Source organism: Eublepharis macularius, chromosome 1, assembly GCF_028583425.1.
Source record: "Eublepharis macularius isolate TG4126 chromosome 1, MPM_Emac_v1.0, whole genome shotgun sequence".
NCBI lineage: Eukaryota > Metazoa > Chordata > Lepidosauria > Squamata > Eublepharidae > Eublepharis > Eublepharis macularius.
Window position 1 is genome coordinate 135,150,679 of NC_072790.1, and position 288,358 is coordinate 135,439,036.

Genomic DNA, 288,358 nt, shown 5'->3' on the forward strand with positions numbered 1-288,358 from the left:
CATCGCGCCCAACTCCCGCTCCAAGAGGTAGGGGAGCGTCGAGGAGAAACCTTCCCGAGAGAGGACTGGAATTGGAGGAAGTCATGGAGGAGGATCCGACTGCCCTAACGGGGGGAGAGAATCCAGAGAGCCCCGCATCGGGAAACGAAATGGATCTGTCGTAAAGGGGCCCAAACGGCAGATCAAACCTTCGGGGGTTCCGGTTCCAAACCGACCCCATGGGTCCATACTCTTCATACCAGTAACGTTGGTGAATCCGGACCGGAGAATGCACATCCGCGTACAAGCTCTAATTGACTCAGGCTGCTCCAGAGACATTATCGCGCCAGCCTTAGTTAATGGACTAGTGCTTCCAGTAAAAGATTTGGAGATACCGGTAATTTTCGAGCAAATGGATGGTTCCAACATGACTCCAGTCACTACTGAAACCTCTCCAATCATAACCGGCATGGGGCAACACTGGGAGGTAAGATCATTCGTCATTAGTGCCACAGCGAAATACCCCCTGATCCTGGGAAGCTGGTGGTTATGCGACCATAACCCCTATATCAACTGGGCGGAGGGAAGTATCACATTTACCCATGAATCCTGTAAACATCATCGTTGGGACCAAAACTGGGGCAATGACCCAACTATAAGTGAATCTGCTCTCCTGACCCAAGAAGAAATCAACCAAATACCTAAGCAATACAGAGCATACACCCAAGCCTTCACCGAGGAAGAAGCTAATACTTTACCTCCTCACAGGAGGATGGACTGTGCCGTAGAAATAATACCGGGAGCCTCGCTGCCCAAGGGCCGTCTCTATCCCATGAGTCCCAACGAAAGAGAAGAGCTCCGCAAATTCATCGATCTCAATCTCCAACGGGGATTCATTCGTCCTGCCAACAGTCCCCATGCCGCGCCAGTGCTCTTCGTCAAAAAGAAGGACGGGGGCTTAAGACTGTGCACCGACTTTCGGGGACTTAACGCCGTCTCCTCCAGCAATGCCTACCCCATCCCGCTCATCAGAGATCTACTCAACGTCGTGGCTCAAGGTAAGGTCTTTACAAAATTGGATTTAAAAGACGCTTACTTTCATGTCTGTATCCGAAAAGGGGATGAATGGAAAACCGCGTTCAATACACCCCTCGGCCAATATGAATATTTAGTTATGCCTTTTGGCCTGGCCGGGGCCCCATCGGTTTTCATGTCTATGATCAATGAAGTTCTGCATGAATTTTTATATAAAGGCGTTGTGGTGTACCTAGATGATGTGTTAATCTATTCGGAGACCGAAGAGGAACACGTGGACCTTGTAAAAAGGGTCTTAACCACTCTCATGAATAACAAACTACCCATTAAGCTCTCTAAATGTGAGTTCCACAAAACAGAACTCACTTATTTAGGCTATTGTATTTCTCAAGAGGGCTTGAAAATGGATCCAGGCAAAATACAGGCCGTATTAAATTGGCAAACCCCCGCGACCCGCAAAGAACTGCAATCATTATTAGGCTTTGCCAACTTCTATAGAGAATTCATTGCAAATTTTGCTCAAATCACACTCCCCCTAACTGAACTATTAAAAACCAAAGACAAGGGGGACCAGGCCAGAAAGCCGAGCGCAAAACTGTCGTGGACACCAGAATGCCAAACAGCGTTCAATCACCTTAAAACGCAGTTTGTCTCAGAGCCCGTTCTGCAACACCCCGATGAAAACCGCCCCTTCATAGTACAGGTTGACGCCAGCGACATGGCGATTGGGGGCGTGCTGCTACAGCGGGGGGCGGACGGAAAGCTCAAACCCTGCGCCTTCCTTTCCAGAAAGTTTTCAGAGGCGGAAAGGAATTGGAATGTATGGGAAAAGGAGGCTTTTGCTGTAAAAGCAGCCCTCACTAACTGGAGGCATTGGTTAGAAGGAGCCCGTCATCCGTTCGAAGTCTGGACGGACCATAAGAATCTAGAGGCCCTCCGCAGCCCTCGCAGGCTAAATGCCAAACAACTGAGGTGGGCGGAATTTTTCTCCAAATTCGATTTCACATTAAACTTTCTTCCGGGCAAAACTAACTTTTTGGCCGACACGCTATCACGCATGCCCCAACACAAAAGCAAAAGGGAGGAGACAATTGACACAGTCTTTTCACCTACGCAATTAGGGGGCGTGGTGACCACTCGCAGCCGCACAAACCCCTCCCATCAACCCGACCAGGGATGGAGAGAAAAGCTGAAAGCTGAAGTGGAAAAGGAGGGGGGGAATGTGCCCAAAGACAAGCTGCAACCGTCCGCCCAAGGGGAATGGCTTTGGGGAGATCGCTTCTACGTACCCAAAAGTTTGCGGAAAGAAGTTTTACACCATTGTCATGACGCCCCCACGGCGGGGCACTACGGGTACTTAAAAACGCTTCACTTAGTGCAACGCCAATTTTGGTGGCCGGGCATGCACAAGGACATTTCCCAATACGTTGCGTCTTGCCCCATCTGCCTCAGCGCCAAATCCCGGAAGGGCAAACCTCCGGGACTCTTAAAACCTTTAGAAACGCCCAATCGACCGTGGGAAATAATCTCTATGGACTTTATCACTGATTTACCCCCCTCAAAGGGGCATAATTGTATTTTAGTTGTGGTTGATTTGTTTTCCAAGCAAGCTCATTTCATACCGTGCACCACGATTCCTTCCGCTAGAAAACTGGCTGACATTTTTATCAAAAACATTGTAAAAATACATTCTTTTCCATCTGTTATGCACAAACTTGTGCCTTAGGTGTCCCTTTCGCCAATCACAATAAGAGACACACACCACGGAGTCCTGTAGAATGAAGCAATATATGATTGTTTAATTTAAACAATGGAGGAGCTTATTTTCACAAGAGTAGGTGGTCTCCCTGTGTCCTGAGCTCGTCAAAATTTCAATAGAAATACAGGCAATTAATACTTTCAGATAATCATAACAATATTACAGTATTCTAATATTTGATATCTTATTGGCTCGTAACATATCTAGGGTCAGTTCTGATTTGAAGATGCAATTCTGGGCTGGCCTCTCTATTTGGGGGAATTTCAGTTTTCACAGTTTTTTTCCTATGCCCTCATTTTGGAAGGACACTGTCTAACCTTTTACCTACTTTCTTCTGGGCATAATACTTTCAAGGGCGCCAATGAGTCTCAATCTGGTGGATAGGAAGGGATGTTTTCCTATCGCGTCCTTTTCCCGAGTTTCTTATCAGCTTTAAGGAAGATAATACCACAGGTGGCCCAAACCAGCTTGCTGCATCAAATCAGTTTTCTACAAAAGGCTCTCTGGTACGGATTTCTATTAGAATCTATAGAATAATATAACATATAATATAAGTGCAGCCCTAAAAGCAGTATATCAGTTCTTACAGAGTTTCAAGTCTTCTTGTTTCAAGTGTCAAATTCTTACAGGTTACATTGCAAGTACTACTTTGGCTCCTGAGCATAGAAAAAGTGCAAAGCATGTAATACTGAAAAAGCATAGGTTTAGTATATAAAAATAAGTATATAAAAACCCTCCAAATCTATATCCATCACATCCAAGGTGATCTCGGATCGCGGCGGACAGTTCGTTGCCAACTTCTGGCGGGAGCTTTTACAACTACTGGGCATTGAACAAGGTCTCAGTTCAAGCCATCACCCAGAAACAGATGGACAATCGGAAAAAACTAATCAGATATTAGAGCAATTTCTACGTTGTTACATTAATTTCCAGCAAGATAATTGGTTTGACTTGCTACCCTTAGCAGTGTTAGAGATTTATGGTATTTTATATATTTTAGTTTAGTAACTTAGCAGAGTGACATATAGCAGAGTAATTTAGTCAGAAGCGTTTAAACCCTCACAAACGTGCATTAATTAATCCTCAGACAAAATTCATAGAAAGATAGAACTTACAGTTTATTGTAGCAGATTTCTCCATAGCAATATCTTCTGGTAATATCAAGGGAAAGAACCTATCTATAGAGTTACATTCTCTAAGCTAATACCACGGCCTGAAAATATAGGCAGCGAGGCTGGAAGAGGGTTTGTGGACAAAGAGAAGGGCTCCATGAGGAGCATGGTGGCTTTACATCTTTCTCTTAGAAGAGCATGAGGGAAGGTGTGAAATCTCCCAAGAAGCACAGAGGCAAGAGAGGAGGAGTCAGTAGGCGTTCCCACCTTAGACAAGAGAGTTGCAGATTGCTAGACTTATACATTACATTCAAAGAGGCATGCAGCACCCCCCAGTGTCCAAAGGCAGGCTGAGTCGCCTATTCCAACACTCCCTCTCGACTCAGAGTGTCGTCAGCATTCACAACGTTCAGGTCACTTCGTAGACCTTGGTACTTGTCTCTGGGCAGCGGCTTGGTAAAGATGTCCGCTGTCATTTCTTCAGTGGGACAGTAGTGCAGCTTCACAATTCCTTGAGCTTGAAGTTCCCTCACGAACTGCTGTCGTGTCCCAATATGTCTTGTGCGCGGAGTATTTCCTTCTAAAAGAGAAAGGGCTATACAACTCTGGTTATCTTCTAGCATGTTAACTGGTAAAGGTTCTGTAATGCCAAAATCTTTAAGTAACATCAAAAGCATTTGTAAATCTTTGCATGCTTCTGAAGCTGACACAAGTTCTGCTTCAGTGGATGAAAGGGCCACAATTTCTTGTTTACGACTGGCCCAAGTTACAGGTCCATTCCCATAGAAAAACACATAACCAGTAGTGGATTTCCAATCTGAATTATCTTTAGCCCAATCTGCATCAGCGTATCCCAATAGTGTGGGATTTTTACTAGCTGGCAGCCTTAGTTTAGAATCTGCAGTACCCTTTAAATATCTCATTACTCTTTTTACTCCGGTCCAATCATTCACAGTGGGTTTACTTACCCTCCTGGATAGAATACCTACAGCTGTTGCAATGTCAGGTCTTGTTGTCATTGCTAGGTAAAGAAGCTTGCCTATGGCAGTTCTGTACCCGTTGTTCTCTGGTAAAGGCTCATTTGGTTCCTTTTCTTTCAGAAAACCTACTTCCATTGGTGTAGGCATTGGATTGGCATTTTCTAGTCCAAAACTTTCCAGTAGTTCTAATATCTTTTGTCTTTGGCTGAGAAGGTAACTGCCATCTGGTTCTCTCTCGATCTGGATCCCCAAATAAAAATTAGCATTGCCCAAGCGTTTCACTTCAACTTCCTTGTTTAGATGAGATATAATTTCAGCACAATCCCTTGAATTTTCATAACAAAGGATAAGATCATCAACATAAGACAAAATAAAAGTCCATCTCTCATTCTTGTATCTACTGTAAAGACAGAGGTCAGCTTTGCCTCGTTTAAAATCTAGATCAAGTAACATTTTGGTCAGTTTATCATTCCAAGATTTGGCAGCTTGCTTAAGACCATAAAGTCCTTTCTGAAGTTTGCATACTAAGTGTTTATTCTGTTCATCTATGAACCCTGGAGGTTGACTCATATACAATTCTTCCTCAATTTCACCATGTAAAAATGCAGTCTTTATATCCAGGTGCTCTGTTTGCATGTTTCTAGAAGCTGCTATGCTTAAAAGCATCCTGATTGTGGAATATTTTACAACTGGTGCAAAAGTTTGATCATAATCAGTTCCATAAATCTGAGAATATCCTTTGGCTACTAATCTAGCTTTGTATCTCTCAACTGCACCATTCTCATTTTTCTTAGCTTTAAAAACCCATTTACATCCAATAACATTCTTACCCTTAGGTAGTTTTGTGAGAGTCCATGTTTTATTCTTGTGCAGAGCATCTATTTCTTCTTGTGCTGCTTCCTTCCATTTCTTTGCTTCTGGTTCAGGCATTTGTTGAACTTCGGCCCATGAAGTTGGTTCTTGTGGTGGCGACGACCTTGCAAGGTAGGTCAGTCTCTCGGCTGGAACTCCTCTGTTGACGCGCTGAGAGCGCCTAAGGTCCTGAGTCACCTCTGCCTCCGCAGCGGGCTCTGGCTCCTCAGGCACATCTACTGGCCTGGGAATTTCCGCCTTTATTCTCTCACCTGGTCGGGCTTCTGGTTGCATCTGCTCAGTGGCTGCACCCATTGCCTCATCACCGGGTTGGATATCTGGTCGCATTTGCGTAGCGATGTCATTTGGCCGATACAGCAGCAGCTGGCTGTCATCATTCTCTCCCTCTGAAGGGTCACGTGTAGCAGCATTCTGGTTGCTCCTTTGTCGCTCATCAAATTGCACAACTCTGCTTGTAGTAACACTGTTAGTTTCTGGGTTAAAAATCCTATATCCCTTACATCCTGGAGCATATCCTACAAAGATGCCTTCTAAGGCTCTGGGTTCTAGTTTGGATCTCTTTTCCTCTGGTATATGCGCATATGCTTTGCATCCAAATACTCTAAGATGTTCTATGCTTGGCTTCCTATTATGCCATAACTCATAAGGAGTTTTGTTTGTAGCTTTAGTGGGCAATCTGTTTTGTAAGTAGATTGCAGTCATGGCCGCTTCTCCCCAGTGTCTGTAGGGAAGTCCTGAATCTATTAACATACATCTGACCATATTCATGATAGAACGATTTTTGCGCTCGGCGACCCCATTCTGTTCGGGGTTATAGGGAACAGTGAATCTATGTTGGATTCCATTTTCCCTGAGAAATCTCTGTGTGGCATGGGAAACGTACTCACCGCCATTGTCGCTTTGAAAGGCTTGAGGTTTCCTGTTGAACTTGTTAGACACCATGGAAACATAACCACGCAGTTTCTGCTCAGTCTGCGATTTTTCTTTCAGCAAATAGCACACTGTATATCTCGAGAAGTCATCAATGAAAGACAATATATAAAGGTTATTTCCTGTTGATGCTGGTTTAATAGGACCACATAAATCAGTATGGATTAGTTCAAGTGGTTGCCTTGAGCACCTTTGGCTTTGTTTGGGAATTGAAGGTCGAGTTGCCTTTCCCTTTATACAACAAACACATAATTCATCATCATTGCCACATGCACTTATATTAATACCTGTTACCAAGTCCTTAGACTGCAGCTCCTTTATGGCTTGCATATCGCGATGTGCAAATCTTCTATGCCAAAGTTCAATTGGTTCTCCTTTTGTGGTAGCTGTTGTTGCCTTGTAGGCCTTTTCTCCTTGGCAGTCCAGTTCAAAGACTCCATTTCTGAGACTACCTGTGGAATATATCTCTCCTTCGCGAGAAACTGTACATTTGTTATTCTCAAAGTGTATAGAAAATCCTTTTTGTGATAGTACAGGTACGCTTAGTAGGTTTGCCTTTAAATCAGGAATGTATAAAACTTCTACTTTAATTATCTTTTTAGAGAAATCATTATTGCTATGAAGCATAATAGAGCCTTTCCCACTAATTTCCACATTTGTCCCGTTAGCCATCATAACGTTCTTAGATGCACTGGTATCTAATTCATAAAACAGATTAATATCTGATACCATATGGCAGCTCGCGCCACTATCTAAAACCCAGCATTGTGGGCTATCATTTATTCGAGCAATATGAGACACATGATAATTACTATCAGCCTTTGTTTGAGGAAAACCTCTAAAATTACTAGCTCTTGCTTTTGAAAAATCTTCTCTGTTTCTCTCTGCTTGTTGGTTCCTGCTTGCAGCAGCATAATTGTTTCTGCCCTTGTGGCTGTAGCTTCTGTTGCTAAAACACTCCCTCTGGAGGTGACCGGGCTTATTGCATTTGTGGCAGAAGGGAGGAGTCTGCCTTTCTCTAGGATTGGCTCTTTGCCAGTAATCAATTTGCCTAGGTCCTGCCCCTCTGGGTCTGACCTCTCTGACCATGTAACATGAGTCAGTTTTGCATTTCTTTTCCTGAGGATAAGATCTCTGTTCATTGTACTGTGATCTTATCTGATCTAGCACTTCCTCCAATGTAGCCCCTTTTTCAGTAAGAGACTTTGCTAAACTGGAATAACTCTTTGGTAGTGAGCTTAAAACCAGAGCAATTTTCAAATCTTCATCTAGAATCTGACCAACAGTAGCTAGTTTATCTATTTGATTCAACAAAGATTCAATATGAGCATTCACATCTCCATTATCTTCCATTTTAGTCGAAAATAGCTGTCTGAATAAATCAATTTGTAGTAACTGGTCTGACATTTTCAAGAAATTTCAAAGTATTTCTCTAGAAAACTTTACTTTTCCCTCTTTAACTTTTAGTTTCCTGGCTCAAACTAGCCAAAACGTTTTAAAAAGGAGGTTTCTCTGCTTTTTCTGTGCACGCTTGAGGGTAGGGAAAAAGCTGTTAGACTTTTCACCTAATTTCTTTCTTTGTTCCTCCTGAGGTTGCCTGTGAGGGCATTCACGTGCTAATTGAGTCCTTTTGTTCTGCCTGGCTGTTAGACCAGCAGTCAAGGAAAAAACTTTGCAGTTTGAAACTCTTTACTTCTAGATTCAGCTATGGGCTTTTCTTTGGCCCTGAGGAACTTATTCAAGACTGGGCTACCATTAACCCTGTTAGAGATTTATGGTATTTTATATATTTTAGTTTAGTAACTTAGCAGAGTGACATATAGCAGAGTAATTTAGTCAGAAGCGTTTAAACCCTCACAAACGTGCATTAATTAATCCTCAGACAAAATTCATAGAAAGATAGAACTTACAGTTTATTGTAGCAGATTTCTCCATAGCAATATCTTCTGGTAATATCAAGGGAAAGAACCTATCTATAGAGTTACATTCTCTAAGCTAATACCACGGCCTGAAAATATAGGCAGCGAGGCTGGAAGAGGGTTTGTGGACAAAGAGAAGGGCTCCATGAGGAGCATGGTGGCTTTACATCTTTCTCTTAGAAGAGCATGAGGGAAGGTGTGAAATCTCCCAAGAAGCACAGAGGCAAGAGAGGAGGAGTCAGTAGGCGTTCCCACCTTAGACAAGAGAGTGGCAGATTGCTAGACTTATACATTACATTCAAAGAGGCATGCCGCACCCCCCAGTGTCCAAAGGCAGGCTGAGTCGCCTATTCCAACAAGCAGAATTCTCATATAATAACAGCGTCCATGCCTCCACGGGAGAAACTCCCTTCAAAGTCGTCTATGGCTTCCACTTCAAACCATTTCCGTTTGAAGCGCTTCCCTCTCCTACTACAGCTTCCAAAGACGTCACCGAATGGTGGGGGGAAGCAGCTCAACAATGGACTCATATCAAAAAACACCTCGACAAAGCCAAACAGGATTACAAAAAGTACGCCGACCGCCACCGTGCGGCAGAATGGGATTTACAACCAGGCGATCTTGTTTATCTTTCTACGAAGAATCTGAAAGTAACTCAAACCAGCCGCAAACTAGCGTTAAAATTCTTAGGACCTTTTCCTGTTCGCAAGGTAATCAACAAAGTAACAGTTGCCTTAGATTTACCAAAAAATCTACGCCACGTGCATGATACTTTCCATGTTAGCCTATTGAAAAAAGCCCCCATTGATGAACAATGGCACACTCGAGCCCCTCCAATCCCCACTTTGATCGATGACCAGATCCACTATGAGGTGCAACAAATATTGGACTCTAAAATAAAAAGAAATCAATTATTTTACCTCATTAGGTGGAAGGACTTTGACTCTGGGTTTGATGAATGGGTGAATTCTGTACATGTTCATGCTCCTAGACTTGTGAGGGCCTTTCACTCTCGTTATCCACATAAACCTGGGGGAGGGGCATCTTAGAGGGGGCAGAATGTCAGGTTCAGAATGCTGTAATGTATGCTTTTGCTTAACCGACTCCATATTTAATCCTTTCAGTGTTTAAGTGCTCTCTCTCCAGGTGCCAAGATTCCCAGGCAGCTATCTCACAGAAGAGGATTGTTTTGGCTACCGACGTTCCACCAAGAATCGGCCTTGGGAACTTTCGCTATCCTGACTTCAAACGGGGTTGTTTTGAGAACTATGGGGGGAGGTTGGGCCATCTGTGATCTGTTACTTTGTACCTCATGCTTTGCTAGTCATTGGTAACAATGCATATGTACCAACCTGAATATTGCATTCAGGCCAGTGGACTATAATGATCTTTTTCTTCATTAAATGCTTTTTGGAAACAATGGACTATTGTCTAATTGCAGAAGGCAGTCTGGAGTAAGGATATTATCTAGCCACGGTTCTGACACTCTTATGTTTAAGCATACATAAATGCAGATTTCTGGAGTTACCGACTGAGCCGCTAAACAGATCTAGACAATTTACAGGCAGGCTAAGAAGTCATAGGTTTGCTGTGTGCAGGCATCTTGTGAAACATGGCTCTGAGGAAGGTATTGAAACACATGGTAAAACTGGATGTGCGAAGGTCATGTTTTCATCAACACAAAGACTGAAGACTGATATTGTGGAGAAAATATTTTCTGTATACTTTGTATTATTTTGGTTTGTGGTTATATGTCTGCCTGTACAACAGCATTTATGTATTATACAATCAAGCACTGTTACAAGTAAACTTTGCATTGTGTTTCTTTAGTCCATAGCACGATGTTGAACAGTAGTAAGCAGCCACGTCAAGGTGCATCATGCAAATCAGGTGGTAGCAATTCGCACGATGGTTGCTACCTTCCCCAGGCCCAGTGTCCTTTTGATGGGTATTTTTAAAATATTTAAAACTATTTAAATATTTAGCCCTTTGGAGACAGGAACATTTCCATTTAGAAAAATAATTGTAAACTTTGAGCCATGGGATGGATGGATGGATGGATGGATGGATGGATGGATGGATGGATGGACAGACAGACAGATAAATAGACAGACAGACAGACAGACAGACAGACAGACAGACAGATAGATAGATAGATAGATGTCATCATCCTGTAACTTTTCATGAGCTTGAACTATGAATTCTTTTTGGTTTTAATGCCCCCTTGTGACTAAAATGTTGAATTACTATTTTGATACCTTTCAAGTACAGGCTAGAAAATCAGCAGCAACAGTAATGAATGGATATAGAAGGCAGTATATGAAAAAACATGGCAAATGTTTGCTAGCATACCTCCTGAGTCATTACAGGTTGTAACAAAGGTGAATGACAAAGGGGATGTGTCCCTCATTCAAATGGAAGAATATAAAGGAAATTACTCTCCCAACGGTCTGCCAGGTTCCTGATGTTTGCCACTGACATATAACACTATTTCTTAGTTACATTGTTTACATTTACATTTCCAACATTTAAAAATAAATTTAAAATGGGGATACCTGATCAACCCTCAGTTTGGATCACTTCTGTGTTTGCAACATGTTACAAAGAAGAGGCGTGATATAAATCTGCTTTTCTCTCTATCTTTTGCTGATGCTGGGATTCTGGTGTAAGTGAGAGGGGTGGTAGAGGTGGCTTCAGTTGGAATAGAAACAGCAAGGAGTTCTAATCCCTGCACATTGTTGGAATAGAGGCAGCTCAGCAGGCCTGGATGCTGAGGGGTTCTGGCTATCACCTTTGCATTAGAAGCAGACTGTGTGTTTGTGTGATGCCTCTCTTTGTCTGATCTGGAAGCGTCTATCGGACTCCTCCTCCTTTTTCTGTGCCTTTTTGCTTTTTTTCTCCTTCCTGCTGCTCTTACAAGAAGCAAGATGCTTTCTGCAGAGCTCTCCTGTACAAGCATGCAAGAGGCACACCCGTGCACACGTGCTGCCGGATTTGCTGGCCACTTGTAATAGGGAATACTGTTATTTAGATTAGGTTTCAATGTTTTTTTTCTGCTACTACAAGAATGCAAGTAGATGTGAATCAGCTTAAATAAAAGTAAGCTTCATCTGTTGGAGATTTTTCACATGTGATTCCACTCTTTCCTGAGCATGCAACTTTGCTACAACTACTAACTGATATCTCCAGTTAACACAACATGAATCATGCACATTGTAGTCTCTGCCTCACTTTTGTAGGTACACATTGCCCTATTACATAGTTGAGTGTGGAGTTCTTGGATAGTTTACTTTTTTTTTTTAAGTGAAGCAATCATTCTCTAAAATATCAACAATGGATTACAGTGGTGTTTTTGGAAAGAATTACTACCTGGCTGTGCCTCTTATGTTTATTTCTTTTAGTAAGACTGGAGGGAGGAATCACAACCTTCTGGCTTTACAGGCTGCCCTTCAAGTAATTGCTTGTAAGAAACAACTGGTTTTCATCATTCACCAAGAGGTGAAATTTATGGAAAATTCAGTATCCAGTGGGGGTTTTTTTTTGGCACATGCTTTGTTACAGCCACAAATATGAATCATGAATTTGGATTGCAGGCCTTCCAAAAACGATTCCCTTTACACATTCAATGGAGTTATAAACACCAGACTGATCACTGACCGACAATTTAATTCATTCGCCATTGGGAAAAATCAATCCTGCTAACACTGCAATTATCTTCCTTTATCAGAGGGTGTGAAATACATTCTGAGAAGTAACCCATTATCTGAAGTTGCCTGTTCCGAGGAGGCAAGTTTCATAACTTGTATGAGTTCATTCCAACATATTTATTTTTTATAATTCCAGTTTCCCAACATTGGAACAGAGCTATCCCCCCACCAGTAGCCATGATATTTTTAAAAAAGAACTGGTCAGCCTTCAGGACTTAGTTTATTTTCAAATTTCACTTCTGGGAGCAACAATTGCTAGAAGGTAGTTAGTCAAACACCAAACATCCTTGATGAAAGCTTTTGAGCTACCATAGTTTTTTTTAATTAAGGTGCAATAACGGACCCTCATTCCAAGTGCTGAACTCTAACTGGGCTTCCATAACTAGCAATTAGTGGTATGCAATCTGAAAATTTGTGCACACTGCTTCCAACCTGTACAAATTTTAAATAGTCACATTGATAGAGGGGTGCCTAGCTGCTCCCTCTCATTCTCTTATGGCCCCATCCATCCATCCATCCATCCATCCATCCATCCATCCATCCATCCATCCATCCATCCATCCATCCATCCATCCATCCATCCATCCATCCTTTTTTGGCTCTTGAACAAGGATCTGCCACTGAATGTTAATGCTTACAGAGCCATCCTCAGGCAATCTAGAGTTAGAGAAGAATACTTAGCAGAAGGTAGGAGGAACTTGGAGGGGAATTCAACCTAATTTAAATGTGGCAATTGCAGGGCAGAAATGCTAGACATGTGCAAGGCAGCAGATGTCTAGCACTTCATTTAAACTGGGCCCTCCACCACTATATGCACATAGTGGTAGCATATCATAGAACACCTATAGCCTGTGTTGCTGCTGCACTGGCACACTAATGTTACACATACAGTTGCTTTACATGTTTTGTTTAAATAAGACATTGGATTGTGCCAAGTTACATGAGTAAGTTCCTCTTGCAAATCACAGTCTTAGTGGGAGAGTGTGGGATGAAGCTCTGAGTGCCACCAGTCCCCACCCCCATCATCTACTTTGTATGAGTCTCTCATAAGTGAAGTAAAATACTACTAGTCAATAGATACCAGCAAGCCATGGACTATACTGATGAGAGACATGCATTGGCTCTGGAATGATGTACGTTTTCCACATTAGTATCTCATACTTTTCAAATTTACACCAACAAAATCGAATTCCTTGGTGCAACTATTTATCATTTCAAGTGTTCAGTTTTACCCTTGGCACATCATTACAAATGTATTGCAGATGTGCCAAAGACATCTGCCAGCTCCTCTCATAACTTCACATATTGAGAGAAAATGCCTGTATGTTTTTTACATCCATAAGCCTCAACTAACACCCATTAAAGATCAGATACCCTTTTCATTGTAATCTTATATGTGTCTTATTGTTAAAAAATCCTGATACCTTTGGGAACAAATGCTATGAATTCTATTTGCTTCTGACATCCTAGTATGCATTTCCCCCTTTTAAAATGTGACTTTTGTGACTTTTAAAATAATGTTCAAATGAATGGAAAATCCATGTTGACCTTTTGTCAACACAACAGATGCCTTTTTAAATACTGAGAGCCTGGCATGGTCATGTAACGTGCATCATGCCTTATATTGGCTCTTGGGTTGAGAAAGTTCTCTCCCTATCTCGTTACTTGAAATATTAGAACTACCTCTATGTTCTACCACTTAAAGTGAGCCAGTGGTATCCAAACTTGTATGCCAGGTACAAAACAGCGGACAGGGGAAAACAGTGTTGTAGTAGAGATAGATCCCAGCTCATGATTTAAGCAAGCTCCTATTTGCCAGTACTGTTTTCTAGAGAAGACAGTGGAGCAGGAAGCATAATGTTCCCCCTAGGCCCTGGGAGGATAAGAGCTCAACACCTGCTGCCCTGTCTTTTCCATGGAAGGAAGGAGAAGTGGTGGTGGTCAACTCATCTGAGCAAGTTAATCTCTACATGTCATCTTTTCCCACAAAAAAGTAAAGGAGAAGAGGCTTTACTCAGATTATATTGGGTCAAGAGCAGCTAAGTGTGGTCTCAGCCTTTTGTAAGAAGAATGAAGGGAAGTGATAGCTTAATTTTCCTGTTCTCTGCTAAATGGAAGCTGGAGGTGTGTCTCCTCCTCCCCACCCCCTGCCCCCCCAGCCAGGTGATAGATCTGATAAAGGGCATGGCTTGCTATCAAAGAGATGATCTATTCGAGGACAGGAGGTCTTTGGTCACCTCTTGCCCTGTAATAAATAAAACAGTGCTCAGGGATATGTGTGTGTGTGTGTGTGTGTGTGTGTGTGTGTGTGTGTGTGTGTGTGAGAGAGAGAGAGAGAGAGAGAGAGAGAGAGAGAGAGAGAGTCAGAGTCAGAGTCAGACAGACAGACACAAAAGGGAAAAGCATCGAAAGTGCCTTATGATAGTGGAATTACATCCAAATGAAAGTAGATGTAATGCACAGTGCACAGACATATCACACCTGAATATCATCAGGTATTTGTAGTGGCCTCCTATCATGGAGGGAACTCATCCCCCACAGCCTTCTGTAACCACCTACAACTGGCCACCCCGCCCCACAGGTTATCTAGCCTGAGTGTGAGGTGGGGGGCAATATGTGCATGGCTGTTTTTAGAAATTATGTTAGAACGGTAGAATCATAGAATCATAGGGTTGGAAGGTACCTCTAGGGTCATCTAGTCCAACCTCCTGCACAATGCAGGAAATTCAGTTACCCTCCCCCCCCCACACCCAGTGATCCTTACTGCATGCCCAGAAGATGGCAAAACACTGTCAGGATCCCTAGCCAAACTGGCCTGTGGAAAATTGCTACCTGACCTCAAGGTGGCGATCAGTCTTACCATGGGCATGTAAGAATGGGCAGCGAGAACTAAGCAATGATGTAACCCTTCCTGCCCTCCCTCTCATGATCTGCCTGGGTTCACAGAATAAGCACTGCTGTCCGATGGCCATCTAGCTTCTGCTTAAAAACATCCAAAGAAGGAGAGCCCACCACCTCCCGAGGAAGCCTGTTCCACTGAGGGACCACTCTAACAGTCAGGAAGTTCATCCTAACGTTTAGTCAAAAAGTCTTTTGATTTAATTTCAACCCATTGGTTCTGGTCCCACCTTCTGGAGCAGTGTAAAACAACTCTGCACCATCCTCTATCTGACAGCCCTTCAGGTACTTGAAGATGGTTATCATATCACCTCTCAGTTGTCTCCTCTCCAAGCTAAACATACCGAACTCCTTCAACCTTTCCTCATAGGACTTGGTCTCCAGACCCCTCACCATTTCCTTACCCTCCTTTGGACTTGTTCCAGCTTCTCTATATCGTTCTGAAATTGTGGTGCCTCAAACTGAACACAATACTCTAGGTGAGGTCTAACCAGAGTAGAGTGATACCATCACTTCGCGTGATCTGGACACCGTATTTCTGTTGATACAGCCCAAAATTGCATTTGCCTTTTTAGCTACCACATCACACTGCTGACTCATGTTCAGTGTATGATCTACTAAGACCCCTAGATCCTGTACACCTTGCTCAGAATATTATGAAAACTTCAATATAGATGACTTTTCGAGATACAGAAGGAAATGTAAGACAGTTACAATTTAATTAAAAAGCAAATGTAATACTCTTGACATCTTTTACTATCTTTTGTGACAGTGAGAGAGAACTATCAGCATGTTCTAACTGAATCAAAGTATTATGGACAAAACAAACATTCCAGGAGGGTTTTTTTTTAGAGGCAACAAGTATGGTAGAGGCAAAAGGGCACATAAATTGCTAGCAGAAGCAATGATGCAGTTGAGATGGAAACTTTTTTTATTTGAACTTCAGAATGCAGACAAATTATGGAACATTCCGGTTCCTCAAAACATTCAAAGAACTTGGCAACAGAAATGTTGAGGAACAGAGACAATGGCTATGGATGCCTTTAGTCACCGCAGACTGGTATACCTTTCCTTGAGAAGTCTGGCCTGGCCACACTTAAGCATGTTTTGGTAACTTCTATATTCTAAAACACTGTTATCCAAGCTCATATTACACCAGTCCCCTGATCCAACAACATTGCTCACCAATTCACTTGCAGGCACACTTAAGATTACTAGTTTTGAACTTGAAAAGTCCTAAATAGTTCGGGACCAGAATATTTAAAAAACTTGCTTTCTGCTTATGCAGATACTAAAGTCATCTCGTGAGGTCAAGCTCTGAATGAAGCTACTGTTGTAGGTTTGATGCATGACTTGACATTTTGATGGTAGTACCAAGATTATAGAATCCCCTCCTCCTCTCCAATGAGGCATGATTGTGAGTTGCCACATACATGTTCATGAAAGTTTTGTACTTTTTCTACATGAAAGTGTGCAGGACAAGTATAAAGTGTATGATGTAGCTCTCAGCTCTCTAGCTCATCATGTGAGATATAACTCTTTGACAATTTCAGTGCTTTTCTGAAGTTGGCAGAATCTTTTTCTGCTGCCTGACACAAGCCAGTGCAAAAGAGGTGTGATGGGTTATTATTGTTAGGATTAGCTGAACTTTGCATTTCTAAGCTTTGCAATGTTTAGTTTGAATAGTAGTATAATCTTAACAATATTAATTTTTTCATGTCACTGGATAAAAATATCACATTGAATGATAATTTACATCTTGCAGATAACTGTAGTGTGTGTTATATTGCCTGGTAAGGTGTTCTGCAGAAAAGGAGTCATTAACTTTAAACGGATGTTTGGAATGTATAAAATTTGGGGTGGGGGTGGAAGAATGTGCTCCTTGAACTTCATTTTGATTCATCCATCATCATGTTGCCTAGAAAAATCCCTAGTGCTTGCATGGATGGGAAGTAGGGAAAATCCTGTGGGTATGTACAAAGACTTCAACATGTAAATTCAGTTAAGAGCTTTTGAAAAGAAGAAAGGTTAATCATTAGGCTTGAAAATCAATGGCTATCTGGTGATCGGCTATACTTCTGTGAAGGTATTTGGAAACAATCATATCACACACTGAATTACAAGGGGAAGTGAATTTTTTCCTTTGTACTTTCACTGTGTAGTGAACTTTATATAGGAACAAGTGGGGGACCCACAAGGACTTGCAAGAGGCATCTCATTTTCCCCTTTCCCTGCCAAGTCCTCTTTCCCTTCTTTGCCTTCCATAGCCTCTTTGTCCTCTTTCTTCTCTCCTTCTCACTGCCCCCACCTTCACCTCCCCACACTGGCAGGCTCTCCCCTATATCCTAGTTATGTGGTGCTGACTGAGCCGAGCTCAGAGCCAAGCTACAAGAGATGAATTACATGAGGAGGAGCATGTGAAGGGAGTTGTAATGTTAGCCAGGAAGCTGAGTTTTAAAAGAGATTGGAAGGCTTTGTCGACTTCCTCTCTCTACAGAGCCAGGGAGATCCCTGCTCAGAGGGTTTGTTAAGTTCCTCTTTGCTTCCGAAAGGCTCTGTCAGTTTCACGTCCCTTTCTAAGAGGTGAAGAGGAAATAAAGCTTCTGAGATCTTCCCTGATTCTGTAGAGTGGGGAAATTAACAGTCTTCTGATCTCTTTAAAAGTCAGCTTCCCAGCTAACATTGCAACTGCCTTCATGTGCTCCTCCTCGTGTAATTCATCTCTTGTAGCTTAGCTTTCAGTTGCATGATGAGGGACCTGCAAGGACTTTCTTGGGTTATTTCACTTTGCCCTGTATCTCCTTCCTCACATTATTTCCTTTTCCCCTTCTCCTGGCATCCTCCATATGCTCACCTTTCTCTACGTCCTTCTCTCCTTCAAACCCACTGAACAATTTTATCTTTCACCTGCACCCTCCATTTATATTTATTGATTTGTTTCATTTACATGCTGCCTTTCTCCACAGTGGGAACGAAAAGCAGCTTACATCATTCTCCTTCATTATTAACCTCACAACAACCCTGAGAAGTAGTTTAGGCTGGGAGTGTGTGACTGGATCAAAGCCACCCTATGAAATGCCACAGCAGAGTGGAGATTCTAACTTGGGTCTCCCATACCCTACTCTGAAACGCTAGCTACCACACAACACTGGCTGGGGGCGGGGGAGAGGGCTGCTGTTGAACAGTAGCAAGCAGCCAGGCCTAGGTGAATCATGCGAGTCATGTGGTATTGGTTCACCTGATGGTTGTTTCTGGGCCTGGCCCCAGTAAGACCTCCCTCAAATGTCAAAACAGCCCAGGAAAGGGCCCTGCTTCCTTCCTCCGCCTTTTACTGACAGAAACCAAGCCTAGAATACTGTTATGAATACTTTGCCCCTAAGGGTATCTAATTCTTAAAGCTACATAGGCTCCTTTTATCATTTTGGGGTTTTTTTAATTTTTTTTTTTTTAGATTTCAAGGTTTTTCTGCAAACCTGGATCATTTTTCAGGTGTGTAGGAAGAGCTGCCTTGTTTGTTCATAGCTACAGTTTCTGGATTTAAGTATCCTCAGATTTAGGCCAGTTGGCTATTAGTATATAAGATAATCCTAGAATCCTAGATGAAGATGAATCTTCTATTTCTGAGAGGTTCTAGTTAATAGGAAGATGAGGGAATGCTGAGAAGTTAGTGACAAGTGTGGGAGAGTGATAGGTGAGAAAGTGTCACTTGGAGAGTTGGTGAACAGGAAAAGGTGAGAGGGAACCTGATGAAGGAGCTGTGAAGGGCCTAAACCAGAAAAACCCCACAGTATTCCATACCTGACAGTCAGCTATGAAGCCAAGAATTGCAACCTTATGTGATGAGTAAGTGAGAGCGACATAAGAAAGAAGCTGAGATACCCAGGAAGAAGATAGCCATTTGAACAAAGCTGACTAGAAGTGTAAGAACCTGATGAGGGAGAAAAACGTAGAAACGCTTGAAGAGCAAGCTTAGAAGTGTATTAAGACTGATCAACTCCTTTTTGGCTGCTGGTGTATGTTGTAAGGGAAAGAAAGTGTGTGAGAGTGATCTGGGTTTTAGATTTCTAGAAGAATCCATTGTTTGAGTATTTATTAATTAGGATTTGTTTGTCCTATCTTTAAAACTCTCTTCAAATAAACAATATTGGCATTTATAATCAAAAATGGAATTTGTACCAGGCTTATACAGCCTATGCTGCTGGGATCTGAGCACCCACCTGCAGGGGCAGAGAAGACTTAAGAAAAATACCACAGGTACTTATCTCTCTTATTAACTAGGTAGTAGGTTTGTTTCTTTTGGAGGGGGGAAATGCATCCTTCAGCTTAAAACTTTTGAATTTGACCTCTCTCTCATAAACAGGGCAATGAATACTGTTTATTAGTACTTTTAATAGTTGTATGTAAGAGGATAGCTTATCCTGTCATTTTTATTCAGAGGAGATTGACATAGCCTCTTCCTTCCAAAATTTGGAACTGTAGACTATGCCTAAAGAAAACTAATAAAGGCTATTACATATTAAAGTGGAGGAGAGGATTGGCACATGCCACTTCCAAATATTTAATTCTCAAGTACAAGAATGTCTTCACCTCAATAGATACATTTAATCGGTGTCTTTGACTCCTCTCTTTTTAAAACATGACTTCCTATTTGACTTCTATACAAGTGACAGATTTATACATTACGAGCATTAAATGTATGCTTAGTGAGTCATAAAGCCTATGATATGTTTTGGGGAAGGTGTCTTACCCAGAGTGACCAATTGTAAAAAGACAAGGCATTTTGATTTTTTTAGTTTATTAAAATGTGTTTTATAGGCAGATCATATTTTAAGTTCAGTGCATCTCATGGTCACTACAGTAATTCCTCATCAGAGTAAAAAGTCTTCAGCATTCAATCAGTTTTACAGAAACAGGTGGTAGGCTGAGAAGATAAAATTCTGGAGTATACTATTTTATACTACAGGTGAGAGACTGAATAGTTGAATGCTTTCCTCTATTAAAAACAAGTGTCCTGAATGCAGAAAACCAACACACCGAGGTGGAAAGATTAATAATACCTTCTTCTATTTCTTACCCCTTCAGGAATGCCTTTGTTTAGATGTGAGAAACATTCAAAATATCACCCCCTTCTGCCATTTAAAGTGGTACAATCCACACTTCTACCCACCATTTATCATTACGCTTTTTGATCTCTACCCGCTGGCTGTTGTTGTTGCAATGTTGCTGCTGGCCAGTAGGAGGAGACAGAGGGACGGGAAGCTCAGGAGCGCGGAGGACGCGCTATAGCGGCAACAGCAAACTGGCGCTGAGGAGATGCGACAAGCTTTGACGGAGCGTGCTTGATCTCTGCAAGTAAGGCTGTAGAGGAGGTGCGGAGTGAGACGACGCCTGCTGCGCGTGGCTTGTAGCTGCGGAGCTTCCTCCTGCCTCTCCCACTCCTCCAGCCGCGGCTGAGCTTGTCGCGCACCGGCTCCATGGCTGCTGCCGCTCCAGCCCCGCGGATCCCGTGGCTCTCCTGGGCGCTTCTTTTACTCCTAGCCGCTCTGCTTCACTCCGCCTCCCCAGCTGCACCAGGTACAGTCGCTTTTCTCATTATTTCTCGGGGGAGGGGGAGTATTGATCACATCTCCCCATAACTTCCATATGCCAGGGAGACGGCTCAGAAAAGGGGCGCGGGGGGAGGGCACGCTCCATGGTTGGTTTCTAAATCTGATGATGCAAGCCGCTACCTTTAACCATGACCCCCCCTCCCCCATTTAGTGTAATAAACGAACGGGGTGGTAAACTGAGTCCCCTCTTCTCGATAATGATTGTAAACTTTGTTGGGTTAGGAATCTTTTCTCGCTTGTGTTCTGCCTTTAAAAACGGTTATGTAGTAGTGTGTGTGTGCGTGTGAGAGATGTGAGAATATAGCTTCCCTCCTCCAGTACCTTTTTCTGTGAGAAAAAAATGTAGTTAAACTATCTTATGAATAAAAGTGTTTCCTTACATAAAAAACCCCCAGAGCCTAAGTACATCTCCCTCCTTGGAATCTAGGTCCCATTTGCAGCCCATGAAGTTAGACGCTGGTTGGAGTCTCTGGGCCCTAACTTGGTTTGTTTACAACTTTTCAAAACTTTTGGAATCAACGGGGCCACCCCAGTCCTCCATCTGCAAACCCCCTTGGCTCTGTGCTTCCACCTGCACAATGGTTAACTTGGAAGTAGGCACGCATCAGTTCAGGCAGAAAATGTGGTTGCAGGGAAGAAGGGAGATGAATGTTAGTATTACGATCTGGATGCATAAGAGAAATAACTTGACATGACCAGTTGAGGAGGATCTTGTGGCAGTGGCCATTGCAGAGAGCTATTTTCCTGGGCTTCGGTTTTGATTTTGTGTATGATGTCTTTCCTTACTGCTTTCTCCTTATCCCAAGTCTGTGTGTTTTTATATACCATTTTGCCTTGCAGGAATGGAAGGAGTAGCTGTATGTGTTGCTACAAGTCAAACTTGCAGCCAAGTGCAGGAATTCTGAAAGCAAAGCTTGCCCACAGGGGCAGTTCCTTGACAGCAATCATTGATGTAATTGTCAAGATGAAGGTCTGAAGGCTGCAGTTCAAGCAAGTTCCACTGCAATCAGTGAGACGTATTTCCAGAAGAATAAGTGCAGGCTTTTGGGGCCAGGGATAGAAAACAAAAACCCTCCTCATGATCTGTTTCTTTTGGAAATGTGTAGCAGGACGTAGGTTTCTAGGGAGTGACTGCTGGAGCTCTGTAGTATAATGTGGAATGTCCTGTTCAGAGAGCCTATGGCTAAAACACCTGTAACTCTTTCAAAGATCTTTTCTTCCTTCCTCTAGGCTCCTGATGCTTTTCTGGAATCAGGTTTGTTTGCGGTGGCTTGCAAACTCTTGTTGCGTTTTCCACTGTTCACTTTCGTCTCTGCCCCCTCCTATTCACTCTGTAGCCTATAAATCACTCCAGAGATGGAATGTTTTGGCTGGATACACTGGAGTCTACAGCCTTACACCGAGGCTAAGCCCAGCCACATTAACACAAGATTTATGGGCAGAACAAAGATAAAATATTCTCAGCAAAATCTATCAGATGAGTTTCATCTTTGCTTTGGAGAGGAGAAGTCATGGGATTTAGGAGTCTGATTAATGTGCTTGGTGTAAAATATTTGCTGGCATCCAGAAGAATCAGTCTATCATAAGGCTTAAAGTAACTTCAACACTGAAGCAGTCATTGGGATTCGGAAAGATGGGCAATTTAAGTCTTCCAGTGAAAGGGAATTCATGAAGCAGCATCCTGGATTTTACTGTCTGCCCTCTTTGTTGTGTTTAAGGCTCCCCTGTGTAGTTTTTGTTGCTCTAAAACTTGTCCTTCACTTTCACTGATGAGAGTGTAAATGCTTCATTCCCATCCAAGTGTAGACTTAATCCTTCATTGGACATGCCATCATTGCTCATCAGGTTTCCTTCTCCTCACAATGTATAAAGCACAATAAGATGGCTGAGATAGCTTAGACTTGAGGCCAGCAGGTAGACAGTTTTGCATTTAAGTAGGAAGTGGGACATGGAGTGCTACGTGGCCTTTTAGTTGGATCCAACTGTTATTCTGTGACTGACTTGTGACTTGGAGCTCAGATGGTGGCTTGAGGTGACATCCTAAGCAGAGGATGTTTGGCTTCAGTGAATGTAAGATGGTGTAGCTGTGCTTAGGTTGACACTGTTACTGGTACAATCCCAGTACTGGGACAAGAGAGGACCAGTTTAGTCCCAGCACTGTGTCAAAACACACAATGCTGCCTATATAGTTATGTGAGACTAGGAAAATAACATGAGCAGGTTTTTAATTACGATATATTCCCCAAACATATAATGATTTTCCTTTGCTCTTGGGATTCTGACTGTGCAACTGTTAAGGGTTTATGTTAGAACCATTTTCACAGAAACTTCCTGAGCAGAACCAAACTTTTGGAAGTTGGAAAAGTCTGTGTGCTTCTGACACCACATGAAATCAGAAATTGTTAACAATACATTGATCCATATGACTATATAAATGTTTTAATGTTGATTTTAAGCATTCCAGGAAATCTGTTTTCTGTTCTTGGGAATCACCTGCAGATTAATGAAAGTGCCTTTAGTTCCCCTCCACCCTTTTGACCAATGAAATACTATTAATGATCAAGATTGTTGCCATTTTTTCTGACATGGCTTCTGTGCTTTGAACAGCTGTAGGACAGACAAAAGTCCAGCATGGATATGCAGTGATGAAGAAAGCAGTCCCCATGAATTGTTGCTTTTCTTGCAACAACAGTTGGGGCCAAACTAGCTGCAGTGCTAGAGATCAGTGAACTGGCCCTGCCCAATGTTTTTAAAAAGGGAAACAGCAGCCACTCATGGCCCTGGGTCACATTCATTCGTTCTTCTCATTCTGTGCCACATCTCCGAAATAAAGCTGCCCAAGGCAGCCCACAATGCAGTAAAACAATATAAAGCCAAGCAATTGAAACAACTAAAATGCAGCTGATCAATAGAGAAACCAGACCAGCATCAATTTAAATGACTCAAACCAGCAAAAAACCCCTAAACCAAGTCAATAAGAAAAGACCATCAACATCTAAGCATATCAACATAAAACAATGCAGGGTAGTATATAGGTTATAAAAGATAACAACGTATGGGTAAAGCAACTAAAAGGTAGTTAGGAAAAAACTGGCAACCAGGATGGTGGTTGGAGAAGCAGGCCCTTCAGTTACCTTGGTCCTCAGTCATTTTAGGGCATTAAATGTAAGAATCAGCACTTTGAATGCTGTCTGGAATTCTGTCTACAAACAAATAAGTTAACTTTCTGTAGGGAGTGTTTGTGTGTATTTGTTTTATAAACAACCACCAATGATAGCCTGGCTACTGGAAAGTATAGTAATTGAAGCATATGAACAGTCTTCAAACAGGCCCACATATAGCACATTATAGTGATCTTAGTTGTACTGACCCATCTTTGAGTATTGCGCTATCATACAAGTATGATTAAACTGTCGGATTAGGAACTGAGAGACCCATATTTGAAGCTCCACTGTGTCATGGAAACTTACTGGGTGACCTCTGGCCAGTCACACTTTCTTAGCTCAACCTACCATACAGGGTTGTTGTGAGTATAAAATTGAGGAGAGGAGAATGATGTAAGCCACTTTTGATCCCCGTTGAGGAGAAAAGTGGCATATAAATGGAGTAAATTAATAAATCTGTGCTATAGCAGTCATTTGCAACTGGCTTATCCTGTGTGGACAAGCCATTCAAGCTGCAAATAGGGTTGCAGATCTCCCCGCTGTCCAGTTGAGTGGTGGCGGGAGGCAGAGGGTGCGAGTGGGGGATCCCCCACCACCAGGGGACTTGGCAGCCCTAGCTGCAAATGATCACTATAACACACTGATAGTGCAGTATCCAACAATGTATGGATGCAGCCCTGCATATGATCAGAGCGTGGCCAAATTTCTCTTTTTAAGTAACAGAGGCAGCTGGTGCACCAGCCAAAGTTGCTAAAAGTCATTGTGTGCTATGAAGGAAACCAGAGAAAGGGGTCATAATAGGAGGGGAAGGCTGTTTAATCTTCCCCTCCCCCCAGAGTCTCACCAACAAAAGCCACCACCAGCTCTTATCAGCTCTAAAGGAACAAAAACAGGCACTGCCAGAAGAAAAAAGTGCAACCAAGACAGAGGTTTGGGGTGAGGGAAGCCTGTATCTTTTTACACAGGTCATGACATTATTTAACATGTGCTTTGAATGTGATTGTTACTGAAGGAAGTTCTTCTGCAGTCCTGCTTTGTGGCAAAGAGCAGCACGTGGTGCGTGTCAGTCATTAAATCATCTTTTGCAGCTGGATTTATCTTCATATCAGGAAGCTCCATCCCACGCTCATCACCTCTCTTCTTTTGCTCCAGGGCTCCTTTTCCTGTATCTGACTGTTCTCTGTGCTGAAACAACAGTGTATAGTTTGACAGTGCCATACGGTTTGGCTGCTACAGCTTTTCTGCTTCCTCTCTGTGAAATAAAAGCTTTTTGTAAGAATGAAAAGCAGGAGCTACTGTGGTGAACAGTGCCGTTGGGAATACAGATTAGTGTAGTTGATTCTTTTTGAATTAAAGTTCACTGACTTTTGCAGACCATGGTGGCTTCTGTTAGAGCCCTCCACCCCACCCGCCAGTGTTTAGGTCTGTGCAAGTCCCACTGATGTGAGTAAAATCAGTAAAATACATGAAGATTGTACAGGGCTTAGGGTTCGTAACTTTTTTAAAAAAAATCTGTAGTAGCAAAGAATGTGGTTTTGGGAGTGCATACTGGTTACCTTTTCCCATGCAGGGAGACAGTTCTCTAGAGGGTGTTTTTGACAGGGGACAATAGCCTAATCTGCCTCACAGTGTTGTTGTGAGGATAAAATCGAGGAGGGGGAAATTATATGAGCCACTTTGGGTTTCCACTTGGGACAAAGATGGGGTATAAATGAACTAAATAAATAATAAAGGGGGGAATCAGAAGATGATCTCGATTATTTATTTATTTAGAAAATGTTTATGCCACCTCTTCAGAGACCTGCTCAGTGTGGCTTAGAGTGAAACCATACAATAAAACCATACAGTCATTAAAACACATACAGCATGCATACAAGAAACAACATTAAAAATCCAAGCATTAAAAACAAGCCATTAAATGTAGAAGACAGTCTTCTGTTTACAGCAGACCATCAACACAATTTTAAAAGATCAGTCCCTTAGTGATAAAAGAGTGGGTAAAAAGAAATGTTTTGGCCTTGTGAGTAAAAGAGATTTGGGCTAGGTACCAGGTAAATCTCAAGGTGAAGGGCATTCCACAGGTTAGGTGCCACTTCTGAAAAAGCCCTCACCTTTGCATATTTTTCCCATATAGGGGCTGGCAACCAGTGAGAGATGGAGGGGTAGGTATTGGGGGAATTAAGTTGCATCATACCTAGAAGTGATATGATGCAGACAGAACACTCTAGGACTCAGTAAAACCATAAAGAGTCCAGTAGCACCTTTAAGACTAACCAATTTTATTGTAGCATAAGCTTTCGAGAATCAAGTTCTCTTCGTCAGATGCATGGTACAGAAACTGGTCATATATTTGACCAGTTTCTGTACCATGCATCTGACGAAGAGAACTTGATTCTCGAAAGCTTATGCTACAATAAAATTGGTTAGTCTTAAAGGTGCTACTGGACTCTTTTTGATTTTGCTACCACAGACTAACACGGCTAACTCCTCTGCATCTATGACCAAGTAAAACCATAGAGTTTTGTCCAAATCCAGTGTTTTGTCACTTTAGTGATGTGGTATCACTTCCAGGTATTTGTCAGAAGTGGTGTGCCATTGGCACAACACTGCTTCTTGGACCATTTCTTTCCTTTGCCAGTTAGCATCATTGGCCATCTAAGGCTAGTTTAGTCCTAGAACTGTATGTGACATGAGAAATGAATGACTGGGTCATCCAGCTATTTTCTTTCTTTTAAAAAAATGAAATATAGGCAAAGACAAATATGGTGTAGTTGTGTATATATATATGTGTGTGTAACCCTGCAACCTCTTTTTCCGAACAAGATACCTTCCTGATGCTATTTGCCTATGACTGTATGGTGCTGTAAACTGTAAATTGTTAACTATTTGATTTTTGCATGGTGAAAGTTTCTCACCCCTGAAGAGGTTGCTGCTACGAATCGGACTCAAGCTGGTGCTGTATGTTGGGTGACGCGAGTCTGCAGTTGGCGCCCCGCCTTCACCGGCTCCACCTGTAATTAAACACAGAGATATACATGAATATATTCAGACTTTTCTAACACTTAACGTGTAATTCCTTTTGGAAGCTTACCTGTGGGATGTCTTCCTATATGAACTTTTGCTGCACCTAGATAATTGTCTTACTTGTATATTTACTGGACGCCTTCTTATTCTAGAGTATTCCTTATTGGTTTGTTTACAGTGGTTGTGAATTCTTGACTTATAGGAGAGATCTTTGCTCCAGAATACACTGATTTGACTTCCTTTATTTATGTCTTGATTTTTTGTATTCATCCTACTCATGTGGTTTCACTCCTATTTTGTAAACTTTGAGTAAGCACCTCTAATTTTTGTATCATGGGAGAAAATGGCAAATTCTGTGTAATGAGCAATTTGGCCCTAAAGGTTTATAAAATAGCAGGTGAACCTAATATAGGTCTTATATGTATCTCTTTCCAGCCAAGATCAAAAGAATGTGAGTCTCCGACCTTACTCCACTCTCTCTGCCTCATTGTGCTTTCCCTCTGTAGAAAGTAGTGTGGGAACCTGTGCTCACTTGTACCTGGGATCTCCCTGAATTTACCATCTGTTACCCTCTCTGGCTGATGGTGTGTTTGAGGAGATCTCAGGACAGGTACAGATCGACTTGGTGTTGCGCAGGAGCAGCATATCGCACTCCCTTTGGGGCAGAACACGGCAAGTGTGCATGGGGAATAGGTCAAGAACACTCACAGATCTGAGGCTCACTGTCTTCTGATGCCAAATAGAGAGGTGGGCAGTCATACAAAATTCAAGTAATATTCTCTATTAAATCCTTAGGAGATTGGAGCACTTGACTTATTTTTGAGTTAATTGTCCTCAAATAAATAAATAACATTCGATTTATATACCACCCTTCAGGATGACTTAATACCCCCTCAGAGCGGTTTACAAAGTATGCTGTTATTATCCCTACAACAAAACACCCTGTGAGGTGGGTGGGGCTGAGAGCTAGAAGCTATGGCTGACCTAAGGTCACCCAGCTGGCTTCGAGGGGAGGAGTGAGGAATCAAACCCGGTTCTCCAGAGTCCTGCGCTCTTAACCACTACACCAAACTGAGTCAGCTTCAATTTCCCATATGTATGTATTGGTCCGCTCTTGAGCTCCTTCATGATCATGGTAGTGTGTAATGAATGTGCATTTCATTTCCTGGGAAGAATCAAAGACCTTTCTTTCAACAAGCTAGTCTGTTGACAAGCAGTTGCTCTTGCAAACAGTAATATTGTGTGGCTGGGAAAATGTGGCTCTTTTGCACTCTGGCTAGAATGGATAATAGCAATAGTGAGTAGTGTGGAATGTGGTTTTGTGAGCATCATACATATTTACTGAAAAGTATTCATTCATCCTTAGTGATAAACCACAACATCTTCTCCCACTTGTGCTGTTTGAGACATTTATATTTTTCTTCTTTAGAGATTGAGCATACAGCTGTGATCTTAAGGGCCTTTATGCATACACTGCTAGAATGAGCTACTGCTTTTGGCAACTTTTCTCTCCCTTTCTCTCTTAAACAAAAATAATATAATAATTCTTCAGAGACTGCCCACGTTCTCCTTGCAACAAGCAATTCTTTTGTGGGTGCTGTGCTGCCAGTACACCAGTGAGGTTAGCAGAAATATAGTGCTGAAATTATTCCCACCAGATCTTATTCTTTTCATCTTTGAACTCCTCTGAAGCACTGGAGCATTATTTGGAGCTTAAATTCTTATGGATAATATTTAATAACATCCAGATTGTTTAGGGGAGAAAGGTATGGGAGCCCAAGAGCGGTACAGCTTGTGGTGATCTCCAATGAACTATGGTTGCTAAGTGAATAGAATTTTAAATGGAGATCTGAGTTCTGGGTTCAAATCCTGTTGTTTGGTATCCTTATGGCACATCACTACAGCCCTGTTCAGATGTTTCTTTGTGATCTGCTGACAATGCCCCCTACCTTATCACTTGAAGTTCCGAACAGCACCCTGTGTCCATACACTCGTATGCAAAGATGCTTCCAGGTGGTTGGGAAACCTGTAAAAGGCACATGTGCAAGGCATATATACCATATACTTATATGAATATAGGGCTGTACTCAGACCTTCCACTGAATGCATGGAGATTGGGAGCAAGGCCAGCAGGTGTCATCCTCCTCCTTTCAGAATATGCATGCCCAAACAGGCTAGAGTCTCTGTCTTGGATACTATTTCTTTTCTCTATTTCTGCAGTGCTATACTCAGTTGCAGAGGTAGTGCTCCACTGTAGAGCATGCTTGTCCTCTTCTTGGTGTTTTCTGCTCATTGCAAGATGCTGGTCTTGTATTTGTGGGCAGTGCCTAGTGCTGGCAGAATTCTCTCCACAATGTAAGACAGCACTGTGGAAACGAAAGGTTTAGAATCCAAGTCTCTGTTCAGTTCCTAATAGTTAATTAAGAGACTGTTATAAAGGTGGTTGTACAGATGAATGATGTCTGTTCAAAATCCCCTGCAATGACTTTGTTCACTGACTCTATTATAAGCCAAGGACTTGTTTTCCAAAAACCTTACCACCTCTCATCTATCTCTTTTGGTTGCACTCTTCTACAAACTCATATTTTAAGCAGCCCAGTAGGAAATAGTAAGTACTCACCCACCCTATTTCTGTAAGAATGTTGGGACTGTGACCTGTGTTATAGATCACTTGCCAGTCCTGCTGAGTCAAAATCGAGGGAGTGAACTGATGCAGAATTTTACTGCATGTAAAATTATATTCCAGCTAAAGCCCTTGTGCAGTTATGGCTACTGTGGTAAACTGTACTCAGGGCTAGGAAGTGGGTTCCAGTATGGAGTACTGAGATAAAAGAGTCATGTTTCTAGCTGGGAGCCTAAGCAGTTACTGCTTGTTGTGCGTATGTTATGGGTTCCTGGGGTGTGGGTCTGTGTATCACCCCAGCCTCCAAGGCACAGGTTGTTTAAGCTAACCATATGAGGCTGTCTGTTGGAGGTTGACTGGACCTTATGAGGAGCTGTTCCCAGAAAGCTCATTTGGGAAAAGCACTAGACTCAGATATTTAAGTTAAGGTTGGATTCTCTTGGCCCAAGGGGGAGTGTTTAACCCTTGCGAGGAGGGGGAGATATTCTTGTTTTTGGATGTTCTGGCTTTTGTACAAAGGGATCACGGTAAGCCCTGTATATGGAATTGATTTCCCTGCTTGTGCGGGAAGGGTGGAATAAAAGTCAAAAGTAATAAATAAATAAATCTGGACTAATAAATGTTTGTGCCACGTATCTCACATGGCAGTTATAAAACCTCAGGGAGAACAGTTAGAAAACACCCAACATCAAAACAAGTTCTGTTAATGTTACTGATTTATAAATACTGTTTTCTAAGGAGCTAAGTTTGCACAGGGGCTTAAGTTTTTGCGTGCCCCAGAAATGAAGGGCATTTATTGCCATATTAATTGTGCTGTCATATTCTAGGAAGAAACATTTACTTGTAGTGGGACAATTTAAAATGGAATTGGATGATTTTATTTTACACAATATTTCTGGAATCCCCTCGCTTGGTTTTAAAAAATGCTCATGCGATTCTTTGATCACATAGTTGTGGTATCAAGCTTAATGAGAATAGCTTCAGTTTTGTACTGCCACACATGTGCATGTTCCACAGATTTTAGTTGGATTTTAAAAATGAGTTGAGTGAAGGTCACAACCTAGTATTGCTTTAGCAGAATAAGTAATTTACACATGAATAGCTGAAAGGTCATTGGTAGCATGGCCAGGTTTTGATTGATTGAAAAAAATGGCTCTTTGGGTTAGGGTAAAGGGGTAGAATCAAGACACGTGATGGCTGGGGAAGTACATGACTGTTTGGAGGCAGAACCTACAGTATCTGGTGAACCAGGGGAAAAGCGAGTAGGTTGTGGGAGGAGCCTGGAAGAATCTGGAGTTACTGTTTTTTTTACTTCAATGCCGGTTATCTAGCAGATGATGATTGGTCAGATCAGTAAATTGGTACTGGCTGGCAGCATTAATTGTCTCACTAGCTTTGCTCCCTTTCAGACCAAATGGCTTGATGAACTTATTGCATAGGAACAGAGAGATAAAGAAATAGAGGGTTCTGTGGCCCTCAAAACTGGCCTTTGGGATGTTACTAAAGTGCTTATTTGCAGCACTGCCTGAGGTGAGGCAGGGAAAGACAACTACTGCAGCTGTGCTTATGCTGGAACAAAAGATTAAGTCCCAGTATTTGTACCAGGGATTTAATTGTGTTGTGCATCTGGTGTTGGGGCCCTTGAAATGTATCACTTGTGCTTTTCAGAACAGAAGTTCTGGCTCTGTGTTCTTATCAGGGTGAGGGTAATGAATGTTCTCATGGAGTTCCCATTCCTTGACTTACAATTCACATCAAAATATAATTGTTATTACTAAGATTACTGCAGATTAACATTAAAGCCCAATCATGACAACACTGTTCAAAGATAGTAGTGCTTTTTAAAACAAGAGCTTGAATTAAAGAGTTTGCCTAAGTGTGTTCAGCCACACAATACAATGTTTTTCTTCATGATCAAACATCAGTTTTTTACACTGTTAACTTACTGGGCAGAACAATTGATTCCAATTATATAACCAGTTAGTTTATGTAACTTTCTTTTTGCCTGGGCTGAAAATTTGTAATCACACAGTATTTCAGAATGAATATTTCAGTGCTGAACTGTCTTGTTTTGGGTGTTGTTGTTTTTAACTTACAAAAATCATGTGGTCTTTCCAAGTAAAAACAGGGGCCTTCTTGAGAGGTGGAATGTGCCTGTGTGAGGGGGGAATGGATGCAGTTCCATTAGCACCGCCATGTGGTGATGACATAATTACAGAATTCAGGCTGGAATGTTTTGCCTGCTGTTTCATCGGCTGTGCCAATGCAGATTTCCCAGTGCATGCAGTAGGATGGTTTGAGACTGGGAAAGGCCATTGAGGAGGGAAAAGGTGTTTTTTCCCCAGAATAATTATTTGTGTGAGTGAGTGGAACTGGGGATAGGGCAAGATTTACTTAATTTATTCCATAGTAACTTGCAGAAGTCTAAAGCCTTTTTGAAGCTTAGGAAAAGAATCCTGCCCAAAACATGTTGCTGGCTTGTGTTTGTTCTTAGTGGGACTAGTTATATTGTGTAAAGTTAAGCAGATGCTGTATTTGCAAGAGTGAAGCTCTTATTTCATTTTGAATTTTGTTGTTTTGATTTATAGTGTGCTTTATGCAAAGGTCAAGATGTGTGGGAATAATATATACACAGAGGGAGGTTCCAAAGACTCAAAAGATTTAAGAAGGGAGCATTGTGCCTGCGTTGCCACTAGATGTCTCAGATCCTACAGCAACATGGTTGAACAGTCTGTTAAATCTTGTCTTCTAGCACAAGTTTCTCTTGTCTGAATATTAAGCAGAAGTATCTGCCAACGGGTAATATTCCAAGCATTGTAATGAAGAACAGACCCTCCTCAAAATGTTCTCTTCCACTGAAAAGATCAGTGTTCACAATTATAAGAATGACATTATATGCAGACGAGCCATATATGGTGCATTTTTAAAAAAAAAATCCCTGAAAAGAATCTATATTCTAACACCTTCTGTGAAAACATCTAAAAACTGATGTAGGAGAAGTGTGCTATTTAAATTGAAGTAATTAGGAGTTAAACTCTACATTCTGAAGAATGTAAAGATCAGAGCTGATATGAAATGAATCATGGAGTTGGAAGAGGTCTTACAGACCATCTAGTCCAACACCCCCCCCCCCCGCCCAATGCAGGAACAACCTAAAGCATCCCTGAAAAGTATTCATCCAGCCACTCCTTGAAGACTGCCAATGAGGGGGAACTCACCACATTCCTAGGCCACTAATTTCATGATTGAACTACTCTTAACATGAAAAAGTTTTTCTTAATGTCCAGCCTTGGTACCTTCCTTCCTGTAGTTTAAACCCAGGGCTCATTTCGAGGGGGAACGCACAGGAACGCAGTTCCAGCAGTTCCCCAAAGAGATCACATGTCAGGTGGCCCCGCCCACCTGACTCTTGGCCATTTTGGGTCCGTTTCAGCCTGGATTGGGGCCAAAACAGCCCGGATCGGGCCTCTGACAGGTGGTGGATCACCCTCCCACTCAGCAGCGGGCCTGATCCTGACCATTTTGGGCCCCTTTTTGGCCATTTTTGACCCCTTTTTGCCATTTTGGGCCCAATTTCGTCCCTGAATGGCCAGGATTGGGTCCAAAACAGCCAGGATAGGTGATGCCAGGGGGTGTGGCATATGCAAATCAGTTATGCCAATGACACACTTCTGGTGATGGCAAAGGGCGTGGTATATGCGAATGGTTATGCTAATGAGTTATTCTAATGAGTTTCTCCAACTTTTTCTATGAAATGACCCTTGTTTAAACCCATTGTTTTGAGTCCTATCCTCTGCTACCAATGGGAACAGCTCCCTTCCCCCCTCTAAATGACAGCCTTTTAAATAGTTAAAAAGAGCAATCATATCTCCCCTCAACCTCTTCTTCTCCAAAGGCTAATTCTGCACACATTGGATAATGCACTTCCAATCCTCTTTATAGATAATTTGGAATGGATTTTTTCGTGTGCGGAACAAAAAATCCACCTCAAACGATTGATAAAGTGCATTGAAAGTGCATTATCCAACGTGTGCGGAATCAGCCAAACTGAACATTCCCAGGTCCCTCAGTCTTTCCTCTTAGGGCTTGGTCTCCAGGCCCCTGATTAGATTATCCTGGTTGCTCTCTTCTGCATCCGTTCCAATTTGTCAACATCCTTTTAAAGTGAGGCCTACAGAATGGCACACAATATTCCAGGTGGGGCCTGACCAACACAGTATATAGTGGGATAATGACATCCTGTGATTTGGCTGTTATGCCTATGTTAATACACCTCAAGTTTGTGTTTGCCTTTTTTGCTGCTTCATCACACTGACTGCTCACTTTGAGCTTCCCATCCACCTGTATCCCAAGATTTTGTTCTCCCACACACTGCTACCCAGAAGTGTATCCCTCATCCAGTATGCATGCTTTGCATTTTTGTTACCCCAGTGGAGAACCTGGCACTTACCCATGTTAACTGCGTAGTCCATCTGGCTGTGGCACAGTGGCAGAGTTTGAATACATAATGTCCCAAGTAAAAGTCCTGGCATCTCCAGTTAAACATGGATATGTTGTAGTAGGTGATGGGAAAAGTAAGTGGTAGGGGAAGTAAGATATTGATTGGTAGGGGAAGTAAGATATACGTTCACTCATGAATCTGGTTTCATTAGAATGTTGTTTTTATCTTTCAACACCAAAAAAAAAGTTAATGTGCTAGACTTTCTTCACTTCAGTATCTTGAACTTCAAGGTTTAACATTAGTGACTTCATTATCTGAATGCATCAGGCTTTTTCTGGGGTGTTCACTTGTGAGTACACTTGCAGTGAGGAAGTGGTGGAGAGTTCTCAGCCAATGACCTGTTTCTCCAAGGAAAAGACAGGAGCAAAGAAGGTATGTTAACGAAGAGGTACCTGCAGGACTAGGAATATGTTTAGAAAAGGTATATTTATTTCAAACCAGTAGGTGTTATAAACACTTAAGTTTATGAACCGCGTTTCCAGAGAAAGAGATTTTCCATTTGCCTTTTTTAGGCCCTTCTTTATAGTATCCTCATTTGTGTTTGCCACTGCTTATAAAGAGAGAATTTTAACAGTGAACTGACATATCCAGTGTTCCTACCATTGACAAAGTTACGTCTGTAAAACCTCATGATTTTTGCTGTTCATCTTCGTTCTTCTGTGCCTCCACACATGGGGACTGCGCAGGCGCAGGCCAGCCGCCGGAGAATTTTCTAGAGCTTCCATGGCTCCGAAGGGGCCGTTTGTCGCGCGCCTCAGCGACCGTTTTCCCGCCCAAACGGTCACGTGATCCTCCAGCGACCAACGGCCCCTTCCCTCAGTTCTCTTCTTGCCGCCGCTTGGAGAGAACGTGAGCTTCGTTGCTCTGTGCTTTTTTGTGCTTCGTGCTTTATTCTGACTGATTGCTTGGCTTTTGACTTCGGACTTCGTGACCTCGACTATTCTTCGGATCTCCTTTTGGACTTTGTTGTGGACTCGGTAATTTGACTCGGACTGTTTTTGACCTTCCTTTCGCGTGCCCCTGAAGATGGCCTCAAAGGCTCTCTTCAAGCATTGTCTCCAATGCCACACGAAAAAGGCCAAGACCGATGGCCATGAACTGTGCCTGTTCTGTTTGGGGGAGACCCATAATGTGACGGCCTGTAAGATTTGCCAGGGCTTCACCAGCAAGGCCCGGCAGGAGCGCAAGGCCCGACTGAACTCCTCCCTGTGGCAGAAGGTCATGTCCGGAGGCGCTCCGTTGCCCTCCTCCAAGGCCGGCCCAAGCCCCTCTGCCGAACGGCATTCAAGAGCTGGCTCAGTGGCCTCCGCGAGGTCGGGGTCGAAACCGCGTCCCCCGAGTACCTCGGCGTCGAGAGCGGCCTCTCCAGCGCAGGGACCGGTGCGGCCGCCCCGTAGCGCGTCATCTACCAGGTCGGATCCGAGACCAGCTTCGGAACCGAGGATCCTGGTACCGAGTCCCCGGTCGGAACCGACGACCGGTTCGATCCCGATCAAGGCGAAGAGGTCGAAGCCGAGGTCCCCTTCGAAGGCGAGGAGCGCGTCGGTTCCGAGGTCTTCTTCGGAACCAGCGAAGAAGAAGAAGAAGACCAAGCATCATCGGTCGCCGCGTCCCGCTCCTCAGGAGGAGGTCATCGTGCTTCCTCACACGCCTTCCCCTCATCTGGGCTCCCCGGAGCCAGAAGACATCTCCGTGCCGGTGCCGGATCCGATGGCCTTCGAGACGGTGCCCGCAGAGTTCTCGTCGGGGCCGGAGCCGAGCCCGCACCGTCGGAGCCGACCGTCGCTTGCCCTTCGGTCGCCGAGGCTGGAACCGAGCCCGTCTCCTCGTCGGAGCCGTCCGTCGCCTGCCCGTCTGTCTCCACCTCCGGTCGGTCGTGAGCGGCATGGTTCCGGGGACAGTGTCCGATCGGTCCGGTCCGCTGCGTCCCGGCATCGACAGGCTTCCTACCTCCCTTCGCCATACCGTTGCCAATGGGAGGGGGCACCTGCGGGCTTCTCCGTGTCGGAACCGAGGCCTTCGACATCGAGGTCGGCGTGGGCTCCCCCTCCGCTCCAGGTTCCGGAATCCCAGCTCGGTTCCGATGAGGAGGATGTGGAGAGCTTTGGCGGCTACCAGTCGGAGTCCTGGTCCGAACCATCGCCAGCTGAGGAGCTAGTGCCATCTGCGGACTCCCCATTCGAGGACCTCCGCATCTACGCCGACCAGATGGCAAGGATGGCCAAGGCTCTCGAGATGGACATCTCTTCGGCAGTTCCCCAGACCAAGGACAAGCTCCTCAAGCGTATCTATGGGGATAATCCGGCGTACGTTGGCTTTCCCATGCTCGAGGGTATTGAGGAGATTGTGGAGAAGGTGTGGCAGGTGCCCTGTGATCAACCTCCAACGTCCAAGCGCATCGAGCAGCTTTACAAGATCAAGCAGGGCACCTGGCCGGCGTTGGTGAAACACCCTCCACCTTCCTCCTTGGTCACAGAGGAGTTCAACCCCCGACGATCGGGTCACTCCTCGGTGCCTGCCGATAAAGAGGGCAAGAAGCTTGATGCCATGGGCAGGCGCCAGTACATCGTCGCTTCGCTGGGTCTGAGGATTGCCAACTACCAGACCATCATGGCAGGGTACCAGCTGTACCTATGGGAGAAGTTGGCATCCTATACCCGGGACCTCCCTCCTGAGCAGAAGGCTGTGGTGTCCCTGCTGCAAACAGAGGCTGTCCGGCTGTCTAAACAGCAAATGAACGCTGGGAGCCACGCTGCTGACACTGCTGCTAGGGGGATGGCGTCGGCGGTGGTCCTCAGGCGCCACTCTTGGTTGCGGTCGACGGCCCTGTCCCAAGAGGTGCGTTCCAGGGTGGAGAGCATGCCCTTTGAAGGGGACTCGCTGTTCTCCAAGTCCACCGACGAGACCCTGAAGAAGAAAAAGGAGGACAGGCAGACGGCGCGGTCCTTGGGTCTGGCTCCAGCAGACAAGCCCTCCTCCAGGTCACGGTACGCTCCCCGGTCTGGCCCTTACCATTATCAGGGCAGATACCAACATCAGCGGCCGGGCTACCAACAGTTTCCTGCCTACCAGCAGCGGCCTTACCCTCCCACACAACAGCAAAGGAGGCGTCGGCCCTTCAAGCCTCGTCAGGCACAGCAACCGGCCCAGCATAAGGACCAGCAGGGCGCCGGGAGGCAATACTGACGGGTCACGCCAGCCGTATCCCCGAACTTTTCGGACAGACTGAGTCCACTCCTCTCTGAGTGGGAGTCAATAACATCTGACTCATGGGTCTTAACAATTGTTGAACTGGGATACGGGCTGGAATTCGTTGAGCTGCCTAGATGCAGTTCACCCCTGACAGCTGTCAATAACACTATGGCCGAGCTGGATGCGGAGATCGTGTCGCTCTTGGCCAAGGGTGCTGTGGAAGAATTGCCCTATGAGGACTCTGTAAAGGGTTTCTTCTCTAGGTTCTTCCTGGTCCCTAAGAAGGATGGGGGCTTACGTCCCATTTTAGATCTGAGGGGCCTTAATGCCTTCCTCAAGGTGACCAAATTCAAAATGGTTACGTTGGCGGCTGTGATCGCCTTGCTGAAACAGGGAGATTGGTTTGCGGTTCTTGACTTAAAAGACGCATACTTTCACGTGGGCATACGGAAGGAGCACAGGAAATACCTGAGCTTTGTTTACCGGCAAAGGGTTTTCCGGTATAAGGTGCTCCCCTTTGGCCTGTCCACTGCCCCACGAGTGTTCACTAAATGTGTGGCCCCTGTGGTTTCCTTCCTGCGGGAAGAAGGCTGTACCATCTTTCCGTACCTCGATGACTGGCTCATCGTGGCTGAATCGGAGTCTAGGCTGGTGCAGGACATTGGCTTGGTACTTAGCACTTGCCAACGCCTGGGGCTCCTGGTGAACTTGGAGAAATCCAAGCTGGTGCCCAACTGCAGGGTGTCCTACATTGGTGCACTTTTAGACTCTGTGGAGGGTAAGGCCCTGCTCCCCTTGGAGAGGGCTCGGTCTCTAAGGGGTCTAGTGTCCATGTTTAAAAGGAACCGGTTCCAGTCTGTGCGCACTATCCAGTGCTTACTAGGGCATATGGCAGCGGCCACCTCTGTGGTGCCTTTCGCTAGGCTGCGTATGCGCCCCCTCCAGAACTGGTTTGTGCGGAGGTACGATGCTCTGTTGCACCCTCCGTCCCTCAAATTCTCTATCCCGAGGGTCATCCTCTCCTCCTTGGACTGGTGGCTGTCTGATGACAACTTGTTTAGAGGGACCCCTTTTGGGTATCAACACCATGACATCACGGTTACCACTGATGCCTCTCTGTTGGGATGGGGGGCTTACTGTGGTGATGTGTCTGTGCAAGATGTCTGGTCTGACAGGGAAAAGACCCTTCATATCAATGTGCTTGAACTAAGGGCCATTCGTTTCGCACTTGTGTCTCTTACAGCACTGCTGAGAAATCGTCAGGTCTTGGTGCAGACGGACAACACGACTGCCATGTACTACGTGAATCAGCAGGGGGGCACAGTGTCCATGGCCCTGTGCCGGGAAGCCACACTCACTTGGCAGTGGGCTATCAAGAACGGCGTGTCGCTCCGAGCTATACACGTGGCTGGGTCAGACAATGCCCGGGCAGATGCCCTCAGCAGGGCCCCTTTACTAGACCACGAGTGGGAACTGAACGGAGAGTGCGTTGGGCCGATCTTCCAGATGTGGGGTCATCCGGTGATAGACGTGTTCGCCACTGCGGCGACCACCAAGGCCCACACGTTCTGTTCCAGGGCAGGGAGCGACCCCCTCTCTATTGGGGATGCCTTCCAGTTTATGTGGACGCAGGGCTTGCACTACATGTTTCCTCCGTTCCCCTTGATTCCCAGGGTCCTGTGCAAGATAGAGGAGGACGGGACGGACTGCATCCTGGTGGCCCCCTTCTGGCCACGGCAGGTTTGGTTCCCGAAGCTCCTGCGGATGTCCCAACGGACATATGTGAGTCTGCCCCCTCGGCAAGACCTTCTCCTAAACGGGAGCCTAGTCCACCACGATCCCAGGAAGCTGCACCTAACGGCTTGGCGGATCGTTCCTCCCCTGTAGGCTTTACTGACGAGGTACAGAGGGTCCTCCTGAATGCTCGTCGGCCATCCACTAGGCGCGCTTATGCGGCCAAGTGGCGCAGGTTTGAGCTCTGGGCACTTGCCAGAGGAGTGGTGCCTGACAGCAGTCCCTTGGGGGTTGTATTCGAGTATTTGTGCCACTTGCGTGGCCTGGGCTTGAAGGTGTCCTCCCTCAAGGTACACTTGGCAGCGATATCAGCTGCTCACGCCCGAGTAGAGGGTGCTACGGTGTTTTCTCACCCACAATCCCGCCAGTTCCTTAAGGGCATGTACAATCTTTACCCACCTGTGTCGGCGCCAGTGCCTCAGTGGTCGCTGTCCTTGGTGCTCTCACGTCTCATGTTGCCTCCATTTGAACCTATGGCTACCTGCCCCTTGGATATACTATCCTACAAGGTGGTGTTCTTGGTGGCCGTCACATCGGCCAGAAGGGTCAGTGAGCTGTCTGCGCTGCGGTCTGACCCTCCCTTTCTTGTGTTTCATCCCAACAAGGTGGTCCTGCGTCCCTGCCTCGGGTTTCTGCCCAAGGTGGTGTCCGCCTTCCACCTCTCGCAGGATATCTCACTGCCTGCATTCTTTCCTCAACCTTCCTCTAAGGGGGAAAAGGCCCTTCATTCCCTAGACTTGAAGAGGGCCCTAGCCTATTACCTGGATAGGACAAAGGAATTCCGCACCTGTCCTCACCTGTTTGTATGTTTTGGGGCCAAGGACAAGGGTAGCAGGGCTTCCTCACAGACCCTGTCTAGGTGGATTGTGACGGCCATTAGCAAGGCCTATTCCCTGGCAGGGGTGGCTTGCCCGCTTCATGTCAGAGCCCACTCCACGCGGTCCCAAGCATCCTCTTCGGCACTCCTCAGGGGGGTGCCCCTGGTTAACATTTGTAAAGCAGCCACATGGTCCTCTGCAGACACCTTTGTCAGGCATTACGCCGTTGATGTCAATGCGGAGCAGGATGTATCTGTGGCCAAGGCTGTCTTGCACTCCCTTTTTTCCTGAGGGAGTTTTGGAATGACTTTCTTGGCGTACCTGTTGGGTACCCTTGAGTGAAAGTGTATATATGTACCTGGGGGTGTGTATATATGTAAATATTGAGTATTTATGTGTCCCTACACAGTATTTTTGCATAGATGTATATATGTATGTCTATTTATTGTTGTTCTTGTTTGCTAAATAAAATTGTGTTGGACTTCACCCCCGCCTTCCTTATTGTGTGAAGCTTGGTACACTCCCATGTGTGGAGGCACAGAAGAACGAAGATGAAAACAGGGTTAACATACCTGTAACTTATGTTCATCGAGTTCTTCTGTGCTGACACACAACCCTCCCTCCTACCCCGCTGTGAATTCCAATGCACGATAATGTGATGGCTGTAACGGAAATTGGTGTTTTTAAGGTGTTATGGCGGAAGTGTGTTGGTCAAGCGGCGGCAAGGGAGAACTGAGGGAAGGGGCCGTTGGTCGCTGGAGGATCACGTGACCGTTTGGGCGGGAAAACGGTCGCTGAGGCGCGCGACAAACGGCCCCTTCGGAGCCATGGAAGCTCTAGAAAATTCTCCGGCGGCTGGCCTGCGCCTGCGCAGTCCCCATGTGTGTCAGCACAGAAGAACTCGATGAACATAAGTTACAGGTATGTTAACCCTGTTATATTTCAGATGTCATCCATGTGAAAGGCAGGGTTGAGACAGACAGTTGATTTTTTTTTTTTTTACTGAACACATGTTAAAGCTTGAATTTGTGTTCCTTAACTTTTTTTCAGTCTGAGAGAATTTTGGCAGTACCCAGTGGAAAGTTAAACATGTACTTTAGAGATGGAATGGAAAGACTTTACATAAACATATGAATCTTTTTGGATTAAAAAATTGTGCAAGAATTATTTTGCTAGTTGAGTCTTATCATAACCCAAAATGCACGCTGAGTTTTGGGAGACCCAGTTTATAAATACCTGTTGTTTTTATGTTTTAGGAAAGCCTCACGTTAAGAATACTCCATTGTATTCTGAAAAATTGGGGACATGGATTTTGATTAGTTAATTTGTCTAAAATGATTTTGTAACTGGCTTGGTAATGGCTTGATCCCATGATCTGGTGGTTTGGATTTAAGGATCCCAGCTGCTGCTCTTGCACAGAAGCTCATAGAATCATAGAATCATAGAGCTGGAAGGGGCCATACAGACCATCTAGTCCAACCCCCTGCCCAGTGCAGGATCAGCCTAAAGCAGCCTAAACCTAATACAACTCCTTTGCTGCCATGTTAGTGGTTGCCTCTGCATGGCCATTTGGATTGCAGGACTGAGGCTCTGCTCTTCTTCTATGGACTTTTGGACCATCAGAATAGCAAACACTCCTAGCTAGTCTCATTTCTGGCATAGTTAGATGTATTGGCGATTTAAAAAATGTTTATAAGTGAATATTCAAACTTGGAATCCTTGAAACATTGTCTCAGTCATACAAAGTATTCTGTACGTTTGGGGATATTTCCAGAAATCAGAAGGTTAGACAAATGGGTACATTGCATCTGAAAGTCTTCTCACTGATCGTGCAAGTATAGGCAAGTATGCATATATATAAGTCTTGCAAAAAAAACCCCACCAAGATTAGTTTGCACATTTTCCTGATCGATTTTAAGAGTTAAGTCACAAAAAAATACATTTTCACAGGAAATAATTGCAAAAAGAAGTGTGACATTTTCTTGGCATTAGAAGCTTTTTTTTCATGGTGGCTCTTATCTCCATTGATACCTGCCATTCTTTCCCCTAGAAGATTCTTGCTATAGTTTTAGCACCCATGCTCTAGGTATCAGCAGGTGAATAGGCCTTTTGTTGCTGAGAACTGCCATCCTCACTTTAGTGTCTGGTTGGATTATCTTACTTTAATTTTTCATTATAATGGGAAGACACATCTATAAAGTGCTGCATATCCCATTACAGTATAACAATATTGTCACTATTTCTCTTGGGTAAGTTTTCTTAAGCACTGCTATATTATGGCTTCTTAAAGAGAGGAAAAAGGTTTGAATAGCCATATGCTTTGATCCAATGAAGTATTTCCATGGATGGAGGGATTCCTTTCTGTAGAGCATAACTTTCTCACTTCCCCATTCTTGCTGCACTCCCAGATTCCCCAGAAGTGCTGCTTCTGGGGGATAGTGCGCCAGCAAAAGCATTGCAGGGGGCATTTTGGGTTGCAGCAGAAGGATGTCATTGCAGATGTTATTGGGAAGTGATGTCATTTTAGAGGGGCCAGGAGTGCTCCCGCACTTTGTAGCAGGCCAATTTGGGCCCCAAATGGGCCCAATTCAGCCTGTTTGGTGTCCAAATTGGCCTGCTGTGAAGCATGGGAGCACTCCCAGGGCAGCATGATGATGTCACTCCTGGGAGTGATGTCGTCACGCCACCCAGTATGTGGGAATATATCCTTAGTTTTGCCAGGTCACTAGGAAACTCCTTGGGGATGGGGAATAGGTGGGCTGGTTGATTGTGTATATTGGAGAAGGGTCTTAAAAGGGCAGCAAGGTGGGAGTTGGGGGAGGAATTGGAGGGCAATGGAGAGGAATGCAGAGACTGCCTCCTGGTCCATCCCAGGCTTTTGTAACTGTTTTATGTTGAAATATAGTAGAAATATCCCAGCAAGATTACCTTCAACTCCACCCTTGAGGACAGCCAGCAGAAAACACGGACCTTGAGCTGCTTCCCAGCCTGCTGAGGCCAGTGGCCTTAATGCCTTCCCTTTGCATGGACCAGTCCTGCTCATATGCCCCTTTTGACAATGAAATTTCTGAAGGCACTCTTGTTTTTGTGATTTCCTTCATAGCATCTTTTGCATTTGTTATATTTGTGGTGTAAGAACACTGGAAGCTTTCATAAAGCTAAACTTTTATTGTCTGTGGTTTAGATTTCAACCATGCTGTGAAAGTTTTTATAAATTGCTTTAATTTGATTATTTTTGCATGGTACATAATTGGCTATCCAGTGATGACAGAGAATGTGACACTGTTATCTGTTATGAAAGGTCTGACAGTCATGTGTGTGTGTGGGGGGGTCATAAAATGGAATGGCGAATAGGCCACATAGTACTGTTAAACAAGTCTTGTTATCTCTTTTAGTCAACTGTCTAGTCAAGTCAACCACGGGCAGCTCCAGTTAGACAGGAAGAGAATACATTGTGGTAGACCTCACTGTTCCACATCCTCAGGTTCAATAATTTGCAAGTTTTCCAGTACAACTGGATGAGCAAAAGCCTAAGAACAAGCAGTCCCATCTGCATTAATATCGTATCCAAATGTAAAGGTAATGCCTCAGTAAAGGTAAATTATAGTATCTAAAGGTAAAGGTAATGACTCACTGCAAGCACTGAGTCATTACTGACCCATGGGCAGACGTCGCATCACAACGTTTTCTTGGCAGACTTTTCTTATGGGGTGTTTTGCCATTGCCTTCCCCAGTCATCTACACTTTACCCCCAGGAAACTGGGTACTCATTTTACCAACCTCGGAAGGATGGAAAGCTGAGTCAACCTTGAGCAGGCTACGTGAACCCGGCTTCCTCCAGAATCGAACTCCGGTGAACAGAGCTTGAGCTGCAGTATTGCAGCTTACCACTCTGCGCATTGGGGCTCTTTAGTTAGCATCTAATTTGGAACAAATGATTTTGCAAAGTGCCTGACATATTGATCACAGAAGGCTAGCAAAACATGCTTCATTTCCTGTGGCAGGCTTTGCTGTAACCTCTCAGAAAAGCTTTGCATGTGACTGTGAGGGTACAGCGGTAATGGAGAAATGTGCTTTCTTCAGTGTTATCTCAACCAGAGTAGGCTCTAAAGTATGCTGTAGCCTATTTCCAGTCAGAATCATTTTCTTTTCTGTCATCCTTCAATTGTCATCCTTCAATTGTCCTAGCACCTTAATATACCAAGTTCTGCTAAAAGAAAGAATCATGGAGTAACTCACGCCTCTGACTTGATTCCATATCCCAGGGTTCTGTCAGAGCATTGGCTGTATATTATCAATGATAGCAGAAAAGCCCATGAGAGCTCCCAGGCAAATATCTGGACCCGTTCTTCTTCAGGACACACCATTGTAATTGGTCCCCCATATCCATAGAATTTCAGAGTTCTCTTTTGTCTAACCTCTATCAAATAGTGATCTGTCCAATACAAGGACACCACAATAAGCACACCCACCTCATATCACTGTTCTCTTGTCCAGAAGCTAGACCCAGTGTGTGTCCTGCTAAAGAGTATGGGATGATCCTATGGTTGCTATATGAGGCTGTGAAATCATGGGCTGCATCAAACAAAGGCAACTCATTATCAGTGTTGAGATTCCCCAGGACAAGCAGCTGTGATGGATTCCAACCTGAGATCGTTCAGGAAGAGAGATTATTGAGCAACAGGATGGGTGGTACACCAGTAATCCGTACTCTTTCTTTATCACCCAAGACTTCGGGCCAAACCACCCAAGGTATTTTTTAATGAGTGGGGTTGGTATTCCCCCAGATCCCACTAACTTTCCCTGTAGCCACATGGCACCTTTGGGGAACATCCATTTAAAAACTCGGGAGGGGGGGAGTGCAATTTAGCTTGGGACCATAGCATGGGCATGATAGGCCTAGAGGGATTGATTTTTCCCCCTTTTCAGCTCCATGTGCACATAATACTGCATGTATGCCTCCAAAGTTGGGCATATAACGCCTCCCACAAGACATTTGGGCTCCAACGTTTTAAAAAAGTCTCATGTAGTTTGGCCCTTAGATATGAACTCTCAAAAGACTTGCTCTGCTGGAAATTGTACTTAGATAAGGAAATAGATTCATAGACCATCATGACTTTCTCTCCCAATCTGTCTAGTCCTTGCCATTGCTGAACCAAGAACTCAGGTGGACAGAGTTGGACTATTCTTGCCCATCTCATCCAACCAGGACTCAGTAGTACATGTCAGGTTGGCATGTTGATCCAGGAAAAAGATCCTGAAAGGCTGATGATTTACATTTACTGACATGGCATTTACCAGTGCACCATCAATTTCTATATATAATACAGTTTATGGCAGCCAACTAGTTTTTCAGAATTCATCCTGTTTACTGTACCTTAATGCTGTTAATTTCACCATTCTGATTACATCCAGATCAGCCATTCTATTTTGCTAGGGTCATATTTTGTATTCTAATGCTTTACCAAAGTTAATTGTGCCATTATAAGCAGATTTGGCATTACCTATTGCATAGCTATATGGAGCATTTTTACTTAGTTCAGTAGAAAAAGTGCAGCTAGTACTTAAAGAACCACTTGCAATACCATTTTACAGAAATCTTGTGCTTGAATACAAAGCTTCCACATATGGCGGAAGTCTCAAGAAATTTTCTTGAAAGCCTTATCAGCAGTCACTCTGAGAACATACCATTGTCAGATACATTATTTTTTATCTGTCTTCCGTATCTTTTTCATAATAATTTGTATTTTATTAATAAAATTAAAAGCCCAATAAAGGGGCAGAGAAAAATTAAAGAAAAATCAATAGAGAGAAAAAAGAGAAAAATAAACGAAAATCAAAGAAAGGAAAAACAGAAAAATAATACATATTTCATTTTCCATTTTCCTCTACAACACCTATTATATCTTTACACACATTATACTTGTAGTTTTAATACCTCTAAAAATTTTCCTTTTTCAGTACTGTCCCCTTCTATTTATTTTCCCCCAGAGTTTATCTTCTTAGAAATCAAATCCACAAATCATCAATTCATTTTTTCTCATCTCATGCAGAAAGCCAATAAGGGGTTTCCAATTGATAAAAATAGATAGTGTTTTATCTCTAATCAGAGCTGTAAGTTTAGCCATCTCTGCTAATTCCATCATTTTCACAATCCAGTCATCCATTGAAGGCAAATTGTACTTTTCCATTTTTGTGCATACAAAAGCCTAGCCACCATTGTCATATATAGAAATAGAATACTATGTTTGTTTTCCAACTGTTTGTCCATTAGTCCCAACAAAAAGGCTTCTGGTTTAAATTGTATATTAATCTTCAAAAATTTCTGTATCATCATATGAATTTGTGACCAAATTTTTTTTTGCCTTAAGACAGGTCCACCAAAAATGATAAAACGTTCCTTCATGTTACTCACATTTTCAACATTTGTTTGACGTACCTTTACTCATTTTTGCTAATTTATCAGGAGATATGTACCACTGATACATCATTTTGTAAAAATTTTCTTTTAATGTGGAACTCAAAGTGAATTTAAGTCCCTTTACCCACATATTTTCCCACTGGTCCATTTGTATAAAGGTAAAAGGTAAAGGTAGTCAGTCCCCTGTGCAAGCACTGAGTCATTACTGACCCATGGGGGAACGTTGCATCACGACGTTTTCTTGGCAGACTTTTTATGGGGTGTTTTGCCATTGCCTTTCCCAGTCATCTACACTTTACCCCCAGGAAACTGGGTACTCATTTTACTGACCTCGGAAGGATGGAAGGCTGAGTCGACCTTGAGCTGGCTACCTGAACACAGCTTCTGCCAAGATCAGACTCAGGTCGTGAGCAGGGCTTGGCCTGCAATACTGCAGCTTACCACTCTGTGCCACAGGGCTCTTCCACGGTCCATTTGTATATTATACCCAAAATTTTGGGTCCATTTTACCATACAGTCTTTTTCACATTCTTCTTCCGTTTCAAATTTCAACAAAAGTTTGTATATTTTGGAAATAACATACTCATCATTTGTACAAAGCTCTTTTTCAAACTCTGTTTTATCGTAGTAAAAGCCCCACAATTTTTTATCTGATTTAAACCTTTCTAGCAATTGTGGATAGAAGAACTATTGACATTTATAGCCTTTAGTATTAGATCATCCCTTGTCTTCAATTTACAGTCATCTTGTGAGAACTAATAATTCTCCATACGTCAACCATGTCTGTTTACTTATCGTTTCACCTCTATAGAAAGCTTGATAACTGATCAACAAGGACAGCTGTACGTTTATTCCATCTTAACATATCCTTTTAAATTTCTTTCCATGTCTTAACATAGTTATTTTTGAAATAGCATACAATTCATCCCCGTCAGCGTGATGCCTAAATATTTTACTTTTTTTTTCAATCTTGAAACCTGTTATTCTCATGAGTTCTTCCTGGATTTTAGTATCCATATTTTTTGTTAACATTTTTGTTTTCTGTTCATTTATTTTGAAACCTTCCAGAGTACCAAATTCTGTCAGCTTCTCCATCAATGTTTCAATTCCCTCTAGTGGATCTTCCAAGATTAAAACTAAATCACCCGCAAAGGCTCTTAGTTTGTATGACTCTTTTTTAATGCTTTACTTGCATACCAAACCATTCTTAAATCTGTACCCTTATTCAAATTTAATTCAAAAAATCCTTTCAGCTTTTTTTTACAATCTTCTACAATTGCCTTTTTCTGTAATAAAGGTTCATTTAATTGCCACCTAAATGTATTGAATTTGGTTCTATAACTTACACTTACAGAAGTATGGTCAGAAAAAGACTTTGGCAATATCTCTACTTTACTAATTTTGGTCACCCAGAATTTTTGATACCCAGACCATATCTATACGTGATATTTATGTCTCTCAAAGTAAAATGTATATTCTTTTGAGACTCCATTTTTTTGTCTCCACACATCCACCAATCCTGTATTATCAATCATGTCAAAACAGACCTTTGGTAATTTACCTTGATTGTATGTTTTCCCCAGAACAACTATCTATTTGTGGAGAAACTACACAATTCCAATTCCCCATCAAACAGCAGTTTTCATAGGACAGATCTACCGATTTCCCCCCCCCCCAAATATTTGTAGAACCTCCCCTTTTCCTCATTTGGTTCATAGGCCCTTTTCGCACTTACGGTTTAAACCACCATTTATGAGCATTCCCCCGATCGCAGTGGCTTCGTCATTGCACCTGTTCATTTCACACTGTCCACTGCAATTTCGATTTGGTGTCTGTGCTTCATTTCAAAACCTCGGTGCAATTTTGGGCTTTCGGGGCCTTGCAATTCACGTCACACTTTTTTTTAAAAAAATTGAGCATGCGTAGTAACGTTGCAATGTTGGAACCCTTCCCCCCTTTTTGCTGATTGGGCTGTCCCCTGCCCACTGGAGAGGCAATTGGTGGCAGAGTTCTGGGGGAAAACATGTACCACTCTCATTTTTTTTTAATCAAGCCAGGAAAGGGTTAAAATGCTGCCGATTCATCTCCTCCCAGGAAGCAGAGGCTTGTTTCCAAAGGGCTGTGCAAAATGCTTGGGTTTCCCCCCCCCTCTTTGGCAAAGTCTGAAACATTCCTGGGAGGGAGGGAGGGAAAAGCAGCCATTTAATCCTTTCCTGGCTTTTAAAGCCAGGAAGAAAGTGCAGTAACATTACAACGTTGCAACCCATTCTTGTCTTTAAAAAAAAAAAGAATGTGTGTGCATACCCTAAGGGAGGAAGGAGAAAGCAGCTATTTAACACTTTCCTTGCTTTTACAGCTAGCAGGGAATTAGCAGCAAGCTTAGGAATCATTCCTGGCTTTTGTAAAAAAATAAAAGAGCATGCATACCAGGAGGAAGGAAACCAACGAAGAAGCAGCCTTATGACCCTCACCTTGCTTTACTAAAAAAAATGGTGGACAAGGAGTTCAGAGAGCTGAGGAGGGCGGGAGTGGTTAATTCTGCACAAACCAATCAGCTCCCAGGGAAAAGGAGAGGGGGAGAGAGAAGCAAAAAGGGGGCAAAAGTGTTCACATTAGCAAAATGCGGGCCAGCTGCCAGTCAGCAGCAAACTTAAAAAAACATCGAGATACGTCCGCAGGGGGAAAAATCGGGGATACAGCGGACAAAAAGCGGGACTGCATCCCATGACTGCTTTTAAGTGTGAAAACCTTGCAAACATGGGATGTGGAACAGGTACAAACGCGCTCTAAAAACCGATTGCGAAAAGTACCCTAGATTGCCACCACCAAAGTTTTGCTTCCATTTAATATTACCCACAAATCTACCATGATTGTCAGGTATGACAAGTTCTGGTTTCAATGCTGATTTTAGATACAATACCACCCCATTTTTCTTTTTATTATCTGAAGAGACACTTTGCCCCCTCCCCCCAAATGTGGTAATCCAAATATTTGATGTCTTTTTTCCTAATATGAGTTTCTTGTAAGCAAATGATATCGGCTCTCAATTTTTTCAAAATACTTTCTGTTGTTTTTGAGGAGCATTCGCTCCATTTATATTCCACTTTACGCATTTGTAATCCATATTTGGGCTTTTATTATTATCAGAGTCCATATCTTCTTGTTCTTCCTCTTCTTTCTGTTTCAGTATTGACTGTTTGGGATCTTCTGCAAATTCTTCCAGCTCCTTCTTACATCTTTCAAAGAAATCTCTTGCTTTTGGTACTGAATTCAACCTAAATCTCTGTTGTTTGAAAGTAAGAATCACTCCTTCCAACTTGTCCCATCTAAATGGGATTTGCTTCTGTTTCAGCTTTTCAGCTAAAAATACATAGTCTGTTCACTTCCTCAGAATTCTGAGTGGTATCTCGTTTAAAAGGATGACCTCAACTTCTTGTATTCTCAGTTTCCTCTTATAATGTTGTTGTAAAACTTGGTCTTTCATAGACTTTTTGACAAAATACACTATAATATCTTTTGGTAGTTTATTCTGTGCTAGTGGAGATTCTATATATTTATCCACTTCCATATCAATTCTTGGGATGTCCAAATAAAGAAATTCTGCCAAAGCCTTGACAGCCCTATGTCAAATATCTTCCTCTTGTGTCTCCCTGATGCCTCGTAGTCTCAGAGCATATTCTTTCTACCTTAATTCCAATAAAGCTAAAGTATCTTGATGTTTCTCCAACTCTCTATCAAACACTGCTGTTCTGCTGTCCAGGATCTCCAGTTGAATTTTCAACTTCTTTACATCCTCCGAGTTTTTTTTAACAGCTCCTTCATTATTTGTAATTTGTTCAGTTAAATCTGCCTTAAGTTTCATAAAATTGTCTTCCGTTTTCCTTTCAAATGAATCAAATTTGTCACTGAATTGGTCAAAAAGTTTTTGCATCAAGTCTGTAGGTGTGATGTCTGTCAAACTGCGTTTTCTTGTGCCTTGAGTTAAGAAGTATAAAATTAAGAAGTATAAAATAGAGAAAAGTCCAGGAAAGCAGAGTATTATCTCACCCCAGAAGAAATAGTTGTGTTGCAGAGTTGCTTAGTTCTTTGAAGTTCTTAAGTTTAAGACCGAGGGTCGACTTGATTTTAAATTCCAATCGTAGCTGCGAGTAGTTGTCTCCTGGCTCCCGACACCAGTCACCAGTCACCACCCAGGAACCTGGGCAGTAAAACCTTCAGCAGAGTTGTCAGTCGGAGCACAAGTGGTTAAACTCATGATCCCTCCTTATCCAGAGCGATTAATCAGCTGGAGAAGAATCTCCAGCCATTAATCAAAGCTACGTTGTCTCTCCCCGAACGGAAAGCTTCAGGCAGCCATGCCCTTGAGTCACGGGTCCATCAGATACCATTGTTGAGCCATCTTGAAACAGTTTTCTCTCAGTTGTAGAGATTGATGAATGCCTTGTACATACAAACTGCCAATCTGCTTGAGAAGAGAAGGGTTTGTAACTGGAAGAAGGGTTTGTAATTGTCTAACTGGAAGGGTTTGTAACTGGAAGAAGGGTTTGTAATTGTCTAACTGTTTCCCATACAAGCCTTTCGTATCATATCATTTTCTTTTGAGAACATTCATGATAGCAGAACTAAATGCTTTTTGTCCCCTAACATTTATCTAAAACACATTTTAAAAAAATATTATGCTCATATCCAGTGAAAACTACTGTCCCTCAGTATTGGGGGACAGTTCTTGCCTTATTTTCTAGGATATGAATTGCCCTTTAACAATATTCCACCCATTTGCTGTCTATCACAGAGCAATACAACAGACGATGAAACCACCTTCTCACAATGAAATACCCCCACCCACTACACAGCAGTGAAATGCAGATCCAAAACAGACTTGTTACAAACACCCACTATTCAAATAGTCACTGAAGAATAAAATATCATTTACTAAAAACAAAAGTTATCCCATAAGTGACTAATAAAAGCCTGTCCAAGCAATAAGGTCTTATTACTTTTGAAAGAATTAAAACAAGGAACTGAATTTTGGTAACATTCTGCCTTGCCTTTTACATTGTGGTTTATTTTAGGAATATCTAAATGCAGTTGCCCAAACACAATATTCTTCAGATTTCCCTTTCTGAAGGGCTTACCTAATTTTGGATAAATGGGAACCTTACTTTTAAGGTTTTGGTGTGGTGTACTTTGCATCAACTGAATTAATTCTTTATTCAGTAATAAATCAAGCAATCTGCAGCTAAGTACTCTGAGGACTAAAACAATGGTTAGATGTAAACTATATGCTTCAGGGCCTGGGGTAGTGTATTTTATGCTGGTTATAGCAGAAACTCTCAGTGAGAAAACTGTAGTTTACAAACCTGTGGTCTCACCTGGTAAGTTGAAACACAGCTTTTTTTGTATGTTTCTTATTTTAATTGGACCTGAAGGAGCTGCCCCCATCTATGATTTTGAAATTTTCATTGGTTTCAGTGAAAGCCATGTTTGCAGTACAAATTGTGGTGTTGATTATATCGATAGGAATGGGCCTGACACAAGGCCCGCTTACAGATGGAAACAGACACTTAAAAATGGAAACAGACATCTTGAGCTTGATCCACAAACATTTGCAGTGCTGTTGGCAGACACCACATTCCCAAAATAAGTTTACTTAGAAGTAAGTATTTTTGATTTCAACAGAACTGCCAAGAAAATGACTTTGTGTAGTAGTTAGAAGTGGGTTAAATACAAATTTCCACAGTCAATAATATTACTGAAAGTATAGTGTTCCATCTAATTAGTCCCATCTGATTGCATGTAGCATTTGTTGTGAATGTAGCAGGGTCACATTTTCTTCTTTCCCTACCTCAAGCTTCAGAGCTTCTTTCCCAAATATGAGTATTGACGTTATGGGGTGGGAGGAACCAGTGATACAGGCTGTCTTTCCCTGAATCTATGATTCCCGTGATAGCTGCCAATAAAAAGTCAGAGTATTCTGAGAACATCCAAGGAAAACCTCCCTTGTACCTAAAATGGCACACAATCTGATAAGAAGAGTGAAAAAAATAGTTTTAAAGTAAAAAATTAATTTACTGTGTTTAACCTATTTAAATGGTTGTACAGGCAGTTCTGGGAAGACTCTTGTGAGGGCCTTTGGCACTGTTACCTGATATTCTTCTTAAGATCAAAACTTGATAAATGAATATACTATTTTGCCTTACACAATCCCAGTCCAATAGCTGAGAAACAGTGGCCTAAATTGTTACCAGTCAGATCCTTTTCTCAAGCTAAGAGGTCAGTTTATGGATGAAATATCATAAATGCCCCTCATAAGTCCAAGGCACTGCCTAGTCCAGAGTGGGTGCCTGTTGGGCAGGAGCCCAGAAAACTACCAGAGTTTGAGTCAGGTGCAGTTGACTGATGGCCCCCTCCATGCCCTAGAGAGATGCAGAGATAACATGGTTTCGTTTTCTCTAATCCCATCAACGCCCCATTATACTTCACTCACCTATTCTAATCAAAGCTATTCAGCAAACCTGGTAGCTTTTTCATCCAGTGCTTACCAGGTCACAAGCAATATTTTCACCTATTGTCTATCCCAGATAGTCACTTCAAACCACTCCCAACTTATTGTTCTACCTCCTGACAAACCATTAACCTGTTGTTTTTGGAACAAGACGTCAGCTTGCCCCAGGGAGCATATCACCCTATAATTGAACTCCGCTGCCATGTCTTCTGTGAGTGTGTTCTGGATCCATACACTGCCCTCAAGTTCACGTGAGACTCTTCTTCGTGAAACACTTGTTGTTTTGCTGTCTCCGCGGACCTCTGCTCTTCACAACTGGTAATTATTGCCCTCCTTGAAACTGCTTTCTCCCACTTTCCTCCCTGGTTTTCTTAGTTAGCCTTGTACGTGTGCTGTGTGATTTTATGTAGGTTTGCCCTTTGTTTCTCTTTAATAAAAAACTATTTCTGGTTGAACATCTTCCTGATTTATTTGAGAGTTCTCTAAGAGAATAATCCCTGTAAACATTGGTGCAAATTCCTAGTTCATTTTCATTCTTCTGTGCATCCAAAGAACTCCGCTAGGGGTTGCCACTGGCCAGTCACGTAGTCCAACCACCTTTCCCGCCTAAACGGGGCACGTGACCTGGGTGGGGCGACCCCCTCTCCCTCAGTTCTCTCTTAGCCGCTGCGAAGAGAGGATCTGTGCTTCTGAGCTCGTCCCACTATTTTTTCTCTGACTGAAAATTTTGGTATTGAACTTTAGGACTGGTTTCTTGGATATCGCTTCATTGTCTCTCGTCTTGGTAAAGTTGATCTCGGTATTTTCGCTCACGGCCCGTTTTTTCGTACTGCCTGATCTTTTGAAATGGCACAGAAGGCCCTCTTTAAAAAATGCTCCCAATGTGGGATGAAAATGACGCATTCTGATTAGCATGACATGTGCCTTATTTGTTTGGGGGAGGGCCACAAGGTGGAGACCTGTCGTTTCTGTCAACAATTCACCCCCAAGGCACGGAATGAGCGAGCCCAGCGCCTTAAGGCCTCTCTTTGGGAAAAGGTCCGTCCACATCGGGGAAATCTGGGAAGGGGTCTCACCCTCCGACTCCTACTTCATCTAAGCTGGCGGCCACTCCGGATCGGAGGTCTCGTGCTGGGTCTGTGGTTTCCAATCGTTCATCAATCCCGGCTCCAGCGAGATTGTCGGAGTCGAGGTCCCGAGCCGGATCCGTCATGTCAGTCCGCTCAGCTCCGAGGTCAGATCCGATAGTCGTGAAGCCTTTGGATCCACCTGCTCCGTGGGACCCCAGATCCACTTCCGAGCCGCCTGTAAAGAGGGCGAAAAAATCTAAGCACTGCTCTAGCTCTAAGTCTGAAGCTGGTCTGGACCTCTGAGTATGGCTTTGAATACCAGCTGCAGGGTATACGGTATCAAACCCAGGATGAATCAAACAACCAAGGAAAAACAGTCTCCTACAGGAAAAGTGTTTTTGCCATATATCAAAGGAATTACTGATCAGATGGGAAAGTTTATGAAAAAGCATAACTTTCAAGCAGTATTCATACCCACCCGAAAAATACAACAGATGCTACGATCAGCAAAAGACAGTAGAGACCCCCTCACCTCTGCAGGAGTATACCGTATACCCTGCAGCTGTGGACAAGTTTACATCGGGACCACAAAGCGTAGCATCCAGACAAAAATAAAAGAACATGAAAGACACTGCAGACTTGGACAACCTGAAAAATCAGCAGTGGCTGAACATAGCCTAACTCAAACAGGGCACAGTATCTTATTCCAGGACACCCAAATACTGGACAACACTTCCAACTACTTTGTCAGACTGCACAGGGAAGCCATTGAAATTCACAAGCATAAGCAAAACTGCAACAGGAAAGAAGAAACCTTAAGAATGAACAGAGCATGGTTTCCAGTTCTGAAAAACACCAGGCTAACAAAACATTCTATCCCCGACAATAGCCCTGCAGAGAAGATTAGCACATCAAGTACCAATCCATATGCAAAAGAACCTCCTCAGGATACAGTGAAGCCTCCCGCCATTAGCATTCCACACCCTGGGAAACTCTTACAGGATGACTCAGCTCAACCTCACCCCTCCTGAGTAGATACAAATGACCTACATCTTTTCCACACTGCGACACTGAGAGACTTCTGTCTTTTGGTGCTACACCTCTGAAGATGCCAGCCACAGCTGCTGGCGAAACGTCAGGAACTACAATGCCAAGACCACGGCAATACAGCCCGGAAAACCCACAACAGCCATCGTTCTCCAGCCGTGAAAGCCTTCGACAATACATCATGTCCCTTCCCTTGGTCCCAGATATCCTGACATGGGGGACTGTATTCCTTCACGACCCCGAGAGGCTACGTTTGACGGCTTGGAGAATATACCCTCAATAGATAAATTTTCTGAAGAGGTTAGGTCAGTTTTGATTAATGCTAGGAGACCGTCCACTAGGCTCTCTTACAAGGCTAAGTGGGCACATTTTTCCAAGTGAGTTCAAACTAAGGGGTACTTACCTGACTCCTGCCCCCTCTACGCTGTCCTGGATTATTTATGTTACCTAAGAACACAAGGGCTGGCTACGTCCTCTCTCAAGGTGCATTTGGCTGCCATTTTGGCCTTTCATTAACCGGTTGGGGGAACCTCAGTATTCTTGCACAAGCTCTCTCAGAGGTTTCTGAAAGGGATGATGAATTTATATCCTCCACTGTTGCACCCTGTCCCGCAGTGGTCCTTGTCCCTCGTGCTGTCACAATTAATGTTGCCACCATTTGAGCCTTTGGCGACATGCTCTCTGAAACTTCTGTCTTGGAAAGTTTGTTTTCTCGTTGCTGTTACATCTGCGAGAAGGGTAAGCGAGTTGTCTGCGCTCAGAATTGACCCACCCTTCTTGCAGTTCCACCCAAATAGGGTGGTTTTGAGGCCATGTATAAAATTTTTGCCTAAGGTGGTGTCATCTTTCCATATGGTACAAGACATTACCTTGCCCATTTTTTTCCCGAACCCTCAGTCGGGTGGGGAACGGGCCTTGCATTCCTTGGATTTGAAGCGTGCCCTGTCTTTCTATCTAGATAGGACTAGGTCCTTTAGAAGCAACAAGCACCTGTTCATTTGTTTTGCAGGTGGCAATAAGGGTAAGAGAGCTTCTTCCCAAACCATCTCTAGGTGGTTCGTTTCTGCCATTCAGAAGGCATATAGTCAGGCCAAGGTACCTTGCCCCTTGCAAGTTAGGGCACACTCCACGAGGTCCCAAGCTTGGTACTCTCCCCATGTGGGGATGCACAGAAGAACGAAAATGAATACGGGGTTTCCATACCTGTAACTGTTGTTCATTGAGTTCTTCCGTGCAGACACACATCCCTCCCTCCTGCCCCGCTGTGAACTCTCAGATGTGGAATGTTGGGGTTCGCGGCAGCTCAGGAGAACTGAGGGAGAGGGGGTCGCCCCGCCCAGGTCACGTGCCCCGTTTAGGCGGGAAAGGCGGTTGGACTATGTGACTGGCCGGTGGCGACCCCTAGCGGAGCTCTTTGGAAGCTATCGGATTCCTCCGTCGGCAGGCCTGCGCTTGCGCAGTCCCCATGTGGGGATGCACAGAAGAACTCAATGAACAACAGTTACAGGTATGTAAACCCCGTATTACCCCCTCTCACTTGCCTCCTTAGTGCTAATTCCCCAAACTAATTAAGGAGACCTCCTGTTTAGGTAAAAAAATGGTTTATAATATATATATATTCTGAGCATTCATTCTGCCAAACAGAACTGTAGCACCGCAACATTCTTCCCAGTTTGATTTATAAAGGACACACTATTTCTTTTACATGAACATCTGGCATAGCAACATGTTTGGAAATGTATCTGTTGGTAAATACCAGCATAATAACATCAAGTAAACTCTATCTCTGAATCATGTTATATGTTAAAACGGGAGGAAAATCAGTGTGGTTCCCTTTCAATCTGACTGTTTTAGTATTTATCTTACCCTAACAGTCCCTCCTCTAAAACTCATCTTAATGCCAGACACCATAGAGAAAAAGATGTCTTGGGGTGAAATCACTTCCATATATAATTTAATGTCAAAAAAGTTTAGCAGTGTGGGCATCAGCACTGAATTTAGAAATGCCATGCATTATGCATGCAGTGGTAGGTGAACACAATTTACAGTTTTGTCTATGTGTATGAAAGTGAGTTGGAAGAAGCATTCTTAACCTTGCATCCGGGTCTTTCCCCTTTTGTTCTCTTTTATTGCTCATACAGTTGTTCGTGTTCTCTCTCTCTCTCTCTCTCTCTCTCTCTCTCTCTCTCTCTCTCTTTTTCTCAAAGGGATGAGCCACTTGAAATGCTTCCAGGGAGTGAAGACATAGGTCTTGTGTTTACGCTAGGTCAGTTCTAAAGAGAAATTGATGTAACATAGTGGAGTGGTGTAGTGATTGTATTATAGAGCATTGTTGGAACAGATGCAGAATTTTCCTCCTCAGTCTTTTCAAACTAATGCTAGCTTCTTTACCAAAACAAAACCAAAAACTCTACACTTTCTCCCCAAACATACATGAAAATTTGACCAGCAGAAGTATTACAAACTATTGTAAGGTTAGATTCCTATTTAATGCTTGGTAGATTGGAGCCAAAAGTAGTCAAGATGGCAGCTAATATATTTACATATAGTGGTATGTTTGTAAGACAGGACCTGTGTATTGTTGTGTTCTTGTGTGAACAGGTATTGAAAGGAAGCATATCTATAAGGCCTGTATCAAATATGCTAATTTTTTGTTATGGGAATCAAAAAGCCATTCAGCTGGAGGTTGAAGAATGTATTATAGGCAAACCCTGAACTGGGGCTTAACTGCCAGTATTCAAGAATATCTGAAGTAGTAATTGAGGGCCACTTTGAAGAGGTTTCTATACTGGATTTAGAATTGTTAACCTTGTTAACAATTGTTAAGTAAAAAAAAAGTAATATAGAGCATTGTTAATATAGAGCATATAAACAAGGGTAACCTTGTTTGAAACTTTGTAATGAACAATTTCATACAAATTGGGCATTATCATTGGCTGCTGGTATGCTGCTCAAATTTCTTGACACAGGCCTGGGCCCTTTTCACACTACTTGCCTGCTCCTGGAACGTTGCGAAACATCATGGAAGACGGTGTCTTCTCGCAAGAGTTTTGCGCCACATTGCACAAAACTCTTGCGAGAAGACGCTATCTTCCGCGGTTTTTGCGCGATGTTTCGCAGTGTTCCAGGAGCAGGCAAGTAGTGTGAAAAGGGCACTGGTGAATTCTGGCATGATTTTTTTATTGTGTTACAGCAAGTGACTGAAGACATCCACTATCTGTGCAAACAAAAATAAAGAAAAAAAGAGTTTTTTGAAGAAACTGCTCTGTAACAGACAAGAGCGATTACACGGAGCTTGGCCTAATCCTTTAAACTGATGGGCCACATCCCAAAAAAGGTCAGAATTGTTGGAAGATTATGTCAAAATTATCTTTCTTTTTAAAAAAAAGATGGATGACTTGGCATACTGTTACTGACTGCATAGCAAAATATTAGAAGCCGTAAGCTGGAACAGCGATTGAGGCCAGTTGGAGGGAGGAGGAGAGAGCAGAAGACTCTGGGCAGTAGTGACCAGTATTGGCTCAGCCAAGGGGTGCTCACACTGCGTTCTGTGGCCCACTCTCATTTGGCCATCTGTACATCTTGGGAAAGCCAGCCGGCAGTTCTGATGGTCAGACTTCAATCTGGTCCACATTTCATGTTTAAAAGAAGGAGGCTGGAGGGCAGGCTGAGCATTTAGTCTGACAGCATCTCTTTCATTTGTTGCTTCTGGCAGGCAGCATTCCTCACAGCCCCAGAACAATGGCTTCTGCCATTTCTGGTCCTAACACTAAGTCTCTTTTCTTGGTTACTCCTGACTAGTGGGTTGGGGTGTTCACTGTCAGCAGTCGAGCAGTCAGATGTGCCTGTTGCTTCCAACCAGTGCTATGACAAGACCTGAGGAACCTGTAAGTCAGTAAAGTTGTGGCCTGATTCTCCCATTTTCAGTGTGCTTATATTACTGTTCTCTCCCTCCCCTTCAGGCTTGTCTCCATTCTGGACGCAATGAACTTTTGAAGATTAGGGACAACCTTTCTGTCAATTTGATCTAGGGCACATCTCTAGTTGTGTTATGGACAGTAGTTGAGCTAGGGCTCCATCGTTGTCCCCTTGTTTTTTTTCATTACTTGCTGCTTATGAAGCTGCCTATGTTGAATCAAACCATCTACTCTGTATCATCTACTCTTACTAACAGGCTCCAAGTTGAATGAGGCCCTTTTCTGTTGTTATGCTAAGTTCTTCGAATTGGAGATGCTAGCAACTGAAATGGATAACTTAGGCAAGGAGAGCACATGTTCTGCCCATGAACTAGTTATGCCAATTATTTCAGAAATAAGTAATAGGCTTGATTTGTTGTCTGTCAGCAGAGATGCAATAAGGATAAGCCAATGCGATAAACTGGGGGCTTTTTTGAATATGCTTATGTAGCGAACTGCACTTAACAGCAGGTTTCTGAAATGCAGCAAAAACAGAGAGGTGGAAGGGTTAACTATTCCCTAGAATGGAGAGCTTGAGTGACAGGTTGCTCCCTCTTCTCTGATTGGTCAGTTACAATCAATCTGAAGGCAGTCAGTTGGTTTTCTTACGGGATTTGGAATCAGGAAGTCTAACAATAAAAGTCAGATAGTTCATCTTTAGAGTGAAGGGAGAAGACTCCTTTTCCTTAACTGTAATATTACTATCTGGAGGAAGAATTCAGTTTAAGAATTCAAAGTCTTAAGTGTCAGCAAACATCAGCTGAAGTATACTTTACATGGACACCAGAGAACCGAGTGTGTGTTTTGGCGAGAGTGATTGGATAGTGGGTTGAGACTCTCTTTCAATCCCATTAGAAGAGGGGTTATATCTTCCGAGGAGAATAAGATTAATTCTGACCCAGTTTCAAAGGAGATTTACTCTGAGGAGGACCCCAGATCTGTTGTGAAGAGAAAACAGCTTTAGCCTACTCAGGAGATAGAAATACTCTCTAGTTTCAAGGAAGATATTAGGTGTACAAAGAAAGCAACTAACTCCAGAAAACTGCCATATGAAACATCCTGAAGAAACGTTGTCGCTGTACCTAAATTATTAAGTAAAACATCTCTCATGGTTAAGAACCAAGAATGTATGAAAATAAGCTTCAAGGATACTATTTTGTCTGTTACATAAAGTGTATTCTGTAATACCAACGAAATTTTACTTCTGCATTTCCATCCCCTGACTACACTTACTCAATCTCTGCCTGTTAAATAAAGATGTTATTTCTTTTTTAATGTTATACAGTCTCCAAGGCAATTTCCAACAAAAGGAAGAGAGAGGGCTCCTGCTTTTCTCCATCAAGTTCCTGAGCTGGCTAAAAAGCCAAAATTATATCTGCCTGTTAGGATGGGACAAACAGGCTTTCAAAACCACAATTTTTAACACATTATTTGGGGCTGCCCAGTCAAAGCAGTGAAACTGAATTTTGGTGGGAAAATATGCCTCACAGTGGAGAGAGTGTAGGGGGTGTCCATCATACCATGTTAAAAGATCTGAATTTTAATCAGTTCGAGGTATCAGAAACTTGATCATTGTACACAAATGGTCAGCAAAATGCATCTCTGTAAAGACCAGCTTGTGGCTAGAGGTGGCCTTGCCTGAAATTTGAGTATACTGCAGTCAGGATGTACTGGGATGGACAAAGGATTAAGGTAGAAGCTCGGAGAAGGAGCACTTGGCAGTAGATGTAGCACTTGGGGAGAATGGAATGCTCAAGAAATGGGAAGATGTAGAATCAGGTATCCTTTGAAGTTAGCACTGAGAATACAAATTTATGAAATGGTTTACAAGGGAATATCAATTGTCAAGATAAGCAGGGCTTGCAATCTCAGTCTCAGAATGTTTATATTTTTTCCCTTGCATTCAGATCTATAGACTGACAGTGTAATACAATATCGTATAATTATCTGTTGTCAACTGCCCCAAAGTATCTGGCAGTGGCTTCCATTATAGACAAGACATTAGGATTGGACTGAATGTTTATCTAGCCTGAAAGACTGTTCGTCTGTGTATGGATTTTTATTCTTTTGGACGAAGTCAGTATTTTGTTGTATCCTAGCTTTCTTTATGTGGTTGATTCTTGTTTTGTTTTATCTCTATCTCTCAGCCTATATATAGAAGGATAGTAGATTCCAGCAGACTTCTTTGTGGATGGAGAACAGATTCGGTGCTCTACAAATTAATGCATACTTTTATATACTGTGTTCTGCTAGTAAATGTCAATTGTCTTCTCTTTCAAATATGCCATATTTTATTTCAAGCTCTTTGAAAATTCAATACAGCAAGTCAGAATAATGGCTATATGTAAAACAGATATCTGAAATAGGTTGCGTCTTGAGGAAACCATAATAAACACTGTGATGCAGAAGCTAAGCATGTGCTATCTAATCATTCTCTAATCCTCAGTTTGCATTTTAAAGGTCTTGATGATGTCCTTGGTGAAGATATTCAGAAACTTGAGAATAGCTTCTGCCAAGGAAAAGATACAGCTTGAAACTCCTGGGCCAAAGGCGTCCCTTTTGTCCTGGCAAAAGAAGTGTGGAGAAATGACACCTATGGCGATAGAACTTGCTTGCTGACTACTTAAAGGATGTGGGTTGAAAGGCTGACTCACCAGCCCTCGCTAATGCCGCTCAAAATGGCTGTTTAGGAAAATTAGATAATAATCACAGTGATAGAGTGTCTGGTAAACATGACTAGAATTTGAAGGAACTTGGAAATGCAATATAGGAATGATTCATGAGTATCTGATGGTACTTCACACTCTGTTTTAACCTGACCACCTTTAAATGTTGCATGTGTACTCATAATAGTGTAACATATGCATATTGCTTGTCATGTACACCATACAGGCATACATGGTAGAGCACTGGGATCAGATGCCTTTCCATGCTGTGTATGCATGCTGTGGCAAGCACGTGCACTGTGTGAAGTAGACTTGAATATGCCCTGGGTTTGCTACTTTCTCTGTTAACAAAGTATGTAGAATTAGTGATTACAAGTTTCTCATACCTCTGAATATCTTTTGGCCCCCCACCAATGTAACTATCCTCAAATAATGTTTTCAGTCTCTATGAAGTTAGACATTCCTGCCATTCTCAGATACTCCCTTGGTACATTGGGCCAAGGCCTTGGTACATTGTAAGGATTAGTATGAGTTAGATGGCTTCTAATCTACACATGGCCATTGTGAGCTTTGCTTGCAGGGGCGTCAGGACCTAAAGGGGGTGCTGTTTTCAGGTTTGCTGCTCCTGTTGGCAGGTTTTGGGAGGGGGATCAGGAATGGGATTGGGGGAAAGTGGCAGGAGGGGGTATACTGCACCCTGCTCCCCCTCTGCCGTCCCCGTTGGGAGAGGAGGGGGTTATACAGTGCCCTGCTCCATTTCTCTCCCAGCCCATCAGAAAAGGGGGGGGGTTTATAAATAACCCTCCGCCCTCTATGTCTTCCCCATCAGGAGAGGAGGGGGGTCTACAGCACCCGGCTCCCTCTCTCTCCTTGCCCAGACAACTCTCCCTGTGATTCTCCCTCTTGCTCTGTTGCTCTGTCACGCTCTCTCCCTCTCTTTCTCTTCCTCAACTCCTCCACACACCCCGCACTCCTCGCCTTGCCCACTTTTATGGGGGCAGCACCCAGGCTTCTCCCTGCCTTCTCCCTATGCCCGTTCTCTCCACCCCGTCCCTCCGTGACGGGCAGTCCTACCAGCCTGTCTGGGGGCTTCCCCGCCAGTCCTGGCGTTCAGGGCTTCTCTTCAGTTCCGCCCTGCCCTGGCGCAGTGCGAGACTGGCTGGCCCTGCCCAATGCCGGTGTTGACGTTGGCGGGCTCAGGCCTCGCTGCTTGGCCTGGGCGGGGTGCTGCCCCATGGCTTGCCGGCGTGCACCAGGCCTTTCCACCGTTGCGGCCCTGCCCCGGTGACCGGCGTCGACATTGTCATCGTTGTCAGCAGCCAGCTTCAGGACACCTGCAGCTGTGATCTGCTCTGCCACCCCAGTTGTGCGGTGACCTCTGCCAGTCCTGGCCCTGCTGACACCCATCGTTGCAGAGGCGTTGGGGGTCTTTCCCGGCCTGGCCTTGGCTGCCTCCTCCGGCTCGGCTCTCAGCACAGGCCCTCCAGGTAGGTCGGGGTAGGGGGAGGCCTCCACACCCTGACAGCCATACAGCCGTGTAACTCTATTGTTTTATGACCCTCTTCAAAATTCTTTTATTCTAAGCCTCTAGACTCCTTTTGTGGTCTATCTAGTAATGGGGCCGGGCTAACCCTGTTTCTGTTTGCATAGGTGTCTTGAACAACTTGCTTGGTCATATCCAGCAATTGTTCCGCTATAGTTCTAGCCATATCCATGACAACAGATCTGGGCCAGGGTTGCCTGTGTGGCAAAAAGGTTTTGTGAATGCTTCACTAAGTCAAAAAGCGCTAGGTTTGGATCTTAAGCAGCCTTTTGTGTCTCCAAAAATTGTCCTGCAGTGCACCAGTGGATCCAATGGAACAGTGGTTCATCGATGGTCTTCAGTGCAGTCCCATATTAGGGTCTGCGCTTGTGCAGGCAGCCACTTGGAACACGATTTCTTTAGCTTTTAGGCTATTCGCAGGGGCGACCTCCCCCACGGACTGCTCTGAGCTGTTTTTCCCACTGAAAACAGTTATGTGGTGGAGGAGATTGCTCCCTCCTTCCCTCAGTTTGTTTTTTGTCATTGCGGAGAATGGACATATTTTAGTGCTAGCTTAGTTAATATTAGATAGGTTCTAGTTTTTGATAGTAGTTAAGGTAGTTGTTGTTAGTAGTTGTATTTAAAGTTAAGTACTTTGTAGTAGAGATGGGCACGATCCAAAAAAAATTGCCGATCCAGCTGATTGTGGATCGGTGCCGGTGACGATCCCGACTAAATGATCCACACCGATCATCTCCTGTTCCCGATCCGTGGATTGTGGATCGTGGAGGCCAAAGCAGGGCGCGCTGCTATTCCCAGCTATGTGGGAAGGTGAGTGTTGGCGACAGCCACCGGGCACAGGGAGATGGCGACGAGCCGCCTCCCCTCAGGGGGCAGGGGGACTGGCCGCTCGCTGGCGGCACCCCCCATGTGCCCACCCACCAGGCCAAAAGGGAGCGCGCTGGTGAGAAAAGCATGGTGGGTGATGCCAGCGGCATCTGTGTTTGTGTTTGGCCTTCTGTGTTTGGCCGTCAGAGCTGCCTATCAGGGTTTGCAGGGATGAGATTGGAGTGCCCATGGCTACAGAACATCCCCTTCCCCCTCCCTCCCCTGGGTGTCTTCTCCCAACTGGTGACTGCTTTGCTGCTCCGTGGTTGGAAGGAAGCCCTGCTGATCAAGGAAAGCTGCGCTTCGATTCGGGTTTCCAGGGCAACAGAAGGAGGGGAAACACAGCTCAGATATTCCCCTGGCTCCGTTGCCCCGGGAATAGATTGCTGGTGCCTGAGTGTCTGGCTTCCCGATCTGAGCACGATCCAGTCCCCCTCCCGATCGCTGGATCGTTGGCCGTGGCCGATCATGATCCACTGAGTCACGATCACGTGATCGCCATTATTGTGGGTTTTTTTGGATTGTAATTCGGATCTTGCCCATCTCTACTTTGTAGTAGTTGTAGTTGTTAGATAACTCACTGAGTCGGGGAGCTGGGACGCAAGGGTAAGTTGGAAATGCTTACAGTTAACTGAGCCCTGAAGCGGTCTCCCCGCCATTCCTCCATTTATCAAGATGGCAGACAAGTCTTTCTTCAAAAAATATGAACAGTGCACCACTAAGCTGGTGAAGACAGATGGCCGTGCCCAGTGACTTGCATGCCTGGGGGAAGGGCATATTGTAGACAAATGCAAGCTATGTCAAGTGTTCACCCCGAAGGCCAGAGCAGATTGGGTGGCACAGTTAAAGGCCATGCTGTGGGAAAAGGCCATGTCTAGCTCCACAAGCCTGGCAGCAAAGAAATCTGCACTGGTGGAGCGATAGCTGCCCCAGTGATCCAAGAATGGACCAAAGTTGGCGAGATCATGGGATCTGAAGGCTATGGAGTCGATGTCGGATCCTTCAGCTCTGTAGGCTTGGAGCCAACCACGCTCTTGGACCTGTGAGACTATGGCTTCAAGGCAGTCGATGGCCAGTGTAACTCTGGTGGAAAGTGAGCAACCTGCTCCTATAGATGGTTCTGGTTGGGGTCGATACAGTCGTTGCCGAACCTCTGAAGTGCAAGCGCAAGACGTAAGTAAACATATATTTTGGCAATGAAAGGTTCCCTCGGTGCTGACCAGAGCTTCAGATGCGAAGAGCAGATATCTTTACCACCTAGACCTGCCAGGAGATCAAGTTCCATTTCTCTGGCGTCGGACAATGGGGATGAAAATGCAACGAAGTCTTATCAAGGAAAACACTCAAGTTCTGAAGAAAGACCTTGACAGCAATACCTCAGAGTGCCATAGTACCTTCCATTCCCCCCACCAGGATGTCCACATGAGTGGGACTATTACCCAACCTACCCATTCTCAGCACCAGGCTCTTCTCAATCGGTTCTGAGCAGGTCGCATAGATCATATCCGACGTGGTATCCTTCAGCACATCCATCAACGTTGAGAAGGGGGGATTGGATTTGGGATCGGATGCGGAACCCCTTGGTTCGGAATGAAGCCCTAGCTGTGCATTGGAACTGTCCCTGGAGGAGGCAGTGGGTGAGTTGGACTGGAGGTCACCATCCATTGACATATGCTGAGCAAATGTTGCGCATGGCAAAGTCACTTGAAATAGATGTTTCAGCACCTCAGCCAAAGGCCACATCCTTAAACATACCTATGCAGATACTCCAAAAGTTGTGGCTTTTCCCAATTATGACAAAAAAGGTGGAAGCCTTGTATAAGGTGAAGAAGGATAAATGTCTTCATCTGTTTATCCACCCGCCTGCCTCATCTATGATCACCAAGGACTGCAGGCAAAACAGAGGCAAGGCAGCCTTTCCACCCCAGCTGATAAGGAAGGTAAAAAACTAGATGCAGTAGGCAGAAAGTTTATTCTGGGTCATCTCTCACTATCAAAATGGCCAACTTCTTAGCCATTATGAATGGCTATCAAATTTTTTTGTGGCAAAAATTGGCCAAACCCCTGGCCAAAATGATCCAGGATGAAGCCATCATCTTTTCAAAACAGCAAATCAGTACAAGCAGACACATTCTGGATGTGTCAGCCAGAGGGCTGAATGCTGCAGTGGCGCTACGTGTGGCTTCATGCCACAGCCTTGCCCCTTGAGACTAAAAATGAGATTGAGGACATGCTGTTCAAGGGAACTACGTTGTTCTCAGAAAAGACAGACGAGTATTTGGCAAATAAAAAAAAGATTGCCAGATGGCAAAATCCTGTGGCATTTTACCCTAGTGCACGGGGTCGCCACCATATAGGAGTGCTGGAAGGAGAGGATTCCCGCCCAGGAAAGAATATCGATTATACAAACTCCAACCTTATAAGGTGCAGTATCTGTATCATGCACAGTACCCTAATTCAAGTCAGCCAAGAAGGCGATCTGCTGGAAGGTCCAAGTCTGGAAATCAAACTCAGGTTCCAAAGGACCCCTCTCAGGGTCATAGAGAATAGCTATAACTAGACAGCCATTTGACAATAGCTCCTCAGTTGTTTTGGGGCAGGTTGACACAATTTTTTTATTCTTGGGAGTCCATTACTGAGGATAGATGGGTTTGGGCAATTATTAAAAATGGTTACAGGTTGGAGTTCGATACTTTGTCTCCTACTTATTTTTCTGTGAATGTGCTCCGAGAACTCTTAAGAGGAGATCCAGTCATTATTGAGTAAGGGGGGCCTTCAGAAAGTGTCAACTTCTGAGAACCCATTTGCTCCCCCCCCTCAATTCTTTTTAGTTGATAAGAAAGATGGGGGAAAGAGACCTATATTAAATTTGCGGGGTCTTAATGAGTGCCTGGTAGTGTCAAAGTTCAGAATGGTCACTTTACCATGGGTTATTAATATGCTCACCCCAGGTATGTGGTTCACAGTCCTAGATTTGCAGGACGCCTACTTTCACATTTCTGTTTGTCAGGAGCACAGGAGATATCTTCATCTTGTGTTCCATGATCAGGCATTTCAGTACACGGCACTGCCCTTTGGTTTGGCTATGGCCCCTAGGGAATTTACAAAGTGTGTGGCGGTGGTAATAGCCCACCTCAAAAAATTAGGATGTGCCATTTATCCTTATTTGGATGATTGGTTAATTACTGCACACTCACAGGAGGAGTTAAGATCTCACATAGCCCTAATACTGACCATGTGTAAAAACTTGGGTCTTGTGATGAACGAGAAGAAGTCTAACTTGGCACCTATCAGAACGGTTAAGTTCATTGGAGCCACCCTGGACTCGACAGCTAACAAAGCTTTCTTACCTACAGATCGTTGTGCCTATTAAAGTTCATTTGGCAGCTATATCAGCTTTTCACGCAAATGTCGATGGAAAAACAATTTTCTCTCATTTTTTATCGAAACTGTCCCTGAAAGGGCTATACAACCTTCATCCACCAAGATCTCAGGTGGTCCCACAGTGGTCCTTATCACTAGTACTGTCTAGTTTAATGCTTAAACCCTTCGAGTCTTTCACAACTTGTAGTTTAGCGCTACTCTGTGCTAAGGTAGCCTTCCTTCTAGCAATCACATCTGCCAGAAGGGTCAATGAATTGCAAGCGTTAAGGGTGGACCCACCCTTTTTACAGATCTCCCCAGATAGAGTGGTGATGTGTACTAGCCTCCAGTTTCTACTTAAGGTGGTTTCTAGATTTCATGTTTCACAAAGCTTTTCCCTTCCAGTATTTTTTCTCAACCCTACCTCACAACAGGAACACATACTTCACACCTTGGATGTTAGAAAGGATGTTTTATTTTACATGTATAGGACAAAATCATTCCAACAGAGTCAGACATTGAGTGATTCTGCACACATTGGATAATGCACTTCCAATCCACTTTATAGATCATTTGGAATGGATTTTTTTGTGTGCGGAACAAAAAATCCACCTCAAACTATTAATAAAGTGCATTGAAAGTGCATTATCCAACGTGTGAGGAATCACCCATTTTTTATTTGTCATTCAGGTCCAAACAAAGGCATCATCACAGACCATAGCAAGATGGGTGGTGTCAGCAATTAGGCTGGGATATAAAGTAGCCAGAGTTCCATATCCATTCAGTGTGAAAGCACATTCAACGTGAGGTCAGGTGGCCTCAGCAGCGTTCCTGAGAGGAGTACCATTGGATAATATCTATAAAGCAGCAACATGGTTGTCAGAAGAAACATTCGTAAAGCATTATGCAGTTGATGTCAACTCTCAAAAAGAAACAGCAATGGGACAAGCAATGCTGCAGGTGCTGTTTGCATAAGAGCATCACACCACTTTATTTATTTATTTATTTAATTCGATTTATACCCCGCCATCCCTACAGATGGGCTCAGGGCGACTTGGTGAGTAGCTTGCTCTTCTCCCGATGTGAGACTGCACTGAAGACAGTCAATGAGTTGCACTTCCTGTAACTGCTGTTCATCTAGGTCTTCATGTAGGCACACATTCCCTCCCTCCTGCCCTGCTGTGAGCTCTCCATAGATTAATAAGGGGAATTCGCGGTGGCACTGGAGAACTGAGGGAAGGAGGGGGGGGGGGTGACCTCCACCATGTGACCATTTTCAGCAAGAAAAAACAGCTTGGAGTGGTCCATGGGGGACATCGCCCCCCCGAATAGCCTAAAACCTAAAGAAATCCTGTTCCGAGAGGCTGGCCTGCACAAGCGCAGTCCCAGTGTGTACCTGCACAAAGACATAGATGAACAGCAGTTACAGGTAAGTGCCACTCTGTTATCCATTGGGGAGCACGCTGGGAGTTGTAGTGGGGGGTGTGAACTGACAAAGATCTCACTTCCTTCTCCATAGACAGAAAACCCATTCCATTGTAGGAGCTGCTGCTGCACTGACACAATGACATCCTAGGATCCAAGGCCTAATTTTCCAATATGAATGGATAATGTGTTGGCGTGTGGCTTTTCCCCATGCAGAATATTTTTGACTTTGGAGTTGTAACACAAAAAGGCATATTGCATGTGGAAGACTGTGTACTGTGCACAAAGTAGATCAGGCTTGCTGGATCAGAGTAGGTAGATGGGCAATCGGAAGTTTGAAAGAAATAATATGGAATGCTGTTCTTGGCTTAGAGAGAAGTATTTCTTCAAGTTACAGCTAGCTCCTGGGCTGATGTTGGACAGCTGGAATTTTGCAGCTGCTCTCAGTATTGCCACATCACAAGTTTGTGATGATGTATTCAGGAGATTACAAAGGAAGATATTAAGTATTTAAAAGGCACAAAAACTAAAAATTTGGCTCTGTCACGTATGCACCTAGTTTTCAAAATCTGGTAAAATACGGGGCACTTCTACATTCCCTTAACTTCCATGGGACAGAATTTAGTACATGCCTGGGTCTCTCACTGAAATAAATGGGAATAAAAAGTCTTCTTTTTGGCCAGATATATCATGCCTTTAGTCTTAGGATCTATCCCATTTTTATAGGAATGAAACTTGGTCTTATATTGTTTAATACATGGATCTTTTTTTATAGAAATAGATCCCTAACATGATGCTAATATGTAGCAGCAAAAAGATACTTTTTGAAGTCTTCTTAACAGAGTTACTATGGCATGACTTTTACAAGCAACAAAATGTTCTTGTTCAGAACCTGATGAGGTATAGTGGTTAAGGGAATGAGATGTGATGGAGGCTGTGTGTTCAAATTTCATCCCAGCTACAAACTCACTAAGCCTCAGCTATCTGCAACAATATGGAAATACCTGTTGGGCTGGCATAAGGGTTACTGAAGGCTTACGTATACATTGCTAAATCTTCGTGTTCTTTGCAGAAGAGCACAAAGACTTTGCATGAGAGGTGTGATGGGACTTTTCTGCCTCTCTTTCATATACAGGTTCTTTTCTGCTTGCGACCAGAACAGAGAGGGAGAAAGCATGTATAGCTTCTCCCCTATTTTCACATTTGCAAACTATTTGGTGGAGCTGCTATTGCCCCTGCTCTGAAACTACTGGATTCTGATCTTACTCTTTGACAGCAAATCAGCACAGCTACCCACCTGAAACTATGTCGTTCATTATTTTTTTAAGTATTACTTATGTATTATGTATTACTTTTTGTGTATTGTTAAATTGTTTGTAGTGCATTGCTGGTTGAGGATTGCAACAAATAAAACTGAACCAAACTCTCTAAATGCCTTCCTGTCCATTCTAATTTAAATTATGCTAAATATACAAAGCCTGAGTTACCTCTCAGAGTTTTAGGATGGAATGACCCAACTGTCTGGTCATGGTTTTCTGAGACAATTAAACCAAATCTTAAACTGGTTTAATAATCTTTCCCTCTCCTTTGTGCCTGTCTGTTTTCTGGGGATATAGAGGAAAGGATAAATATGGGAATTTCTCTCAGAAAGTTCTAATTATCTTTACCATCCTAAAGTTTCTAGACTTCTTTGTAGGAAGCTGTGAGAACTCAACTGATAAAAATGTCCTTTTATTTTCTAATGTTTGCCTTGCTGTAGGCCAGCATGTGTTTTCTGATGGAATATATTTGCCTGAGTGTTAAGTAGTTGCACTGTGGTATATTTTACTGCTTACTGTTGACTTGTGTTCCTCTTGCACTTTTCCTGCATTTTGCATAGGCCTAATTCTGTCTTCCTGTATTTTAACATTAAGACAAATTTTTGCTTACAGACATATTTCTAATACAGAAAACCCGGTGGTCTTTGCAATTCAGCAGTCAATTTAAGATGGTTAAGTTGGTTTTCTAACTTTGCTAGCTCTACAGTTTTCCAGTATGCTAGGGGACAAGATGTATTCTTGATTCCACTGGCTGAAGTTTTTGGATTGGCAGACCCTTTGGGTAAGTAGAACTGAATAGCTGTGGTGTAACTGCTTGTTTACTTTTAGATGGGTGGTTTTGTGCTTTTTCTAACATAAGATTCTCAAATGATATAATGCCTCAGATCCAAGAATACATTTGAGCAGATTGTTAATAGTGGATGGATAAAGTCCTTTGTGCAAAGAAAGCAGCAAGGTTCAACCTTCATGTTCTGTGGGCTTCAGTTCTCATATCCAGTACATTTTTTATCCTGAGCAGGTTAAACTTGTGAAATACTGCCTGCTCTCACTATTATGAGGATCCCATTAAATTCTTTCTAAATTTCCAGATACCTTTTGGAAATGTGGTGGCTTGCAAGTTGCTGCAGTCTACAAAGCCAGAACTGCAATAAAAATGAGGCAAAAATTTAACAGAGGTGATGAGACCTCATGAAAATCTGCTGTTTTCCCTGTATGGAAAACAATAAGCAGACATCTGATCCAATAAATGAAAATGCAATAGAACCTGAATAGTTTTCATGATATAAAACAACATTTCTGAGAATTCTTAAAACCATCACACTTTTCCTTCTTAAATTACAATTAGGAACCCCATTGCCCTGGCGGAGGCGGGGGATCCCCCACTTTCACCCTCCACCCCCTGCCTCCACTTACCTGGCTGGTAGGGGAGGAAGGCATAGGAACGGGCCTCCCAGGGCTGCTCCCGGGGCAGCACGATGACATCACTGACGTCATCATGCTGCCTCGGGGGCACTCCTGCACTTTGCACACATTTGTGATTGAGCCTTGAGAACCTGGGGAGGATGGTTAAGAGTTTGTAATGGAATAATTATTTGATTTAGTATATTTTTCTGTAGATTTCAATAACATTGTGCGAGTGCAGTGTGAGTGCAGTCCTGGGTCTGCTGCCACAATTGTATTTTATCACACAATACTAGAGGTAAATTTTGATTTAGTATTTTACCTAAAATAATTCTAGAACATAATGGTTGATTACACTGAAAACCACACTGGGGGTGGAGGAGGAGGCAGGAATTCCTCCTTTCCCTTTGCAATGGTCCCAGTCCAAATCGGGCCTTTCTGTGCATTTATTCTCAAGTTGCCCCCAGAAACTAGCAGCTACAATTTAGCTGCAAGTTCCTGTGGTGAATGCATGCAGTTTGTAATGTCTAATTAGGCTCTCATGGTTGGCTGTTTTCTCTCTCTCAGCCCTCCCCGCCCCATGCTACTGTGATGCTAAGGCAAAGAATTGAACATAGCACAGGAGGCAGTCTGACAACCGGATGTTGGCTGTGCAAACACTGGGGCCTTCTCCCTCCTGAATTGCTTGCACAATGGTTTATTTGGGCAGTCAGAGTAGCCCTCCTTCTGGAGGTGGGTGTGCATATAACTTAGGGTTGCCATTCCTCCACCCGGGGCAGGGAATCCCCCAATCCCACCATTTCCCCCCCTGTGCTCACTTACCTGGCTGGTGGGGGGTACGCTTCCTGGGGTGCCTCCTCCTGGTGCGGCATGGCGTGCCCCCAGGTGGGGGGCATGCTCCCACACTGTGACAGCGGGCTCCTCCGCTCATTCTTGCCACTGCGGTCTGCTCTCGCTGCTGTGGCCCGCTCTCGTTTGGTGCACAGTGGCCATGGCAGCGAGAGCAGGTGGTGGTGAGAGTGGGTGGCAGTGAGAGCAGGCGGTGGCAGCAAGAGCAGGCCGCTCTTGCCACTGCCCACTCTCACCGCCGTGGCCCCTGTGTGCCGAATGAGAGTGGGCCACGGTCGCGGCTAGAGCAGCCCGCGCCGGCTGGGACAAGGGCCCCCTTTGACCCGTGGGCACCCTTTGACCCCATCTGATGATGATGTCACTCCCAGAAGTGATGTCATCATGTGAGCTGGGAGCATGCATGTCCTGCGTGTGCACGTGGAGGAGGAGGATGGGGTGAGTACCAGCTCCCAATCCCCTGCTGGGAGAGTCCAGGGACTTGGGGATCTCCTGTTGAGGGACTCCAGGTCCCTGGCAACCCTAATATAACTCCCTTCAATGGGTTGAAGCCCGAATTCAGTTGATAATACCGTTTGGATCTGTGGTAAGGAATGTCTACAAAGGCCTGCACAGACCTATTTTTAAAAGATACCAGAGAGAATTAAAGCAGATAAGTTGTTTCTTGCTGAAAGCCACGCATGTTTTAAATTGAATACTTTCCATATGGTTTTCTGGCGGATTTGGTTCCTCTTGAATCCTTTGTCCCCTGAAAACTCTTTATAGTAATTCCAGTTGGAAAGAAGAGGTGCTTATTGGTGGAGGCAAAACTGATCAACTGCAGACTTTCTTCCTGCCAAAGTCGGTTCAGCTAAATTATGTGGCTTCATAAAGAATTAACAATAACTCTCATTCTCTGTGGGGAGAGATAGTAACATATGAAAGTGCCAAGTTTGTGGATCTCTGTAACAAGCCTATTAATTTGTTTGTAGTAAAACATGGCATATAATGGAATATTCATGTGGCTCTGGGAATGAACCATACTGAATTGCTAGCAAAATGATTTAATTGTTTATAGGACTTGTACTTACTGGCATATTGTGTGTGAATTGCGTTACATGCCACAGCATCTGTAAACTAGTCTTAGTTGGCTGGTAAATCTGTAACTGCTCTGTGGGTTGCATTAGCAGCAACTGCATTATGTTGATATTGTAGGTTTTAAGGGAGTAGCTGCTTTATTTATCTTTCATTTAAAAGGTATATACTCTGCCTTTTAATGAAATGGCTCATAGGAACGTTTACCACAAATGAAAATGAGAATTGAAATATAAAGCATATGAGTCCTCTGTCCCCAAAATATACTAACAGAAAGGCCTTAATGTAACCATCTCCAGGGAGAGAGCTTCTCCTCACCAACACCAAATGAACCAGGGCTCCTAAATTGTTTCTTGGATGTGGGGCAGTTAATAGAGGTGATGGTGATGGTGAGGAAATGACGTTAAAGGCTCTACCCTTCTTCTGGTATTTCTGCTTCTATTTTTACTGGGACTGTTACAGGTTTAGGGGAATTATTTATTTGTGTAATTATTAGTCCACCTTTCTCATTGTGACTCAAGCAGATTACACAATGCAAGCCAATACGATCAATGGCTGGTGCATTCAACAAACAATGCAATAGAGTATAGATCACAGAAATTTGAAAACAAGCATAGATCTAAATACAGATAGGAAATGATGTAGAAACAAAACATAAGTAATCTGATACAAACATATTAAACAATGTGGAAACTACGCAGTAGGGGCATATCTAGACCAACAGAGAGTACTCAGTAGTATAGTCTACAGGCTCTGTCCCTTTACCAAAACATTTCTTATGGCACAGGACTATTTCCTGAGTAAAAAGCTTTTCTTAATATTTCAGTTTTGCATATTTTGAAAAAAGCCGAGAGCGGGAGCTTTCCTGACCTTTGCAGGCAAGGCTTTCCATGAGGTGAGGGCCATCACAGAGAATGTATGCGTACAGTCAGCTATTGCTTTTGCCCATTTGCAGGGTGGTATGTGTAAAAGGTCTTGTTCAAATGAGTTAAGCTGCCATGGTGGAGCATAGGGAGAGATGTAATCCCATAGATAAATATGAGGTACCAAGGCCATGAAGGGCTTTGTATGTGATAGTGAAAACCTTGAATGGAGCCCAGCAACTGATGGGTAGCCAATGGAATGTCTGCAGAATGGGAGAGGTATGCATCTTTCATCTAGCTCCTGATAATAATCAAGCTGCAGCATTCTGCACCAGTTGGAATATCCAAGTTGACTTTGAGGGGAGACCTATGTAGGGTGTATTATAGTAGTCAATTTTCAGTGTTACTATACCATGGATCCAGGTGGCCAGAATAGCCATGTCAAGGTGGGGCCATTTTCTGCCCTGAGTTTGTGGAAGGCATTTTTTTGCAACTGCATTAACTTGCTTCTCTAGCAGCAGTGCTGGATCCAATATAACCTTAACCCGAGTCAGCAAGGGTGAACTGAACCGCATCAAAAGTGGGAAGAGCCATATCCTTCAAGATTTGTCTTTCAAACCAGCATCACTTCTAGACATGGGCATGAACCAAAAAAATTTAACGAATCGGCAGTTCGTGGTTCGGTGTCGACGACGATCCTGAAGTCACGAACCATAATAAACATTTTTCGTTGCCGATATGGTTCGCGGTTTGTGGGCACAAGAATGGCCCCCATTGCACTTAGAGAACCCATATTCACAGGGAGTGTGTAGCAGACTCTCCTCCAGCCAGCAGCCAAATTTAGTCAAGATTGCAATAGGGATCTTGGAGTTATACCCTCTCCAATCAGAGGCCCCCAGGAAACCCCCACTCGATACAGTTAGAACCACCAGTTGACGTTGGCCCAGTGGACAAGGGGTGTACTTGAAGGCAGGCTGCCTCCCCTCTAGGGGGTGGTGGGTATGGCCACTTGCTGGTGGCACCCCCCATGTGCCTGCCCGCCAGGCCTCAGAGGAGCGCGCCTTCATTCCCAGCGCAGGCCGGAAGGCGGGTGATGTCCCCTCTTTTTCTATCTCTGTCATTTTCTACATACAATTCTCTAACTATGTAACATTCTCTAACTGTAAACATACATTCTCTAATGTATGTACACACATTTCAAATGTTTGTCTCTTTCTCTGTTTTTGATTTTCAATCCTTTTATCTATGGATGCGTCGTGTTCTGTTCAATTCAATATCTCTTTGCTGCATTCGCATTCTGTTTCTAGATCTAGAACAGTAGATATGTATGTACCCTTTTCTATCTGTATCTCTGTCTTACTGTCTATTTGTAATTTTCTTCCTCTGTTTCTTTCTATGTGCTTCCACCACTATCTATCTGAATCTATATCTTTCTATGTATATCTGCCCTTTCTTATTTCTTTCTACCTCTCGCTGTCTTTTTCTCTCTTTCTATAACTATATCGTTTCCTACAAACCTTTCTCTATCCTCATCTATATGTATGCTTGTGTGTCGATCTTTTTCTAAGGATTTTGTTTCTTTCCATCTATCTGTCTATCTTGTTCTGTCCAACTCTGAATCTATCTGTAGCATTTGCACATCATTTGGAGGGGGAGTGGCAAGATCCCCCAGCAACCGCAGGGCCTTACCCGAGGGTCCCACTGAGGAATAATACGGCGGCAGCCAACAGCACCCACCTTCCTGCCTTCGCAGAAAGGACAGGAGGGACAGGAGATGTCATTTGGAGGGAAAGTGGGAAGATCCACCAACAGCCGTGAGGCCTCCTCCGAAGCACCCACTGAAGAACTCTGTGGCGGCAGCCAACAGCACCCACCTTCCTGCCTTCACGGAAAGGATGGGAGGGAGAGGAGATGTTGTTTGGAGGAGTCGGAGTGCTCCAGAGAGGGACAGGTCGAAAGAGGGTCTGTGAAGTCGGAAGATCCCAACAGCTGTGAGGCCTCCTCCGAGGATCCCGCTGAGGAACTGTGTGGCAGCAGCCAACATCACCCACCTTCTTGCCTTTGCGGAAAGGATGGAATAGGACAGGACCGGAGAGTTCGTTGGGAGGGGACTGAGTGTTCCGGAGAGGGCGAGGTGAGAAGAGGGACCATGTACTTGTGTGGGAGAGGAGGGCCAAGCCCGAGGCTTCCTGGCCGCATTGCGCAGCAGGACCAGGACGGAGGGACCCAACATCCACCGTGAAGGAGTGTGCAGACTGCTGTGGCAGAGGCTTGTCCACTCTCCCTGTGTCACAGTGGAGGCTGTCGCCAGCATCACTTGCCTTCCTGCCTTCATGGAAAGGATATGACTGGACGTGGCATTACCCACTCACCCCTGCCATTCACCCCTGCCCAGAGGGGACAGCCGCTGCTGTTGGCAGGGGCCACCGTGACGTACAATTTTATGTGCAACAGTAGTTGATCTGTCCCTCATGGCCAAAAGCCGAAGCATCATACAGCACCCACCTTCCTGCCTTCACAGAAAGGACACATGACTGGTTGTGGGACCCATTCCCCCCATGCACAAAGAGGACAGCAAGTGCACATAGACAGGGGTGCACTGTGCAGCTCAAACCTCGTGGTCCAAAGCGGCGGCAGCAGACAGCACCCACCTTCTTGCCCTCACGGAAAGGGTGGGAGGGACACATTCCCCCCTGCTCAGAGGGGACAGCAGGTGCCCATGGAAAGGGGGGGTACTGTGCGGTGCCACACTAACACCAGCAACAGCAGCAGAGCTGTTCCTCATGGCAGAAAGCGGCATCAGCTGGCAGCACCACACCTTCCTGCCTTCGCGGAAAGGATGGGATAGGAAAGACAGGAGAGGTTGGGAGGCATCTGAGCAGTTGCAGAGAGGGAGAGGTGTGAAGAGGGAATGGGAACTTGACAGGGAGAGGACGACCAAGAGGCCCCAAACAGCCACCGTGTCAAATTGCGTAGGCTGCTGTGGCAGAGGTTTGTCCACCCCTCCTGTGTCGCAGTGGAGTCTGTTGCCAACATGGCTCACCTTCCCGCCTTCATGGACAGGAGATGAGTTGAGGGACCCATTCCCACCATGCTCAGAGCGGACAGCAGGAGCCTAGGATAGTGGGCTCCATGCTGTGCAACCATATGTGCCACAGCTCCGGAGCTGCCCTACGTGCCCAGAAAATGGAGCATCAGAAAACACCCACCTTCCTGCTTTCACAGGAAGGATGGGGTGGGCAGGACAAGTTGTGGGGAGGCGTCGTTTGGGCACCATCAGGAGGGAGAGGTTGAAAGAGGGAATGGGAACTTGTCTGGGAGAGTAGGGCAAAGGGTCACCAGCCATGGAAGCAGCCTCGAGAACTGAGGGAGTCTTGATCCTGCTGTGGACGAGCTGGGCCGGCTACAACCCCAGGGTGGCTCATAGCCTGGGTAGGTCCAGGTCCACAGAAGGATGCCCCAGTAGGTTGAGGTTGACCTTGATGAAGGTCAACATGTCCACTAGGTCTGGGTGCAGATGTGCGCGGCGGGGATGGAGGAGGTCTCCCAGGTGGGAGAACACCCGCTCGCTCTGCATGCTGGTGGGAGGGCAGGACAGAATGTTGGTAGCGATGATGGACAGGTCCGGCCATTGGTCAGATTTCCTCGCCCAATACTGCAACAGGTTGGCATGGGGGGGGGGCTCAGTGGGCTCAGAAAGGTACTCGCGCACCATGGCCCCCACCGAGTTCTCCACTGAGAGGGACGTGCCCGCCGTGCAGTGGCCAACCACGCAGCCCACTGACGAGGCACAGAGATTGAATGTGTCCGTTGGGGTGGCTCTTCCCTGGCATGGCTCTCTTCCCACCTCCTCCCCCTCCTGCTCCACTGCCTGCCCCTCGCCCCTGCCCAGTTCCTTCTCTCCTGCCTTCTATCTCTGGAAACAGAACACTGCTGTGCAGAGCTCCTTTTTCCAGTGCTGCATCTGACCCGCCTGCGTGGCGATGCTGCCCTTGATGTGGGGGTCACAGAGGGAGGCCAGTTGGTACAGCGGCATAGAGGATGCAGGTGCTCAGCAACGCAGGCCTGGATCCTCCTGACAAAGTCCCAGACCCTGGGGAGCAGCTCTTGCTCATGCTGGAGCTCATGGGCCACAAACCGGTTGAGCCCATGGATCAGAGGGAGGACCTGACCTAGGCTGGCCTCATAGGAGCACAAGAGCTCAGTCGCATCCTTGAAGGGTTTCAGTATCTGGGACATCTGGGTAAGGCCTCTCCAGTCCATGGACCTGAGGCTCAACTCCTCTCCCCTCCTCAGCACTTCTGAAGATGACAGGATGTCTTGCAACATGCCCTTCTGCTCCACCAGATGGCATATCATGTCAATGATGGAGTTCCAGCGGGTGGGCAGGTCCTGGAAGAGTTGGTGCTTGGGGTACCCTCCCTCCCCCTGCCTCTGGAACAGCTTGCAGGAAGAGTTTGTGCTGCGGGAGAAGCGGGAAGTGATGCAATGGCAGCTGTCCAGCAGATTGTGCATCCACAAGGTTCCCTCATCCCAGCTGTCCCTCGACTGGTTCCCCAGCCCGAGCATGTCCCGCATCACGAGGTGCACACCAGGCCTGGGAGGGATGCCTCTTTCAGAGCTGCCAACATGTTGGCTCCCGTGTCCATCACCATGAAGCCACAGACAAACCCTTCCACCCTGGACGTCCACTCCCTCAGAGCCGCCTTTACTGTGGCGGCGATGTTGTTCCCGGTGTGGACCTCGTCCGTCCCCAGGCCTGAAGAAGAACCACCCTGTAGCCCGGTGTCAAGCTGGGCACCTTTTTATGGCTGCCAGATCTTGGCCTGGGATGGCAGAGGACCTTTGGTTGCCACCAGTGTGCGCTGATGGCAAGGTACCCATGATGGAAGCTGCTCCACAGGTCAGCCGTGAAGTGCACTGTTCTGCCTTTGGCGGCCGACAGCTCTCTGCGCACCATGTCTCACACTGACTCGTAGAGGGCAGGCACGACTCAACGCCCAACTTTGCTCCTTGACGGCATGGAGAACCGTGGGGCAAAGTGCTGGAGCAGCAGTTGGAAGCCCATGCCCTCCATGACTGGTAAGGGGAAGCCGTGCAGGGCAATCGTCTGCGCCACCACATGAACGCCCGCCTCCTGAGCCCTTGACCTCACCCTTTTCAGCGGCACCACCCCCGACCCCGATGGAACAACTTCCCCCAGGGTGGCCTGCCCGACCCTTCCGGTCCCACCAGCGGCACCCTCGGGGCAAGGTTTATTGCTCGGGGTGCATTCCGGAGACCCTCCCACCGATCCTGGATCAGATGAGCTGGTGGTCCTCTGTCTCCCCCAATGGATGTTTCACTGCCCGAGGGCGGAGACCACAGGCTTGGGTGGTGCCTCTTCAGGTGCTGAGTCAGGGCTGTCGATGACAGGTGCTTCGGGTCATTGCCCCTGCGCACCATGCCATCACACACACAGCACCGCACCACGCAGGGGTCAGTTGGAAGGGCCCGAAAGTGCCTCCATACATTGAGGTTGAACCGTGGCCCACTAACAGTTCCAGGGGAGGGAGGACGAAGGGTTACTGCTGGCTGTGACATGGAGCTGGTAATGGAAGACGGAGTGATGGTGGAGTGCAGTTGCCAAGTAGGCCCCCTCTCCTGCTTTAAAGCCTGCCATGGACTGTGTTAAAGTTTCCTGCATTGCTGTTTTACTGCTACACAAAGATTGCCCTGCACGTGTGGATTCTAATACACGTGTCAGTTTCCTGTCTGCTGTTTTATTACCTTGCTGCTGCAATAGACTGTGTAGTTCCCTGACTCAATGTTTGGATAACTGCACAAAGGACTCTCTTCCTGGGCAGCCCTGCCCTTCCCTGTATCTGGACTTCCCAGTGTATGTGTGGACTTTGTTACAAGTATGCCCCGTGCCTGCATTGCCATCTGCCACGGACTGTGCCTGTTCCCTGCTTTGGACTATGTTTTATGTGCTGTTCCCCCTGCCTCCATGGAAGCCTGCCTCATATGGGCCCAAGCCGCTGCTAGCAGCCGAGCGCCTGCCAGGGAAACCTCCAGCGAGCCTGGCTAGGCGCTCCCTGGTCAGTTCCCGCCTGGAGCCTCCCGCGGGCTGGTCCCCGAGCTTGCCCTCGCTACCGGGCAACCTGCTAACCAGCCCCAGCTATGCCCAGCCGGCAACCATGTTCTTAGGCAGCCAGAAGACCCAGGGAAGAAGACTGCTTTGAGAAGCCATTTCGACGAAGCGGGCACACCACGTCCGCAGCGAGAGTACCTCGCCCCGCTCTGCATATCTTAGGAGCCGCCCCGGAGAAGGAACTAAGTGCCGACCATCCCAAGCACTTAGAGAATGCATCTCAAAGAAACCTCCGCATTCCAGAGCTGACGACATCAGGACAAGCCCTGTCCGCTGGAACATCCATTCAGCCCACTCGGATTTCCCCCTCCCTCTTTTGTCCCCTCTTCCTGAGGTGTCACTTATCACAATCAGATTACCAAAGTGGCCCATCCAAGCCATTCTGTAACCCATTAGAGCCTTTGTTTTAATCTGTGAGAAACACCAAGTACAGCACCAGCCCCAGGGTACGTTTTGGGGTATTTAAGCTGGTCTCCCAGACCGCATGGTGTGCGTGCCACCCCTATCCAGACTTCCTTGCTGTCCCTCTGTGGTTCCACTGCTGGCATTGGACCACCTCGCTGTTGTGTCTCTGCTCCGCTTCAGGATAAGTGAGTATTCCCCCCTACCATCGTTGGGAACCTGCTAATGCGAAAGTCTCTGTGTTTCTTATTCTATATTTCCTAGTCCTTGTATGTTTTCTTGTGTGTATGTGCAAGTTCAGGCTTACGCCACACTATTAGTAAATACACGTGATTGAAACTATTTGTAGTCTGTCTCTTTGTCACTAGAGTGTCTGGAATCGGGACCTCCGTAAACACAGGTTAGATCCGCGCTAATTTTAGTTACAGACTGCTAAAGCTAATTTCCCCATTATAAAAAGCAGTTCTGATAACAGCAGGCAGGGACAGTACTGGTATTTTTGGATGGGGACAGGCTGGATGTTTCCTCAAACCCCAACCATTCCTCAAGGGATCCCTTGACCTCCTCCTCCTCCCCCAAAATTTTCAGGAGTTCCTCTTCTGCCGCTGGCAAGAGCTCTTTGGCCTCCTCCACAGCCGCAACAGGTGATTTTTTGGGAGCAGGACTCTCTGCTGCTCCAGAGCCTTCACAGCACTGCTTCCCGTGGTGCAACCAGGACAATCTCTGCACTTCCCCCATGACCACTCTTGTCCCCCGCCCAAAGCCTCATAGTGCCAGCAAACAACAATTGAGGAGAGGAAAGGAGATGACACTGTGAGCCCTCAGCTGAGGTGCCCACCGAGCTTGGCCCCAGGGCCTGGCAGCAGCCCTGGCTCCGGAGGGAGGGAGGGACGCCTTAGCCTACCACTCACACAGACCTGGCCAGATCAGGCACCAATGTGAGCCCTCAGCTGAGGTGCCTACTAAGCTTGGCCCCAGGGCCTGGCAGCAGCCCTGGCACCAGAGGGAGGGAGAGACTAGAGCCCTAGCCCACCACTCCCACAGACCTGACCAGATCAGGCACTAATGTGTGAGCCCTCAGCCGAGGTGCCCACTGAGCTTGGTCCCAGAGCCAGGCAGCAGCCCTGGAACCAGAGGAGATAGATACCTATCCCAAAAATCCCAGCTCAATTATACTCTCTGTCTCTTTCCCCAAAGGCTAGCAAGCGGCAAGCAGGAGCTTTGTCCCACTCCACTGCTCGCTGAAAGTGAAACCAGAACTGGGATTGCAGTGCTTTTTATAAGCTGAGGTCCCATAGAGCAACGCAGGAGGTCTGTGTTTGGCCGTCAGAGCTGCCTATCAGGGTTTGCAGGGATGAGATTGGACTGCCCGTGACTACAGAACACCCCCTCCCTCCCCCGGGTGTCTTCTCCCAACTTGTAACCACTTTGCAGCTCTATGGTTGGAAGGAAGACCTGCCAGTCAAGGTAAGCTGGGCTTCCATTCAGGTTTCCAGGGCAACAGAAGGAGCGCAGACAGAGTTCAGGCATTCCCCCGGCTCCGTTTCCAGGGGAATTGATTGATGGCGCCTGACTGTCTGGCTTCCTGAACCGCGGCCAAACACACTGAACCAGGTTGTTGTGGGTTTTCCGGGCTGTATTGCCGTGGTCTTGGCATTGTAGTTCCTGACGTTTCGCCAGCAGCTGTGGCTGGCATCTTCAGAGGTGTAGCACCAAAAGACAGAGATCTCTCAGTGTCACAGTGTGGAAAAGATGTAGGTCATTTGTATCTACTCAGGAGGGGTGGGGTTGAGCTGAGTCATCCTGTAAGGGTTTCCCAGGGTGTGGAATGCTAATGGCGGGAGGCTTCACTGTATCCTGAGGAGGTTCTTTTGCATATGGATTGGTACTTGATGTGCTAATCTTCTCTGCAGGGCTATTGTCGGGGATAGAATGTTTTGTTAGCCTGGTGTTTTTCAGAACTGGAAACCATGCTCTGTTCATTCTTAAGGTTTCTTCTTTCCTGTTGCAGTTTTGCTTATGCTTGTGAATTTCAATGGCTTCCCTGTGCAGTCTGACAAAGTAGTTGGAAGTGTTGTCCAGTATTTTGGTGTCCTGGAATAAGATACTGTGCCCTGTTTGAGTTAGGCTATGTTCAGCCACTGCTGATTTTTCAGGTTGTCCAAGTCTGCAGTGTCTTTCATGTTCTTTTATTCTTGTTTGGATGCTACGCTTTGTGGTCCCGATGTAAACTTGTCCACAGCTGCAGGGTATACGGTATACTCCTGCAGAGGTGAGGGGGTCTCTACTGTCTTTTGCTGATCGTAGCATCTGTTGTATTTTTCGGGTGGGTCTGAATACTGCTTGAAGGTTATGCTTTTTCATAAGCTTTCCCATCTGATCAGTAATTCCTTTGATATATGGCAAAAACACTTTTCCTGTAGGAGACTGTTTTTCCTTGGTTGTTTGATTCATCCTGGGTTTGATTGCTCTTCGGATTTCATTTCTGGAGTAGCCATTTGCCTGAAGTGCGTGGTTTAGATGATTAATTTCCTCATTGAGAAAGTGCGGCTCACATATCCGTCTTGCACGATCCACTAATGTTTTCATTATGCCTCTTTTCTGTCGGGGGTGGTGATTGGAGTTTTTGTGTAAGTACTGATCAGTGTGAGTTGGTTTCCTGTAGACCTTGTGACCTAACTGAAAGTTTGCTTTGCGGATGACCAGGGTATCCAGGAATGGGAGTTTTCCCTCGATTTCTTTCTCCATTGTGAATTGTATGTTCAGGTGGATGTTGTTGAGATGATTCAAAAACCCCATCAATTCTTCCTCCCCATGGCTCCAAATGATAAATGTATCATCCACAAACCGGAACCACAAACCGGTTTGTGGGGTGCTGATTCTAGAGCTGTTTTTTCAAAATGTTCCATGTAGAAGTTTGCTATAACTGGGCTGAGTGGGCTCCCCATGGCCACCCCATCCATCTGTTCATAGAATTCGTTGTCCCATTGGAAGTAACTGGTTGTCAGACAATGGTGGAATAAGGCTGTTACATCCTCTGGGAAAATCTGATTAATAAGTGCAATAGTGTCTTTTACTGGAACCTTGGTAAACAGGGATACAACATCAAAACTGACAAGTATGTCTTGTGGATTGAGTTTCAGAGAACTGATTTTGTTGATGAAATCTGCTGAATCTTTGATGTAAGATGAGGTTTTCCCGATGTGGTCCTGCAGGAGATCTGCCAGATGTCTAGCTAATTCATATGTCGGTGAACCAATGGCACTCACAATGGGTCGGAGTGGGACTGAATCCTTATGTATTTTGGGGAGCACAACCACCTAGAAGCACAGCCACCTAGACTATATGGACTCCCCAAAATACATAAGGATTCAGTCCCACTCCGACCCATTGTGAGTGTCATTGGTTCACCGACATATGAATTAGCTAGACATCTGGCAGATCTCCTGCAGGACCACATCGGGAAAACCTCATCTTACATCAAAGATTCAGCAGATTTCATCAACAAAATCAGTTCTCTGAAACTCAATCCACAAGACATACTTGTCAGTTTTGATGTTGTATCCCTGTTTACCAAGGTTCCAGTAAAAGACACTATTGCACTTATTAATCAGATTTTCCCAGAGGATGTAACAGCCTTATTCCACCATTGTCTGACAACCAGTTACTTCCAATGGGACAACGAATTCTATGAACAGATGGATGGGGTGGCCATGGGGAGCCCACTCAGCCCAGTTATAGCAAACTTCTACATGGAACATTTTGAAAAAACAGCTCTAGAATCAGCACCCCACAAACCGGTTTGTGGTTCCGGTTTGTGGATGATACATTTATCATTTGGAGCCATGGGGAGGAAGAATTGATGGGGTTTTTGAATCATCTCAACAACATCCACCTGAACATACAATTCACAATGGAGAAAGAAATCGAGGGAAAACTCCCATTCCTGGATACCCTGGTCATCCGCAAAGCAAACTTTCAGTTAGGTCACAAGGTCTACAGGAAACCAACTCACACTGATCGGTACTTACACAAAAACTCCAATCACCACCCCCGACAGAAAAGAGGCATAATGAAAACATTAGTGGATCGTGCAAGACGGATATGTGAGCCGCACTTTCTCAATGAGGAAATTAATCATCTAAACCACGCACTTCAGGCAAATGGCTACTCCAGAAATGAAATCCGAAGAGCAATCAAACCCAGGATGAATCAAACAACCAAGGAAAAACAGTCTCCTACAGGAAAAGTGTTTTTGCCATATATCAAAGGAATTACTGATCAGATGGGAAAGCTTATGAAAAAGCATAACCTTCAAGCAGTATTCAGACCCACCCGAAAAATACAACAGATGCTACGATCAGCAAAAGACAGTAGAGACCCCCTCACCTCTGCAGGAGTATACCGTATACCCTGCAGCTGTGGACAAGTTTACATCGGGACCACAAAGCGTAGCATCCAAACAAGAATAAAAGAACATGAAAGACACTGCAGACTTGGACAACCTGAAAAATCAGCAGTGGCTGAACATAGCCTAACTCAAACAGGGCACAGTATCTTATTCCAGGACACCAAAATACTGGACAACACTTCCAACTACTTTGTCAGACTGCACAGGGAAGCCATTGAAATTCACAAGCATAAGCAAAACTTCAACAGGAAAGAAGAAACCTTAAGAATGAACAGAGCATGGTTTCCAGTTCTGAAAAACACCAGGCTAACAAAACATTCTATCCCCGACAATAGCCCTGCAAAGAAGATTAGCACATCAAGTACCAATCCATATGCAAAAGAACCTCCTCAGGATACAGTGAAGCCTCCCGCCATTAGCATTCCACACCCTGGGAAACCCTTACAGGATGACTCAGCTCAACCCCACCCCTCCTGAGTAGATACAAATGACCTACATCTTTTCCACACTGTGACACTGAGAGATCTCTGTCTTTTGGTGCTACACCTCTGAAGATGCCAGCCACAGCTGCTGGTGAAACGTCAGGAACTACAATGCCAAGACCACGGCAATACAGCCCGGAAAACCCACAACAACCATCGTTCTCCGGCCGTGAAAGCCTTCGACAATACACACTGAACCAGGCTTCTTCTGAAAGCTAGTTCGTTTACCGTGGACTATCATGAACCGCTGGATCGCGATTGCGCGATCGCCAATTTCGTGGGTTTTTGAAGTTTGTAATGCGGTTCGTGCCCATGTGGATTCAGTTTCAGTTTGTTTGCTTTTATCTGTTTGATCACAGCTGCCAAGCAGCAACTTAGGACTTTGCTGCATTAGCAGGGGATTTGGACAATGAGATATAGATCTGGGTATCATCTGCATATTGATGACATCCAGTTCCCCCCTGAAAGAGTGCTGTTAAGCAGCAGCCCCTCATGTAACTCATTTAATTTTATTGAGGCATTGAACTTGTGTAAATATCTTATCAGTTTTATGAGCTACATTAAGTTGCTGAGAATGTAGTAGATGTAGTATGTATTATGCTTCCGAACTCTCAGCAGCAAGTCTGTGCCCACTTCTGGTTAAACAATATTATTTATTTATTTAGGACATTTCTGTTCTGCTGCTTCAGAGTCCTACTCAAGGTGACTTCCAGTTAAAAACCATGTCACAGTATTACAAACAAGCCACTGGACATACGCAGCATAGAAACTATTCATAAAACAGAGCAAACTATTAAAAATCCGCTAAGAGAAAACCCTTAATTAAAAGTCTGAGTAAAAAAAGATGTGTTTTGGACTGGTGCCTAAAAGAAAATAAAGTGGGCACTAGACAACCCTTCAAGGGGGAGGACCTTTCAAAGAAGAATGACATCCATGATAATACACTGTTATTGTTTGTGAATGTAGACTGTAGCCAAAGGAACCCCCGAGGAACCGCAGCAAAACAGGCTTTCCGCTAGCAGCCTGTTGGGGCCAGGTTGGTTTATCATAGCTTCTCCAGGACCTGGGGTGATCTAAAAAACAAGAAACAAGAGCTGTTTATGCCATAATACCCAAAGACTTACATCTTACCTCAGATCCAAGAAGACGCTTTCAACCGGAGAATATTCCTATCCTGTCATATGAGAGAGAGAAAAAAACAGTTATTTTGTTGTAAACTTCATGTTATCTTAACCAACCGAGACTGTAGCTGGAGTGTGGTTATAGTGTGTATATATTTCTATATTTTGTATCTTGGCCATCATAATTCATGTTATTTATTTAGCATCTATTTATTGCCTGTGAAATTTGATATTTATGAAGTAGATTAATTGTACTAGTAGCACTTTATCACGTTTACGCTTTCTACACCTTTTGCACCATTTGAAACAATCTGTTTTCATATTTGGGATTGTGTTTCATTGTATACCACAGAGGGGATTCCATTCTTCCCAAGCCTTATAGGGACTTAAAGGTAAGAACGAGATCTTTGGATTGTGCCCAGAAACAGATGGGTGAGCAGTGCAGATATTTCAACACAGGGGTGATACAGTCTCAGTAACCGGCCTCTTACAATAGCTTGGCAACTACATTTTGGACCAATTAATTTTTGAACCATTTTCAAAGGCAGCTCCATGTAGAGTGCATTACAGTAATGTAACTGGGATGTGATCAGAGCCTAGATCACTATAGCCAGCTCACACTTTTTGAGGAATGGCTGTAGCTCACAAACCAGCTGGAGCTGCTAAAAGGCACTGTGTGCCCCAGAGGAGACCTAACCTTCCAATCCAACCCTAGGCCAGAATCCAACAACATCCTCCCTTAAGCTGTGAACCTTCGGTGGGAGTGCAGCCCTCTCCAGAACAGGCTGGCTCTACAGTCCCTGAGCAGCCTCTCCATTGACAAGCACCTCAGTCTTGTCTGGGTTGAATTTATGTTTACTAGCCTCATCCTCCTTTTATGTATTCCTCTGTAACTCTCCCAGCAAAGGTCATGAGTCAGGATGACCAAGGTTGTTTCTGTCCCAAAGCCGGGCCTGAATCCAGATTGAAATGCGTATAGATAATGTCTCCTCCAACACCACCTGAAACTTGTGTAGCCACCATCCAGCTTGCCCAAGAGTAGAATATTAGCCAACGGAAAGCAATGATGGAACAACTACCGCAACTGCAAACATATTTTTCAAATGATTAACTATTTTGTGGGAGATGCTGTGTGTTAAACTTGAGCCTCTTCTGCATGGTGAACTTTACATTGGGCTTTCTGTATATTTACCTCATGAATTTGGATCCACTTTATTAATCTGTTCTGGCCCCATACTGTTTCAGTTCTTTAATTCTATGCTTTGAGGGAGTTAAATTGAAGTGGTGTTTGTTTTTAAATGTCCCAACTCTGCTGCGGGCTTTGAGGACTCGTCAGTTTCCTTAGTCGGTTGGCTGAAGAAACGTATAAAGGGTTTTTTTTACTCTTAATGGCACCCATATTGTAACATTGTCATTTAATTTTTTTAAAAAATCAGGAAAAATTTGAATAGTTGCTGTTCATCCAATTAGGATGCAGGGGGATAAAGGGAAGGGCGAAAGGCAGCGCCAGGGCCAAGCATTCTGCACTTCAAAAAAGCCGTGTGGAGCAGGTTTTTGTTCTTGTAGTAATCCTCCAGTTCTGACGGTCCGTCTAAGAGGATAAATCACTCTTCCTTTTCTGTATTAAAACACTGAAGCACCCCTCCGGGAGTTCTTATTATTTTACAGACACTAATGGCCCATTCAGTGCCCTTTAGGAGTATGTTAGTACTCTACCATAGGCTAACACTTAAGGAAATTTAACCAAGTAATAAAATGATAAAAGAAAGTTTTCTGCTCTTATTTGGAATCTGTGTTTGTAATTGCTTTATGGCTGCCATTGTGTCTGGATATGATCTTATTCTCAGTCTGCATCTTATTTGGACTTAATTTTAGGTTTCTATGCCTTTCTCATAGTGCTAACAGATTGTGTCACCTTCTTTCTTGGTGGACCTGTGTTTATAAAGACTAACACATTTCCCTTTTTCTCTCTGCCTGATCTGACTGATCTTAGACAGCAGACATCTAATTAACTCTTGGATTTTATGTTCTCAATGGGTGGTATTTTTTTATACTTCTATTTCTCACTCGCCGTTGGTGCATCCTGAAACCTGTTTGGCACCAATATACAATCTTTTAACTCTGTAATACACACTGTGTTCCATTATAAGACTTTTAGTTACAAAGGTTGCACATTGTTTTATGATAGTTTGATTGGTTCTAATAAAAAGGTATCATGTGATTGTTGCTTCTCATTCTGTTGGTTTATCTTCTTTCACAAGCACTCCAATTTGCTCCAAACATTTAAGTTTCTCTTCCCGAGTAATAGAAAACTTAAGTACATGAATACCTGTTTTAACTTTAACTTGATTTTAACTTTATTTGATAGATGCTGCTTGACAGCCTTGATCTGTAAATATAGTTATGGTGTATTCTTTTACCTTTTGCTATGTTTCCCAATTCTGCTCTGGGCTCATCAGCCTCCTAGTAGCAGCTGGCATGCCTAATGCCCAAGAACTGGTATCGCTGGAGTTTTCACCCAATAAAGTTCAAGAGAACAAAGGAATGATTATGCGTACACCTTGAGGTGCATATGCCAGCAGTCATCATACTAGGGTTGTTATCCTCCGGGTGGGGCCTGGAGATCTCTGGGAAGAACACCTGATCTCCCGGCAACAGAGGTCAATTCTCCTGGAGAAAGTGACTCTTTTGGAGGGTGGACTCTTTGGTATTATATCTTGCAGAAGTCCCTCCACTCTCCAGGACCCACCTCCATATCTCCAGGAGTTGGCAACTCCACATCATACTTAATGAGTGCTGAATCTTCTATATCTGCTAGTGAATTATGTAACAAAGCTCTTAGTTTTGTCGCTTCTCTTAATTGGGGGATAGACCTAAAATAAATTAATACTGTGAAAAAGAGAAACTGTGTAAAAATAACAATGGGGTGGATCCCAACCATCTTCCAAGTAGCCTTGCTCCAACTTAAGTGGTTCTTCCTCCAGCAGAAGAACCACTTAAGTTGGAGAAAGACTGGAAGAAAGTTCAAACTTGAGCCAAAAGGAAAGGTAGGTTATAAATAAACTTTGCTGAGTGGAGTGGTAGGACTGGGATCCCCCCAATATTGTTAGTAAATGTGCAGCACAGAAACGTTGGTAGATATTTTGACTATAGATGTGAATAATTCTGGGGTGTATAAATACAACAAAAATGCATATTTAGCTTGCAGGATTTGAACTGCTGGGATGTGGAAATTTTCATTGGCTTTTTTTTTTGTATAAAAAAGAGCATGTAGGGAGAATAAATCAAGTGAGGTACGGTGTCCTTCCACTTGTTAGATTGTAATTTTTTTGTTTATAAAGTTGTGAATGGGAAAGAACAGGAAGGAAGCATATCATCCAGAATTTCTGGCTGGAATCAACATTGTTTGTTGTCACTCTGAACATTTTACACTGTGACTATACCATTTGAAAGTGTTTGGGGAAAAAATACCTGCCAGGTCTCTAAAACCTCTTTTTAATTTATATTTTTATTAGACTTAATTTTTTTTAAATAATGAAATTATGTATGAAGAAATATGTCTTCGTGTTGAGCTTATCTTAAATATAGGACTAGTAGCAAGGGGTAGAACAGACTAGAGTGGAAGTCTATTCACTGTCAGCCAGAAGTAATATGATTTCCACTAATCCAATCCTTAGATTTGTATTTAGTTGTTCCTTATTTTAATTATTTATCATTATTTGCTTGTTCATTATTTTAATTGAAGAAATCTTCTGGTAAGGGGCTTAATTGGAGTAAAGATTTGCAGGTTTCAGACCTAGAATTTATTTTGAATCTTCAGCATGACAAGAAGAGAGCACCTCTGCTACGTAGGAAGTGCATTTCCCTCACAAAACTAGTCTTCCTCAGGCCTGCAACCTCCTTTTGACTGTTGCAGAGTAAAAGGGCTCCAGGTCACTGTTCCATTCTAATGATGAAATTATGTTTCAGAGATTGTGAATGTGTGTCTTTCTTTTCCCCTGCTATAATTCCTCTGTTGTCATCTCAGAACCAGTTTCTTGTCATATCTTTTGCTGCTCAGTTAATGAGTGCATAACTTCAAAAATTTGTTTCCGCTGTTAAATATTTAATGAACCCTGCCACATGAAGAAAGCTTAAAAAGTGACTCTTTATTTTGTGTTTATGTGTGTTTTACATTTTTTTAAGAGAAGAAAGTGCCAAACAGATCATTGAGAGTACATACCCAGTCATCACCTCACAGGTCATCTGTACGGTGGAGGCTACCCCATTCTTCAGGTCTAAGAAGTCCACATAGATATCCAAGTTATCGCTCAGGATATGGAGAAAGCAACAGAAAAATGAGTTATATATCACTGCCAAAAGAAGAACGAAATGATGAGATGAAAAAGCTAGGTAAGTAATTTTTTATGATAATTAAGTGATCCCTTTTATTTCATGCACACTGACGCTATGTTATTTTGGAATGAGGAGTTGTCTGCATTCCTTCTCCCTGGTAATTTGTTTCAACCATTAAAACAGTTTACTGAATGAAATGAAAGCACATAAAATGCATATAGTGAGCTCTTAAAATGCTGCCAAGAAAGCAGTTATAGGTATTGGTGATGAGCAGTAGTGATGAACATCCCCATCCTGGGCCTGCCTTGAAAACCTTAAGTCCCTCACTCCCCACCCCCTGCAGTTTTCTATCTTTTGGAAAGGTAGTAAATACTACTGGCAAAATCCATTTGCAGATAGACTTGGGCACAAACCGGAAAAAAAACGAACTGGGAGGTTCCAGGTTCATACAGTTTCACAAACCACGAACTTGCCCCGGTTCCTGAACCGGTTTGTGTGGTTCGTGAAAATGTCACTTCCAGAGCAGCAGAAGGTCTGCAAAATAGGGGTGTGACCTTCCGGTTTCCCCTTTTTAAACACCAGCTGCTTTTCAGCTGATGGGAGGGGAATCCCCATCAGCTGAAAAAAGCTGCCGGCTGTTCTGCTTCCCATTTTTGCAGAAGTTTGCTTATTCCCTGCTGGCTTTAAAAGCCAGGAAAGGGCTAAATGGCTGGTTTTCCCTTCCTCCTTTGGAGTATACACACACACACACACACACACACACACACTTTCCCCCCCCAAAGGCAAGGAAGTGTAGCAACGTTGTAACGTAGCATTGCAATGTTGTAACATTACTGCACTTTCCTCCTGGCTTTAAAAGCCAGGAAAGGATTAAATAGCTGCTTTTCCCTTCCTCCAAGGCATGTTTCAGGCTTTGCAAAGAGAAAAACCCCAAGCATTTTGCGCAGCCCTTTGGAAACAAAGTGGCAGGTGCCAAAGGGCTGTGCAAAACGCTTTTTTTTTCTCTTTGCAAAGCCTGAAACATGCCTTGGAGGAAGGGAAAAGCAGCTATTTAATCCTTTCCTGGCTTTTAAAGCCAGGAGGAAAGTGCAGTAATGTTACAACGTTGCAATGCTACAATGTTACAACATTGCCACACTTCCTTGCCTTCAGGGAAAAAAAGAGAGAATGTGTGCATCCCCCAAAAGAGGAAGGGAAAACCAGCCATTTAGCCTTTTCCTGGCTTTTAAAGCCAGCAGGAACTAAGCAAACTTGTGCAAACATGGGAAGCAGAACTGATACTGAAACGCTTTAAAAGTTCCAGCTGGAATATGAAAGCAGCAACACTTTTCTTGCACACAAGAGAACTGTTGCTCCTTTCAAACGCCTATGCTTTTTTCAGCTCATGGGGGATCTCCCTCCGATCAGCTGAAAAGGTGCACACCTCTACTGCAAAAAGCTCATCTCTGGTTGCCTAGGAAACTGATGGATCGGTGCCAGGCTGTCTGCAGGACTTACTAAAAATGAACCAAACGAACCAACCTAAAGTTCATCCTGGTTCATCCGAAATGGGCTCTGATGAACTGCTGGTTCGCGAACCACAAACCAGCCAGATTCGTGATGAATTTTGGTTCGTATTTCAGTTCGTGCCCATCTCTACTTGCAGATTGTCCTTGCAGCACAGGTTGATTCTAATGCAAATATTGTTTCCAGTCTAAACTATACAGAATGTTGTCCTCAGTTTCCATACAAGAAAATTTAACTCACCGTCAAAAACCACTTGGGGTAATCCAACCAAGTCAAATTAAGATTTTCTGGTTTTTTACTGTTATTTAATATTAAGTTGCTGTTGATTCGTGATTGTTGATTTCTTCTCTAATTGTATGACAGTTTTATTAATATTGTATTTGGTGTGCTGTGAAACATCTTTTCTGTTTATTGTCGAAGGCTTTTACGGCCGGAGAATGATGGTTGTTGTGGGTTTTCCGGGCTGTATTGCCGTGGTCTTGGCATTGTAGTTCCTGACGTTTCGCCAGCAGCTGTGGCTGGCATCTTCAGAGGTGTAGCACCAAAAGACAGAGATCTCTCAGTGTCACAGTCTGTGACACTGAGAGATCTCTGTCTTTTGGTGCTACACCTCTGAAGATGCCAGCCACAGCTGCTGGCGAAAAGTCAGGAACTACAATGCCAAGACCACGGCAATACAGCCCGGAAAACCCACAACAACCATCTTCTCTTCTGCTGATCTGTTATTTAAATACTTTGCAATACAATCATAAACAGAGTTATACTCTTCTAAACTCAATGAACTTCAATGGATTTAGAAGGGTGTAACTATTTATGATAACATTGTTGGATAAGAATGTAATTATTCCACTGGATAAATCTAACTGTTTCAAACTGTAGCATTTGAACATCTAGTGTTTGAGTAATGAAAAACTCAGTCCAAAATAAGAGAAAAATTAAACTGAGAATTAGCAATTTGCTGAATATCACACAAAATACTGGCTGGGAAATACATCCAAGTGTATAAGGGCCAAATTATTACACAGTAAAAATGACTTAATACAGTTGAAACTAGTGTTCACATGCAGGCTTTCTTTATACAAATTTGCATTACCATATTGGATTGGCAGAGGACATGTGGCCCTTTCATCTCCTGCTAAATGAATTGTAGTGCTGGCTCACAATGCAAACTCCTTGTGGCTGTCATGAAGAGTTTGTATCACACATGTGCTGGGAGTTCTGTGCCTCCCACGAACATATGCCTGGCAGCTTGTAGGAGCAGGAGGAATGGGGACATGGGGGGCTAGGGATCCCATTTGCCACCTCTTACCTGGATGGTGGGGGGAAGGACATGAGGAATGGGCCCAGGAACTCCCAAGGTGTCCAAAGCACTTCCTTTCCACTCCAGGAATGATGTCATTCCCGGCATGACAAGAAAAGAAGAAGGCCTCTGCGTGCAGCTGATTTGATAAAAATTGGCCCCTAGTCTTTATCAAATCAGCCCTGAGCCTTTACTTCCTTGTCGCACTAGGAATGATGTCATTCCCAGAGTGACAAGGAAGTGCTCCAGAATGTACTTGCGAGATAAGTCCTCCAAATGTGCGTATCTCCCCCCCCCCCCCGGTCCCATGGCTTGGGCTCTGGGGAACCTGGCAACCCTATGGGGAGCACATACCAATGCATGCCCCATGACATCACTTCTGGAAAAAAAAAACAGAAATGATAGCTGATAGCTCTAGGAATCTCTGGAAATACTGGTTTTACCATAGAAGTTCTGTCGATTCCTTGAGCCGTATGCCATCGCTTTTGAGTTTTTCCTGGAAATGACATACTAGTGCATGTGTCAACAACGTTTTTAAAAAAATTTCTCCTGTTGCCACTTGGAGCAGTACTGGACAATACAGGTTACTGATGGGAAGCTTTCTGCCATAGTGCTCCCAGTATGGCAACTCTCTCGCACATGGAGAAAGAATGAGCTTCAGCCTACCCCCACCCCCTGTGCCATTTTCATGAACTGAAATGGCCCTGGGAATCTGCTGTTACCTCCATTGGAAAACGCAGAGAAAATAGCAGTTCCCTGAGGCCTGTTGAATTTGCAAAAATGGTGCAGGGTAAGGCCGAAATCCCTTTTTTCTGCATACCGCAGTTGGATTCAGCTCCTGCATGCCTAGGATGCACAGAGCTTTTGGCACACATGTGAAATAAAATTCTCATTGTGGCGACAAGATCTTTGTATCATGTGAATTCACCCTCTGATAGCAGGGTTGGGAGATACCTTTTTCTCTGCTTGAGAACTGGTACCAGGCAGAGCAGACCTTCTAGGCTAGATGTACCATTGATCTGCTGCAATATGTTACAGCTTCATATACTCAGAAAACCCCCAGCTACTATGCATTTTCCTATTTCTGGGGGAAAGGGCAAACAAATTTACAATTAGTTTGACGAGGGAGAGATGGTCAGGGTTTTTTTTTAAATTAACTTTTAAAAATTGTCTTTGGGTGAGTAAATCCTATTTTGAGATGTTGAAAACCAGCTGTTGATATAATGCAACTGAATTGCAGGCATTGCAGCACATACATATAATTAAAAATCTTGCACATGATTGCATTCTAAATTTGAATTACAGATACTGGTATCAGGATATGAATAATAGAATCTGAATCTAGACCCGCATTATGAATACAGTACTTGCACATGATGCTTCATATTAATCTTAACATTAGTCAGTGGTAACAAACTACATTTCAGTAAAATAAATGCTCCTCCATATCAATCAAGAATTCTGCCTGAAAACAGACATCTTTTAAACTATTGCAGTAATAATGATATTAGAAGTATGTATTTCTCTTATTGTATGCAGCATCTGAATCAGTATATATGGTTTCACTGCAGTCAAGGACTTCCCAGGCACAGAGTCAACCTGCATATCGGGCCGCTTTAACCAAGAGAAAAGTTGCAGGTATATTCTTGAAGTCAGAGCATAAAAATAGAATGCCTAATGATGTTTAATGATACATGTAACAATTTGCTTGGTTTTTTAATTTTTAAACCTTTGTCTTTGGACCCTCAATTCAGTTTCTCCTTACATTACCTTAAACTTGTATCTCAGGAAGGCTCTAGTCACAACAACATTCTTTTTATTTCCACTCACACAGAGCTTCAAATATTCTCTGCTTCAGTTCAATTTTAAGGAAAATACGCCTGCAGAGGGGCCTCCCCTTCATTGTCGCTCTGGGAATGAGGTCATTCCTGGTGCAACAATGATGCCTTTGGAGTGTGCACGCTTTGCACATGCACAGTAAGTACCACCCCCCTGAGCACACCCTCGCCAAGACACACTCTATCCCCTGGTTTGGACCCCAGGTGACCTGGAAACCATGTGTGGCAATGATAAAGTTTGCCTGTCTTATTGGGTTGTGAGCCACAGTTGCTAAAATACTGTATGTGTTTTAAGGACTCTATCTTCCCAGTCGCACGCATACTTGTCCATGTGGAGATCAGGTATTTATAACTTCGGAGAATAACAGAATGGTGGCACAGTTCCTATCCTACCTCCAAGTACTGCTTCAGTGTATTTGTAATACCTCCTGTATCTGATAATGAGAGGGGAGTTTTCTTCTGTGCTGAGAGGTGGCAAACAAATTTGATAAATAAATGTTCTGTCATTTCCATGCATGCTCTTATTTCCCTGATGTTTTTTGTTTTGTTTTTACCTCAGTGTTATATGTTAGTGCAGCATCTTCATGATCACACTTTTTCTTCTTGGAGCACATCTGGATAATAGGTTGCTATATTCCTGATCCTGCTCCATAACACTGATGGTGAGAGAGCTGCATCTACATTCTAATGGAAAAGACTTTAATTCCCTATTAGTGTTGTGGCCTGGTAGGTGCCAGCATGGATCCAAGTACCTACGGAGACCAGAAACTTTGAAATGGCATATATAATTATGAAAGTCATTGCTAGTTATCTGTGACGTTAATACCTTAATCAGTACGCTTGCAGGGAACATTATCAACACCAATGTTATATTTAATGCAATTCAACTAATTTTTAAATATGACGTGGCTACTTGAAATCTATGTAGATTTTCCATAGGCTCCCCTGACTTAACAAGGGAGGCAAGAACTCCTGCTGCTCATTGAAAGATGACAGAGTGAATGATACAGGAAAGCATCCACACATATCATCTATATGAAGGAATTGCTACAGTACACCATCCTGGTTGAATTCTTGTCCTCTCTATTCTATTTCTGTGTAGTATTGCTATCGTCTCTAAGCCTTTGGAATGTGGGTGGGAAGCATAAAGAAAGCATTGCCAGGAGAATTGTGCCTGAAGCAAAGTTGGATGCTCTGCCACAGTCAAAACATCTAAGGAATTTCAAGAGGTCAAGAGAGTTTCGATAAGTTTAACAATGGGGGGGGGGGTTGTACATTACCACCACCACCCCTAATTGCTGCTGGATTTTACCAGACACAAGATCCAAAACAACTATGGAGATTCCTTCTCTGATAAAACATCTTAAGAATTTTGAGGGAAGCAGGATTACCAATATTTGTCTGACAGGTTTTTTAGTATCATAGAAAAAAGAACAGGAAAGTCTATGGTTGGTTCTTCATTGAAAGCATTGCATATTATATATGTTGCTATGATTCCTTGCACATTATTGCTTCATACCTAAGCTGAGAGAGTGGGAAAAAAGCTTAATTTCCAAATAAACAGCACATGAAACCCAGCTGTAACTAGTTAGCACTGAAAATGGAACAAACAATGGTAAATGAAGCTGTAGCTTCCATCTTTAGTTTCAGTAAGAAGAGCAGTAGGTAGAAGATGAAGTTGGAGGCCGTTTTCTAAGTTTTAACCTCAGGATGGCTGTGCTATTCTGTCAGTTCATGTAGGTCTTTATAGGAAGACTTTAGAGTTTGCCCTGATTGAAGAGGATGCCACCCAGCATAAACATGAAAACTCATTTTGGCTACCAGTAGATAGCATGGCTTAATGGAATAACCTTATCTCCATATGATATATTCTTAAACTATGTGGTCTGATTTATCACTGGACAAATTTTAAATCCTAGATACTTGAGAACAGACACGGTCACAAGGGTTTTGGTTGGTTCTCACCCATGGATTTGTGTTAATACTATTTTTGGCGGGGGAGGGGGGGATATTTCATGCTGGCTTGAGTTCATAGCTCCAGGTACTGGGAAGTATGGCAGGGATTTCTGAGGGTGGCATAAGTACTGAAGAAATGTTTTCCTGAGGAACTAGAGCAGAGTTCCATAAGAACAGCCCTGCTGGATCAGGTTAGTGGTCCACCCATTCCAGCATTCTGTCTCACACAGAGGCCAACCAGTTGCTATAGAGGGCCAACAACAGGACATGGAGGCTAAGGCCTTCCACTGAAGTTGTCTCCTGTCTCTAGTATTCAGAAGTTCACTGTCCCTGAATCTAGAGGTTTTCTTTAATCATTATGGCTAGTAGCCACTATCTAATCCCCTTTTAAAGCTGTGTATGCCTGTGGCCATCGTTACATCCTCTGGCACATCTTAATCACTCATTGTATAAACAATTCCTTTTGTTTGTCCCAAATCTGTTGCCCATCAACTTCATTGAATGCCTTTAAGTTATAGTCTTATGGGAGGGGGAGAAAAAGTTCTCTCTGGTCACCTCTCTACCCTGTGCATAATTTTATAAACCGCTGCCATGTCTCCCCTTAATTGTCTCTTTTCTAAATGATAAGTCCCAGACTATTATTATTGTTATTGTTATTACTATTGTTCATGTTCATATCCCACCCTCCCTGCAAGCGGGCTCAGGGCAGGTTACAACAGAAGATAAAATATACAAGATAAAATCACAATAAATTAACACAGCTTTCTAATAAAACACCTGCTCACCGTATAAAAACCATATAACATCTGACACAGGTGGAGGTGCGGCTTGATCATGCGTGGTCACTCATATATGGGGGGTAGATGGTCAATACCATGGTCTTCAGCCTTTCCTCCTAGGAAAGGTGTACCAACACCCATCTTTATAGGCTTCTTTGATACTTTTTCAAGTTCTGAAATGCCCTTTTGGAGATTTGGTGACGAGAACGGTCCACAGTATTCCAAATGAGGCTGTATCGTAGGTCTATAAAGGGATATTATAATATTGGCCATTTTATTTTCAATCCCTTTCCTAAGAATCCCCGACATAGAGTTTGCCCTTATCACTGCTGCAGCACACTGAGTTGATGCTTTCGTTGAGGTGTCCACTACGACCCTCTTTCCCTCTCAAGCCAATTTTGCATGCTTACTGTGATGTTTCTATGTATTCAATTCAATTTGGCTTTCCAGCATTTCGCACACATCGTTCAGTTTGAATGTGTGTCAGACTTTGCTTTCTGCACTATGGTTGAAATCCCTGTACTGTTTTGGAGTAAATGGGAGAATTTCTGTGTCATAAGTAGTGTCAGTGACTGTGATTGTGCATGTGTTGCAACATATTAACATTGCAGTGGCCCTTTCCTCTGTCCCCTTTACCTACCCCTTCAGCTTCATGACTAGACATGGGCACGAACGGAAAATACCCCCGAACAAGCTGTTTGTTGTTTGTTGCCATCCACGAACAACGAACATTGAACAGTTGTTCATTGTTTGTGGCCCCTTAAAGATCCGTTTAAGGGAATTCCCTCCTGCTGCCTGCCAGCTGATAGTTTAAAAGGCCCTTTCCTGCCACGTGCAAGGGGCAGGGCCCTTTAAACACCCCACAAACTGACCTTCCCAATGTCCAATACCTACCAAATTTGCAGGGGACATAGTCCTCACTGTCCTCTGAAGACCCCCCCCCAAGTTTCAGAGAGATTGCATCCCAGAAAAGGCATGATTCATGTGCCCCCCCTTTGCTGTCATTTTCTCTTCATAGTGGCAAAAACGGAACTGCCTGTTGGAAGGCAGCTACTTTGAGGGGTTACAAACTGACCTTCCCAATGTCCAATACCCACCACATTTGCAGGGGACATAGTCCTCACTGTCCTCCAAAGACCCCCCCAAGTTTCAGAAAGATTGCACCCTGGGAAAGGCATGATCCATGGGTCATTCTCTACTGAAAGTACTTTGAAGGGTTAAAGCCAGAAGTAAAGCCAGAAGGAGTTCAGACAGAGTTCAGTCCCTGCCGTTGCCAGGGGAATTGATTGAAAGACCCCAGACTGTATGACTTGACGAACGGTTGACGAAGGCAACGGACGAGGCTTGCAACGACCACTTGTTTGTTTAAAATGGAGCCTCACGAACGGCTTGTTTACAAACAGACGAATGGGCTGTTCGTGGGTTTTTTCCGTTCGTAATGCTGGTCGTGCCCATGTCTATTCATGACTGGACATTGTCTTTCCTGCCACTGGATTAGGGTGGCTGAGGAGTTCTGGAGGAAAACCTAGACAAATAAATTGTGAGTTTTCCTGCATTCATTCTCTTACTGATGGTGTGGTTACTGATCTCTGTTTTTCTAGTTGTGTGAGGGACATCTTGAAGGTTTCAAACCTGGCTGTTACAGCTGTGTTACAGGTCATCCTTACTACCATGAAGACTTCCATGTATTTATGCTCCATGTATCTTAGATGGGTCTTCTTGAGGAGATGTTCCCTTCTTCAGAAGGCCCCAAGAAGGAACAGTGTCTCTGCTTTTCTTTACCAGGACAGCCTGCTATAAGGAATCGAACAATCGATTGGTGGGCAGTGCATTACATTTCTTTTAGAAATGTATTGTTATGGTCCAGTGGTGCAACTTTTTAAATTAAGTTTTTTTTTATTTGTTTGAGAGCCCTCAGCTTAAGAATGTTGCCACAAACCCACATCCAACTCAGGCTTAGGCTGACCTTCCCCTACCCTGAATGTAAAACTTCTCCTCTTTAAGCCTGTGAAGATGTACACTGGGCTGGGAAGCCTCTGATATTGTGGTTAATGATAAGTTTCAACTTTCCTTTTTGTCCCACCCTTAAGGATTATTAAAAATGGTTACCCAGCCACATCTTAATAGGGAACAGATAAGGGGTTTGCGCTTCCCTTTAGCAGAAACTGGCACACAAGGCTTGGGGAGGTTCAAAAGGTAACAGAAGGCTTATTTAAAGTCAAAAGGCAGGTAGGCAGGTGTTTGAACTGAAGAAACAGAAAGGTTTTTGTACAGGAACTTCACTTGTGCGAAGCACAAAAAACTTGGTTTAACACTAGGTTGCTGGCTTCTTTCAGAGGTTGACACTGCTTCACAGATGTTACACTTTATATACTCAAACACAAACACAGCACAACTTTCCCTCCTCTCCAGACCTTAAGGGTGCTCCACTGAGACAAATTCTTCCTAGATACTGGGCAGGCGTTATAGTTATGAGCTATCACCCTGTTCTTGGCATCGAAGGGGAGATTCCTCTCTACCCACTTCCTTGGCCCTCTATAATTCCCAGATCTCTTGAGTCTAAGTAGGAGTTAGTGCTGGTTTTCCCCACTTTAGTCCTAGGACTAAAAGTGTTTCACAAACATTATTTTCTCTCACAGAGGATTCTCTGGCTGACCCTCTCTGGGCTAAAGCCAGGCTCCAACTCCCTTTCACTCTCTTGTTTACTCTCCAACTCCAACTGACAGCTTCCCCCAACATTCCATCCCCAACTGCCATTTCAGGCTACCCCATGTGGCGGGTGGGGGAGGGGAACATGTCAATCATACTTTCACTTCTGGAAATCTCAGCATCTGAAGCTGAGTCTGTCACAAATGTACTTAAACGCAACTTGAAAAACTTTGAACTCCTGTTTAAAAACTCCCAACTACATTGAAAGGGCTTGATATCAAGAATTTATGATATTTTAAATTCAAAGGAAGGGCATCTTCCTTTGAAATATCAAGCCAAATGGAATAAGGACTGCAATATTTCTTTTTCTGATGCTCAGTGGAATACAATATGGACAATCAACATTAAAGACCTCTCTTTCAAATTAATGGAAAGATGGCATATGACACCCCTCCAGCTACACCACATTAATCCTGGTGTTTACCCATTTTGCTGGAGACGCTGTGGCTTGGTCAGAGACTGTCTTCATTCATGGTGAAGTTGTCCCAAAATTCAATCTTTTTGGGACTTAATTATAGTAGAAATCCAAAAGATAACAGCATATATAGTCCCTAAGCGCCCCGAAGTGACCCTCTTATGTCTCTGGGAGGATCCCACGATTCCGACTGTTAGAAAAAAAATTGATCTTTGCTATGCTTTCTGCTGCAAAAATGTTTTTAGCATCTTCTTAGAAACGAGAAGCATCCATCTCTATCAACTTAGAATAAAAAATTATGGGACATTTTCATCATGGATAAACTTTCTGATTGTCTCCACTCAATTGAAAACTCACTGTACCAATTGACCTTTTTTGAGCAATAGCTGCCTTTCATAAGTTATACATGCAGTATAAAACAATTACGCACTCCTGACCCTTTTGTTTACAGCGTTGTTGGCTTAACTTTAAAATCACACGATGTATAATAATGATGATGCTAGCCTTCAGGCTCTATAATAAGTTACTTCTTTTATGACAAATTTATCTCCTTTGTATTGTAAATAGTTTAATGTCTGTTGTTCTGTAATGTTTGGGAAAATTACAAAAATATATATATTTTTAAATTAAGTTTTTTTAAGGGGGGGATGGCCGCAAATGAATGCAGGAAGACAATTGCATGCAAACTGCAGTGATGAATGGAAGACAAATGATCTGAATCAGTGAGGAGAGGGGATGGAAAGGGTGTGCCAAAACGTTGCAGCTCAGCGGATCAGGGGAAGGGGGGGGGAGAAAGGCTGGTCCTGGGCTTCTATCAATGTAAACATTCTGTGCTGCTAAAATTCCACCACAACTTTGCTGTAAAGAAAACATCAGAGTATGTGCACAGGGAGAAAAGCTGGGGAAAGATCTCTTCTGTACAGCCTTTCTCCATGCAGAACTCATTTTACGATTTGAATCAGTTTGAACTTTAATTCAGGGTATTTAGACCATGTGGAATCAGTCTCAGCAATTTTAGACTCCATTAGCATATACTTGAAGTTGGGATTTTTTGTTCCAGTGTGCATCAGCTTACACTTGCCTACGTTGAACTTTATTTGCCACATTGTTGCCCACTCACCCAAGTTGTCCTGGAATTTTTCACAATTGGCTTTGGTTTTCACCATCCTGAATATTTTCGTGTCATCTGCAAACTTAGCCACTACACTGTTCATCCACAGTTCCAGATAATTTATGAGGACATAAATAGCACCAACCCTGATAACAATCCTTGTGGGACCCCACTGCTTTCCTCCATTGTGAGAACTGTTCATATATTCCTACTTTTTGCTTCCTATCATTTAACTGTTCCAGTAGTGAATGTCTAAAAGGGAAAATGCTAGGGGTCAGGCTCCACTCAGGGCCGGATCTAGAGGGGGGGGCAGGGGGGTAGTCTGCCCCCGGCGCCGCCAGGGAGGGGGCGCCGGAAGCAGCTCCCAGAGTGTGCAGGCGGCAGCATGGGCAGCCGCGCTGCCTTTTGCTTGCCCCGCGGGATGGGGCGGCTGGCTTGCCGCGCACCCCCTGTCCTGCAGGGCAGGAAAAGGGCAGCGCGGCCGCCCACGCCATTCACTTGCCCTGCAGGAGAGGGGGCAGCCGGCCGCCCCCTGTCCCGTGGGGCAGGTGCATGGCGCGGGCAGCCTCACAGGCTCCGCGCTGCCTTTTACTTGCCCCACGGGACAGGGGGCGGCTGGCTTGCCGCGCACCCCCTGTCCTGCAGGGCAGGAAAAGGGCAGCGCGGCCGCCCACGCCATTCACTTGCCCTGCAGGAGAGGGGGCAGCCGGCCGCCCCCTGTCCCGTGGGGCAGGTGCATGGCGCGGGCAGCCTCACAGGCTCCGCGCTGCCTTTTACTTGCCCCACGGGACAGGGGGCGGCTGGCTTGCAGCGCACCCCCTGTCCTGCAGGGTAGGCAAAGGGCAGTGCGGCCGCCCACACCACTCACTTGCCCCGCAGGAGAGGGGGCAGGCGCATGGCGTGGGCAGCCTCACAGCCCCCCGCACTGCCTTTTGCTTGCTCCGCAGGACAGAGGGTGCGCGGCAAGCCAGTCGCCCCCTGTCCCACGGAGCAGGCGAAAGACAGCATGGGGGGCTGCAAAGCCGACCGCGCCATTCGCTTCTGAAGCGCAGCTTCTCACCCCCCCCCGCTGCCTCTGGCGCGCAGCATGATGACGTCATCAAAATGATGTCATCACGCTGCGTCAGGAGCGCACGCGCTATGCACGTGCGCGAGGGCTGGCAAGCGTTGCCCCGGGCGCCAGGAGCGCTAGATCCGGCCCTGGCTCCACTAGAAAACATTATACTCTAATCTAGAACCTCATTACTCAGTAGTTAGAAAAAAGGCACAGTGCACATATGCCATGTAATTGCACTGAAACTAGGTTCTGGTCTAAAGTTCAGATTAAGGCCTTGGAAGATGTTTTGTGATAGATGGCATTGCCAGAGGACCATCTGGGGTTAGGAGAATCAGGAAAACTTCCCTGGGGTACAATGAATGGCAAAGAGATCTTTATTCCACTCAGGTAGAAAGGATTTTCTCCTGGAACATGGGTTGATTTTATTTTATTTTATTAGATTTACATCCCGCTCTCCCTGCGAACAGGCTTAAGGCAGCAAACATCAACAAAACATCAATAAACACAGACATAAAAACACATAAAACTGTACAATTTATTATCAATCACAGTAGTTCAATTCAAGTCATTTAAATTAGTCAAGGAAGTTGGGTCTCTTTGGTATAGCAACCATTGGTGCATTCGAAATACTGGATTAAATTTGTTGTTTTTCTTCTATTGGAGGCCTATGCCTTCTATAGAAAGTCTGGTACTGGTTTCTCAAGTGAATCTCTTGAAACCAGCTTCTTGTCAACAGGTACTTCAGACAGCAACCCCATGGCTATCCCACTCACAAACAATGGCGCACGACCTCTTCATTGAGTAGCATGTTGAACTAAGATAAGTGCCCTTTCTTGAGTGATCTATCAGTACTATGTCATATGTAAGCAGGACATGCTTCAGTAGAGAAATATATATAATTTGAAATCAGTGATAATACATTAGATCAGAAATTGTCATAATTCTCATTCTGTTATGGTCTCATTTCAGAGGAGGAGGAGCAGGAAGAGGCAAAAGATATCACTGTTCGAGTTATGTCCTCTCAGTCTGTGCTTGTTACTTGGTCAGATTCCATCTCTGAGAAACAGAAGATTGCTACTACCAGGTATTAGGCATTATGTTGTCTTTTATATAAGTAACATCTTTGTTCTTCCACTTGTGCAAATGGAAGCATAAGAGATGCTTTGGACCTATAATAGCAGTTTGTGAAGTCTTCTGCAAGATTTTGTGGAACAGCATTAGCAGTTTATATCATATACTAGCAACAGTGCCTGTTGTAAAAATAAATACAGTGGGCTCTAGCAGTGGGGCCAAGGGCCTGCAGCCACCATGGAGGCAGCAGGAAGGCTGCCTCCATGGTGCAGCCACCTCCAGCCTGCAGCCACCATGGAGGCAGCAGGAAGGCTGCATGGGGGGAGGCTCCTCCGTGCTGTGCCTCCCAGCCGGCTGCTCAGCCCTTCAGAGGCCACAGCACGGACACCCAGCATGGAGCTCCCAAGGCCCCACAGCAGTTGTTGGAAGGCCCACCACCCCTGCAGCCGGCTGCAGGGCTGCACTGCACCTCCCCACTGGCTCCACAGGTAGGCGTCTGTGGAACCACGGCACCGGTGGGGAGGCACAGTGCAGCCCCGCAGCCACCACAGAGGCAGGGGGCTCCCCCGTGCTGCACCTCCATGCTGGTGCCTCAGCCCCACAGAGGCTTGCCGCTGACAACTCTCCTTTTAACCTGGTGCAGGTGCCACAGGCCCTTAGTGCACCTATGCCAGGATGAAAAGTGAGTCAGCCCCAATACAGCTTGGCTTTTATGTACAGGGTGTGACATGTAGTTTAAATTAAGTCACCTTCTGGATCTAAGGAAACCTTCCCTTAATCCTATGAATTTACTTACCGTTTCATTATAAAGCAAGCCAGTGTGGTGTCTGAATCTAATAACTATGATTTCCCCTCTGTATTCCCAGACTGTACACTGTCCGTTATCGAGAGAAAGGTGAATCAGCAAGATGGGATTACAAGCAAGTGTCCAACAAGCGAGTGTTGGTCGATAAACTGATTCCAGATACCATGTATGAATTTGCAGTTCGCATCACACAGGGAGAAAAGGAAGGCAAATGGAGCGCCTCTGTTTATCAAAGAACCCCAGAAGCTGGTGTGTATTATTTTAAAGTGTGTATGTGAAAGAGAGAGACTTCTAACTACAGATGTTGGCTTAGGGTTACTCCATATATTAGTATACATCTCTCAACATCTCATCATCCAATGACTCTACACTAGGGGTGTGCAACAAAAAAAGATTCAGGTTTCCTGCTTCAGAATTTCTGAAATGGGAAAAAGAGCCATGCAGGATTTGAATTTAAAGTGTCCCTTTCTATGCCATTTGTAAGCGGCGTGGAAAGGTATGCTTTAAATTCAAACCCTGCTTGGCTTGCTTCAGCTGTCAGACGGAGGAGCCTCTTCCTCTACCGGTCAGCCAAAGCAAGCTTTGCGAGGTTTGAAAGCGCCCCTTTCAGGGTGCTTTAAATTCAAACCCTGCGGCTGGCTTCAGCTGACCGGCAGAGGAGGAGCCTCCTCCTCTGCCTATCAGCTGAAGCCAGCTGTGGGTTTGAAAGCACCCCTTTCAGGGCACTTTAAATTATTGATTTTTAGATTAGATTAGATTTATTTAGATTATTATTGATTTTATAGTTTTATGATTAATTTATTGTATTTTTATTAATGTTGTTGTGAGCCACCCTGAGCCCATTTGTGGGGAGAGTGAAGTATAAATGAAAATAAATAAATTCAAACTCCATGGCTGGCTTCAGCTGACTAGTGGGGGAGGAGCCCTCTCCTCCCCCAATCAGCTGAAGCAAGCTGTACCGGATTTGAAAGTGCCTCTTTCCAACCCGAAGCTTTCCAAAGCGATCCGAATCGCCTTGGAAAGTTTTGATTGGGTATTTTTGAATTGGGGCCGGAAATGCTGAGCCTGATTCGGGAATCCCAGATCTTTCTGATTTGGGCTAATTGGTTTTTTTCTGCAAATCGGAATCCCGAATTGCACACCCCTACTCTACACTTGATGACTTGCAAGTGCCTCCACTGAAAAGAGTAATGTTTGTGGCCCAAGATGGATATTCAGCTAACAGTGCAATCTTAAATATAGTTACACCCTTCTGCACTGCTGTGACCTTGTAAAATTTTCAAGGCATGAGACATTCAGAGGTGCTTTCCTGTTGCCTTCCACTACATAGCACCCCTTGCCTTCTTTGGTGGTCTTCTGTCTAAGTATTAATCAGGGCCAACCCTGCGTAGCTTCTGAGATCTGACAATATAAGGCTAGCCTGGGCATGCATCCTTTACCCTAACAGTTTTAAAAATTAAGGTCTCCCCCCACCCTACTGGCTTCTATACCTTTTAATTAAGTGCTTCAGGTTGTGTTTACCTGCCTTGAATTCAGTTCCTTTGGTCATTTTGCAGAAAAGCTATATTTTTCAGGTTCTTTCTTTTTGATGCTGCCATCTGGATTGTCTCTTGCTTTTTTGAGACATTGTGAAATTGGGTTCAGCAAAACAGGCCGTAGTTTCCTGGAATCCAGTTCAAGGCCTAGGTACCACACTGTAAAGGGTTCCTATTGCTTATAGAGCAATATGTATTTGTATACACAAGTTACATTATTTGAAATAGTTATACTGCAAAGTAGTGTGATGCAAACAATTGGAACTACTGAATTCTACTGTGCCATCTTATTACTTATTTTGTCCTTTTGGGGGTGGGGTCCATGTTATATTTCACAGCTCCCACGAGTGCTCCTGAAAACCTAGAAGTTTTGCCAATAAAAGGCAAAGCAACTTCTGTTGCTGCAACGTGGGATGCTCTTTCAGAGAGTGAAGGAAGAGTAAAAGGTAGGTAGAAATTCAGTTAATATGTAGTAGAAGAAATTACAGTTTCTTCAAAGCTCTAGACCAAATTGCTGCTGAACAAAAATGAGAAATCTGTATCTTCAATCCTGACATGGGTCACTGTCTAAAGTGCAATGTGTATGATGTTGCTTGAGGCCTTAAAATCCTGCCGCTATACCTTAAAGTAAAACTGTACTCTGCTATTTGGTGGCTTGCAGCCAATCTGAAATAACTTATTCTGTGATTAATGGAACACCGAAATGCTGGAAGAGTACAGTTCTACTTTCAGCTGCAATGCTTTTGGTTTCTGAGGGATTATCTTCACCACAGATCTAAATTGGTTAAATAGGCATTTTCCTCTTCGTGGAGATTAGTAGATGCTTGTCCTAGAGGACTTGTATTAGGGATCTGAATTTGTGTAGCACCTTCACAGACTACATTTTAGGATTGATACGTTTGGTTCCCATGATCGATGGGCATGCTCCAAATACCCTGTAGGCAGAAAGGGAGGGGTTGCAAGAATCTACAGGGAAGGAGAGGGTGGAACTGTTGGGGGTTGGCAGGGAAATTCTCCCTGCCTGAGGCATGTAGAACAGGAGTAGTGGGACTCTATGTCAGTGGGATGCTGGAAATTCCAGGGCTGGAAATACCTGTCCCATGCCTTCCATATCCACCCCCACCCTTCATTCCCTGTTTCTTCATATGCATGGGCTTGATGGCATTCTCCCCTCCCTTTCCATGGTGTGAGCAGATCTGTATTGTAGTTGTAATTTTATTATCAAGTATTTTTTTAAAAAATAAGTCATATAATTTCATTTATTCCATAATATTTTTGTTGGAGTTAAATACACATTTTTGTTTGTTGCCTTAAGTAACTCTGGTTTCTGGCTTTGAAATCATGGAAAGACATGCCAAAATTGAATATGCACTGATGCTTTGCCTTTGTCAGAAGGTTATTTTTGTCCAAATAATGCTCATTATGGAGATTGCATGCTTCATATACTTATTGCTATTGGGCACTAACATAATGTACTGCTCAGTCTTCTGAAGGTTTGGTACAGAGGCAGTTTCTTATTTTTCAAATATTAGTTTTCTCCACCTCTCTGTATATCATTTTCCAGTCATGTTGATGCTGGATATCACTTTTTAAAATAAGTCTGTCTCCTACAGCTTCTGCAAGACATTTAGTCTCCTTTCATTACCATCACCAAGGAGGAAGGCCAGGGAAGAAACTGATGCTTAGAGTCAAATTCTGAAGTAGTCATTCTTTTAGTACAGAGCAGTTGTGGGAAAGTGGGATTCCCATATTCTTTTTGGATGGGTGAGTTGGAGGAAGGACCTAGTTATAGTCTCTTACAATAGGCTCCATAAAAACCTAGCTCTGGATATTCAGAGAACTTGATACACAGATTGTTATAAAATAATAATAATAATAATATTCAAGTGCCAGTTTAAAGAAACCTGAAAAAGCCCTAGCTCAGGAGATGACTGCTGCTGAGGGACTAAGGCATGAAAATTATGGGGAAGCCTGCCACATGGAAACCCCATTGCCACTGCATTATATCAGCAGCAGCAGTAGGGAAACTACACAAATCTGTTCCTGTGTGGGAAACACTCAGTTCAGACTCTAGGTCTGGGCATGCTTTCCCATGAAGAAAACCCCCCTGCATAGATTACTTTATATCAGAAAGAAGCTTAGGCTAGAACTTGTCTCCCTAATATATACAGTCATGCAAGTTTTCAAACAATTCAAACTAATCAACCAATCACACAGAGAGGTTTGAATATGCATTTTAATAATTATAAGATATTGCGTTGAGGGTTTGTAGAACAAACATTTTTAATCATACTAGGATGTTTCCCTTCTGATAGAACAGTATAAAAGAAATCCTAGAAGCTATTATACTGTCCTACATGTAAATGTTGTATATCTAGATTTACATTTCCATGTAATGTTGTGTGAAAAGACTCGTAGTAGGCTTACTTTACTCTAGCAGTGCGAGGGCTGCTGTAGTGAGGCAGCTTCTTACAATGCTGAAGTAATGCTGAGAACCCATGGGCCTGTGTTTCTCGCTTCTCCCCACTCTCACTTTGCCCTGGTTTCCTAGAGTGGTGATACTGGAGTTGGAAAGAGACGAGAAGCCCCTGGGATGGGGGTTGTCCTGTTACTTCAGTGAGGCAGAATGAAGCCGCGTAGCAATGAATTCCATGTCTTTAGCTTGGCATAAAATGATGATCATAGTTTTGATGCTGAAACTATTATCTATCAGCATCTTTAGAGTTGTAACAATTGAGGTTATATTGTGTGATGTTACTTCTTAACTACACTGTGTAGCTATGATCTTGGGAGCCCTTTGTCTTGTTTTTAAAAATAGCTGATCCGTTATATTGTGTATGTGTATGCAAAATATCTTAATGGCTGTGGTAGTGAAGTCTGGGGCATTCATTTATATATTTTTGGACATCTGTGTCTTAAAAGGCTGATTAAATGTTTGTTCAACTTACTGTGTATTTATGTCTTTTATACCCCAGCTGTTGACTTGACGTGCATTGACAGTGTATTAATTTTAGTAATGCACGTTCTAATTCATCCTACCCATACAGTCTGTCCGCTGGAAACAGGATTGTTTTCAGTTTCCTCCTTCCAACCGTCTGCCAAATCATTTCAGAATACATTCTCTCATACGCCCCTGCTCTCAAGCCCTTCGGTGCAAAGTCCATTACCTACCCGGGAGAAACTACGTCTGCCATAGTGGATGATCTGGAGCCTGGGGAACGCTATATTTTCAAAATTCGTGCAGGAAACAGGAGGGGGCAAGGTCCTCAGTCTAAAGCCATCAGTGTTGTTTTGCCACCAAGTAAGCATGACATCTTTGTGGTTCAATCTACCAATTTCTGTTCTGTCCTTTTATAACTCTATTCCATTAATACTTTTTGGATTGTTTTGGAATGATGCCTTTTTATTTTAAGGGCTCTTTAGTAAAATGGTAAGTTGCTTGTCTAAGGAAGTGTACATGGACAATCTTCTAATATATGTAGCAGCAAATACGCATCTAAATGACATTTACTTCTTAAAACAAATGACTTAATGTGGAATTTGAGCTTAAAGGAGAGAACTTCTGTCCAGGGATCTGAATCTACGCAGCGCCAGATCCAGGTGTGCGGGCGCCCAGGGCAAACCTTGCCCGGGTGCATGCACACGCGCTCCCGGCACTGCATGATAATGTCACTTTTGTGACATCACCACGCAGGGCGGGAGCCATGCCCGCCTGCGCGGCAAGCTGGCCGCTCCAGCACCTGGTGAGCCGTGGAACTGGCAGCGGCACGGGCGTGTGCTGGGGCGGCTGGCTGGCTTGCCGCGCGTGCAGGACCTCCCAGCCCTGCGCTCACCCACCCCATGCGGCAAGCCAGCTGCCCCAGCACACGCTCTTGCTACCGCCAGCCCCGCAGCTCACCAGGTGCTGGGGTGGGTGGCTTGCCGCGCGGCCAGCTGAGCGTAGGGCTAGGAGGCCCTCCGTGCAGTTAGTGTGCCCCGCTGCCCTGTGCTGCCCGCGCGACAAACTGGCCGCCCCAGTGCACAGTGAGCCGTGGAGCTGGTGGCGGTGAGGGCGTGCGCTGGGGCAGCTGGCTTGCCGCGCTGGTGGCTGAGCGCAGGGCTGGGAGGTCCTGCGTGTGGCAAGCCAGCCGCCCCATCGGCGGGGCTGACGAGGGTCTCCCAACCCTGCGCTCAGCCTCCCAGGTGGCTGGCAGCCGCGCCCGGTGCCCCCTCTTTGGCGGCGCCGGGGGTAGGCTACCCCCCCTGCTCTCCCTCGATCCGTCCCTGAATCTACAGAAATCTACTATTCTTTTAAAATTTCCTCATAAGATATATTTATGCTACTTTCCCTAATGATGGACCATTTAATCCTTGTACATTGGTTCATGTCTCTGTGATTCAGCCATTTTGTGTTAATTCCCAGGGTTCAGTTGCATGGCTAATACGATTTCTTTAAGTCTCCACCTTTGGGAGCAGCAAGATCAACTGCATAGTGCCATCATGTACCTTACAATAGATTTTGCACACTGTTTTTTATTATTGTGATGAGTGATCATGCTAAGCAGTAGCAAACGTAATCTGTCTGCAGAAAAATCACTGAATTCTAAAGCATGCAGTGAACTGAGAGTGAAAAATGAGTTTAGGTAAAGTACATTAAGATTCTGTGTAGAACTGGAAAATTCCTCCAAATTCTTTCTTTAACTTTTGATGGCAGATATTATCTATTCGCTTGAATGTTCAGTCATTTTCAAATATTTGATGTCTGTATAAGACATGCAGTGATGTTTTATTTCAACATTTGACTTTGACACTTTATTTCAGTACACAATATCTGACAGTATTTTACAGTTTGTGGTCTGTATTTAGTATCAGAAATAATTTGAGATGTAATATTTAGTATTTGACAGTACTGTTTATGATGCTTCAAATCTGATGCCTGACAAACTGAAACAATCAAAAGATACTAGATTTCTTGTGCTCATATTTTAGCTAATATTTCATATTTAACATTTGAATCCAAATTGAAATTTTGCATACTTGTGGCTATTCCTTTCTGCTTTAATTTCCTGGCTCTGTTAACAAGCGAAGCAAGATTGTAAATTCAGGATATGTACTATTGATTTTTATGAGGTTGATAATTTAAATCATGGTTTTGGTTTGCTGACAGATTGGATTTCCTTAGACAATTTTTTCTGGATTTGTACTTTACTTTTATAGATATCTGTGTTAATGTAGCTCTTTTCCCCCCCAGCCAGTATACGTGAATTGAAGTCCAGTCAACAAACAAACACTGAAGATGTGTTGGAAATTAAAACATCTGGGAATATTGAATCATTACCCTCTTTGCAAACCTATTCTATCTTGTCTGAAAATACCTCTAAGCATACTTCAAGTCATTCATCTAGTTTCCCTCATGGAAGAGATTCAGAAAGTCCTCTTTCTGACTTCAAGAAAAAATTCTTATCTGGTAGTGGGATCCCACAAAAAACTCAGCAGCCCTCTAGAAGAAGAAAGGAACCGGAAATTGATTCTCATTCAACAGAAGGCACTGGTGACCATGATTCCTCCAGTGGAACAAAAATACAGTCCAAAACTCAGGATGTTAAGAGCAGCATTAGGCCCCATTCCTCTGTCAAACCTTCACATTCTGTCCTCTCCTCAGGTAGAACACCTTTTAGATCACGAACACCTGTAAGAACTGGGCAGATAAGTACTGACAAGCAAAAGTTGTCACCATCTTCCTCCTTACCACACACTTCCATCTCTTTATCAGCATCTTCCCCTCCTAAATATACAGAACGTGAAACAAAGAATATAAGGCATGACAGCTCTAACCATCATTCTTCCCCTCAAGTCACTTTAGATAATCTACCTGATGATAATGAAAGTAATGATAAAACTGATAGTATGGAGAAAGAATCAGTAATGTCTTCTAACACTCCAGGAGACACTCATTTGATTTTAAGTTCAAATCGACAGCCCTCTGCATCTCAGAAGGTGATTCATCCAACCAAAGTGCTTACTCCTTCGGTATCATTGAAGTCTTCCGTGTCATCTGTAGCTACAAATTCCCAAACAAATCTCCACTATCCCTCTAATAAATTAGTTCCCTCTAATACCAGTGATACCACTAGAAAAACAGAAGAAAGAGAGCAAAACCCAAGTTCCAGGCCTTCTTCTCCTCAGAGTGGGTCGCTTACAGCTGTGCAAAGAAAATCTCTTTTGAACTCCAATCGCCACACTTTAAGAGATTCAAGGCTAGCCACCTCTGCTGTTTCTGCTGCTGTTACCCATACTTTACCTCACTCATATGGCTCATCTTCTGCTAAAACTAAGCCTGATAGAAGAGATGGTTCTAATGACAATGACAATGAAAACAGTGAAAATAAAAATGAGAACAGACAAAGATCTTTATCTCGATCTAGTTCTAGATCACCTTCAGTCCAACCTGTACCTGAACATTTTAATTTGTTCAAACACAGACCAGCTCTCACTGCTAACCGATTTGCAAACAAAGCTGGTAGTACTCAAGTTGCTAGGACAAATCTTTCTAAAGTCCCCTCCTCTACACCATCATCAAAGGTGCATCCTCAGTCTAGTTCACATCTAACATCTGTTAATATTCACAAATTTAATTCCAGTACTGATAAACGTAAGGAACTGGAGGGTGAAGATGAAAATCCTCTACCATCAACTCCTCACCATGGTTATTCATCATCTTTTTCTCGGCAGTCTTCTTCAGTAGACTACTCTAGAAGGAGGAGTTCTCTGACAGAACAGAGAAATCCTCAGGTAATTGTACCCACTGAAAAAACTAATCCAACAAATGTAAAAGAGGAAAACTTTAACAAAGAAAGGGAAAACACAGATGCAAAAACATATTCTTCACACAAAGACTCATTGTCTTCAGTATCTGGCCAGTCTCCATCATTAAGCAGAATAAACCATCGCTCCAGTTATAGTACTTCTCATCGGTTAGCAAATGGCCAGAGTACAAGGTCCAGAGGCTCAGCCTCCCCTGCTGACTCTTTGTTAAGGAGATCTATGGAAAAGTCAACTCCTTTACAAATTCCTGTTTCAGAGGACCAACCTGATGATCTAGAGACCAAAGATGATATGTCTCCCAAGTTGTCAAAAAAAACATTAATCGGAAGTTCTCATGATTTATCACACAAAACACTCCATCCAGAACCAAGCTATTACCCAAAGACAGTAACTGATCAGTCACAACACCAACCCTCATTAAATTCTAGAAGCCACCTCATAAGGACTTCCTTCCAAAATAATGAAAAATTAGAGGATGAAGAAGGTGAAAGCTTAGCTGAAAACTATTATAAAGAAGTACTGAATAAAGAGGAACAGAGAGCTTCTGCTTCAATACCTACCAAAGATGTTTCTTCTAGAAGAATATCAACATCCTTATCTCAGGAAAGCACCAACTCCTTTTTAAAGCATTCCAATCCTCAAGCTGGTAAATCAGGTGAAAGAACCACAAATCGACGGGAATCTTTAACTTCCTCCAGAGGATTAAGCTTGTCACCAGAAAAGCCTGTTGCGTCTCAGGTTATTGCTTCTAATGAAGACACATTGCCTGTGTCTTTCCATCAATCCAAGTATGTTCAACCAGACTCTACCTCAGTTAGTGCCTTAGCCAAGGACCATCAGTATAGTAGAAGGATTTCTTTATTGTCAAAATCATCCTCAGCTACTCAGAAACAAACTCATTCCTCAGCACCCCACTATCAGTCAGGGTCCAAAGTCCCTACCAGAATAGCATCCCAAACAGACAGAAAATATGGACTCTTCCAGCCTACTCCAACAAAAGTTGAACTTTATCCAAAAACAGCTTACTCTAAAAAGCATCAGTCACTTTCAAACAATGATAATTACGAAGATTATGATCAGTCAGAAACAGAGGAAAATCCCACATCATCTTCAGTGGCAAGATGGTCATCTCCTTCCATTTTTAGAGACAGTAAACATATGAAAAATAATGTTGCTAATGATAAAAATAAATCACCAAGCTCAATTTTGCCACACCAAGTAAGAATTCCTGATGAATATAAAAAAGAAGAGGAGATGGAAGAGGAACGCCCTACCTCCAAAACATCAAATGCTGCACCAGTGGGTAGATCTGCTTCTTTAACTTCCAGGTTTCCCCAGTCTCTGAACAAATCAAATACTTTGCCTAAAATAAATTTGGCTTTGCCACACTCCTCTGGATCTGCTTCTGTATCTTCTCAGTTTCATCCCACTCTCTCTGTTTCTCCAACACATTCCTCATCTTCTCCCTCAGTGTCCCCCAATCAACGAACACAGCACTCAAGATTATCAAACCCTTCTCAACGGCAGCAAACTAGAATTTTTCATAGACAAGGTAATGGTTTTTTATGGTTTCATTAATGCTTGTTATTTGAAATGCCCCTCCCCCATTAGCTTAGTTTACAAATATTTTGTCAAAAGAAGTTCTCAGAGGAATTTGCTATGAGGAATTGATCTGTCTCATCTGTCAGATCTAATACCTCAACAGAAGTCTTTTGGTACATTTCCTGTCCAAACTTGTTAGCAACCTGCCAATTCTACCATAATTCCTTACTGGTGGGTGCCAATTCAGTATCTTAGGAAAAACTGCAAAGGATAATTTAATTTAGTATGTGTTCTGGTAGGTCAATTGAACCAAGTTTATTTATTAGATGCCATTGAATACTGAAGCATGTAAATGTATAACTTGCCAAAACAGGGATAGCAAAACCCCAGGTGAAATTAATGTTTTGTGTAAATAAGCCTGAAGTAAAATAGTGGAACAGTTGCAAAGAAACTGATGATGGAAATCAGTGGTATCAGTGTTAAGTGAGGTTACCAATGCAACCAGCTTATGCCTGTGGAAGATAATGAGACCAATGTAATGTACATTACTTTTCATATGTCACTATTAAAAATCAAGATATTTATGCGGGGCTTTTTTTCTGGGAAAAGAGGTGATGGAGCTCAGTGGGTTGCCCTCGGAGAAAATGGTCACATGGCTGGTGGCCCCACCTCCTGATCTCCAGACAGAGGGGAGTTTAGATTGCCCTCCTCGCTGCAGCACGGAGGACAATCTAAACTCCCCTCTGTCTGGAGATCAGGTGGCGGGGCCACCAGCCATGTGACCATTTTCAAGAGGTTCCGGAACTCCATTCCACCGTGTTCCAGCTGAAAAAAAGCCCTGTATTTATGCAAGTTGATTTTAACTTGCATTGCATCAAAGATCCTACTGTTTTTTAGGCATCAGGCCAAAACATTTTTTTAAATCACTTTCAATTAAGGGATTAATATTTTAACTATTTTTCTGGTATACTTCTAGCCTGAGAGTTGTTTTAAGAGACACATGTTAAGCTGCTTACAGTGCAACCCTGTGCAGAGTTACACCAGTCTGAACCTAGGCTGGAATAACTCTGTATAGGATTGCACTGTTAGTGTTTTATGTTGTGTTTATGCTCTGAACAGGTTTGTAATGCAGAGTTTTCTTAACTTTCAGTAACTTTATGCTGTTTGATCATAATCTGTAAGTCCCCTTGAACAGGTTCCCCAGTGAGGCAACATAGAACTTTTCTGAATGACTGAATTAATTAACTAATTAAAGTGTGTCCTGTGACGCATTGGCTGGTGGAAGAAGGCTTGTTCCATCAGCAGAAGGGAGTCATGATGAGACTCAACCTATATGTTAATGTTGTGAAGTGTAATTCCTCTCATTGCATCAGATGATGAAGGCTGTATGTTTTGTGCCTTGTATTTCAGGTAATGGTGGTAGACCCAACCTAACAACAAAACTGGATCTCAATAATAAAATGACACCTGGTGGTAATGGAAAACGAAATGGACAGAGAATAATAAATGGTCCACAGGGAATAAAGTGGGTAGGGTGACCTTATTTGAGTATATAAAACATTTGCAAGATTTAATTTTATATTTTTTCATATTGATGAACTTCTCAATCTTCATGTTACTTTTAGGTTGTAGACCTTGACAGAGGGCTAGTGCTTAATGTTGAAGGAAGATATCTCCAAGATTCACAAGGAAAGCCTCTCAGAGTAAAATTAGGAGGAGATGGGCGTACTATTGTTGGTAAGTTGTATTATTTGATTGATAGACTCTGGACACGAGCAAAGCGAGAGTTCTTCAGGTAAAAAGATCTCCTAGGTTAATTTTCACTCTTATTTCTCTGATTAGCTGCACATAGCTCAGCTAAAGAAATCATACATCATATAACTGACAAATGGGGAAATTTGCCTTGTCCATAGATTTTTTTTTATTGTACTGATGTATGCATTATATCCACATACAATCTATACTTCATGTACATATACATATAGAATAAATGTAACTATCCATACATCTAATACAGACTTGTTTCCCCCCTTTTCTCCCCCCCTCCCCACCCCCAAGAGGAACGACCACAAAAATCATCTACTTTATATCTTTAACTATGAGCGCACACTCTGGAGTTTCGTTAGTATAATTTGGTTGGTCTCTCCTCCTCTTACCCATCTTATATATCTAGACAATTTCTTCCTTATCATTAACGTCTTATTTTCCCATGTCTTATCCTGTTTTAGTATCAATAGAATGTCTGATTGGATCCATTCATATAAATACCAATTCCATCTTTCCAAAGTCCATTTAGAGGCATCTTTCCATCCAGACGCTATTACAGCATGAGCAGCTATAATCATGGCTTTTAACAAGTGCTGTATGTTTTCCTGTACTTTATTATTCCCCCAGATGCCCATAAATAGGATCTCCCCATTTAAATTTATCTCCACATCACAAAGCTCCTTCACCTTTCCCAATATCATTTGCCAGAAGACTGTTACTTTAGAGCAGGGTGGATTTGATTTAAATCAAACTGATTTAAATCACGATTTAAATCACGATTTAAATCACTAGTCATTAAGGCTTGATTTAAATCATAGTTTTCTACATAAAGACTAATTCTTGCTGGTATAACTTTAATATGCAAGTAGATGCCTGCCTTACCGATAGGTAAAGGAACTTCATTAAAGTATTCCCAAACTGGGTCTCTTTTACGGCCTGCTGCCATTATGTTTTTTCCTCCAAGGAAAGAATGTGATAAACCTCAGGTCATACACACAAAAGATCCAAAGACTTGTGCAGTATTGTGCTCAAAAAGTTTCACTTTCATTTTGTACTGCTTGCCCCTCCCTCCTCACACTTAGTTTATTCTTGTGCAGATCTATTCCACTCCAAACAATCAGAAAAATATTGTTTCTATTCACTGGACTTCTTGAAACTTAGCACTGGAGGGGTTGATTCTGTCTTCATAGGTTTGTAGAACAATAGGATTAAGGTCTTTTTCTCAACTCTGTTCATGTTATAACATTTTTGCTGTGAAGAAGAGGCATGTGATCTCTGCTGAGCTGACACAAATTCAGTTTTGAGAACTGCAAAACCAAGCATCTGTGATAATATCTTGTAGGCAGAGAAACGGCCCAATAATCTTACAAAAACCTCTGGAAGAGCATGACATTGTGAATGGATTAATGGAATTTATTTACCAAAAAAATTAAACATATACAGCCTTATTCTACATAATTAAAAACTAATATTTATTTCATGATGGAATAACCTTTGGATGGTAATATATTTTCCTCAAAAAGCATTTTATTTAAAAAAATCCAATTTAAATAAAAAAAATCCAATTTAAATAAAAAAAATCCAATTTAAATTAAAAAATCTGATTTTTTAAATTTTTTTTAAAAAATCATAGATTTTGATCCACCCTGCTTTAGAGCATTCCCACCATAAGTGAGTATAGTAGCCTTTTATTCTATTACAATGCCAACATTCCGATTTCATTCCCTTGATCATATAGGATAATTGGGAGAGAGGTCTATACCATTTCAATATTACTTTCATCTCCAGTTCTTTAAATTTTTCCATTTTTATTACCCTTATATCTTTCATTAATTTATCTATCTTCTGATCTGTTAATTTTAACTCTTTCTCCCATTTAGATTTTATCAACCTAATCATATATTCTCTATCCTTATTCATTAAATTATATAATTTCCTTGCTATACCCTTCTTATTGACAGCCGCCTTGTCCATAGATTGTTGCTTTATGTCTTTGTATGCATATTAGTTCTGGTTTTAATTGTTGTAATAATGTATTGTTCGTCTTTTTCATTGTTTTAAAATGTGAGCTTATTGTATATGTTTTAATTTGTTAGCCATCTTGATGGCCCTTTGAAGACAGAAAGGCAAGATACAAATTTTGTAAAAAAATAAAATAAAAATACCTCTCCACCAGGGGGTTTGGATAGAGATAGATAGAGCTGGATGTCATCTGCATATTGATGACATCCAGTTCCAAAGCTATGAATGTATTTCTCCTAAAGGCTTTACATAGAGGTTGAATAACATAGGGGATAAGATTGTGCCCTGTGGAATCCCATAAGACAACTCCCACACTCAAGATAGCTGATCTCCAGTTGTAGCCTTTTGAGTGCAGTCCACAAGGAATGATATAAATCAGTCCAAGGCACTACTCCTGATATCTACTTCTTTCTTCAAGCACCTCAATAGGAGGCATGGTCTACTGTCTCAAAGGCTGCAGATAGATCCAGTAGGAACAATAAAGAGGCATAGTCTTTGTCTATATTCAGACAGAGGCAATTAACTAAAGCCACCAGAGCCATCTCTGTCCTGTTGCCTGTCCTAAAACAAGACTAAAAAGGGTTCAGAGCACATGAAGTTATCCAGGAAGACCTGGAGTTGGTCAGTGACTGCTCTTTCAATCACATTTCCTGGAAAGGGAAGATTAGAGACTGGCAATAATTGACCGCATCATTTTTGTCTAGAGATAGTTTTAGGATCTTGAACTGGCTGATGCAATAGTTGTAGAGAAATAATTTTTATTGCTGCTGTCCCTGCCTCTTTTTAAGTCTTCCATTGGACTGTATAGCGCTTCATAGCACACTGTCAGATTCAGTTCAAGTTTCCCCCCAGCATCTTTTTAGATATTTTCCTTTCTAGATAACTTACTTCTTTAGGTCACCTAGCTTCTCGGTAAATCATGGAGCTGGTTTCCAGCTGTCTGTACTTTATGGTCAAGTGGTGAGGTCAGTGAGAAGCAATTCTGTCAATAGCTTCAAGGAGCTTCACATTCCAAATTCCCACTACAACCTCAACAGAGTATATAATCAGAATTCTAAAATCCCACAGAACATTTTGGAATGCAGAAGGACCCATGAGCTTCTGTGGGTGGATTATTTTAACTGGTTCTGCTTTTTTGTGGGGCGCCAGTACCATATTCACCCTTGCTTCCAGCACGTAATGGTCAGACCACGGTTCAGGCCAAATCTCAAACCTCAAAATAAGAACTCTTGTTAAATGCTCCGTAGGGGTGTGCAAGAAAAAAATTCAGATTCCAGAAAAAAGTCGGAAATAGTCAATTTCTGAAGTGACAAGCCACTTCGGAAATTGCTTATTGACCAGCTTTGGTATGCTCTGTAAAGATGTGGAGCACACCGGAAAGTTTTTAAACTTCCAGCCCAGCTGTCACTTACTTCATCCAATGGGGGGCGGAGGAGGAAGTTCCCTCCTCCCTGCCCATTCTGGAGAGCGGGAGGAGAGAATCCCCTCCCCCCCTCCCATCGGGTGAAATAAGTGGCAGGGCAGGAATTTTAAACCTACACTTTTCTAGCCGCTTGCAAGCGGCTAGAAAAGTGTAGGTTTACAATCCTACTCCTGCTCACTTGGCCTACTGCTGGAATGTCCAGGGAATCCCCTGGCCCCTTCAGCAGCTGGCGAAGGAAGCTATGGGGCTGCAGGCTTAAGCCTGCAGCTGCGCCGCAGAGTGCTGCTTTTGCCCGCTACACAAAGGGCCAGGGAATCCGTGACCCCTTCCACAGTGGGCAAAGGAGGCAATGGGGCTGCAGGCTTAAGCCTGCAGCTGCGCCGCAGAGTGCTCCCTTTGCCCGCTGCTCAAGGGGCAAAGTAATCCCCTGACCTCTTCTGCAGCCAGCGAAGGAAGTGATGGGGCTGCAGGCTTAAGTCTGCAGCCGCGCCATATAGCACTCCCTTTGCCCGCTACACAAGGCGCCAGGGTATCCCCCGACTCCTTCCACAGCAGGGCAAATGGAGCACCCAGCGGCAGGGCGCAGGCTTAAGCCTACCTTCCCCGTTGTGCCCTTCACTTGATGCGAGAGGGACGACAGAATCTTCCCGCCTCCCTCGCACCAGGTGCAGCAGCCCAGCGGTGCCCACTTACCCGATGCAAGAGGGATGAGAGAATCTCCCCGCCCCTCTTGCATTGGGTGCCACTCACCCAATGCGAAAGAGGCAAGGAAATTCCCTCAGCCGTTTCAGACCGTGCAAGTGAGCGCCTGTGGCGGCGAGGTAGTTTTCCCTGCCTCGCCAGTGCACCTGCTTCATCTGGTGTGAGAGGGGTGAGGGAATTCCCTCACACCGGGCAAAACAGGCACTGAGGGTGCTTTAACACCTCCTCCCTCTAGCTGACTAGTGCTAGTCAGCTGGAGCAAGGGGTGTTAAAGTGTAAAGCATTTCACCCCCTGTTCACCCCCGCAGGCTGGACTCAGCTGCTTGTCAGGGAAACCCCTGACAGGCAGCTGATTCCTGAGGTTCAAATGCCCCTTTCCGTTCCGCTGCACAGTGGCACGGAAAGGGGCATTTCACCCTCACAGGCTGGACTTAGCTGCTTGTTGGGGAAACCCCTGACAAGCAGCTGATCCAGTGGTTTAAATGCCCCTTTCGAAGCGGCTGCGAAGCGGCAGGGAAAAGGGCATTTCACCAGTGCAGGCTTGGACCAGGCGCTTGTCGGGGAGATCCCCCACAAGCAGCTGATCCGGGTTGAAATGCCCCTTTCCCTGCTGCTGCGAAGTGGTAGGGAAAGGGGCATTTCATGCCTGCAGGCTTGGATCAGCTGCTTGTGGGGGATTTCCCAAATTGCGCACCCCTAATGCTCAGCGCTAAATATCCAGTTCAAGGTGTGGCCTCTTTCACATGTTGGGCCTGTCACAATTTGAAAAAGGCCCAAAGAAGTCAAGCATGCTATAAAATTGCAAACTGGACCTAGAAAGAAGCATTCAGCATGAATGTTGAAGTCACCCAAAACAATCAGTCTAGGTGTCTCAAGCACTACATCCAATAGCACTTCTGCCAGCTCAGAGAAGATGCTCACTAGGAAATTAGGTGGTTGGTAAACAAGCAGAAAGCCTAATCTATCTTTAGTCTCCAACATAAAGAGCACATAGTCAATGCCAGCTCTAATTTGAACCAGGAGCCTGTGGAAGTTGACGGACTCACAGAGGATAATAGCAACCTTTCGTATCTGGCCACTTGTATGGAGTTGATGGAGCATTGCTTAACTACATGTAGTGAATTGTGACAGACACACCACATCATTTTCTTAAAGAGGTTGGACACATGTTGGTAGTGAGGGCAATCCCATTGTTTTAGTTGTACTCAGGCATCTGTATATATTTTTTCCTTTCACAGAGTCATTCTGGATCCCTTTTTATATTAACTGCAATTGAAGTAATAATTCACCTTGTTATGTTCTTTTAGATTATAAGGGAGCTCCAGTAGTAAGTCCAGATGGTTTGCCTTTATTTGGACATGGACGATTTAGCAAGCCTTTAGCAAATGCACAAGATAAACCGATAATAAGCCTTGGAGGGAAGCCACTGATTGGTCTTGAAATGGTTAAGAAAACAACCACTCCATCCACAACAAGAACTACCACCGCCGCCACCACCACCACCACCACAACTACTACTACCACCACCACTCCTCCTGATCCAACAACTACTGAGCTACCCACAGAGAAACCATTGCCTACCTGTCCCCCTGGCAGTTATGCTGAGTATGATGAAGAAGGGAATCTTGTATTAGGCCTCAATGGGCTGCCTGAATGCAACTCTGAAGGTACTACTTATTGTTCTAGCTAAATAGTTAAACAACAATAGCTGTGCAGCAAAAATTGTGAAATGGGAAAGGCCTTTAATATTTTTATATTGCTTTGGAAGCACAGCAGGTAAGAAGCAGGATGCAGATGTCTCTAATGAGCTCTCATTGTGAAGAAAGCAAGCAGAGGCTTGCCCTTAGTCTTTCATAGCCGTGTGTGGTTTCCATTGCAGTGGTGAAAACGTTTGAATGTGTGTATGATTTTTCTCCTTTTTTGTTAGCAAAGCTGGAAAACAAATCAATCACACATTTAGACTTTTAAGCAAAACATGTAATATGTCATGCTTTGGAAATGGGAAAAGAACATACTGGATCTGAGGGGTTTTTATTCTCTGTGTTCAGAGTGGCAAAACTCTGAAACTCAGTACTAGGAGACAATATCAGGGGAAGGCCTTGGCCTGTGTTCTGTGTGATGGATAGATGGGTGGGTGGGATGGATGGACCATTGTTCTGATCCAAAAGGGTTCTTTTTATGTTCCTAGACTATATGTTCCATTTATCCCAGAGAGCCACTTGAAACAGCCTCTGCCACCATTGCTATAATATGTAATGCCAGTCTAGTCTTTTAACTGATATAGAAAGAAAAGAGATGTTCATTTATCATGTGGTACGTTATCATGGTGTGCCTTTAAACATTTGCTAAGTTGGTGGTCTGTACTTTATGGTCAAGCGGTGAGGAAAATCAACCCAATTTCCCTTGGATTTACAAGTATGGAAAAAAATGTCCTTATCACAGTCAGAACAATATAGGAAGGGAGCTGCTGTAGCACAGTGGTTAAGTGGTTCGGCTGTGAATCAGCACTCCACTGGTTCGAATCTCACTACTGCCATGAGCTCAGTGGGTGGCAGCTTTGGGTAAGCCACTCCTCTAAGCCCCAGCTCCCCAGCTGTATTGTGGGGATAATAATAACACTAACTTGTTCACTGCTCTGGGTGAGGTGGTCTAGAAGAGTGGTATATAAGCAGCGTTGTTGTTGTTATTAATTAGATGAATGACTGATCAAGTCGTTATGTGCACACTATGGACAATTACCACTTGCATGTGGATCTTTGAGAGGTTCCTTGGTTGCCATTTGTGATAAATAGACTTCTAGAGTGCTAAATATGCATTATCTTGTCACCACCTGTATTGTACCAGCTGTAATGTGACTTCCTTCACTGTAGAGTACCGCATTACAATATGACTACCTGTGTTTAACAGTTGGGTGAAGTACTTTCAGACCTTTCCTACAGAAACAACCACTATAAATGGATTTATTATCAAATAACAAGACTTGGGGCAGTAAAGAAGAGACTGATATGAAAGGACTGTGCAGCTGTTACTGAGCATGAAAAATGAACAAGAATTTTATCAGGAAAACTAGAGGACCGTATTTTCTTCCCTGCAAAATTGTACCACGTGAGTTATTGTTTGTAACTCGGTAATTATCCATTATCCAGTGAATTTTTTTATACATGTGCAGGAGTGTTCTGCCATTTTCCTCTCTGGGCCGCAGTGCAGACTGCCTTTTAAACTGTCTTCCAGCTTCAACACACTATGTGACTCCGTAGGGAAGGGGGTATAAAAATTTGGATAACAGAAAAGAAGAATGTCCTGTTTCCTGCCATATATATTTCTTTGAAACACAGACATCCTTACTAGTAATGCAATTAGTTACACTGCTTTTATGTAGCAGTCAGCGCTTTCTGTCCCTGCAATACTGAGCATGAGGAGCGAAGGATGGCCATTACTGGGTGGTTGTAATGGGGCCTTGTCGGTCGTGGCGCCACATCTCTGGTATACTTTCCCTCATAAGTGTTATCTGATACCTTCATCATTTATTTATTTAAAGCATTTATTAGCCACCTTTCTGCCTTCATAATTTATTTATTTAAAACATTTATTAGCAGCCTTTCTACCTTGGAAGAACAATCAATTTGGCACTTAGCTGCTTGACAAAATGTTTATTTTTTCATGCTTTTGGCTCAGCTGTTTTTTGGTCATGCTTGTTCTTTTATTCTGCTAAGATTTGGCTGTGGCTGGGTTACTATCATTGCCAAATGGTGGAAGAAAATGTCGTGCCCCTTTAATAGAGGTCTTGTGGGATGTAACTTACTTGGTGAAGCTATTGTGCCATGACAAGTTTCAGCTGCTCATTTCTTTACATTAGTCCTCTGTTAAAGGGACAGAACGTTTCCCTCCAAGCCTGCTGGCAGTGGGTTACCCTACGCAAACAGGTTTAGGTTAATTGATTCAGGTAAATTCAAATTTAGGTCAGATAAAACGGCCATTTGCAAATTTTTCTAATAGTCTTTTGATATATTTGTAGTATACAAAATACAGAGATAGAATTCTAGCAATATTGGAACAAATTGAAGATGTCATTGTAGCTCCCTCGGCACTGCTGAATATCCCACAAATCTGCTCTCAAATTTCTTGTCTGTGGTTCTGATCCCAAGTTTTATGTTAACTCTTATGGACCCATGGAGAGCCATTGAACTTCCATGTAGATTTCAGTCTTCAAAGCGTCTCTGTTTTATATTCTGTGTGTTTGTGTGTGTGTGTGTGAGAGAGAGAGAGAGGGAGAATGAATATGAAAGCATCTGTGAATATAATTTTCCATGAATTTCAAATGAGTCAATATGCATACAAAGTCTTTTTTACTTTCACGTCAGTGTGCTTAGATTCTCTCGCTAAATAATATTTTGAAATGTGATCTTTCTTTTTTTACAGTTACTACTTCTCCAGCTGCTCTGGCTCTAGTATTGCACTTCACACAATATCATTCATGGAATAAAGCAAATCTATAGAGACTGATGCACTGCATAAAAACAGCTGGGCCTTCTCAAAATTCCAAGATTTCATGGGGTTACTCTTCTAGTAATTCAGATGGAAATGTGGAAGGATGGTACGGAAGGCCTGCACCATTTCTGCTACTTACGCATTGACTCCTGCTTTGAATGCTATTCTATAAAGTCTTGGCCTTTCCCCCCCTCAAGTTTCACTGAACTTGGGCTGATTGGCTGACTGACAAATCTGGGACTGAAATGGGGACAGCCTTGTGAAAAAACAATACTTTCGATACCTATAGAGTGGTGCCTGAAGAAAGAATACAGCCTTCCTTTATGCATATTTTTATCCATATGCAGTAAATAAAAACCGGCTAATTCTAGAATTTTCTCTCATGGTGGAAAAATGCAGCAGCACATTCAGCAGAAGAATGCAGTGCTATTTCTCTGGAATATGATACATTAAGTTCATCGGACTTGGTTTCCAGACAGGCTCAGGAAAATATGGTGTGAAAAATGTTGCTGTGAGTCCTGCTAACCTTTTGGTTCAATTTCCTCTCTGTAGGACTTACAGAGATGAATTTACCAGACTTGGTACTTTTTTTACAGTCAGAGAATACATGGCTAACCCAAGTTCATGTGTCACAGAAACTCCAGACAGCTCAACTCTTTGAAGATCTATAGTCAACAAATCCATTAAGAGCCATTTTTATAACTGCTGCTATCATATTACTGGAAAATATAGACCTTTAAACTTGAGGAATAGTAATACGATTGAAAATATTAAAGAACTGATCTTTCCAAATTTCCTGAATATCTGAGCTTCAGTGATTTCCTGGCTTTTCTAATTTTTTTAAAAAAAAAAGCAAAACAAGGCATTCCTGGTAAAGCTAGTGGTTTTTGTGAATTCATTGCATTCAACGTTAAGTGGACTGCTGCCTGTTAGATGTTCTGCAACTCTACTGTGTTGATAGATGCATAGCTGATGGAGGCATATTGAATAAAAATGTGATTTTAATATGCCCTTAAGAAGGAAACCTGGCAATGCTTTTACAGAAGGCTTCTGAATAAACCACTTTTCTGTGTCTCCAAAGTCTGCTTTGAGATGGAAACTACATTTTTCAAGCTGCTGTTTTACAATTCTAAAGTATATAAGGGTATAACTGGAGGAATGGTAGGGATTAGGCTTAGAATCAGCACTACTATTCAGATTTTTTAATATACATTCATTTGATATTGAATATTGAGCTTGATCAGTATGTTGTCCCATCCTGTTTTTATCATGCATGAGATGACTGTTAATATTTTTCTAGCAGTTGACTAGTTCTTTTTTATGAACAGCAGTCATAAGATTTATGAGATACTGCTATAAAATCATGTGATAAATATTTCTAGGTGATCATATAGTCAGTATGTATCATATCTAGAATGATATTTTTTATTCATTACAATATAATTTGTTTTAGATGGTTTCTTTAAAAGGGGTTAATAAATCATGGGACGAAAGAGTGTCTGTTCATTGTTTGGATGTCTTCTTCCTTCCATAGATGTATTCTCAGGCCATGATGCTGATGTGATGGCAACTACAGAGTCATATGTGGTATATGATGAAGGTACAGATAGTGGACATTGCTGGGTTTTTTTTTTTAAAATGTATGGTGGGTCACATTCCTTCATTGTTCTCTTCCAGAAAAGTATTCCCTAGAAGCCCTGGGACCTGGAATACTAGTCCCAGCAAACAAACATAAATGTACCTGAAAAAGAAAACTTGGCCAACTGTTTTGTTTTCAGTATTCCCATGAACAAACTAGGTATGACAGTGGCCGATCCGATGCCTGGGAAGAGAGGGATGGAGTCCAGTTTATTAGCTAAATAGGCACGCATGGTTGAGAAATTCATAAGCCTCTTTTCTTATCCCCCCACTCCACTATCCTTTTGTGAGGAGAAAAATTCTATGGTAATGGTGGGGACAAATGATGGGAGAGATAAGCTGTAAATAGTCAGAGAGGATAGCGCTACCCATGTGCTCCTTTGGTTTTAAAATCTGGATCTGATCCAGCTTTCTTTCTTTGAGTACAACTGTGACCAGTCTGTGCTTAAAACTATAACTTGAATTTTCTCATAGTTTGGCCACAAGTTAATATTATTTACCGTTTTTTGTGTACTGCCCAGTCTCCAGAGAGTGCAGAATGATGTATATAGAGATCATCCCACTTTATTTGCACAACTCTGTCTGATTGGCTAGGCTGATAGTGGCTTGTCTGAGATCACCCAGTGTATTTCATGGCTGAACAAAGTCTTGAACTCTGATATCCTTAGTCTAAGCCAATACTTTGTCCATTAAACCACACTAGTTCCAGATTGCCTTACTAGAAACATCACTTTCCTGTTCTTTTTGTTGGAATCTAGCCACAATTCTTTGCTCATATTACCTAACATTTGTCAAGTAGCAGAGTATGAAAGACAGCTCTGTATCTACCCAAGAATTATCTAAGGTACATGACCTTTTGATATTTTGCATGTGTTATAGACAGTCAAATTTTGTCTCATATGAAACTCAGTTTAAAGAACAAAGTAGAGACACTTATTACTTTAGCAAAAGATGTGTTGTGATGCCAACTAACGTAATTGCCAGTCACTGTTCTAGAAAATACAACTATGGTTGGGAAAATGATTGGCTAACAACTGTCCTAATGCTTGAGTGTATGCTAGCACTACAATGAGCCAGGGTGTAATGGTTTGCTCTTTGTTTTAAAATTTGCCTTGGATCTTCAATTCAGCTCCTCCTTACATTACCTTAAACTTATATTTCAGGAGGGCTCTGGTCACAATGAAGAAAAGAGTCCAGTAGCACCTTTAAGACTAACCAACTTTACTGTAGCATAAGCTTTTGAGAATCACAGTTCTCTTTCGAGAATCACAGATTCTCGAAAGCTTATGTTACAGTAAAATTGGTTAGTCTTAAAGGTGCTGCTGGACTCTTTTCTATTTTGCTACTACAGACTAACACGGCTAACTCCTCTGGGTCACAATGAAGACTCTTTTTATTTCCACTCACACAGGGCTTCAGATGTTCTTTACCCAGGCTTTTACTTTAAGAACACCTTCCCTTTTTTGTTTGTGTGACCTATATATTGCTGCCTTCCTGACTCCCTCAAAAGGTTTTCACTGCCACCAAAGGCATTCGCCCTAGACCTCCTTGATTAACTGGTAATATAGGAAGGCTTGTTGGTAGTTAGACACTATAGTCAGTACATGAGGGTGGTTATGAAATAAAAAAGGATCTTAAAACTAGAATTTATTTATAAGCACGTATGTGCAGAGAATTGATTTCAGAATATTTCTTAAGCTTGATAAAACCCTCATCTCATCTACACAGATATACATTCAATTAGGCCTTTCTACACAGCTGCCTGACCTAGATAGACTAACATTTCTCTGAAATATGGAGTGATTCCACACACGTTGGATAATGCACTTCCAATCCTCTTTATAGATCATTTGGAACAGATTTTTTTGTGTGCAGAACAAAAAATCCACCTCAAACTATTGATAAAGTGCATTGAAAGTGCATTATCCAACGTGTGTGGAATCAGACTGACCAAGGCTCATACACTGATTTAGACAGAATTTCTCAGAACTCCACACACATTCACTGAGTTTCACAGAAGGAGACCCCTTTCAGGCTTCCACACAGTTTGCTTAATTTAGTCAGAATAATCTTTCTCTGAGATATAAAAAGACTGACTGAAAACCTTTCCCTTAGCTCTCTGCCTAAAAACTCCAGTTTCCCCTGCCCATTAGAGTACCACTACCATTGAATCAGAACAGACTCCATTTATCCATCCAGTCCCCCTCCTCATTTCCACAGAGGCCTGCATTTAAACTAGGCTTGCCAGGTCCCCTTACCCTCCCACCTTCCAGGAAGGACCTGGAGCTTACTGAGAACATTTTCCACACCCACTCCTGGTGCCAACACGATGACATCATTTATGAGAGTGACATTGTGCTGGCAGTGGGAATGCTCCTGCACTTCATGCCGGGCCAATTCTTTAAGAATCAGCCCATTTGGGGTCTAAATCTGCCCCAAGCGAAGCACAGGAGGATTCCCGCGGCCAACACTATGACGTCACTCCTGGAAGTGACTTGGCCCACCGCTTTGCCGACATGGGGATCCGTGGGACCACCTTGCAGTGGCTGGTCTCCTTTCTCCATAGGGACAGAGGATGGTGTTTGGGGAGCAGTTTTTGCCTTGCCACCCCTTAGTGTGTGGTGTTCCTCAAGAGGTGATACTCCCCAAATGATATTTAACATCTACATGCACCCCCCTCACCCATCTGGTGCGGAGTTTCAGACTGGGTTGTCATCAGTATGCTCATGACACCCGACTATCTGTTGATAGACAGATGGCCAGACTCCGCCCTGAATAATCTGGTCAGAGCTTTGGAGGCCATAACTAAGTGGTTGATACAGAGACAACTGAAGCGGAATCTTATGAAAACAGAGGTACTTCACCTGGGCCATGGACTCTCAGGCTCTGGGATCCGGCTGCCGGGCCTTGACAGGGTGCCGTTTGCACCAGTGCGAGTGGCGAGGAGTCTGAGCATGGTTCTGGATACTTCTTTATCAATGAAGGCCCAGGTCATGACAGTTGCCATGTGTGCATTTTTTCATCTCCGCCAGATCAGGCAGCTTGTCCCTTACTTTTCAGCCCACAACCTAGCTGCGGTGATCCATGCAACGCTCACCTCCAGGCTGGACTATTGCAACTCACTCTATGCTGGGCTGCCCTTGGGCCTGCTCTGAAGCTGCAACTGGTCCAGAATGCAGTGGTGCATGTTTTGACCAGGACTCCTTTCCAGTCACATATAACACCAGTTTTGCAACAGCTGCACTGGCTCCCAGTGGAATTCCAGATCAGGTTCAAGGTTTTAGTTTTAACCTTTAAAGCCCTTAACAGACTGGGACTGGCTTACCTATAGGACTGCCTCTCACCATGTATTCCCTGGAGGGCACTTTGCTCAGCAGAAAATCATCTACTGGTGTTTCCCACCCCCAAGGAGGTTAATCTCACCTCAACCAGGCCATAGGCTTTTTGACACTGGCACTAACCTGGTGGAATTCTCTGTCTGGAAACTCAGGTACGGCAAGAATTACTATACTTTTGCTGGGCCTTGAAGACAGAGATGTTCTGCCTGGCATATGGTGGTTGAGGCAAGTGGGCCACCCAATTGGCCTCCTGCCATAAGGAGGTCCTTGCCCCCCTGGTCTGCGATGCATCTGGCAGCTGGCCACCCCACCCTATGGGATCTTTTGATGTTGAGGGATTTGTATAATATGTGCGCTGCTGTGTTTTTACTAAATTATATCATCATAGATTTTATTGTTATGCTGCCTGTTTTTATCTTTTATATTGTACTTGTCAACATGATCCACTCTGGTCCTGTTCACGGGGAGAGCAGACTATAAATATAATCAAATAAATAAATAGTCATGCCCTGCCAGGAGCGTGCTCGTTATGGGCTTGCCCATGAGGTATTTTGCCTCCCTCGCCGGCTCCTTGCTCCTTTCCCCCCATCTTCCAGGTGAATGGTGGAGGGAGGCTGAGGCTGAGAGTGGGGGATCCACTGCCCCCACCAGGGAATGTCGGCCCTAATTTAAACCTACAGTAACAAATATTTTAAAAACCATATTAACAAGCAGAAATAAAATCCAAACTTTTTAGATGCAGAATATTACACGGGGCATTTTAAACATTGCACTCTTTAATCTATATTATATTAATAAGAACTGATGCTTCCCATCTCTTTTGCCTAGATTATGAGTTTTTTGAAACCACTTTGCCACCATCCACCACTACCACTACAACTACCACCACAGAAGCATTGTCTGAAATTGGCTTTCCAGAGTTCAGTGATTTTGGTTCTGATCCTCTGTCAAAATATGATGCTGCTGGGAAAAAACGCTTTAGTGGTAAGTTCAAAACTTGCTTCTTCTGAGCAGTAAAGTATATTCTCTCCTGTGTTATAGACTTATCATTCAGGATCAAAGAAAAGGCTAGTTCACTTGGTCATCTGTGATTGCATTTTATTTCTTACCTATAGAAATTAAAGCACCATATGAAGCTGTTTGGGGATATAGTGATAGGGCTCTGTAATGTAGGAGCAGCCTCCTCAACACCAGTCTGACTCCTGAAACACTGGATGAATGATTTGCTCCCTTTTTCATGCGAGTTAACTTATGTTCCCCTTTCCACCCCCTCTAAACAGATTCTGAATTGTCCTTGGCATTCCATTCCTCCTAAAAACATGCTCTATCTTCATCAGCATATTTTCCTTCTTCTTTATGATGTAATTTTTCCTGCATGCCTGAAGCATCTCCTGTATATGAAGAAACTCTTGTCTTGTCTGTGCATTGCTCTATTTATCTGCCTTGAAAGAAAACTTGATGGTTGAGAGCCTTTTATAAGGAACAAGAAGTAGATCTACAAATACTCGTGAGGGACATCTCATTTTCCCTTCCCCCATTATTTCTTCTTTCCCTTCCCTGAAGGACCCTATAACCTCTTCTCTTTTCCTACTTCCTTCTCTCCTTCCCAGTGACCAACCGACCTACCTTTATATGCCCCACCTGTATCTGTCTTGAGATTTCCCTCTTTTCCTCCCCCTGACAGCCTATCCCCAGGAAAACTCTGGCCAGGTTGCATGGTGCCAGTCACCAGGACAATCGGGGCTCAGTTGTATGGTGGGGAACCTGCAAGGATTTGTGGGGGGGGGGGCTTCACTTTTCCTTTTCATCTCCTCTCCAAAGTCTTTCCTCTTTTCTTTCCCCATTGCAGCATCCATACCCCCCTTTCCCCACTTCCTTCTCTCTATCCCACCCATCTTCTTTCAGCTCTCCTTCCCACTCCACCATTTCCAGCTATGTTTATTATTTATTTACTTCATTTATACTCCATATTTCTCCCCAGTGGGGACCCAAGGCAGTTTGCATCATTCTTCTCTCCTCTGTTTTATCATCACAGCAACCATGTGAGGTAGGTTAGATCGAGCGTGTGTGACTGACCCAAAGTCACAGACTGAGCTTCCATGTCAGAGTGGGGATTCAAACCTGGATCTCCCAGAACCAAATCTGAAACTAAACACTGTACCACACTGGATTTTATGGAATGACTCCTCTTGAACTGTAGCAAGCATGCAGGCTTGGATGTGACATTGTGATGGACAGGACCATTTTCAGCTCTGCCTCTCGTGAGGAACAGCCAATGAGAGCTAATGGAATTCTGGGGCTTGTGACAATTGAAAATCTGTTAAGACAGTTAGTGAGAAGAGGAGGAGGATTTTATGCAGCTAAGTGGAAGCAGCAGAAATAGCTGGCTATTGACACCTGTTATATAATATTGTAACCATCCACAGTTATAAGAGCGTGAGGGTTATAAGTTCAACTCTTAACAGCAATGTTTCTATGTGTTTTAATAATTCACTCCTATGTTATACATCTTGCAAATAAAAGTGGGTTTTTTTCTGTTTAATTTTGGTTGACCAGAAGTTGTTGGCTGAGGGGAAGTAACACATACACAAACATCAAATGTTCCAGTCACGATCAGTGAGCTTAATTGACTAAATAGTGGCAGCATATAAGGGAAATAAACACTGAAGCCCTGGTTCTGATGTGTCCTCTCTGAAAGACCAAAATACCTCTGGAAATCTGGTTCTGCCCCCTTCCTCTGCCCTTTATTGACATAGTCTAAGGCTTGAAGGCTGGCAATATTGTTGTGGTTGCTTAGCAATCACTACAGTAGCTACAGCAGAGGACATTCATTTTTAAAAGCTATAGATGGTGCTTCTGTCATTTACGAGGGTTTTAACCCACATATTTTGGGGGGGGGGGAAGATTTCAGATTTTTCTGCAAACCTAAATCTTATTTCAGGTTTGTAGAAATATCTGTCTTGTCTGTCTGTGCCCCCCTATCTTTGAATTTAAGCATCTACAAGTGGGGGCACGTTAAGAATTAGATATATTAATGATAAAATTGGTGGCAAGTTTATCATTCCTGTTTTCTGCATTCACGCTTACACTGGGATTTCTGGATATTTGATCCATGAGGATCAGATCTGTTTTGAACCTCTGTAATTCTGCACTAGAAAAATGCCCTGTTCTTGGTGCAGGGTTTCTGGGGAACGTGTCAGGTTTGTCAGTTCATCAGCTGAGGAAACTTACTAGGATTTTGAGGGGGAGGGGTTGAAAGGCAACAGTGTTACAATGTTTCAACATTGCTGTTTAATTTTTTTAAAAAACCACCAAAAAAGAATGCACTAAAAAGGAGAGGGGAGGGCAACAGTCAGGGCCAGCGCCAGGCCTCACATTGAAGCATTCTGCACTTTAAAAAAGCCATAGTTTGACTTTGCTGGGGGGCAGGGGGGAGTGGGGTATGTGTGCAGGGAGAAAAGCCACAGAAAGATTGATTCTGAATCAGATGCAGCCTTTTCCTATGCAGAATGCAAAAAAAGTCTGGGAAGCTATTTCGAGACTCAACAGGGGTATTTTGACAGTGCATGCAGAACTCTGGAGAGAAATCAATGCAGTATAGGGCCAGAAACGATGAAGATAGGGTTGCCAGGCCCCCCTGTACTCCCGCCGGGAGGTGGGGGCCATGGCTCCTACTTGTGGTTGTCTCCTTTGTGCACGCAAAGTGCGCATGCGTGCGCACCCCTGATCCTGTGCAATTGATGTCACTTCCGGGAAGTGACATCATCATGCAGGCCGTGGCCACCCCGGGAGCGCTGCCGTACTCCATGGGGGGGCGATTCAGCCTGGATCAGGTCCAAATTGTTCTGGAACAGGCTGCTGCGGTGGGAGGAGCACTCCTCCACCTGGCAGTGGCCCAATTTGGGCCATTTTGGGCCCAAACTAGGCTGAATCGGGCCCAAAATGGCCCATGCCTCCCCCGCCAGCCAGGTAAGCAAGGGCGGTGGGTGGAGGGTGGGAGCAGGGAATCCCCCGCCCCCAGGAAGGGAATGGGAAGAAGCACCATGGGGGGAAAACCTATGTAACTCAAGCACTTTTTACAAAAGTGGGTGCTGTGTTAGTCTGTCTGTAGCAGTAGAGAAGAGCAAGAGTGCAGTAGCACCTATAAGACTAACAAAATTTGGGGTAGAGTATGAGCTTTCGTGAGCCACAGCTGGTATCTGAAGAAGTGAGCTGTAGCTCATGAAAGTTCATACCCTACCCCAAATTTTGTTAGTCTTATAGATGCTACTGGACTCTTTCCCTTTTCTACTTCGTATAAACAATTTATACTTCTTATTGTTGATCAGTTGTTTGAAGATCTGTCGTTAAAACTGACTTAATGGTTGCTTGAATGTTCTTCTAGTATCCTAGCAAGCATCTCCAACCTTACTCAGCCTGAGGGAATAGAGGAAAGGAAATTTGGGGATATGAAGAGGCTGGGGAGTGCCATTGTTGGAATCTTGCACTGAGTCAGACAGAACATACTATGCAGGCAGTTTAAAGGCTGCGATGTGGGGGGTGGATAATTGCAGCAAAAGAATGTTTTATCTTCTGCTACCATTGTTTTTGGCTAAATCTTGTCCAGCAAAACTATTTATGGCTGTTTAGCACAGAGGACATTAAGCCTTGAACATACTTTCTTCTGATTTGGAAATTAACTGTGACAATTTTGCTTGTTTCTTTGCCAGTAACATCTCTCTGATCTGATCTGATTTAGATGCCAATTTGGGAGTAGATCCTGTGCTAGGGATATTGATAGTGACTTTTTGTCAGTATGCCAGATCCTGTAGTGGTTAGAATGTTGGACTAGGATCTGGATGACCCCAGTTTGAATCCCCACTCTGCCATGGAAGTTTGCTGGGTGACTTTGGGCCAGTCAGATGCTCTCAGCCTAATTTTACTCTCAAGTTTGTTGAACAATAAAATGAAGGAGAGGAGAATGATGTACACTAATTTGGGTCCTCATTGGGGAGAAGGCCAGGGTATAAATTAAGAAAGTAAATAAATAGAGTTCTGTGGATAGCTTCTTCAATTTGGTTTCTCTGACTGACGCTGAGAGTGTGAAGATCACTTCCTACATACTGGATCCTTACCAATCCTGGCTTTTAAAAATCTGCTGGAATAAGATGCTAAAACCTTTGGGTTAGGTTTTGGGAAAGATTATTAATATGCCACACATATTAATATTATTAATATGCCACTCTTTCTTCTCAGTTAAAGGGAGTTGTTTATACCCTTTTTAAGAAGTCACCTTTAGATAAGAGGGATGTGTCCAATTTCCCCTTTCTGGGCAAAGCAATTAAGCAGGTTGTGGCAGGGCAACTGCAGGCATTTTGGGTCAAAATATCTGCCCTTGACCTGTTTCAGTTTGACTTTAGGCCAGGATTCAGTACTGAAACAGCACTTACGTCCTTGTGTTATTATGAGCCTGGGCCTAGCTTGCATTAAAGTGACTGCAGGGCCTACATTTCCCAGGTTCCCTTGGGCTCCTGTGATTGGGTAAGAGGGGATTTTGGGGGGAAATTGCACCAGCAGGAAAGTAGGGAGATGGTGCCTGAGAGAAGGGATAAAAGGCCGCACCGCAGGGGGAAGGTGTTCGCTCCTTCAGAGCAGAGCTGAGGAGAGGCTGCTGCAGATGGAGTGATCCCTCATCCTGAAGGGGTGAGACAGTTGGAAGCCAGTTGCCAGGAGACAGTTAAGAACAGTCTATTTAGACATGTTAGGGTGTGTTATTTTGTTTATTCATCAACCTTTACTATTCTCTTTATTTTACAAAGTTCTGAACACCAGTTATTAATAAAACTTTTAAATAAAGTTCTTTATTATTCTACCTGGGTCCTCACACCTCATTCAGTCATGTAATAAATCAGTCCTACTGGGAAAGAGTAAACAGAAGGGGTTGGTTGGGTGCTCTGGGCCCTTCCGAGGAAACTTGTACCAGAGTAGTGGCAGCCTATAGAGAGCTTCCCTGGCTCCAGCCAGCTATGACACCTTGGTTGACTGTCTTCGCTTACAGCTGAACAAAGACAGCTGTTGATACTATTAGACCTATAAGCAGTATTTGATACAGTCACCCATGATATTTTGTTGGACTGACTGCAATTAAGTGTTTAGGACATAAGTGACCACCCTCCATTTGTTTTGCTCATTTATTGTTAGGAAACAGAGAGTTACATAGGAGAGGTAGAAACAGCTAGCTGGGACCTGATGTTGGGGTACCCCAAGGGTCCATTTTATCCCCAGTATTCTTTAATTTTTGTGTAAGGCCATTGGGTGAGATCATGAGGAGCTTTGGATTGGGTTATCACCAGTATGCTGATTGCTGATGACACCCAAGGGTATAGCTCATTATCAAAACCTCCATAGAAGCTGTGCAGGTCCTGAGCCCATGTCTGAGGTTTTGGCGAGGAGGCTGAGGGTAACATACTGAAGCTTAATCTAAACCAGGGGTTAAGATAGATTTCAGGGGGTCTGTGAACCTGGATGAGTCCATAAACTTGGATGAGAAGGGTTTTTTTTTTGATAACTTTATTTCAATATAATTAGTTTCCCTTGATAATACTATATATTTTATTTTATGCATTTAAAAGCATTGTTCTGAAAAGGGATTCATAGGCTTCAGCAGACTGCCGAAAAGGTTAAGAACCTCTGATCAAAAAATAAATTTTAAAAAAAGTGGAAGGCAGAATGCTTGGCTGGTGCTGACTGACGAAACTTAGATGGGGTTAAACTTTCCATAGTCGATCAAGTTAAGAGCTTTGGGGTGCTCCTGGACACAACCATGCAAAGGGGTAAGAAAATAAGGCCAAATAGGCCCCTTAAGCATAGTGTCTGTATCTAACACATTTCTGTGGTTTCATTAAGGGAACATTCAAGCAAGGAAAAGTGATTGTTATAAAATCCAAGTCCAGCTTTTGTAGCAATGCCATCTCTTTGTTTAACTTTCCCACTGATTGAGAGAGTTTTAAATATGTTGGACACTGACTATTCCAGAGAACCACATTTTAAAATAAATTGGATTTGGGGCACAACCAAATAAGAAGCTTTTACCTCTTGTTTTTACCATGATGTATGAGAAGAGTTTTTTCTAAACAAAATGTGCCTCATTTGCATGTGTTTGACTTACATTATTAGGTATATGTTTTAAAAATATCAGGTCAGTACATATGATTGTAATGTCTGAAATGGTGCTCATATGAGCTGTGAATTACAAAAATATACAGTAGTAAATTGATTTTCAGTGTTTACATTTTGAAGTTTACAAGTACTGTGTTTGCTTAGTCAAACACACCCTTTTAACAGTCCCTCCTAAATAAATACCACCTCTGCATTGTGAAATACAATTGGAGCTTCTTTCAAATCTATGTGAAAATTGGCCAGAAATATGATGGGGGCGGGGGGGGGGAGGTTGGTCTCATTGCAAGACATCTCTTTTTTATATTATATTTTCATTCACTCTTAAAACTGAATCACTCAAAACGCTGATTTCAAAAAGCAATAATGCCAATACTTTTGTTTAATAGTATTCCCAGAATGGTACATAAAAATTCAGCAGGCAAGGAAGAAATAGGTTATCATATATTACTTCTGAGAAGGATGAAGCACATCACGTAGCAAATTTTCTATGTAAAATTGCCCTGCAGGAGAGAAATTGTTATATTAATTTATGTTTTGCCTCTTAATATAATATAATATAATATAATATAATATAATATAATATAATATAATATAATATAATATAATATAATATAATATAATATAATATAATATAATATAATATAATATAATATAATATAATATAATATAGAAGCTAGTCCAGGTGGGACGAATCATTCTACCAACCCCCACTGTTACTCTGTGTCTAGCGAGTCACTTTCTGTTTTGAAGTTGTTCCAGTTTCATGTGGACCAGTGACTTTCATAGTGTTTATTGCTATGTTTCTGCTCTATAGTCTGCCACCTGGAAAGGAAAAGGCTACAAAGAGAAGAATTGAGTTTTTAAAAAGATTTTCTTAACAGAAATATGAGAGAGAAAAGAGAAGAAAAACAAAGAGCAATTAATATTACTTTAAGTGCATAACACTCTCCTTCTTGGCTGTAATTACAAACATACGAGTTCCTGGTTTATGAAAAAAGAGATATTTGTTTCATTAAAGTTAATGAAGGAAGGGAAGCTGTCCTTTAAACTGAACTTTTGGCATAAAAAGTCACATTTTAAAAATATGTATGCCTTGAAATTTTTGCAGCTGCAGAAAGTAGAAATCTTACCTCACTTTTGAAATTTTACTGTACAAACAGTATAACAGGAGGGCAGCAGAGAATCTGCCAGTTACCTTTAGAAATAGATGCAAAGTTTGCCCCCAAGGAAGTTTGTTAAAAAAGCATTTGGCAGTGTATTTGAACCAATAAATTCTCTTTCTTTTGCTAGTTTGGGGTTTACATCTTTGCTTCTTTTTTATTATGTCCACAAAGCCCATGAAAATATCCTCTGCAAACCTGCTGTGCGTTAGGGTTGGGAAATTCCTGGAGATTTGGGAGACAGATCCTGAGAAAGACAGAGTTTGTGAGGGGACTGAACTCAGCAGAGAACGGGATGTTGATGGCACAGAGTTCAACCTCCAAAGCTGCCAGCCTTCAGGGGAACAGATCTCTGTAGTTTGGAGATCAGTTGTTATTTTGGGAGATCTCCAGGCTCCATCTGAAAGTTGGTAACTTTGTTCAGCAGTCTGTGACTGTCATAAGCAAAAGATGTATTCTGAACAGTATACACCTTGGCAACAGTTTCCTGAAGAAAATAGCCATGCTCACAGAACATGGGGACCCATCTAGACACAATATGTCAGTGGGGTCCAGCACCCAGCATTTCCTCTCGTGCTGGAAAATGACATTTTCCAGCATGAATTGCTGTGGGTGAAGCTAAAAATCACTCGTTTGGAGGCTTTGGTGAAACACCAGGCTGACTGAAGCCTCCACATGGGCGATTTTTGGCTTTAGCTCACTCTGTGGCTCTTCCTTCATGCTGGAAAATGATGCCATTTTCCAGCACAATGGAGGAGATGCTGGGCCAGTTCAGCAGGGATGGGGGAGCGCACACACATGCTCCTCCCATGCCTTCCCCTCCACCAGCAAGGTGAGTGGGAGTGGCAGGTGAGGGCGAGAATATGGCATGCCTAGCCTCCATCCTTTGACCCCCACCCCACCCCTAGCTTCATCCCTTAATCTCACTGATCACCTGACATTGCCATATTTGTGCCTTCCAAGAGTTGGCAACCTTAACTGTGCCTGGTAATGTTAACAGTTTCATTTTCAAAAAGGGTTTCAATGATGTGTTTTTATGCTTGACAAGGTTTTGATTAGATGTTCAGTTCACAGAGTTATTCTAATTTCACTGACAGTGTTTTTCAGTCAATCTAGGCTAAAAAGTGCTGTCAGGGCCTGCAATTAAATAGATGACATAAGCTGGAAAATCTCTGGAGGGTATCAAAACTAACAAAACTAAAAAGATAAACTAAATGCATTGCTGAATAAATATTTCCAGAAGTTAGTAGTAAATCTTCTTTCAATATTAAGATGACCTTTGAGATAAAAAATTTGCATATTAATTCATGAGCTATATTTGAATGAACTTTTTATTGTTATACAATGGATATATATATTCTCTAGAGCTGTGCTTAATGTTCACCTGAGGACATTTTCTGGTATATATATATGCTTTTGAAGGTACAAAAAGGGTCCCTGTTAACTTAATAAAAGATAAGTTTACTGTTGTTGCAGTTTTGATGTCATTTCCTCTTTAGGTTTGTCTTTCTTTGAGCAATTCCAGCCAATCTGGGTTCACGTGGTGAGTGTGATATTATTGTGGGTAAACATAGTGAAGCTAGGGTGAGGTCAGTGCTGCTGATATTTGTTACATGACTGATCCTGACCAATCAGGAGTACACTGCTTCTCTTGTAAATTACTAAAGGAAATTGGGCTTCAATTAGCGTGGTTTGAAATAGCTTCCAAGCATCCTCTAGGGATCTAAATATCTTAACTTTCCCTTTCAACGTTCTTCTAAATAATCCTTTCATTTTTGTGAAGTTCCCTTATAGAGGACCCACCACGTCACCTCCAAATTCTAGGCAATGATCACAGACACTCTAGCAATCAGGCAGGCAGAACATGTTCCTTTTTTGTGTGTGAGACCAAAATCTCTTCCTTTCCCAAAGGCTAGGTAGGATCTTCAATCTCAGGGGTCGCTTCTGGGGTGTACCTAGAGACTAGGGTCGTTTCAACATGGCTTACCTTCCCTTGGAATGACCTGGAACATCACGTAAAACCAGCGGAAGATCGCGTTTTCTCATGCAAGAAAACCCAATCTTGCGTGATGTTTCGTATTGTTCCAAGGGAAGGTAAGCCTTGTGGAAATGGCCAAGACGTGAATTCCAGACTCAGCTAAATAAAAGATAAGTTTATTAGTTAGGGAGTGTCTCCAGAACATGAGTCACTCTTTCTCTGGCAACAAACATTAAGAACAAAAAAAAAATCTGTTGCTATTAAAACTGCCTATCTAAAACTTGAGAGCTAGCTATCTAAGCATCTCTAAATGGTTTCCATTGTTGCATATCTCACCCATCCGTTAGAAGGCAAGCCCTCTCTCAGGCTTAGCTGGTTTGGCATAAGGGCATGCTGAGGTAAAGAATAGCATGCAGCTTTTAACTTCTCTCTGGCATACTTGCATCAAACTAGTTGAATTGGATGAACTGAGAAGACATCTTTTTCAGGTCTCAGTGAATCACTCGGCAACTCAAGAACCATTCAGGGCTGAGCTGCTTGAAGTGGTGCAGGGTGTAGGGGAAAAATTGCTCTGGAGTTGGCTTGATCAGGATCAGGCCCTCTTGGCATTATAAAATCTCTTTTAAAAGACAATGGCATCCTTACAGTGGCCATGAGGATTCCACCACATTTTGTTTGACTCTTTGTGACCAACTATTCCAGTACACAGTCATTTATGATGTCTAGGAACTTAATTTCTACAGCATGATTCAAGCACATGTTTACTCAATCAATGTGGAGTTGTTGAAGTCACCCAGTGTCATAACATTACCTGCTTTAGTCATCTCCCTTCTCCACTTGAGATCAGACTTAAGGATTTGATAAGGCTGGCAATAGTACACCCCCCATTTTAAGTAACCCTTAGAGCCTACTATCTCTATCCATAACAATTATCTCAGGGAGTTCATTCTTATAATGTTTTCTATCTTATATGGCCCTGTGCCCTCTTTGATATACAATGCAATATCTCCCCCAACATGTCTCTCCTGTCCTATTGACTGGAGAAGCTGAGGGGGAGAGAGAGGTATGTGGATAAGATCTTCAGGGACCTACTAGAACAGCCCTGCTCTTGTGCAAAGAGCTCCTTTACTGTCATGGAGAAACTTGAGATTGGAGGGTGTTAGGCTTAGGAGAAAGGACATGATCTCTCCTCAGGTGGGACCCTTTCCTTGGGTAATGGACAAATATTCTCTGGTTATACAATTATTGATTGACCAAAATTTATGTAGACTAAAAGATAAAGGGGTGAGCATTTCTGTGATTGCTGTGTGGCACATTGCAGCCAAAAAGTTGAGGCTGCGATTTCCCACCTTCCAGAATTCTTTTAAAATATCAGACCTAGGATTCTATATTTGCCTCTTATGGATTTTAAATCCCCCTTTGATACTTATGCCTTCAGAATAGTAGCTTGGGCTCATTCTTATAGGACACTTAATCCCCCTCCTTCCTGGACTACTGATGAGTTGCATGGCTCCACCCCTGCTCTACCGCATACCCCCTTGCCCCCGAGCTGAAATTATGGGAGGGCGAGGGTTCCTTAAGGGGCTAGATTTGGCTGAGTAGGGGGACAAGTTGTTTATCCTTGACTTACGACAGTACTGGCTTAATCACACATTGCTTCTGAGCTTTGTAAAGCTGCACAAAAAAATGCACCAGTGGCTCATTGTTCTCTGTTCTATTGACATCTTCAGACTGTGGCTAAGTTGCAATGAATTTTTGTCATGCTGGTGGTTTCCAATTCTAATACCATTCTAGCTGCTTTCCAGATGGCATTGGTTTACAGGTTTGAAAATTGTAGCAAATGGTAGGAAAATATACAAGTTCTAAGTCCAGGAAATGAATGTTCAATTTACTGTGTTTAAAAACAAAAGTGTACTTTATTGGCTTTGTTCTTTCAGTACTCTTCCTATCCAAAGGCTCCTTTACCATACTTAGATTTTTTAAAACTGTTCCAATATATAGGAGAGCATTTATGCTTGCTAGACTAAATGCAAAGGATTCCATATTCTTTTTTTTTTTTATTAAAGAATTTTCAACATATAACATATAACAAGAACAACAGTAACTGCATAAACATAACATGGTGCTATACATAGTTAAGCTAAAGCAAGAGAGTAATAACAGCAGTTTGCACGGATAAGTTAGATAAGAGGTGTCCACCTTTGTCAACGTTCAAATACAGTACAAGGTAGGCGTTAGCTTTGTAGGGGGAATGATAAACAAGCAAAGCTAGTATATTACATAACAAGCCTATAATTCAAATCTCAGGGTTTATAACCGTGTAATAGGGAAGCTTAGAGACCAGCCATGAATTCTGGGATAGAAAGTCCAAGAAAGGATACCATTTCGAATAAAACTGTGTAGTTTTAGAGGGGTTCTGCAGCAATCTGATTCTGTCTGCTATCTTATCCATCATAAGGTGATTCCACACCATTCTGTACCATATATCAAGATTGGGTGGAAAGTGCGATTTCCACCTGAGTGCAATCGCATTTTTTGCAGCTACCAAGAGAGTTCTGATCAAATCTTTCCTTATTTGGGGAATTGCCAAATCTTTCCAGAGATCTAGGAAAACAAGTTCCGGGCGTAAGGGTATCTCATAAGCTGTAATACGAGAAATTTCACGGAGAATCGTCTGCCAGAAGTCGGCTATATAGGTACATTCCCACCAGCAATGCGGGAAAGTACCTTGCCCTCCGCACTTTTTCCAGCAAAGGGAAGACCTGCCAGGATATATTTTCGCTAGCTTTTGGGGGGTGAGGTACCATCTGTGGATAAGCTTGTAGGTTTGGAGTCTCACACTGGTGACAGGGGAATTAATCAATGCAGATGCCCAAACTTGCTCTCTATCTTCCTGTGATAATTCTGTCCCGCAGTCATGTTGCCATTTGTTCAACAGTGCCTCATTGCTTGGTTTTTTGGTATCAATCAGTATGTGATAGAATTTTGACAGGAGGCCTTTACGAATAAGTGATCGGGAGTCTAGAAGAGTTTCAAGTGTAGTTATCGGTTTGGCCATTATGCTTTTTATATCCAGTGCATTTAGGAGATATCTCAGTTGGAGATAGAAGAACCAAGGGATTTCCCTGCCCACTTTATTGTTCAGTTCTACCCTGCTTATGATACCGTCCTTAGTAGCTACGTCTAGCAACCTTAAGTCTCTTAAGTCTTCCCAAGAGCGTAGCGCTGTTATATTGTGCTGGTGGGGCATGCCCTTATGGGCTGTGAGTACTGAAAAGCGGGATATAGCCGGGAGGGTATCTGTCCCAAAGTTTTAAAAGTGCCTTGAGGAATATATTGTGGTGTACTGAGGGAGGACGGAGGCTCGGCGTGGACCAGAATGTTTCCCTCAATGTTTTTGGCTGGGAGAAGACTTGCAATATATCAGTCCAATCAGAGTGCCCGGTAGGATGTAGGATTTGAAGGATATCTGACAGCCTGGCTGCGTCGTAATAGAGCCCTATGTCAGGATAATTAAAGCCTCCTGCCGCCCTAGGGGCACACAGGATCTTAAAGGCTATTCTGGGGCGTTTGTTCTGCCATAGGAATCGGTTAAAAATTGTCTGCCACTGGTTGATAATTTTACTAGGGACGTCAATTGGAATCGTTCGGAATAAGAAGATCAATTTCAGGAGGACAAAGGATTTTATCAAGTGATATCTTTCATACCACGCCAGATTTTGCTTGTTCCATTTGAGCAGGAGGTGTTTAATTTCTTTAAGCTTTTGAACATGATTCACTTGGAGTAGCTGAGCCGGATTAGATGGGATATTTATACCCAGATAATGAAGGTGTGTTTTGACCCACTGGAAATCAAATTGCCGTTTTATGCTACTACATGTTGCCTCGGGTAGATTTACAGGCAGAATGGTGGACTTGCTTGGATTTATTTTCAAGCCAGATACTTGCCCAAATTGAGAAAGTTCGTCAGTCAGAAATTTTAGAGAATCAAGTGGTTTTGTGATAAATAGTAAGATGTCGTCAGCAAATAAACATAGCTTAAAGCTGTGGTTATTAATTTCAATGCCTTGAATTCTCCTATCAGTCCTTATCGCCTCTGCCAGAGGCTCTATAGCCAGAGCGAAGAGGATAGGGGATAGGGGGCAGCCTTGGCGCGTGCCTCGGTGGAGAGAGAAGGAATTGGATGCTATATCATTTAGTTTAATTCTCGCACGGGGGCCCTCATATATTGCTTTGATTATTTGTAAAAATTTAGAACCAAAGTTCATTTGGGAGAGAAGCACTTGTAGGTATGGGATCTCAAGGGTGTCGAAGGCTTTTTCTACGTCCAGTGAGAGGAACATGGACTGTATATTATGATGTCTACTGAATGTCAAGATATTCAGTGCCTTGTAGATATTATCTGAGATGTCCCTATTGGGAATAAAGCCAATCTGATCCGTACAAATATAGTTTCCAATAAAGGAGTTAAAATGGTGGGCAAATATAGAGGTGAAGATCTTATAATCAACGTTTAGTAGGGAAATTGGTCTGTAAGATCCAGGGTTTGAAGGATCTTTACCCTCCTTGGGGATCATAGTAATTATTGCCTCAGACCAGGTTTTGGGGAGGGTCCCTGAGATATATACATCATTACAGGCCAGTAATAAGGGTGGGGTTAAGACCAGGGCAAACTTTTTATAGAATTCAGCCGGGTATCCATCTGGCCCTGAGGCCTTATTGCCCTTCAGTCTTTTAATAGAGTCCAGTAGCTCCGTAGTGGAGATTGGACTGTCCATTATTCTGCTATGCGCCAATGTCAATTTTTTGATGTTTTTGTGGTTTGAGAGATATTTTCTGATCGCCATATTATCAGGTTTAGTTGATGTATATAAGTTCGCGTAGAATGTTTTAAACACCTGTAATATTTCGGGGGATTTAGAGAATACCTGTCCTTTGGCATCTTTTATGAGCCTGATATAAGGGATTCCATATTCTAACAGACTTTGCAACTGTGCTACTGGCCAGATAGAAAATTTGGAGCATTGTTTACTGAAATGCAATATTTGGAAGTAAGAATTACTCCTCTTTTTTATGATAATGAAGGGTTGGCAATACCAAATAAGGTAAAAAATCTTTTGGAAGATGTGGACTTGGAGTTACAATAGCTGTTGCCAATTTTTTTGCCTATGTAATTAAATTTAAAGGATTTTAAGTGTGGTAAATGTTGTTATTTTAAAACTATTATTTGGTATAGTGTTTAGTGTGGCATTGCTCAAAGCCTGTTGGTCAAATGAGTAGTATAATTAAAGTTTCAGTACTCTGTTGATTTTTTGAATTTTTTTTTTAAAAAATCCATCCTTTGAACAGACTTCTGGAGTAAAATCTCCCTTTCTGTATCTATTCCAGCTCCTTATGTGACCTATCTAAATAAGGATCCAGCAGCTCCTTGCTCATTGACAGAGGCTCTAGAACATTTCCAAGTAGAAAGTCTGGATGAAATCATACCCACTGACCTAAAAGACATGGAGATGCGTCCTCAGAAAGCCCCTCACAACATCACTATAGTAGCTGTGGAAGGCTGCCATTCCTTTGTGATTATAGACTGGGCTAAACCTACACGTGGTGATTTGGTAACAGGTACAAACCATGCAAGCTTCTAGCCCTGGCTAGTGGATCGATATTTTGATGCCATTTGTATGGAGAAAATTCATTTCTCTTGTTGTAAAAAGTAAATTCTATCAATAGAACATTCTAACTTTTTATTTTCCTTTTTCTTGCTCCTTTTTTCTTTTTGGCTTGTATTATGGATGTATCAGTTATCGAGAGCAGTTATTTTTCAAGTGGAAGGGTTGTGCACTTGCTTAGAACAATTTCTTGTTCTAGTGGCACAGTGAGATAATTTTAGAGCCTGGATTTCCCATGATCTTATGCCTTTTCTTTAGGTGGCAATGTGTATTACTTCTTCAGAGGCAGATGGGTGGTCAGTATGTTCCAGGAGCAAGCCAAGCAGCCCTGGCTGGCAACAGTGATCGGTGTAAGCTTGCCTAACCTGCATCATAGAGTGGGATACAGTGGAGAACCTGAGCTTCCTTTAGGAAGAACGGGATAAATATGTGATAATTACTTCAAACACAAATCAGCTTACCATCTCCACTGATAAACATATGTGGTGTAACCTGAACTTATGTATATTTCCTGAGAAATTCAGGGCTACTGTTCCATACCTCTGAAGTATTATTACTTGGTCTTTTAAAAGTTGCTACTAATTTAACAATACCACATGGATTTCTTTCCTCTTTTTATTACTTTCCTTCTGGAAATGGGTTCATCTGACTTAGAATTGGTTTGTGAAGTTCATAATTTCCATCCTGCTCACAAGTTCAAGAAAAAATATTAGGTGTATTGACTGAAAGCCAAATAATGTAATTCAGAACAACGCAGAATGTAAACAGAGTTCCAAGCAGATTCATCTAAATTTACTGAGTGAAATGCCTAGTCATATCTTCAGTTTTGAATGGCATGAACAGGTACTATTCTTATCTGATCATTCTTGTATGTGATGATGACCTGAGTTCAGGCATGTCCTGACTTGAGACTTTTCTGTTCTGTGCTTCAGTGCACAATCAGAAGTATGGAAGTAGGAAAAAATTAAACAATGGCCGCCATCAGAGATTTGCCTCAGTAGCAGTGTTGAGAAGTCTTTCAGCTCCTAGCTGTTGGGCAGTGAGGATGAATACAACAACCAAAGTGCCTTTTAACACTGTGAGGCATTTAACCAAAATTATAGATACTTCTTATGTGAGGTAGTGTATTAAATATCTGGTATGATATCTGCTTCCTAAATTCAGTTATGCTGATAAGATACACATGCTTTTAGTCTGGAATTATGAGAAGTGCCCAGAGAAATTTATTGACAGTATCTCCAATCAATAGTATCCCCACTTAAACAAAGATCAAGTAGTGGGTGATATGGCAGACCTTTACTTAAGACCCTGGAGAGCTGCTCAGTCAGGGTATACAATACTGACTTGGTCTAATTCATTATAAGGCAGCTTCATGTGCCCCCCAGAACTGGCATTCAGAAGGTTATGGACATTGTCCAGCTCAGCAAACTCCCTGATCCAGCAAAAGCATCAAATATATTTCCCACCATTGACTACAGAGAACCTGGACTGGAGAAGATCTTCTACCAGCCTAAAGTTGTGCAAAACCACCCATGGTGGATTTCCAGATTTTCACCACTGTGGATTTGCCAAATAAATGGCATTACTTACTTTGTGTGCAATAAGAATTCCTGTGCTGATCTTTGGACAAGTGCACTGTTATCAAGTTGGAGAGTGGCCAGTGCTTGTTTCTTCATTTCACTTTGTTAATAGAGGTTATAATGCTATGTTGAACTGGTAAGCCTGTTTGATTGCCTAATGTGTTATTTCTTTTCTTTTGCAGGATATTTAGTTTACAGTGCATCTTATGATGACTTTCTTAGGAATAAATGGTCAACCAAGACTGCAGGAAGTACCCATTTGCCCATTGAAAATCTGAAGCCAAACACAAGGTACCGGTTTTATTTTGTATATGTAGCTGATTTTGAAAATCAATGGCCTAATAAATAAATAAAGTAGATCGTTAGGATGCTTTACTTTGGCAGTAGCTTTAAAGGGACAAATGCAGTTCAGCTCCCATAACTTCTTGCTCTTCTCTACCTGTCTGCACTGCAAATAGTATTGATTGTAATTCCACAGTATAATTTCAGTATTAAATGTGTTCAAAATAGTCCAAGTTATCGCAAGCTAAAGAGCAATGTGGAGACTACTTAGCTTTCAAAGGAGCTGAGCTGGGTTATAATTTAATTTAATTTTGTTGAATTTCTAACCCGCCCTCCCCATGAATGGACTCAGGGTGGGTAACAACATTGTTAAACTATAATAACAGGAAATACAGTATAAAATTAATAATACAGTACAAACTACAGAGAACAGTTTAAAACAATAAAACCATATCCAACAGCAGCGAAGATGACCACTGGGGTGTGTGATCTGGGCCTGGGATCCAAGAAAGCCTAAATCTGGCTTTCCATGATCAGATTAGAGAATCCTGACTCCAGTCCAGGAATTCGGATCAGGAAGCCCAGAAATATCTGGGTTAATCTGGGAAATGCAACATCAGCCTCAGGCTGGCTCTTTCCTGGACTTCTCCTGGGGGTTTTTTCCCAAGAGGGAGGAGGGAGGACTGAGGCAGTGGGAGAGGGGAGTAAGTGGCCAATCTGTGCAGGAACTCACCTTGTCTGGCCAATGGGATTTTTGGAAAAGGAAAGAGACTTTTTCAAAGTGACTGCAAGGAGATAAAAAAGCCGGCTTGGCTCAGAGCAGGCTCCATTTTGGGTGATCTGGTCTTGGAGACAAACTGCTATGGAATGCTGCTGGATCTCTTGCCCAGCCTGCTTTTTTTCTCTTTGCCTTTGGGATTTACCAGTGGATTTGCTGCCTGCCTATTACTGCTGAACACTGCCTGGAGGAAGAGATTGTTGCTGCCTGCTGGAGGATTTTGAGAGTCATAGTAGAATCACTAGTTTTTCTTGTCTTTTGGGGATGGGAGGAGGGTTGGCTTGATATCTGGGAGGTATAGGGTGATCTTAATATATTTCAATTATTACTATGGAGCTGATTATTTTCTCTGCAAAGATATATCAATAAAAAGGGTTTTCAGAATTGAGCAGACTGCTAAGAAGTGGCTAGCTACTTTTATGTGTAAATTTTTGAAGTGCATCTTCTGAACTAGCAGTTTGTCCATCCTATAGCTTAATAGTGAAGTTTTGCATTTCATGAATTTCTAGTATGTGAAAACTTTCTTGCAATCTTGAGTAATTTAATCATACAAGTCATAACCAATTAAATGAGCAGATCAGAAACCAAATATGTTAGCAAGATATGAATGGCTATAACATAAATTATATAATGAAGGGACTAAAATAGATTAAGCTGGATACTACATCTGGGAAAATGTTTACATGCTCTTCAGGATTATACATGATACTGTTCTTACCTGGATGTAAAGAGAAAGTGTTCAGAAGATTAGATTCTTAGCATGTGCAGCTATGGCAGGCAGGGTAAAATAGACTTCACAGTATTGAATTTATACATACTTTTTGCCTCTCTTGTCAAAACATGAAGCAAGATGAGCTGATATATAGTGCAATGATGTTACACTGCACATTGTGTTAAACTAGTTAGTAAGAGGAAGAGAGGGAAAAGAGACATACAGCTGCAGTGCTGAGTCTCTTGTAACATTAACTTCTACCCACAAGCAATGATTTAAAACAAGCAATGTAAATAAGTGCCTGGATATATGCCTACAAAGCAACATGAGAGGTCTTGTTTGCCATTTCTAAAAAAGTTTATTGGAAGTTCAGACTCCCTGCTTTGAGGTGTAGTTTTGTGGGTAAGTCATAAGACTTGGAAGTTAAGAGTTCTGGGTTTCACTTCTGGCAACCTTGGAGACGTCTAGTGTGCAAGTCACTTGGAGCTCTATTTTTAAAGTTAGGCATACACAGGTATTTGTATAATTGCACCACTTAATTTTGTGCTTGCATGCGTGAAAATTGGGCAGCTTTAAGCTGCCAAACAGCTTTCTCATAGGTTCACCCTCTGGTCCCACAAGGAATTTTGCCTTTTCTCACAGACGTTTAAAACTTTGAGGAAATATTTGTCATCCATTGCAAGTCTGTAGCCAGTCATTCCTTTCACTTATAGCTAAGTCACTAATTTTGATTAAATTCAATTCCAATTTTTATTTTTTAAAAAAAAATTCTGCAAAATCCTGCCTAAAAATCATGGCCCATGATGGGCCCATTCTTCATGTCTGAGCCAATTACTTGGCCATTCTCTCAGACACCTGTCTGGGTTTATTGAAATATATATATGTGACAACTTAACACTCTTTGTTGCTTGGTCATACTTAACAACCATTCATAAGAGCAGCTATTTTTGCATTCTTCTTACAAAGAGCTTGAGCTCCAGGGAGTCAGTTCCTTAAATGGCTATATTTGTTTTAAGATGTAGGTGGCAGGAAATGGCCTGAAAAATTACGGAGGTTTTCATCACCTCCTTAATTTTTCAAGCAAGTGACTTGAGGGAAATTTCATGTAAGCCAGCCCACCTCCTCATGGAGCCAAGAGGAAGAGGGAAGGAACAAGGCCATGTCCTATTTGGTCACTCCACTAGGTCTTCCTCTTTAGCTGCATTTGCATGCCTGGAGCTTTTTCCACTGTTTACTCTGGACTTGGAGGGCAGGGAAGAGAGCACAGGTGATTTTGGATAAGATTTTTGCTCCCAGTTTCAATTATTTCACAACATTGTTAGTGAAAATAAAATGAGATAATCTTGTAGAGCACTTTGAACTTTTTGAGGAAAGGCAACTTATCAGTGTGATAAACAAATCCAATGGTTTCCATTCCTGAGAGTGTAACTGGTTGCTTTGAATCCTAGCTTGCATTTTTGTATTTGTCAAAAGCTCAAGAGAAGGAGGGTTGGTATTTAAACCACTGATTAATACTTTCAAAAAGAAAAGACATTGCTTTCCTAAATTCTAGGCGTTCATGTGGGTTTTGCCACAGGGAAAAGAAAATTGTGAGGGTTTCCCCCTCTCCGACATCACAGGTTCCTTCTTTGCATTCAGAAGACTTTGCAGGCAACAGCAGCTTAATTGTCGTTAAGTTTTGGGCACAAGTAAAGGAGGGAGAAAAAGACTCATGCCACAGAAATATAGAATTCCTTGCACAGTGTATAAATAATAATCCTGTTGGATGTGCTTTTGGATCATCATTGGGCCAAATTTTCAAAATCCTGCCTGTGACTGGGGAATTTCAATTCCTCTGTGGTTGGAAACATTCTGAGGTCCTTGTTTCCATTGAGGAAAAAGCCAAATTCTGCAAACCTTGATAATTTATCATGGCCCAAATTTTGATCTATCTTCAAATAGAGCCACTGTCAACGTGTGTTCAAGCTCCCCGGAGAACCTGGCTACTGCCATGTGCACTGGGATCTTGATAGCAAGTAACCTAATCTTAACATTTAGGATACTTAGATTTGATTAATGCAATGTGTTCTTTGTGTAGCTGCCTTTGAAGATGACTTGAAAACTACAGCTGGTTCAAAATGTAGCAGTGCATTTGTCAGGGGTCAGACATATAAGTAGTAGTTGAATCAGCTGCACTAGTGGTTGCCCATTTGTTGCTGGGTTTCTCTTGGGGTTCTGGCTATAACATTTACATTCCTTTAAGGCCTGGGACCCACTTACTTGAAAGATCAGTTCTTCCCACATGGACCCAAGCAAACCTAGAGGTCTTCTCACCAGGACTTCTTCAGTACCCTCTGTAAGAGAGAGATGATCATCGCCTCACCCTGGAAATAATATTTTATGTGGCAGCTCCATCCCTTTGGTACAGGCTAGCAAATGATGTGAGAGTTATTCCCTCTCTTCTGCATGTTAAGAATCTTTGCAAGGCTGAGCTTTATAGAAGGGCCTTTGGCTGAGTTGGACTCTATTATTTTGCAACTACAGACTAACATGGCTAACTCCTCTGGATATTAAAGAGTGTATTTGTAATATATGTAGTTCACTGCCAATTCATGTGGCAGTGCTAGAGGGTATTAGGGACTTTCAAAATGATTAGAGAAATGTGTGGATGAAAGATCTGTTCACAGTTATTTTAGCATAAGAGTTAATGGGCAGTATAGCCAGGCTAGCCTTATCTTAGATCCTGGAAGCTAAGTAGGTTTTGCTTATGATTGCTTTTCCAGTGCTGCAGTTTTGCTGGTACATAAAGAAGAATGATAATTAAAGTATTGCAAGCTACCCTGCCTTTGGGATGGGGTGGAATAGAAGTCCAATAAGAGAATAAATAAAGACAAAGCTACGGTGCTTTTGTATTATTGCACTTTTTCTAAGTGTAATAATGCTTTGCATTTCTATAGCAGTTTCATTGTTCAGAGAGCATTGCAGATATTACTGGTAACCCTTACAATGGCCCTGTAAGGTAGGTTAGTGTTGTTCTCATATTGCAGATGGATGGTTGAGAGTACCTAAGGCCACCTTGTGAGCTCCTGGCAGAAGTGAGATTTGAACCAGTGACCTCCTGGATCACAGCCCATAGCCATTATGTTACTTCAGCTTAATAGAAAACCCTAGAGCAACAATATCTCATGGCTTAGATTGGCTTGTCCAGATACCATAAAAGATATGGCCACCCATCACTAGTTTATAACTTTCCACCTAAATCCGACAGAAAACAGTGACATTAAAAAGTCCCCATTGACTGACCACAGACTCCACTTGACCACTGAAGCTCCACACCACTGAAGTTGACACCAGATCATGAACTGATCTCTGCTGAAACATTTCATCTTTTTAAATTCCAGGTTTCTGAGTGTTTTTACTTTCAATGTCTAATTTGTATTCATTTGTTCTCTTAAATACTCTCAGACCCCCCCCACCCCATAGAACAACCCCTTCTACCAGGAAGAGGGGGGCTCATAGATCTCTTCGGAAGAGGGGGGGCTCATAGAACAACCCCCTCTTTCCCCTGTGGGACTGGCTGGCCGGACAAACAAGAGCCAGCCGTGAGCTGCAGCACTGTGGCTTGCCACTGGCCTCCGTCGGGGAGCCTTCCAAGAGGCTCCTTAGCTCCCAAAGACCGGGGCAGGGAGGGGGATGGAAGTGGCTGTCTGCCCCATTAATCCCAACAAGAGCCAGCCCAGGTGGCTGCCTCACCTGCCCCCTGCAGGTAGCAAACAAGCCCCAAGACTCACCTTCGCCCCCATTTTGCTCCATGCAGCTGTTCTTGGCTTGCCGCCAGCTGCTTCCGCCTCGTCTGCTGTGGCTCCCACTGCTGGGCTCTACCCCTGGCTCCTCTAGGGGTGGCAGCGGCGGTTGTCCCCCCAAGTGCTCCTCCTCCTTCCTCTCAGCAGGTGCCTCCACCAGTACCGCCATGAAGTTGGTGGGCTGGACAGGGGCCCTTTCCCTGCGAGGTGGCTGAGGGGGGAGTGCCTCACCGAGCTGCTCCTTCGCCACCGCCTCCAGCCAGCCGTGCGCCTCCTTCCTTCTCTCACCCCTTGCTTGGCGCGATGGCAGCGGCAGGAAAAGAAACAGGAGAGTGGCTTTCTCTTCCTTTCTTCTCCCTCCCAGCCTGCCTCTCAGCTAGCCAGGCAGTGGAGCCTCAGGAAGGAAGGTAAAGAAAGGGAAGAAGAAAAGACATGGAAAGAGAAAGGGACAGAGGGAAAGGAAGAAGGAAGCAAGGAAAGAAGGAGGGGGGGAAAGGCCAGGGAAGCAGGCGGCCCAGGAGAAGCTCCACCAGCAGAGATGGTCCACGGGTCTTTAGGCACCAGGGGCAGGGCCACTAGTCACGTGATCTTTTTTCAGAGGTGCTGGATCTCAGATCCGGGAGATCCAGCTGAAAAAAAGCCCTTTTTGTATGTTTGCAAATTTGACAGCAGATTTAACTTTGCCATTGGATCAACTAATGTGAAAGGTGGTTACATGACAAAATTCCTAATCTTCAGTACACTGAGCTTTTTTATTCTCAAAAGAATAAAGTGTGATATTATTATCCTAACTTCTGATAGCAATCATCCTGTGAGGTGGGTGGGGCTGAGAGAGCTCCAGAGAGCTGTGGCTAGCCCAAGGTCACCCAGCTGGCTTCAAGTGGAAGAGTGGGGAATCAAACTCAGCTCTCCAGATTAGAGTCCTGCGCTCTTAACCACTACACCAAACTGGCTATGGAAATCAAAATTTAAGTAAGAATGCTTGCACAGTAATTAGTGCTAATTAATTTCTTTTCCTGGCAGAAGTTGGTATTTGTGAAAATTCTGTAACATCACAGCAGCCAATGGTGTGAGGAGGGGAGAAGAGCCTTCTCAGACTTGTAATAATGAACAGTTTTTAACATCATATCTCTCTATATTTACATTCCCCCAAAAGCTCACCTGTTTCTCTTCTCCTTCTGTTCAGCTTTCTGTCCATTCTGCCATGCTGCTCCCACCTCTGTAAGGAGACATTTCCCAGGCTCTATAACAGGACTTTAGTGTAAAGCAAAACTTTGCAGAGGAAATCCTTATTAGAAGATGGCCAAAAATACAAAGTGTATTCCTGAATTCAGTGGAACTCCCAGAAACATTCTGTTTTAAAAGTATCTACTTTTATTAACAAAGTCTAAAGCATTTAGTGCAATTCTAATGGACGTTTGATTTTTTCTTTCTCCTTTTGTTTGATACAGGTATTACTTTAAAGTCCAAGCAAAGAATCTCTATGGCTATGGACCAATAAGTTCATCGGTCTCCTTTGTCACAGAATCTGGTATGATGACATAAAATTGTATTTTTATTTTAATAGAAGTCAAATTTGAAGCAGGTGCAAATTCATACTTGTAAATTTTCTGCTGCAGTGATTTTGGAAGCCTCACTACATGCCATGATTTGATTCCATGCAGTTGGCTGCACCCTACCTAAGCTCTTTCTTATGAGCCTTCATAGACTTCAATGGGTCTAAAGCTTATAACTAATTGTATTTGTCCAGAACTGGGCCAAGTAATTTTTCAGTGATTTTTCTAGTATTGTTAGATTTGTTCTCATCTTTGTCTAGGGTAGGTTGCTACGGTTTAAATCTAGAAATGTACTTAATAACATAATTTATATAACAGTATGTTAAAAAGCCTAGAGGTCAGCTAATGGCTAAGGAAACAAAGACAGGAGAGAAGGCTGTTTTCAAGAGTAGGAAATGTTAGTACAAATCCCAAAATAAGGGAAGAAAAAAAGGCTGCAGTTTTATTAATGTAAAACAAAATAAGATGCAAATTGGGATGACTGCAAGGATATATTCAAGACAAAACTGTATTTCAGGGTCAGTAAACCAAGTTTTGCAGCAAAATTGTAAGAGTACAGCCATACACTGGCTTGGGATTTGTGCCAAAGAATCAAAGCCAGACTCTGTGTGGAATATGGTCAAGATCATACATCTGGAGACTCCAATGAGGCCAGCTTTGAGAGCATGCTGGGCTGTTGCTGGGCTCTCAGCTAGGAAACACCCATCTGTGAACTGTTGCCTCCAAGTGGGAACAGCACCTACAGTGCTGTGATCTGTATAATAGTGGAGCCCTGGGCCACACCCCTTTTTGCAGTCATGCCAATTATATAGCAGTCAGTTGTGCAACTCATATGTGAAGGAGTTTTTTTTGTAAATTATTTTTATTAAATTTTTATAATGGGAAAACTAACTAACTAACAAAAAGAATTTCAAAAGCAGATTTGTGCACAAGACATATATCTACAAATCCATGGATACAGAAAGCCACTACATAACCAGTTAATGCCCCTTGTACCTTCAAGCTTTTAATCTCTCCAATCATTATTTAATTTCTATGCTTTTTTATCCACTTGCTCTATTTCTTATTTCATTTCTAATAGATCTTCCTTTTGTATATATTATGCATAAGTCTATTTCCCATCCTCTGCATTTTAGCCAAAATTGTTAATCCATTAATCATTCCAGGAGTAGAAGATAGAAATAAAAAGGTAGAAGGTAAGAGCAGAGAAATAAGTGATCCTTATTATATATCAATATAAAAAAGAAACATTTTTACCAGTTTTCCCTCATTCTTTCATCTGTTTTATCCAAGCCATCAAAACTTGTATATTTGAATTTTCATAATAGTGAGGCTGGGAAGAACAGATAAATATTTATCTTAAATACTAATTTATATTCTAGAGAGAGTATCTAAGGTCTAGGAATAATTGAAGAATTCCAAAGACCCAATTGTCACATTATCACTAGTCCTTTAACAGTGAATATACAATATCTAAAATGTTATAGAACATCTGGGCTTTCAGTAAGTCTGCATTACATATCATTAAACATAGAGAGGTAACCTAAATCATAATCTATGTTTCTGCTTCTTTCTCTCTTTCAAAAAACAATAGTGAAACCAGAAGGCTCTATATCTCCATCAATCCTCCTCTCTCCTATCCCTTCAGAGCACATAAACAGTATAACAGGTTAAAGAAACAGATAGACAAAGAGGTTAAACCTATACTATTGGATCGTAATCTGGATTTCATTCTCGTTTTTCGTCTTTCTTCCTGTAAAAGTCAAGGACATCGAGTCCTTTTCCCATCTACACCCCCAAAGGCAGCTTTTCTTATCTTATAACCAATTCTGGAGGGGGTCAGTAAAAATGCAGCTGTTTCTCTGTTTATTTTTCTTCTTTACGATATGTTGCATACTTTTTTCCTCATTCAGAAATGGTACGTTGGGTTCCTTCTTCATAGGTCTGCTTCGTTGCCCCTCCCCTCTCTTGCTTGTGCCTTGTATTTTCACAGAGGCATACTGGTATATTCCACCATTTTGTAAACTGGACTTTTGCTCATTCCGCTCTAGTTTTCTTTCAGCTAAGTCTGTCCCTTTAGAGATTTCTTCTGTATTGTTATCTTTTATAGTGTTTTTATCCACTTCCACTCCAAATATCTCATCTGCTTTAGTTAGTAATTCAGTCATAAATTTAGTAATTTCTTGCAAGTTGGAAAATATTTCTTCCAGGAAAGCCATTTCAAAGTTACTTATTGATATTGTATCCAAACTCTCGTCAAAGTGGTGAAAAGCTTCGCATATAACTGTTTATGTTTTCAAAGATTTATTGCTTTCCAGCCCCTGCTGGGAGAGTTTTCTTTGCAATCACTCTTCCGTGTCTGCCTCCCTCCTCCCAGCCGCCTTGCAATCAAGCTGGTTAGCCCTCGTAAAGTCATAAAACATTCTTTTCGAACCAGCGTGGGGGCTTCCCAGGGGTTGCCAGTCCCCTTGAGCTCCTCCACCTTGTTCCAGCCTGCCCCCCCACTTTGTGGGGGGGACTTGGGGGCCCAAATTCTCGAGTCCCAAGGAACCAGGGAGATCACGGCAGAGAGCTCGTAACTCAACTGCCGTGCGTCACTGCTCCATCCCGGAAGTCCAAGGAGGTATTTTTTTATACAAAAGGTGTATCTGCCTGAGCACCTTCCTGTGTGAGCCCAGCAATGATATTGAGTGAGTAGTTACAGAGATATTAATGTAAGAGTTCCCAGATGTATCAACCAACCTTATGTTAAAGACTAGAAGATCTGGGCTAGAGTTAGAATAGAGCCAGGCTCAGCTGATACAAAAGTGCTAGACAGGTGAAGGTGCAGAATTCAGGAACAAAATATTCCCAAGAGCAATATAATTTTGAAGAATGGAGAGTCAGGGCAGAAGCAGGTATCTGAACCAGGAAACAGCTATTCGCAGGTTCTAAGGTAGCACCCAGACAAATGTTTTAACAATACATTTGGAAAAATACGTCGGAGCCCTCAGGAGGCAATTGTAGAATCTGCAGTAACTGTTGGTAGTTCATTGCATAATCAGTGGCCCAGCAAAACCAGGATGACCCCCCCAGGATTTCCATCTTCCTTGGTCAAAAAGAAGAGTCAGCGGGTTAATGGAACTCCTGCAGATTCTAAAATAGCAAGCCAAGTTTTAATTATTGTTGCTGAATGGCTAAATTGCTCTCATAGTGGTCCTTGCTGTCCTTATAATGAGCTAAATTCAGAAATGGAAAAGAGGAAGTTGCATGGGGTTTTGCTAGATTGGCGAATCATTAGTATATTAACAAATAGGGACCCACAAGGACTTTTCCCCTATCCCAACATGTGATCTCTTTTCCTTCCCTGCCTCCCATAGCCTCTCCCCTTTTTCCTGCTTCCTTTTCTTTTTCCCACCCACCTTTTTTTGCCCCCCCTGTATTCACTTCTCCCCTCCCCCTGGCAGCCTGTCCCCTATGGCCCAGTTGTGTGATGCTAGCTGAGCTGGGTTCAGTCGCATGGTGGGGAACATACAAGGATTTGCTGGGGGTACTTCACTTTCCTCTATATTCCCTTGCCCACACTATTTCCTCTTTCCATCCTCCTGGAAGCCTCCATACGTTCACCTTTTCCTATGTCCTTCTCTCCTTCGAACACACTAAACTTGAGTCTCCCAGAGCCTACTCTGAAACTTGTAACCACTATATTACACTGGCTTTGGAGGGAGGGAGGAGCTGCTGTTAAACAGTAGAAAGCAGCCAGACATGCGTGAATCATGTGTGTTATCAAGTCATCTGGTGATTCCTTCTTGGCCTAGCCCCCATGAGTCCTCCTTCAAAGGCCAAAGCAACCTTGGAAAGAGCCCTGCCTCCTTCCCCTGCCTTTTACTGACAGAAACCAAGCCTGGAATATTTTCATTTCATAATACTGACACTGGCTTTTAGATGTTAATGGCTTTTAAAGATTTTTTTTTAAAGCATAGCTTACTAAAGTCTTATTTTTCCATCTTATTATTACACGTTCATTTGGCACTTTTAAAGAACAAAATGCATTCTTTCCTAAACTAAATAGACATACTTACTGGCTTCTCCTGTCATAGCCTCATGTCCTACAGCACTTCGTAAAATCCCCCTGCTCCAGGTTATTATTTGGTTCTAGACTTCCTGCCTGAGATTTCATGCATACATTTATCCCTCAAAATTGTATTTGTGAAAGTAAAAGCCCTTTGTAATTTATAAATGCATTATGGAGGAATATTTTTATCTTCAAAAACATTATAAGGACATGTGAAAACTCCCCAAAACATTTCCATAAGTATCTTGGCCTCTCTGAAAAGCAATATAGCAGTTGAGGACAGTTGTCCATAAAAGTAGGTAGGTCATTTTCATAAGAACAGGGTTTTCCAAATTATTGTTTTGGCTCCTAGCTTAGCTAATATACAATACAATTAATCATCAGGTTGCAGACTGGTTACCAGTTGTGCAGGCATTCTGGCCAATTGTCACTGTCCCTCATTCAACTTACTGCCTGTCTTTGCTGTTTCATATGTACAGGGCTATTTCTGATTTTAATTTTCCCCTTTGACTTGCTTGTCATCTCGGTGCTGGGCTGTTGCTTATCATCATTCCCTGTTCAAATGGCTGGGGTGCTTCCTGCTGTGCTTGGTGTGTGGCTGGACCATCATCTTTCCTCGTTCACATTTCAGACTGACTTGCTGTTTTGTATGATCCCAAGTTGTTGATCAATATATCAAAATTTTGTGCACCCTCTCAGTTCTGTGCCATCAGTGTAATTGTGGTAAAGTCACCTTTCCATTTATGCCTTTATGAATCCATTGAAAATGTTGGGGAGGGTCCTTTTCATAACTGTGGACATGCAAGTTTCACTCCCAGAAATAAAAGTCAAAGCTGTTTGTTAGGCACCTAATACTTTTCCTTTTAAAAAGAACAGTATTAAATACTTTTCTGTAAAATAACAGAATTTTGTGGATTGACTGTGGTATATTTTACTTGGAATAAGGAATACCCCATCCAACCATTTTTTTCATGTACAAAGTCTAGTTCATTTTGGCTTTAGGAGATATAAATCCTCAGAATAAACAACTCAATTGCTTTCTTGTTCCCTTCTTACAGACAATCCTCTGCTTATTGTCAGACCACCAGGTGAGTCTCTTTGCTGTTTTCTGATAATTGTTTTTTTCATGAGAATTGCAGTGGTTAGGAGTTATAACATGGAACTGACAGAAACGGAAGATAATTCACGGTGTGCTATTCCTTAGACTACATACTTTCTACTGTTTCTGGTGCTGACCAGTGCTGGAAATAGGATTTGGGATTTAAGAGATTTAAACTATGACTTTAGAATACAATTTTAGCTTTACATCTTTTGGACAGTTAGGTTTCACCTTTGTGGGTCCTGTATCAAACCCTTAAAAATATATCATTGGTAAAATTGATTGGGCGGGGAGGGGGGAGATGTTTTCCTAATAGCTTTCTCAGTCGATTTTCTAAAACTTGTTGAGCATCAATATGGAACAGGAATTGGATGTACTGGAAACATCATCAGCAAAAAATTATTTTGGTGTCATTATGTTGGTTGGGTCCACTTTGTTTTGCTCAGTTCAAATGTCCCCACATGAGCTGAGCATACTGAGAAAATCTATCTTGCCTACTTGGGAAAATGTAACTCTTTCCCCCAATTGATGCTAGGAATGCCATGAACTTCGTGGTGAACTCTTTTGACAGCTGAACATACTGTATTTGGCTGTTCCAAACAAAGGTGAGCAGATCACCCAATCTGTTCAGTTTCCAATAGGCAACTTGAACAGCTGCCAAACAGAAACTGCCTCCCAAACTTCTTGTTGAGTCCCCCCACCTTGCAGGGACCAAGCAAGAAGTGTGGAGGTGGAGCTCAAAAGCCAACCATCAACCAATATCTTCTGAGCTTCTCTGTTTTCCGCCCCACAATGAAGAGGTCTCCTTGTGAGTTGTGGGAATTAGTGTGCAAGGAGAGGCAGCAAGAGGAAGGTAACTTAGGATCTTTTACGCCTGTATATATGAGGATCCCTTTCTCTAGAGAATTCCTTCAATAAAGAAGCAGGTGTTCAATGAAAAAGGAGTTTTTATTTAAAATAATAGAGATCAATTGCACACAAAACACACAACACACACACACAGAGCTAACTAGAAGAACAGGGGAGAAAATTGGAGAGGATTGTAAGAGTTGAACTGTAATGACCAGTTCCAGAGGAACATCCCGCTTCAGGGACAGCACTTTGCAGCAAAGTGGGGAGCTCAGACATGCAGTCTGAGGGTACAAGAGTGGGTTCAAGGCACGCACACAGAATGAGGCAGCAGCAGTTCAATTATTCTGTGAACATATCCTGAGGCAGTACTGCACTTTCTGCCCAAAACAATGACTTAATGGTTGTGTCAGGATCTCTCCTGTCATACTCTGCAAGGCCTGTTTTGATTCTGTGTGACTCTGATGCTAGAAGCTGTTCGCTGGAATGTGACTGCCTGTACTTATCTGTTCCTCAGCCTGCGGTTTCTATTTCGCCTGGAAAGGCCTTAGATTTTCTCACATCTCATCTCTGCTGTGTTCTTCTGTTCATCTATTAAACTTAGCTAACTGTTCTCAGAAGAGAGGTGGGGCTGGGGCTGGGCTTAGACTCCTATATACTTTATGTGCTTGTAGAAAAATGCCATTCCTAGCAAAGGATGTAGTAGTAAATTCCCTAGTAGCTTATCAAATAAAATGCTTTAACTCATACAGATCCTGAACTCATGCAGTGAAGTTTTTGAGAGTTACTTGGCAGAACCTTACAAGTTGTCCCCAGGATGGGACAAAGGAATCTGTCTCCAGTGTGAGACAATAAAACTGAAAGGTTTGATTGGGCCTTCCTGGGAGGAACTACAGGTGTAATAAGATGATTGATGACCCACAATGGCTAGATGGGTGAGACTATAATAGATAAGGATAGGATTGGAAGGGTGTGTGAATAGATTGATTCAAATACTTCTGGAGACCTCTATTATTCTATGGTTTTGCACATCTCCAGGCTGTTGGGCTGAAAGCTTGTCGTACCTCTCCGCTCACATTCCAGTATTTTTCCATTTCCTGCCTAGTCAGGCAGCTTGTCTGTGTTTTAAACACATGAGGAAAAGGGGCTTATGATATTGCCATATTCATAAGCTTTCTTAATATCATGAGGGCAAGTCTGACCACTAACCCCACTACCCATGCTTCTCTCTCTGTTTCAGAAAAGCTGGAAACAGAGAAACATCCATATGCCCCTGCAAAGTGTAGCCATAAGAGACTATGAAGGGTGTTGTAATGAATTGTGGGCTTAGAGGCCACATGTTCATTGTTCTTTTCCCCATTTTGTTACATTTCTGTCCTGTGGCCGTACTTGGCCTCAGAGTGAGTTTTTTATTAGCTCCCTCTACGAGGGAGGAGGAATGGGAGGACTATCGCTTCTCTGCCTGCCTGGAGCTTCAAGGAAACAGGGTGCAGGACTGGGCCCCCCTTGGGCCCTGTGAATATGGGAGGTGTGCCTCCATGCTGGGGAGGCATGGGCCAGGTCAGCTTGCTTTAGACAAGGATATCTAGCTTCAAATGCATTAGGGTGCTTGTATTTTTGTCTCTGCTTGGTAACCATAACTCTGTTAGAGTAATTGTTTCTTTGGGACTATTTGAACCTTTTCTGTTTTAAAAGTAATCTCTTAAAAGGGGGGTTTCAAATCTTACTGGGGGGTTTCTGTATGCCTCAGGCTCAGTGGGTGAACCAGGCTGCTTCCCCAAAGAGGTTCTGCCAAGGGAATCAAAGGGCAGGGTAACCTGTGTTCCACATTCAGTAAAGCAAAACCTCCAAATTCAGATTGGTGGCAGTGGCACCACCCACCCAGTGGTTAAATGGAGGGGAAAGCAGGAAAAGGTGTATGGGAGGCAGGGCAGTCAGCAGCCCAGGGAAGAGGCTCTGTGACTGATTACTCCCACTCCAGGGGTCCCTGCTTCTGTGACAGGCGTTCAAAGCTTGTTTGTCAGGTCCAGAACTACACATGAACAGTGGCCTGTTGAGATAAGGGAAAACGTCTGATGGAAACCACTGAGAATGGAGAGAAGGTGCTTATTGGGGAAGAAAGGGCCAACCTGAACTCATTGGTGGGCAACAAATGTACTGGGTATTATATTAACTTTTGCCTAACCTGCTATTTTCCTGCTCCCAGCATTTTTTCCTTTGTGAGGCTTTGGATATAAAGAAAACATTCCCCCAGGAGAAAAGCCCCTTAGAAATTAATTAGGAGTGAGGAAGAGGATCAACAAGGAAAGGATTAAGCTTCTCTCTTCCCCATTACTCCCTTTAGAAATAGCTGTTTCTCATCTAAATGGGCTAGTGGGCTATTGCATAATATATTTTCATGTAATGCGGAGTTTGGGCCTCCGTTTTTACGATATGAGGCCCAAGAATTCCAGCTAATGCCCTGTTGGAACTTATGTGCCTGATCTGAAAGTGTACTGCAGTCTGCTGGTGCTGGCATGGCTGACAAACATGTCATCCTTGGTGTAAGGTCTTTATAGGTTTCACAACCTCCAGGTGATGGATGCAGCTCTCTCAGGATTACAACTGATCTCCAAGCAAGTGAGATCAGTTTCTCTGGAGAAAATAGCTGTTTTGGAAGGTGGATTCTATGGCATTATACCATCTGAGGTCCCTCCTCTCCCCAAACCCTGCCCTCCTCAGATCCAGACTCCACCCCCAAAGTCTCCAGGAATTTCCCAAACCAAGGCTGGCAGCCCTAAGTCAGAGGGATAAATTGGGAGTAAGCTCCTTATCTCCTGATTGGAATGTTTTGCTGTGTATCCAGGATTCCTTGAAGGAAGAAGATTTTTTAACCCACCCCTTTTAAAGTGTTAATCAAGTTGATATCTAATATGGCTTTTTGCAGGAGGGACTTTCCAAATGAAAATGTGAAACAAAATATGATGTTATACTACATTGTACTATGGTTTAAGATTATCATTTGGAATGTTAAAATTGCCCAGTGTTTTCACATTTAATATTGAAAACTTTGTAAGGGCCAAATAATTCTCCCAAGCAAGCTTGGGTATATAATAAAAACCATATGGCATACTTCACAGCAGCAACTGTTGCAAAGTTTGGTAGATTTCAGTAAGATTTCTTCAGGGGTCTGCTATGCTGATAAATAGCAAGAGAATGTTAAGTGCTGTGATTCAAATACATTGTATAGTTTTCTTTCCATGAACACTTCATTGTTGTATTTGCATAGAAGCTACTCTGACTGAGATGCTGGCAATAATAGTGCATGTGAGAAACTTTACAAACAAAGGAAGTCTTAATAAGCTCAAACCATTTGCATAAAACTCATTTCAGCAGAGTTCAATGGGACTATTCCTGCATGTTATTTCTGATTTTGTGTGTTTGTGTGTGTGTTTACAGCATTATAGCAGGATTATAGCATGCTTCTTTGTAGGGACAAAAGAACTGTTTAAGAGAAAGGACAAAGCATTTCCCTGCTCCCCTTTAAAAATGTGGTTCCCATGCACTGGAACAGTTGCCAATAACAAGAACGAACGAACACATAGGGAAATACTTTGAAAGAAATGAAGGAACAACTTTCATTCATTCCCAAATTTTCCATCCAGCTGATTCCCTTTTCTCTTGAAAAGAGAATTGCAAAGCTATTATAAAAACAAGATAGACTTTACCATTTGTTCGGTTTACAACTTGAGCCTACACTGCCTATTTTTAACATGATCCACAGCTGAGTAAGCTGAACTGATTACATTTAAAAATCCGTAGAAGCTATTATCTGATCGGAAGACCTGTTGCAGAGAGAGAGACCCTGATGCTGGTATGCTCTAGAAAAAGTAAACATTTTACAACTTAATTTTAAAAATTAAAATTAAATATGAAAGAAATAAAAAGACCTACTTCTGTGGAAGTTCTGGACAACAATAGTTATAATAATAACTGAGCTTATATACCACTCTCCTAGATAGATTAGTGCCCCATTCTGAGCGGTGAACAGGTCAGTGTTATTATTATTCCCACAATATAGCTCGGGAGCTGGATCTGAGAGTAGTGGCTTACTCAAGGCCACCTGCAGAGCTTGTGGCAGTAGTGAGATTCAAACTAGCAAGAGTGCTGATTCACAACCCAACCACTAGCAGCTCTCTTTCCCTTGCTCTTCAGATTCCACCTTGCCTATAGATTAGCATTGGTGCAGCATACATTCCTTCCAATGGGCATTCCAAGCCATTAATGTCCACAGTTAACCTAACTCTTATAAAACATTTATTTGTCAATGATCCTATGCTGAGTATAGTGCCAGGCCTTGAACAAAAATATAACAGAGTCTAAAGGGCCAGGGAATGTAAGTTGAAAGCAAGCACAAAATATCAGAGAATAATTCTCATTGCTTATCACACTGACTCCTCCCTGCCTGTTCTCATGACTGCTATCTCACCTTATGGCAGGGAAGCAAAGTTCCCTACAGGCAGATGTCCAAGATGAAAGGAGTTCACACCACTTGTGGTTCACCATCCACTGCAGGGTGGAGGAGGACTCAGCATCAGTAGCAATTAGGCTGGCTAAAAGCAGAAAGGAGCAAGAATGACATATTATATATGATCATTGGGTGGTAATCCTAAACATATTCACTTGGAAGAAAAGCTATATTAAACAGATAGATGTTCAGGATCCAGATACTGAGTATGATTTTTTTTAAAAAAAATTAAAATAGAATATTAGTTACTTAATTTGATGAAGGAACCTATAGGTGTGCTCTTTAATGTTGCTTTTCAGGTGGTGAACCAATCTGGATCCCATTCACCTTTAAGTATGATCCCACATACTCCGAATGCAGTGGCAAGCAATATGTGAAACGGACGTGGTATCGGAAATTTGTAGGAGTTGTTCTGTGTAATTCATTGAGATATAAGATATACCTCAGTGATGACCTAAGAGGTATGTATTTGGATCATTTTACACTGCTGTGATTTGATATGAGAATGATTACTTAACTAAGGGCTGGCAATACTGCCATGCACGAGCATATTGAATCTAGGCTGTGTGTGAACTATCTTGCTTCGTTCCCGTGTATATTTTTGTCTGCTGTGTCAATTTGTTTTGCATATAAAAGGTTTGTATTTAACTGTTAAGTATTGATTGAAATGTGTATCATATTTGCAGTGGTTAATTCCAGTGTGTGCTCAGGCACTTTTTATTTTAGTATACTGCCATGCACAAACATATTGAATCCAGGCCCAAGAACTGGTGAATTGGCTTTATTCCACCTCTTCGTAGCATCATATCAGCTGCATATTTGGGTAGCGTTCTTATTGTTCCAGTGTTGCAGTGCTTCTGTGCTACAGTACTAAAGGATTCTGGAAGTCCAGTTGTACAATGAATTCCATGGGAAACTAGCACAGGGGCAATTCATCATGTGTGAAGGGTGGAAACTTCAGTAAAAACAAAGGTGTATGTCCCCCTTTTGGTCACCACCTGTATATGGAGGTATGTGTGTGTTGACTTGCAGGTGCTAAGCACTCACATACCCATACAGTTCTTTGAGAATGGAAGTGGAAGTGATGTATGTTACTTGGTGCTGTACTTCTAGTTACTAGAGAAAGTGGACTGAGGGCTCAGGGTCTCTGTGGTAGGTAAAGACCAATGATGATGCTTTACCAAGTGGGGTCTATTTGTTTATTAGTGTGGGATGGGCTGACCTCTCTGTATGTATGTACACATGTACATATTCATAGTCTGTGATACCTATGGCTGAAGTTCAGGGGCTTGAGGTATTAACCAGATGGATAGTACTTTATTGTGACTTTTGTGCCCCATCAGATTTAGTGGTCTCCCAAAGCTGTTGCCTACCATAGAGCCTCAATGATAATTCTTAAAGCATATTCCACTGTTCTCCTCAATTCCCACTGTTCCCAGTGTAGGCTGTACTGCTTCATATGGCAAGTTGGGGTTCATATGATGGAGTAGTCTGTCACACAAAAAAATTCTTATGTTTTGAAAGTCAGCATGTCAGGAACAGCATCTACTTTTCTGTTTGAAGGGAATTTTCATTATATGAGCTGCACCTGCAGTATAATATGATACAAATGGAACACAGGTTTACTACCTTGATGACAATGAGGCCATTGTGACTTTGAGTCTCTCTACACAAGACATCTTACATGGGTACGCCCAAGTGTAGGAGACGCAGTGTTAGCCAGGAAGCGTAGTTTAAAAAGAGCCAGTGGAGATCGCTCCTCAGAGGGTTTGTTAATTTCATCGCCTCCCCCAAGGCTTTGTTAGTTTCACATCTCCTCCTCTTTGTAGGCCCTGAGTAATTGTACCATCTATATAACAGTTGAAGTTATTAAAAGAGAAGTACATTAATGTGGTTGAAAAATATGTAGGCTTACATTTCCTGGAGGCCTGCTCCCAACTTGGCAATTTAGTATTATTAAGTGAAGTACTGCAGTAAAATAAACACATTTTTATACAGAAACATTTCACAATAAATGGAATCCCACCAGGGAACAATAGATAGGGTTCAGTTCAATTTTCTAAGGGGATGAGAAAGTGCTGCCCTATATAGCATTTGCACCAAATGCAATGGTCAGCTCTTTAACTCTGAAAGCAAAGGCTCTTAACAAGCAGCCAAAGAATAAGTGAGCTTAGAACAGACATTGAAGTCAAGTTTCGCAGCCAGTAGCAGACCTGCAAATCTGTTTTATTGCATACAAGAATGTTGGCAAAGCCCCATTGGTTTTTTAACTTTTCAAACTGTTCCAACAGATTCTTTTATCTTCTTTTTGAAATACGTATAAATAATAAATCTCACTTCAGAGATCTCTACCCATCATTTTGAGATTAATCTTCTGTCTGAGCCTCTAGTTGCCCTTCATTAGGGAGAAATCTCTATGTTATGATTGGCTGTTGAGAGAAACTAATTATAGTTTATAGTGTCTTACATTCTCAAGTGCAGATGAGGATGCATCCAAGTTTGTATAGGGCTTTTTAATGCATTTCTAAATGTTAACAGAGCTAAGCTGCGTCTTACGTAAAAACCTACTGCTGCTAACCTCAGTAGGATGTTTTTACTTGGTGCTTTTGGGGATATTCAGAGTTAGGTAAAACAAGGCCACAAGAATTCATTGCCCCAGTCCAGAGGCTTTGAAGAGAGGATCTTCTGTAGCAGGTATATGTTTGGTAATGCCAGTTCCGATCACACGTTGAAGGGTGACGAGGAAGGATGTGCACAAACCTGTCCTATTCTCAAACAGATAACAGGCACTATCCACTTTTGTAATGGTTTGTGTAGTGCAGGCTCACACACACAGAGATTTTCATAAAAAACACATTTTTGCAAGCATGAGAAACTTCATCCAGTGTAAGTTATTATGAGTAGAAGCTTCTTTCTGCACATTCAACAAATGCAGTTATTGCACTGGAGCAGTTGTAAGTTGTACTTACCCATATTATTTTTCAGATACGTTTTACAGCATTGGGGATAGCTGGGGAAGAGGTGAAGACCATTGCCAGTTTGTGGATTCACACTTGGATGGAAGAACGGGGCCACAGTCATATGTAGAAGCTCTGCCTACTATTCAAGGTAAAAGAGAAAGTGAAATGAAGTATATTTAGTGCTGGAGAGGTGCATTACACATCTTTCAGGCTGAGCAGCTTGCCCTATTGTTCTCAAGCAAAACTGTAGTCAAAGAACACACCGTGCCATTCATTAAGTTAGTTCAGTGCTGTAAACTTGACTCAACGTCATGGGACAATACAGTGCTTTGCTATCTAAACAAGGGTGCTTAATCCAGCTGTGCACAGAGAGCCCAAAGAAGCAGAAATATGAAACACAAGAAAAGTATGGAATTGGCAGTGTTCACCATTTCAGAGAGTGTACCACATATGTGAAAAAGAATGCTGACAGTCTGCTAATGCTTTCAGCAGTCAAAATTCTCTCTACAGACAGGGGAAGAGCTATCATTTTTTTCCAGTTTTAACCTATACCAATTGATTTCTTATCCTAATTTTACCGTCAAGTATAGAAGTTTCACCATCCTTCTTGTTGGTCTGCTGCTTGACTCAGCCAGTCAACTTGCCTCATATAAGTATTTGTTGCCAGTTTGGTGTAGTGGTTAAGAGCGCAGGACTCTAATCTGGAGAGCCAGGTTTGATTCCCCACTCCTTCACTTGAAGCCAGCTGAGTGACCTTGGGCTAGTCACAGCTCTCTCAGAGCTCTCTCAACCCCATCCACCTCACAGGGTGTTTTGTTGTGGGGATAATAGTAACATACTTTGTAAACCGCTCTGAGTGGGCATTAAGTTGTCCTGAAGGGCGGTATATAAATCGAATGTTGTTGTTGTTGTTATTGTTATTTGTTGCAAGGAAATCACATTTTCTGAGCTGTCAAATCATGTCTTTTTGTCACTTTTCCTAACTAGTCTCATAGAAAGTTATGTGGAATGTGGCTGAGCTGGAATCCTGGGCACTGAATGCTACTGTCATGCCATCAGTGATGGCAAGCAATACAGTTGCTTCAATGCCTGTGCTTGTTTTTGAATTTTGTAAAATTTTTGAAGTAAGAAAAACCCACCTTTTGGCCCCAGTAACATCTGTCCCTCCACTATGCTGCTGTAGCATTCAGCTGCCACTAATCTTAGGGGGAGGGGAATGAAAAGTAACCATCTTACCCACTTCCACTCACTCCGCCCTTCCATTTCATGAACTTCACTAAAACTGATGAAGGGATAGCTGTGTGAGTGCGTGGGGGAGAATGGTTTGCTTTGAATCAGTGATGAACCCATAAAACAAAGTGAAAGATTTCAGACTGGAAGAGTTGGTTTTCATCAATTTTCTTGTGTTCTGAGCCAGACCTTAGAAGGGAATAGAGATGGCAGATCACTAAAGTATTAGTGCCAAGATTTGTATATGGTTGGCAGTAGTGTCCTCTTGGATTTTTCCTAGCAATATATCCTTACTTTCTGTAGTACAGTGTTTTAATTCCTGCCACACCACTGAAAGAGCCAGGTGAAGTCTAAAATATGCTCTTGTTACTAACTGGCGTAACTGCAAGAATGGGAGAGTTGGATTGGGCTGGCAATTGTGTGTACAATGGTAACATCAAGGTGTACCACTGATTGGACAAGGGCTGTCTGGACAGCAGAGTAATAGTAGGATGAGAGTAGGGGAATGTGATTTGGTATAGTGGTTTGGTGTAGTGGTTAAGAGCGCAGGACTCTAATCTGGAGAACTGGGTTTGATTCTCACTCCTTCACTTGAAGCCAGCTGGGTGACCTTGGGGCAGTCAAAGCTTTTAGGAGCTCTCTCAGCCCCACCCACCTCACAGGGTGATTATTGTTGTGGTGATGATAATGGCATACTTTGTAAATTGCTCTGAGTGGGCATTAAGTTATCCTGAAGGGTGGTATATAAATCTAATGTTGTTGTTATTGTTAATATACCAAATATATACCTGTTGAAAGGTAAGTAAGTGGAAAAGATAGCAAGACAATACGACTAAGGGTGAGATGAGCTATGAAGAAGAAAATGGAGGGTAAATAAGAGCAGAGTGCTCAAGAGAGGAATTACTAAGAAAGTAATTCAGGCAGACTTCCCAAGAAAGAGATCTCCTTTTCCTGGACCTCTGTCTCTCCAGGTACAGGAATTACATTAAAGGCACTTCTTCAAACATTGGCATAGAAGGGGCCAGTTAGTGTGCTGTGTGCAATTGTATGATGACATGACCCAGTAAGGCAGGATATGACATTTCAGATGATGACCAGTACATCTAGACTTTGTTCCTCCTCATATATCTTTATCTCTTCTGTCATAAGAAGATAGTTCTTTTGCTGCTACTACTGTCTTGACATTTTGACTCTTCTGCAGGTTATTATCGGCAGTATCGACAAGAACCTGTATTATTTGGTCGCATTGGATATATGACACCTTATTACTATGTGGGCTGGTATGAGTGTGGCGTACCCATTCCAGGGAAATGGTAACTGTGCTACAGATTTCCTGTGGTTCTTAAGCAAAGTACACCAAGCTGTGCCTTTTGAAAGACTTGAAGGACTCTGAGCAGCTGATTTGGAAGAAGATGGGGGGAAGCATGGAAAGAAGGAAATAAACAGCAACCTAATAGACACTCATGAAACTCAATACAATACTGTATTAGGCTTTTGTCAACCTAAGACTATGGTGTTGCTTGATTACTCTGCTTCAGAGCACAAAATTGATTTAAATATGGTGTCTTGTCTTCCTTCTCTTTGCCTTTAAAAGGCATGGAGACATGGCTGCAACGGGTGCTACATGGTGCTCAGTGAACCTAATGTATTTGGCTAGCCATGGAAAATTGGAATTGTGTTATATCTCACAAGGAATGACTTAAGCATGATGTGCTTGCATTATGGAATGCTAACCACTTTCCACTTCTACTAATGGAATTCTCTGTTGCCTTACATGGGGCAGAGTCTTATGCTTGAGAATATTGTTGTTCAGTCATGATGTGTTACTAAATATCCATGAATGAAAACCAGTCAGTGTCACTCAAGACTTTTCTTGTGGGTTTGCACATTGTAGGCCAAAACACCAGGTCACTATGTAAATTCAACTTTAAAAAAAATACAGTACTGTATGCTTGCAGAAGTATTTTTTAGGAACTGAGGTTTTCTTGTTGATTTAGGAAAATATGTTTATGGGATGATGATTTATGTAAAAGGTGCTATTGATTAACGTCTTTTAAATTTTTATTCTGTGAAAAATATAATATGCACAATACAGTAACCATGTCAAGAACCATGCTTCTCTTCTTATGAGTATTGCTGAGTTTTAATGATGCGGATATTTGTATAAAGTAGAAAAATTCTTCATAAGGCTTCTTAACAAGTGATGTTTCAAGATAGTTGAATTATTTGCTTCATATATTAACATGATTCAGAGCCCCAATCAAAGTGTCACTTCAGCAACATAACAATGTATAAATTAAATTCATATTTAATACTCTTTAATAAAGTTCACCAACCACTGAAACTGCAATATAGTGAGAATGACGCTCACTGATATTAATTGTGCACTTACTTGGGTGTAGCTCACATTGAACTCAGCAAGATTTGCAAACAGACCTCGGTGAGATTTGCAACAGATCTGGCTGCATATTTGTTTAAATCTGAGGCTTGGTCATAACTGGGTTGAAGATCTAAGATCTTAGTCCTTCTGGTCTTTTCCCTTTGTGTCTTGGCCTAAACAAACAACAAAGTGGTATGAATTTTTTCTGTGATCCCATGGGATCTTCAGACTTATTTTTCTTGAATAGTAAGTCTTATGCCACGCAGTGAATTACTTTTGTAGCAGAAAGGAGCTTTATGACATACAGGTTGGATGTCCAAATTTCAATATATGCTGAGCCAGTGTAAACTACTTGCATGAACTTAAGTAGCTCTTTAAGTGAAGGAGATTATTAAAGATCAGTCTAGTTAAGCCTGAGGAGACAAGGTAGGGTATAAATATTTTAAATATTTTAGATAGATACATGCCATTGAATCCTGAAGCAACTGGGTAGAGTATATTTAGGTCTTTTTGTATTAATATTACACATGCAAAAATGGCATGAAAAATGGTTTCTTATTTCAACCAAAAATGTAAACCAAATGCCAGAGTAGCTCTGCCCATGCCAAAAGTAGCATGTGAGAAGCTGCTTCTGAGTCAATAGCTCCCTAGCTCTTCTGGGGTCACAGGTGAGAGACCAGTGGCCTCTATGGCATAGAGACCTCCATGTAGTATCAGGAAGATTGAGGTGCTGCTTCCACCTGTCTAGCTCATACACTATGCACAAAAAAGCTCCAACACCCATTTCAGAGCCAGTTAAACACTTTCTCAGCTCTTAGCAGGGTGATAAGAGTTTTTTTAATTAAACCCGCCACTTTTCCGATCTTATCTGTCTTTGCTCAGGATTACTTTCAGTTCTTTTCTTCTGGCCTATTACTAGTATCAGAGCTAGGCTGGAAGACAAATGCCAAGAGCCATGGAGACCAGTGACATAATGCTAAGAGACTGCAGGGTTTAGTTCTCTTTTAAACATGCCATACCCCTGCTTTAGACTGCACACATGTACAGTTATATCTAATTGACTTGTCACATCTAGTTTAGCTCTAAGTAATCTTGACACTGAATACTAAAATTGTTTTCAAATATTTTTCAGTGTAGTTCTAAATAATGCATGATGTATAAATATTATTTGTCCTCTAAAACATAAAACAGATTGTTCCATTTCAGTTTCTGGTTATGCCTGATTACTCACCATGGAGCAACAAGTCTTGCAAGCATCATAAAGCCAAACTGCTTGGAAGGAAAGTTAATAATTCAAAATTGTATTTGATATAGGAAAGCTGAGAACTCAGAATTTTATTTCATAAAAGAAAGCTAATAATTGTAGATGTTATGTTTAATGGGAAAGTTCAAGAAAAACACTGCAATAAGAATATTCCTTAAGGAAATTTATAATATGTCTATGGTTTTGATATAGTGTAAGTAGCACTACTACCCCATTTTCTCCTACCTTTGAAATGAGACATCTAACCACAAATGTACAGAGTTTGCTTCACCTTGTAATGAGAAATGCAGTTTTCTCTTCCAACTTTATTTCCTTTAAATGTTCAAAACGAACAAAAGAGAGGAAGTTGTTATTTCTTTAATCTATTTAACACTATAAACAAATCACTCCCTCAAATAAATAGGTTTAATAATTCTTTTAGAATCATCTGACTTAGTAGTTTCTGAATATTATGCATTTTCATTTTTCTGTAAGACACAGGAGTGTGTTTTTATGTGTGCACACATGCACTTGTTAATCTATATATATAAAGACAAGTGTCCTGACTGACTCATCAACGCCCAGCCCAAACCCCTGGACCTAGAAAAATGAAATTTGGGGAGAACATTCCTCTCATGATGTAAACACCCACTAAGAAGGGATTTTAAGAAATTTGCCCCTGAAGGGGGTAAAAAAGGGTAAAATGTGTTTTCCCAAAGGGATACAGCTTCTCTGTGTAGCAGGCAGGCTGTTGCCTGCTTGCCCCCCCCCCCCCGCCCACTGCCAGCTTGGCCACTCTTCCCTGATTGAGCCAGCCTTTCAAGGTCATTTGCATATGTGGGCTGATTGGTCCTCACTCCCCACATTCTAAACAGTATGCAGTTGCTACTGCTACTGGGAGTCACTGAATGTGTCCTGAGGTAAAATGCACTTCCCCTCAAACTACCCTAGGGCTGCCAATCTCCCTGTGGGGCCTGGCTTTCCTGTGTGGCTGGCAGGTTCCTGCCAGCTTGCACCCCCTCTCTCTAATTGGTCAGCTGTGGAACTCTGTGTTCTGAGGTAAAAATCAATTAAACGAAACTGCAGACTAGAGATGGGCACGAACCGGATAAAATGAACTGTGCAGTTCGTAGTTCATCGCATTTCACAAACCATGAACTTTCACAAACCTGCCCCAGTTTGCGAACCGGTTCGTTTGGTTCATGAAAACATCACATCCAGGTCAGCAAATCATCACTTCTGGGTCAGCAGAAGGTCACTTCCGGGCCAGTAGAAGGCCACTTACAGGTCAGCAGAAGGTCTGCAGGAAGTCCATCCCCTGTTGCCTAGGAAACTGATTGATTGGCGCCAGGCTGTCTGCAATGATGAATCAAACAAACCAGCCTAAAGTTTGTGGCGGTTCGTCAGAAATAGGCTCTGACAAACCACTGGTTCACAAACCATGAACTGGCTTGGTTCATCATGAACTTTGATTCGTATTTTGGTTCATGCACATCTCTACTGCAGACAGTTGAAGCAAACCAAAAGTGTTACATACCTGTAAGTATTATGACTGGATTTAAAGTAGTTAAATACTGTAGCGAAGCACAGGTATCAAGCTAGTCTATATATATAAAGACAAGTGTCCCGACTGATTCATCAATGCCTAGCTCAAACCACTGGACCTAGAAACATGAAATTTGGGGAGAACATTCCTTTCATGATGTTAAACACCCACTAAGAAGGGATTTTAAGAAATTTATCCCCTAAGGGGTAAAATGTGTTTTCTCATAGGATACAGCTTCTCTGTGTGGCTGGCAGGCTGCTGCCTGCTTCCCCCCCCCCCCCCCACTACCAGCTCGACCACTCTTCCCTGATCGGGCTAGCTTTTCAAGGTCATTTGCATATGTGGCCTGATTGGTCCTCACCCCAAGCATTCTAAACAGTATGCAGTTGCTACTGGGAGTAATTGAATGTGTCCTGAGGTAAAATGCACCTCCCAGTCTTCCCTTCAAAGCTCTCCAGGGTTGCCAATCTCCCTGTGGGGCCTGGCTTTCCTGTGTGGCTGGAAGGTTCCTGCCTGCTCACATCCCCCTTTCTCTGATTGCTCAGCAGTGGAACTCTCTATTCTGAGGTAAAAAGCAGGTCAAAGAAACTACAGACTGTTGAAGAAAGATGGTACAAGACTCCTGAATAGGGATTTTATATAAAAGTCCGTACGGCAACTGAGCTTTAAAATGTTCATGGGGAGATAGTGCACAAACTTTTTAGGGGCCATTTCGATGCAAACCTCTCACATGAACCTGTCGAAGTGCCCACCACACCACCCTCAGTCTAACTCCACCTCACACCTCACAGCCATCACCTCTTACTGCCACCAAGAAGCCACCTGGCAGATGTTGTGTAAGATAAACTGATGCTAAAAGGAAGAAGCAACTTAGAGAGGCGGCAAAGAAATATGCACATCATACTCCTGCGGTGCACCAAGCAGCAGTGGCCAAGTACCAACAAAATCACCCTGAGGTGTACAGAGCAGCAGAGTCTCTCTATGAGCAAACCAATCCTGGAAGACAAGTAGAGAGGCACTCACTTCCATGGAAGGTCAAGGCTCGCTCTGGCATGGCAGATGATCCTTCACTACCTTCAAGCTGCCTCTCAACCTCATCCATGCAGAAACACCCCTGTTCAGCATCTCAAAACAAAGCAACATGGCCCAAGTGCTGCGGAACTGTAAGCTCATTGTTTGGGATGAGAGCACCATGGCACACAAGGGGTGTTTTGAGGCACTGAACATAACCCTCAAAGACATCAGGGGCAACAAGAGAGTGATGGAGGGAGTCACCGTGCTGCTGGCTGGAGACTTCTGGCAGACTCTGCCAGTAGTTCCAAGGGGAGCTCGAGCTGATGAGGTTACCATGTACGTCAAGACGTATCTCTCACTAAGAAAAAACATGAGAGTTCACTTGAGAGGTGATGTGTCTTCTGGGGAATTCTCGGAACTCCTACTAAAAATAGGGGACAGAGAGTATCCCGAGTCCAAGGGAAAGGTGACCATCCCTGCAGGCCTGGGCACAGTAATGATGACCCTAGCAGATCTAACAACCATGATATACCCTGATATCATCACTATCATGGAGAAGTCCATGGACTGGCTGTGCGAGCATGCCATTCTGACCCCCAAGAACGACAAGGCTGTCATCATTAATGAAACACTATTTAACTCCCTCAAGGGGGCAGAAATGGAGTACAGATCTGTGGACTCGGTGGTGCAAATGGATGGTGTGGTCCACTACCCCATGGAGTTCCTCAACATGCTCAATCCTCCTGGCTTCCCAGCCCACAAGCTTCTCCTCAAAGTGGGGGCTCCAGTGATGCTGTTCCGGAACCTCAACCCACCCAAACTCTGCAATGGCACAAGACTGCAAGTGAAAGCCCTCCACAGGACATCATCGAGGCCACATTGTTCACTGGCAGTGCTCAGGGAGAGTCAGTGTTCATCACTCATACCATCACTAACACCTTTGAGTTCAAGAGACTGCAGTTCCCCCTCAAGGTCTGTTTTGCTATGACGATGACCAAGTCCCAGGGGCAGACAATGAAGGTGGCAGGAATTGACCTGAGGGAGGATTGCTTCCTACATAGGCAGTTCTACATGGACTGCTCCAGAGTGAGCTCACCCAGCAGCCTGGTGATCCTGAGGGGAAAATCACCAATGAGGTCTACAAAGAGGTCCTTCAGTAGAAAAAAAAAAGGTTGTATTTTTCACTTTATTCATTGCACTACAATCTTTTCTTTTTAAAAATCGCTTCAATAAATGTTACATTTCGAAATTCACTTCATCAGTTTTAGGCATCAACATGCTTCGCTTTATTCAAACACTTTTGTGAAGCTCGGGTACTATGCTATTATACTACAAAACCAACTCAACCTGCCCCCACCCCCACCAAAAATGTTACATGCCAATAAGTATTATAGCTGGATTTAAAGTAGTTAAATACTGGGATATCAAACTAGTGTATACATAATACAACAAGCAACTTTTTCTTTTAGGCAAAATGGCTCCCTATGTCTCTAGGCATTTGTATGACATGCAATGTATGTTTTTTTTAAAAAATACTAATAATTAAAATGGAAGTGTGTGCTGACCTCCAGGTTAGGGTTGCAAGTTCTGGGTTGGAAAATACCCAGAGATTTTGGAAGTAGAGCCTGGGGAGGGCAGGGTATGGGAAAGGGCTGGAGCTCAGCAGGTTAAATGCCATACAGTCAATCTGCCAATTTCCTCTAGGTGAACTGATCTCTATTCTGGGAGATCTCCAGGCCCCACCTACAGGTTAGCAACTCTACTCCAGGTGGGCCTGAAGATCTCCTGGAATTACAATTGATCTCCAGACAACAGAGATCAGTTATACTGGAGAAAATGGCTTCTTTGGAGGGTGGATTCTAGGGTACTATATCCAACTAAGGCCCTTCTCTTTTCCAAACTCTGCCTTTTCTAGGATCCAACCCCAAATCTCCCAGGAATTTGGTACCCTATATAGTGCCTATTCCCCTAATCCTTACACTATCCTTGTGAACTATATCTTATTTTAAACAATAGCACAAATTATTATTATTCCCATCTTATGGCAGAATGACTAAGGCTGAGAGAGTGGTTTATCTTAAGCCATCTAGTGAGTTCATGGCTGAATTCCAGTGCTATTAACCACAACAGTACATTAGCTTTTACATAATAGTTTCCATTCTTTTCTCTGTTAGAAGAACAGCTGCCTACTTCTCAACTCTGGGAGAAAGGGGGCACGCAAAACAGTGCCCAGATTCAGATGTACTTAGTGCATTCAGTTATACCTCAGCATAAGTGTAACATCCTTTCAGTTTTCTTCAACCTTCAGGCTATTGTGTATAACTTATTTGTGCCCTGTAAGCTGAGGAGGCCCCCACATAGAGGCTGCCTGAATGTACTCCATGTGGCACATTTCCTGTATACTGTCCCATATGCTTGAAGCATTTGCAAGCTAGTCTTGTAGAAGGCGTGTGTGTTGGTGTGCAGATATTGCCTCATGGCTTAAGAGGCCTTTATTTTTAAAACTGATATCTCACAAATGCTCAGCCTCTTAAGGTTTCCATGGCTGCTGGCAGCATTAAAAAATCAACAGAAATGCATACTCCCCCCCCCCCCACACAAAACTAGAATATGATACTAGAGCAACAAGCAGTACATTCTCTTAAAGGGGAAGGTCTTATTTGATTTCCAAAAATTTACAAGAGTTATGTCCCGCCCCCCATGGCAAGCCAACATGGCTAAGTGCTTTTTGACAGGTTCTATCTGAGACTGTATTGCTAAAGTAATTCCATAATCTCTTAAGACCATTCACTGATTTTGTCTTGCTGACAGACAGCAGCTCTTTCAAGATACAATTAGCTGACTCCAGGGGACCATCCTAGTTCAGAAACAATGCAAACTCTTTCCATTGAATAATATTTTCCTATCATACATAGCACATGATTCACAACATCTCTACTACTCTCCAAGTGTGACAAATAGAACAGTAGGACTCCTGGAGAACAATGTATTCGTGATGGAATATCGTTCAGCTATAACAAAAGCAACAATAAGCAAGCTACCTCCACTAATTCCTCCTAATTTTTATCTCTTTCTTTTTTTAGAGGTGCCCTGACTTTAAGTGTTCACGTATTTTCTAGCAAGGAAACAAACTATTCCCTTTATCCCTTCTTCCATTGTCAGCTTTGTGCTGTAAATTATGAATGACTAAATATATTCTAGGACAGGCCATCCACCTCTGACTGCATTTAGGAGACCTTTGCATGACTTTTCATCATCATCCCAATATTTTCCACAAGTAACTTGCTGATTTTCAACATGACCTTAAATACCAGGGTGGCTGAGGAGGGTTATGGCCATCATGTTTGTGGCTAATGCCAACTGTTGTTTTTCTCTCAGTTCAGCTCTCCTTTTGATCCTGTTCTCAAGACTCCCTGGGATTTCGGTGAACTGTGCCTCGCCCTTCCCTTCCCAAGGCAAACATGTCACTTGACTACAAATTGCTGCAGTCTTTGACAACAGAGATGCCATTTGGACTGATCAGCTGGTTTTCATTGTTGAAAATGTTTCTGTGAAAGGTTCCTGGTATCAGATGGCTGTGAATTATAGTACGGCTTGGCTTGTGTGTGAGATGATCTGGCGCTACACTTGATGTGGCTTGAGTCAAAATAATTCCTAATTAGGCACTGGGTAATAAGACCCTGGAAAACAGTCAGCATACAATTAATATTTCTTACTCCCACATTTAAGAACGCCTTCCAGTTTTCATTCAGAAATTCAATACATTCCACTTATCTGGAACAACAGGCCATATAGTCACTGTCACAGAACTTCAACTTTTCAGTATAGAAAACCATGACATGTTTTTTTTATCACCTTGTTCATATACACTTATGCTTTCATTTTTTAAAATTTACTGACTAGTTGATCTTCAAAAAAGGTTCTCATTTTGTTAAACAATATTATTGGATGAACAACAATTCAATAAATAAAATTATCTCCCTGTACCCTTGTGGATGTGCCATAAAGAAGGGTGTTTTCTGTATGGCATTATTGTATCAGTTCAGGTCCTTTACTGCTTTGATTTATTCCCTGATTTCTACACATTCACTTGAGCCTTTAGTTATCACCTCACATTTTCCTAGCTTTATTCTGGTTCTTTTGGGACCACTTGTACCCCAGTCTTTTACTAGCATAGCATCATAGAGCTGGAATGTACTTCAAGAGTCACCTAGTCCAAAGCCCTGCACAATGCAGGAAATTCACAGTTACACCCCCCCTACACCCCCCCTACACACACACTCCAGGGACCCCTGCTCTATGCCCAGAGGAAGGCAAAAAAAACCCTCCAGGATCTCTGGCCAATTTGGCCTGAAGGAAAGTTCCTTCTTGACCCCAAAGTGGTGACTGGAATTACGCGGGGCATATAAGAAAAGGCCATGAGAGGCTAGCGCTGGCTCATTCTCTCCTGCCCTCCCTCTCACAATATATCTAAATTCATACTGAAACATAGAATCAGCATTGCTGACAGGTGGCCATTTAGTCTCTGCTTAAAAACCTCCAAAGCAGGAAAGCTCACCACCTCCTGAGGAAGCCTATTCCACTGAGAAACTGTTCTGTCAGGAAGTTCTTCCTAATGTTTGGCAAAAAAAACCCTTTTGGCTTCATTTTAATCCAGTAGTTCTGGTCCAACCGTTTGGAGCAACAAAAAACAATTCCACTCCATCCTCTATGTGACAGCCCTTCAGATATTTGAAGATGGCTGTCATATCCCTTTATCAAGGGAGGCTTCCTCCTGCTTTGGGGGGAGGAGGTAAACTGCTGAGCTAAGCTTGCAGGAGTAGGGAGGAGATTACCCTGAAGATCCTATGGAGGGAGGTGGAAGGCCAAGGTATGTTTTAAAGCAAGAAACAAATCTCATGGGATTTCACAGGATTAAAAAGTACTTAGATCATTTGGGCATATTTTTCTCCAGGAGAGGAAGAGAGAATCTATGCAGATCTTCTAGACCAGGGCTTTTATTCAGCTGGAACGTGGTGGAATGGAGTTTCGGCACCTCTTGAAAATGGTCACATGACCGGTGGCCCCGCCTCCTGATCTCCAGCCAGATGGGAGTTTAGATTGCCTTCCACGCCACGGTGCAGAGGACAATCTAAACTCCTCTCTGTCTGGAGATCAGGGGGTGGGGCCACCGGCCATGTGACCATTTTCGCCAAGGGTGATATAAACTTTAAAAAACTCTCCCCTTGTTCCAGCTGACCCAAAGTGACATCATTGTTTGGTCCTGGGAGTGTGTGTGCACTTTGCACATGCACATGTGGTACTAGGGGCACCACCTCTCGCCAGGAGTTGCCCCCTGTGCTGGCAACCCATTGAGTTCCACCACGTGTTCTCTCAGAAAAAAAGCCCTGTTCTAGACAGATTGTGGAAAGGCAGAAAGGTGTCTGGAGAAATACAAGGCATCTTGATAATGAAAGGCAATTAAATGGTGTAGTGGTTATTATGTCAGACTAGGATCTGAGAGACCCACACACTTGGGTCTCCACTTGAGAAAGAAGCAGGATATAAAAATAAATAAACAAAACATAGAAAGTAGGGATAACAAAACCATATGTCCAGAAGTACAGAATGAGCTTAAGTTATTTCCTGCTCCACTCCAAAGTGCATCATCTGTAGCCTTAGCTGTTCAGTTAGGAGCCAAAGGGTCCATATTTTTGCTGTAATTTGAGAGAGCCCTTCAAACTTTACATCAAAAGAAGCTGCCTCAAAAAGAACTGGCAATGCAGAACTTTGATGAAAACTCTCTACAGTATTGATGGATGGTGAAGAACAAGCTTCCTACCTGCCCTTAACCAGGGTTCTATAGGGCAACAATTAATTTCCTTGCAGGTCCCTTTTTCTTTAATACGAACAGTGACTCTTGTGCCTGCCTTAGTCAGCTTCATCAAGCCCCTGTACAAGTATTCTGTTCCATCCAGATGATGCTGTAGAGTATCAGTGAAACACTGTAATGCTCCAGAATGCCATACTCCTGAAATTCTCTAGTCCTCATTTTCCTTCTGTATGATGTTGGAGGATGCCCTTTCTTCACATTGAAGAAGTTCAGAAACCTTTGTCAGTGGTGCTGTGAGGCCCAGAATTTGGGGTAGGAGTCCCAGTCCAGTGAGGGAGTGGGAGTGGCAAATACATGCTGTAACAACTAGCACATGTTAGCAGCTTTTGCCTGCATTGTTTGCTTCATTGCATTCCCTTTGGCATTTCCATAACAGCTTCAGTGTTCAAATTGCTTCACACACAATATACAACTTCTCTTAACCACTAGATTATACAATGCCAGCTCCCATTATCTCTAAATCACTTGGATTTCTATTATTTTAAATAATTTCCTTGCTAAAGGATTAACAGTGTCGTCCTCCTTACATCCTTCAATTAATTTAGAAAGGTATAACTCTGCTTATGGTGGCACTGTAAGACATACAGCGTTTATGTCACTATCAGGCAATCTGTCATTTGTGAGAATTTCAGTTTCAAATTATAATTTTGCATGTGCTTTTGGGGAGTGTTTCTTCTCTATCAAATTCCTGTGTTTTCATCTTTTCCAGACTAATTTCTCTAAATATTTTTAACTGACTTTAAGGCAAATTAATTAGAACTCTCCTAGAGACATTTGCCTGAATGAGTTATGCTAATATGTAATTTGAGATACTTTTACAAGCTGATGAAGGAATGTTTTCTTAATATATGTTCTTATTTGTATCCACGAATCTTTCAAAGTATTCTAATGATTTATGTGCATGTATGTGGGAGATGTTCATTGCATTCATCCAGCTTGTTCAGGATCCGGTATGATCACCAGTGGCCAAGGTCAAGTATAACTAGTTAAAAAGATTGGCAGTAACTTTCGGGGCACCGAGGTCCTTCAACTTGCCAGAATCCCTCTGCAAAAACTAACTTTTGGTAACTTCACCATATGGAAAAAAATGGCAACATTCTGGGGATTTAGCTATTCAAAAAACGGCAGTGAACTTAAGCTTCTGTGATATGTATTCTTTGGCCAGGATGATGAGAAGAACCAGAATACTGGACTCCAGGAGTTTTCTGCAGCAACCAGTAAATCATTCATATCAACAAAGACAGAACTTCGAGTTACTTCTGAAGCAGTTATTCAGGAGGGTGTCTTAATTTAGTACAGCACACACTTAAGGAGTATATTTCCCATTTTTCTCTATACGAATTGTGTTAAGTGACAGATTAATTTCTCAGTTTAGTATTTAAAAAACCCAGACTGCTCTTTTTCCTACTAAGAAAATAGATTTTCTGTCTGTAATAGATTTAGAGCAGTCTTAAATGTAAATGTGGAAGAACCAGGGCTCATTTCGAGGGGGAACGTGCAGGAACGCAGTTCCAGCAGTTCCTCAAAGAGGTCACATGTCACGTGGCCCCACTAGGGTTGCCAGCCTCCAGGAAGTGGCTGGAGATCTCCCGGAATTACAACTAGTCTCCAGGCCACAAAGATCAGTTCACCTGGAGAAAATGGCTACTTTGGGGGGTGGACTCTATGGAATTATGCCATGCCAAGGTCCTTTCCCTCCCCAAACCACACTTTCTCCAGGTTTCACCCCCCAGATCTCCAGGAATTCCTCAACTTGGAGCTGGCAACCCTAGGCCCCACCCACCTGACTCTCAGCCATTTTGGGCCTGTTTCGTCCTGGATTGGGGCCAAAATGGCCTGGATCAGGCCTCTGATGGGTGGTGGATCACTCTCCTGTTCAGCAGCTGCCCAATCCTGACCATTTTGGGCCCCTTTTCGGCCATTTTCAGCCTCTTTTTTGCCATTTTGGGCCCAATTCGGCCTTGAATGGCCAGGATTGGGTCCAAAGCAGCCCGGATAGGTGATGTCAAGGGGGTGTGGCATATGCAAATCTGTTATGGTAATGATACATTTCCGGTGATGGCAAGGGGTGTGGCATATGCTAATGAGTTCCTGCAGCTCTTTTTCTACAAAATGACCCCTGGGAAGAACCACAACAATGTGTGTTAAACAGTACAGATATTATGCCAGGGCAGCTAATCTGGGCTGTTTCCACACTACTCACCTTCATTTGGAACGCTGTGGAACGTTGCAAAAAACCCACAGAAGATAATGTTTTCTTGCGCAAGTTTTGTGCGACATCGCACAAAACTCACGCAAGAAAACACTGTCTTCTGCATTTTTTTTACAACGTTCTGCGGCATTCCGAATGAAGGTGAGTAGTGTGGAAATGGCCCTGATGTGCAGGGACTTCTCAAAAGCATCTTGAACACAAGTATGTAACTTTAGAGTTGATATAATCAGAATGTTTTAACTGAGTATTAAATAATGGCCAGAGAAGCTATTCTGCTTCGGTAGTGGAAAAATCAAATGGAAAAACAATCACAAACACTAGAAGAATGACCCCACAGCCAAACAGCTGCTGGCAGTTAAGAAATTAATCTGGAAATCTTGGGAAAGTCAGATAACACTTGGGAATGCTTCCATTCATCCTCTGACTCAGAAGTATTGTGGGTGTGTTAATATTTGATTATTTTAAATACTTTAATTACAACACAAATCATCAAACTTGACAATATACATCATTTATACACACATTTCAATATGGGATATACAAGAAGACCAAATTTGTTCAATTTGTGTTAAATTTTTTCCTCTTTGCAAAAAAGTTAATCTAAGTTTCTTTAACTTTTCTCTTACATCTTCCAATACCTAGGAAAAACCATTCTAGCTATTGTAACTAAATGCAAAATGTCTGGAATTGTTTCTCCAAATCAGCAAGATCATTCAATAAAAAATATTTCAGGTAATAAAAGTATATTGATATTTTATCCTTTATTTATAACTTTAATTATTTCTGCCCAATAGCCTGCAAGGCAAGAACACGTTCACTATAAATGGAAGAAATCTGCCTTATAACATTTACAAGACCATCATTTATCAGAGCACAAATGATATATCTTAGCTAGGTTTGGGGTTTTAAATACCATTGATGAATCATTTTTAAAATGTTTTCATAAAATTGGAGACAAATTGAAAATGGTAAACAAGAGATAAGAATATATTTCCAACTTTTTTCAGATATCAGGTGTCCTAAGTTTTCTCCTATTTTTTTAAACTGTAACAATCATTATTGCTAAAGATTATTTTGTATAAACATGATAAATGCTTTTTAACTTGCACTAAAGCTTTTTCAAGCTCAGAAAGTTGTCTAAAGCCTCCTTAATACTGTAACATTTAAAAAACTTTTAACTTTAATGTACTCAGAGAAATTAATTAAACCTGCAATTTTAGAATTAATGTTTTTGAAAGTCACCATTTATTCTTTTCCATAAGAAAATTGTAAGTATCTAATCCAGCATTTTCCCACTTATCCCTTATAGCTGAAGTTAAGGGAGAAATATTAGGAGACAGTATCCCAACAATATAAAAGATTATTTATAGCAAAGTTATCAAATTTATATACTGTTTTCCTTTGTGCAAATGATGCTTCTATAGAATTAAAGAACAGCTTTGACTTGTACTGTTTCAGGCTATAAGATACTGGTAAAACAGAAGCATTGTTAATAAATAGGCCTAGATAAATCAAAGTTATTAGATAACTTTAAAGCAGTAATTAAAAATATTAATAATATGTTGAATTTATGGAGATCTTTTGATTTGCCTCTGTTTGGAAGAATTAACACAATGATTATGCCTAAACTAAGTTACTTGTTAGCTAATCTGGTTGAAATTTCAGCAGTAACATTAAGATGTAAATTGAATGGACTTCTTCCTTGCCAACTCTGAATGGAGAAAAAACAGCTTGTTCTTGAAAAAGTGCATCTGCCACAATTTGTAATAGCAGTTTGAGCATATATAATACCCTGGGCTTTAGCCAAAGTTTGGATGAAAAATATAATTATTTCAGCAGCATTTACTTCCATGTAATTATATAGGATTTAGGATATTAGACTATTCTATCCCTCTTTTATACAAAAATGATTTTATGCCGACAATAACTCTATAATAGAGGAAGAGATTGAATATGATGGTTGGTACATTTCACCCCATTGGCATTTTGTCAGGCAAACTCATTAAGGATTGGTCCAAAGTGGGTATAGACTTGCAAAAGGATATGATGGAGGAAGTTTCAAGTATGTGCACCCTTCCCCACTGCATATTTGTATCAGCCATCCTTATACTGAGAGATAAGATAGAATTTGAGTAAATGCTGTACCAGGATTTATCAACACTTTAATTCTCCCTTGAAAAAGAATCACATTACATGAATTGCATTAGGGATTTTATAGCTGTCATGTAAGCATAAGGACTTAGCTCCCCCAGATGGCGGAAGAATCTGCATAGAGTGCAACTCTTGCCATCCCTCTCCTGTGGAAACCTGAAACACCCCAAAACTGTAGAATAACTGCACTGAATAAATGGATATTGTTGTATAATCTTCATAATTATCACTAGCCAAAAATCTGACCCTGGGATCTCCTACTCTAAGATGTTCCCCATGTACATCAAATGCTACATTAGCAAGGCTGGGGGAGGGGGATACAGCAAACAAAGGAATAACGATCTGTGTAATCCTAAGAAGAGTTACCCCAGTCTAAGCCCATTGAAATCACCAAATGTGTGATAGGGCTTGATGTCAAAATCTAGAGATCTCTTAATTTAAAAACTCTAATAAAAATACAAAATCTGGTTTTTTTTTTAGGCACTATAGTGTCTTTGTAAGCAACTGTGCTTCTTTAAAAAAAATTGTTCTCAGTCAATCAGGATTTTTGTGTAGGGTTGCAAATTGGCTGTTCGGGGATTTTTGGTTTCACATTTTTTTTTAAAAAAAACCTGTAAATTGTCCTGAATCCATATCTATAAAACTGAGTGTTTATCAGTTTACTAGGGTTCTAAATGAATTTTTATGGATTTGCAATTATGTGAGCTCCAGTTCCTTTTTCAGAATACTGATAGGATAAGATCATTGGTAGTCTTAGAGGGGTGGATTATTTGGCAAAAACAGCCATTTGTCTAAGATATGTATATATGGGGGAAAGGGTGATATTGCCACAGTATATATGTTGAGCCTTCAATTTGTGGAGTTTGCTTTTCTGTCATGCTGCTTTGTAAGTCAATTTAACCACTTCCATATTTGTACAGATGATACTCTTAGAGCCAAAACACACGTTAAGAAATACCTAGGTTCAGCACGTGTTCTCTTACCTCAAGGTTTGCCGGGATCTGTAGTTTCAGGATGGCCCAGGGTTTGCATTCAGGCACCCAATGCATGTTTTACAGACCGGTGCCTCAGGTAGAAGGTTAAGGATGCATGTCCCTTCTAATGCAAATAGTCTGAAACCAAGTTCTGAATTCTGTCACTACTTGTTAAGAATGTCTCTTTTATTTTACTTTCTTAACAACATGATTCTTCCTTTGTCAAGCAGAAAAACAAATTGTCTATTCATCCATCAATCTGGCTATCCCACCAGCGCTTGCTCCCTTTCTCCCTGCTTGCCTCCCTCCCTCCCTTGCTCCCTCATGTACTGTAAAACTAATAAGTACTTGGCCAATTCTTTGTATATCCTTTAGACAAACCATGAAAGATGCTAAAATGTATTTTAACTGGGGTGGTGGTGGTTTAAAAAAAGTGGTATCAAATACATTGAATACAGTTGTCTCACTTGTCATAATTGAAAAAGCTCTGGAGCATGTGTGATTTCTTCACAGAATATCAATATTAGCATTCTATATTTATCTCATTTCTTTTCCTTTCGACATTATATTGCTCAGTACACAGTGGCAAAGCTTTGCTCTTAGTGGACAGCACCACTCAATGATCATCTCTGCAACTGCCCATTCAAAAGACGAGCAGAACTGAGAAGCACTACAATATGGCTGCAGTTTGACAAACGGCTTTTCTGCAGCCTCTGAGACAGAACAAGTGGCATGTAGAATGTGCTGCTGATTAAGTGAGGTGGTGAAGGTAGAATGCCAGCAGTATCCAGGGTTCTGGCCAGCCTTCCTCAGGACTGTCACATTTCCAGATGGGCTTCAAAGAAATAAATAGAAAAAACAATAATTTCCTTGTAAAATAAAGAAACTTCTATGAACTTATTGCTAAGTTCAAGTGGCACGATGTATTCCCTTGTCTACAAATTAGTAGTATCTGAATGAAATGTATGATTTGAATAAAACAGTTATTTTGAGATCAGAAAATACATACTTACGATGCAGGTCCAAAGTGCATACCTCTTGAAAGTGCATACGTTAGAAATTTAGTTGGGTCTTTAAAGTGCCAGATCTTTCTCTTCAATAGCAGACCAACAGGGCTGCCCACCTGGAACTATAGTTACTATGAATGCTTCTCTTAAGTAAATAACTTCCTTACTTTACCACTTAGTGCCTTTAAGTACCTTGTGTCACCTTTACTGTTTTACTAGGGAAAGAGAGATTTTTTTCCAGGGCCTCTTAAGCTTGGCAACTGTGATGATGAGCTTGACAAATCTATTCTGGCCAAGAGGGAATTCTGAGTGGGTAGAGCTGGACAGGTGGGAGTATTATCATTTTGGGGGTGGAACACCAGTCACCAGATCCTTTTAAAACCAGAAATGTTCCAATTCTAAATCTTTAAAGAGACGCTCTCATGCCACAAATGTAAAAACACTCTTTTCAAAAGAGAGAAAGAAATTAAGTGTTCCCCAGTCTATCCTGTGGGTGGGTGGGGTGGTGCATTCATTGATCCCATCCACGCTGGATATATATTCTGGAAATTGGTACAGAAATCTGTTAATATATTTGCAAGACTATTCTGCTCCAAATTTTTCCTGGAACATGGTCCTGATTCATGGCACAGGATGGTTTTAAGGCCATCCTTTTAAAAGTGTTGATGAATTAAAGGGGTACTATAAACTATGAATATAACAATATTTAAGAGAGTAGGGACATGGTGTAGTGTAGTGGTTAGAGTGTCAGACTAGGAACTGTGAGACCCAGGTTCAAACCCATGTTCTGCCATGGAAGCTTTCTGGGTGACTGGGCTAGACACACACTCCAACCTACCTCACAGCCACTTTGGGGGCCCACTGGAGGGAAAGATAGCATATAAATTAAATAAATACATACATAGGAATGTTTACATCCTGTGCAAAGACAAACATGCCCTCCTTCATCTTCTCCTATGAAGAGAGGCTGGCAAGAGAAACAGAGGGGCCTTCTTTGGGGATGTGATAGGCATAACTTCCCCCTTTTACATTTTTCCTGTGGGAAAGGAGGAAGAGGAGATGGAAGGAGGTTCCTAGCCAGAATAACCAGTTGTATATGCCTGACTGTCATCTCTCTTACCTGAACAAGGCCTATTAACAAAGACATTTGACACTATATGCAATTCTTAACAGAGGGCACCTCTTCACATACTACTATTCCCATAAGAGTCCTTTGCCTTCATGAATTACATTCTTAAATTAAAAAAAAACAGATAACATAAAAAAGACCAATGATGGAGGGGTATTCCACATGGTCAAATTCCATTGGTTCAGTTTTCAAATCACTTCCCTTACTCTTCCATGTTTTGCATGGTGAAAGGCTGTATCTGCTGCAGAATTGGTTTCCCACTGGGCAGGTGGTGTTTTTTTCCCCCTGTGAATATACGCCAATATTTTTTAAAGCAGAGTTAAGACACTTCTTTGACATGCAGATTTTTTTCTTTGGTGCAAACCCTGGTCCAGACTTTCCCCCTCCCCTTTATTTCTCTGCTCGCTGATTGGCTGAATGCCAATGTCCAACCATTCCTTCCTCCCCCCTTCTCCTCCCCATTCTTCCCTTCAGCTTCCCATATTGAAAAAAGTTAATACCATTATATGTTACATGTGCACACTAATCTCTGAAATATGAGATAATTCACCAGTCTGCTCATCATCAGCACAAGCTGTGGAAGACAACGTTTTGATCTCCATCTTTCCTGTTTTGTTATCCTTTTTTTGTAATGCATTTTTTATTTTATAACAGTAACATTATAATGTTAATTGCAAATAATTTCTTCTCATTTTTATGTCCATTTTCTTCCAAAAAATAATTATTCAAGTTAAAATGAACGTTAAAGTAGATCAGTGCTTTGTACTGTGCATGTGCTCTGTCTGTTCCTTAACTTTCATTTCTCATATGATTCTAAACATGGCATTTATGGGGCATGTGTGGTTCTCCTGTGTCGTGTCACTATTATTCCTGGTAGTTTCCATATGAACACGTGATTGGGATCGTCCAACAACAAAATGGAATCTCTGGGCAGTAAAAATGTGAAAAATCTCAACTAGAACAGCATAACTCCCTCAAACAGCCAAACATTATAACTCATGCCCCCCGCCCCCAAAGAAGCAAAAAGAAAGGAGATGCCGACACTGACAAAAACATTGGTATCGTCAACATCCCCTAGAAAGCCCAAATCAAGAATGGGGCATTTTTCTAAGTACGGGGGGGGGGGGGGCAGGCACAGTTCAACTCCCTCAAGAGTGGAATTACGGAAACCCAAACCAGATCCAGTCCTTGTGGACACAGAAAACCCACTGTGAGCATACAGAAAAGCCCAGAGATCCTTGTGCCTCATACAACTAGCAACCACTTGAATCTCCCCACAGAGAACAAATGTATATTTGAAGGACCCAGGCTTGGAAAATTTTGAGCATCGTGATTTTTCTTCAGAAGCTGTTGTCTTTTTTAAAAAAACTAGCAATAGTCTAAACAAATGAATTTATAAAATCATTCATAAAAATGCTTCCCGAGAATAGTATTTGAATTGTAGTAGCATCTCTCATAGCCAAGGTGCTCAACATTATTTTTATGCAGCATAGAGTTCCATGCTACCATAGTAATAAAGATGTTTTGGAAATGTTTGCATCTGATAGCTTTGAACCTTGAAGCACAGTCCTGGATATAACCTCTATTTATTTAATTTGCACTGGCTTGCTTTCTTAAAATCAAGCCAGAAATGATTTAGTACAGTGGGGAAAGGTCTACCAGTTCTTTTGGACAATCTGATTGGTTTACTAAATAGTCTAGAATGGTTGGTTTCAGATTTGCACTCCTGTTGTGAGCTATGTTTTGTTCAGTTGGAACATCCCAAATACCAGAAATCTTGGAAGGATCACATTTGCAGTGTTGAGTAAATTGGACTGATACTGAGCATGCCTGAAAGTGTCCCAATAAAAGACTTTGATTGCCATGGGTCTGAGCAAAGTTTCAGATTCTCGTCAGATCTTTGCCAACTCTGAAGCTCTCTTATTATTTATATATTCCATCCCACTTTGTTATATTTCTGTATTCTGCTTCAGTTACTAGGCTTTGCATTTATCTCCCTTACCATGTAAGTTAGCAAGATTGAGAAGCTAGTATAATGACTGGACAAGAATCTGGCACGTGGGTGGTGCCACGTCCAGTTCTTATCTGGCCTTCCTCTGGGCCACCCCTCATGTTGTGTGTAAAGTGTCAGCTCGGCACAGCTCCTCCTTCCCTCCAGCTGTGCATAAATTTCATCCCTTCCCCCACTTCAGTGAAGGAGGGAGTATCAGAGCAGCCTTTTCATTAAGTTTTTCATTTGTGATCTTACTAAGGGAGTATTTTAGCTCTGGAGGAAACAGTTGTTTCATTGCCACAGTAAAGAAAAATTTGGGTTTTTTTTCCTTTAGAGATGAATATTGTTACTTGTTCATGGTCATTGGATGATCAGTAGTTCAGAGAAAATGACTGTCCAGAAAGCAGGCATAACAGGATTCCAGAATGTATAGATTCTATGCAGACATTAGACACAATAAGGGCACCTTGTGGGCCATCTTGCCCAATTGTATAAAATGATGACTTTGACAATTGTTCTCTTCTAGTTCATTAGGATTTTAAATCTGATGGTGCTTTATAATGTGAAGATATTTACTCTGCACATGGGAATTTACAATCCAGCACCAGTCAGTCAAAGCTGGTTAATTTGGGATGAAGTATTTCCATGCTGCCATAAACATTTGTGATCCTTGTGGAAGATCCTATTTCAAAAGCTGAATACAAAACAGGGAAGGTTGGGAGGAGGGATGTGAGATCTGTCTCTGTGTAAGAAGAACTTGTGAATTATTTGGGCTGCTGAGAAACAAACAAACTGTGGTTTGGATCCTATAAACCATTAAATTGCTGCTTGGACTATATAGAAACTGTAAATTAGAGAATTACTTCAAACATCAGGTCAAAGTGATTCAAATGCCCTTACAGGCTGACTCTTGGCATTGCTCTATAGCTGATGCTATATCTTGAAGGAGTTTTGCAACGGTCATGATTGAAGCTATATCGGTGCTAATTCCCTGCCTCTGTGTTGTACATATAGGGGTGCAAAACAAAACAAACAAGCCAGAAATATACGTACAAATTGCTGTTTCATTTCTTCAAAGCAGCTTCCAGAATAGTGAATCAAATCAGGAAATTACATTGTAACAATATCTTCCCACCAAAAATCTGTGTGTTTCATTTCATTTTTTACCTTGCAGTAAGAGCCCCGTGGTGCAGAGTAGTAAGCTGTAGTACTGCTGCCCAAGCTCTGCTCACAACCTGAGTTTGATCCTGGCGGAAGCCAGGTTCAAATAGCTGAAAAGCAAACAGGCTCGATATCCAGTAATCGCCGTAAATCAACAGTGAGAAACCCACCCAGATATCTTCCAAAACTTATTCACTATTTGGATATTGTTCAAAGACAACATGCAGGTTTACCCAAATATAAAATATAATTATGCAAACCGTGGATTCCATAAATACAATCACTTTCTTATACATAACAGTTAACATGAACAATATAGACAACAAAATACCATAGTATATTACAGCACATCCAAGAATCCCCTTTGCCTGTACCTTCAAGGCAGAAAAATCACAAGGGGGGTGAAGAGCTAAACTGCAGTACAACCACGCAACACACCAAAAGAAAGCTCACCCCAGGCGGAAAATATTCAAGGCAATTTAACCACTTCCTGTAAGTTTAGTGTGTAATACAAAAATACAAGGAACATTAAATCCAGAAAACAGTAAATATACAATATTATTGCCAATAATAGCTATAGCTGATATAGTCCCCAGTTACATGAAAAAAGGGGGGCGGTGGCCCCAGCAGACGTGTGTAACTGCCGTGGTCCAACAAGTTGTCCCGATCCAAAGAGTGTAGAAGCCGCTGAAGGTAAGCCAATAAAAGCAACTTGAGGCAGAAAACAGCAAGACGTCCCGGTCTGACGCTTGAAAAAAAGCCGCTGTGAGATGAGCGGGAACGAATTAAACACTGAAGCCAAACACAACAAGCCGTCTCAATCCAACTCTTGTAAGAGCCGCTGTAAGGTAAGCGGGAACGGAGAGCCGAGACAAAAGCCGCTGTGACATGAGCGGGAGCAAATTAATTAAGCCCTGAGGCCAAACACAACAAGCCGTCTCAATCCAACGCTTGTAGGAGCCGCTGTAAGGTAAGCGGGAACGGAGAGCTGAGGCAACGAGCGTAAGCCGGCCAGATTGTTCTCTTTTTCTCGTTTCAGACCTAATAACGTCTTTCATCAGGCCATAATATCTAAGGAGTAACACAAAAGCAATAATATGCATCGCTATATGAGAAAAAAACTATAACAAGAAGACATTCAAGTAGTACTTACATCATAAATCACAGTTTTAAACTCCCAGGAATTTATCCAACATATGCGGAGTACAGGGGGTGGGGCAATACAAACGCTTAAATATATCAGGGTGGGACCATAATAACATACACGCATTCTTTTTAAAGACACAGCACAGCAAGTAAATTTACACAAGGTAAGTAACAGTTTTATATACAAGATATTATTCAGTAGTGTTGGTTACAGGCTGACTCTTGGCATTGCTCTATAGCTGATGCTATATCTTGAAGGAGTTTTGCAACGGTCATGATTGAAGCTATATCGGTGCTAATTCCCTGCCTCTGTGTTGTACATATAGGGGTGCAAAACAAAACAAACAAGCCAGAAATATACGTACAAATTGCTGTTTCATTTCTTCAAAGCAGCTTCCAGAATAGTGAATCAAATCAGGAAATTACATTGTAACAATATCTTCCCACCAAAAATCTGTGTGTTTCATTTCATTTTTTACCTTGCAGTAAGAGCCCCGTGGTGCAGAGTAGTAAGCTGTAGTACTGCTGCCCAAGCTCTGCTCACAACCTGAGTTTGATCCTGGCGGAAGCCAGGTTCAAATAGCTGAAAAGCAAACAGGCTCGATATCCAGTAATCGCCGTAAATCAACAGTGAGAAACCCACCCAGATATCTTCCAAAACTTATTCACTATTTGGATATTGTTCAAAGACAACATGCAGGTTTACCCAAATATAAAATATAATTATGCAAACCGTGGATTCCATAAATACAATCACTTTCTTATACATAACAGTTAACATGAACAATATAGACAACAAAATACCATAGTATATTACAGCACATCCAAGAATCCCCTTTGCCTGTACCTTCAAGGCAAACAAAAAGCTCTGCGGGGTATTTTGTGATGTCCTACGTCCAAGATTGATTTATGAGGCATCTGCCTTCAACACATAAATTGTCCCATAGCTGAAATGTCTCTCCCAATCTTCATGGACGTAGGTAACGATTATCCCCGACCATGTATCTTCTTCAAAATCTTTTATCCAAACAAGGTATGTACTCCATGGGCTAAGAGGGTGGTAAAGTTTCTCCATCAATAAATTTCTTTGTTTAGTTTCATTCCTTTCAATACAGGTGCCTCTAGGAATCTCATTGTCTCAGCTTGTCTTACATTTCCATCAAGAAAAATGCAAGATATGGTCCTCGTTCACTAGGGAAAATTTTTTGAATAACTTCTAGAACTAGTGAATGGAGGTCTATTTTCATCCTCCATTAGAGTCCACCTAGTAGTTATAGTCTGTAAAATGGAAATCAGTTTTTGCCCCAAGAGAATCCAAATTATTCTTGCAGAGTCTACTAAATCAGTTTCCCCCCATCCAGCCTCCAGTCTCACCGTGGAGCCTGTCCCTTGAGCTGACAAAACTGATAGGCAAGCTGTTTGCGCCAATGGCTACTTGCCTGTTCTGCCTTCTGACCATGAAAATGATTTTTCTGATTGCAATAATATCTGTCAGAAGGATCAGTGAACTTCCAGCTCTCAGGCACAACCATCTTTTCTTAAAAGATTTTTGACACCAAATTGGTTCTATGATCATCTCTTGAGTACCTTCTTGAAGGGTCTCCACATTCCACCTGAACCAAGACATCATCTTGCCATTTTCCCCCCAACAACCACAAGACGACAAAGAACACACTCTCCACACTCATGAATTGAGCAGAGCTTTTCTGTTTTACCTCAGCAGAATCAAACGCTTCAGAAAAGATGCAGAGCAGTTCGTTTCCTGTTCAGGGTCCAGATCATGTTGCAGACTTTCTGCTCAATCTATCTCTAGATGAACTATCTCCTATATTTATGAATACTAGAAAAAGAAATCAGCCCAAAGAGAGTCCAAATTATTCTCCTGGAGTCTATGCTAGAGTAGACTACCCTTTACAGCTCAATTCTCATTCCACTAGAGCACAATTTGCTTCTGCTGCAATGCACCATGGCCTCTTCATAGATGCAGGCTTCAATATGGTTTTCACAAAACATTACTCCATGGATGCTGACACCATGAAAGATGTGGAAGATAAAAGAGCAGTACTCCAGTCATTGTTCATCTAAGAGCTCACACACTCCTTCCAGGACTTGATAAATCAGCTCACTATTCTCCCATGTGGGTCTGTGCAGGTACCATGACAACAAGAACATGGTAACTGTTATTCATTGAGTGGTTGGCTGAGCTCCACAGCTGAGCTCCCCAGCAACCAGCTTCTTCCTCAGCTGCCTGGCTCTAGCTACTGACTCTGCCCTGCTGGAGTCAGGCTTACCTCACAGGGGTTACAATTGCACAGGTGTCCATTTGATGAACAACAGTTATGGTGAATGTTACTGTGTGTATTAATTATATGCTTGTTATTTGCTTATTTTCAATGGTAGAATAGTGTGCTTAAAAAATGGTTGGATTCGTAAATCTAACCAGTAATGTGTGCGGTGTGTGGTTTCACTTGGTCTCACTAGAATCCTCAAAAGTATATAAGTTACTGTGAACTATTCAGAGAAATGGCGCACAGGATAACAGCAAGCACCTAGGTTGAAACGTCTAAGACTGTGGGGTCAGCCCTACTAAAATGGAAGGCCCTTGGTTCCTTTCAGTGTTATGATTCAGTGTAAATGGGAAACTGGAAAGTAAATGTACTCAGTGATCAGGGAACCCTTGAACAAGTTCCTTTTTCAAAACAAACACATGGTATTCATAAAGCCCTACTTTAAAGATATCTTTGTTTAATTAGTGTTAATAGAAATCATAACTTGTTTTGGAAGGAAAAGAAGAAAACAGTGTGAAAAGGAATATTCAAGTGGGTAAAATAACTTAATTGGATAAGATAATTGATTTTCACATTATAATTTGTCATCTCTCTCTGTTTGACAAGCTGTTAGGGTTTCGCAGACAAACAAGTAGCTGTCTCAGCTTGTCTTACATTTCCATCAAAAAAAATGCAAGATATAGTCCTATTCAGCAGTGATTATTTGCTTGCTATTAAGTTCTATATCCTGAACTGAATGGTCCATGCTAGCCTCATCTTATCAGATCTTGGAAGCTAAGCAGGGTTGGCCCTGGTTATTTATTTATTTATTTATTTATTTATTTATTTATTTATTTATTTATTTATTTATTTATTTATTTATTTATTTATTTATTTATTGCCCACCTTTCTCACTGAGGCTCAAGGTGGATTACACAGTGTGAGTCAGTACAGTCAGTGAGTCAATTACAAAGACATTTCAATAAAACAGTGTAATAAGGTATATAAATGCAAATTTGCAAAGATTTAAAACCAGCAGAAATCCAATACAGAATTGAAGAAATGTTGAATCAGAGCATAAGCAATTTGAAGCGTGTCATATTAAACAACATAGAAACATGTTGTCATATTAAACAACATAGAAACAGTAGGATCATACTTATAGCAACAGACGGTACATAGTCTATAGTCCCTAATTTACTAATGCATCTCTTTGAGATCACTTCCTTTCAGTATAGCCTTTCTATCTGAGTAAAAATCCCTCTTGAATACTTCAGTTTTGCATGGTTTGAGGAAAGCCAGGAGAATGGGAGCTTTCCTGACTTTTTCAGGTCAGTGGTCCTATGCGCCATCATAGAGAATACACATGTATGGGCAGCTGTTGATTTTGCCCATGTGTCAGGTGGTACCTGCAGAAGACCCTGTTCAGATAAATGAAGCTGCTGTGTTGGAACATTGGGAGAGAGGTAGTCCCATAAATATAATGGTCCAACGCAGTGAAGAGCTTTGTACATGATAACCAATAACTTGAATTGATCCCTGTAACTGACAGGTAGCCAAGGGAATGACTGCGGAATGGGAGTGATATGCATGCTCTTCCTAGCTCTGGATAATAACTGAGTGGCAGTGTTCTGCACCAACTGAAGTCTCCAAGTTAACTTAGAGGGGAAACCTATGTTCAGTGCATGGCAGTATTCAAGTCTCAATGCTAACGTGGCCTGAATCCAGGGGACCAGATCAGCTATACTGAGGTAGGGGGCCATCTTCCAGATTATATTTGTGGAAAGCATTTTTTTCAACTGCCTTACTTTACTTCTCTAGCAGTAGCACTGGATAACCCCCTGACTCTTAACTGAGTCTGCAAGGGTCAGACTTACTCCATCAAAAGTGGGGAGTACAATGTCCTTCAAGATCTCTGCCTTCCCAACGAGCATCACTTCTGTGTTATCTGGGTTCAGTTTCAATTTGTTTGCTTACAGCCATTTGACCACAGCTGTTAGACAGCGGCCCAAGAGCTCTACTGCATCCTATGGTGATTTGGAGGGTGAACTATAGAGCTGGGTGTCAACTGAATATTGATGGTATCCAATTCCATAGCTATGAATAAGTTTTCCTAAAGGCTTTACATGTCCTGACCTGGATAGCCCAGGTGAACCTGATCTTATCAGATCTCAGAAGCTAAGCATGGTCAGCCCTTGGTTAGTAATTGGATGGGAGACCTCCAATGAAGACCACGTTTGCAGAAGCAGGCAATGACAAACCACCTCTGTTAGTATCTTGCCATGAAAACCCCACCAGGGATCACCATAAGTCAGCTATGACTTGATGGCACTCTCTGTCAAGGCTTTACATAGAGGTTAATAGCTTGAGGGATAAGACTATCCTGTGAAACCTAGCAAGATAATTCCCACTCTGGAGAAAGCTGGTCTCCAACAGCAACCCTTTGAGTCTGTTCCATGAGAAACTATTTCAACCAGTTCAAGGCACATCCTTTGATACCCACTTCTGCCTCCAAATGCCTCAACAAGATGGCATGGCCTACTGTATTGAAGGATGCAAATAAATCCAGGAGGAGCAATAAAGAAGTGTGGCCTTTGTCTACATTCAGGCTGAGATCATAGAGTTGCATGGGGCCTTACAGACCATCTGCCCAATGCTGGAACAGCCTAAAGCATCCCTGACAAGTATTTGTCCAGCCACTTCTTGAAGACTGCCAGTGAATCCACCACATCCCTAAGCAACCAATTCCAGGTCTGAATTACTCTTAATGTAAAGAAGGTTTTCCTAATGTTCACCTGGTACCTTCGAGTCCTGTCCTCTGTTGCCAACAGGAACAGCTCCTTTCCCTCCTCTAAGTGACAGCCTTTTAAATACTTAAAGTATTTCTTTAAATACTTAAAGAGAGCAATCATGTTTCCCCTCAACCTCCTCCTCTCCAAACTGAACATTCCCTAGTTCCACAGTCTTTCCTCGCAGGGCTTGGTCTCCAGGCCCCCTGATCATCCTGGTCGCTCTCCCCTGCATATGTTCCGATTTTTCCACATCCTTTTTGAAGAGAGGCTTCCAGAACTGCACACAGTACTCCAGGAGGAGTATATAGAGGTGGTATATAGAGGTGTAAGTGGTCATACTTGCCCTCACGATATTAAATCTTATGAATATGGCAATATCATAAGCCCCTCTGCTCATGTGTTTAAAACACAGACAAGCTGCCTGGCTATGCAGGAGATGGAAAAGTACTGGAATGTAAGAAGAGAAGTAAGACTAACTTAGACCCACACCCCGGAGTTTGTGCATAACCATAGAACAATGGAGGTCTCCAGAAGTACTTGAATGAATCCATTCATACAACCTGCCAATTCTACCCTTTACGCACTCTCCTATTATAGCCTCACCCATCCAGCCATTGTGGGGCATCAAATAATCTTTTTACACCTATAGTTCCTCCCAGGAAGACCTAATCAAACCTTCCTAGTTCATTATCCCACCCTGGAAACAGTTTCTCAGTCCTTTGTCCCACTCTGGGAAGAACAATTAAGGTATTGTTTTAGGGCAGAGACTCTCAGTCCTGCCTCACGACATGTTTCACTGTATATATGACTGTCCTGCCATGTGGTCAGTGCATGTGTGTTCTGGACCTTCCACACACCCTCAGATGGCATGCCTGAGCCCTTCTCCCTCTTGCCATGAAGTACTGGTCACTGAAGCTGCTCTTCCTCGGACACCCCCAATCTTCTGGACCTGGTAACTATAAAACCAACCCTGCAACTCTCTCCAACTTTCCTCACTGTTTTTTTCTAGTTAGCACTGTGTGTGTGCTGTGTGTTTTGTGTGCAATTGATCTGTAATATTTTAAATAAAAACCTTTTTTTGATTGAATATCTACCTGCTTATTGAAAGGGTTCTCTAGAGGAAGGGATCCTCGTAGACATTGGCACACAAGATCCCATAATTACCACCTCTCACATAGTTGTCTTCCTTGCTTGCTAATTCCTCCACAAGTTCTCTTACTCACAAGGAGACCAATGGGCACGAACAGCAATACGAACAAAAAAAGCCACGAACAGCCCAATCTGTTGTTCATGAGCAATCTGTTCGTGAGGCCCCATTCGTCACAAATATGTGTTCGTTCCAAGCCCTGTTTGTGGCATTTGTCAGCCATTCGTAAAGCCAGACAGTCTGGCACCTTCAATCTATTCCCTTGGCAATGTAGGCAGGGATTGTCTGAACTCTGTCTGAACTCCTTCTGTTGCCCTGGAAACCCCAATCTAAGCCCAACTTACCCTGATAGGCAGGTGTCCCTTCCAAGTGTGGCACTCCCATTTTGTTACGTGGGAGCAAAGAGCAGTGGGGAGGGGGTTCTTCTGTAGCCATGGGAACACCAATCTCATCCCTCCAAACCCTGTTATGCAATTTCTGACTGCCAACCACAGACCTCCTGTATTTCTCTATGGGACCTCTGGTTATAAAAGGCACTGTGCTCCCAGCTCTGGCTTTCAGTTTTAGCACAGTGGAGTGGGAGAGAACTGTTGCTGGCATTTGAGAGAGGGAGAGTGCATTGGAGCTTGAATTTTTTCTGTGTGTGGTGGGGTGGGGCTCTACTCCCTCAGGTTCCAGGGCTGCAGCCAGGCTCTGGGGCCAAGCTATTCTTTATTATTATTACCATTCCTGCTGCCTGCTCAGGTTAGGTGTCTTGACCAAACTTGGCTGATGGCTGGAGGAGAGCCTTCTTTCTGAATACTCCCTGCAAATATGGGCTTTCTAAGTCTCAACCGCGGACATGTTCGTGAACAGGTCATGTTTGTTGATGTTCATGAATCACTGTTCGTGGACGGCAACAAACGCCATGTTCATTTTTTCCCCTGTTCGTGCCTATCTCTAATAATGACATCCTGTGATTTGGCTGTTATGCCTTTGCTGGGTACCCAAAGATTGCATTTCTCTTTTTTGCTGTTGCATCACACTGACTGCTCATATTTAGCTTCCCATCCACCCATACCCCAAGATCTTGTTCACCCACACTGCTACCCGGAAGTGTATCTCCCATCTAGTATGCACGCTTTGCATTTTCTTATTCAAATCTGCCCACTTTTCCAGTGTGTTCAGATCTCCTTGAATTCTATCTGTGTCTTCAAGGGTGTTTACTACTACACCCATTTTGGTGTCATCTGCAGATTTAATTATCATCAACTAAAGGAAACAGAACCATTTGTGTCCCATAGCCTTGCCTGAATCCAGACTGAAAAGGGCCCAGAGCATCTGAGTTATCCAAGAAGACCTGGTCAGCTCTCAATTACTTTGCCCAGAAAGGGTAGATGACTTAGAAGATGTCAATATATCTTGAAACAGTTGGGATAGTTGTGAAATAGCTGCTGCAATGGTTGTAAAATTGTAAATTGTCTTTGTAAAATTGTGTTTGTTTACCCTATGGCATTATTTATGGAAATGTCCTTGAAATTGTCTGTACTAATCTCATACTGTGCAATCTACCTTAAGTCTCAGTGAGGAAGGCAGACTATAAATGACAGAAATAAAATAAATAAATAAATAATAAAATAAAGCAAGCTGTGTCCTGATTCTCCCCAGTATGGTGTGTGTATCATCCTTTCCCTCCCTCCATAGTGGATTCCCACTCCAGGCACAAGTATTTTTTCAAGTATATCTTGAGTAGGGAACTGGCCAGGAAGGAAAATGAGTCCTTGGATAACAAAGGAATAAAAGGATTACTTAAAGAAGATGGGGAGATACTAGAAAAACTGAATAAATTCTTTGTATCCATATCCGCTGTGAAAAACGTGAAGCACTTATGCTTCTGTTTTGGGGAAGGGTGTAGAATTAGGTCAAACTGAGGTGACAATAAATATAGTTCTAGAACTACTTGATAAATGAAAACTAGGACCAGGTCCAGATGTCATACAGCCCGGCGTTCTTAAGGTAGATATGAAATTGTTGATCTACTAACAAGTAGAGGACTGGAAAGTGGCAAATGTCACATCAATTGTTAAAAAGGGGTCCAGAAGGGATCCAGGAAATTACAGGCCAGTTAGCCTAACATCTCTTCCAGGTAAATTAGTAGAAAATGTTATTAAAGAGAGTAAAGCATATTGAGGAACAAAGCCTGCTGAGGGGAAATAAGCATGGTTTGTGCAAAGGGAAGTCCTACTTCAGAAACCTTCTGGAGTTCTGGGACCAGTGCTATTTAATTTTATCAAAAATGATATGGAATTAGGACTGAACAGTGTTGTGGCCAAATTGTGGGTTGCAGGAACATTAACATTCCAGCCTTGGCCTATCTACACTGGCTCTCAATTTGCTTCCAGGTCTACTTCAAGGCACTAGTAGTGACCATTAAAGCCCTATATATCTTGGGGCCAGCATATCTTAAGGAGTCGGACCACTTTCTCTCATATGAACTTACCTGTCAAATCCAGCCAACTTGCTTCAGGTGCCCTTGCCATCTGATCCTAGATGGGTGGCAACTTTAGAAAGGGCCTTCTCTCAGTTGTGCACCAAAACTTTGAAACTCCCTCCCCAGGGAGATTCATCTCTTTCCCTCTTTTGTTTTTTTCTGCCAGTGGATGAAGACCTTTTTTGTTTCATTTGGAATGCCCCCAACAACTACTATTGATTCTCCTCCCTGTTCTTTGTTATGTTAGTATTTTTACTGAATTGTTATTATACTATTTTAAATGTTATAAATTGTGTTAAAATGTTTTACTGTTTTAATGTTTGCTGTCTTGAAACACTATATGGATAGATAAACGGCATACAAATGTTTTAATATAAATAAATGAATTAAAATGAATAAATTCTTTGATTTTCATTAAAAATATTGTTCTGGGAGATTAAAAACCATGGGGAAAATTCAGCAAGCGAAACACTTTTAAGTTCAATGGGACAGCAGGTTTTGAGTCCAGTGGCACTTCAGAGACTAACAATTTTCAGGGTATAAACTTTTGAGAGTCAGAGTTCCCTTATTCAGAAGATATTTTCAGATATATGACTCTTGAAAGTTTATACTCTGAAAATCTTGTTGGTCTCTAAGATACCACTGGATTCAAATCCTGCTGTTTTACTGCAGACTAACACAGCTATCCACCTAAAACTAAGCTCAATGGGAGAAAATGAATCGTGTCCTTAAATTTCCCACTGAAATGCTTAACTTTTGCCTTGATCCTGCCATAAGTGAACCTTATGCAATATGTTAAGGTAACCACTTCCTTGTTGAGCAAATAAGTTTGGAGTTTGGTCACCTCCATAATAGCAGGAATGTGGAAATATTTCTTATGACTGTGGTTCATTAAAACTTGGCACACACAGTAAGAAGCAACACAGCCGTTTAGAGGCAGTGCCAGCTACTAGCAAACAGAGTCAGTCATTTTACCATTTGAGGTTGCATTGTTCAATCAGCCTTCCTATTCGTTTCTTCAGGTCACTGCCACTTATCCTCTGTCTTCAAAGCATTTACTTGTGACAGAGCTACTTAAAGTTTAAAGCTAAGTAAGATAAATATAGCAAGATCAAAGGAAAAAAGAAATACAGTTATATGTCTCAGATGTACAGTAATCCCATTGTTTTGCAGCCTAAATGTCATAAGGTTTATTGCTAATGTGAGATTATGACTTCTTAATATTGAAGGAATGATGAAAAAAATGGGTAATCTATAACATGTGTTTGGCAAATAACTTCATTTTCCCCTGTTGCAGCTTTAATGAAGTTCATTGTTGAGGCTTTTCTGAATATTTCATAGGGTTTAAACTGTATTTCTTTTAAAAATCAGACTACTTAATACAAAGTAAAGCAGGTTGAATATTTTGAATTCACTCTAGCTATCCAAGTAGGGGACAAAGTTAATTGGCACGATTCCAGCAAGGATTATTTTCCTCATCTTATTCTGTATGGAATCATTTATTTTATTAGTATACATTAAAATGATTGTCACAAATTATGCAGAAAAATATCCAGGCATGTAACGGGGCAAGGAAGACAAACAATTTAAGATGCTGTGGGGAAAGCTAAAAAACAATAGAAGCCCCTTGATCTCACAGTGAATTACTACACTGATCCCCCCCCCCCAACTCTGGCCTGTTTTTGCACATGAACAGGTATGCTCAGTGACTGTCCCACAATTCTAGCAATCCCTTTTGCTTGGGCTGCTTTTTGGTGTTGCTTGAACTGTATCAAATGTTCGCTGAGATCCAGAGGTTCCAGCTGTGTTCCATGGTATCCTGTCTATGCAGGGTCTTCCACATACTCTTCTATGAGTAGTGAAATACTGAGCTTGCACAATGGGAAATGCCCACGTTGGAAACACTGTACTTTTTCAGTGTTTTATTGTTGCTACTTTTTTACAACATTTGTATAGTTCAAGCACTGTACAATGTTCAGCATCCTCTAAGGTGTATTAGATAGGGGTAAGCTTTCCTATCAAGATCACCCTTCTGTCTTGTTCAATAGCCAGCATACAGGAGACCCTCGTAGCTTCAATAACAGGACTATTGCTTCCAGCTGAGAGAGAACATGTTTAGATGGAAAATACTAAGACACCCACTGGGGCATTGCAACCAACATACATACACACAGAGAAAAGGACCTAAGTGAGGCCTCTTCCATACAAGCCTTGAGGATGAAAACAGAAACCAGCTCTTGAGAATGCAGCCCTCCCCAGCCTTGGCAGCAGCTGTTGGATGGGAGACTGGGATTTGCCTCTCCGGAGGAGGCAGAGGCAGACAGGGTTTTCCCGGGCATCCGGGTATGCTGGGGGAGGGTGGGGATGGAGGCCTGATAAGGCCACTCCGCCCACCCAGCCAACAGTTGATGCCTTGAGAGTGGAAGGAGAGGACATGATATTGCAGCCTTGTTACCTTGCACCACGTGGGGCAGTGGCGGGCAGCTAAGCAGCTCAACTGTCTTCCAGGACACAACAGGGGAACTAGCGCTATACATTGGCAGCACCTTTGAGGAGTGGCTTCATGCTGCACTCAGCTTGGGGAGCCCAGCCCCGGATGGGAGGGGAACCCCTGTGGGAGGGTTTTTTTTGGTTAGGGTCTTTGATCTCCTCCTTTCTTGGTATTGCTCAGCCCACCAGAGCAGAGCAGGCCCAGCGCTCATCCACTTGCGTAGCCTACTGAAGTGGGCGCACTGGGCTCATGGTAGCTCCAGCCCTCAGTCTCCTTCCTAGTGCGAGCCCCTCCCCTTTATTCTCTTGGTGTGCACATGGGAGGGCCTTAATTCAGGCTCTGTGGCACTTGGGCTCTGGGTACACTAGTCCACGCACCTATCTGCCCGTTTCTTAATCCCCTTTGCCACCTTTATAGCGCATGCTCCCCCGCCTCTATGCACACGGAGGGTGTTCTTGAGGACCTCTATCACAGCCAGACTAACTGTGCCGGAGGGCGGGGGCCAGTTTGGTGTTGTGGTTCAGAGCAAATACACACCAGCCAAAACTGGGAGATGGTTGGTTTGAGTTGAAGAGGGGCCCCAGTGGGTTATACCCTGTCGCCTGGAGATCAGTTTTAATTCTAGGGGGATTGCAAGCTTCAACCTGAAGGTTGGAAAGGGGCCTCAGTGGGGTATAATACCATTCAGTCCACTCTCAAAGCAGCCATCTTCTCCAGTGGAACTGATCCTGGTGGTAATTCGGGGGGAGGGGACACCAGCTGCCGCCTGGAGGCTGGCAACCGTAGGGTGCAGCAGTTAAGAGGGACATTCCTCCATGTAGAGCCGGTTAGGTGAAGTGGTTAACATTGAGTTACTGGGCTGGTTTGGGCAATGGGTGAGAGCAGCAGCATTCCTCAGTGCAGGGCTGGTTTGGTGAAGTGGTTAATAGTCCCTCACATTGGCATAACTGCCAGGAAGGGCACCGGCTCCTCCAAAAGGAAGCAACCTGCAAGATGCCCAGCTCCTAGACAGAATATGGGCTCAGGGGAGGACAACAGCACGGGTCCCAGCCGGCAGGAGCTGCTGGACCTGACTGCGGCCTTAGACCAGGCCCTGGGTGGGCGCAACCCTAGCAGGGGCGAAAACAACAGAGGCTGCCTGGGGCCTCTTCCAGTAACAACTAGACTAGCGACATCTTATCTCGTGTGTCTGTCCTTGAGGATTCAGCTTGCTTCCCACCCAGAGGGCTGCCCGATGAAGCAGGCGAGGCAGGACATGGCACACAGCAGCAGGAAGGACCAAGGGAGGACAGTGGTGCCAACAACACCGGCATACTAGAGGCGACTGGTCAGATGGCCTTCGGCGGGTGAGTCATCACGGCCCCAGCATGGCTCAGCTTGGCCATGGGGGCGTGGGGGACAGGCCGCTGCCTCAGCACCCCCATGCACCGCACAAGCCCAGCTTGCCCAGCCAAGTGCATTGTATGCGCAACCAAGCACATCATATTCCCAGCCAGGTGCATTATATGCACAACCAGGTATGGGACAGGCCACAAATGGGAGCAGCATTTGGCCACATTGGGGGCAATCAGCCTTTGCAGGGCAGCTGATTGGAGCAGCTGGATGGCCTGCGGCGGCAGCGTAGGCACCACCAGGTATAGTTCTGGGAGCTTATCAAGGGAACCCTTGGGCTGGCTATGGGCTGGCACCATTTAAGGCATTGCCCTGGGGGGACACGGCCATGCCACTGGGCAATCATTTGACCCCAGCCACCAGGGAAAGGATCCTAAGGGGGGAATACGTTGATGTCTTTACCCGCCTCTTCAGGGAGCTGGAGAAGAAGGATAAGGAGGACCTGGAAGAGCATGATAAGGAGCGCCTTAAGCGTCGGAGGGTTGATTGAACCTGGGCTAACTGGCTCCCTGTTTTTTTATATATATGCTGGGGTAATTGCCCAGGCACAGCCCTGGAGGGCGGCCTCTCTAATCCAGTACATGTACATTATTTACCAGGGTTATTCAGATTTCAGTGGTGCCGCTTGGATGCAACATGATGAGGAGTTTAGGATGCAGGCGGCCCTTAACCCCTCTATGCCCTGGGATCAAGTGCACAACTGTGGCTACAAGTCATGTCACCAGTGCGGCCGGGGCCGCAATGCAGGGGACCGCTTGGACAGTGATCACCTGGTGCACTGCCCTTCTATGAGCAATGGTGGCCAGGGGGGACCCTCAGTGAATAATGGCCCCTGCTTGCTCTGCTGGGAGTTCACCTCGCAGGGGGCTTACAGCAGGAAAGCTTGGTTTGGAAAGTTTGGGCACTAGTGCCCCACGTGCAAAGGTCTCCACCCATTTATGGCCTGTAAGAGGTCTCCACCCATTTATGGCCTGTAAGAGGCAGAAATCTCTTAGCAAGTGGGGGGGGCAGCAGACAACCGTGGGGCTGGACAGGGGCTGGAGCCCAGCAAACTGGAGGGTTCATGAGACCTGGGTGGGGCAGTACTCCAGGATCCGGAGGGATGCCACTCTGGAGCAACTGGGCTGGGTCCATTACACTTCCTTTGACAGTCAAGCTTGTGAGAATGTGTGTTGTGTCTTAAATCCATAGTAGGCCCTCCCTGGGGCTTGAGCAGGGCACAGGCCCAACAAGTGTCAATTTGGCCAGCGTGGCCCTCCGCTGCTTTGGGCGAGCATTTTCCCTCTGAACTTAGTGAACCCTTTCTTAGCACTATTTTCCTCTAGGTGGTGGGCCAGCAGGAGGAGTCCAGTATCCTCATTGGCAGCCACAGCAGGGCTTGGCAGCACACCAAATTAAGAATTTGCTGTTTCGGTCCCAGAAGCTGTTTGGGCCCCAGCTTGGCTGAACCAGTAGGGCCTCCATTATGCCTGGGCCATCAAGGGAAGCACAGGTGTACTTGCAGGAATTGGCAAGTGCTGGCCCAGTGTCCTGGAGATCTGATCTGCAATGCTTCTGTGCTGGTAGGGCGGGAAGTGTTGGACCCCAAAGCAACAGGGAAGTCTGGGTGGAGGGCCAACAGAGACTTCTTCAAGAGGCTTAGCATGTGGGTTGGTAAATCAGTGGTCCCTTCCGCAAGAATTGGGGCTGAATGTGTGCACTTCTGCTGAGGGGATGGAATCCACCAGTCAGCGAAAGGGTGGCCTGCGGCAAGGGCTCAGGGTGGTCTTAAGCCATGTGTGGGGCGCGTAGGCCTAAGCAGAGGCTTGGCCTTTGCAGTGGCAGGTTAGATGCAGGGGGGAAAGCAGCGGGACAGCTAGTGCCCGTGGCATATCCCCATTGCTGGGGAATTGGGGTCTGTCAGGAGTGGCTGGCTGTCTCGTGGCACAGTGGCGAGGACAGATGCCTGTGTGGGGAAACTCCTGGACAAGCCAGTCCTCCCCCAGCTTTGCGGTGGGGGGAGCTTTAAAGGGGTGAACCACGTCGCCTGGCCAAGTTGGGGGCACAGCCATATGATGGATGGCTTACACCCAGAGCAGAGGGTGGCTCACCCAGAAAGGTCAGGGCGGAGGTCCAAGAACAACCCCAGAACCTGACCTGTACCACTAGTTAGGCCCTTGCCATGGTTTCAAGATCTGATGTCGTTATTCAATAAAACAGCCTTTTACATCCCAATTCTTGTGTCTGCCTCTTCATTCCGATTGGGGGCCAACTCTCTTAAGGGCTATTTTGTGGCAATACTCACTAGTATTGTCACTGTTTTGGACAAGGGTGGGAATCTCCCAAGTCTGAGGCATGAATTGGTGGAAATCAGTGCAAACTTATCTATGAGTACTGGCAACTTTTTAAAAACAAGCAGGACTGCAAATACACGTATCTATGTATCACACTAAAATGACTGAAAATAAGGATGATTCTTATCTGTGGGCATACAACAAAAAAGCAAGAAAAAATAGTGATTTCATACTAGCTTTGCCCTTACTGCAATATTATTTCTGAGCATCCAATGATATTTCTTTCAGACAGTTGCATTCCTGGTTTTTCTGAAGTGTCTTCCCAATTCCTACACTGCTGTTTTTAGCGATTAATGAAGTTTTCACCATAAGTTTAGCATAACTATCTGATGTGCAAAGTGACATATTCTCAATCAGTTACTGATTTCAGTTCAAGGTTGCCTCTCTCCAATACCTTCATGCGTTTCTACCATTCAAAAATGCTAGCCCTTTGCTGTAGAGTTCCTGGATTTTGGATGAGGGGGACAACTGGTGGAAGGGGCTGCTTGTTTGGGGGGTGCCGATTCTGGTCTGGATTCTATTGTTAATTATTTAGTCTGTAACAATTTTGTCACTATTCTGTCAAAATTCAGTCAAATACTAATAACAAAATACCTGCCAATGTGGAACAATAATCAAGATTGAGTGCACAATTAAAAATGGACTGCTAAATCATCAGTAGCATTTTTGGTACAGATCATACAAGGGAGGGCAAGCTTTACCATACTTATATATATTTTTTAAAAGATTTGTATATTGCATCTCCACAAACCTGTGTCTGAGACAAGGTGCAACATACAATGCATCAAATGAAACCAACCCCCAAATTATAATCACACCACCTAAAACAGCATTCAAAACCAACCACAACAGCTAAAAATAATATTAAAAAGACTCTTAAACCATCAGTTACCAGCTTCAATTCAAAGTACTAGTCACCTACAAACCCCTTCATCGCCTTGGATTCACATACCTTCAGGACTATCTCTCCTGCCTTCACTCATTTGTGTAAAACAATATCAGGATAAAACCTGCAAATGGGTAAGATCAGCAATGGCCTGTACATATGCATTCTCTGTTGTGTACCCACCTTGCAGAAAGGCCTGCCTGTGGAGATCAGGAGGGCCCTAATACCTATCATTTTTTAGAATGTGCAGAACTGAAATGTTCAGATGGGCAATTTAATAAACGGTTTGAAAATGTAGTACAATGGGACAGCTCAGGAGAAGACTTTAAAGAAGGAATAGGATTGTATTGCAATGTTATTTGTATGTATAACTTTACATTATCTCTACCTTTAGTAATCCATGTTCTGCATTACACATTAGACAGTTTTCTGTTTCCATGGTTTTCAGCTCTGTAATCCTAGTGCTATTGCATTGTTTATTGGAGGTCATATGCTGTCTGATTGACTCAACGTATCCAATTATCAACATAGCATAGTCTGTAGATATTTAAACCCAGAGACTGGAGCCATAAGCTGATAAGACAGATCTTGCTATAAACCTTTTAAAAAGCCCCAAGTTGCAGAAAAATCTGAAATCCAGAGTAACATCTGGAACCAGCTGCCTAGGGATGTGGTGGGTTCCCCCTCATTGGCAGTCTTCAAGGAGCAGCTGGACAAATACTTGTCAGGGATGCTTTAGGCTGTTCCTGCATTGGGCAGGAGGTTGGATTAGATGATTTACAAGGCCCCTTCCAACACTATGATTCTGAGATTCTATGAAATGGCTAATGCAAACGATATTTAAAAAGAGACAGAAGGGCTTACATTCGCTGCATAAGAACAGGCATTAAGAATGAACCGTATGAAAGCAAAACTTGAAAAGTCAATGAGTGAAAATACATGTAGATTATGTAACAAAGCAGATGAAACTGTTGATCATTTCATCAACAGCACAATGAAAAGCACCATAATAAAGTAGCTGCAATGCTGCACTGGAATTTATGCAACATGTACATGCATGAAATACTCGTGAGAACTAGGGCTTTTTTTCTGGAAAAGAGGTGGTTGAACTCTCAAGAGGGAAATGAGGGAGAAACACCCAGAAGAAAAGTGTTGCTGCTTTCAAATTCCCCACTGCTTTTTTCAGCTGAGGGGGAGGAGAAGGAGGGTGTCCCTCCTCCCTCTCCCAGCTGAAAAAGCTGCTGGCATTTTAAAACAGCTTTCTCAGCTGATGGGAACGGAATCCTCCTCCTGTCAGCTGAAAAAAACTGCTGGCTTTGAAAGCAGCAACACTTTTCTTGTGAGGCAAGAAAAGCTCTTGTGTGATTTCAAAATCCAAACTGATAAGAAATTAGAACATAATCAGATATTGTAGATGAAAGTAAGAAGGTCAAACTGATGAATGTGGCAATCCCAGATGACAATTGAAATGAAGAAGACATTGAAAAGATAAAATATCAAAATATAAGATTTGAAATTAAGAGTCTTTGAGAGAAACATACTGTGGTTATTCCAGTAGTGATAGGAGTGCTAGGTGTGGTTCTAAAAGGATGAACTAAATATCTAGGTGATGTCAACATAGACAGGATAACAACTGGACAGTTGCAAGCAGCGGCACTACTTGGAACATGCCACATATTAAGGAGATACTTCACTGACTCCTAGATTCTTGGATAAAATCCAAGTTGGTGAAGGACCACAAAATTCTAGCCCAAACATCTGCCAGACTGTGATAACATCAAATAATGATAATGATAATGATAATGATAATGATAATGATAATGATAATGATAATGATAATAGATAACCCCCCAAATAGAAGCAGCCCCTGTAGTGTTAAGAAATGAATGACCTCTAAGTTGCCATTGTGGGGATTGCTAGGAAACCACAACAGTATTGTCAGCCTCAGGCCTTGGTTTCTGTCAGTAAAAGGCAGGATGCTTTGGGCATGATGCTTGGGCACCCACTGTGGAGAGAGGGGGGGTATAAATAGGTTTTCAATTTGCCCGTTTATGGTGGGCAAACTCCTGTGGATACTCTCTGTTGTCCACCTTTATTCCAAGAGGCAGTGGGAGAAAAATAAAGAAAGAGGCTCTGGCCTAATCACAAGTACATCACTTCCATGTGCAACCTGAATAGAGTTGTGGTGATTAGAGATGGGCACGAACAGCAATATGAACTTTAAAAAGCCACAAACAGCCCAATCAGCTGTTTGTGAACAAGCTGTTCGTGAGGCCCCATTCTAAACGAACAGGTGGTCGTTGCAAACCTCGTTCATTGCTGTTCGTCAAGCCAGACAATCTGGCACCTGCAATCAATTCCCTTGGCAACTGGAGGCAGGGACTGCCTGAACTCTGTATGAACTCCTGCTGTTGGGCTCCCAGCTCTGGTTTTGCAGACAGTGAGGGAGAGACCGTTCCTGTTGGCATTTTGAGAGAGAGACAGGGAGAGTGCATTGGAGCTTGAATTTTCTTTGTGTGTGGTAGGATAGGGATCTACCTCTTCAAGTTCCAGAGCTACTGCCAGGCTCCGGCCCAAGCTATTATTTATTACTGGTACTTTTCCTGCTGCCTGCTCAGGTGAGGTTTCTGGGAGTGGTTCGGTAAGAATCTACCCCTTCAGGTTCCAGGGCTGCTGCCAGGCTCTGGGGCCAAGCTATTATTTATTATTGGTACCTTTCCAGGTGCCTGCTCAGGTAGGGTTTCTGGGAGTGGTGTGGTAGGGATCTTGATGCCTGGAGGAGGGCCTGCTGGCCCCCATGAACAACGAACAACAAACATGTTTGTGAACAGGTCATGTTCATCAATGTTTGTTGTTCATGGATGGCAACAAACAATGAACACCATGTTCATTTTTTTTTCTGTTCGTGCTCATGTCTAGTGGTGATTCCTAAAGCTACCATTGTCACTTCCAGGTTGTTACTGGAAGTGATGTAGTGACATCAGCAATGTCACTGATGTCATACACACACACACACACACGTCCCACATCCCTGCCCCCCAGCTTCAGGTAAAACTGAAATAAATGAATAATATAGCTGAAGATGGGGGCAGATAAAAGGTAGAATGGTTGGCAGGCAGGAAGGAGAAAAGGAAGCAAGGAAAGGTGAGGTTTTGTGGGTTGCCAGAAAAAGCAAATAGTGTTCAGAGAGGGATACACAGAGAGGTGCCCATTGCAAGTTCTTGCAAGTTCCTCACCACAAACCTGGACCCAGCCTAGCAGCCAGAACCATTCAATTGGGCCATAGTTTTCCCAGGTGGAGGCTGCCCGAGGCAAGGAATGAGGAAAAGCTGAAGACAGGGGGGCAGATAAAGGTAGGTTGGCTGGTGGGTGAGAAGGAGAGAAAGAAAGGGAAAGGGGAGAAGCTATGGGGGTTTTCGGGGAAGAGAAAGAAGAAATAGGAAAATGAGGTGCCCCCTGCAAGCTCTTGCAAGTCTCCCACTTAGTTACTATATTTTGTATAGCCTTGCCATCCCCCCGCCCCAACCCACCACAGAGGAATCTCTGTCCCCACCTGCCCCCTGATCCCACTTGCCTGGCCAGTGGGGTGGGAGGGAAGGCACAGGTGGAAGAAGTGAGTGCACATACTCTAGTGTTCCCCCATCACAATGGAAGAGCTGCAGGGCATGCTGAAGCCAAGCTCAGAAAAAAATGCCCATTTGGAGGCGATTTTTATTGATCTCCAGGGTGCCCCCAGATCCTCTGTTGTCATTTTCTGGCATGATGGGCAGGCCTGGGACTGTGCAAGCTTTTTGTGTACTCATATATGGTAAGTGGTCCACTACCCCCCCCCCCGCCGCTTCCTAGCCCCTGCATCCCTGCTTTGGCCCCTGGGACCCTGGCAAACTTAATTTTGTAACATGACTTGTGTCTCAGTGAAAACGACAGGCTACATGAAGTAAAATAAACAAATAAATGAAATAAAAACACTAAGGAACAGCTGCAGCCTTCCAAACAACAGCTGATTAAAATCATTGTGTAATCAAAACCAGAGAATTAAGGAGGGAGCAAAGCCCCGATCAATTAAAAGGGTGCTGAAATTTTTAAAAGTGTTGGCCTGGAATCAAAAGACATCCAAGGGAGGTGCCATGCACAAGAAGGAGGAGAGGGCGTTCCAAAGTTGAGGGGACCATTGAAATGACCCTGTTCTTTTGGCTACCTGCTTCAGTTCTGAAGGCTAGGAGAACATGAAGGAGGACCTACAATGCTGGCCACAGTGCCCAGAGACATACAGGACCTAACAGTCCTCCAAATACCCTTGACCTGGGCTGTGTAAAGCCTCATCAGTGAACTTAAAACTGGCACCCTGCATTAGGACTGGGAGCAACCTTGCCAAATTCCAAGTGGGGCCTGGAGATTACCTGGAATTACAATTGATTTCCAGGCTACCGAGAAAAAGTTAGAGCTTTGGAACGTGGGCTCTATGACATTGTATCCTGCTGAGGTCCGTCCCCTCCCTAAACTCTACCTCCCCAGGCTCAACTCCCAAAAATCCAGGAATTTCCCAACCTGTTAACAACCCTAACTGGAAGCAAACAGACCACTAGATACAATATGCTGCCTCTCATCTACTCCTGTTTGCAATCTTGTTGCTACATTCGAGACTTGCTGAAGCTTCTGGACCCTCTTCCAAGGCAGGCTCATGTAGAATGCATTGCAGTCATCTTAGCCAGAGAAGGCAGCACAGATTAGATAGGAATTGGCAAAAGATAAGGCGGTAATGAAATGAATGGCTTTGAAATGTGAGACAACAATGTGACATGGTCATTGTTGCAGGAGACAGATTAAGAAGAAAGAGGCAGCTGTACATTCTGATGCAAAAGGAGCTGAACAGACCTTTTGACCAGTTTCTTGTAGTGAGATAACTGAAATACAGTTCGCAGTCAGACAGGAATGAAATGAAACAAACAGTGGATTGATTATTGTGTTCAGTCCTTCTGGTTTTTATGCAGATAGAAGAGACTGCTCCCACAGTGTTCTCCTCCTTCTCACTTTTCAAGCTCAAAGCTTCTATAAAAATTAATGGCACAACAACATGCATTCTAGGAAAAAGGGAGGAAATTTCCTGGTGCTCCAGGGTGCTTAATGTTGGCAGATCTAGCCACCTGTATACAAGGTCTAAGAGAGCAGTTACGTGGAGACACCTGCAGCAGGCAATCATATGCATGAGAGCCAGTTTGGTGTAGAGATTAAGAGTGGCAGGACTCTAATCTGGAGAACCTGGGCCGATTCCAGATGGCTAATGTTCACGCGGAACATCGCGCCTCGTTGCGGGGAAAATGCGAAATATCGCGTTCCTCACGCAAAACTCGTGCAAGGAAACGTGATATTTCGCATTTTCCCCGCAACAAGGCGCAACGTTCCGCGTGAACATTAGCCATCTGGAATCGGCCCTGGTTTGATTCCCCACTCCTCCACTTGAAGTCAGCTGGGTAAGCTTAGGTCAGTTATAGTTCTCTCAGAGCTCTCTCAGCTCCATTCTCCTCACAGGGGATTATAATGTTTGTGGGGATAATAATGACATTGACTTTGTAAACTGCTCTGAGTGTGGCATTAAGTTGTCCTGAAGAGTAATAATAATAAGCACAAGGTTATTATTATTCCAGATGTCAGGATCCTTCCATAGCCTCCTATCTGTTAGAAGTGTTTCTGTTTGATCTGAATGAAAAAGGTAAAAAAAGATGGGGAGAAGTGGAAACTAAGCTGAGAATGGCAGGGATGATGAGTTCATAGTTGTAGCAATATTTGGATTTTTTAAAAGAGGACTGTATTTGCTTTTAATCTTTAAGGCTTTAATCAGTCTTTTTTCCAGCTCTGTTGGCGAACATCCTAGGTTGCAACCTAGCTCTAATTACTTGGCCAATTAGTTGCATGAAACAAGAACTGGTGGCTCTGGATGACCAGGCACATCTGCAAGGACTCAAAGTGGTGCATCCAATCAGTTTAACATGGTACTGATGATGAGCTTCATTATGTGGATGTGTAACTTCTACTTAACACAAACTCAAAGAGGAATCTCAAAAGAAATCCTTTTTTCAATAGAGGTGGTTAGAGTCTTTGGATTGTGTGATCCCACCTTGTGATATGTATGTCAATGAAACTAACAATGAGCAACTTCAAATATCTCTTTTTTCATACATAAGGCTTAAATGACAAGGTATATAGAAAGAGTTCAGGCCTGTTGTGATCAAGCAGACCAGGAAGTCTCACAGTGTCTTCTGACTTTAATCAAGCCAGTCTCTTGGAGATGAATGGACCGGCAGTACTCCTCTGCCTTGGTGTGTTGTCTGTCCTCTTCGTTTCAGAGAGTTTCTTGTAGTCCCTAAGATATTAATGTATAATTTTACAGACAACCTAAAGTCATCCTGAAGTAAACCCCCTACTACTTTAGACCCTCCAATCCGTCTAAGAAGAATGAACTCTCCCCCTCTTATGTGGAATAATTTAACTCGTTAGTCCCTAGTGGAATCTTGGTTACCAATGCATTTATTCTCACATTTTTATCCCATCTTTCCTCCAAAGACTTCAGGACAGTATACATAGCTTCCCTGCTGATCTGACTTTCACAATAATCTTGTAAAGTGCATTAGGCTGAAACAGTGACCGGTCAAAGTTGCCCGAGCAGCTTCCTGGCTGGGAGAGGGGAGTTCAACCCAGACCTTATTGACACAGTTCCAAATCAATAGGTTTGCTCCGCTGAAATAGTCAAAGTTGCCCAGTAAGCTTCCTGACTGGGGGAGAAGAGTTGAACCCAGGCCTTATTGGCCCAGTTTCAAATCAATAGGGCCCAGTTCCAAATGCATAGGGTTGCCAAGAAGGCTGCTGCAGGTGATATTGCCAATGTCACTACATCACTTCCAGGTACAACCCAGCTTTGCCATAGAGTTTCCAGTGATACCTAGAGCTATCTTTCATCACTTACAGCTTGTACCCAGAAGTGATGTAGCAACAATGCTATTTTCATTTTATTTTTCTCCTACTTCACCTCATGTCAATATTTGACATTTGATTAATTTATTTACTTCTCACATTTTTACCCATCCTTTCTCCAAGGATCTTGATTTGTAATCTTGTCATAGCAGGAGACCTGGCAAGCCTACAAATCAAGGCTCTACCCATTACACCATAATGGCACTTACTGATCTGCTTCAGCTATAAGTGTGTTTTTATAACCCTATTGTGAGATCTTTTCATATGGATTTGGGCACTGAACTGCAGTTATTTCCCCCCAAATTTCCTCATGACATCATTTCCATTTGTTGTTTTTCCATGCCATCCTCATCATTTTTCCATAGTTTCTCAAGCCTCCTTTATCTAATTTGAGAAAGCAAGGAGGAATGACAAAGAAAATGCAAAAGAACACATGGAAAATGATGTCGTGAGGAAACTCGGAGAATAACCACTGCAGTTCAGCACTCAAACTGAGGCAAAACCTCCACATTAATCTGTCATGTTAGATCTGCCAAAGCCCCATTAGAATCAATGGGCCTTAAAATGCTTACCTACGTCATTATTTTATTTATTTATTTATTTATTTACGTCATTTATAGTCCGCCTTTCTCACTGAGACTCAAGCCGGATTACACAGTGAGGTTAATACAATCAGTATCAAGTACATTTCAATACAATACCATAAGGTAAACAGATACAAGTTTAAAGACATAGCATTAGCAAGGATCCAAGACAGAGTAGAAAAAATACTGGAGCAAAACATAATCATTATATCCCAGTTGGGAGCCTAATGTGTGCCTAATTTTTCCTGGACTGTATTCTACCGTCACAGGATGCATCTCTAATGAAGTATTGGTGCACAGGATAGAGGAGACACTGAAAGACAAATGCACCATAATAACAAAAACAACAATAACAACAATGGCAATAACAACAATAACACCAACAATGTGCTTATATACCATTCTCCAAGAAAGATTAGTGCTAGGGTTGCCAGCCTCCAGGCAGTGGCTAGAGATCTCCCGAAATTACAACTGGTCTCCAGGCAGCAGAGATCAGTTCACCTGGAGAAAATGGCTACTTTGGGGGGGGGGTGGACATATGGAATTATGCCATGCCAAGGTCCTTTCCCTCCCCAAACCCCACTTTCTCCAGGTTTCTCCAGGTTTCAACCCCAAGATCTCCAGGAATTTTCCAACTTGGAGCTGGCAACCCAAATTAGTGCCCAACTCAAAGTGGTGAACAAAGTCAGTGATTATTATCCCTACAATACAGCTAGAGAGTTGGGGCTGAGAGGAGTGGCTTACCCAAGGCCACTTGCTGAGCTCATGGCAGTTGTGAGAGTCAAACAAGCAAAGTGCCATGTCAATATTGCATCACATTGAAGAAAACTACTGTAATGTGCTGATATTGCTTGAATCTTTGTAGAAGATATCCAGAAGTAATAATACAAAAAGGGGGCATTTCTCTTAAAACATCAGAGAACATGGATAGCTATTTCTTCAATGTTTTGAGAGAAATGTTTTGAGAGAACACGGTTAGGGCTCTTGGCCTTATGTACAAAATTAAAACAACTTTTTTTGTTTTATTTTGGGAATGTGGGTATGTCTGATAATTTCTGAAGTGTTTTGCTTGCAACTGCCTATCAATAGCATGAGGTCATGTCTGTTGAATAAACACCAGAGCAAACATTGAATGCAAATTGAGCTTGGAATCCAGATCCTAATCTACTGCACAGTGACACTTTCTTTGTGTCACTAGTTCAACAGTACATTAAACACTGTTCTAAGGGCTTTATTTATCATAACAGCATGTATAGAGCTGACAAATGAAACAGCCCAAATGACAGCTACGAGATAAAATTCAACCAATGTTAAGCATTTTTAACACTATTTATTTCAGCAGGAGAGTGAATCACATGAGAACCGATGGAAATGAAAAGTGTTTAACTGCGGTTGTCAGGTCCCCTGTAAAATGGAGGGTGGGAGGTACCTTGTGGGGTGATGTTTGTCTTCTGCCTCATGTGCACACATGCTTCACAGTCGACATCTCTTCCCGTTCAAACCAGAAGTGATGGAGCCTCAGTGTGCCAAAAAATACACCCTTTGATAGGTTTTGGAGTGATTCCTAAAGAATGGGCTTCCAGTTTAAACCATGTGACATCATCAAGGAGGCCAGAGATCATGCATGTGTGCCATTTTACCTCATGCCCCAGCCAGCCTCCCCATATCCTTCCCTTCTAGCCAGCCAGGTGAACAGTGCTGGATGAGATAACTGGGGCCGAGGAATCCCAGTTGGGGGTTGGCAACCTTGTGCTTAACTGTGGCTGGACTGCATCTATGAAGGAAAATAGAAAGAGAGGATTTCAAACTAAAGAAAGCTGGGCAACCAAAAACATTGAAAAAAAAATTCTGACTCTATATATCTATATCTATACCTAATAGTTCTAGAAGTGAGCTGTGGCTCACAAAAGCTCATACCCTACCACTAATTTTGATAGTCTTATAGGTGCTACTGGACTCTTGCTCTTTTCCACTATATCTAACAGTGAAGACTTGAAACAGCTATGATAAAGGTTAAAGGAGAAAGTGCCAAGCCAAAATTACATCTGAACATTAAGAAGAGAAAAGTAATGACTAGAGATGGGCACGATCCGCATTACGATAAAAAAAACCCCATGATAATGGCAATCGCGCGATCGTGACCCGGCGGATCATGATCGGCCACGGCCAACGATCCAGCAATTGGGAGAGGCCTGGATCATTGCGCTCGGGCTCAGATTGGGGATCCAGACACTCAGGCGCCAGCAATCTATTCCCCTGGCAACAGAGCCAGGAGAAAGCCTGAGCTCTGTTTGCCCTCCTTCTGTCACCCTGGAAACCCGAATGGAAGCCCAGCTTTCCTTGATCAGCAGGGCTTCCTTCCAACCACAGAGCCGCAAAGCAGTCACCAGCTAGGAGAAGACACCCAAGGGAGGGAGGGGGAAGGGGGTGTTCTGTAGCCATGGGCACTCCAATCTCATCCCTGCAAACCCTGATAGGCAGCTCTGATGGCCAAACACAGACAGCCAAACACAAACACAGATGCCGCCGGCGTCACCCACCATTCCTGTATTGCTGGGAACAGCAGGGCGCCCCTCCGCTGTTGCCTCCACGATCCACAATCCACGATCCATGGCTCGGGAATGGGAGATGATCGGCACGGATCGTTCATGCGCCGCCGCCGATCCACAATCCGCTGGATCGTTAACATTTTTTGGATCGTGCCCATCTCTAGTAATGACTAACGAGGAATTATAGAATTTTAAGGTTGACAATGAAGAAGTTGAAAATGTTAAAGATTTTCTAACTGCTTGGCTTAATCATCAACCAAAAGGGAGACTGCAACCAAGAATTCAGCAGGAGATTGAGATTTGGAAGGGCCGTCATGGAGGAACTAGAAAAGGTACTTAAAGATAAGGATGTATCGCTGGGGACCAAGTTCAAGATAATTCTTACTTCACTATTCCCTACTACTTGTTGGAATAGGCAACTCAGCCTGCCTTTGGACACTGGGGGGCGCTGCATGTCTCTTTGAATGTAATGTATAAGTCTAGCAATCTGCCACTCTCTTGTCTAAGGTGCGAACGCATACTGACTCCTCCTCTCTTGCCTCTGTGCCCCTTGGGAAATCTCTCTCTCCCTGGTGGCTGTCAAGGAGCAAATGTGTTGTTTTTAATGTATATGAATTTTTCAATTGTATTTTAATATGTTGTTATCCGCCCTGAGCCCGTTTGCGGGGAGGGCGGAATACAAATCTTAAATAAATAAATAAATAAATAAATAAATAAATAAATAAATAAATAAATAAATAAGATGTGAATCCTTGAAGCTCCATGGACCCTTTTGTCCACAGACCCGCACCTACAACCTTGCTGCCTATTTTTTCAGGCCATAGTATTAGAGTAGAGAATGTAACTCTTTAGATTAGGATCTTTCTTATTTTACTAGAAGATGTTGCTATGGAAGAAATCTGCTACAATAACTGTAAGTTCTATCTTTCTATGATTTTGTCTGAAGATTAATTCATTAATGCAGGTTTTTAAGGGTTTAAATGCTTCTGACTAAATAACTCTGCTATGTTACTAAACTAAACCAAACTAAATATATATTCTCAATACTACTGTGTATGGATGTGAAGTTTTAGGGATACCACAGACAGCCAAAAAGACAAATAAGTGGATTCTAGATCAAATCAAGCCTGAATTCTCCCTAGAATCTATAATGACAAAACTGAGGCTATCATACTCTGCTCATGTCATGAGAAGACAGACTGACTCGAAAAGATAATGATGTTAGGGAAAGTGAAAGGCAGTAAGAAAAGAGGAAGACCCAAAATGAGACGACTTAAGTCAATAAAGGAAGCCATGGACTCCAGTTTGCAAGATCTGAGCAAGGCTGTTAATGACAGGACATTTTGGAGGTCATTAATTCATAGGGTCACCATAAGTCAGAAGTAACTTGACAGCACATAACACATGCACCAAGATCAATGCAAAAAAGTGAAAATCAATACAAAAGATTCCAAACAATAAAACTGTGTAGTTAATATCAATGTAAGTGCCTTTCCCTTGTGTAAAAATTATTGAACAAATGTACACATAGAGATGTCATACATTATAATCAGCTTACACATGACCAAGTACTATTATACAAATCATAATATACATATCACCAAATGCATTTCAGGCGTGAGGCCTTCCTCAGTGGTCTTAATTTGTTTAATACACATACAGTGCAATCCTAAACAGGGTTATGCCAGTCTAAGATCATTGATTTCTATGAGCTTTGGCCAGAGTAACTCTGTTTAGGATTGCACTGATAATATATTCCTAAACTACAGAATGCCTGACCAAGTACAGAATAAACCTAGAAAAAAGGGCGAAGCTACAAGTGACGAATGACACTTGAATGGCAAGTGTATTTCTCCCTGTTCACTTGCACTCCACTCAATCCACTTGCCATTCAAGTGTCATTCGTCACTTGTAGCTTGGCCCTCAGAGAGAATGTAGAGTAGTGGTTAAAGTGTCAGATTAGAATCTGCGAGATTCAGGTTTGAATCCCCACCCTGCCATGGAATCTCACTGGGTGATCTTGGGTAAGTCACTCTCTCAACCTAACTTTCCTCACAGGGTTGTTTTGAGGTTAAATAGAGAAGAGGGGAATGATGTAATAAGACTTGGGTCCCCACCAGGGGAGAAAGGCAATGTATAAATGAAATAATAAATAAAATACGGTATGAGTATATTTCTATCAAAAATGAAGATAAACTCCAGTTGTGAAAACTGTAGAAAGTTAAACTAGTAATCACATAAAAAGGATTAAAATGATTATGGAGTGGGTAAATCCCAATTCGCTACTCGAAGAGAATGGGACTATCAAGGCACACTAGTATAAATGTTTTTGCAATTTTCCAGGAGGCTAAAATAAAAATTGTTCTCCAGTAACTCCAAATTTAGTAAGTTCAAAAATCCAATAAGGTAAGTAGAAAGAATATGGATTTACCTCTATAAACCAGGTCAGGATAAATCATGGGGAAAATGGTGTGTATAGCCACAGCAAGGAATTCAGAAGCCCTCACAGATCCCACCCCATACATACTATAAAGTATTGTCAGAAAGTAACCACCACCTGAACAGGATTTGCATCATCCATTGGAAATATCCCCAAATCCACATATACTAATGCATTAAGGAAACAAGTAAAGATGATCCTCAGGACACAAAGCCCAATGCTATTAGAATCATAGAATCATTAATCAACAAACATTTCTACCCCATGTTCATCTAGTCCATTTCCTCATTCAAGTTGTAGGCCACTGAGACCTTCAGTGTAAAAATTCAGAGTCTCCCTCTTTTCCTCAGAACCTGGCACAAGTTAGATGCATGAAGATTTTAGTAACCCAGAATCTCAGCTGCTTATCTGAATGGTTCAAGGCCACAAAATGTTTCAGAAGCTGAGAGTGCATCTTCTTTAATCCATCACTTCTGGAAGCTCAGGGCGGCATAAGAGGATGAGGGCCAGGTGTTTCTCCTTCACTTGATTGCCCCACCTTGTCCTCGGCATTCAGCTCTGCCCGTTGCTGTGCTTGCAGGCATGCCCTCTTCCGCCATTCCCAAACCGCCTCTCTTGCTCGAGCCTTCCGCCTTTCCGCCGGCTCGCAAGGCTTGGTTCTCTGAGGCGCCGGTTGCTCCTCCTCTCTGCGTGACCCATCCTCTTTGCTCTCTTGCATTGAGGGACCGGGTTGCGCTGAGGGACCTGGGTTGCTGGTCACTGGACGGCTCTTCAGGGACTGCAAGCGGGTCTCCCGCTGGCTCTTCCAGCTCCGAGGAGGAGGAATCGTCAGCGGGTAGCAAGCCCAGCCAACATGGGTCTCCGACTCACATGCATAAGCTGGTGTCATCAAAATATTGATGGGACCCAGTACCAATGCCTCAGACAATCTAATTCAAAAGTCTTTTAATCAAATGGATTCTGGTTTTGGAAAAGGTGTGACCTCTGACCTAACTTGCAATTTGCTGCTTACAAAGTAGATTTCTGGCTCACAACACTGCACCGCTTAGAGGGAACATTGCAGCCAGGTAAGTGCCGGGGAGGCGAGCAGGCTTGAATTGAGGGAGCCCTTTGAGGGGTGGCTGCGCCCTGAGTGATGACCTTGCTTCCAGGAAGCGAGGTCACTTCCGGAAGTGATGTCATTTCCAGGAAGTGATGTTATCATGTGTTTCTGGTGGTGTGTGTGCACTTTGCGTGCACACACATGTGATAATAGAGAGATCTACCACCTCTTTTCCCAGAAAAAAAGCCCTGGTCAGTGTTATGCCTGACAGCTCACCGTCTGCACCCTTTCCAATTAGACACAAAGCGCTGGAGTGGAAGGAGTGGTCTTTAGAACTTTAATTGCAATGAAAGGAGAGAGAACAAAATGCAAAAATGGTTCCCTCTGGCTCCTCCCTTGAGCAGCAGAGTTTTTATAACAATTATGACATAAAAACATCCATGTAATCAATTACAATATGATTGGTTCACAGTTATGTCGCAGTTAGAAATTTTAGTACGTATGTCATCTTCTTAAGTGCAAAGTCAGCTCACATTACATTCTGCATATGTGACCCTACAGAATAAGCATGTTATCTTTCAAGAATTCCTTTCTGCTTGAATGTATCTGGCAAACACAATGCTAACCTGTACCGTTATCTCTGAGACAGAGCTCTGAATTCTTACTCAATGTAACTAAACACAGCTTCTCAGAGTAACTAAGAAATTGTGAATTACTTATAGCAGACATAAGAAATCACTGCTTGTATTAGGTCTATCAGCATACAATTAATAGTTAATTATTTTAGCTGAGCTTGGCTGTGGTATCATCAGTGGCAAAGATAATACGATATTAACATGCTAGAATTCTGTGATCAGGATATACACTGCACTGCTATACTAATAGCTCATATATAGGTCCTGGGAACCTGCTTTAAATATGATTTCAGCAGCAGCATGGAATCCCACAGGAGAGAGATTATTTTTGCACAGCCTAGGATCACATTTAAACCAGGCCTAAGTGTAAGAGATACATGCAGTAAACAGATTAAGATGTTCAACAACTCATTATTACCTCTGCTTTTTATTAGCACATATGGAACAATGAAATCTTTTATTTGATAATCAATTAAGAGGTTAAATGAGAAAAATAGCTTAAAGATACTGACAGCTTTTATGTCCTGCAGAATGAAAACATCTACAAAAATGTGGAGAAGAATCATTTGAATCTGAAAACATGACAACAGAAAGGAAATTTATTTTGGACTCCCTCCATATTCAATCAGAAGAACAACTTTTTATTATTTGCCCTAATCCTCTTAGAATAGCAGCTGTATAGATTATATTTTATGGCCACATGTGGAAGCAAATCAGAGCATGATGGGCCTCCTAAACAGGATTTTAGAATCCAGGTAGCTTCACATCACAATGAAAGAGGAAATTAACATTGGAAATATATCCGTCAGTTCAGCAATTACACTGCTTCTAAATCCTCCAAAGCTTAGGGAGGGAACAACCAAGCTTTATGAATAGAATGTAGTCTAGTCAAACATTTCTATGGCAATGAATAAATGCTTCCAGACCACTTAACCTTGTTACTTAAGTTTTTATGTTTTCAGTCTACAAACCAACTACTTCAGTATGTCCGCAGCTCACGCTACAGAACAGAATTTGTGCATATGACCAGTACATGTGTGGACTTTAGAAATGTATACAATTATTTCCTTTTCTGTGTTAATTGACTTTCAAGACAAAAGAAGGCAAGGCAAAATGAGAGTGGTGCAGTGGGAAATAGAACATTTATTGCATACTAAAAAAAAGCCCTGACATATTTTGCATGCAGCTTTCTCAGGGAATCTTTAAATATATCTATTTCCAGCACTTATCCCACTGCTGCTGAACTCACAGAGGACTTCAATTGACTTACAGAGAAAATTTCATTCCTTATAAGCTGCCATAGGGAGATGATTATATAAACTTCCAAAATAAGTTATTACTATATAAATATTTATGTCCTACCAGAGGCAAGCCACAAAGAAAAACAAGATTTCCTTATTTGGGAATACAAAACTCTCAGTTAATACATATCATTATTATAGCAAAACAACTACAAATGGATTACTTATTTGGAGAGAATATTGTTGTTGGTTAGTTTTGTGTTGAGCCTCAATGGTTTTCTCACCATTCAGGTAAAGCCTACCTTTAAAGCAGTATGTGTGGGGAGGGAGGGTAGGTGCACACACATATAATTGCCTCAATGGTTTTCTCACTGTTCAGAATTAAGAGCATTTTTAGTAGCTTTGCCTCTATGCAGTAGCAACATTTGGCATGGCAGCAGGCAAGTTGCCGCAGCTGATTCGTGCCTCACAATATACTGGTTTTCTTGGATTACGTATGCCCCAGGATCATCATGGGTGCTGTTAAAAATCAACTACATTCAACAGTATGTGCAGCTTATGCACTTGTGCAGTTGGCAGCATTCATTATTCAACAGCATGTGCAGAACTAAAGGGATTAAACACCGTTTCCAAGTGGCAGTACCTGCAAGAACATGTCAATACGTTTAATACAAATGAACACCCTTGGCTTTGGGGCTCAGGCAAAGAGAAAAACACACAAGCCTGAGATAGTGGAGAGCCAAGCCATGTAGCTTCCTCTCTGCCTGAGCAGGATTGAGCCAATACATTATTTTTTTTTCTTAACAAAGATTAAGAATATGGGATGGGGAAATTACTGTGAGAGTATGCACGTGCCCGAGTATAAATTCAATTTTGAAAATACAAAAGAGCTGAACAACAACAAGGCTGTTGGGAGGATAAGATGAGGGAGAGGAGACCCTGTATGCTCCTTGGAGAAAGGGCAGATAAAAATGTAATAGGTAGGTAGAAATCTCAGACATGTCCATGGATACTGTACATATACCTAAGGGCTTAACTATATACTACATTTCTTCATATCCTTTTGGGCTCTGGCAATCAGATATGCACTGCAAGTTCCATGCTTGGAAGTCAGTTCAGAGGTCTGTGGGTGCTTATTTGGACTATGTCATGTGATGGGAAGAGGCTTAAGGTTTACCTTCACACCATTTTCTCAACCTAAAATGGCCATGAGGGAGCTATTTTTCCCATTGGGGAAAACCTATGTATAGTCCATCAGCACACATGTTCCCCAATATGAACTGGAATTTTTGAAGATTCTTTTCCAAACCTTGAACACCCTTTAATTGGTAGAATTTCATTGGACAATGAAATCCCCTTTTTGATTATTCAGTGCCTTCTCACACATTACACAAACTTGAGTTTACTTTGGAAAAAACACCCCAACCAATCTCATGTTTAATATGTGACTGTATGCCTACCTTTAAAGCAGTATGTGTGGGGAGGGAGGGTAGGTGCAAATAATCTCCCTTGTGCACATGGAGGTAGTAGGAGAATGTCCATCCCACCCTTTCACACACAGCCATGCTTTAACTAGCCAAGAAAGGCCATGGGGGAATATTTGTCTTACTGATGATTCCACGTTTCTGTCAAGGATCTTTCTGGATTGTCTAATCACTCCTGGGTAGATGTATGGAATCATCAGTAATGCAAATAGGGCCCCCCATGGCCTTTGCTGTCTAGTTAAAGCATGGGGGGGGGGGAGGAAAGGAGGGGATGAAGATTCCCCTACTGCCTCTGTGTACATGGGACATGATTTGCGACTCCCCCTCCTCCCTTGTTTTAAGGTAAGCTAACAGTCACATGTTAAACACAAGGTGGGTGAGGTTTTCTTCAATGCAAACTTGAGTTTGTGAGTAGGCCGTCTCAGAAAAGCTCAGAAGCTAGCAGCTGCTTAATAATTTTATCTACATCAGGAAAAATAAGATGTCAGTGAGAGATTGTGATCTCTTGAAAAGTGCAGTTAGATGCTGGGGGCTCCTAACAGAAGAATAGATTATTGGCTCACTCCTTTGTTGTAAAGAAACTTTGTGCTGGCTGGCTTATAAGGTTTGGTCCCATACAATATTTACAGTTGTGTGTTCTCATATATTAAAGTGGCTCATGAAAATGTCAGGAAATTCAGTGAGATTTGGGTGAGGGCCCTGAGAATTGCTTCAGCTCAGCTCTAGGGGTTGGGGACTGACAGATACAAATGGAAATCAAAAGGGTTTCTTTTGTCCAGCACATAATAAATGTTTGCTTACTGAATATTGTACACTTTCTTGAAGGTAATCAATGCCATCTTCTGTATTCTCTTGGCAGTCCTTGAATATTTGTACAGAGAGCTTGAATATGGCCAATTTTGTTACTATCCAGTGTTTAACAACCACTGTTGTATAGATGTATAGATTGTATAGATGTAGCACTGATTTCCTTATAATCTTCATTAGCAAATCAGGAACAAGTCTTGGAAATCCATGCTACTTGCTTATAGCCCCTTGTCTTTCTGGAACAAATTCCTTCTTGCTTTGACTGGCTTAGTAAAATCTGCCTGGGCTTGGACTTTCGCAAGGGCTGCTGCTGTTTTATGGAATGGAATCCCCAAGGATATGAAGGAGGCACCCAACTTTACAGACATCAGCTTCTCGGACATGATTTGGTGATCAGAGGCCAGTTACTATAATGGGATAAATGGCTTCCTCTTGTGTTGTTTGTGTTGCATTTTTGTGAATAAGATTTTAGCTGTTTTTAATTATGTAAACAACTTTTTGTTCCTTTGATGGGGAAAAAACGGGATATAAATATTTTAATTAATTAATTAATTCTGTACATTGGGATTGAGGTTACGTGAGTTTAAGTTTAATCAGGGTTCCCCTTAAACTAGGATTGGAAACCAAAATGCAACTCTTAGTTAAAAGAGAACCCCCATTATTTGTTTGTTTGTTTGTTTGTTTGTTTGTTTGTTTGTTTGTTTGTTTGTTTGTTTGTTTGTTTGTTTGTTTGTTTAAATGCCCTGCCTTTCACCCCAGTGGGAACCCTAAGTGACTTACATTGTTCTCCTCTCCTCCATTTTTCCATCACAACAAACATGCTGTGAGAAAGGTTAGCCTGAGAGTGTTTGCCTGGCCCAATGTCACCCCAAAACTTTCCATGAAAGGTAGGGGGGAAAACAAGTTACAAGTGATGGCAAATCATAAAACAGGGATGTTCTCTCAACTCATTTCCTGTTCTTCTAGATGGATAGTCCTTTCCCTTCTGAACACAGATGTGTTCTTCTTCTAAATAAGTTTTCCTCTGGGCGGTGAGTGTCCACAAACACAGAATACACTTCACCATGATGAGAGCCAGTTCGGTGTAGTGGTTAAGAGCGATGGGGCTCTAATCTGGAGAACCAGGTTTGATTCCCCACTTTTCCACTTGAAGCCAGCTGGGTGGCCTTGGGTCAGTCACAGCTCTCTGGAGCTCTTTCAGCCCCACCCACCCCACAGGGGATAGTAATAACATGCTTTGTGGGGATAGTAATAACATGCTTTGTAAACCGCTCTGAGTAGATGCTAAGTCTAGGAACCATAGGAAATGCTATGATTTTACTGTTGTATTTCTGGCAGTTTCTAAAGTGGCATGATGTCAGTTCCAAGTTTTCCCCAGAAGTGATGTAACACCATCATCTGATGGCACCCCCATGTCCCTGTGTCCCAGACTCCTGCCAGTTACCAACCGCTGAATGGCTACCCCAATAACAGAGCAGTCATACTAACTAAACATCTACCCAGGACCATTGAGAGCTGCCAGGGGCCCCAAAAGATCTCCTCTAGGCCTCTCCTCACATTCAGCAAACATACCAAGATGTTTCATTAGTACAGATATGCTGCTATTAGCCTCTAGTAGAATCTTGCCCAGCTTCCTCGTATTTTGTATTCTAGAGACCCTGCAAATCACGCAGAATTAAGAAAGGCAAATGAGACAGAAGGACATATCCAGTTCTACTCCCCAAACCAAACAGCAGTTTATGATGGAAGATTAGCAAGACTATCATACTCTGCCAGAAAGAACAGGAAATGTGTGTGTAATGCAAACTTCATGTTTCTTTCCATAGTGGGTCTGAGTAGTTTCATCCTGGGTTCCCTCCATGCTCTCAAAAATTCAGTGTCCTAAAAGTACTTGCCTTTCAAAACTGGTGTTTGCAGATGGCCTATGCTTATGCTTCATGAACAGATTTTACATATCCTCAAGTGGAACAAGACACCCCTCCCCAAGCTGCTCTTCCTCTCAGGAAATGTGCTGCAAGTTCCAGCAGGAGTTTCCTTCCCAAATATTTGAGAGCTAGTGGGATATATTCTTTTAGCCAGCTAGATAACATGGCACTGAAAAGACTTTCTTAAGAGTTCTCAATGAATATTCCCCTTGGCTGAAGTAGAATTTCAGAGCATGTAAGCTGTGAAATTTCCTCTGCTTGGACTACAAATAATTAGGACAGAAAGATCAAAGAACTACTTTCTGATACTTATGGAAATTGGTATTAACCCAAGACATTAAAATGGACTCAGTATATACGATCATATCCCATGAAAAATGCACAAGTTCATGTTTGCCAAGATGATCATAGTAGAAAGTGCTGTTAATTCATAGCCAACTGATGGTGACCCCTGCTGGGGTTTTCAAGGCAACAGACTGATGGGGATTGCTATTGCCTGCCTCTGCATAACAACCCTGGACCTCCTTGGTGGTTTTCCACCCAATTACTAACCAAGGTTGCCCCAGTTTAGCTTCTGAGATCTGATGAGATGACACTTGCCTGGGCTATCCAGGTCAGACCAAGGCAATACCCAGTTAGAAACATTATGAGCAGGTGTTATTGCCACTAGAAAAAAAAATCATTAAGGTGAGCTCTTTCAAATAGAATATTTGTCCTAAAGATTGTTTGATTAGTCATTGTGAAGAGAGGAATACTCTAAGCTTTTCCTCCCCTGCCATTTTCTCACTGGAAAAAGTTATCCTCAAGCTGCTTTTGTCCCTGCTGGGGGGAAAATGCAGGTATCTTAAGTATCTGTCTCCTCATTATCAAACAATTCCTGAGGCTGCAGGTGCTAAAGAAAAAAATCATTTAAACTAAGTAGGGGAGAGAAATGGAGCTGAGCCCCCAGTTACAGGGTTAGAGAATGCTTTGAAGGTGTATGACCTCCAGCAGATTTCCAGCTCGTGTCCAGGGAAACAACTATAAGCAGCTCCACCCAAATCCCAAGAGACGTGTTGGGTTACTGCAAATTTTGCCATGAACTGATTCAAGAGTAAAACTTACCATCCTCAAAGTTGGAGATCAGGCCTGAGCCAATCACTCAGTCTATTTGGTTCATGCTTACATTGGGTTTTTACAAAACTGTAGATATGTGCAAAGATGCTGCCAATTCAAACTGTTCAGCAGCCATTAGTATCACTAAGGACTATTGAGTAGGATGGGCTTTTATTAAAACACAGCATTTATTTATGAATGATTTCTATGATTTGTGAGTGAATTAACTGAGTATTTAAAATTTGCCTGCTGACCAGAGAAGTTAGGCAGCAAGGATGTGAGATAGTAGAAATCAATTGGGCGGTGTGATAATGTGCTTGTGCAAAAAGCTGATTACACTGCACTGCACGGTTAGGAAAGAACACACACACATGAACAGATCGATGAGCAGTCAAACTGATGAGTGAAAAATCAGATCCCTCTTTGCAACCAGTGAACAGGATGAAAGCTGAACTGGTGGGTGTTTGAACATCCCTACAAATGTATAATAAGCAGGAATTTCCAAGGTGGACAATGCAAATCTTCCATATTCACTAGAATTATTACTGAATGTACGTGGTTAGATTATCGTTTAAAGAAAATACTGAGTGGCTAACATATGAAATCATGTCAGTGATCACAGCTAAAAGGAATCTGAAACACCAGTCCAAATCTAGTTTATAAACACATTTATCTTCAAGCTACTGGTTCTCATTTGATTAAAGTGGAACATAAAGCAGAAAGGCAGAGACCATGGGTCTAAGGCTATTTTAATTAATGGGCTGGTATCCAGTCAAATGGTCATACTGCTATGCAATCATCATTATTTCCTAGGTACTTCCCACCAGACATTTATTCGGTTTATATTAGTGGGGTTTGATTATTTTACACAGAGTACTAAATGGCAAACCTCTGCATCCATAATTTTTCCTGCTGGGGCACCTCCTGGACTAGGGTTGCCACTAGAGATGGGCACAATCCAAAAAAAATTGCTGATCCAGCTGATCGTGGATTGGCGCCAGTGATGATCCTGACTAAACGATCCACACCAATCATCTCTCATTCCCGATCCGTGGATCGTGGAGGCCAAAGCGGGGCGCGCTGCTATTCCCAGCTATGTGGGAAGGTGGGTGTTGGCGGCAGCCACCGGGCCTGGTGGGAACGGGGAGATGGCGACGAGCCACCTCCCTTCAGGGGGCAGGGGGTCTGGCTGCTCGCCGGCGGCACCCCCCATGTGCCCGCCCGCCAGGCCAAAAAGGAGCGCGCTGGCGAGAAAAGAACGGTGGGTGATGCCGGCGGCATCTGTGTTTGTGTTTGGCCGTCTGTGTTTGGCCGTCAGAGCTGCCTATCGGGGTTTGCAGGGATGAGATTGGAGTGCCCATGGCTACAGAACACCCCCTTCCCCCTCCCTCCCCTGGCTGTCTTCTCCCAACTGGTGACTGCTTTGCTGCTCCGTGGTTGGAAGGAAGCCTTGCTGATCAAGGAAAGCTGGGCTTCCATTCGGGTTTCCAGGGCAACAGAAGGAGGGGAAACACAGCTCAGGCATTCCCCTGGCTCCGTTGCCCCGGGAATAGATTACTGGTGCCTGAGTGTCTGGCTTCCCGATCCGAGCACAGTCCAGCCCCGATCCAGCCCCCCCCCCAATCGCTGGATCGTTGGCTGTGGCCAATCACGATCCACTGAGTCACGATCTCGCGATCGCCATTATCGTGGTTTTTTTTGGATCGTAATGCGGATCGTGCTTATCTCTAGTTGCCACCCAGCAGCTGGTAACTGATATGAGTCTGGGGTGGTGGGGACATGGGGGTGGCAGCATTAATGCAATGCTGTTTAAACCAATGAGTTCCCAGTAATTCCTAGAGAGGCATGACATCACTTCTGGGGGCTCCCTGGAAGTGCTAGAATGCCATCATATCAATGGTGATTTTTACTTTATTTTTCTCCCATCAGCCAACAGAGCAGCAGGCAGGAGACCTGACAACCCTGTCCTAGACCAATGATGAACAACAACAGAACAGCAAAAGGCAGTTTGTATTGTATGTAGCCACATACTGAATCTAGATGAAGCTGCATATATTTTTATGGGCACATATCCACATTTATTTGTTAATTATACTGAATCCAGATGATAGCCCCCCAAAGTGGCTCATATCAAGCAGCTGACACAAGTCCCCCTCCTCTCGAGGGATTCTCAAGGGAAATGGGGTGTAAGGAAACAGGTAGACAATATCAGAACAAGTGAGTGTTTAGACAGTTGGGCTCAAGCTGATCTTCTATGCCCAGGGTAATGTTTGCCCAGGGTCGTGCATTTGGAGTCAGGAAGGAATTTTCCTTCAGGCTAGATTGGCCAGGCATCCTGGGGGCTTTTTGCCTTCCTCTGCATAGAGCAGTGGGCATGGGGAAAGTGGGGGGGGGGCTCTATGGCATTATACTCCACCAAAGTCCCTCACCTCCCCAAATGCAGCCCTCCCCAGGCTCCTCCTCCTAAATCTTCAGGAATTTCCCAACCCAGAGCGGACTAAATGTTAGCGAAGTGGGGAAATGAATCACTTCTGTTCAACATGCAGGGCACCCAGCCAAGAGAGATGGAAAGAACACAAATCCTTGTCTGAGCTTGGCTGTTATCAGCTCATGTTTGTGGATGCACTATCTCAGAGGAGGCAATCTCTTACAATGAGCACAGAGTCATGGTATTCCACCTTAATAATATGAGGAATGCCCTTAAGATTCAAGCTAGATACTGGAGCTGAAACAAATGTTCTCTCAGACAATCTTTTGGAAAACCTGCCAGTCTTTCCCTGCCTAGAGATACAACAGGCAGAAAGCACAGGGCAGGGCAATAGTTGTTATGTGCATCTCTTGGCACAAGCCCTTTCTCTCCCCACCCCATGCATTTATTTCAGCAAAACTCATTTGTAAATAAGTCAAAATAGATTTATAAACTTGGATTTTGGGTTTTTATTTATTTACCTCATTTGTATGCCACTTTTCTCCCTGAAGGGACCTGAAGTGACTCACAGCTAAGACATCTGGTAGTGGAGGTGGAAAGTGCCATCAGGTCATAGCCAACTGACAGCAGTGCCTGCTTGAGTTTTCAAGGCAAAAGACTAACACAGATGAGGCTATTGCCTGCCCCTGCATAGGAACCCTGGTCTTCTTTGGAGGTCTCACATCCAATTACTATATCAGGCTGATTGTGCTCAGCTTCCACGATCTGATCCAGATCAGAGCAAGACACTAATACTGAACAGTAAAAAAGTTACCTGCTGTGACCTTGGTTGAGGATTGGTATCCTGGGAGCTCAGTCTGGCCCCCAAAGCCTTTCCACAAGAGTCCCCAATTTCAAAGATTTCTATCATTATGCTTTTGAGCTGCTTTCTGCCTTGCCAGAGAAAATCCAAGCAAAGGGTTCTTCAGCTCCCCAGTGCAGATGACGAAGCAGACTTGGGGGGATCCCCTCCTATGTACCATGTTCTGTTTGCCTGGGATTGGCTTGTATCTCACAGACGAGTCAGTTGCTGAGCTGCACAAGGGAACAGCAGTGACAAAGCTGAAGTGAGGAGGAAAGGGCCATGTGCCCATCACTCGGATTGTGCCAGGAGTCAGCAGCAGCAGGCAGAGCCAAGAAAGCTGGCCCTTTCGCCTCTTGCTCAGTTCAAAGCATGGCTCCTGTTAAAAATTAGTGGTCGATCAGGTCACTAGGTTTAGTGAGTGTGAAAGCCATCAGTATTTTATTCCAAGACTTTAAATGCGTTTGTAGTTAACTCTGATCTGTTTTCCATACTTGTAGAACCTTCAATGTACATTTTTAGAGCAGCTAGGAATGAAGCCATATCCAAGTAAGAGTTTCCAGTTCACCATTTATTAAAGAATAGCCTCCCTTACTCTGTCCCCAAGGTCCATGGCTCTTTGGACTTGGTGCTACAAAGAACAGGCTGCTGTTCTGTCAAATTTACTAATAAGATGTCATCCCTACCATGATACCAATTTCATTTCATTAGCATAACTGAAATTAAAGCTGGGAGGCAGCCATTTCATTTCAGAAGTGTGTTCTGAAAAAGAAATTGAAAATGCCAGCTGTGCAGACACACAGATGTTGTATTACATCTGTAGCTTTGTCTGAAAGTGACAGGCAGAGATTGGCAGTCAACGCAATGACTCACTTGCAAGAGATTTATGTATAGGAGAAATGGCACACTTTCTATATATGTCTTTAAAATTAAATATAACATATTGCATTCCTATTTCTGTCATTTTTAAAACATTCTAGGCAAGATGTCCTTGTGCGCCAACTATGGTTCTCAAGTAGCCATTTTCTGGCTGTCCCACCACTTAGGGTGGCCCATCTGACACTGAATGGAGCCTGGGCCTTTTCCATCATGGCCCCTATTCTGTGGAACGGGCTCCATAAGGAGGTGAGGGGAACACCCTCCTTGAAGATTTTCAGGAGATGGTGTAAGGCTTTCTTGTTTTTTGAGACTTTGGAGGGGGGGGGATGGCTAGCATCTTTAAGCAGGGAGGGAGGGAGACATCTGATGTCTGTTATTTTATCTTGGTTTTAACTTGAAAATGTTTTTTAACCATTATTGTAAGTTAACCATTACTTGGCCAGCAGGGGGATGCACTGCCCAGGGATCCCCTCGGCAGTGTGGCATGTCCCTCTGGCAGCACGGCATGCTCCTGCGGCCACAGCGGCCCGAATCACGCCCTGCAGCACCCCACAATGGGCCCATTTTGAGCTGAATTGTGCTGTTCGGGGAGCACCAGGGAGCACCCTTTGCCCTGTGAGGCCACCTTTGACCTGTGTGATAATATCACTTCATGGAAGTGATGTCATCATGCAAGCTGGGAGCGTGCACACAGTGTGGGATGCTGCGGGGCACAAAGAAAAAGACCCAGGACAAGGCAGGGTAAGAGCCAGGCTCCCAGGCTCCCACCGGGGAGTCAAGGGACCTGGCAACCCTAATTGTAAGCGCCCTTGAACCACATGGAAAGGCAAAATATAACTGTTTAATAATAATATAATTATAACAATATCAGTTAAGCTAAGCACTCCTAATTCCCACTGATTGCAATGGCTGAGAATTAATGCTCCCACTGAAATCTAGTCCTTCAACCCATTAAAAAGAGAATGAATGCACACACACAGAGGATTCACATGTGCAGACATTGCATAGGTCATTTATATCTACACTATAAATAGTAACCCTTACTATAATTTTGTTTTTACATTAAAATTGAAACAATTATCAAATATATTTTTAAACATACAAAATAGTCTGTAATCAGATACTTAATGCTTTGTGCATGCATTTCCTCTGTTCCTTGTCCGTCACATTTGTACATGCACATTGTCTCAATGTGGCCCCCTTTCCCTGTCCATCCAAAACACCTGGCAGAAAAATATTAACTCACAAAAAGTTGCTTTCCTTGATTGTTTTGATCCTGTTTATAAGTGGGGGAGGAAACTGTGCAGCTTGTCTAATATTGCAGTCTTGTTCATTTTGCTTGCTTCCCCAAGGGTGCATATGGATCATAAAATATTTCCCATTCTCACATTGCCACTTGAGAAGTGTAGTTTGAGTGTATGAGTTGTGTGCACCAACATAATAAATGGTGCCAAGTTGCAACTGGGCAGTCACAACAGCAATACACACATTTAATATAACTGATTTTAAATCATACATGACTTGTCCACGATGACCCAGGGCTTAAATGTAATCCATGTAAATGGTGAGTATATTTCAACAATGGCTATCTGGTCAGCTGCCATGCTGCATGCCACCACTGGACAGATGCAAAATCACCTAAAATACTGATAATTTCTAATTGACAGCAAATGATTTAGGTGATCTGATGAGGTTTCACTTCAACAAAAAACAGATATCGTGAACAAGATAAATTTGATTTTGATCGCCTTTGTGCTGGCGGGGGGGCGGGGTTGAGGTTTGCAACAGCACCCTTGCTCAATTTCAGATTAGTAAAGTGCTTTTCACAAACATGAGGGAGAGGAATAAATTAAGGTATGTTAAAGTGACAAGTTAAAGTGAGATAAAGCTCAGTAGATATTTTAATTGTTTTTGTTATCTATAACTTAGAAGAAATGATCCAGTCCATAAGGACTGTGCTATACGTGATCACTACTAGTTGCACAGGAAAAGACTCACACTGGAAGCATTGCCATATTCTTAGAAACAAAAGTAGTTTTCTCCCCATTTAGAATACATGAGATGACTCCTGAAAGGCACTTACCTGTTTTATCTGTTGTCCTTTCAGACATGAATCTGGCTGCAAGCCAGACCTGTGATCTGTTTGATCCTAAAGGGAGTGGTTTGGCTGGGAGCCAAAGTCATATACAACATGTTTAGTTGAGGCAGCAGCATTTATTTTCAGGCGCAGAAGAGACTCAAGGAAGTCATCTTATGGCTTTGAAATATGAGAAGCAGCCCAAGAAGACCTCCCAAATGTGCAGAATCAGGCCAGAAAAAATGTGCTTTGTTTCGTTCCCTTGGGCTAACTTCACATTATCTTATCCAAGAGATATTTGTTATTTTTCAACATTAATTAACCCTCAAACTCTTACAAGTGAAATATATTGTTTTATAATTTGATTTAGTCTTGTTGCTGCCTTATACTGGTTTGCTATCATAGGGCTGAATGAAAAAATATTAGTAATATATATGAAAGAAGTGCAGTACAGTCTGTTTTCTAAACAGATAAGCTCTTTATATCAGTCACAATGAATTTGATAAATTTTGCAGCAACCCTACAAACTCGGGGCAGATCCATCTAATATATTTCAAATACACCTATGGTTATTGAATTATTAAGACAACCATGAAATGGCACTGCATCTCCAACTCTTTAGACAGCCAGTTTGGTGTAGTGGTTAAGAGCACGGGACTCTAATCTGGAGAACCAGGTTTGATTCCCCACTCCTCCGCTTGAAGCCAGCTGGGTGACCTTGGGCTAGTCACAGCTTCTAGCTCTCTCAGCCCCACCTACCTCACTGGGTGTTTTGTTGTGGGGATAATAATGACATACTTTGTAAACCACTCTGAGTGGGTGTTAAGTCATCCTGAAGGACGGTATATAAATCTAATGTTATTTTTATTATTATTATTAATACCCCATTTATAGCCTATTCAAGAAGTTAAATGGGCAATCACAGTAATCATGTCCCAACTGGTGATGTTCTGTGGTCCATCTAACATTGTTTAATGGCACCTCTTTTCTCAGTTGTTGGGAGCTGGTGCAGGAGTCCTAAGAGTATGCCTGACAAGTCCCTTTTTCAAATCTAATCTCAGCCCCAAGATCCCTTGGGCAAGGGAAGGAAGCGTCTATTGCCATTTTAGTATGAAGATAATAGTTCTAGTCTGTCATATAGGGCTGTTTTAAAAGTTACTGAGATAATGTACGAGGAGTGCTTTGAACACCTTGCGCTGTATAAATGCTAGGCATTATTATTATCCTATGAACCAGTCAATGAGCTGTGGAAACACATCCCTGTTGGTTCCTTATGCCGTTCTATATTAGTAATTAGACTAGGCAAAAAGCTCTGAATATCAGGAATTAAAATTTCTGAATTTCTCCAGTATATCCTGGGGGCTACACTATAAAATGAAGCTGTGTCAAAAGCTCCAAAAATATTGTGTGATGCATATTAGTTAGCAAGAGATACTGAATGTGGTAGTTGTTGTCTTCTGGTCTTTTCAGACATTGATGAGCCTTTTTTAAAGCATCCAAAATGTGGAAGAGGTTTTTTTTAAAGAACAACTGAACTATAAACTCTAAGCATGCTTAGTAGCTCTGACAGAAGCTAAGTCAATACATAACACTTAGTAACAACCAGTTGAGAAGGACTGTTGAAACCTTTTGGCAGCCATCTTGAAATGCTACATTTAGCAGCCATCTTGAAATGTTAAAAAAGCCTCATCTCTTGCATCCCATATGATTCAACCAATTGCTGGCAGGCAAAACAACACAAAGTTTCCTTGCTTTCAAATTGCCAGGCAACTGCCTCGGACTGCATTGCATTAAACAGTGAAGCTGAAGGTTTAGGCAAGTCTGTTCATTTTCATCAACTGTCAGAATTTTAAATATTATTTTCAGTATAGCACAGTCAATCTTCTTTTGTAAAATAATGGAATAATTCGTTTCTGGACATGAACTGATTTATCTTCATACTGTACTGTCATGGATCCCAAGTGGTTGGACTATTTGGACTCTGGAAAGGGTATTATTTCATATGAGTAAAGAAACACATTATGTAGTATCCTGACATAATGTATTTCTAGGCATGTAACAGCCTTTGACTCAATATCTGGCATTCAATGTAAAGACTGAGGGTCAAACAATAATTTCTATTTTTCAAAAAGGTATTAACGTTGCTCTCATCATAGCAACAAAGCAACTGTGTGTGCCAGTTTCTAATCCATAACAACATCATGTTTGTGATGATTCCATCTGCTTCAGTTGGAGACAAGGGTTTCTACTAAATAAATCAACCGTAAGTGTTTGGCCGGTTTCAGAATATTAATAAAATATATTGATGTATCTAATTCCCAACATGGCAAAATCTATGGATATTTTAATCCAAAGTCTAGAGCCATAACTAGAGATGGGCACAAACCAAAATATGAACCAAAATTAAGCATGAACCAGGCCAGTTCATGGTTCGCGAACCACAGTTCGTCAGATCCCATTTCTGACAAACCGCCATGAACTTTTAGGCTGGTTCGTTTGGTTCATTTTTTGGTTTGTCACTGCAGACAGCCTGGTGCCAATCAATCAGTTTCCTAGGCAACAGGGGATGGACTTCCTGCAGACCTTCTGCTGACCCAGAAGTGAACTTCTGCTGGCCTGGAGATGACTTTCTGCTGACCCAGAAGTGACGATTTTCTGACCTGGATGTGATGTTTTCATGAACCAAATGAACTGGTTCGTGAAGCAGGGGCAGGTTCATGAAAGTTCATGGCTCATGGTTTGTGAAATTTGATGAACCACGAACCACATGGTTCGTTTTTTTCTGGTTCGTGCCCATCTCTAGCCATAACCACAAGAAATATTCCTACATACTAAAATCTGAAATCAAAACACATACACATGGGGGGGAGGTGTTTTTATAAACCACGTATAATATAAACAGCACCTATAGCTTGAAGAACAGATGGCCTCAGTGGCTGTTGCTAGGATACCATACTGTATTGCCAGCCTTCCAGCCTTTGTTTCTGTCAGTGAAAAGTAGGGAGAGGGGCATAGCCTTTTACAGGGCTGTTTTGCCTTTGAGGGAGGACCCCTCAGGGCCAGGCCTAGCAGCAATCACTGGGCAACTTATACCATACAACTTGCATACAACAGGCCTAGCTGTTGGCTCTTGTTCAACAGTAGCCACACCATGAAAGCTAGCATTTTGCATACTGGTTAGAATTTCAGATCAGGATCTGAGAGACCTAAGTTTGACTCCCCGTTCTGTTATGGAAACTTTGGCCCACCAACATATTCTCAACCTAACTTACCCTCACAGGGTTGTTGTGAGGATAAAATTGAGAGGAGAATAATGTAAGCTGTTTTTGGTTTCCATTGTGGAGAAAGTTGGAGTATAAGTTGGAGAGGCAGTTTGGTGTAATGTTGTGGTGGTTAAGACACTAATCTGGAGAACCGGGTTTGATTCCCTACTTCTCCACTTGAAGCCAGCTGGGTGACCTTGGGTCAGACACAGAGTCTCAGAGCTCTCTCAGCCCCACTCACCTCACAGGATGATTGTTGTGGGGACAATAATAACATACTTTGTAAATACTGCTAATGGAAGTTGACATGGATCTGAAATCAGAACATATAATCATATCACTTATATTGCATGTCCTCTGGAAAGCTATTAAGGAAGGATTATTACAGCCAGGTATATCTTCTATGAGATGCCAGTATCTCAATAGAATTCTTTTAATGGAGAATGCCATAGGTGTAAAGTCCAATATGCACACAGTTTTCCTTTCCTCTTTCCTTAGGTGTGGCTTAAAGAGATCCTGTCTATTGTGAATTAAAGAGCAGGGAGAGGGGCAGGGCCCTTTACAGGGCTGTTTTGCCTTTGAGGGAGGACCCCTCAGGGCCATAGTGCCAACTATGTTTGGCACTTTCAATCACATTGGGTGGGTAACCTTTCTGTTTAAAATCAGCAGCCATAAGTCTACTTTCCTTTTTTAAAAGTACAGGGTCTGTTGAATTCCTTTTTATCCAAAGGAATTGTCCAAAAGATAGGTTTGTTCTTATACACCCTGGGTGAAAAGATTGATAATGCAATAGTGAATGCCTGTCAATCTTTTTTTGTATGGATGAACTGCTATAGTGCTATTATGTGAATGGTACACAATCATATCTAAAAATTGACTTTAGTATTGCTGATTGTCTAAGTAAACTGAACATTGGAATTGACCTCATTCATCCAATCACACAAGTTTTTAACTGTCATAGCATTTCTAAATACCAAAAATAAATCGTCAATATATCTAGTAAAGATCAGGATATCACTCCAAAAGGGGTTCTCTGTGGGGTGCAATAAAATTCACATTCTAATTTTGCCATAAATAAATTGGCAATACTGGGAGCAAAGAGGTAGGAGGACTTAATTCATGATAGACTTTAAGTCCTCCCACCTTCTTTTTAGTTTCATTGCTGGTCATATTAGAAAAGAATTGTGATCGTTTGGGGGACAGATTTTTCTTCCAAGTAAAAGGGGTTGCAATGGGCTGTGCAGCTGTGCCCAGTCTCTAGCCCCATCCTTTGAGAATATACACTTTCCCCCTTATATTTCTGCAAAGGAAGGGGCTAGAGACTTTTTTAAAATGAAAGCTGGGAATTCAGAGAAATTGCTACACCTATCACTACAACGATATATTGATACAATGGTATGCCAGTGAATTTTTTTAAAAAAATAAGTGCCAGGGTGGTGGGCAGCTGCCATGGGGACAGAAATTGGCAGCCATTTATATCAGAAAATCTTATTAAATTTTTTCCATCTTCACAACAGCCATCCAGGCTTTACTGCAATCCTTCCCAAAACTGCAGAGCAAAGCAGATTTGAGAAAGAATGGAGAAAAGCCAGTTTACAGGAAATTACTCAAGTAAGCACCCAATCAACTACACTTCTTCAGTTACCTTGGAAGGTGAGGAACTGACACTGGCAAGTTTCTCTTGGGAAAGAATTCTACAGAGTTGAGTGGGGGGTGGGGGTTCTTGCTGCTCCTACAGAAATTATACTGAGGATAGGAATCAGAAGAGAGTGCTTCCTGGTGTTCTAGGAAGTTGGGACTCTCAGGTAGGACATGGAGCATTTCTGCTGGGTTGTGCCCCTGTATAGAGCAACCATTTTTTTTTCCTTCTGCTGTTTTGAAGAACCTGCTGTGTAGAAAGAAGCATTGCCAATGTATGCTGCCTCTCTTTTTATGCATGCTATAAATAGCAGCAGGTCAGTAAGGTCAGATCACAGAGTGATGGAAAAGATAACCCCATGGCTGTGATCCTTGGCTTGTTCCATATACAACCTACAGTGCAATTCTAAGAAGAGTTATTCCAGTCTAAGCCCATGGAGCAACCTTAGGATTGCACTGCTAGTGTGTCGCTTGTGTTTTCTGTCCCCAGCACTTTTAGTCTGCTCCCTATGGTCCAGGCTTTGACAATAGTGAGGTCATAACTCTGTTTCTCCTTCTCATCACATGACTCTAATGCATGCAACTCAATGGGTCCCATGCTCAGTGGGTAATAGGTCTAGAAAGGTTGGAGTCAAGACCACCGATCTAAGTAGAAGAGAGAAGATCTCATACATACAGAGAGGATCTTGTGATTAAAAATGTTTAGTCTTTCTATGCTTTTCAAAGAATGATTGAACACAGACTGCATGGAAGTTACTAACCTGAGACTAGGTCTTTTAGAGGAAAATGGCTGAACTTAGGGCCGTTGTAAGTGTAAGTATTTGTGACCTAGCACAGGAATGTGTTTATCAGAGCTGACTGGGAACACCTGCAGAACAGATGCCCTAGAGATTTGACCCTGAAGGGACTGTTCTCAAGAAGGCTCTGTGCTTAACTCCCTATATTTCACACAGCTGTGATGCCAATTAACAGCTTAGCCCTGATTGGTTCCTGTGTTGCTAGGTGATTCAGTTAGGCCTGAAAAGATGTCTTCTGTTCCCTCAAAGAGGATAGCAGATAAAAGACGGAAGCGGTAAACTGGAAGTTGCATGTTTCTTTATCACACTTAGCATGTCATTGTGCTGAATTGACCAAGTGCAAGAGAGATGGCTCACTTTGTGATGGATGGGTGAGATACGCAACCATGAAAACCACTTAGAGATGCATAAGTGGCTAGCTAGCTCTTAAGTTTTAGATAGATAGATTTTAGTATTTAGCAACAGTAAGGACTTCTTGGTTTATTGCCTGTTGCCTGAATAACTGTGCTCCATGCTTTGTGGAGACACTCCTTAATTAATAAATTTATCTTTTATTAAGCTGAAGTCGGGAATTAATGTCTTGTGAATGGGTACACCCCAGAAATGAACTGGAGATTGGAAAGCTTGGCCTTTGAGAAAGGGAGAGCTTTCAGTCTCATAAATAACTTGAACTGCATTCTTCCTGCCTGGTTCCTGTAGTGGTTGGGGTCAGCGCTCAGAGCTGGAAGGTATGATTGTGGGTGCGTGCACAGATCTTAAAATGCTGAAATGTTTTCACATTCATCTCACTCAGCAGAACCAGCTGTGGGTTGGCATAATACAAGATATATTCCCTCCCTCCTTTTCACCCTCCAAACTAAACAATGGTTGGTCGTATTGCAAACCATGCCTCTGACCAAAAAGGAACACATTGTCTGAAGTACTAATAACATTTCCATAGAGCAGCTGGGCATGAAGAAACAGATCTGTATGTTCTCCATACAGCTCATACACACCCTCATTCCTGTCCCCCACCCAAATAGCTAAGCAAACAAAATACACAGACTTTGCTACACTTCTGTTATATTCCTCTCATTTGGATATTCAATGGAAAAGTAATGGCATCAGGTACAGAGAGAAATGCACATTTTTGGTATTATTAGTATATGATAAATGATTGTTGTTGATTCTAAAGAATTTTCATCAGTATTGAATCTAGTTTCTCAGGTTTACTGGAGCTGAGGAAACAGTCACATATGAATAATCTCTGGCCATGAAATTTTAATTTAAGAGAGGCTTGGTGACTATTTAAGTCAAACTGTATATGAAATTCAGCCTGCTGCCTTTGCATTGCAGGTTTCCACTAGGGTCAATGAAGGCAGAATTTTGCAGTGGCGGGAGAAGTCACAACTGCGACTTCCCTTGTCTATCTAAGCCAAGACAGAGCAACCCTCTTCTATCTTGGCTTTTAGGCCTTCAGTTCATAGCCCTCCAATCACATGAACAAACGAAGCTGACCATCGGTCTCTCAAGATCAGAATAGTCTATTCAGACTGGCAATAGCTATCCAGGGTCTCCTGAAAAGGTCTCTCACATAATCTACTACCTGATACTTTTAATAGGAGATGTGAGGGATTGAACCTGAGACCTTCAGCATGCAAAGCAGATATTTTACCCCTGAGCCACAGCTAACCATTTAACTTGCCTTGTGATTCAAATCACTAGGCTGCCTACTCCCTACTTTTCTCCAGTACGTTCTACATGAACAACCTTCCTCTCCACACGTTGCTTCTTTAACTACACTTTATTTGTTACTAGCATCGCTACTGAGCTGTGTAAGGGACAGTGTGATTGATTTGCTATAATATGTGAGAATGCTGGAGTATTCATTGAGGAAAGTGTGGTACTTCGTACCTGCTGAGCCTGGGCTACAAAGCTTACAGGGATGCTTTCACAATCTCTTTATGGCCACCTGTTATTTCATAAGCAGCCTCTCACTAGGTACATACAATAGCATGCCAGCCATCACCTGTCTTCTAGATTCCATCATAAAAGAAGAATGCCTGTGTTCCTCTAGGCACAAGCTTGTTTGTTTGTTTAAAACATTTATTAGCCATCATTCTACTTTTCAGGAATTCAAGGTGGCTAACAAATAAAATAACAATTGCCTCCCAGCCTCAGTGGACTTCCACAAGGGCTCCCATGTATCTAGCCTCCAAGGCTGCTCCCCCTGCTTCCTGCACTTAAAGTTATTCCAGCAAGTACTGTTGTCCCAGTGTTTTTTTTTTATCAAGCACTGACACTCACAGTCTGAACAATGAACAAGAGATGGGGAGCTGTGGCTAACATTGTGGCAGAAGTGGTAGTCTCTTCAGTCTGTGAAAGAGGATCAGGTAGACAGTCTCTCTCTCTCTCTCTCGCTCTCTCTCTCGCTCTCTCTCTCGCTCTCTGGCAGCAGTTTACCCTCTAAGCGTTAGCAAATGACTTTGGAGGGTGCTACAGAAGCTAAGGCTACAGATGGCTAAAAATGCCATCAAGAAGCTTAAGGTCATTGCTGAACATGTGCAGCAGCAGCAGACTCAATCTGAACTTAGCCTGGTACAAGTGGCAGTAGCATGGTGGAACTGAGACAGGTCCAGTGCATGCCGTTTTACCTACAGCATATGGCCTTAACAATAGCAGCAGATAAGCCCACATTCCCTTCCAGCACTGTGGCAGTATTAATATGTTTGGGGCAGGAGGAGGGCAGGATGATGAGGGAGACCATTTAGATCCTGGTCCAGGGAACATCTCTTTCCATGAGCCCCCATGCAAACTAATTATCCTCCTCCAGATCACATGGTGTGCAAGTAGCTTGCATGCACCAACTTAAATTCCAAGAACTATTTCCTGGAAGTCCCATTGAATAAAAGGGGAAGTTCTGAGTAGATCTACTTAGGATTGCTCCCACAGGCTTCAGGAATGTTGCTCAGCTAAAAACTTCTAGTCTTCTCCAGGCTCTAGCAAGCAGTGTCCAAATATAAATTGCAGGCCTCATTTTGAGTTGCTGCCATTCTCAGCCTGCTTACTTTGAGGTCTCAGATTTTCTGGAAGTGCACATAAGCAGCACAGTCTGAGCCCATAGCCTGTAATTTGCATTTGTTGATCAGACAGACTTGTTGGCTGTTGTGGGTTTTCCGGGCTGTATTGCCGTGGTCTTGGCATTGTAGTTCCTGACGTTTCGCCAGCAGCTGTGGCTGGCATCTTCAGAGGTGTAGCACCAAAAGACAGAGATCTCTCAGTGTCACTGAGACACTGTGACTCAGTGAGGTGACACTGAGAGATCTCTGTCTTTTGGTGCTACACCTCTGAAGATGCCAGCCACAGCTGCTGGCGAAACGTCAGGAACTACAATGCCAAGACCACGGCAATACAGCCTGGAAAACCCACAACAGCCATCGTTCTCCGGCCGTGAAAGCCTTCGACAATACATCAGACAGACTTGGTTGGTCAAGAAATTACTGAACCTCCACACTCAGTTTAATTGTAATATTAGAGTTTCAAAAAGCTTACCCCACTAATATCCCTCTACCTATTCAATACTTTAAACAGCTTTCTTTAATCCCAGACTTCAGCTCTTCCCACATAAGAAGAAAACAATGTGAAAAGCTTGAACTTAAACCAATCCAGGTGTAGTTAATTTAGATGAGATGTGCTACATAAAAGTAGGGATGCCAGCCCCCACCTTTCACCCTCTCCCCAACCCCTCTCACATGGCTGGCAGGTTAGGGGGAAGGAGGGGAAGGCAGGCTAGGAGCCACCAGAGAACATGGTGAAATAGCACACGTGCTTTGGAGACCCAATGATGCACTTGCGTTTGAAAAATGGAAGCTGCAGGGTCTCAGGTAGGCTAAATCAAACCCAAACATAGTGAAAATGCTATGTTTGAGGCTGATTTGGGCCCTGCTGATACTCCTTAGCTTCTGCTCATTGTGGGCTCTGGAGGGTGTGTGCTTTGTGCGCACAAGCAAGGAGTCTGAATCAGGGCCCCCCAGTCGTCCTTTGGTAGATAAGTGTGGTTAGCAACCCTACCTAAAAGTTGAGCAACTTTAATGACGATATAATAAAATCAGAAATTATTATATAGCCATTAAAATTGCCAGACCTAATCTAGAAATCTAATTAATTTTTCATTGTTAGTCACTTCCAGATCCCTTGCAAAAGCACTCTCCATTTCCCTCACTGGCAAGGAACCCAGGAGCTGTGCTGTGGAGAGTTGTACAGTGAGATTAAGGAGTATGGAATGCCTTCCATAAGATGATAGGACTGCTGGATTCAAATTCTTCTGTTTAGATGCTAAGAGATGATATTGTGGGTTATTATGTCCTGCTCAGGAGAAGATTAGAAAATAGGTGTAATGTTTTGAATATTTCTTGTCTGTTGCCACCTAGTGGCCAAAATACAGACTAAGTAGCATAACCAAAGATTGAGCTCACTCTGGAGTTTCAGCTCTTTTTCTAAGATGGATGACTCTGAAAACTCGAGTCCAATTAAAACACTGTTGTGATGCATTTCTGGCATGGTTTCCATGCTTTATAATGTGTTTATCCTTTCATGTGAGAGTAACAGTGAAAGAAAATTACCTATTTACTTGGTATTTTATGACCTGTGAAACTTCCTGCCTTGAGAAGTAATGCTGGCACCTTAATCACTTATTTTTATCCCATCTTTCTATTATTTGCACAATACACAAGACAGCTAACAGAATGAAATCACTCACAGCACACAATATCTCAAAACTGCAAAATGCAACCAAATGAGCAGCTTCACGGTCACGGCACATCAACTCCTGAATACTCTTTGAAATAGAACAGACCTGAAAAGATAGGGAAAGGAGGTATGGAAAGAAAACTCTTCCAATGAATGGCTCTGAGTATTTGGCTACCTGTCATTTAGAATGTGTATGCAAAGCGATAGTTGGACTCAAAGGCTTTTTTTGTGGTACCGAGTACTGGCACCTGGAGGTGTGGGGGGGGGGGGCGTTTTCTCAGTCCTAAGAAGGGAAATTGATGGAAATCAGTGCAACCATATGTATGAGTACCAGCACCTCTTTTTTTTAAAATAAAAAACACTTGGACTGATATGCAAGGCCCATAGAAAAATGTAGGCAAATCCTTGCTTTGTAACACCTTAATCATACATTGTAGTGATGTGAGACTTAAGTAGTCTTAGTTGGTCTTTGGACAATGAAACCTTTTAGCCACATCATTTTCCTGAAGTCATTCTGTTTCAAATTGTAGGTAAATTCAAAGAGCTTTAATGAAGGGCTGAGCAGTGTTTTGTGAGTCCTTTCCCTTTCTCCCTTTCTTCTTGCCTTGCCTTCTGCCTCCCAATTTTGAACTAATGCAATAGATTAAGTTGCCCTCTTGCACCAGGGCCCAACCTTCCTAATATTTTCTTGAATAATATTCACCTAATGATCATTCCTACAGATTTTCCATTCTGTGCCCATGAATCTCTCAACCTATGCCTTCACCTCTGACTTGCTGCCAGGTAGAAAATTGAAGTGGAAAAAAAGATATTACAGATGCATGCAAAACGTACCTGTGCAGTTCTCCACAATCAGGTTGCCAACCTTGAGACGGTGGCTGGAGATATCCCAAAATTACAACAGCTGTCCAAGTGACAGAGATCAGTTCTTCAGGAGAAAATGGCTATTTTGGAAGGTGAAGTGTTATACCCTATTGAGGTCCCTCACCACCCCAAACTCCACTGTCCTCATATTCCACTCCCATGACAAGTGGCTGAGTGCAGCCTGCCGGGGTGAAATGCCCTTCTCCCTGCTGCTGCACAGCAGCAGGGAGAGGGGCACTTTCCCCTGACTCAGCCACTTGTCAGGGGTTTCCTGACAAAGTCTCCCCCCCTCCCTCCAGCCGGCTGGAAGGAGGGAGACTTTGAAGGGAAGGGGGTTCCCCACGCCACTTGCAAATGGCATGGGGAACCTTCGTGTGGTCCATCTTCATGCCTGTGTAAAGTGCGCATGTGCTTTGGCACTTGCGTGATGACATCACTTCCAGAAGTGAAATCATCACACAGGCCACTGGAGTGGCAACAAACAACGAACATCATGTTCATTTTTTTTCCTGTTCATGCCCACCTCTAGTTCCCTATCCATTTTGCAACTGCAGGACCCACACACAAAGGATGGGCAACACATATACATTCATTCCATTGGGCACAATTCTTAAGACAATCCCTTCAAGATGCTAGAAAATTTATTCAGATGCTACAAATAGAATACTTTCTAGAGGACAATCAAATTTGGCATATGAGAGGCAACTACACTAGATAAGGTTCCCAGGTGCCCACTGGTGGTAAGCAAACTTCTGGGGTTTGCCCCATTGCCCACTGAACCACCAGCAATCAGCAGGAGATGGCAAGCCCTCCAGGGGTCACCCACCATTGGCAGGTGCCCAGGAACACGGGCAGCGCACTCACTCCCAGGGGACATGACAATGTCACTTCCAGAAGTGATGTCATCATGCTGGCTGCAGGAGAGTTCCCGTGCATAGTTTGAGGCTGATTTTGGCCCAAAATGGTACAAAGTGTCCTCTGGGGCTCATATGGGGAGAGGCGGTCCCGCAGATACACTGGTCCCAGTCTGCATAGGGCTTTATAGGTTAAAACCAGAACCTTGAATCTGATGTCAGGTCCAGTGTATGTTTAAACTGTACTGACTCCATTTTCTAATGCTTCTAGTGTTTAAGTGCTTTCTTCGCAGGTGCACCAGTTCCCAGGCAGCATTCCCACCGGAGGAGACTGTTTTGTCTAACACCGTTCCACCAAGCATTGGCCTTGAAGGAGAGCAGCTTCCCAGGACTGAAAGATGTTGTTTTGAGAACTGTGGGGGGAGGCTGATTCAGATGGGAATTGTTACTCTGTACCTCATGCTTTGCTCTTCATTGGTAACAATGATCGTGTACCATCCTGAGTCTCCTATTCAGGACAGTGGACTATAATGGACCTTTTCTGCAGTAAAGTTTCCTTATTCAAACAATGGACTCTTGTTTGCTTTTGAAGGGGAACCTGTAGGAAGAGCCTTATCTAGCCACAGTCTGACATCTGATTCAGTACTCTACAGGTAACCAATGCAGCTGGTGCAATACTGGTGTTACATGTGCATTTCCCAGCACTCCAGTGATGACACGCACCACCACATTTTGGACCAGTTGCAACTGCCAGATCAGACTCAAGGAAAGCCCTGCATAGAGTGCATTACAGTAGTCTAACCTAGGGGTGACCATTGCTTGGACCACTGTCATTAAATTGTGGGTTGACAGATAGGGAGCAAGCTGCCTGGTCTGACAAAGATGGAAAAATGATGACCTGGCAACTGCAGTGACCTGGGCCTCCATTCTCAGGGAGGCATTCAGGATCACCCCCAGACTCTTCACCCTTGGGGTTGGTGTAAGCACCGCCCCATCAAGAGTAGGGAGTCAGGGTCGCAAATCCACGCTCCTGCAATTCAAGTACAGGATCTCCATCTTTGTGGGATTTAACTTCAGCTGACTACCTTCAGGAGACAGGTGAAGACAGGTTAACTTCAGCCAACTACCTTCAGGAGACAGGTGAAGACTTTTTAAAATATAGGATGGCTTTTGTTTAGCCACTTTTTAATATATGGGTAGTTTTTAACTGTTTTAATATGTTTTAAATGTTTGTTCCTGTTTCATATTATAAGATGCCTTGAGCTCCTATAAGGTAGAAAGATGCCTAATAAATATTTTAAATGATAAATAAATAGACACGTTATGTACCTGATAGTTTCTTCTTACGTAGGCTATTTGTCCTTTCTTCCTTACATTTCAGTCTTTTCAACAATTTTAAACTGTCTGTGTCTATGCTAAACCGAGTTCTTGGTATTGTTTGGTCCCTCCCAATCTCTTTCCATGTACACTATGTATTTCTGTACTGTAAACCCAGTACAGGTATAGCTCTCCTTGTCATCCTGGTGACAGATGCTCTGAGATTTATTATGTCTGTTCATCTTTTAGGAGGTATTGACTACAAGCTTAGAACAGAGAGTCGAGGATGGTAAAAGCATTAGCAAAATATCTTACTCTTAGCCTTCTGCTGTTCTCATTTAATAAGGCTGGATGAATTGCTCCTGGGCTTAGACAACAGATGTTCATGAAGCACCTGCCAAAACATTGCATTAACACAAAATAATGCATCTATGTGATGGTTCAGCATTAGAGAGTTAATGAAACTCAGAAGCTCTCTACTTCTCAATTTCAAGTAAAAGCCACTGCTGTGATGAAGAACTTAAAAAAACTCTTGGAGAACCACAATGAGCGCTTCACCTCTGGCAATCTAGCAACAAGGCTCTTCCACCCAAGCTTCTTGTTGTTGAAGATGATCAGTCTGAGTATGGCTTCAAAGCAGGAGGTGTGCAAAAACAAGGACTCAGTTCTCGTGTTAATTTAAAACCTTGAGTTGAATACTTTAATGTCAAAATAAAAGTAAGAAATCAATCTAATAGTGATTTCAATGGGAAACATATATCCAACTACAACTTCCTTCCCACCTCAACCTCTGTGACACCAGTGTAATGCAAGAAGTCCTGGACAACATTGGAGAAGGATTTCATTAAGCCATTGCATATCACATACAAGCATCACACAAGTGCACTCCTGAGGATATTGCCTTAACACAGCCATGGGGAAGAACTGTAGGACAAGCTATTTGCCAAGCCTCTCAGTTTAACCCTAGTGGTACAGGAATGAATACCAGGCCAGACACACCAGAAAATAGTACCTCCATCATATTGCCAAAACAGGACTGTACACCTCTCTACTGTCATCAGAATGCTAGTATATTTAATGAAGACTTGGCAACTGGATTTCATTTAAAATTGCACAGGAAGAAACAAACCGACCAAGCAGACTATTGCAAGATCAATACTAATGTAACACTACTCAAACAGTATGTGAGACCTGTTGACCTGCAAAATCTCCTCTCTTTCTGTCCCCACCATATCCCCACAAAAAGTGAGCAACACAAGGTTTATTTTGAGGGGTTCCCTTTACTTTTTATCCCACCATATCCCCCATATCCATAATATTGTTGCTTTAATATATTGTAAGTGGTCTCTGTTAAAATTGTGCAGAGAGGCAGGATGTGATGGATTTTAAGTGATGTAAGCAACTTTGTTGGCCAATATTTGGTTGAAAAGCAGAGTCAAAATAGACGGTTTGAATTAACATAAATATACTTGCTCAAGACAATAGCTTAGGCTGCATATTAGTAAGGTCACGTCCAACTCTGAGAACAACTTTTCACTTAATATTTTAGACATAGCTACAGACACCCAAGCACAAACTATGTGGGCCCCCATCTGTTTTGAATGTGTTGCATATGTGTTAATCAACACTTTTCCTGTTGAAATTCTTTGAAATAAAGGCCTGGTCCTTTCGCAATCACTGTTTCCGAGTATTTTGCTGTTTAAACCAGACTACAATCCCTTGGAACCAATCTGAAGCAAAGTGCATTGTTTTGGACTTAAGTATCCAACTCTCTGTGTTATTCTAAACATTTAAGATGCCACACAATCTACTACAAGACTAGACATTCAAAGAAACACAACTCTATGATGAATTATCAAAAAGTAACGTAGATCATGTGTAATTCCTGTGGGATAGCCACATTTCTCCTCTACTTGTTTCCTTTCCAGCTTTGTATACCTTGATTTTGCCAACATGGAAGACAGAGAGTGCCCACTCTCAATCATGCCTAGTCATCACTCATGGCTGCTATTTAGTAGTGGGTCAAACCAATGCTGCTCTGATCAGGTATTCCTTTGACACGATTCTGTATTAACTTGTACTCTGCATATGTATTCAGAATAGATATACCTAGTTAACCACATCATACACTGATTAAGTTTATGCCATGATAATTATGTTCATCTTGAAGATTTGGTAAGACTCTTTATCACTCTATTAGTACAATATTGGTAAAGTGGGTAATTGACATCTTCACCCCACGCTCTTACACTCTTACAGAGCTATTTGGCTGCATTAAAGACCAATCTGGCAAGTCCTTATTTTACTTCCCCAGGATCCTTGCTTGTGCCTATGGGCTGCAGTTTCTCATGCAGACGTAGCCTCCAATTTCCTTTCATTCACTTAAAACATTGGGTGGTTAAATCCACTGCTTCCATCTATCCTTAGGAGGCCTCATAAGTTTAGGTAAACCCGAGTTTTGAAGACCTGTAATTTGCATTTATTAATCACTCCTGTTCCAAGAAATACCTACAAAATGTAGACATTTAAAGAAGGCATTGTCTGATAAATTTTGCCTGCTGTCATAGAAATCAAAGATTTATAGTCTGTCAGCTTCCTGGCTGTTGTTGTTTCTTTGTGGCCGCTGCTAAACAACCACATCAGTACTGCAAGCTTTCAAGCCTTGTTTTCTGTCAGTAAAAGGCAGGCGGAAAAGGTTAGGTCCCTTTCCATGGCTCTTTTTGTTATTGAGAGAGGATTTATCAGGACCAGGTCCTGCAGCAACCACTGGACAACTTAATATCATACAACTTGCATGACTCATCCAGGTCCTGCTGCTGGCTATTGTTCAACAGTAACCATTCCACAAGAGCCATTCTGGTGTAGTGATTACAGTTTCAGACAAGATCTGGGATACTCAGGTCTGAACTGCAATGCAAGTTCACTAGGTGACTATGAGACAGTCATATATTTTCAGCTTAACTTACCTCACAGGGCTGTTGTAAGGATAAAATGGACAAGAGGAGAAAACATAAATCACTTTGGGTTCCCATTGTGGAGAAAAGTGGGATATAAATGAAGTAAATAAATAATAAATATAGCCGAAGATGGGCAGATAAAAGGTGGCGTTCTGGATTAGTCTGGGCAGGCCCGATTCATATATAGATGTACACTTAAGAAGCCCTGAATGTCGGATCATGTAGGAAGGTGCCGAGCTGCATAGATGGAGCCTTCATTAGCACATGGGTTCTAACTTACCTGAGGCATTAAATACAACACCGAGGGGTGCCATCAGCTCCCTGAACAACTTAAAGCTGTCGGATGAAGATTGGAGAAGGGAGGGAGACTCTCATTCAGCCTGTAACAGCATGATTGGAGTAAGTCAGAAGCTTGAAATAGCCATAAACTCGGCTCTCACACACTCCACTTTCTCTTTCCCAGTCTGTCATTCCCTCCCTTATCTCCTTTTCCCACTATGAAGATCATTTGTTAAGAACTATTCAATGTACTACGAGATCAATGTACTACAGAAGAATAACTTGCAACACAGAACCATAAATATCCTTATTTCTCCTCCCCCACCCCATCGCCTTCTGGATCCTTGGAGAGAAGAGAGAGGCTGAGACAGATAATCAATCAATCTGGAGAGGGGAGATAAGAATGGGGTATGGAAGCAATCAGATGTTATAAGACTGCATTTAAAGTAAAGTTTTTTTAAAGTCTGTGGGATCTGTTTAGTGTAACTGCGTCATACTGGAGTGGCTTCTCCATCTTAGAATAATCGCTTATACTGAACTGTTACCAGGGAAAAAAACCGAATTTGGCTGTGTTTTTTATGGAAATAAGTTTTCTTTTCTCTTTTTTGACCATGTATGAGCTAAACTGGGCACTCCCTTTTAAAAAAATCTTCTATCTTTTTCTTATCTTTTTCTTTGTTTTCCTTTTTTTGACAAATGAACTAAAGCTTATTTCTCATTTTGCCAGCTTCAAAAATAGAAGATGGAATAAGTGAAATTCATCACCATCTAGTGGAAAAAATAAATTTTTAATTTTTACAGCTTTGGAATGCTTAACTTATAAAGACACTAATGGTTTAACAATCTTATATATGAATATATATAAGACATATGGATTAATAATATTAATAAATTAATATTAGTTACTAAGCTGTTTTCGCTTCCGTTTTATACTATATTTTCTTTCCTTTACTCTGATTTAGTTATTATTTACTATTAATAGTTATTATTATTAATGGCAATAATAGAGTAATTACTATTCTGCCTTAATTATCAATCATTTCCATGCTATATTGACATTTTTCCTGTTCATCCCCAATTAATATTTTATACTTAATAGCTTAGTTATTAGCTGTGTTAAATTTCCATAGAACAGTCAAGATAGGATTACAACCCTTACTGTAAGCACCTGATGTGAAATATATGAGAAGCCTGTATAAGATTTTTGCAGGGGGGAGATTAAATAGACTGCAAAAAATGACAACCAGAGGGAAAAAAGAAAAGAAAAGAGATAGTGATGATGATTATTTTGATTCTCAAGTTTTAATGGATAAAATTCAGCAGAATTTAGCAGTACATTCCCAAACTATTACATCCCAAGTAAAATATCTGCTCAAAGAATTGGAAGAACGCACACAACAGAATATCAAACTAGAAGGTGAGAACACATATGATAAGATAAAGAAAGACATTTCAGCTTTGAAGAAAGAATTTGCTGCGGGACTAGGGGAAGTTAAAAAAACAGTGCAGAAAAATACTCAAGAAATTGAGATAGTGAAAGAGCATTACAGAGATCTTAAATTGAGGCAAGAGGCCCTAAACCAACAACTGGAACTAGCAGATCAAAAAACTGAAATGCTGGAAGTACAAAACAGAACTTCAAATTTGTGATTTCGATCTGTCCCAGAAGATTTAGGGGGAAAAGATTTGGAAGATGAATTCAGAGGGCTATTACAAGATCATTATGAGATTGAGGAAGACTGTTTAGGGATAGACCAAATATATACGGTCTACTCGAAATTTGGGGCCAAAAGCAAGAAGCCACAGGACATATTGGTAAAATTTACACGCAAGAAAACGAGATACTTGATTTTGAAGAAACAAAGAGAGAATCCGCTGAAAATTTCAAGGTCAGAAATACAAGTCTTTCAAGATCTTCCACAAAGCCTACTGAAAAAGAGGAAAGATTTAGAGTTCTTGAGACAACTACTACACAAAAAAGAAATTAGATATTTCTGGAAAATTCCATTTGCTCTTGAAGTTTTGTTACCAAAAGGAAGAAGGCTGGTATCAACTATCAATCAGGCTAAGCAACTATTTGAAGAACTAGCAGCGGAAGACACTTTTGAGGTTCAACAGGTGCAAAGAGACAAAGAAACAACAGAAGTTGAAGAAGGGAAACTAGATCAAGCAGCGGCATATTAACAATATGGGAAATTTCAGTATCCTATCAGTGAACATTAATGGCTTAAACTCCCCCCAAAAATGATCTAAAATATTCAATTTGTTAAAAAGCAGAAAGTGGATTTAATATGTCTTCAAGAAACCCTTATCAAGAAGAATCATGAACATATTTTAGAGAATAAAAAACTAGGTAAAGTCTATATATCATCAGCGGAAGACAAAAAGAGAGGAGTGGCAGTCTATGTAAAGAACCAACAACTTAGCATAACTGAGGAACTGCAAGATCCAGAAGGAAGATATATACTATTGAAAATCAAGCACCCAGGAGGGAGAATCTATACTTTATTGACAATCTATGCACCCAATACTGCTAAAGAAAAATTCTATGGTAAATTTTTTGATAAATTGATAGACTTTCAAGAAGGAGAAATTATATGTGGGGATATGAATGGAGTGTTGGACCCAAACATGGACTGATCGAAACGAACAAGGGGAGGGAAACTACCCCAAAATGTTCTGTACTATATGAAAACATCATATTTGATGGATGCGTTTAATTTTAAATCCCAAAGTCAGGAATTATACCTTCTTTTCAGATAGACATCAAACATACTCGAGGATAGATATGTGTTGGATGTCCAAAACTGCATTAATGAATTTAAACAAAGTAGAGATACAACTGAAAATTTATGCAGATCATAATTCCCTGCTGATAGAGTGGCAAGAAGAATCTAAGAGTAGAAGATGGAGGCTGAACAATAACATATTATTACAAGATGATATTGTTAAGAAGTGCAAGAAAGTCTTAGAAGAGTTTTTCAAACTGAACTGCACTAATGATATCTCCATTACCACAGTATGGGAAGCAAGTAAAGCTTTTATGAGAGGAAACCTGATAGCTTTGATATAAAAAAAGGAAGGAGAAAGCAAAGCAGATGAATGAAATTATAGTTAAAATTCAACATTTGGAAGAACAGCATAAAAATCACGACAATACTAACTGAAATTAAGCAATTAAGAAACCAACTGAATTTTTTGCAAGTTGAAGAAATGCAGAAGTTAAGCTTCATGAAGCAGAAATATTTTGAACATGCAAACAAACCAGGTCATTTTTTGGCCTACCATCTAAGAAAAGAAACTGAGAGAAGAATGATCACAGCAGTTAAAAAGCAAGATGGAATCAATACGTAAATCATTTATATCCTATTTTTCTGAATTATATAAAAAAGAATCTCTTATGGAACAAGGACTTGAGGATTATATTAAAGAAACAATACTCTCAAAGTTTAAGATAGAAGATAAAGAAGTGCTGAATCATAATATAACAATACAAGAGATCTCACAAATGATAAAAAGTTTGAAAAAAGGTAAAGCACCTGGTCCAGACGGGCTAACAGCTATGTATTACAAATGCTTTGAAGAAAAGCTGGCCCTGACGCTTCAAAAAGTGATGAATAAAATAAGTAAAGATAGGATTTTACCTGAATCGTGGCAAGAGGCACATATAACGCTGATTCCTAAAGAAGGAAACGACCGGATGCTGCCGCAATCATACAGACTAATCTCGTTGCTGAACGTGGATTACAAATTGTTTACAATGGATTACAATTATTTATATTCAGACATTTTAGCAGAAAGACTCAGAAGAAGTATAATGAACATAATACATCCTGATCAGACGGGCTTTGTGCCGAAGAGATATATGAAAGAAAATGTCTGATTTGTAATTGATGCAATGGAATTAGTGGAGAAAAAAGGACATACGTTTGCATTTGTCTTTCTTGACTCTGAAAAAGCATTTGATAATCTCTCTTGGACTTTTTTTCAAAAAATAATACAAAATTTAAGCAATGGTCCTAAGTTTGAAAATTGGATAAAATGAATTTATACAAAGCAAAAAGTGAAGATCTTAATTAATGGAGTATTGACAGAAGAACTGCAAATAGAAAAGGGCACTAGACAAGGATGTCCGTTGTCACCACAACTATTCATATTGGCAATGGAAATTCTTGCTTCCAAGTTAAGGCAAGACCCCAAAATCAAAGGTTTAAAAGTGGATGATGAAGAATTTAAACTAAAATGTTACGCAGATGACGTGGTTTTGACGATTTTGAACCCGCAGCAGACAATACAAGATGTGATGGAACAGCTTATGAAGTTTGGTAAATATTCAGGATTTAAAATTAACAAGAAATAAACAAAAATTATCCCTAAACTTTTAACAAAACATGAGGAAGAAAAAATCCAGGAAGTATCTGGATGTGAGATAGCAGCAAACCCAGTGAAATATTTGGGCATTTACCTAACAAGACAAAAAGACACTTTGTTCAGAGATAATTATGAGACATTGTGGAAGAGAATTCAAAAAGATTTCAAAAGATGGACCAAATTAAATCTGTCTTGGATTGGAAGAATTTCGGTGATTAAAATGAACGTTTTACCTAAAATCAATTTTTTGTTTCAAATGTTAACAATTAGCATAAAACACAAGACAGTGGCCATTTCCACACACGTTGAATAATGCACTTTCAATGCACTTTCACAACCCTTTTGAAGTGGATTTTTTGTTCCACACATGGAAAATCAGTTTCAAATGTTCACTAAAGAGTATTGGAAGTGGATTATCCAACGTGTGTGGAAGCAGCCATTGAAAGACTGGCAAAGACAAATAAATCAATTCATCTGGAACAGTAACAAACCAAGAGTAAGATTCAAGGTATTACAAGATGAAACTTACAGAGGAGGGCTGGCAGTCCCAAATATTAAATTACATTATGAAGCAGCTGGTCTAGTTTGGATTATAGACTGGATAAGAAACCCCAAAGATAGACTAATACGACTAGAAGTGGCGGACTTGACAGATGGACTACACAACCTCCTTTGGGTGGCAAAACAATCAAGAAAGATACAAGAAAGCCATGTCATAAGAGACAGCCTCATTCAAATTTGGGATTCGGTTAGAAGAAGAATAAGCCCGTTGATATCGCCACTATTTTCACCAGTTGATGCCTTTTGTGTTAAGAATCAGAGAAGAGATAATGATTTTATAATGTACCAAGATATGATAAACCCTCAAGGAAAGATAAAATCATGGCAAGAAATTCAAGGTGAAGGGGAAAAAATACAATGGCTGACATTTTCAGGCAGTTTCCAGAATACAAGAAGCTCTGAAGGAACTCAGAGGACAGTTAAGGAATCTTACCGATTTTGAGAAAATAATCACGTAGAAAAAGGAACACATCTTGGGTCTAATATATAAACTTTTACTCCAACATGATACTGAAACAGAACAAGTTAAAATGTGCATGATAAAGTGGATGCAACATTTCGGAGAAGAAATAACATTTCAACAGTGGGAGAACCTTTGGACAAAGGGTATAAAATTTACGGCAAGTCAAACACTGAGGGAGAACTGGTACAAGATGTTCTTCAGATGGTACATTACACCAAAAGACCTTGAGAAAACGGACAAGAAATATGTGGGGTTATATTGGAAATGTAAAGAAGCAGACGGTTCCTTTTATCACATGTGGTGGACATGCCACGAAAGCAAAAGTTTCCGGAAAGAAATACACACAGAGATACAAAAGATTTTAAAACTTGATTTCGCCATGAAACCACAAACTATGCGGTTGGGAATACTACCAGAAAATGTAGACAGAAAATTACACGAACTATTTAGATATTTACTGACAGCAGCAAGGGTGGTATTTGCAACCAGATGGAAGGAAGAAGAATGCCCAACTAGAGAAATCTGGAAAGATAAGATGGCAGAATACGCAGTGATGGTAAAACTGACAAGCTACTTAAACAGAAGACCAATGAGAGAATTTGAAGAGAATTGGGGGAATTATTATTATTATTATTTTTTATAAAATTTTATTGGATTAGAAATCATTAAATTGTACATTACAATCAATTCCCTTTAATTTTTCCAATTCTAACCCCCTCCCTTTCCCCCCCTTTTTGTTGACTTCCAACAGTTTTCCAACCCCTTGTCCCTTTTCCCTTACTCATTTCAAATTTATTCTATCTATCAAACATTAACTTTTACTTTCTTCTAAGCTTGTCTATATAACACAGTGCTTCCTCTGTCTTCCTACTTACTTTAACAACTAAATAATGCATAACTAAATAATACATTCTTGGCATATATTCTTTTAATAATAGTCATTTAACTAATTTTGATACTCTATACTCTATCTTATAATCTCATCTTCAATATGGGACAAACAATTTATCCCTCATTTAGCATAGTTTTAGATACTTATAGTCAACCAATTTGACCCATATATATCTCCAACCTAAGTCAATCAATTTAACATATAGTCTATACTATATTACTATATATTTTTCCCACCTTACTTAAGTTTCTTCATTGCAATTATAAAATCTCTCCATTATACAATTATTGCCAGAAATGAAATTAATTAGTTTCTATCCTTGTAATTAGTTAATTTCTATCATTATAATTCTTATAATAACACCTATAATACTTAATACTATATATAATAGTCAAATAAAATAATTGCTTAGAAATTCTCATTTAACTCTCCACCCCCCGGTAAAGTCACCTCCCTCTACTTTTATTGTATTTCAGTAATTTTCAAACTGCCACAGTTCTCCTCCCACCTCCCATTTTTTCACTAAATATTGTTTCAGCTTCTCCCAATCCGTGTTAAACTGTCCTGGATCAAGGTCTCTCAGTTTCCTTGTCATTTTGTCCATTTCCGCCATGTACAGCAATTTGTAAATCCAGTCCTCGATAGTTGGCACTTCTTGCACTTTCCATTTTTGCGCATACAAAAGTCTGGCCGCTGCTGTCATATAAAATAACAATGTCCTATATTGTGCTGGAATACTCTCCATTCCCAAGTTCAGCAGCAGGAGTTCTGGGTTCTTATTTATTTGAAATTGTAAAATCTCACTTATCTCTTTTATTATTTCCCCCCAGTACTTCCTAGCTACCTCACAAGTCCACCACATGTGATACAAAGATCCTTCATGTTTCTTGCATTTCCAGCATTTATTAGACATATTCAAGTTCCCTAGCGCAATTTTCTTTGGTGTCAAGTACCAACGATAAATCATTTTATGGACATTCTCTTTAATATTGGTACATGTCGTAATCTTCAATGTATTTTTCCACAAGTATTCCCACGCCTCCATTGTTATTTCTTTATTAAAATTAATAGCCCACTTCACCATTTGCACTTTAACTGTCTCATCTTCAGTATACCATTTCAGCAGCACTTTGTATACCTTAGAGATTTCCTTTTTGTCCTCTTGTAAAAGTGCCTGTTCTAATTCCGAATTCTCCATTCTTATACCTCCCTTCACACAGTCCGAGTTATAAAGATCTCTGATCTGTCTGTACTGAAACCAATCGTAACTTGGAGCTAACTCATCTTGCGTCTTTATTTTGAGTTTAGAAAGTTCCATTCGGGTTATCTCCTTGTATGTTAAACACTGTTGTTCATTATCGACAGTTCTCGGGTCTATTACTTCATATGGAACCACCCATGCGGGGATTCCATCTTGTAGGTAATTTCTATACTTCTTCCAATTTGTGAATAGGCTTCTCCGAATATAATGATGTAAGAACATAAAGTCCGCTTTTACTTTATCATACCATAAGTATGCGTGCCATCCGAATATTTTTTTATATCCTTCTAGGGCCAGTAATTTCCGTTTTTTCAACGTCATCCAATCTTTCAACCACACTAAACAAATTACGTCATAATAAAGTCTTAAGTTGGGCAGTTGCATTCCGCCTCTTTCTTTTGCATCTTGTAACACTTTCATTTTCACTCGAGGCTTTTTGCCTGCCCAAACAAAGTCTGATATTTTCCTCTGCCATTTTTCAAACTGCTTAGAATCTCGAATAATTGGTATTGTCTGTAACAGAAACATCACTCTTGGCAACACATTCATCTTAATTACTGCAATTCTTCCCAACCATGACAAGTTCAATCTATTCCATTTAATCAAGTCTTGCTCAATCTGAGTCCACAATTTCTCATAGTTGTTTTTAAATAAATCTATATTCTTTGCAGTCAGTTCAATTCCCAGATATTTCACCTTGCTTGTTACTTCACAGTCTGTTATTTCCATTAATAATTGTTGTTTTTGTTTAGTCATGTTTTTACATAGTATCTTTGACTTCTTTTTGTTTACATAAAATCCTGCCAAATCTCCAAATTCCTTTATTTTCTCTATTACCTTTGGCATATTCTCCATTGGATCTTCCACAATTAACATTATATCGTCCGCAAATGCTCTGACCTTATAGGAAAAGTCCTTTATTTTTATTCCACGGATTGCATTATCTTCTCGTATCTGTATCATCAGTATTTCCAAAACCAAAATAAACAACAGTGGAGACAACGGGCAACCTTGTCTTGTACCTTTCCCTATAGTCAATTTCTTGGTCACCTCGTCATTCATCACAATTGCTGCACTCTGGTCTCTGTAAATTTCCTTTACTGCTCTTATGAATCTTTCTCCCATTTGTAGCTTTTCCATGGTGGCAAACATAAAGTCCCAGTTAGAATTGGGGGAATTATTTTACTTACAAAGGATAAAATGCATTAAAGTTTTAGAAATCTGAATAAGATTGTATACTGATATATTGTTATATATTGAATATAAGGCTATGATAAAATGGAAAATCATCAAATATTCATGACAAGGTAGATTGCATGATATGGAAATTTGGCATAAAGTTAAGAAAAATAGAAATGATCTGTACAGAAGCATTAGACCGTATTAAGACGGAGACCGCTCATTTTGACCTTTAGTTGATCCAAAATTGAATAGTGAGTAGGGAAAAGAACATATTTAGTTTGTGAAGGTAAATGTGAAAATACACAGTAGATGGAATAGTAGATGTAATCTTCAAGTTTTGTGTACTCTGTATTTTAATAACTCTTGTAGTGCAAAATCTTACTGTTCCTTTGACCCTGTTATCCACCCTCTTTTTTCTGTACCCCTCTTTATTCTGGAAAAAAAATTTAAAAAGAAGAAGAAGCCCTGAATGTCTAATTAGCTTTCCTACATCAAATCATTTAACTCCTGGCAAGAGGTACACCACAGATAACGTTTTAGGTTTGTTACCAGGTATCATACACAAGTAATACAGAATCTCTGCTTCCATTCTAAGCTTTTATGAATAAAAAATAATTATTCAGCATTCTTAGCGTAATAATTCCACAAGAATTACCAGAAGAATTGAAAATTTTATTTGGAACAAAAGCCATGCCTTTCCTGGCATTTGCTTTGCTAGAGAAGCAACAGTCACTTCCCAGAAGGGAAAGTGAAACCAGACTACAGCACAGCCCCTTTTTTTGGCCCTAAGGGTTCAGGGGAAAATAACTAAACAGTTCAATAAGGGAGCATCACCAAATTCACAACTTGCCATGATATAACAGTTAAATTTGGTTCAATCAACAGAAAATCAAAACTTCCATTATAACTACATAGATCATTAAAGGAGAGTGATTACATGAGTCCAAAAAGTATCTTACTCAAAGATAAGATCATAGGAAAGGGTTATTTAAAGGGTTTCAAAACTGTCTCCTTACAATGGCTGTCTGCTTCAAGCTCCCTGCTTCAAGGGGCTCATATTCTTGGCTAACTTATTATTTTATAACTTCAAACATCAGACAAAGTTAGCCTCTTTGGGGCCAGGTGGTCCCTGGCCCCAAAGAAATCCACCTTGCCTCAACCAGGACCAGGGCCTCCTCAGCCCTGGCTCCCACCTGGTGGAACTCTCTGTCTGTGGAGACCCAGGCTCAGCATGAATTGTTATCTTTCCGCCAAGCCTGTAAGACAGAGATGTTCTTCCAGGCATATGGTAGTTGAGGAGGGTGGGCCGTGAAACCGGCCTCCTGCCATGGGGAGGGGGTTACCCCATCTTCTGTCAACATCTAATAGTTGGTAACAACAGGAGAGGGAAACTTGCGAAATAGTTGATGTCACAGGTAGAGCGCAAAGTTCATTGGTCGATGAGTCACAAAGATAAATGCCGCCAAGTATCCGGCGTTTTCCAATGGAGCAACTAATGGGTTCTCACTGCACAATATCCAAAGCTGCACCTGGAAGACCAGACAAGGGTTTAGCTGCACCCGGAAGACTAGACGAGGACTTGAACGCCACTGAGTGTCCGGCGTTTACCAAGTGGAGCAGCTGATGGGTTCACATCCAAAGCTGCACCTGGAAGGCTCAACAAGGGCTACGAGCCTGCTGGCTATTAGTAATTAGCTTGTTTCGAATGAAAATCTTCTTCTGGCCCCAATATCTACGATACATAAATCTAGTTTAATTCCTAATAAATTCTAAAATAAAACTAAAAATACAATTGAAATTGCAATGGACTTACTGTCTCCTTCATTAATCCAGCATGGTTACAACATTAGTACCTCTATCCATTTAATGGCCGGAGCAGGATGTAAATCCATAGATCCGGCGTTATTTAACAGTAACCTAATTAACCATATACATCCAATTAAAGCAACCGTGATAGCAATATCAAGGGAGGTGGGACCATACATATGCTTGCATCCAAATACAAAAGAGGCAACGTAAATCACACGAAAATAGTGAACCATTACTATTTACAGAAACACAAAATAGATCAATTCTGAAAAATCAATTATAAAAACATGGAAAAATCAATCTCATTATTGAGTCCAATCAGGGTAAGGCTGTTCATCCTAAAAATCCAAGCAGCTTGTTTGTAATAAGGTCCTGTTTACATTATCAGATTGATTAATAACCTCAAGCACGGAGAATTTAAGTTCTCGTTCATGGGCATGATGTAATTCAAAGTGCTGGGTTAAAGGGGCCTCTCTGTTTCTGGTTCGAATTTTTGAGAGGTGTTTTTGTATTCGAGTCCAGATGAGACATGTAGTACTACCTATGTAAATTAAGGTATAAGAACATGCTAGAATGTAAGCCATGTTGGAAGTGGCACATGTTGAATAATCCTTAGAGAAAAGGGGACGACCCGTTTGGGGGTGCTTAAACATTTGCAAATCCGTATTCAATGAACATACATTACAATGTCTGCACGTGAAGTGGCCCTGTGGTAAGTGTCTAGTTGATGCTTGGGATTTTAAATCAGAACTAACTAAGAGATCTCTTAAGCTCCTTGTTCTTCTATATCCAATCTTGGGAGGCCTCGTGCACCCAGGTAGGTCTTGGACAATGTGCCAGTATTTTCGAATAATCTGTGATATTCCTCCCGATAGGGATGAAAATTCCAATGCCCAAGTAACCTGGTTCTCATCTCACTGGTCCCAATTTTTGTATTGCAGTAAGGACCTTCTAGAGGTACCATTAGCTCTAATTCTTGCTTGTTGTATCACCTGTAATGGGTACCCACGGGATCTCAATGACTTACTCAAATTGTCAGCTTCCCTGGTATAGTCACAAGCTAAAGACGCGTTGCTTTTAAGACACAGAAATTGACTGTATGGTATGTTCCTCTTAAGATTATTCTTAAGAGTTGAATTCTAAAGAAGCACTCCTGTCCATATTCTTACAGTAAGGTCTCACTCCCAATCTAGTTGGTGTCCGTTTGTATACTACCGCATCCAAAAATGAGATGCATTGGTGATGCCCATGATATGTAAATCTAATATTGTGATCTACCGAATTTATCCATTCAAAAAATCTTTGTGCGCATGCGTGGTTAACCAGGACCATTCTCCTTCCAAAATATATATTGCCTGTGCTGTAATTCTTCTTATCTCTATTGATTTTCCTTATTTTTAATTCCTTAAACCTAAATTCACAGTCATTGTTTCTGTTGGTAAATTCTTCCTCCGTGTAGGAATTCTTAAGCTGTTCCTTCAATTGGTCAATTTCACTGGTCACCTGATCTTTCTCTCTCACTAAACAGTCTATAACAGAAGCATGAGGTCATACAAACATTTATTTAATATTGCTGCCCACCATTTCTTAAAGGGCTCATCATCCTTGTACATCCCCAGGGGGTTGTGTATTCTAAGATGAGGGATGAGTCATCTCGGGATGATGTTTTCTTTACAGTATTCGGTTAAAGAGGTTGTCTGGGTTGTGCAGTATGTGTGCCGCTTTTAGAAATTGTCTTACATATTTATTGATGTCTTTATCTGGTTTAAAGAAATATGTTTATGTATTTTATATATGTCGTATTCCGCTCTGAGCTCATTCAAGGGGGGAGAGTGTATTATTATTATTATTATTATTATTAATAACAACAACAACGATCATGATAACGATAACAATAATGATAACAATAACAATAATCATAGAAATATTTTCTTAAGGCATATAAAATGTGTTAGTTCATTCGTGTTACATTTTATCTTAACAAAGTCTATATAAAATTAGTGAGTAAAAGTTTCTCATACATATGAATATCTTTTGGCCCTCAACCAATACATCCATACTGGAGTTCCATCTCTAACTTCTGTGAAGTTAGACATTCGTGCCATTCTTAATACCTTGTGCCAGCCTTAATACCTTTTATATGTTAATAGGAATCAGATGGCTCTTCTAATCTACACAAGGCCGTACAACCATGTTACTCTACTGTTTCATGCCCCTTTCCAAGGTTGTTCTGTTCTTGTACTCTAGACTCCCCTTATGGCATGCCTAGTTATGGGCTAGCCCCGTGTCTGTGTGCAAAGGCATCTTCTATAACTTCCTTGGTCAAATCCAGCAACTGTTCTCCTTTAATTCTAGCTATATCTGTCACAGTAGGTTGGTTGGTGAGTGGGAAGGAGAAAAGGAAGCAGGTAAAGACGTGAATGATGTAAGCTGCTTTAAGTCCCTATTGGAGGAAAAGGCAGGGTATATATGAGCTAAATCAATATGAAATATAGCTGAAGATTGGAGATAGATAAAAAGTGGAAAGGAGAGAAGGAAGCAAGGAGAAGTGAAGACAGAGGGGTTGCCAGGAGGAGGGAAAGAAAAAATGGAGTAGGGAAGGGCATACAAGAGAAAGTGAGGTTGCTCCATCAATTCTTTTGGGTTCCTCACTGTGCAACTGGACTCATGGGAGAAGGGAAAATGAGATATCTTTTTCATCCTTATAGGTCCCCTCCTACCATTCTTCCTTAATGATTAAGAAGCCATGTAAATGTATTTAAGATGACTGATTCAAATGTTAGCTATTAAGGTGGTTCAGTCCTCTCACACATCAGTGCCATCAATGCAGGTCCGGGATACACTGTATAGTCAGGGTCAATATTAGGAATTGCCAGCCCCCAGACACCACTGACCTTATTGGTTCTCCTTTTTGTAGCTGCTGACTCCTTGTCTTCCCTTTTCAAATGACTGACTGGAGAGAGGAGAGAAAGCAGCTATCATTTTTCTCTTCACTTTCTCCCTGTGGGTGGCAACTGGGATTGAGCCCAGAGAGAGAAAGAGAGAGAGAGAAGGCAAATGAGTGGTCAGTGGCAAGAAGATAAGCCCAGTCAAGGAAGGGGCCCCACTAAGGGTACTTTGCTCAAGGGCTTCAAAAACTGGAAAAAAATTAATACCTGTGAGAAGCCAAAGTCTTTGCTTCCTATAGTCTCATACAAATGCCCCCAAATGGAAAATTAAGACAACAACAACTAAGAATGCTAAGAGGAAAGAATCGGTAATGTGTTATCACTTATGAATAACTGGTGCCAAAAGCCTCGTTTTAAAGGATGGATCCATATGGTAGTCTTCATCTACTGAAACTAAATATAAGCATGTGTAACTAAAATGATTGCAGATTCTTCCTTTTTAAATTCCTGCCTGAATCTCATCCTCCCTTCTTTCCCCCCCTAATATCAAATTTGAAATCAAAATATCACTGGGGAAGGGACCCATCTTTTTGTACTCTGTAAAGTGCCATGCACACTGATGACAGTTGTTGTCATCATCGTCGTCTTTTAGATATATTATTCTTGGGATTTGAATCTACATCTCCCAGATCCTTGTCTGGCACTCTAATCGCTATACCACATTAGCTCTTTACAGTTCTTCAAACACTTCTGGTGGAAAAAACAACTCACAGGGAAGTAACCAGGTTCCCCCAGGGGCATGGGCACTCCCTTGGCAATAGTTTTATTTTTTGGCTTCCTGAGGGCCATTCAGGTCATGGTTAAAAGATCAAGGTTTGTGGGACAATAATTGGCATTCTAGGACTATCCAGGAACCTGCCTTAAAATGAAGAGATCTCTGGAAACCGAATCATAAGTGAGGCCAGGGCCTTTGGGCATTTCCTAAAGGTGATCAGTATTGCTGCTCAGGTAATTAAATCACAGACCCAGGGAAGGCCATCAAGCTACTACCCAGCCTTTCTCCAACAGACTTGGACTGAGCTAGCCAGCTCTCAGGTAAGCTAATCATCCCAAGTTGACTTCTTCCATATCTTTCCCCCATACTTTACCCATACTGAATATTGTTAATTAGAGGTGGGCAAGAACCAGGAAAAAACAAACTGTGTGGTTCGTGGTTCATCCCGTTTCACAAACCACAACCCATGAACTTTCACAAACTTGCCCTAGTTCATGAACCGGTTCGTGGTTCATGGGATTTAAATACTCCTTTCCCTGTTGCTGCAAAGCGGCACGGAAAGGGGCATTTCATCCCCGTTGGCTTGGATCAGCTGCTTGGCAGGGAGATCCCCAACAAGCAGACAATCTGCGGGTTTAAATGCCCCTTTCTGTGCTGCTTCACAGAAGCAAGGAAAGGAGATTCCCCCCACTGGCTGGGATCAGCTGCTTGTTGAGGAGATACTCGACAATCAGGTGATCTCGGGGTTTAAATGCCCCTTTCTGTGCTGCTTTGCAATAGTAGGGAAAGGAGCATTCCCCCCACCGCTTGGATCAGCTGCTTATTGGGGAGATCCCCGACAAGCAGCTGATTGGGGGGGTTAAATGCCCCTTTCTGTGCTACTTCCCAGCAGCAAGGAAAGGGGCATTCCCCCCATCGGCTTGGATCAGCTGCTTGTCAGGGAGATCCCCGACAAGCAGCTGATTGGAGGGTGAAATGCCCCTTTCTGTGCTGCTTCGCAGCAGCAGGGAAAGGGCATTTCACCCCCCAGCAGCTTGGATCAGCTGCTTGTTGGGGAGATTCCTGACAAGCAGCTGATCTAGGGGTTTAAATGTCCCTTTCTGTGCTGCTTCGCACCGGCTTGGATCAGCTGCTTGTCAGGGAGATCCTGACAAGCAGCTGATCTGGGGGGGTTAAATGCCCCTTTCTGTGCTGCTTCACAGTGGCATGGAAAGGGACATTTCACCCCCGCAGGCTTGGATCAGCTGCTTGTTGGGAATCTCCCCTACAAGCAGCTGATCGGGGGATTAAATGCCCCCTTCCTTGCCACTTCACAGCGGCACAGAACTGGATATTGGGCTTTTACATGAACCACATGAACTGGCAGCCCAGTTCCTGGAAGTTCGTGGAAAACAGGCTTCCACAAATCACTGGATCGTGAAGCACAAACTGGCCCAGTCCGTGACAAACTTTAGTTTGTCTTGCAGTTCATGCCCATCTCTATTGTTAATCATGCCCACATTTGGAGTTCTTTTTACCTTCCACTCCCTTAAAATTCAAACACCATTGTCCCACAATTCCAACCAAAGGTCTGACTCAGTGTCAAGCCTTCAGTTTTCTAACTCTGCCTTTGTACTGTTCCCCATAGGGGTGTGTACCATGAAAGTTTCAGTTTCAGTTCCAGGGGTTTCTGGAATAATTCCATTCCATTACTAGTTTGTTCTGGTTCAGCTAGTGCCAGCGTAGAACTGATCCATTTGAGTTTTGTTAAGTCCTTTGCATGCACAGAGGCCACACATGTTAAAAGCATGCTGTTCTCTTTGGGGTGAGGGTAGGGAAACGAGGCTCTGGGCAACTGCTTTTGTATATAACCAAAATCAGCACCAGTCATTAGTTCTCCTCCTAGTTCCCTTCCCTCTAAAGCACTGATCCACTGAGTTTTTCCTCTAGCACAATAACACACACACACATACCACCGCCACCACCACAACAACAAACCTATAGAAGGCAACTGTTGGTGGGTGGAGTAGAGGGTGTTCCAAAGTAAGACAGCACTCTTCCCAGTGCAGCAAAATTAAAAACAAGCCAGCTTCATGCTCACTTTTTTCTTTTTCTATAGTGCTAATAACTTATTACTTTTGTATTCTGCTGTTGCCTGTTGGTTTCCTGTTTCCTTGTGCTTTGTAGTTTTGTTTCCACAATGAAGGGGGATTCCAAATCCTTCCTTTTGATGCTCAGCATTCCACTGCAAAATGGGGTGTTCTCGCTGCCAATCCTCTCCATTCAAGCGCAGACAGGCAGGCAGAATGATTGTCTGAATTCCCACCCTCAACCCCACCCAAACAGACCTATGTTTGCCCCATAAGTTTTCCTTTTGCTGTGGGGGCAGGAATGACTGCTTTTGAAAGGGGGGAATAGGTACACGTTTGCCATTTGACTCAGAAAAAGAGAGAGCCCTGAAAGACTGTGGAAGAACTCCTAAACAGATCTACTCAGATGTGAGCCCCATGTTATTCAATAGTGCTTACTCCCAAGGAAGTGTCTTTTGAACTGCAGCCTATGATTGAAGTCTGCACATTCCCCCTTCCAAACATTTCCAAAGCTGATAGGATGAGTGGGGGGGGGGGTGTCCCCTTGCAAGGACCTGATTGGCAGGGAGGGAGACAATGCCATTTCCTGGGTAGCTATGGGGGGGATGCTCCCTTCCTGCCAACAGAGTTAATTAATAAAGGTCTCTCTCCCCTTGGGATATGACACTGACTGGCACTGTTCAGGAAAACAAGCTGCTGCCCTGCCAAGTGAACCCAGTGCTTGCCTACTGCTGGAAGGTATGAAATGAAACACAAACTTTTTGGTGGGAGGGACATGTTACAATTTAGTTTACCAAATTTGATTCAGCATTCTGGAAGCTGCTTTAATGAGGTGAACTAGTGAGTTTTGTGTGTAATTTTGGCTTTTCCCCCATTATGCACACTCCTATAATTCAGTCAATTCAATCCCAGTTCTATGGTATTCTCCTGATAATTCACCCAGATTCCAAGTCATTTCTTTATTCTCTGTTTCAAATCCTTTGCTCCCAAAATGCTATAACCCTGGCTATAAATATCCAGAAATCTGATTCTGGCTTCAATTTGGACAGCAGCTCAGATTTGCAATGCACAGGATCCATCCTTCTTCCATCTTGATTTCTATGCAGACTAGGAAAGATACATGTTTGCTCTTTATCTTAATTCATCTCCATTTATTTTTCAATCTGAATTGGCATTTGGCTCCTCTCTGCTATTTAGGGACTCACACCTGGAAGACCAAACACTTCTAGAGTTGCCTAGGGAATTAATGCTTGCTCCTTGCTTGCATAGAGAAGAATGGGAGCTCTTTGGCAGAGCTGCCTGCAGAAGGTCTGTGGACGTCCCCTCTGTTGGCTAGGGAATTGATAGATTGGAGCCAGGATGTCTGGACTCATAGACCATGGACTGACGGACTGGTCCAAATGGACCAAAGTTCGTGAAAAAGACAAGTCCCACAAACTGTGTGTTCACGAACCACAAACTGGGCTGGACCATGTCAAATTTAGGTCCATTTTCCAGACCGTGCCCACCTCTACTCACTTCTCCTCATGCAAGCAATCAGTCAGTCTATTCTGTTTCTCTTAAGTCATGAGCTGGGGAAACAGAAAAGACCAGGTAATATATTCCTGGCTGAGGAACAAGTACATGTGTTGAAGAACTGGGTGTGCATCCCTCAGACGTGCAGAGAGAGAGAGAGAGAGAGAGAGAGAGAGAGAGAGAGAGAGAGAGAGAGAGAGAGAGAGAGAGAGAGAGAGAACATGTACAAGATAATGTGCGATCTACAGAAGCCTGATCCATGCACTTCTCCATGCACTTCTCTCTTTGTAAAAGGAGGAAAAGATCACACTATTAGACTTGTGTGGGTGGTGGACCTACATGGGACAGTGTCCATGGTTCATGTTATCTCTAGTACACTTTAAAGAAGAGGCACATGTATTCTGTCCTCCCTCACATAGTAGATGGGACCAGCTCAAAGAGGAAAAAAAACTATCCCTATCACTGTCAACTCTCCTGCTTTAAAATGTCCTACACAATGCAGCTGTGTTCTGAAGCAATTAGAAGCAGAGGTTCGGTATCTAGTTAAGTTCTTTGGTTTTTCAACTGTAGATAAATAAAAAAATCACTCATGAACCCTTTCTTGCATTCAAGATTTATTACTCCCAGAGCAATGTTAAGAAGAACAGCCCTAGACATTACGAAGATTGAAGAATGCACTTGATTGTACTATGTTCCAGGGCTTATGGAAAAAACAGATAACCAGATTTCTTCCTGAAAGAGATTCATGGCAGCACAGGCTTGGAAACCGTCATTCCTCTTTGTTATGTTCTGTCCCATTAACATTGATAGATTTAAACAGGGATAATCATAGACTGCAATTTGGCATCTCTTCTAGAGTAAACATTTTTTTTATATCAGGAAGAACAGAATTTTGAATAGCTAGAGCATGACCATCTGAATGTGCAGTATTTGACATAATTCTAGGAAGTCAAAAGGAAGGGAGCCAAGAAAATCAGGGGAAATTATGATTTGTTATATAGGCAAATATACTACTTCAAAACAGTTTGCACATGTCTATTACAGCCTATTTTATGTTCAAGAAAACCACTGTGTTTAATCAAAAAGCCTAAAAGGTTAAACAAACACTAAAATATTAACATCCCCCCCAGTATGTCTTAGTCAAAATCTGCCCCTCCCCTTGTCTTATGCTGAGTAAAAGCCAAAGAAAAGTTAGTTATTGTATTCATATTCACTCAAAATAGTAAGAAAATCATTCTACCCTCTTTTAAAAGATACATTTTTAAAAAGTTTAGTTTTGTCGTTATTGGACTGCAGCATGAATGCCTTCATAATGCATAGCTTAGGCCTGTCAAATTTAAGTTTCACAAATCCAATTTGCATATTATACAAATATTTGTAAATTATGCAAATGAGGCACATTAATTGTTGCTATACTAATGTTCCATATGGTGGCTGCTGAATTGGTGCTGTCTCAGGTGGCTTTGGCTAAGCTTCTTTGTTTTCAGTTTGGATGCTTACCCAGTGTTTACAAAAATAAGTCCCAGGCAAACCAAGCCACTCTTGAGCAGTTGGGACACTGCTCCCTGACTGCAAATTCAGTAAAGGGCAGATTCAGTAAAGGGCAAATTCAGTAAAGGGCAGATGAATAAGGTGGCATTCAGAACTGCCTGTTGTAAGTCTCTGGCATTGTAGTGGGCCAATGCTTGCCCATCTGCTGGGGTACCGCCTCAATGTCTTGTGGCTGTGATGGAGTCTATCAAAGCCCAGTATGGAGTCTTGGGGTCCAATTCCCCATTGGCAGGCAGCATAGTGGGACAGGAGATGGGATGGGTACCTGTACTGCATTCCTGTGCCATAATCTGGGTGTGTCCATCAACCTGCATTCTTGTTGTATGCCACAATCAGTCATTATAGTGGCTGCTCTCTTTCACACAACAGTGGCCAGGAATCAAGGACAGTGTAGGATCTGTAGGCTACCAAATGGAATGAGAAGGTATGGGCTGCTGTTTTGCTTGGACACTTGAACTCCTGAATAGCCAGAGTGCTCCTGTGGTTCCATTGGAAAATCTTCCACTATCGTCCAGTGCTGGAACTGTGGATGAGCAGGTGACACAGGCTGGCAAGGTTCTGGAACTGGAATGGTTTGGAAAGCAGAAAACAAAAAGGTAGGTCGATGCTCTCAGCTAGTCCATCAATCACCTCAGCAAGGGTGATTGGTGTCACAGTTGATGGGTTTGCAGGACTCCACTTGACTAGGACCCATTGTAGGAGGGCACAGCAGGGCCATATTACTTGGGTGTGATGGCAGTGGGCCTGTATGGGAATGAAACCTAGCAAAGATACTATTCCACATGACCACAGTTGCTCCCCATAATTCCTACCCTGACGAAACACAATGGATTATTTTTTTCCACCAGTGTAGGTGGTCTACACTGAACTTCCACTCTGGTAATTTCCATTCTGAACTTCTGGAACTTCACTAGGTCTGTGTATTTCAGGAATGTACAGCACCTCCCTTATCTCACAGAAAGATCCAAACAGCCCACTATAAAGGATATGAGAGCTGTATAGTGATTCAAGGAGATGTAGGGGAAGGTCCCTAGAGATAAAAAAGTCTTCTGGGTTGAACATGGTGTTTTCTTCCTCTCTAGCTCTTCCATGGGCATTTTTCTGCAGCAGCCATACATGGGGGCTGGAAAGATGGCATCCCAGGCACATCTGTAAGGTGACATTATCTGGGCCACTACGTTACTTCCAGGGAAAACCTAGAACTGACACAGTGGTGCAGATGATCTCTTTCTCACATACACACACACACACACACACACCAACCCTCCTGCTGGCTGCTAGGCATGGCCTGGCAACCCTAATCTAAACCCATTGACTTCATTGATGTCAGTGGGCATAGGAGGTGTAACTCTTCTTAGGGCTACATTTAATGAAAATGTCTTGAAAAGCAAAGATTAATACATCAGTCCATATTCTCATCCACTGAACTGAATTGCAAAAAAAGCTGATCCAGAAAGTAATTAGAGAACAAATCATTAGATTTTTGGATGTCAAATTTTCTCTAATCTCCACAGCTACCAAACACAAATGCATCTGAAATTCTAGATTAAATATATGCCCTCAAACGTCATGATGTGATGTCCCCCCATGGGTCAGTAATGACTTGGTGCTTGCACAGGGGACTACCTTTACCATTATTCACTATGTAATGCTACCCAGTTAGATTTCTGCTCCTTTTTATTTGCTAGCTTTATTTTCTATGGATAAAGTGGCACAAAAAGCCTGAATTAAGGCACACATTGGATTTCCCCACATGGAGCCTCTTGTTATCCCTATTTAGAAGCAATTTCAAAGAAATAAAATTTAATTTTATCTGATTTGTTTTCTGTCTTGGAATGCATGAGAGAGAGTATGGAGTCAAACTGCAGCTGGACACTGAAGGTCATTCATCCAGCTTAGTTTATCTTCCCCATTTGTTTTTCTTCTAGCAAATAGAACAGCTGTTAGCTTCTCCCCTTCACAGAACTGTCCCTTAACCCACACTTTCTCGCCTTCATTTAAGCACTCTTCAACTCCCCCCTCCCCAATCTTTCCTTCTTTAAAAAAGTAGGCAGAACACTTTGATGTTCACTCTACCAGGGATTCCCTCAATGCATTAGAAGAGATGTATACTAGATGGTAATATGTAGGGGAAATTTACTAATAGGTTTACTTCTTGCTTCAGTTAGAGTCTTGACTATCACAGGGAAAATGGTATAGCTTCTGTGAATCAGTAGATATATCATTTTTATCCTTCTCTTCCTCCAAGGAGCCCAGGATGGCACTTTTTCTTTTATCCTTGCAAAAATCCTGTTAGGCAGCCTGGAGTAACTAGCCAAAGTTCAGCTATGAATTGCATGGTCTAGTATGGATTGGAACTCAGGTATCTCTGATCTTACACTGGTGTTCTTATTAATACACCACACTTTTTCTCAATACAGTTCATAACTCACTATAAAAGAAAGGAGCATACAATTAGCACTTAGTACTACAGAGACTTTACAAAACAAAAACTCTAATGGTAAACATTTAACTACTTTCCATATACAGTATCACAGTGTAGCCCTTAGAAAGTATGATTAACCATAGGGCAGTATTGTTATTGCAGGCCTGCCAAAATGTGACTGCTCACATGTGATAGTCCACACCAGCAGCTTAATGAACTTTCTGTTCTTTGCTGCCTGCTTGGGACAACAAAAGCTGGGTGAAGGAGGACTGTTGGAACATCTTGAGGATCAAACCACATGAAAGGCTGGACAATCTACAACCAATCTACAGCAGATTTTCCCAACATAAATAACAGCTTTGGGAAGCCATGGGAAACTCCTATATGGATCGGGTTGTGAAAGATGGAAGAGGGGTTTAACTTACACTTGCCAGGTCTTCCACTATAGCCATATAGGTATAGGTCTCCCGGTATAGAGGGAGCCTTCCAATCAAACGTTTCCTTTGCCAACTAGCACCTGAAAGGCAGGCAAAAGAAAATGGCAGCCATTTTGTGGGTGTGCAGTGTCATGCAGGTGTATGATGTCACTATGATGTCATGGCACTCTCTAGGATTTGCAGGACTGGCACACTCTAGGTCATGCAGGTGTATGATGTCATGGCACTCTCTAGGATTTGCAAAAACTCTATAATAACACCAACATTTTTTGCAAATCCCACAGCATCTCATAGTCATAATATCACTTCAGGTTTCCACTGGAAGTGATGTCAGTATGCCAGCATGATGCTGCTGTGCCATTTCCCACCCCAAAATGCTACTGGGGATGCCAGCTGAGTTGCTAAAATTGGAGGTCTCTTGCCAGCAACCATGTCCCAAGCAAAGGTGGGATAATTTTTAAAATACCAGCAGGTGTCATACACGGAGTGATATCTATTCTGGGGAAAACCTGGAAATGTTGTCACATAGCTCTAGGAACCATCACAAACTTTAATCATAGAATTTTCATTGATTACTAGAGCAACATGACATTACTTCTGGGTTCTCCTAATCTCAAGTCAACCCAGTGGGGAACAACATATATGTTGCCCATATGCTTTCCCCAGTGTGGCAAATTGTAGCTCTGAGGCATTGTTTAATGGTATTCGGGGAAAGAATTAAGATTCTCTTCCCTCATAGGATACAATGGATAGTAGCTAGGGAGGAACCTTGTTCAGGGGTCTGTAGAACTGGATCCCTTGACATAATCTATTTGAAATTTCTAAGGGGAACCTAAGAGGACAGCCAGCCATCACTCTGCCGCAATACTGGTGTCATTTGCTCCAAAAACAGCCCCTCTAGCCTCCCAGAAAGATTCCACCATAGGGAATTATTATTATTATTATTATTATTATTATTATTATTATTATTATTATTATCCCACCCTCCCCACAAGCAGGCTCAGGGTGGGTCACAACAGTAGATAAAATATACAGAGATAAAATCACAATCATTTAACACAGCCATCTAATAAAACACCTGCTCACTGTATAAAAAAATATATAGCATCTGACGGTGGTGGGGGTCCAGCTTAACCACGCATGGTCGCTCATATGGGGGGGGGGTAGATGGTCAATACCCCCCCTACAGACATAGGGGAGACCAGGAGAGAGGCTTATTTGATGGAATCCCTGATGGCCTCAACCATACACCTGGTGGAACATCTCCATCTTACAGGCCCGCCTGAAGAAGACAAGATCTTGGTGGGCCCGGGTGTCCTCAGACAGAGAGTTCCACCAGGTTGAGGCCAATTGAGCCTCCCTGGGGCCAAGGACTACCAGTAGGTGCTTACCAGATGATTGCAGCACCCTCTGGGGAGTATATGGGAAGAGACGGTCCCTCAGTATACTGGTCCTAGTCCGTTTAGGGCTTTATAGGTTAATACCAAAACCCTGAACCTGATCCGGAACTCCACGGGAAGCCAGTGTAGCTGCTGCAGAACTGGAGTTACATGTGTTCTGAAAGGCACACCCATCAGGACACAGGCAGCAGCATTCTGGACCCATTGTAATTTCGGGTCAGACTCAAGTGAAGCCCTGCGTAGAGCGAGTTACAGTAATCCAATCTGGATATGACCATTGCATGGATCACTGTTTCCAGGTCATGGGTCAAGAGACAGGGAGCAAGCTGCCTGGCCTGCTGAAGATGGAAAAAAGCAGACAGGGCAACTGCCACGACCTGGGCCTCCATTGATAAAGAGGAGTCTAGCATCATGCCAAGACTTCTGAACGACAAAACAGGCACAAGTGGTGCCCCATTGAAAGCTGGAATAATGGGCGTTGTTAATTCTGAATATTTTTGGAATTAATTGAAAATATTCAGAATTAACTGAGTCCATTATTCTCTGTGGAATTAACCGGGAACACCAATATAGGTTTATCCAGGAATCCCAGATTTGAATGGGATTTCTAAATATACCCAAAAAAATACCCCTAAGTTATTTATGGGGTATATTTTCAGACCAAATGTACAGAATTGCATACCCCTACCTGACACTGCCCAGAGGCATGGGGCACTGAACGCAAACTAAAGAGCTAGGGTCAAAGGGCACTTGTTCTTTGGCTCTTGATCTGAAGGTTGTAGCCTCAAGTTGGGTGAAAGATCAACCATCAAAGAGAGAAAAGTCCTGTGTGTAGCAGGAACAGCTTGACTACATTTGACATTAAGTGCATGTGTTATTTTAATGTTATTTTTTCATTTTCCATGTGGTGAATAGTCTGTCTTTTAAAAGCTATGTGATTGTGAGTTCACACATTCACAGACACCATGTGGTAGAACCCTAGTTATATGTGGAAGCAGTACAGCTATTCACCATGACATCAGCCTACTCCATAATGATGCTAGGGACCTGGCAATCCAATGAAAAGGAAGTCACAGTTGCAGCACATATACAAATCTTAAGCACTACCGTTTGTCATATAATAGTTCCAGGGAAAATGATAATGGGTATTTAAACATCAGCATTTAGAAGATTTTTTTTACTTTTTAACATTTTGTTCGCTTTTGAAAGTTAACCTCCCAAATCAGAGTTCTGACACATGGATTCTGATGAGAAATGTTACTTAACTTACAGAATGAGAAACTGATGCCAAATATTTAACTGTTTCCCAGAGAGCTGGAAGAGAGTGTGCCATGCATATTGTGGTTTTTCCCCAGTTTGACAACACCTGCTTCCTATCTTCTCTCTTTGGGGAGAAGTGAAGAGGACACTAGTAGATGTAACAATACATATTGCAGTTGTTGAAAGGTATGGATAGCTTCCATCATCTACCCTTTAACCTTTTTTGTTCTTAGAGAAACTTCCTGGCAAATCACCAAGCTTGGTTATATAAGGACATCTGTGTTGTTTTTTCTCTGAACATTTATTCCATAAAAAGATATACAATTTCTACTATTGCTTACAGAACGGTTTAAAATCTAGAATTTATAATGTATAGCATACAGAAAGCAAGAATATGGGATACTGCTGCCAGCTAAGGAAATAAAGTTTGAATAGCGTAGCTATGGCCAGATACCGATGAGGTATCTTTAATCATTGTATAGAAAAGGGCCTAAAGAGTGGACAATAGTACCATATTGTTGCATATGACATATGTAGAAATCCCTCTTCCACTCAAGGTACAAGAGATCTGTCTGGTTTTCTTCAGTCACCCTAGCTACAGCATCCTCTTTATGAAATAAAAAGACTTTGCCACCTTTCCAGCATCTTGTCACGTTTAATCATCTCCCCCACCCCCAATTCAAGACATTAACCCTCAGGTGGTCCTTCATGTTGCCAAATAAAAGGCAAGTTCACTTGTATGACATAAGCTGAACAAAATGTGTGTAGGACATTATACTCTGAGTGATCTCTGAAGCTTACCATTGTGTAAGCAAAGTGTAATTCACACAACATTGTTACCTTGTGTTCTTATGACAAAAACCTAGGAGGGACTTTGGAATATTCATGAAAAAAAATCCTATTTGGCCAAGAGAAAAAGATTCAATATATGTATGGGTGCAACTTGGAGTTTGTGGCTCTGGGGTTTTCTGCATGGTGGGATTTTTTTAGGGTGGTGGTGGTTCTGGCTTTGATTTATTCTCTGGTTTCTACATACATTTTTGCCTTTAGTTTTTGCTTGGGTTTTCCCCCTATCCCCCCCCCCCCCCAGTTCCTTTCAGGCCACTTTTACTCCAATCTTTTTCTGGAAGACAATTTTGAGTCAGTTTTTGCCTTGTTTCTTTTGGTTTTGTTCATCCTGCCCATTCCCACCCACCTCCTATCCACTTTTCAATGAATGGATGTTTATCATCATCGAACCAATTCTCCCCCTTCCTACTCCCCCCACTGGTTTTGTTTTCTTTTTAATCGTCATTTTCATAGATATATATCTGCTAACCATACAACCTAATCAAAAATAGCACCCCTCAAAGGTGAAAAATTAAATCTTCATATATATGATTTTATAATCTTTTTAGCATACAAAGTGCAAAAGTGCTAATAGTGCTTCTCTAATATACCATTAATAACTTCATAAGACTAAACTTAGATATCATGCTAGATGCAAATACAACAATTTACAATCATAAATATCATAATAAATATATAAATAGAACACAATAAATACTATAAATAAGTTACAAAAATATTTTCATTCCTAAGAATATCCAACAGGTGGAAAGTCCTCTAGTATATGAGGAATGAGGAACTTCTTTAACAGGTAAATACAGGTAAGTCTCCACGTGTAATATAATATATACAGTATATCCAGCAGTAGTTCTTTATATACTCCTTGATTTGCTGTGATTTGCTGTGATTTGCTGTGACTTATAGCCGCTTCTGTTTACAACTCTACTCTACTTTACTATAGTTCCACTTGCTATAAGTCACAGCATTTGTAAGAAAGAGCAAACAGGTGTTCACTTTACAAATGAAATGGGGACCAGTCTTTAGATAAATGTAGGACTTGATGCATGTTCAGCTGTACATGTATTGACTGTAACTTGAGAATTACTCAACAAATGTATAAAGAAAAATCAAATGTACACTGTTCACAGACTGAATGAGCATTCACTGTGACTTGTGAGCAGGGTTCTTGGCATGCAGTTTCACTTTTCTTGTACAAAATGTGTGCATTTTCTATACTGTTTCTCTATCAGTAAACTAGTATTATATATCATACGATATAAACATAAATGATGTATACCATACATATAAATACTATATAAATTGCACATAAAACCTAACATGTGAGCATACTAAAAATTAATCTAGATGAAGCCAACAGCAATAAGCATAGAATTCAAGCCATTAAAATATTTAAAACTATCAAAGGAACACAAATAGGGAACATGTGTTCATCCCTTCCTAGCAACTATAATTACATTCCAATAACTCCTGATGATGGTTTTCAAAGTATCTTTTCAGAATCCTATCACTTCTCCCAGTATATTTACTATTTAAAAATAACTAGCCATATGCAATACATATAATAGTATGGATCAAAGCAATAAAATTAAAGTCTGTATAATAGTGTTAATGTATATTATCTTCCCAAGCAACAACCTGTTCATGTTTGTCTGTCTCTTACAGTAGTCAATTTTACCAATACCTTGGAGAAGCCATTAATTAGCCCCCAGAAACATGTGAACTTTCATCAGGAAACAAATATCTTTAATTTTATTTTTCATTGAGCTCCAAGAAAGAAATATAAAAAACCTAATTATATTCTTTATCAGCTAGAACTGGGGGGAAATGTTAACTTTCCCAAAATATAATGTTATCACTGCTTGCACAAACTACCCTTGTGATTAGGAAACAAAAGGTTGGTATCCTGTATGTTATATATAAACAACACCCAGTAACTCTGTAGGCAATGGGAAACTGCCAAGATGAACAAAGGATAGTGTTAAATTATTAAACACATAAGGAATTATGAGTTCATTGTTTTGAAGCCATTTAGTGCCAGCAGCCATGGTTCCCCCTTTCAATCAATCAATTATTAACAAGAATAACATTCTAAATTATAATGAAGGCAAGGAGATAGTTTGCAAATGTGGATTCGGTTATGAACAAATGCTCCCATTTTAACTGGTTTTATACACACACACCCCAAAAAATTAAGGATGGCTAATAGTAAATGGGAAGGGCTGCTCTCCATGAGGCACATTCTGGGGCCTGGATATTTACTGAGCATGAGGAATGAATGGGTGGATCTCAGCAGAATTCTTTCCTGACACAATAGGTTGGGCATACTGTGCAAACACAGTGTCTTGGGGAAAACAAATTTAGCAGCTTCTCTTCTTCCACGTATTCCTTGTGACCTCTGAAAAGTCACTGCTAAGGTGTGGGAGACCATCCCAAACAGGGATGGCAGACCTCCTGCTATGGTGGGAGACTGCCAGCAACCCAATTTGCCCAACATTGCTCCTAATGGGGGCTGAATTTTTTTTTTTTAATATGCGAGCAGCACATACATTTGTCACTTCTGAGGAAAACCTAGAATGACATCACACCATTGTAGGAATTCCTACAACGTGAGTCACTTCCAGTTTTTCCCAGAAATGACATCATAGTGCATGTGCTGCCAGCACCCCTCCATTCCTCAAGCTCCAGCCAGTTCCCAGGCCTGGCCTGGCAACTCTAATCCCATATGATAATGGTATGTGGCATGATTGGCTGTAGTAACAATTTTTGGAGGAGAGTTTTATAGATACCCTGGACCATCAGAAAGACAAATAAGTGGGTTCTAGATCAAATGAAGCCTGAATTCTCCCTAGAAGCTAAAAGGACTAAACCGAGGCTATCGTATTATGGTCCCACCATGAGAAGACAAAACTCACTAGAAAAGACAATAACGCTGGGAAGTAGAAAAAGAGGAAGACACAAAATGATATGGATTGACTCAATAAAGGAAGCCAGAACCTAGTGATAGAACTTTTTGGAGAACATTAATTTGTAGGGTTGCTATAAGTCAAAAGCTACTTGACCACACATAACACGCCGTAAAAATGTAAAATTCCGCTCCATTCACAGAGCTTGATTCACTTGCACATGTGGCATAGAGGGGTGCAGTAATAATTGGCTGAAATCATCCTACTACTTTTTTGCACAAGTGAAGCATTCTTGTTTCCGTGTCATTCAGTATAAAGCAGCTTCATGTGTTCATGTTGTCTTTAAACCTCACAAGACCCATCCCTTTAGCAAATGCAGAAACCTTTTTTTTAAGGCCCACATTTAAAAGTGGGCATAGTATCACATGGTTATTTTATTTTAATGAGTTCCCTTCTGCACCAGGGCCACCAAACTGTGTGTGTGTGTGGGTAGTTAACCCTTTCCCAAATGTGAATCAGCCCCTTTGTGGTAGTATTGATGGGATGGAGAAAACATGGTGTCCCATATTGTAACGAATGTTGTTGTCCTGTTAATCCCTTGGATTCATTATGCTTTTAAAAAAAAATGTGCTGAGTTTCCACACTTCCTATGCCTTTGCATTAGTTGAGAAAGCTTCCCTTGATACTTTGAACATCTTCTCTGCCTTTTGATTCACAGTTAAAACAACCATGTGGTTACCAGAGATTTTTCTCTCTCTCTTTTGGAAAGCGGTATTTCTGCTTTCCCCATGTAAAACTGAGGGATCTGGATTTGTTCCTAGCCCACCTAGGTGGGAAAGGGCATAGGCATAAGAAAAGCAGGTGTACAGGGGGGAGGGAAGAGGGAAGGGGTTTGAGAACAAGTTAAACAAGGGCATACTGGAGAAAAATGAGTGAGAAAGGAAACTGAAGGAGATTGAAGAGTGACACTCAAAGGATGTTTCCACACAGAAAGGATTTTCTGTCATATTTCCCATACAATTGTTGGTCCATTCACACTTGCAGTGGAGATTCCACAGAGCGCAGGCTAATGCAGTTTTTTCTCATTATTAGCCATGGTTTCCTTTGTGGTTTGGAATGGAACCACTCTCTCCTGCTGTCATCAGATCATCATGATTCTCCCCCACCTTTAAAAAAATTCAGGTGCATGCACAGGGCTGCTTTAGAGTAGCACAATGTTACAACTCTTCCTTTTAAAATGCATTGGTTCATGCATAGCACTGCTCTCAAGTAGTGCAGAACACAGTACTGGCAAAAGTGAAATGCAGGACAGGAGCCAGGCACGCACATGCACACACATAAACCCCTCTCTAGGGACCACTTTTCTCCTGGTCTGGTTGCTGCTGTCACCTTTGCCTCAAGCGTTGTTGCTGTATGTGTAAGAAAGACATTTCAGATACTACATAACAGTTGTATGCTGTGCACAGACTAAAGTAATTGTGCTGTTCAGTATAGCACACACCCTCTCCCCCAAATTCAGTAAATCTGAGGGGTTTTTACCGAATCTGTGAAAAAATTCAGAATTCCTCGAAATCCGAATTGATTCTCTAATTTTGTTCAGGTATTTCTGAAAAATTCAGCTATTGTTCTCTATGGGAAAACCAATATGGGAGATATCTGGTGGGATGGATGGGTCATTTTTCAACCAAACTTCACCAAATTTGGAAGGAACCTACTTCTGACTGTTCTCTAAAAATCTCCCACATTTCATGAATATTGTATCCTGGGGGCCAGTTTTATGGGCCCCCAAAGAAGGTACCCGCACCCACTCTGCATTATTTCCTATGGTGAAAATATCTGGGAGCAAGACTTTTTTTCTGGGAAAAGAGGAGGTGGAACTCAGTGGGTTGCCAGCACAGGGGGCAACTCCTGGTGGGAGGTGGTGCCCCTGGGAACACATGTGTGCACGTGAAGCACAAGCGCCTGTGCACCCAGGACAGTGTGATGATGTCACTTCCAGGAAGTGATGTCATTGTGCAGGTGCGCTCCTGCAAGGAATGCTTTGAGCACTCACCCCCCCATGCCCTCCCTTTAAATTGTCCTCAGTGCAGCACCAAGGGTGATCTAAACCCCCCCCTTGCACCAGTCAGCTGGAGAAAGGGGGAGTTTTTTAAAGTTTAAATCACCCTCGGTGTGGTGCTGAGGGCGATCAAAATTCCCCTTTTGTTTCAGCTGACTGGCGCCAGTCAGCTGGAGCAAGGGGGATTTTTTTAAAAAGTTTAAATCGTCCTCGGCGCAGTGCCAAGGGTGATCTAAACTCCCCCCTGGTGCCAGTCAGCTGGAGCAAGGGGAAAGTTTTTTAAATTCCCCCCTGCTAGAGATCAGGGGGTGGGGACACTGGCCATGTGACCATTTTCAAGAGGTGCTGGAACGCTGTTCCACCACATTCCAGCTGGAAAAAAAACCCTGTCTGGGAGCTATCAGGGGAAGGGCATTTTTCCTGAAAAATCCACCAAATTTTCAGAGGTCCTTCTATAGACTATCCTCTAATGAGAGGATCCTTTGACCTAGAATGCTCACAGAAGTGGCTCTCTGCTTCTCTGTCAGTGTCTTCCAGAATTTAAAACTGCACTTTTACATAGACACCCAGCAGATTGCTCAGCTAACCTCTTTTAAGCCCCAATAGTCACTTGGTCATAGCAATTTCCTGAAATTTAAAGCCCACTGAGGGAATACTTAAATTATTAAGAAACATTACCATTATTTTCCCATAAGCTCTGGCTCCTCAAGGCCTGCCAAGTTCATATAACAGAACAATTTACTTTAAATTCACAACAACACATTGTAGTATATAGAAGTATATATAATCAAAAGGTAATTGCATGCTGATTGCCACCTGTCATACCAAAAGCCTCCTTTCCCCATGAGACATTGCATGTCATGGGAGATTTGAAAAAGTAATGTCATGTAATGTCATGGGAAATTTGAAAAAGTAAGTGTTGGTTGGTGGAATTAAAAAGAAAGAAAGTTGCAGAGTTTAATATTAGTGCGTTGGAAATAAGTAGATAGACTTCTGTGGTTTTCGCTCTAGAAAAATATTTTTACTACATATCAGGGAAAGGGGTACATTTAGTAAGAAAATAAAGAATATCTAACTAACTAGCTACATCTTGATGGTTAGAGAGCAAGACTGAGATTGAACAAAAGGCAATAAAACCTTAGTATATGTTTCTAGTTAATTGCCCCCCCTCAATAACCTGGTTCATCCAATAGACAATCCTAGATTCCTTCATTAAGACTAAAGACCTACCTTTCTATGGCGGGAACTTTTACTCGAGGCCTAAGTGGTCCTATGCTAACTAGCTATCTGACTAAACAAACAGAATAACAATTTAACTCTTTCATGACTGTACGTAGGACACTTGCTAAAATCCCAACAGTAAGGAATCTGAGGTAATAACTGAGGATGTGGATGATTAGTGGGGTTAGAAGTGAAAGCACTGAAGGAACCTGGCTATCATGAATGTAAAAGCAAGAGGTTATGGGGTGGGTGTGGATGGGTAAAGGAGTATTGTGGGGCATGGAGAACAAAGAGAGATACTAAGAACGTAAGAAGAGCCCTGCTGGATCAGAACTGTAGTCCATCCAGTGCAGCGTACTGTCTCACACAGCAGCCAACCAGTGGCCAACAAACAGGGCATACTGGCCAAGACCCTCCCCTGATGCTGCCTCCTAGCACCAGTATTCAGAGGGTTGCTGCTTATGCATATGGAGATTCTCTTAACTCAGCTTGGTGAGTTGCCATTGATGGACCTAACCTCCATGAAGCTGACTTCCTTACCAAATTTGCAGATGATAACACATTCAGGATAGGGAAAACCTAGGTAGATTGTGAAGGGCTATAGGAGGATCTTGCTAAACTGTGTGAGAGGACAACAAAATGGCAAATAAAAGTCAATGCTGGTAAGTGTAAAGAGATGCACATTGGAACAAAAAAATCCTACCAGTAAATATAATCCAATGGGTTGAAATATAAGACAAGGTTGAAAAACAGCTTGGATAAATAACAACAAGAACAACAACATCATTTGATTTATATACCGCCCTTCAGGACATCTTAAGGCTCACTCAGAGTGGTTTACAAAGTATGTTATTATTATCCCCATAACAATCACCCTATGAGGCAGGTGGGGCTGAAAGAGCTCTGAGATGCTCTGACTGACCCAAGGTTACCCAGCTGGCTTCAAGTAAAGGAGTGGGGAATCAAACCTGGGTCTCCAGATTAGAGTCCCGCTGCTCTTAACCACTACACCAAACTGGCTCTCAGTGGTGGATAGCTTGATGAAAATGTCATCTGTGAGTGGCAGTGGCAAAAAAGGCAAACACTATGCTGGGAGTTCTTAGGAAAGGGACTAAAAATAAAATGGCCAGTATTGTAAATAGCCTTGTATACAGCTGTCATTCGGCTACATTTGGAATACAGTCCTGGTCATTGTATCTCCCAAAAAGTATTGCAGAACTAGAAATGTGAAAGCACAGCAGTTTCCTAAGTATAAGAAAGGAAACATGCGGTGCCAATTACTGAAATGAAACAGTTAATAATGATGTAAGAAGCATAAAACATTGCAATAGCATTGAGTGTCACCCTGCCCTTCAAGAGAGCGTGCGGGTAGCTCCAAGGAAGTTAGGAGGCTTGGCTTCATAGCCATACATATGAACCAAACCTACCCTTAATTAAGCAAAGTATTTTATCAGCAGGAGCACAATTAACAAAATATAAGGCTGTCTCAGCATGGAGGTTTTTCTCTGGCTTTTCCAATCTGCAGTAGTTTTTTTTTTTAGCATCCACATAATGTCATCTGCTACTCATTCACTTTCCAGGCTTTCCCCAAAGCTGGTTTGGTACAGTCTTTTTGGAAGAATGTGGTCTGAGCACATTAGCAAGCTGTCTGAACAGAAGGATACACATTTTAGAAAGTCTTGCCCAAATTGTCATCACTGGGGGATGGGGTGGGTGGGTTAAAATTGGTAATTACTATTGCACTGTAGCACAAAAACATTATAATAAGCTGGCCATATACTTAGTTTTTCTTTTAAAAATGAAAGCTGGGAATTCAGAGGAACTAGTAGATTGAGCAATTGATTGTCATGATGTTATTGTGCTATAGCAATTACTAGGTTTGTTTAAGCCTGGAAAAGACTTCAAGGGATAAAGCAGGGGGATAGTGCAGGGAAAGTGGTAGCTGATGAAAGAAAGTGCCTGCAAAACCCATGTGGATGCTAGGGAAGCAGAGAAGCCTCGCTGTGTGGATACAGCCTATATGTTCTGTGCTGACTGAACAATTGAACCTTTTCAGGAAACACTGCAAGCCTCCACTTGTTTATTATCATTTTTATTAGAATCAAAACTATCCATAATAAGCACCAAATCAGTGAAATGTGTCTATTAGCTAGGTATCGCTTGAGTGCTTTACTGTATCGGTGACAGCCAATTAAACTATAGAGTCATAACCCTTTGGTGAACATGATCACATTGCAAGTCATTCATGGCTAGTAAGACAGGAACCTGGCCCCTGCAGGCTTAAAACTCAACTTGAATGTCATCCTTGGGAGGAGAAGTTTTGTCCTAATTCTGCATGTTACATTGCAATCCTAAACAGAATTACACCCTTCTAAATCCATTGATATCAATGGGTTTAGAAGGGTGTCACTCTGCTTAAGATTGCAGTGTTAGTTTACAAATTAAAAGTCTTTTCCCAATTCCAGTTTGGAAAATGTTTGAATGTCTTCATGAGCAGGATTTATTGCCAAAGCATAAGTAATAAGCATCCCTCCTGCAATCTGCTGTTTGCATTTGTCTCAAGAACCAGCATTTTGGTCAAAGACTGTTTCAACAATTCTTTTTGAATTTATGAAGATGACGTCATGAAGGGAATTGCAATGAAACAGCCTTTATTAAAGACTGAATGCTTGGAAATTAATTTTAAAGGTAAATGATATTTTCACAGGAAAAGACTTAGGGGAAACGGTTTTCTTTGTTTACCACGTGTTGCTGGCTCCTGCCCAGGACAGCCTTTGGAACATCTTGATCACAGTCCTAATAAAATAAATTTCATGAGACACAGTACCTATTCTTTAAATTTAG

At 42.4% G+C, this 288,358-nt stretch overlaps 1 protein-coding gene across 1 annotated transcript; it reads left to right on the forward strand.

The window, feature by feature from the left end:
* The first annotated feature begins 20,553 nt into the window (after nt 1-20,553).
* Nucleotides 20,554-172,674, forward strand: FNDC1 (fibronectin type III domain containing 1). Its single transcript, XM_054978357.1, has 20 exons — nt 20,554-20,766; nt 91,018-91,224; nt 95,513-95,611; nt 104,808-104,922; nt 105,776-105,963; nt 107,588-107,695; nt 110,362-110,550; nt 112,480-115,605; nt 117,006-117,124; nt 117,221-117,332; nt 122,817-123,176; nt 127,532-127,597; nt 131,802-131,957; nt 146,658-146,888; nt 148,698-148,806; nt 155,521-155,600; nt 160,738-160,767; nt 166,434-166,595; nt 169,120-169,242; nt 171,526-172,674. Exons 1-20 carry the CDS (start codon nt 20,667-20,669, stop codon nt 171,639-171,641), a joined length of 5,796 nt encoding a protein of 1,931 aa, XP_054834332.1. The 5' UTR covers nt 20,554-20,666; the 3' UTR covers nt 171,642-172,674.
* The last annotated feature ends 115,684 nt before the right edge of the window (nt 172,675-288,358 follow it).

Excerpts from the sequence above, each read along its gene's own strand:
- FNDC1 (XM_054978357.1), top strand. The coding sequence starts at position 20,667 with ATGGCTGCTGCCGCTCCAGCCCCGCGGATCCCGTGGCTCTCCTGGGCG. Across the intron at positions 123,177-127,531 it reads GCCTGAATGCAACTCTGAAG|ATGTATTCTCAGGCCATGAT; the intron begins GTACTACTTATT and ends TTCCTTCCATAG. Across the intron at positions 131,958-146,657 it reads TGGGAAAAAACGCTTTAGTG|CTCCTTATGTGACCTATCTA; the intron begins GTAAGTTCAAAA and ends TATCTATTCCAG.